The sequence below is a fragment of the Mustelus asterias genome, chromosome 18, assembly GCF_964213995.1.
Source record: "Mustelus asterias chromosome 18, sMusAst1.hap1.1, whole genome shotgun sequence".
Taxonomy (NCBI): Eukaryota; Metazoa; Chordata; class Chondrichthyes; order Carcharhiniformes; family Triakidae; genus Mustelus; species Mustelus asterias.
This window is the reverse complement of record NC_135818.1, coordinates 19,446,676-19,735,033: the sequence shown is the minus strand read 5'-3', so window position 1 is coordinate 19,735,033 and position 288,358 is coordinate 19,446,676. Positions and strand designations below refer to the sequence as shown.

Here is a 288,358-nt window from a genome sequence, read left to right as displayed (position 1 = left end):
CTGTGGTGGACCTCAGTTGTGCCTTTGTCCTATATGGACCACCGTTGTGTGTGCTTGTCATATCTGGACACACCCCCTTCCAGTTTGGTTCCTCCCCTCGGCACCTAGTATAAAGGTGGCTGTCTCCTCCCCCTTGTTTAGTCCAGGTCGGTTACTTGTTGGGATCTGCTCCTGATTCTGTTGTGAATAAAAGCCTACACTTGTATTGGCACACCGGTAGTCTTTCGCCTTATTGATAGCGCATCACAAGCTCAGGCAGTGAAAGGGTTAAGTTAGAGCTGCTGAGGCTAAGAGTCTGGATAAAGCGTTGTATTTTAACACTGTTGGTCAGTGCCAGTCAAAGGAATTCAGAGACAGTTCCGTCTGCAGATCGCCTGACAGGACATCTTATAATCAACACCCTAACAAGCACATACACTCTAATTATATATACACCAAGACCTAATCCAACAAGTACTCATTTTACATAGAGTATCGACAATATTTCCACTGCCAACAGCTCATGAAATCTCAAGGACTGTTGCTTTTAATTGAGTATCTATGTTTGCAGAACTCTTCGACTCGCTCAGGACTGACACATTAACTAAGAGTAAAAGATAAACAGTACTGTCAACGCTAAACAAACACATTCTTGGACTAACTCCCAGTGGGCAAGATCCCTCCACGCTCACTGATACTGTACAGACCACCATCCTTCCCGACTGCTCCCAATGTCTACAAACTCTTTTGTGTTTTATAGAAAGACGGACACGCTTGTATTAATATTGCACCTTCCGTGACCTCAGCATGTTCCAAGGAGCTTCATGACAAACGAGCTGCTTTGGAAGTGTAGTTACTGTGGTGATGAAGGAAACATAGCAACCAATTTGTACACAACAAGAGCCACAAAGGTAGATCATCATAAAATTTGCAGCATAGGACACCAATCATCCCATTGTACCCAACAACATTGCTGAGTCATAACACCAGGGACATGGGTTCAATTCCGGCCTCGGGTGACTGTGCGGAGTCTGCACGTTCTCCCTGTGGGATTCCTCTGGGTTCTCCAGTTTCCCCTCACAGTCCAAAGATGGGCAGATTAGGTTGATTGGTTATGCTAAATCGACCTTCAGTGTCAGGGTAAATACATGGGGCGTTACGGGGATAGGGCTTGGGTGGGATTGTTGCTGGTGCAGGCTCGTTGGGCCAAATGGCCTCCTTCTGCACTGCCGGGATTCTATGAGGTCCTAATCCTACCCCCATACTCCCATTACATAGAATCTTTTCCCATTCACTCTCAGTCTGTGAAACGCCGTAGTGGAGAGGGCTACAGACCAAGTGCTAGAAAATGCAATTAGAATAGCTAGGTGCAGACACGTTGGGCTGAAGGGCCTTTTTCCATGCTCCAAAACTCTATGGGTGGGATTTTCCGGCCGCATTCACCTCAAGACCGGAAACTCCCGTGCAAAACTCAACGGACCTTTGCATGTTCTGTCCCGCCCACTACGATTCCCATGGCAGGTGGGACAGGAAAGTTCGCCTTATGACCCCATGACACTAGAAAAAGCTTTCACTATTTGCTGTTATTGCTACAATCCTGTTCGACCAAACCTTCCACATTCTCTCTCAGTTTGATGTTGGGCTCTTTAACTGAGAATATTCTTTGGAATGACACATGACGCATCTTAGCTTCGAACGTCGATCTAATGGTGGAGCGATTAAATGAAGCCAACAGAATTAATCATGGTTCAAGAACAGGAATAAAACAGCCTGGAGAATTAGCAGCCTGCTGTGAGTCGTAATTTCCAATAACTAGGTCTAGGTTAGAGAGTGAAAGGTTATTGGAATGCACTGTCATACATTACTGTTGCTATTTTAACTTGCTAATCAACAATGGCTTTTCACACAAAACACTTTCACCAGTTATGTTATTTACCAATTCTCCAACGTAATGTGCCCTGCCTGCCGATGCCCAACCGAAAGACCCCAGCACCAAATAAATTACTGACCACACGATAGTCCCTAATCTAAATAAATTACTGACCAGCTCCAAAATCTAGTCACCCAATTAGTTACTGACCAATTGAAGGGGCCCCAAAATCATTCTGACCAATTGTCATCACTCACAGAGCTCTTTCATAACAACTTCATAGAATCATAGAGAATCCCTACAGTGCAGAAGACAACCATTCGGCCCATCAAATCTGCACTGACCAGCCAGGCCCTATTCCCGTAACCCCACATATTTACCCTGCTAATCCCCTGGCACTCGGGTCAATTTAGCACGGCCAATCAATCTAACCAGCACGTTTTTCGGACTATGGGAGGAAACCGGAACAGCTGGAGGAAACCCACACAGTCACGGGTAGAACATGCAAACTTCACACAGACAGTGACCCAAGGCCAGAAATCCGGGTCCCTGGTGCTGTGAGGCAGCAGTGCTAATCACTGTGCCACCGTGCCGTCAACTTCTGAAGTCAAAACTGAAACGATTGCTTGGTGAATGTTTTCAGCTATCCAATATTAGCTCTCTACAGATCCCACTCCAAACCACAGAGACTTCACGGGATGTGGTATCACTGGCTAGGCCTAATTACCCTTGAGAAGGTGGTGGTGAACTGCCTTCTTGAAATGCTGCAGACATTGTGGTGTAGGTACACCACAGTGCTATTAGCAAGTGAGTTCCCTGATTTTGACCCAGAGACAGTGAAGGAAGAGGATATAGTTTCAAGGCAGGATGGTGTGAGACTTGGAAGGAAACTTGTAGATTGGATGTTCCCATGCATCTGTTGCTCTTGTCCTTCTAGATGGTAGAGTCATGGGTTTGGAAGGTGCTGTCAAAGGAGCCTTGGTGAGTTGCTGCAGTGCATCCTGTAGATGGTACGCATTGCTGCCACTGTACGTCGGTGGTAATGGGAGTGAATGTTTAAGGTGGCGAATGGGGTGCCAATCAAGCGGGCTGCTTTGTCCTGGATGGTGTCGAGCTTCTTGGGTGCTGTTGAAGCTGAACTAATCCTGGCAAGTGGGGAATATTCCACCAAACTCCTCACGTGTGTCTTGTGGACAGGCTTTGGGGAGTCAATAGGTGAGTTACTTGCCACAGAATTCCCAGCATCTGACCAGCTCTTGTAGCGTTGTATTTAAATGGCTAGTCCAGTTCAGTTTCTGGTCAATGATGACCCCCAGGATGTTGATAGTGGGGGATTCAATGACGGTAATGCCATTGAATGTCAAGAGGCGATGGTTAGGCTGCCTCCTGCTGGAGATGCTCATTGCCTGACACTTGTGTGGCACGAATGTTAATTGCCACTTGTCGGTCCAAGCCCGAATATTGACCAGGTCTTGCTGCACATGGACACAGACTGCTTCAGTGTCTGAGGAGTCACGAATGGTGCTGAACATTATTAGTGAAAACCCCCATTTCTGACCTTATGATGGAAGGAAGGTCATTGATGAAGCAGCTGGGCCTAGGGCACTAACCCTGAGGTGATGTCCTGGAGTTGAGATGACAGACCTTCAACAACCACAACCATCTTCCTTTGTGCCAGGTATGACTCCAGCCACTGGAGAGATATTACTAAAAGAGACTTGCATTTATATAACACCTATCTCAAACACATGACGTCTCAAAGCTCTTCCCAGCCAATGAGGTATTTTTCAATTGCATTCAGGGTTGTAAAGCAGGAAACGTGGCAGCCAATATTACGCATCGCAAAATCCCACACCCAGCAATGTCATCATGGAATTGGAGAATAGATGTTAAAATGGGGTCAGGGATAACAACCCTAACAACATTCAATGCCATGGACCTTTGCCACCTAGCCAAAAGAGCAGACAGAAGCTTGACTTAACACTTCACCTGAGAGAGAGCATCTTTGACAGTGCTGCACTGCCCCAGTACTGCACTGCACCATCAGCCTTGATTTCTGTGCTCAAGTGGGGTGGCACGATGGCACAGTGGTTAGCACTGCTGCCTCACAGCGCCAGGGACCCGGGTTCGATTCCCGGCTTGGGGGTCACTGTCTGTGTGGAGTTTGCACGTTCTCCCCGTGTCTGCGTGGGTTTCCTCCGGGTGCTCCAGTTACCTCCCACAGTCCAAAAGACGTGCTGGTTAGGTGCATTGGCCGTGCTAAATTCTCCCTCAGTGTACCCAAACAAGCGCCAGAATGTGGCGACTAGGGGACTTTCACAGTAACTTCATTGCAGTGTTAATGTAAGTCTACTTGTGACACTAATAAATAAACTTTAAAACTTTAAACAAGTCCTGGAGTGGGACTTGAACCCACAACCTCAGAGCTGAAAGGCAAGAATGTCACTGAGCCACAGCCGAAACAATGAGCTGCTTTATAGAAGATATGACACAATCTGATGTTATCACTGCACAGAACTGATTATGCTGCAATGAATATTCGGTACAATACTATAAATATTGTAATATCCTACATTAAACATGTAGCTAAAAGCTGCTACTCAGTCTCCTGCCAGAATAATATACAGCAACTCATGCAGATTTTTCCCAGTATAAACGTTGCTTTGTCCCACTGGAGTTGCTAACTCAGCAAAAAAGTAATCCATTCTTTGCCAACATATGGAAACAAATTGCTCACAGTAATTCAGAGAACAAGGCCTGAACAGAGCTAGCCGTCCCTGAGACAGAACAGTTCCAATCAGGTTAGAAACCCGGTCTCCTCTCAGACCCCACAGACCATATTACAGTGCCACCCCCACCACCATGCCCTCTCCCTTTACCCATACCCGGGTTAAAAATCGGGCCTCCTCAGATACAGCACATTGTTATAAAGACCTCATTCCCCCAGCCACCAGCACAACCCTCCATCGCTCACCCAACTCCCGCCAAATCCCGAGACAGAGCGAGACAACTTTATTACCCGATGCCAACCCAGAAGTGATACAATTTTTCTTAAAAGGGCTAATGGGTGGCACGGTGGCACAGTGGTTAGCATTGCTGCCTCACAGCGCCAGGGACCCGGGTTCAACTCCCGGCTTGGGTCACTGCCTGTGCGGAGTCTGTACATTCTCCCTGTGTCTGCGTGGGTTTCCTCCGGGTGCTCCAGTTTCCTCCCACAGTGCAAAGGTGTGCAGCTTAGGCGCATTGGCCGTGCTAAATTGCTCCTTCGTGCCCCAAAGATGTGTAGGTTAGATGGATTAGCCATGGTAAATGGACGGGTTACAGGGATGGGGTGGGGTGATGACTGGACCTGGGTAAGATGCTCTTTCAGAGAGTCAGTACAGACTCGGTGAGCTGAATGGCCTCCTTCTGCACTGTAGCAATTCTATGATTCTAATCAGGGTGGCACAGTGGTTGGCACTGCTGCCTCACAGCGCCAGGAGCCTGGGTTTGATTTCCAACTTGGGTCTCTGCACGTTCTCCCCATGTCTGCGTGGGTTTCCTCCGGATGCTCCGGTTTCCTCCCACAGTCCGAAAGATGTGCTGGTTAGATGCATTGGCCATGCTGAATTCTCCCTCAGTGTACCCAAACAGGCGCTGGAGCGTGGCGACTGGGGGATTTTCACAGTAACTTCATTGCAGTGTTAATGTAAGCCTATTTGTGACATGAATGAATAAATAAATAAAATAAACAAAATGAGGAGGGTGACACAACACCACTGGAAACGTGAAACAGGATATTTTTTCCACGATACAACTCCTGGACTGCTGCTGGTTAAAAGCTTCCAAACCCATGGCTTCCACCACCTAGAAACACAAAGGCAGCAGAGACATGGGAACACCACCACTTGTAAGTTGTCCTCCAGGCCACACTGCATCCTGCCTTTGAATTATAACAGCGGTTCCTTCGCTGTCGCTAGGTCACAGAGGAACTTTGAATAATTAAAAGCCAGTGCTTAAATTCAAGAGGTGATAAGAAAGGCAAATGGAAAATTTATCACAAAGCAGTTTGAATTCAAAAGTGAGGTAATAATGCTCCAGTTTAAAGGATAGAATTTTCCCCACATCCCCGCCAGCGTGGTGGGCTTGGGCAGGATTCGACAGGAGGCCCAGAAATCAGTTTTACACCGGCGTGAATTTCCCATGGGATCTTCTGTTGGTGGCCACCAGGACAGAACAGGAAAACTGTCGGAGACGGGCGTGAAGCTGATTTGTATCCCGCCAATGGGAGGCAGATTGGGATCTGCCCCTCACGCTCGATTCTCCGTGACGCCAGCGGGGAAACACACCAGTCCAGAACACATCTGAAACACCGTGGCAAGGAGAAGTCGGGACTCACCTGGACAACACCTGGAGCTGCCCCCAGCGTGGAGGCCACCACCAACCCTGGAAGACCACAGCAGTGGGTGGTGCGAGAATCTATCAGTGCCATCGAGGAGGTCCAGCTTCCAACCTTATAGTGATCCTGGAGATCCATCTCCCTTCCTCAATGGTGGGTTAGTGACATTGGGCACATTTTTAAAGATGGCATCCAGATATGACGGCTACATTCAAGTCCGCCCTGCCACAGAATGCAGCGCTAAACCCCCAGATGCATAATTAATGAGTGGGGTCTGGAAGATATGGCACAGTATCCCGTCATTCAAAGTTTATTTATTGGTGTCACAAGTAGGCTTACATTCACACTGCAATGAAGTTACTGTGAAGATCCCCTCGTCGCCACTCTCCGGTGCCTGTTTGGGTACACTGAGGGAGAATTTAGCATGGCCAATGCACCTAACCAGCACGTCTTTCAGACTGTGGGAGGAAACTGGAGCACCCGGAGGAAACCCACGCGGACACGGGGAGAAAGTGCAGAATCCGCACAGACAGTGACCCAAACCGGGAATCGATCCCAGGTCCCTAGCGCTGTGAGGCAGCAGCGCTAACCACTGTGCCACCATGCATGGCCTCCGCAGCGGGAAGCACTCCCCCCCCCCCCAACCGCAGGACTTGGTCCCAGATGAGAAAAGTCCATCCAGAGGTTCCTTCTCGCCAACTGTAATTACTTCTAGGGCAGTGCAACTCAGGAAAATAGAACTGCTGCTTCACCAGAATGATCGTACGGAGATAAATGACAAGGACAGGTTGCATCAACCTTGGTCTGTGTTCCCCTGAGTTGAGAAGGTCGAGGGATAATCTAATCAAGGTATTTAAAATCAATAAGCGATTCAATACCACTCGGGAATGGGACGCACCCCCCACCCCCCCCCCATCCCCCTTCTTTCCATATCACACCAGACTTGTCAGACACAGAGCATTCAATACACTCCAACCTCAAAGCAGATAGCACATCAAAAAGATTGCACACCGCACTGCCGTAGCACCAAAGCCACAAAGACACCGCAAGGGAAGATCCCGTCACAAGCAGCAGACCTGATTACTGAGCAGTTCTGGTATGTTCATCCCAACATATAATTGCAACAGTCATGATTCAAGAGAACAGGCACTATTCGAGCTAATTATAGTGGTTTCCATGACAACGCCCTTTATTCTCATGTTGGGAATGACAGAGAAGGACATTTTGAGATGCTATTTTTAAAACCTGCCCACAGTGAAACTACAATGGCCTGCGTGGTGCTTCTTTGATCCCACAGGGGCGGCACGGTGCTTAGCACCGCTGCCTCTCAGCGCCCAGGGACCCGGGTTCGATTCCAGCCTCGGGTCATTGTCTGTGTGGAGTTTGCACATTCTCCTCGTGTCTGCGTGGGTTTCCTCCGGGTGCTCCGGTTTCCTCCCACAGTCCAAAGATGTGCGGGTTAGGTTGATTGGCCATGCTAAATTGTCACTTACTGCCGGGGATTAGCAGGGTCAATACATGGGGCTACAGGGATAGGGGCTGGGTGGGATTGTAGTTGGTGCACACTCGATGGGCCGAATGGCCTCCTTCTGCAATGTAGGGATTCTATAGATTTTAGACTCAAGAGTGTCGGAGCTTCATCAAGTGCATTTCTTACAGTGCTTCTTCTGTGGCCACATATACTGTTACTTGTCACATGACTCCAGTACAGCAATACAACATGGCACCCTGGTTGTCCATTCTCATAACCAATAATTCCTATTTCTTTATGAATAATGTAACAGCATAACAGTCAGAATGGAAATAACTGGATAATTTTACCCACCAATTTTACCCACTCAAACAATGATGAGACGGAGTACAGGAATGAGTTAGAGAATCTGGTGAGCTGGTGCGATGATAATAATCTCTCCCTCAATGTCAGCAAAACGAAGGAGATTGTCATCGGTTTCAGGAAGCGTAGTGGAGAACATGCCCCTGTCTACATCAACGGGAATGAAGTGGAAATGGTCGAGAGCTTCAAGTTTCTGGGTGTCCAGATCACCAACAACCGGTCCTGGTCCCTCCATGCCAACGCTATGGTTAAGAAAGCCCGCCAACACCTCTACTTTCTCAGGAGATGAAGGAAATTTGATATGTCCGCCATGACTCTCACCAACTTTTACAAATGCACCATAGAAAGCATTCTTTCTGGTTGTATCACAGCTTGGTATGGCTCCTGCTCTGTCCAAGACCGCAAGAAACTACAAAGAATTGTGAACGTAGCCCAGTCCATCACGCAAACCAGCCTCCCATCCATTGACACTGTCTACACTTCTCACTGCCTCGGCAAAGCAGCCAGCATAATCAAGGACCCCACGCACCCCGGACATTCTCTCTTCCACCTTCTCCTGTCGGGAAAAAGATACAAAAGTCTGAGGCCACGTACCAACCGGCTCAAGAATAGTTTCTTCCCTGCTGCTGTCAGACTTTTGAATGGACCTACCCTGCACTAAGTTGATCTTTCTCTACACCCTAGCTATGACTGTAACACTACATTCTGCACTCTCTCCTTTCTTTCTCCCCTATGTACTCTATGAACGGTATGCTTTGTCTGTAAAGTGCGCAAGAAACACTCCTTTTCACTGTATCCCCATACAATACATATGACAATAATAAATCAAATCAAACCAAATCAATCATGCCTGGAGACAGAATTAGGATTGTTAATATGTTTTTAAAAATTGCATAATGTATCTTTTCTGCACTCACTGCTGGGAAAAAAATTGTTTTTTTCAGGAGACTTGCTTACATTTTAGTCACAGATTCTGCTTCCTGTGGCTGGATTTTTTCCAGCTTAGTGAATAAACTGTTGATGGCAAATCCTGCCATGAGCCCCGCCCCCCACCTCTTGGTACTCACAATTTTTCAAATGGAAAGCAGGAATTCTGAGGTAAGTCATCCACATTCTCTCAGAGAAAATAAAGATGGCTGCCTACAATGACAAGTTGTTGCCAGTTCATCGGTGACCATAATGCCCGGGCAGAAGGGAGGGTGGGTGTGCAGTGTAGGGTCAGTGGTAGGGTCATAGGGCTGAATTTTCTTGGAGTTGGGGAGACGCCCTAGAGGGTTCAAAATGGCGGCAGGACCCAGATCCGTAGGTCCCGCCCCAATTTTCCACATTTCCACGATTGACAGCTGTGTGAAAGAGGGCAGGGCATAAAACACACACGTGGCATTTATAAATCAGCCAGTCATATCAAGAAGCCGTGATTCTCACTGTCAAAATGTGTAATAATTGCTGAGAGTCCTCCACGACTTGGATCTGGAAACATGAACAGCTCTAAAGGCAAGCTAAAGAATTCTAAGCCTTGTTTAGGCTGCTGGTGAGGCCACGCCTGGAGTATTGTGTGCTGTTTTGTTGTCCTTCTCTGAGGAACGCTATCCTAGCTATAGAGGGAATACAGCGAAGGTTTACCAGACTGATTCCTGGGATGGCAGGTCTGTCATGAAGAGAGACTAAATTGGTTAGGATTATATTCACTGGAGTTTAGAAGAGTGAGAGGGGATCTCACAGAAACGTATAAAATTCTAACAGGGTTAGACAGGGTAAGTTTTGAAAGAATCTTCCTGATGGTGGGGCAATCCAAAATTAGGTGCCAAAGTTTGAGGATAAGGGGTAAACCTTTTAAAACTGAGGTGAGGAGAAATTTCTTCACCCAGAGAGTGGTGAATGTGTGGAATCCACTACCACAGAAAGTAGTTGAGGACAAAACATTGTCTGATTTCAAGAAATTCGATATAGCTCTTGGGGATCAAGGGATATGGGCAGAAGGGGGGGGGGATCAGGATATTGAATTTGATGATCAGCCTTGATCAAAATGAATGGCAGGCCAGACTCGAAGGGCCGAATGGTCTACTCCTGCTTCTAGTTTCTACGTAGAGAGCTCTGAGAGGTATCAGATTTCAGGCTGAATTTGCATCTGAGATTCACGAAGGAAGGTTGAAGAAATGGGAGCAGCAACTTCCTACATGTGGCACATTGAGGAAAGGGCTGGAGCTTTGTACCTGGGCATGAGCGGGCAGGATCCCCAGGCAGAAAGAGCGAGAAGGATGAGGAGGGTGAGATATTACCCTGAGTGAAGGGTCTACCAGAATGGATATAGCTTCCTCAGAATGACGGGCAAGCAGAGCAGACAAAGATTTAGTGTCTCGGGACATGGTCGGAGAAGTCAGCGACATGTTGGGGGCAGACTTCACTCCTTGAACAACAACTGCCCAAATCCTGCCAGTTTAAAAAAAAGTTACCATGGCTCAACTTTTATCTGGATCCTTCCAGAATTCTGCGGGATCTCGCAATCAACCATCCACAGGGGAATAACATCAGTGACCAAGGCCCTCTGTGGTAGGGTCGGGGAGAATACTAAGTTCCCAATAGACATGGGCTGGGATTTTCCCAAATAATTCTAAGTTGCCAACATGCAGGAAAATGGGAGTAAACCCCTCTGTTTTTTTAGCGTGATGTCCAGAATGAATCTCTGACACTCTGGGCCTATTCCCAGTGGAGAGGCCGGCAGAATAGCGCTGAGTGGGCCACTACACACCTGCCAATCTGTCAGAGTGGAGATCGACGCTTGCACAGTGGCCCCGCACTGCCGGCTTCCCGATCACTGGCCAGCCCTGCAATCCCCTATCATTGGCCTTGCAGACACCTCCTTGGGCAGTGCCAGGGTGGCATGCTGGCACTGCCCAAGGACCTCCCCCCCCCCCCACCCCCTTACTCCCGACCACCTGGGGAGGGCCTCAGTGGCCCCTCTTCCCTCCAGCGGGGTCAGGCTGCCTGTTAGTGGGGAGCAGGAGTAAACCCTGCTGGAGTGAACCACTCCTGGCGGGGGCGGGCGGTAGCTAGTGGGCCCGGAATATTCAGTCCCGGGCCCACTACTCGAGCAGCATCGGGCTGGGAGAATCGCCCCCACGTAGTCTCAGAGCTAAAGGGCTCATGTCAATAGTTGGCTTTCCACAAGGGGCAGTGTGGTGAAACAGTGGTTAGCACTGGTACCTCACAACGCCAGGGACCCGGGTTCAATTCCCGGCTTGGGTCACTATCTGTGCAGAGTCTGCACATTCTTCCCAAGGCTGTGTGGGTTTCCTCCGGGTGCTCCGGTTTCCTTACACAGCGGATCGGCCATGGTAAATTGCCCCTTAGTGTCAGGGGGACTAGCTAGGATAAATGCATGGTGTTATAGGGATAGGACCTGGGTGGGATTGTGGTCGGTACAGACACGATGGGCCGAATGGCCTCCTTCTGCACGGCAGGATTCTATGACATGCGAGGCATGGTAGATCACACGCACATCACTATCAAAGCGCCAACACTGGAGGCTCACAGAGATATGAACAGAAACATCTTTTCATTCTCTCAATGTGCAGCTTGTCTGTGACCACAATGGGATTTTCCTGCAAGTCTATGCACGATTCCCTGCAAACTGCCATGATTCTTATATCCTGAGGGAGTCAAACCTGCAGCACTGTTTCAGGCCTACACCTCAGGCCTATAGCTGGGCACTGGGTGTCAAAGGTTACCCAGTGAGGAGGTGGGCAGCTTACTCCATTGCGCAGAGTGGAAACGGTGCCAGGAAACCGTGTCATCACAGCAGTCACCTTCAAGGCACTATATAAATGCAATTCTTTCTTGAATTAATGATGACAGCTAAACAGCCCCACCTCCCCCTCCCCATGTTCATCTGGTACTTATTAGTGAGGTAATGATTAATGCCTCAGAATCGCTGGTTGTGCACCGCAGGGAGTGATAAGTTGTGAATAAACCACAAATATACAGGAAATCAGCTTTATGTGGAGATGGTGAAAGGCTCAGTCAGTGATTGCCGAGGAAGGAAATAAAACGGTGAGCGAGGCAGAGAATTCCCAACTGAGGAGCTCACCCCATGTGTGGGCGTACTGTGTGAGAGAGAGAGAGAGAGAGCGGCACTCAACAACAACAACTTACATTTCCATCGCACCCTTTCAGCACATGCCATAGAGTTTCACAGCCAATGGGCCCCGGTCACTGTTCCCATGTCGGGAAACGCAGTGGCCATTTTGCAAACAGCAAGCTCTGACAGACAGCAATGTGCCTCACTGCCAAACCCCCGCACTCTGTCGTGTGAATCGAGAGACTCCGCTGTGAATGGAAGGTGCAACATCAGTTGGTAAGGAAGCAGCAAAAAATATCTCCGGCAATCTGGACTGAAATGAGGCAAGGTTCAATTTTTGGAGGGTCCTCAGGGACACCAGTGGAATCAGCATTGATTCATTTAGCTGCAAATCAGATCGGTTTTCCAACATTTTTTTAATTCATTTGTGGAACATGGGTGTCGCCGGCTGGGCCAGCATTTATTGCCCATCCCTAATTGCCCCCTGAACTGAGTGGCTTGTTAGGCCATTTCAGAGGGCAGTTGACAGTCAACCACATTGCTGTGGCTCTGGAATCACATGTAGGCCAGACCAGGTAAGGACGGCAGATTTCCTTCCCTGAAGGACGTTAGTGAACCAGATGCGTTTTTCCAACAATGGTTTCATTGTCATCAGCAAGACCATAACAGCATAAGATAAAGGAGCAGAATTAGGCCATTCGGCCCATCAAGTTTGCTCTGCCATTCAATCATGGATGATATGATTATCATCCCCATTCTCCTGCCTTCTCCCCGTAACCCCTGATCCCCCTATTGATCAAGAACCTATCTACCTCTGTCTTAAAGACACTCAATGACCTGGCCTCCACAGCCTTCTGTAGATTCTTAATTCTGCATATATTTATTGAATTTAAATTCCACCATCTGCTGTGGCGGGATTCGGACCCAGGTCCCCAGAAGATCAGAGGCTGAATGCCCGTGACCGCTCTTCAGGTAAGCGTTCTCCAAGGCGGTCTTCACGACACACGACAACACAGAGTCGCTGAGCAGAGACTGATAGCCAAGTTCCGCACACATGAGGACGGCCTCAACCGGGATCTTGGGCTCATGTCACATTATCTGTAACCCCCATGACTTGCCTGGGCTTGCAAAATCTCACTAACTGTCCTGTCTGGAAACAATACACATCTCTCTAACCTGTGCTTAACGCTCTCTCCACTCACATTGTCTGTACCTTTAAGACTTGATTACCTGTAAAGACTCGCATTCCAACCATTATTTTGTAAATTGAGTTTGTGTCTTTATCTGCCCTGTTTGTGAACAGAATTCCCACTTACCTGACGAAGGAGCAGCACTCCGAAAGCTAGTGGATTTTGCTACCAAATAAACCTGTTGGACTTTAACCTGGTGTTGTGAGACTTCTTACTGTGCTTACCCCAGTCCAACGCCGGCATCATGGAAAATTCTAGTCAGCGTTTGCAGAGTGGGCTGGCTGTAACAGGGTCTTCAGTTGCTCTGACAGGCTACCAGATACTCTGCAGGCAGGTAGCTATGACCACCCGCCGCACTCCCACCCCTCAGCTCGATCCTCCCTGAACAAAAATGACTCCGCACGCCAGCCGGTAGAGTGAGAAACTGCGGGCTGGGCCACCTCCCATTCTGCTCCATGTGCTTAACTCAAAGTGACAAGACTGCTTGTTCTCCTGTTCCCTAAAGAGGATGTATTTTTATTTATCGTCTAAGACCGTTATCTTCCTGTCTAATTGTGCAAGTGACATATTGAAGGGCAGTTAGTAAGATTGGGAGGTCTGTGAAAAGTAGACGTCCGCATGAACTATGAGAAACAGTAAAGGGTTTCTTCCTTCCCTGCCCCCTTTCCAAACTGGGGTGTGCCTGAGGAGACCATATCCAAACCGTGTATCCCGAGAGTGGTGCAGAATCACAAGTCTGGAAAGAAAAATGGGAGCAAATTGTGGAGCAAATTCAGAGTTTTTACACAAGAAGCAAACCATACAACAGTGGGCGGCACGGTAGCACAGTGGTTAGCACTGCTGCCTCACAGCGCCAGGGACCTGGGTTCAATTCCAGCCTCAGGTCACTGTCTGTGTGGAGTTTGCACATTCTCCCCGTGTCTGCGTGGGTTTCCTCCGGGTGCTCCGGTTTCCTCCCACAGTCCAAAGATGTGCGGGTTCGGTTGATTGGCCATGCTAAATTGACCCTAGTGTCAGGGGGATTAGCAGGGTAAATATGTGGGGTTATGGGAATTGGGCCTAGGTGGGATTGTGGTCAGTGCAGACTTGATGGGCCGAATGGCCTGCTTCTGTACTGTAGGGATTCTATAATTCTATGAAAATTCCACATGGATAACAGTGACAAGCCTTTTATTAAACCTAATGACTCGGAAAAGGCCCATAGACTGCTCAGGCCACGTTCTCAATCAATGGGTCATCTTTTGATTCAATACTAAGTTTCTTGAAACAACACTCAAGTTAGTTCCTGTCATCATGTTCTCTAAATTGCAAAGCTATGACTCTGAATCAGTCACTGTGGTTTCATCTGGAAGGCACTTCCTTACATCATGCTCCATATGTTTAACACTCAATGGTAATCTGTGAGGTTTGTATCAAGATAGCTAAACAACTGCCAATTTCAATTAACCCTCATGCCAACCACATTCACCACTTCAACCGGAACCCTGGATCGAACTCCAGAGAGGTATTAAGATGAAGAAAAAAGACTTCAAGCTCTCAGCGATATCCCAAAGTGTATGGTGTACAACAGACTGTTTTATTATTTTCTGTTTAAGACCATCGATCAAGCAGCCAGGGCATTATATTAAAAAAATAATCCTGCACTAAAATAAAAGCAAAATACTGCAGAAGCTGGAGATGTGAAATAAAAACCGGAAGTGCCGCGTGGCACAGTGTTTAGCACCGCTGTCTGACAGCACCAGGGGCCCGGGTTCAATTCCCGGGTGGGTCACTGTCTGTGTGGAGACTGCACGTTCTCCCCGTGTCTGCATGGGTTTCCTCCGGGTGCTCCGGTTTCCTCCCACAGTCCGAAAGACGTGCTGGTTAGGTGCATTGGCCATGCTAAATTCTCCCTCAGTGTACCCAAACAGGTGCCGGAGTGTGGCGACTAGGGGATTTTCACAGTAACTTCATTGCAGTGTTAATGTAAGCCCACTTGCGACTAATAAATAAACTTTAAACAAAAACTCTTCCCTGGAGAAGGGTCGCTCTGGACTTGGGATGTTAACTCAGTTTCTCTCTCCGCAGATGCTGCCGGAGCAGCTAAGTTTTTCCAGCACTTTGGATGGGATCTTTCTGTCCCTTTCGTGGTGGATTTTCCAGCGGCAGAGGCAGCTCACCATTGGATGGTGGTGGGATCTCCCAGTCCTGCCGATGTCAACAGTGTTTTGTGTTGTTTGCCGGCTGCAGGTTGGTCAAGATCCTACAAGCGGGAAGGGCTGGAAAATCCAGCCCCTTCTATTTTTATTTCACTGAAACTCTTGCGTTGTGTTTTTATGATGTTTGTGTCAGGGTTGGCGGTGGAGGGAGTTTTGTGTTTCCCCCCAATCTAATCTCTGACTGTCAATGTAAATGTTTGAACCCAGTGCTTTGGATAACATTAATAAGACACCTCTCCATTCCCTACCTCCTCCACCAATCTCAATCCTACTCTTCAGCTGATGCTAAGACTGGCGTGAGGGCAACACTCCAGCTTAATGCCAAGCAAAGGGAAATCCTTCCTCTTGAGCCTGGATGGAAGCTACAGGCCAGATTTTAGCACAAGGCTTCACTGAGGACCTCAACGTCAGAACTAAGTGAGGGTCCTGTGGTCCCCTGGCCAGCGCTGGCTCGGTGACCTTACCAATCACAGCCTCCAAATTGGCTACTGCCCGGCCCTCTGTCCAATTATGTTTGAGTTTATTTATTTGTGTCACAAGTAGGCTTACATTAACACTGCAATGAAGTTACTGTGAAAATTCCCTAGTCGCCACACTCCGGCATCTGTTCGGGTTACACTGAGGGGGAATTCAGCATGGCCAATACGCCTAACTAGCACTTCTTTTAGACTGTGGGAGGAAACTGGACCATCCGGGAAACTGGGCGGCAGAGTGGCACAGTGGGTAGCGCTGCTGCCTCACAGCTCCAGGGACCTAGGTTCAATTCCAGTCTCGGGTCACTGTCTGTGTGGAGTTTGCACCTTCTCCCCATGTCTGCGTGGGTTTCCTCCAAGTGCTCTGGTTTCCTGCTACACTCCAAAGATGTGCAGGTTAGGTGGACTGGCCATGCTAAATTGCCCCTTAGAGTCAGTGGATTAGCAGGGTAAATATGTGGGGTTAAGGGAATAGGGCCTGGGTGGGATTGTTGTCAGTGTAGGCTCAATGGGCCAAATGGCCTCCTTCTGCACTGTAGGGATTCTATGATCAACCCGGAGGAAACCCCTGCAGACACGAGGGGAACGTGCAGACTTCGCACAGACAGCAGCTCCGCTGGCCCAATCAGAGGCCCAGCAACTCGGGAGTGTCACCAGCAGGAGTTGGCAGTGCTGAGGCAGTTGGGAGACCTCGGCGAGTGACAGCCGACACCACGGCAAAGTGAGGCAAATGTCACATGTTCACAAGAATGCAGCAAAGTTGGACTTTTGACCTCCTTCTCCGAAAATTGGTTTATTTCCCATTGACATGGACTCGCTGATTAGAAAAACAACTCCAGCTGAGCAAATCCTCAGTGATGCCATAGAGTCATAGAGGTTTACAGCATGGAAACAGGCCCTTCAGCCCAACTTGTCCATGCCGCCCTTTTTTCAAACCCCTAAGCCAGTCAACTTTAGCCGCACTGCAGGCAAATTATTGCAAACATCACTGGGTGTGCGACACGGAATTTGGATAGATGATGACATATCTGTCCACCAGGCACTGACGCAACTTTAGCCCCACCTGTACCTGAGCCAATGCACTCCCAGTGTGGAAAGAGGTTTCCTAAACTTTCTCGCTGGAGGGCTTCCCTTAACATTTATTCTCAGAACTGGGCCAGTGGCTTCCAACAGATGCATTTTTGTAACATTTTTGATCTTCGTTGCTCATTTTCTTACGGCAGGAAGTCAGTCATTCCATCTTATCCACAAATGCAATCAACTCACATCCACACTGCATGCCCACAGCGGCCATTTTGTAGGCAATAACGTCTTTGATTTCATTGGTCATGACTTCTCAGAATTAGGAGCCTCTCAAGACTGATCCCTCTTCTGAAACGTGCCCGGAATAAAAGTCAGCGTTTTCAAATGATCAACCTGCGGGGCTAAGTGTGTTTCCCAACCTCCCCATGGTTGTCAACCATTCTCAACTTACAGGTAAAAGATGAAGAGGAAAATAAAGAGGTAAAGATGGCACTGGAGATGACTGGAAAGAGAGGGACAAAGAGGCAAACACAGGGGGCCAGATTAGCAAAGCGGGTCAGGAACCCAACACCTGGATGAATTCCAGATTCTAACCCCACGCTTGAACTCTGGCAACACTTCTTTTAAATGTCATTGGGGCTGATTGGGTAGGAGGTACTCAGCTCCCAATTAGAAACATCAGCTGCTCCAGGAAGGAGGGGAGCCCTCTGCTTGACGCTAGCGGCAAATGCAGGCAGCAGCCATATTGGGGACTGCTTCAGCCTTGCTGAGAAGAAAAGGCAAATCCTAGAGGGCCAGAAGGCGCAATATGGTCCTGGTGCCAAGTTGAGGTAAAGCGCTTGACTCAATGTTTGTTGACCCTTCAAATTTCACGAGTAACTACCAGTTGAAAGAAACTTTATTTTGCCCTGTGGTGAGCTGACAGTGATGCACTGATATATACCAAACTGTTCGGCTTGGTCCAGAAATAGATCAGAAACCCCATTTTGCTCTGGACAAAGCTCTCAACAAGCTCCTTAAAAGACCAAGAGGGGCATTAATTGGCGGTAAGCAGGTTTAATATAGCAAACTGTCCCAGAGGTGGAAAGGTCCAAGTTCCTCTCTTCTGAAACACAATTTTCAAATCGCACCCACATCCGCTCTCACCCCGACTGGCAATTGAAAATCCAGCCGTACACAGAACGACTGTGTGGAGTGTAGGCAACTGGTATTTCAGAGAAACAGAACAAATTCTGGACAGCAATGGGAGGTGAGCTTATTACCTCAATTACTCAATACACGCACATACATGGACATGCACATGCAAGGACACAGAAATACAAGGCCACATACACACACACTGACAGATATACACACATGCAGGCACACACACATGCGGATACACACACACGGACACATGCACAGACATACAGACACAGACATATGGACACACACACACACATGGATACACACACAGACACCCACACATGGACACACACACACACAAAACACACACGGATACATACACATACACACATACAGACACACAGAAACACACATGGGTGCATACATACATGGACACACATACATGGATGGACGCACATGGACACACACATGGCACATGCATATGCACATGGACACCCACAAGTACATATACACATCCAGAATAATTGGAATCTGTGACAACTGTCTATCTGAAAGAATAGAATTGAATTATTTTTCCTCACTTGCAACTAAACAGGAATAGTGCATAGCTACACATCAGATAACCCTCACCTCGCTGAATAAACAATTCCAGACAGTGAGGCCTAAGTGAACTGAAATACTCTTCAGCTTAATTTCAATATTTAGCCCCTGTACGTATCTATGCGTGTGTGTGTATGTGTTAGAAACATCTATTTGTTCCAATTGCTTACATCACATGGATACATTCCATATATAAATCATGTTGCTTTTAAAGTTGTGCCGACAGCATCGTGGAAACAATAGTTTGCAACAGCCCTGAGTAAGAACATATTGAGCCTTTGGCTTTTCAAAATCGTTGGAACAGCCCCCTTGGACACATCATTCTAGGGGCTATGGAGCTGCCTATTTCCAGGGTCAAGGTTTAGCACAGAAATGGCCAAAAGTTTCATTGCTTTCATATCTCCTTTCCCCTCCTTGCTGGGATCATCAAGCATTGACCACTATCTCTCTGCAACCTGTGAGATGGGTCACACACAGGTTAAGTTGCTCATTAACGTTCTTCCCCTAATACCTGGGTACAGCCACTAAACTGCAGCAATCTCTGCATTCAAATTCATATATCAATACATCAGTTATACATGCAACTTTAGATCACCATCAAATCCAATGCATTTAGCTTCCCAATCTACTGGGTCTTTGTTTAGATACCAACATTGCGTACAAACCCAGTGAAAGAGGGAAATTCTCCACGTGAACATCTACTCACCCTGACGGATAGGCTACGAGTCCTGTCTTCGGGTCACACGCAAGTCCCCTACTTCCAGAGACAGTGATTCCCAGCACCTTCTCCAGAACCACCTGCACAGAGAGAAATACAGCTCATTGAGAATTGGAAAACCAATCCCAGATCCAAAGAACCTGGGCAAACCCATCAATCAGCCCTGCTGATCAGTGCCAGTGCATGTGGGGAGTCACATGGGGCTCTGTTGTGTTGGAGAAGACATCAACGAGGGAAATAAAGAAATCACGGAAGAACCACATTGGCCACAAGGCCAGCAGCTTACTGACTGGTGTCCTATCTCCCACTCTCTGTAAATGTGGGCTCATTTCAAATCCTACTGCTGTGTCCTACCTCATACCCATTCACACATCACCCTGTGTTTGCTGACTGGCAATGGTTCCCTGTTCCCAAACACTTTGGGCGGGATAATGTGGCCACGTTCAACCCAAAACCGGAAAATCCCACCCAAGGTCAACAGACTTTTGCATGGTCCACCCCCCCTCCACCCCCACCCCCCACTACAATTCCCATGATGGGCGGGAAGGAAAAATTCCCCCTTTGTTCTAACTCATACCCAATCGCACATTACCCCCGTGCTTGCTGACCAATGATGGTTCCCCATTCCCAAACACTTTGATTTTAACATTCTGATAAACATGTCCAAATCATTCCGAGCCTCATTCCGTAATCTCCTTCAGTCTGATAACTATCCAAAAACTCTGCGTCCTGTAATTCTGACCATCGCTTCATCACTGGCTGTTTTCGGTTTTTTAAATTGTTTGACAGGATGGGGCGATGCCAGCATTTATTGCCCATGCCTAATTGCCCTTGAGAAGGTGCTGATCAGCCACCTTCTTGAATCGTTGCAGTCAATCCGGTGTGGGTATAACCCCAATGCTGTTAGGGAGGGAGTCCCAGGATTTTGACCCAGTGACAGTGAAGGAAGAGCGATATATTTCCAAAGCAGGATTATGAGTGGCTTGGAGGGGAGCCTCCAGGCGGTGGTGTTCCCATGTATCTGCTGCTTTCTTCCTTCTAGGTGGTAGCGGTCACGGGTTTGGAAGGCACAGTCGAAGGAGCCTTGGTGAGTTGCTGCAGTGCGCCTTGTAGATGGTACACACTGCTGCCACCGTACATTGGAGGTGGAGGGAGTGAATGTTTAAGGCAGTGGATGGGGTGCCAATCAAGCGGGGCTGCTTTGTCCTGGATGGTGTCGACCTTCCTGAGTGTTGGAGCTGCGCTCATCCTGGGTAGTGAAAAGTATTCCATCACACTCCTGACGTGTGCCTTGTAGGTTGTGGACAGATTCTGAGGAGGTGAATCAATTGCAGCAGAATTCTGACCTCCCCTTTTAGCCACAGTATTTATATGACTGATCCAGTTCAGTTTCTGGTCAATAGTAAACCCCAAGATGCTGACAATGAGGGATTCGGTGATGGTAATGCCATTGAATGTCAAGAGGTGATGATAGGACTCTCTCATGTTGGAGATAGTCATTGCCTGGCACTTGTGTGGCGTGAATGTTAGAAATCATAGAATCCCTACAGCACAGAAAGAGGCCATTCGGCCCATCGAGTCTGCACCGTTACTTGTCACTTAACTGCCCATACCCGAATGTTGTCCAGGTCTGGCTGCATTTGGACATGGACTGTTTCAGTGTCTGAGGATGGTGAATGGTGCTGAACATCATGCAATCATTGGCGAACATTCCCACTTCTGACCTTATGGTGGGAGGAAGGTCATTGATGAAGCAGTTGAAGATGGTTGGGCCCAGGACACCATCCTGAGGAACTCCTTCAGAAATACCCTGGGAGCTGAGATGATTGACCTCCAATCACTACAATCTTTGTGCCAGGTATGACCCCCAACCAGCAGAGAGTTTTCCCCCTGATTCCCACTGACTCCAGTTTCGCTAGGGCTCCTTGATGCCACACTCGGTCAAATGCTACCTTGATGTCAAGGGCTGTCACTCTCACCTCACCTCTGGAATTCAGCTCTTTTGTCCATGTTTGAACCAAGGCTGTAATGAGGTCAGGAGCTGAGTGACCCTGGCGAAACCCAAACTGGGCGTCACTGAGCAGGTGCTGCTAACACTGTTGATGATCCTTTCCATCACTTTACTGATGATCGAGAGTAGACTGATGGGGCGGTTATTGGCTGGGTTGGATTTGTCCTGATTTTTGTGTACAGGACATATCTCAGCAACTTTCCACATTGCCGGGTAGATACCAGTGCTGTAGCTGTACTGGAAGAGCTTGGCTAGGGGAGCAGCTAGTTCTGGAGCACAAGTCTTCAGTACTATTACTGGAATATTATCAGGGTCCATAGCCTTTGCAGTATCCTTCAGCCATTTCTTGACATCATGTGAAGTGCATTGAATTGGCTGACATCTGTCAGGCCGGGATCCTCTGGAGGAGGCCGAGATGGATTATGGATGAACCTAGTTATCTAGGCCCTCACTCTAAAATTCCCACCCTAAACATCTCCACCTCTCTCTCCTTTAAGAAGCTGCTTAAAACCTTCCCCTTTTAAAAAAATCACTCCTCATGGGCTGAGGATCAGTTTTATTCGAATCATGCTCCTAACGAAGCACCTTGGGACATTTTATCCCATTAACAGCTGTGCAAAAATGCATGTTATTATTCAGAACCGCAAGCAGCGTCACCAAAAGATGTGTTCAGAAGACGATGTCACATCTCCAAATTCCTCAGCACATTAAGGGCTGCCTTCCTAGGAGGCCTTGTGATTGGAGGTGAGAGGAATCTACCTCAATAATTCCAACGGTAGTCATAATGTGGAGATGCCGGCGTTGGACTGGAGTAAATACAGTAAGAGTTTTAACACCAGGTTAAAGTCCAACAGGTTTATTTGGTAGCAAATGCCATTAGCTTCCGGAGCGCTGCTCCTTCGTCAGATGGACTGGAATCTGCTCTCAAACAGTGCACAGAGACACAAAATCAAGTTACAGAATACTGATTAGAATGTGAATCCCTACAGCCAGCCAGGCCTTAAAGGTACAGACAATGTGAGTGGAGGGAGCATTAAGCACAGGTTAAAGAGATGTGTATTGTCTCCAGACAGGACAGCCAGTGAGATTCAGCAAGTCCAGGAGGCAAGCTGTGGGGGTACTAATAGTGTGACATAAAGCCAACATCCCGGGTTAGGCCGTCCTCATGTGTGCGGAACTTGGCTATCAGTCTCTGCTCAGCGACTCTGCGCTGTCGTGTGTCGTGAAGGCCGCCTTGGAGAACGCTTATCCGAAGATCAGAGGCTGAATGCCCATGACCGGTGAAGTGCTCCCCCACAGGAAGAGAACAGTCTTGCCTGGTGATTGTCGAGCGGTGTTCATTCATCCGCTGTCGTAGCGTCTGCATGGTTTCCCCAATGTACCATGCCTCGGGACATCCTTTCCTGCAGCATATCAGGTAGACAACCTCGACAATCACCAGGCAAGACTGTTCTCACTATCAGTAACCCCCACAGCTTGCCTCCTGGACTTGCAGAATCTCACTGGCTGTCCTGTCTGGAGACAATACACATCTCTTTAACCTGTGCTTAATGCTCCCTCCACTCACATTGTCTGTATCTTTAAGACCTGGTTGGCTGTAGAGATTCGCATTCTAATCAGTATTCTGTAACTTGATTTTGTGTCTCTATATGCCCTGTTTGAGAGCAGATTTCCACTCCATCTGACGAAGGAGCAGCGCTCCGAAAGCTAATGGCATTTGCTACCAAATAAACCCGTTGGACTTTAACCTGGTGTTGTTAAAACTCTTACTCAATAATTCCACCCAACCCAGTTACCGAATACAACAATCGAGAATTCCCAAACCGCTGTGAGACAGGCTACAAGAGCAACAAATTTCTTTCTGGGGGAGAAAAAAACTAGACACTTGAGGACTTGAGACACAGGCATCGCCATTCAGTCAACCAACTCAAGATCAGCTTCTTTCCTGCTGCCTTTTGAAAGGGCTTACCTTGCATCAAGTTGGTCTTTCTTTGCACCCGAGCTATGGCTGTAACATTACATTCTGCACTCTCTCCTTTCCTTCTCTATGAATGGTATGCTTTGTCTGTATAGTGCACAAGAAACAATACTTTTCACTGTATACTAATACATGTGACGATAATAAATCAAATCACCATGGTAACAATACATTCAGTGATGGTAATGAGGGCTGCTCTCACCCAGGACTGACAAGTTGGCCTGCTAAGGAGTAGAACTATCATCTACAGCTGTTGGCATGTCCCCAGGGCTAACACGGTTCACTGAGCTCCCACTCTCCACCACACATCAGGAGAACGTACAGTGATCCGTCAGCACCGTGGCACAGTGGCTAGCACTGTGGCTAGCACTGCTGCCTCAGAGCGCCACAGACCCGGGTTCAATTCCCGGCTCGGGTCGCTGTCTGTGTGGAGTTTGCACATTCTCCCCGTGTCTGCGTGGGTGTCCTCTGGGTGCTCCGGTTTCCTCCCACAGTCCCAAAGATGTGCGGGTTAGGTGGATTGGCCACTCTAAATTGACCCTTACTGTCAGGTGGATTAGCTAGGGTAAATGCATGGGGTTATGGAGATAGGACCTGGGTGGGATTGTGGTCGGTGCAGACTCGATGGGCCAAATGGCCTCCTACTGCACTGTAGGGAATCTATGAGAGACACTTAATCAGGATGACTCTAGGCCCTGTTAAATACACCATTGACTAACCATGGCATATGAGCCATTTGCCCATTAGTAAATCTCATACCTTCCACACAATCATAGAATCATAGAAACCCTACAGTGCAGAAAGAGGCCATTTGGTCCATCGAGTCCGCACCGACCACAATCCCACCCAGGCCTTACCCCCATATCCCTACATATTTACCTGCTAATCCCTCTAACCTACACATCTCAGGACACTAAGGGGCAATTTTTAGCATGGCCAATCAACCTAACCCGCACATCTTTGGACTGTGGGAGGAAACCGGAGCACCCGGAGGAAACCCACGCAGACACGAGAAGGATGTGCAAATTCCACACAGACAGTGACCCAAGCCGGGAATCGAACCCAGGTCCCTGGAGCTGTGAAGCAGCAGTGCTAACCACTGTGCTACCGTGCCGCCCAGACCTTGAAGGCCTACCGTACAGACCTTGAACTTGTTACTTTCCCCTGGACTTCCCTCAGCTGTCTGCCTGCACACAGAACCCAGGCTCACACACTGCTTGGGGAAAGCTCTCCACTGGAATGTGACAGCTCACAGCAGTGAGCCCAGCTTCTGCTGCTGTTAGAAGAAGGTGTAAGACCACTGAACAGGGGAACAGAAAAAGAGGAAAAATAAACCTGCCCACAGGAAGTAGTTTTAAAATATACTATTCCATCAAGTGGCTCATTCCAGTTCAGTCATATCATTGATCAAGGTGCGGAAAACCAAGACCGGGTCATTTCATTGACAGAGGGTCATTGGTGTTTCAAACAGACCGTTCATAGATATCATTGAGGAAAATGATTATGTGGCTAAAATAAGCACAGTATACAAACCTATAAATCCAACACAAAACTCAAAGCCATGAACACAAATGCTGTCACCTGTGACACACTCCTGTTGTGCTAAATGTGCCTTAAACACACATCTGTGGGTGCTGTGTCTTGGTGCTTCCACCCCCACTGGCAATGTGGGTGCTGTGTTTTGGTGCACCGCCCCTCCCCTACCCCCCCACCCCCGCCACAGAAAACAGTGCCTGAGTTGGCTCTGGCTGGGAAGGAGCATCCTGCACCATGACTGGGCACTCCTCAGATGTCATGGCATCATCAGACGCAGTGGGCACTGGAGGAGGGATAGAGGAGCTGCTGTCCTCACAGCGCTCTGAGAGGAGCCCACAGAGACGGCAGATAGCTCATCTAACAGTGTGAGGTGTGTTTGCACCTCCCTGCTCACCATTGATGGACGGCCACCTGTCGGAGAGACTAAGTGCCTCATTTATCTTTCACACTGGCAGTGACCTCCAGAGGTCACAGCCGGGCTGCTGACTTGCAGGTCGAAGCGTGACCCCTGAGGGTGTCCCTGAAGCAGTCTCTCCACATGAGTCGCTACTCTTTCAATGGAGGAGGCCCAGTGCTCAGGGTCAGCACAGTGTTCGTGTCCCACATGGACTCCTCAGTAACAGGCACCTTGGCCCTCAGGCCCTCAGGGATCTCTGCCTGATCTCCCCGTGCATCCCACTGGACATAAAGCATCTGCCAACCTCCAGAGGCTCGTCACCTGCCTCGGACTCAGTCCTGCTCTCCCGCGAAGCTCCCACTCAGAATGCTCGGAATCCTGGGAGCTCCCTGCCTCTGCCACCTCCCCCAGCGAGTGCAATGTGCCCTCACCACTGCGCACTACCCCGTGGCCTGATGCCCACCGATATGCGAGTATCTGTGCTGTGCCTGGTCCCAAGAGAGAGCGTGACGCTGGAGCAGGAGCGATTTCTTCCTGGAAGCTTAAAGGGGGTCCTCGAGGTCACCGGCTCCTGGCCTATCTATGGAAGGAAGGGAAACGATCAGTGAATTCAATCATCCCCATCACTCTGCGTGCAGGCAGGCTGCAGAGACAGTGGAGAGATGCTGCGTGGTGCCACCTACATTGGAGCTTCAATAGACACGCTGGCTGTGGCAGTTCACCTTCTGTAATGTTGCCCGTACCTGCAGCACATGCATGTGTGGCCTGCACTCTTACCTTCATCCCAGACCCCCCCCCCCCCCCCCCCCCCCACCCCTCACCACGACCGCAGGAGTGAGCTGGCCGGTGGCACTATAGTTCCAGTAGATCAGCAGATTTGGAACTGCCCACCGGTTCTGCGGCGCTGCGCAGAGTGGTGGCTTGTCTTCTTCTGACAGGTCACGCTTCGACCTGCAAGTCATCAGTGCTCTGCCTTCCTGTCGGTCCAAACCAGCGGGCCCTACCCTGGCATGTAGTGGGCCATTACACCTCACCCTCCAATACACTGAGGCCAATCATGTTGCCAGTCCAGCCTTGGCAGGGTCGGCTTCAGTGCCAGTTGGCATACACACTCAGACCCCTGAGCGACCCAAGGAATGGACATCTGACTGCCTTTCCCTGCGCAGGTCCATGTCTTCATTGAACTTTCCCTTGTTGACCACAGGAGACCATTGAACCTTTAGTGGCCCTGTAGCCACATGCAGCAAACCACATCTTGTCCACTGACCTGGTAGTGACCTCTGCCCAAGCCTTCTTGGACAGGTGGGACAGCCTTGTCTTGTCATTCCTGGGCATGAGAATTTGCCATCTGGCTTTGGCCTCCTCCTCCAGGATTGCCAGGCACTGATTGGAGAAATGGGGTCAGAATGCCCACCCGCCAGCCCTCCCACCTTCCATGCACACCAAGAGCGAAGGCCATGACTGCAGAACAGGGACAGTTATTGGATTCCTTCCAGGTCCCTCCATCAGCCTCCCCGACAACTCCCAACAGCCTTCAGGGAGAGGTCTCCCCCTCCCTGCTGTGTCCCCATTGGATCCACAGCCCAACACGTTCCCATCCCCCGCGCAGTGCAAACCCAACCGGTAGATGCGGTTCACACTGGGCCTTAACTGGCCACCTAGTGTAACACCGCGTTAACGATGTGATCTCAGCCAGGAGTGAAATTGTACCCGCTCCCAGATGCCCACCCCAAAGGTAGATTCCAGGCCCCAGTGTGGTTCGATTGGGAATTCCAACGGTGAGTTTACCAAACCGGTTTGGGAGGTGTGGTTGATACGGGAATGAAGTCACACAAAGGCCAGATCGAGCAGGATTATTTCATGAAAGAGCATTAGGCACCAGTTGGGTTTTACAACAATCCGACAGCTTCATGGTCACTTTTACCAACATCAGCGTTTCATCTGCGCATTTTCCCTACCTGAATTCAATTTGTTAGAATCATAGAATCCCTACAGAGGCTATTCGGCCCATCGAGTCTGCACCGACAACAATCCCACCCAGGCCCTATCCCCATAACCGCACGCATTTACCCTGCTAGTCCCCCTGACACCAAGGGGCAATTTAGCATGGCCAATCCACCTAACCCGCACATCTTTCGGACTGTGGGAGGAAACCGGAGCACCCGGGGGAAACCCAGAGGAAACAGATACGGGAAGAATGTGCAAACTCCACACAGTCACCCGAGGCCGGAATCAAACCCGGGTCCCTGGCGCTGTGAGGCAACAGTGTTAACCACTGTGCCGCCCTGGTGCGATTGTTAATCCAGACCTCTCGCTTACTTGTCCGATAAACTAACCACTAGACTATCATACCTCGGCAGTCTTACGCCACTCTTTTCAGCTACACTCAAGATCAGCTCTCCCGGAAATCTGTCACATATAAATTTCAAAGGCCTGGCTGACAAAGTGGTTCCTGCACACACAGGTACAAAATAATGAGGAGAGAAAGCCAAGGGCCCCGAGGGAGTTATGGTTCTTCTGGATTGCAATTATTTATAAACCACTGGGAGCGACATGTGATCAGTAAGCAGAACGATAAAGAAAGAAACATTGTCAGGTGGCGAGAGATAGAAAGACAGTCGAATTAACGAGGGGAATTGTCCCAGAAAAGGAGGATTGAAAATCTGTGGTTCTGGTTGTCAGGGGTGCGGCCCACAGTCCAGGCTCCACCAGAGAAAAACAAAGTAACAATTGGAGAAATAGGAATACTGGCCCAAACTGTTCATTCCCTATTGAGAGGTGCAGGGTCAACAGGAGGACATCTCATGTGTGTGGGATACGCATTGGGTACATCACAGGGCGTAGCTGTGGGGGAAACACACAGATGTATTCAAAGGGTGGGTCGGTCTACAACAGTGAAAGGAATATAAGCTGTGATTGACAAATAGGAATAGGTGAAGATCTGTGAGGATTATAAACAAATCTCCTGGGCGAGTTTCTGCGCTGTTAATACCTGGGAATATTATTGCCACCCATCCATCCTTGGGGCTGGAGTTGCTCAGACCTCCCTCTTTCCCCCTCACTCTCCAGTCCTCCTCTCCTTTTGTCACCAAACTCTCCTTTTTTTAAAAAAGAATGTTAAAACATCTTCAAGGCTCCGGAGTGCTACTTTGGCCTGTCCGTATCCGCCAATATGGCGGCTGGGAGGTGGATCACCCCTCACCTCATTCAACGTGCCAGCTGGATTAGGACCGTCTACTCCCTCAGTTGTGCCCTGGAAGGACGGAGGTCATGAGGGCAGCACGGTGGCACAGTGGTTAGCACTGCTGCCTCACAGTGCCAGGGACCCGGGTTCGATTCCAGGCCTCGAGTTACTGTCTGCGCAGAGGCTGCACGTTCTCCCCGTGACTGCGTGGGTTTCCTCCGGGTGCTCCGGTTTCCTTCAACAGTCCCAAGATGTGCAGGTAAGGTGGATTGGCCATGGTAAGTTGTCCCTTAGTGTCCCAAGATGCGCAGGTTAGGGGGCTTAGCTATGGAAAATGCGCAGGATTACAGGGATAGGACAGGGGAGAGGCCCTGGGTAAGATACTCTGTCAGAGAGTCGGTCCAGACTCGATGGGCTGAATGGCCTCCTTCTGCACTGCCGGGATTCTATGAGGCAAATGTGCGAAATCCAGGAAATAGTGACACGGGAGTTTCTGTCATTTCCTGTGGAGGGAAGTTGATGCATCCTAGCACTCGAGAACTGGGTTACGGCAGGAGATTGAAGGACTGTGGCCTGAGAGAGATTAACAGAGGGAAATCAATAAGGAGGAATCCAGAGAAAGGTTCACAAAGGAACACCCAGAGGGAAAGATCATCGCAGTCTGCGGTGAATAACGTACCCAGGCAGGGGGACTGAGGGCTGGGGGGAATGGATCAGTTGGCACTTGTTGAATCTACACATTGAATATGATGGATTCCTGAGGCAGGTCCTGAGTTGGGGGAGGGATCAGCAGCTGGAACCCGAAGCCTGGAGCCTGCTTCGGGCATCGGAATCAGACAGAAACACGGTGTTAAAAACAGAAGGAAGAATGAATGAGGTGAAGGAGCAGAGGCAAGGCAAGAGGACAGCTTCAAAACAGAGTCATACAGGACTCTAAACATTAACTCTCTTTCTCTCCCCACAGACCTGAGGAGTTTTCCAGCACTTTCTGTTTTTAATTTCAGATTTCCACCATCTGCAGTATTTTGCTTGCAATTGTGTGAGAAAGAGAGAAAGATAGAGATAGAATAAGACAGAGATAGATAGATAGAGACAAAAACAGAGAGAGAAAGGGAAAAGAGAGCGACAGACTGAGAAAGAAAGAGAGGAGACAAAGAGAGAGGAGACAGAGAGAGAGACACACACACACACACAGACAGAGAAAAGAGCCAGAGACAGAGAGAGATGAAAGGATACAGAGAGAAAGAACAGAGAAAGAGGAGATAGAGCGAGAGACACACAGAGAAAGGAGACAGAGAAAGGGAGAGACAGAGACAGTGAGAGAACAGAGACAGGCAAATAGACAGAGAGATAAAGCAGGAAACAATGAAAGGAACAGAAGTGTCAAAACAGATGGAGCAAAGTGAGTTAGACACAAAGATTGGGAATTACAAGAGAATGTGTGAGCTGTTGGTGGTTTATGATGATTCTACCTGACTCAAGTGGATTAGTTTGAGCCACTCCGATCTCACCCTCCCCTCCAGCACACCTCAGAACAAAACCACATCATAACTAAGCTGGGAGTGCTTATTAGATGTAATAGAAATGCTTTGCCCTGTACCTAACCCGGGAGTAAGGGTTCTTGCTGGAGACGTTTCATGCTGACATGAACACAGGAGAAAGGAAGCCTTTGCAGCGCTCCAGACTAAATAAAAACTACATTCCAGGACACTGCAAATCCAAAATATTTTCAGTGAGTCAGACTATTTGCATGTGCAAATTTAACCTAATTAGCATACTTAAGCGGCAAATTGCAAACTTCACAGCGAGCAAGTTTGGTGTAACAAGTGTTAATATTAAAAAGGAAAATACTACAAACACTATAAAAATAAACAGAAAATAGGGGAGACACGCTTGCAGTGTCACACTATCAGTGTCCCTCGAGATCACGCACATTCATGTTTAAGGAGCGTGTCTTTCTGAGTGGAATATATCATCCCCAGAAAGAGACTACACCTGTAACCTGATCCCTCTCCTCGCATGTGCTGCGTTTCCTATTGGTGTACTTGCATCTCCATAGCACCCTTAACACAGTAAAAGGTGCTTCACTGGAGCGTTACCAGACAAACACTGACACTGGGCCACACTAAGGCGATATTAGGGACAGGCGACCAAAAGCTTGATCAAAGAGATAGGTTTGAAGGAGCGTCTTAAAGGAGGAGAGAGTTCATAAGAGGTAGGAGCAGAATTACACCGTTCGGCCCATCGAGTCCGCTCCACCATTCGATCATGGCTGCTATGCTCCTCATCCCCATTTTCCTGCCTTCTCCCCACAACCCTCTAACCCATTACCAATTAAAAATCTGTCTAACTCCTCCTTAAATTTACTGATTGTCCCAGCATCCATTGCACTTTGTAAGCAGCGAAATCCACAGATTCACAACCCTTCGGGAGAAATAGTTTCTCCTCAACCCTGTTTTAAATTTGCTGCCCCTTATCCTAAGACTATGACCTCTCGTCCTAGAATGCCCCACAAGAGGAAGCATCCGCTCCATGTCTACTTTATCCATACCTTTTATCATCTTGTATACCTCAATTGATCTCCCCTCATTCTTCTAAATTCCAGAGAGTATCGGCCTAAACTGTTCAATCTCTCCTCTTACGACAAACCCCTCATCTCTGGAATCAATCTAGTGAACCTCCTCTGAACTGCCTCCAATGCCACTACATCTTTCCTCAAATAAGGGGACCAAAACTGTGCACAATACTCCAGGTCCAGCCTCACCAATGCCTTGTATAGTTGCAATAATACTTCCTTACCTTTATATTCTATTCCTTTAGCTATAAATGCCAACATTCGATTTGCTTTCTCTATTATCTGCTGTACCTCCATGCTAGTTTTCTGTGACTCATGAACAAGGACACCCAGATCCCTCTGCACCGCAGCACCCCGAAGTCTCTCCTCATTTAGATAAGTCGCCTTCCCATTTTTCCAACCAAAATGCATGACCTCACATTCATCCACGTTATACTCCATCTGCCACATTTTGGCCCACTCTCCTAAACTATCTATATCCATTTGTAAGGTTTTTATTTTGTCATTGCAACTTATTATCCTGCCTATTTTTGTGTCATCTGCAAATTTAGCTATAGAGCCCTCTATCCCTGTATCCAAGTCATTAATACAGATTGTAAATAGCTGGGGCCCAAGGACCTAGTTACTTCTTGCCATCCAGAAAAAAACCCATTTATCCCGACTCTCTGTCTTCTGTCCATCAGCCAGTCACCTATCCAAGCTAAGTTAGACATAAAGATTGAGAATTGTAAGAGAGTGTGAGCTGTTGGTGGTTTATTATAATTCTACCTGACTCAAGTGGATTAATCCAGAGTGAGGTAGAGGCGGAGAGGTTTGGATAGGGAATTCCAAAGTTTAGGAGTGAGACAGGTGTGATCTCAGCCACTTTCAGTTCAGCCATGGTGGATTTGGGAATCTGGCGGGTGCGATAATGAGGCTCCATTGCTGATCCTTGGGCAGCCATTTAAGTTTAACACTGGCCAGCCGGGTTTTCCGGGAATCGGGAAAATCGCCAACTAAAGGGAGACGGGAGCAACTTGATTCAGTCCCTAAGTGCTTTTTACAGCACTGCTTTTGGGCCAGGAGGACTCACTCGTCACTCAAGTAAATTTCCTGCTACACCCCTAGCCAGCTGTTCCAGTACAGCTACAACACTGGTATCTACCCGGCAATGTGGAAAATTGCCCAGAACACAAGAAACAGGACAAATCCAACCCGGCCAATTACCACCCCATCAGTCTAATCTCGATCATCAGTAAAGTGATGGAAGGAGTCATCAACATGGCTATCAAACGGCACTTACTCAGCAATAAGCTGCTCAGTGACGCCCATTTTGGGTTTCACCAGGGTCACTCAGTTCCTGAACTCATTGCAGCCTTGGTTCAAACATGGGCAAAAGAGCTAAATTCCAGAGGCGAGGTGAGAGTGATAGCCCTTGACATCAAGGCAGCATTTGACCAAGTGTGGCATCAAGAAGCCCTAGCAAGGCTGGAGTCAATGGGAATCAGGGGGATAATTCTCCGCTGGTTGAAGTCTTACCCGGCACACAGGAAGATGGTTGTGGCGGTTGGAGGTCAATCATCTCAGCTCCAGGGAGTCACTGCAGGAGTTCCTCAGGGTCGTGTCCTAGACCCATCTTCAGCTGCTCCATCAATGACCTTCCTTCCATCATAAGGTCAGAAGTGGGGATGTTCACCGATGACTGCACGATGTTCACCGATGACTGCACGATGTTCAGCAACATTCATTTGTAGATGATTTGTATTCACCTACAAATACTGCTGTGTTTGTAGATGAAGCAGTTCATCTACAAATGCAGCAAGACTTGGACGATATCCAAGCTTGGGCTGGCAAGTAGCAAGTAACATTCGCTTCACACAAGTGCCAGGCAATGACCATCTGCAACAAGAGAGGATCTAACCATCACCCCTTGACATTCAATGGCATTATCATCACTGAATCTCTCATTATCAACATTCTTGGAGCTACCATTGACCAGAAATTGAACTAGACCAGCCATATAAATACTGTGGCTACAAGAATCAGAGGCTGGGAATCCTGCGGCAAGTAACTCATCTTCTGACCCCCAAAAGCCTGTCCGTCATCTACAAGGCACAAGTCAGGAGTGTGATGGAATACTCCCCACTTGCCTGAATGAATGCAGCTCCAACAACACTCAAGAAGCTCGGCACCATCCAGGACAAAGCAGCCCGCTTATTGCTACCCTTTCCAAAAACATTCAACCCCTCCACCACCGGCGAATAGTGGCAGTTGTGCATACCATCTACAAGATGCACTGAAGGAACTCACCAAGGTTCCTTTGACAGCACTTTTCAAACCCACGATCACTACCATCTCGAAGGACAAAAGCAGCAGATAGTGGGAACACCATCATCTGGAGGTTCCCCTCCAACCACTCACCATCCTGATTTGGAAGTATATCGTCGTTCCTCCACTGTCACTGGGATTCCCTCCCTAACAGCACTGTGGGGTGCACCTACACTTCAGGGGCTGCAGCGGTTCAAGAAGGCAGCTCACCACCACCTTCTGAAGGTCAACTAGGGAGGGCAATAAGTACTGGTCCAGCCAGCCATGCCCACGTCCCATGAATGAATTTAAAAGATCAGTCTCGAGGAGGTGAGACAGTCAGCAATAGCACCTGGATTGCTGTTCACATCAGCTTCAGTCCTGCACCTTTGCAGAACAGGGGCGGCACGGTAGCACAGTGGTTAGCACTGCTGCTTCACAGCTCCAGGGTCCTGGGTTCGATTCTCGGCTCGGGTCACTGTCTGTGTGGAGTTTGCACATTCTCCTCGTGTCTGCGTGGGTTTCCTCCGGGTGCTCCGGTTTCCTCCCACAGTCCAAAGATGTGCGGGTTAGGTTGATTGGCCAGGTTAAAAATTGCCCCTTAGAATCTTAAGATGCGTAGGTTAGAGGGATTAGCGGGTAAAATATGTGGGGGTAGGGCCTGGGTGGGATTGTGGTCGGTGCAGACTCGATGGGCCGAATGGCCTCCTTCTGCACTGTAGGGTTTCTATGATTTCTATGAACTGACACCAGAGCCAATCTGATGAAAGGCCACAGATCTGAAACGTTAACTCTGTCTCTCTTCATAGCTGCTGCCTGAGCTGCTGAGTATTCCCAGCAGAATGTTCTCATTTCACATTTCCAGAATCCACAATGTTAGTTCCAATTGTGATAGCTTGCTCTGTAATGCTTGTAACCACTGTGCAGCAACTCGCCCCAGGAAGGGCTGGGATCAACAAGAATGAATTGGAGTTAAATGCCCTGCAACCATGAATTCCACAGCTCTTGCTCAGCGTAGCGTACTGCTGTTTATTTAGCACACACTTAAGTTCAAGTGACTGGAGGGAGAGAGTAAGCAGTTACTCAGGACTTAGTGCACAATCAGACTCAGCAGAAAATTCAGACATTTCCTGCTGACTCACCAAGAGTAAAGTTTATGTATTATTCTCACAAGCAAGGCTTACATTAACACTGCAATGAAGTTACTGTGCAAATCCCCTAGTCGCCACACTCCGGCGCCTGTTTGGGTACACTGAGGGAGAATTTAGCACGGCCAATGCACCTAACCAGCACGTCTTTCAGACTGTGGGAGGAAACCGGAGCACCCGGAGGAAACCCACGCAGACATGGGGAGAATGTGTAAACTCAGCACAGACAGTGACCCAAGCTGGGAATCGAACGCGGGTCCCTGGCGCTGTGAGGCAGCAGTGCTAACCACAGGTTAACTAAAAAGGGGGTTTCACTTCAAATAAAACTCTGGCACAAATCTCGGCTGACACTGGCACTTGGTGCTAAGTTCAGTGCTGAAATGGGGGGCGGGGGGGGGGGATCATTGATAAAAAATATCCGCCTGGCATGTGCTAGGCCCTAAGCATGAGGTTCCCTTCCATCCGGATTGTGCCCACAAAATCAAAGTACAGGAAAAAAACAGAGCATCATCACCTGGCACCAAGATTCCCTCCACCCTACCCATCCCCAGACATGCCCCCTACCCACTGCTACACCCCCACACACCTCCAGCCACGGCCCCACCCACCCCCGGTGCATCCCTTACCCCTGCCACGCCCCCTACCCACTGCCACACCCCCTACCCACACCCCGCTGCAACCCCTACCCACTGCCACGCCCCCTACCCACTGCCACGCTCCCACCCACCCCCCCCCGCTGCATCCCCTACCCACTGCCGCGCCCCCACCCCGAGATACAAGTGGGAAATCGATTATTCCAGTCTGAGAGAGAGCTCAGGCCAGGGTTGAAATTTGAAACTGATATGTTACCTGGGCACAGCATCACTTGCAGTAATTTGCCAAAGAACAAAATGTAAGTTCAGGACAAATTGGAATACATCTGACAGCGAGAAGCAGCATCCAGGAATGCCCGTGGAGTCAGCAGCTTCCACTGCTTGTGCACTGGCTCTGTCGAAGATAACTGCATTATAGACAAAGGTTACCAATGGTGGAGCAGCCCCATGTGTCAATGTGACATTGTTATTGGGCATAATGGAGCTTACAGAAGGTGGGAAGCAGTACGCTTGTTACTGCAGTTTCTGGATGGTTAAGCTGGCCCAATGTTGGGTCTCCTCATCGATGGTGGCCTTTTGAGAGAGGTGGCTGCCAAAGTATGGCCGGTGCCATAGAGTCACAGAGGTTTACAGCATGGAAACAGGCCCTTCGGCCTAACTTGTCCATGCCGCCCAACTTTTACCACAAAGCTAGCCCCAATTGCCCGCATTTAGCCCATATCCCTCTATACCCATCCTACCCATGTAACCAAAGTCTAAATGCTTTTTAAAAGACAAAATTGCGCCTGCCTCCACCATTGCCTCTGGCAGCTCGTACCAGACACTCACCACACTCTGTATGAAAAGATTGCCCCTCTGAAACCCTTTGTATCGCTCCCCTCTCACCTTAAACCTATGCCCCTCTCAACACACTCCAGAGTGGCTCCCTCAACATGTACAATAGGTGGACTGACTGACTGACCAGGATGTGGGTTGAGATCTGAGTTTTGATTTGTCAACATTCAAGGACAGACTGAGTTTCTTGTGCGCAGAATTGAAGAGATCAAGAGCGGATTGCAAACCTGGCGCAGACTGGGCAACGACACTGCAGTCATCCGCAAACCATGTAGGCCTTTGCCGGTGAGTTCAATTTTGGTACGAAGGCGACTGAGGTTAAAACGTTTTCCATTAGCAACTAACCTAGCATCAACTGCTATTTGCAGAGAAGAGTTCCAAATCCCTTCCACCCTTTGTGTGTAGAAGTTGCTTCCTAACATCTCTCCTGAATAGTCTGGCCCTAATTTTAGACTATGCCCCCGAGTTCTAGATCTCCCAGTGGAAATAGTTTATCTTTATCTATCCTGTCTTTTCCTGTTAGTATCTTGAAGACTTTGGTCAGATCACCACTTGACCTTCTAAATTCTAGAGAAAACAGGTCTAATTAGTAGAATCTCTCCTCATAATTAAACCCCTGAAGCCCCCGGATATCATTCTTAACCTCCATTGCACTCCCTCCAAGGCCAATATATCCTTCCTAAGGTCACCCCCCTCCCCTCACAACCCTCAGGGAGGCCAAGTTTCTATGGAAACGCACACTTTTACAGGCATGTTGTAGTCCAGAGCTTTGAGTAGTGATGGCACAGGGTTCAATTTTCTTTCCCCGAGCAGGAATCTCTCCCTCTTTTACTGCCCACCATCGGTGCATGTTGGAAGGATTTACAGGTTGATGCTCAATCTGTTTGGCCGCGTTATGAACACACCTTCCTCAGTCATCAGGTCCTGGAATGGGTCTTGAACCCGGAACCTCTGCCTCAGAGGCAGAGACACTACCCACTGCACCACAAGACCTGCTGTCTGGCTAGGTAGAGGGGGAGACAATGAGCCACCCATGACCACTGTCGATTAACCCTTGTCCCCTACTTAAAAGTGGCACCTGGATTTCATAAGGCCAGGACTAGACTTGCGTACAATGCCCCTCCATTATCACACAAGCTGCTCAAGTGAAGACTGGCGGACATTCTTCCTCGGCAACCCACCTTGGGATTGCTGTAGCTTGGATTCACTCCAGGCAGAGTCACAGCATCTCCAAATGTGGCTTCTCATCCCACTCCTGCACTGTACAAGTCCCCAACGATCCATCCTTGGCTCCCGGCTCTTTTCTCTTGAGTCCTTCATCATTTCTGTCTTCTCACATGACTTATCCAGTACCCAGACTCAGGAGCTGAAGTTTCCTCTGGATAAGGACCAGGAAGATCAAAACCAGGGACCGTGTGCCCACCGTGCCCAACAAACTCCGTGCCCTTGCCACAGTTTCCAGCACCCTCCCTGACAGCTACCCCAGGCTAGTCAAAACTGTTGACATCCTATATGATCCTGGACCTGACACCTCACTCCCTATCCTCTCCATCGAATTTAAACTCTGTAACATTGTCCCATCCTAGTTCATTCAATCTGATCCTTATCCATGATTCTGACACTCCCGGGTGGACTACTCCAGTGCTTTTCCACCCGCTCATCCCTCTTTATACATAATATATTTCAGCTCATCCATAGTTCCGCCACTCATATACCATCCTGTACCAAGTCCCATTCCCTAATCATCCAACTTACTGGGGACTGGGGGACTTGTGTGACTGGGGACCAACTTACTCTGGTCTCCAGTCACACAACTCCTTACAATTAAAATTCACAGCTTTATGACTATAATCTCCCTACGTCCTCCCTCTGTCCTCCAATCTGCAACCTTCTCCAGCCCATCTCCATTAGCTTGGGTCACTGTCTGTGTGGAGTCTGCACATTCTCCCCGTGTCTCTTTCATTATTCACACTCACTCTCTCCACCCAGAGTTTCATTATTCACACTCTCTCCATCCGGAGTTTCCTCCGGGTGCTCCGGTTTCCTCCCACAGTCCAAACATGTGCTGGTTAGGTGCATTGGCCATGCTAAATTCTCCCTCAGTGTACCTGAACAGGTGCTGGAGTGTGGCGACCAGGGGATTTCCACAGTAACTTCATTGCATTGTTAATGTAAGCTTACTTGTGACACTAAGAAATAAACTTTACTTTTTCTTGCACGTCTGTGAAGAGTATTGTGGGTTCTTTATTTGCTGTGTTATTGCTGTTATTCATGGCGCACCCTAGCTCTGAGAATCAAAGAAATCCAGAGGGCGCTGGATGGGGGGTGGGGAGGGGAGGGGGTGGGTGGGTGTATGGAGGGCGTGAGAGGGCACTGGGTGGGTGTATGGAGAGCATGGGGAGGGTGGGGGGCACTGGGTGGGTGTGTGAAGAGCACGGGGGGGTGGGTGGGTGTGTGGAGAGCGTGGGGGGGTAGGGGGGGCGCTGGGAGGTGTGTGGAGAGCAGGGGGGGTGGGGGGGGGCTGGGAGGTGTGTGGAGAGCGTGGGGGCTGGGGGGTGCTGGGTGGGTGTGTCAAGAGTGTGGGGGGTGCTGGGTGGGTGTGTGGAGAGCGTGGGGGGGCACTGGGGGGGGGTGTGGAGAGCTTGAGGGGGAGGCGTTGGGTGGGTGTGTGGAGAGTGTGGGGAGGGGGCGCTGGGTGGGTGTGTGGAGAGCGTGGGGGGGTGGGGGGGCACTGGGGGGGGTGTGAAGAGCTTGAGGGGGAGGCGCTGGGTGGGTGTGTGGAGAGTGTGGGGAGGGGGCGCTGGGTGGGTGTGTGGAGAGTGTGGGGGGGGGGCGCTGGGTAGGTGTGTGGAGAGTGTGGGGGGGTGGGGGGCTGGGAGTGCAGTAGTGGGTGCTAAAAAGTAAGGTCTTCCCATTGCCCTGAAAAGCGCACTTGCCTTTGCTGCAAGCTACGTTTACCCAGGCCAGCACTTTTGTTGAAGTCACCAGAATTCTGGCACAAAGACCATCAAAGAACACGGGGAGAGTAGCAATATCCTGCTCGGAGCAATATCCTGCCGTCCATTCCATTTTAACTTCCTCCTCAGGACCTTGGAAGGAAGCATCAATTGCACTTGCCTGATGCCTGGTTTCCTTTGAACGTGCTCAGGTTTTCAAAAGCCCGAGTGCTTGAACTTGAACAATGTACAGACCACAGCGGTCCCAACCTGGCAACAATAAGATGATGTGGAGATGCCAGCGTTGGAGTGGGGTAAATACAGTAAGAAGTCTCACAACACCAGGTTAAAGTCCAACAAGTTTATTTGGTAGCAAAAGCCACTAGCTTTTACCTGACGAAGGAGCAGCGCTCCGAAAGCTAGTGGCTTTTGCTCCTAAATAAACCTGTTGGACTTTAACCTGGTGTTGTGAGACTCCTAACAATGAGATGTCCAGGGACAAGAGTGCTTACACAATCATGGAAGTTACACAGTTAGAAAGAACAAAGAAAATTACAGCACAGGAACAGGCCCTTCGGCCCTCCAAGCCTGCACCGACCATGTTGCCCGTCTGAACTAAACCCCCTACCCTTCTGGGGACCATATCCCTCTATTCCCATCCTAGTCATGTATTTGTCAAGATGCCCCGTAAAAGTCACTATCGTATCTGCTTCCACTACCTCCCCCCGGCAGCGAGTTTCAGGCACCCACCACCCTCGTACATCTCCTTTAAACTTTGCCCCGAAACCTATGCCCCCTAGTAATTGTCTATTCCACCCTGGTAAAAAGCTTCTGACCATCCACTCTGTCCATGCCCCTCATAATCTTATAGACCTCTATCAGGTCGCCCCTCAACCTCTGTTGACAGTTAATGAGCAATGTGTTACTGAGGGAAGCAAGAGGAGGAAGGAAGTTTTTAACTAACGAAATATACTTGCATTCAATTAAATGCAGCCATTCACTTAAGTTCACCGTGTTACAGACTGTGCTATTTTTAATCTTCTATGGCAGCTGGGTTTCCCTTGCACCCTGAAACTTTGCGCAGAATAGAAGTGGAACGAAGCTGTCTTGATTCAGCACAAGTGTAAATGGAAATGACCATCATCCCATCTGATAACAAAATATCATGGAATGTCAAAACTTGTCTCAATGAACCAGACTGACCTCCACTGGAGACATTTCAATATATCAGCAACATGCTCGTTCACTCTCCCTCCATCAACTCTGTCCTGACAATCATCTCCGCAACTTCTTATTGAGTCGATCGCTAACAGCCCATGATCAGACCAAGAGACTGTGATGGGGAATTACCTGTGAAATTCTAACAGCTCTTCCAGAGAAGTGCAAATGGCTACACACGGATCGGTCCAAGGAGAAAGTCCCACAAGCACTGACAAAATCAAAAGTGACAGCCCAGATACAGAGTGAGTGTGAATAATAAAACTCCAGATGGAGAAGGTGAGAATAATGAAACTCTGGATGGAGAGAGTGTGAATGAGAATAATGAAACTCTGGATGGAGAGAGTGAGAGTGAGAATAATGAAACTCTGGATGGAGAGGGTGTGAATGAGAATAATGAAACTCTGGATGGAGAGAGTGAGAGTGAGAATAATGAAACTCTGGATGGAGAGGGTGAGAATAATGAAACTCTGGATGGAGAGAGTGTGAATGAGAATAATGAAACTCTGGATGGAGAGAGTGAGAGTGAGAATAATGAAACTCTGGATGGAGAGGGTGAGAATAATGAAACTCTGGATGGAGAGGGTGAGAATAATGAAACTCTGGATGGAGAGGGTGAGAATAATGAAACTCTGGATGGAGAGGGTGTGAATGAGAATAATGAAACTCTGGATGGAGAGGGTGAGAATAATGAAACTCTGGATGGAGAGGGTGAGAATAATGAAACTCTGGATGGAGAGGGTGTGAATGAGAATAATGAAACTCTGGATGGAGAGAGTGAGAGTGAGAATAATGAAACTCTGGATGGAGAGGGTGAGAATAATGAAACTCTGGATGGAGAGAGTGTGAATAATGAAACTGGATGAAGAGAGTGAGATTGAGAATAATGAAACTCTGGATGGAGAGAGTGAGAGTGAGAATAATGAAACTCTGGATGGAGAGGGTGAGAATAATGAAACTCTGGATGGAGAGAGTGTGAATGAGAATAATGAAACTCTGGATGGAGAGAGTGAGAGTGAGAATAATGAAACTCTGGATGGAGAGAGTGTGAATGATGAAACTCTGGATGGAGAGAGTGAGAATAATGAAACTCTGGATGGAGAGAGTGTGAATAATGAAACTCTGGATGGAGAGAGTGTGAATGATGAAACTCTGGATGGAGAGAGTGAGAATAATGAAACTCTGGATGGAGAGAGTGTAAATAATGAAACTCTGGATGGAGAGAGAGAGAGTGAATAATGAAACTCTGGATGGAGAGAGTGTGAATAATGAAACTCCGGATGGAGAGAGTGTGAATAATGAAACTCCGGATGGAGAGAGTGTGAATAATGAAACTCTGGATGGAGAGAGTGTGAATAATGAAACTCCGGATGGAGAGAGTGTGAATAATGAAACTCAGGATGGAGAGAGTGTGAATAATGAAACTCTGGATGGAGAGAGTGTGAATAATGAAACTCCGGATGGAGAGAGTGTGAATAATGAAACTCAGGATGGAGAGAGTGTGTAAATAATGTTAAGTTTATTTATTAGTTTCACAAGTAGGCTTACATTAACACTGCAGTGAAGTTACTGTGAAAATCCCCTCTTGCGATGCAGATTGGCAGCAGAGTGGGTCTGGACCCTCCGGGTGAAAGTGAAGTGGAATACAACACGAACCCGGATTGCTGACAGTGTGGGGATCAGAGCTGGAAGAGAAACACTCCAGGTACAAATAATGCCCCACATCTCTGAGACAGACGGGGGAAACTGCAGCCTCAGCAGCAGGAACCGAGTGATAATCCACCGCAAATTCCAATCGGGATCATTCCTGCTTAGCTGTACTTGCTGATAATGCTGCCCAGACCAGGTTATAGCTTTCCCTTCCAACCCCTTTACTTAATGCAATTAATCTTTCTGCAAATGAACTCCTGTCTCCATCCCTCTGTGTCTGGGAGATTTCCCCCTGGTTTCTGTTGGTTTTACCCAGTCTCCTGTCCTGGTGCTCTGGCTGTCAGTGTTGTGAGGCTGGGATATTTCCCCTGCTCAGTCTCTGTCTCCAGCCCAGAGTAAAACACTCACCTTCTCAGAGATATTCTTGCCGGCGCTCTGGTGTTTGCTTCTCCGCAGTTTGAGCGAAGGGGAGCGGAGCAGCTTCTTAATCCTGGTGGTGATGGTGGGGGTCCCGACATCGGCCATGGTTCCTCAAGCATCCCCCCTTCCCCTTCCTCTCCCCTCTTCCCCCAGCCCCAGAGCTCAGCCCCCCGTCCCGGAGCCGCTCCGCGATCTCCGCCCGCCTCCAATCTCTGTCCTCGGCCGCTGCCCCGTCCACTGGGAGCGGCTGGGTGGCGGGCACTGCCCCCCGCTCTCCTGCAGCAGCCCCGGGACACTGGGGGGGGCTGAGCCCGTCCTCCCCGGGGTGGGAGGGGGCTCCTCACATCCACACAGCCCGCAGCCCCCGGGCCGATCCGCTCCTGCAAACCCCGATCCCCAGAGCCTGGTCCCGAGGAAACCTCACAGACACATCGCCCCCTCCGACAGTGCTCAACATTGCACAGAGTACACACTGCCAGAGGTACACTCACAGTGTACACTCAACACTGCACAGTAAGTATACACACTGCCAGGGTTACACACACAGTGTACACTCAACACTGCACAGTAAGTATACACACTGCCAGAGGTACACTCACAGTGTACACTCAACATTGCACAGAGTACACACTGCCAGAGGTACACTCACAGTGTACACTCAACACTGCACAGTAAGTATACACACTGCCAGAGGTACACTCACAGTGTACACTCAACACTGCACAGTGAGTATACACACTGCCAGAGGTACACTCACAGTGTACACTCAACACTGCACAGTGAGTATACACACTGCCAGGGTTACACACGCAGTGTACACTCAACACTGCACAGTAAGTATACACACTGCCAGAGGTACACTCACATTGTACACTCAACATTGCACAGAGTACACACTGCCAGAGGTACACTCACAGTGTACACTCAACACTGCACAGTAAGTATACACACTGCCAGAGGTACACTCACAGTGTACACTCAACACTGCACAGTGAGTATACGCACTGCCAGAGGTACACTCACAGTGTACACTCAACATTGCACAGAGTACACACTGCCAGAGGTACACTCACAGTGTACACTCAACACTGCACAGTAAGTATACACACTGCCAGGGTTACACACACCGTGTACACTCAACACTGCACAGTAAGTATACACACTGCCAGAGGTACACTCACAGTGTACACTCAACATTGCACAGAGTACACACTGCCAGAGGTACACTCACAGTGTACACTCAACACTGCACAGTAAGTATACACACTGCCAGAGGTACACTCACAGTGTACACTCAACACTGCACAGTGAGTATACACACTGCCAGAGGTACACTCACAGTGTACACTCAACACTGCACAGTAAGTATACACACTGCCAGAGGTACACTCACAGTGTACACTCAACACTGCACAGTGAGTATACACACTGCCAGGGGTACACACACAGTGTACACTCAACACTGCACAGTGAGTATACACACTGCCAGAGGTACACTCACAGTGTACACTCAAACATTGCACAGAGTACACACTGCCAGGGGTACACACACAGTGTACACTCAACACTGCACAGTAAGTATACACACTGCCAGGGGTACACACACAGTGTACACACAACACTACACAGTAAGTACACACACTGCCAGTGTACACTCACAGTGTACACTCAACACTGCACAGTGAGTATACACACTGCCAGTGTACACTCACAGTTACACTCAACACTGCACAGTGAGTATACACACTGCCAGTGTACACTCACAGTGTACACTCAACACTGCACAGTGAGTATACACACTGCCAGTGTACACTCACAGTTACACTCAACACTGCACAGTGAGTATACACACTGCCAGGGGTACACACACAGTGTACACTCAACACTGCACAGTGAGTATACACACTGCCAGGGGTACACTCACAGTGTACACTTAACATTGCAGAGAGTATATACTGCCAGAGTACACTCACTGTACACTCAACATTGCAGTATACACACTGCCAGAGGTACATGCAAACAGTGAGTGTACACACTACCCAAGGTACACTCAGTGAGTGTACACACTGCCAAAGGTACACTCAAACATTACACAGTGAGTATACACACTGCCCAAGGTACACACAAACATTACACAGTGAGTATACACACTGCCAAACGTATCGAGATATGGCACACTCAAACAAGCAGCATCTGTCAGGCTCATCGTATAACTCACAGGGATAGACTCCCAACTCAAAGGAACAGGTCAGATATACAGCCAGACTGGGGCACATTTTCTTACACATCTCAAATACACGCAGACTGACACTCATCGCATATACAGTCAGACTGATACACATTGCATTGACACCTATCGGATACACATCTTAAATACACCCAGACTGATACACATCACACATACATGCAGACTGATGCACATTGCATATACACCTGGACATCAAGACATTACAAATACACCCAAACTAATATACATTGAATATACACCCAGACTGACATGCATCATATATACACCTGGTGTTGTGGACATGAGAGAGAGGCAAAACTGAACTACTTTATTCTCTTGACATTGGTCTGTAAACAGTGTACTGGGGGTAATCGCAACTTCATACACGTACCAACATACACACACAAGTATACAATTGGAAAGGGAGGTTTTACAACTATGGATACCTTGATAGTAAAAAGAAACATGGAAATGGAAATCAGTTCACGTGTTTGCCAGAGTCTAAAAAATGAAAATCCAGAGGGGTTCCTTCAAGGAACAGGTCCAGTTCAGGTGGGTTCCTGGCTGAAGACAGAAGTGCAGAATTCCTTTCAAGTTGATGGTGATGAACTGGGAGGAGGTACATAGACTTGGTCTGCTTGGCAAACAGTGGCCAGAGGCTTCCAGATAAACAGGCTTTAAGGAGGATTTGTTACAGGTTGCTTGGTCAGTCTGGAGTGCAGGAGGTATTTGTAGGTTAAGTTTAAAGTATATTTATTAGTCTCAGGTAGGTTTACATTAACACTGCAATGAAGTTACTGTGAAAATCTCCTAGTCGCCACACTCCGGCACCTGTTCGGATACACTGAGGGAGAATTTAGCGTGGCCAATGCACTTAACCTGCACATCTTTTGGACTGTGGGAGGAAACTGGAGCACCCGGAGGAAACCCATGCAGACACGGGGAAAACATGCAGACTCTGTACAGACAGTGACCCAAGCCAGGTATCAAATCCAAGTCCCTGGCGCTGTGAGGCAACAGTGCTAACCACTGCGTCACCATGTCACCCAATAGGTTAGAGATAAATGCCCTGTCTCTGAGTTCTCAATTTCTATTGAGATTTCAAAATGGTCACCTGAGTCATGTGACCTCCTTCTTCCACAAAGGGATGTTTATCTGGTGTCTAGATTGGCTTTTGGTTTATGTCTTATAATGTCTAGTCATTAGCCTCTGAAATGGTCACCATCCATATTGATGATCCTCTTCCAGGCAGCTATTGTCTTGGGCTCAGCTGGGTGGGGGGGGGGGGGTAAGCTTATAAAGATGCAAATGACATTCATTTCCTTTCAGTAGTTCCTTTTTTGAAATAAACATTGGCAATCCCAGATGTCAGATCCTAGGAGCAACATGTCAGAGCATGTCTCCAGTGCAATCCATACAATGCCTTCATGGTCATCTTACCATTCCAGGCATCAGATGACTTATGGCAGCCATTTTTTGCTTCAGCAAATTTTGCAAAACAAAAATCAAGTTTTATTTACATAGGTTATAATTTTTTTGTGCCTTAGGAACACGTCACCCCGAGTGATATATATTACATGTATACTCAGATTGCCACAAGAAGGGCATTTACATTTGTCCATTGCATTGTGTGAGTGACACGAGATTGGGACTTGTAATTACCCAGGTATCAGGTTTCAGACCCTGAATCAAAAATCAGGCCCATTGTGTCATAGACAATGATAAGATAAGATCAAGGCTACAGAATAGAAGAATGAATCAGATTACAAATTCTCACCAGCCATATCTTTGTTATTAGCTCAGTTGTGCCCAGGGTGATACTATCCTTTGAATCAAGAAAAGAGTTATTCAAATTCATAACTGCTGGAGGAATCTTTATGTTTCATTTAAATTATCAAACAGTTTAGAACACTCTGGTCAATTAGTTTTCACATGACATGAGATAATCAGAAAACAATCATTGAAGATTAGCATGGAATTTGCAAACATTTATTATTTTTATCTCAAGGAGTTAGTTCACTCCATAGAAATCAGCACAAAGGGAGGTCACTTTGCCCATCATGCTTATGCAAATTTCTGGTAGTGATAGCCCCCTCTCTCTTTTTCTCCACAGCCATGTTTTTCCCTTCAAATATTTATCCAATTCTCTATTGAATTAGCTTCTACTGTCCTTTCAGATAGTGCATTCCAGATCATAACAACTGGCAGAGTTTTGGGGGGGGGGGGGGGGGCGCATAGGTTCCAGGTGAGAGGGGGAAGGTTTAAGGGAGATGTTTGGGGGAAGTTTTTCACGCAGAGAGTGGTGGGCACCTGGGATGCCAGAAGAGGCAGTGGAAGGAGATACATTAGCAATATTTAAGAGGCATCTGGATGGGTGGATGAATAGGGAGGGAATACAGAGATACGGACTGAGTAAGGGCAGAAGGGTTTTTTTAGTTTAGTTAGGGCATCATGATCGGCACAGGCTTGGTGGGCCGAAGGGCCTGTTCCTGTGTTGTACTTTTCTTTGTTCTAAATAAAATTTGCTGAATAAAGTCTGAAATAAGCTCTGACTTGATGCTTTCCTGTTTGAAGTTGTGGGAAAAATCCTGTCGGGGCGTAGAATAGGTTTAAAAGGTGTTAAAAACAAACCTTTCTGTTTTTTTAAATCCGGGACACATTATTTAAACAAAGATATCAGAATGAATGAAACTATTCATAAGGATGTGAGAATCACCTGTGAGAGGAACCAAAAATACAACAGCCAAAGTATCTACGCAATGGAGAGAAAAGGCCAAAATAATGACATAATTTGTTACTAACCTTGTACCTCATGTATACCCCAACCAATAAAGAGTGTGTCATCACCCAACACAATGCTGGTCATATCCATACAGGAGGCCCTTATCTGAGGAAGGATGTCCTTGCTATAGAGGGTTTACCAGGCTGATTCCTGGGATGGCAGGTCTGTCATATGAGAAGAGACTAAGTCGGTTAGGATTATATTCACTGGAGTTTAAAAGAATGAGAGGGGATCTCATAGAAACTTACAAAATTCTCACAGGATTAGACAAGATAGATTCAGAAAGAATGTACCCAATGGTAGAAGAGTCCAGAACTAGGGAACATAGTTTGAGGATAAGGGGTAAACCTTTTAGAACTGAGGTGAGGAGAAATTTCTTCACCCGGAGGGTGGTGAATGTGTGGAATTCACTACCACAGAAAGTGGTTGAGGCCAAAACATTGTGTGACTTCAAGAAGAAATTAGATATAGCTCTTGGGGCTAAAGAGATCAAGGGATATGGAGGGAATGGGGGAATCAGGATATTGAAGTCGATGATCAGCCATGATCAAATGAATGGCGGAGCAAACTCGAAGGGCCGAATGGCTTAACTCCTGCTTCTAGTTTCTATTAAGAAGATTGAAAGAAGCGATCTTGTTTATTTTCTTTATTAGTCACAAGTAAAGCTTACATTAACACTGCAGTGAAGTTACTGTGAAATTCCCCTAGTCACCACACTCCGGCGCCTGTTCGGGTAACACTGAGGGAGAACTTAGCATGGCCAATGCACCTAACCAGCACGTCTTTCCGACAGTGGGAGGAAACCGGAGCAGCTGGAGGAAACCCACACAGACACGGGGAGAACATGCAAACTCCACACAGACAGTGACCCAAGCTGGGAATTGAACCCGGGTCCCTGGCGCTGTGAGGCAGCAGTGCTAACCACTGTGCCACCTTGCCGAACACCAATTGTAAGATTCCGAAAATCACAACATTCCCTTTATCTCTATTCTGTCTCCTCAACACAGTTGTTACACTAATTGGTATTTGGTTGGAATGTAGGAGACAGGGTTCGAGGTAAAGGGAATGTTGTGATTTTCGGAATGTTACAGTTGGTGTTCTCCAGGTATCGATACTGGGCTCCCAGCTCTTCCCAAGTAGCAATGAATTGGATGATTTTCAATTTGAGATCTGAAACCTGACGGCCGGGTAATTTCAAGTTCCAATCTTGTGTCTCACCTGTGTCACTCATACATGCAATGGTCAAATGTAAATGCCTGTATCTAGTCAAGCTGAGTGCATAGACTTCTAAAGCTAGTTTGCTGGGGACATTAGGGGAAAGCTACATAGAAAGGATAAGTAAGTGGAAAAGCCATGGCAGACAGAGTTGAGTGTAAACAGTATTTGGATCTGTGGCAGACTGAATTGAATATTTTCTTTGTGACAAGAGACTAGGAGGTGTGCATTGTTAATGATATGTTTAAATTGTTAAGCTGCACAGATGAGCGGCATTGTTTAATTAAGTACTTTGGTCACATATAAATAGAGGATAGGTGGAACACTGGACGTTGGAGGAGAGGTATGAGACGGAACAGAGTCAGTAAATTTTCTTGGGAAAGTAAAGCTCTGTGTCTTCACCAACCAGCTTAGACTCTATTAACATGCATGAAGATCAAGGAGTTTTAGGTGTTCATGTGCACAGATGACTAAAAGTTTGTGCACAGGTACAAAAAGTACCTTTATTTTGAAAGTTTTGAAATGCAGAATTAAGGAAATGATTCTACAAACCTTGGTCAGATCCTATCTGGAGTACTTTTTTCAGAGTTCGATTAAAACAGGATAATTTTATTCTCGTTGCCAGATGTACTGATACACTTTCAAAGACTTCACTAAAAACGCAAAAGATATTTGTTAATAAGAAAAACTGTACTGCAGTACAGCAGCCAGCATGTCTGCCCTATGTGTCTCCTGCCTGGGGCGGCACGGTAGCACAGTGGTTAGCACTGCTGCTTCACAGCTCCAGGGTCCCGGGTTCGATTCCCGGCTCGGGTCGCTGTCTGTGTGGAGTTTGCACATTCTCCTCGTGTCTGCGTGGGTTTCCTCCGGGTGCTCCGGTTTCCTCCCACAGTCCAAAGATGTGCGGGTTAGGTTGATTGGCCAGGTTAAAAATTGCCCCTTAGAGTCCTGTGATGCGTAGGTTAGTGGGATTAGCGGGTAAATATGTGGGGGTAGGGCCTGGGTGGGATTGTGGTCGGCGCAGACTCGATGGGCCGAATGGCCTCCTTCTGCACTGTAGGGTTTCTATGCCTAAGGGAGAGCTCCACCCCCTGGATTCTCTACTCTGCATCCCAATTGGTCCTCCAAGCCAGGTGACCCTTACTCTGCTGTGTTGCCCTTAAAGGGATAATCACCACAAATCACCACGCCATTCCAGAATGATGTCAGGACATTTTTTCACACAAATGGTAGTGGAAATCTAGACCTATGTGAATGCTGAGTCAATGAGGAAACAAACATAATGTCCCTCTAAATATTGAATCCTTTCAATAATTACCAATATGAAGAGATCACCCCTCAGCATTCCCTTTTCAAAAGAACAGGCCTTTTCTAATAATGATTGTACATCCTCACATTTTTGTTTATTCATTCATGGGACATGGGCGTCGCTGGCTGGGCCAGCATTTATTGCCCATCCCGATTTGCCCTTGGAGGGATGTTGAGAGTCAACCACATTGCTGTGGCTCCAGGACAGGCCAGACTGGGTAAGGACAGATTTCCTTCCCTAAAGGACATTAGTGAACCAGATGGTTTTTCCTGACAATCGGCAATGGTTTCATGGTCATCAGTAGATTTTTAATTCCAGATATTTTTTATTGAATTCAGGTTTCACCAGCTGCCGTGGCGGGATTCGAACCCGGGTCCCCAGAACATTAGCTCAGTTTCTGGATTAATAGTCTAACGATAATACCATTAAGGCCTAGTACTATTCTTGTATACATAGGGGTAGGGATCAAGGGTGGGTTTGATTTGATTTAATTTGATTTATTATTGTCACATGTAATAACATACAGTGAAAAGTATTGTTTCTTGCGCGCTATACAGACAAAGCATACCGTTCATAGAGAAGGAAAGGAGAGAGTGCAGAATGTAGTTTTACAGTCATAGCTAGGATGTAGAGAAAGATCAATTTAATGCGAGGTAAGTCCATTCAAAAGTCTGACAGCAGCAGGGAAGAAGCCGTTCTTGACTTGGTTGGTATGTGACCTCAGACTTTTGTATCTTTTTCCCGAAGGAAGAAGATGGAAGAGAGAATGTCCGGGGTGCGTGGGGTCCTTAATTATGCTGGCTGCTTTGCCGAGGCAGCGTGTAGACAGAGTCAATGGATGGGAGGCTGGTTTGCGTGATGGATTGGGCTACATTCACGACCTTTTGTAGTTCTTTGCGGTCTTGGGCAGAGCAGGAGCCATACCAAGCTGTGATACAACCAGAAAGAATGCTTTCTATGGTGCATCTGTAAAAGTTGGTGAAAGTCGTAGCTGACATGCCAAATTTCCTTAGTCTTCTGAGAAAGTAAAGGCGTTGGTGGGCTTTCTTAACTATAGTGTCGGCATGGGGGGGGGGACCAGGACAGGTTGTTGATGATCTGGACACCAAACTTGAAGCTCTCAACCCTTTCTACTTCGTCCCCGTTGGTGTAGACAGGGGCATGTTCTCCTTTACGCTTCCTGAAGTCGATGACAATCTCCTTTGTTTTATTGACATTGAGGGCGAGATTATTGTTGCCGCACCAGTTCACCAGCTTGAGCTGAGGTGCAGATCAGTCGTGATCTCATTCAATCATGCAGTAGCTTCAAGGATCTTAATGGCCAACCCATTCCTCATGGGCTTTTGATAGAGTTAAATGGGGAGAAACCGTTTCCACTGGCAGGAGGGTTGGCGACTGGAGGAACAGTTTACAGGTATTTCAGCAAGAACCAAAGGGGAATGAGGAGATTTTTTTTTTAAACACAGCTAATTGTTAGGATCTGGAACCCTGTCTGAAGTAGATTCACTGGGAAAACAAACAAATACTTAAAGGGAAAAGGAGTGGCATGGTGGTGCAGTGGTGAGCACTGCTGCTTCACAGCGCCAGAGACCCAGGTTCAATTCCAGCCTCAGGTCACTGTCTAGGTGGAGTTTGCACTTTCTTCTCGTGTCTCCTCAGGGGGATTAACAGGGTAAGAGAGGATTATGGGAATAGGGCCGAGGTGGGATTGTGGTCGGTACAGACTCGATAGGCCAAATGGCCTCCTTCTGCACTGTAGGGATTCTATGAAAACATTGCTCAGAAATGGGAAAAGACGAGGGGGTTGAGGCAGCTTTTTCATAAAGGTGACACAGACACAATACAAACATATAAAATAGAAGCAGAAATAGGCCATTCGGCCCATTGAGCCTGCTCTGCCATTTGATAAGATCATGGCTGGTCCGTTTGTGTTTCAAGTTCTATATTCTCATCTACACCCAATGGGTCAAATGGCTTCCCCTGTGCTACATAAATCTATAATAATCCAAATAGATATACAGTCTATTATGCATTGCTATACTGCGATCATATTCCCTTACACTTCTGCTTTGCACTTCAACAATGGCACGACAGTGGTTGGTAAAGCTGCCTCACAGAGCCAGGAACCCGGGTTTGATTTCAGCCTCGAATGACTGACTGTTTATGTGGAGCCAGCACGTTCTCCCCGTATCTGCGTGGGTTTCCTCTGGGTGCTCCAGTTTCTTCCCACAGTCCAAAGATGGGTGGGTTAAGTTGATTGGCCATGTTAAATTGCCCCTTAGTTTCAGGGGGAATAGCACGCGGATAGGGCCTGGGTGGGATTGTTGCCATGCAGGGCTTGATGGGCCAAATGACCTCCTTCTGCACTGTGGGGATTCTATGATTCTGTGAAAAATGATGATTCTGGTGAAGAATGTGCTTTAGTTTGATGAATGCATTCCAGAGGCACCCACACAGATCTGCAGCTCACTATTAACCCTTTTACCACAACAGCAAACTATGGCTTTATCAAGTGTCTGAATAAAACATAGATCATGGCGGTGATTTTAAATCTCCCGCCAACAGGACCTTGACCTGTTGCACTCCCACCCCTTGGGCTGTTCCAGCCATGGACAAGGTGCCAACAAAAAGGAGGGGTGGGCCTACTTAAGATTGAGATACCAGTGACCTTATTGCAGGTGAATTCCTGACCTGTTGTTGTCCATAGCAACGAATGGATAGGAGGAAATAACTGGCCCAGAGAGGGCCATGTAAGTTTCAGAGCTTTACCTGATCCTAAGTTCCTCTGAGCCAAGAGCAGAAAAGCTGTCCCCTCACCATTCCCCAGCACCTCCATTCCCCTCAATTCCTCCCTCCAGCTCCATACCTAACTCCCAGGCCTCACAAGGGCTCCCATTCCCACCTAGAGCCAGTGGCACCCGGATTTCCTCCCCCACCTCACCATCCTTTCACACCATTTGTCCCGAATCATGCCCGTGGATCATTCCTTTCACCTCTGACTGTCGGGCTCTGTTCCCATGGATTCCCAGCCACAGCCTCCTGCCCCAAAAATCACCATTCTCATCCACCAGTCAGACCATTAATCAGATTGGGTGTAGGGCACAGTGTATTTGAATGTGGCCTATACTGTGAAGATGGGCTGGGCCTCCAGATCCTCCGGCCTTGTGGACTCTTTGCCTGCTATTCTGCGTCCCTGATTTGGGAAAATCAGAGACTTGGGGGGGGCGGTGCGGTGGTGGAATGTAGTACGAGGGATTAACTCTAATTTTCATATGCTGGAAATTAGCTGGAACAAAAACAAAACTTCAACAGGATCCAGATGCTACTTGGTTCCACCCTATTTTCTGGTTCAATGATGGGACATTTGCTCTCATTGCAGCTTTGTCAAGACAATATTGCAGCAACTATCACCATATGATAAGACCATGGCTTCTTTGCAGTCAACACTTATGAAGTTTTTCTAAAAATGGTGTGCAACTTTGTGGAAAAATTATAATGTAACTTATGCAATGCAGCCTGAGTGAATCCAGGTACATTGCAGCAAGAACAGTTGAAGCCAAATTTGTTGCAATCTTATCAAGGTCCACATTTACACAGAATGTATGCGATCTCATGAAATCTCGAGCAATATGACATTTCTATCAATTTGTTTCTTTGAGTACCAATCCTCTATGGAGAGAAAAGCTCAAGACATTCTTACACTTTCCAAACAGGAATAACGGTCGATTATGGGAAAATGCTGTCCCCTAGAGGTCACTGCAATGCAACACATTGTGTTTTCCATCAGCAAAGATGAACTATTAAAGTCCCACCAATCGCGCCTCTTTGCCATCGTAAATTCACTTATCTGAGCAAACATAGAACATAAAACATTACAGCGCAGTACAGGCCCTTCGGCCCTCGATGTTGCGCCGACCAGTGAAACCAATCTAAAGCCCCTCTAATCTACACTATTCCAATATCATCCATATGTTTATCCAATAACCATTTGAATGCTCTTAATGTTGATGAGTCTACTACTGCTGCAGGCAGGGCATTCCACGCCCTTACTACTCTCTGAGTAAAGAACCTACCTCTAACATCTGTCCAATATCTATCACCCCTCAATTTAAAGCTATGTCCCCTAGTGTTAGCCATCACCATCCGAGGAAAAAGGCTCTCACTATCCACCCTATCTAATCCTCTGATCATCTTGTATGCCTCTATTAAGTCAGCTCTTAACCTTCTCTCTAACGAAAACAACCTCAAGTCCCTCAGCCTTTCCTCATACGATTTTCCCACCATACCAGGCAACATCCTGGTAAATCTCCTCTGCACCCTTTCCAACACTTCCACATCCTTCCTATAATGCGGCGACCAGAACTGTACGCAATACTCCAAGTGCGGCCGCACCAGAGTTTTGTACAGTTGCAACATGACCTCCTGGCTCCAAAACTCAATCTCTCTACCAATAAAAGCTAACACACCGTACGCCTTCTTAACAACCCTATCAACCTGGGTGCCAACTTTCAGTGATCTATGCACATGGACACCCAGATCCCTCTGTTCATCCACAGTACCAAGTATCTTACCATTAGCCCAGTACTCTGTATTCCTGTTACTCCTTCCAAAGTGAATCACTTCGCACTTTTCCACATTAAACTCCATTTGCCACCTCTCAGCCCAGCTCTGCAGATTATCTATGTCCCTCTGTAACCTGCCACTTCCCTCCACACTGTCTACAACTCCACCGACTTTAGTGTCATAACATTATGTACACCATTTCATTGTTCACTTAGCCACGGTTTTCAGAAAAAAAAAACTAGAAGAAAAGTTGGAGAAAATGTCTTAAAATAGAAAAGGGCGGCAAAATGAATATTTTAAAAATATGATATGAAAGGTGTCCATGACTGGAGTAGACCACACAGTTCCCGGGCTGGAACACGTGTTGTCTGTCATGGTGTTAACCTGGAATGTTTGCACATGCTGTTTATAATTGTTATGATTTCATTTGTGTCTACAGTACAGTATCTGGGCAATCTTGTTAAGTCACCATTATTGAAAAATGAGTGAATCTGAGCCAAGCAGTAAACATCCTAGGAAAGTGAAGACACTTGCCGAAAAAATGACAATACTAAATAGGCTGAAAAGTGCTGGTGCTCGGCCTTTTGGCTAAGATCAAGTGTAGTATCGACATGCTGTGCTTGGTTGAAGTCATTAGGTTACATTTTAGCTTCATTTGAAGCAATTTTTAAAAGCGGCATCTCGGCCTTTTGGCTAAGATGCAAATGAGATCAAGCCTTGGAGGAGGTGCAATGCCTCCTCCAATCAGCTTGGATCATGTAGATCAGGCCCAAGACGGGAGGTGAGAGCCCTGTCTTGTCAGCTTGGATCGGGAATGTCTCAACTTGTTGAGACTCTGAATTGGACTCGATTGAATTGGAATAAAAATACAAAAAAAACGTGCTGGTGCTACTCAGCCTTGAGGCTGAGGTCAAGAGTCAGATGAAGCCCAAGATGGGGTGCAATGCCTCATCTTGTCAGCTTGAATCTTGTTTGTCTCTCTGTGGGGGATTTTGAATTGGATTCAATTGGATTTTGAATTTGGTTTTTGTAGCAAGCGAGGAATGGATTTGGGTTTTCCTGGTCTACTCTGAGCATTGGCTTTGTAACTCAAAAAAAATCTTTAAAAAAGCATTTGTGCTGCTATGTTGGCCGGGGAATACAGTGTTAATGAATCACCATTCGGTATATTAGGCAGTCTGAAGATAAAATAAGGGCCAGTGTTGGTGTTTCTGACAGTTTGCTTCCAGGTTGACTCCTGTAAGTAGGAGAGATCCACCCTTTATTGGTTTTATTGTCTTTTATTCTCTGTACAGAATAACGTTTTGCATGGTTGCAACTTCTCAGATTATAAAATATGTTCAACATTTCCAGTTGGTGTGTTTTTCCCAGAGTGTGAACCCGAGGCACCCTGGGTGGAATTTGCTGTATCCCTCAGAAAGTCTTCTGCATTGTAATGGTGACCTGCCCAAGGGCAGGTCCTCTGTCTCTCTTGCTCCGAAGACCGTCCCATTTTTAATTTCAATGAACAATATGATTAGGGAAAAGAATACATGAGATGGTTCATAGAATCGCTACATTGCAGAAGGAGGCCATTCGGCCCATCGAGTCTGCACCAAACACAATCCCACCCAGGCCCTATCCCCATAAGCCCATGTATTTACCCTGCTAATCCCCCTGACACTAGGATTAATCTAGTATGGACAATCCACTTAACCTGCACATCTTTGCACTGTGGGAGGAAACCGGAACACCCGGATGAAACCCGCGCAGACACAGAGAGAATGTGTAAACTCAAGACAGTGACCCGAGACTGGACTTGAACCCAGGTCCCTGGCTGTGAAGCAGCACTGCTAACCACTGTACTACCGTTCCTGTAATAACTTTAAGGATTGGCTCCACCAGTTAACTTATAAAACACACAATTTATCACAACTATAAACAACTATTTACAGACTGCTTTAAATGGTCTTTCCGCACTCAACTCTAGTGTCCAACTGCTGGGACAAGCCCCAACATTTTCCAGCAAATTCCAAACTCCGTTCCTGTATGGACTAGCGGGTCACATGATTCCTCCCTCAGAGAATGCCCCTTAAAGGGGCCACACTTCCTGTTGCCTTCCTCATGCGTGCTTAAAGGAAAAACAATTCCTCTTCTTGAAGGATCCTCCACCAAAGATGTGCGGGTTAGGTTAATTTGTGGATTGTCCACGCTATATTAATCCTAGTGTCAGGGGCATTAGCAGGGTAAATACGTGGGGTTATGGGGATAGGGCCTGGGTGGGATTGTTGTCAGTGCAGGCTGGATGGGCTGAATGGCCTCCTTCTGTAGGTGTTCTGTAAGCAGCCATTGTCCCTCACGGTTTTAGCTTTTCCGCCATCACCACAAACAATTCAGCTTCTTCCGCCATCGGCCATAGCTCATAACCCTGATCATGTGACACTGACATGGGCCTGGGGCAGCTCACAAAAGGACAGGATGATTGCTCCCCAAGGTCTCAAATGACCCTACTACCTCACTCACTCTATATAACGTATCCACTATTAGTGTTCAATTAGATTTATCCTTCAAAAGTGAACACTTCAAAAGTTCCTTTATCAGAGGTTGAAGGCACAGTGTAGGATCCAAAGGCATACATTTAGGACCTTCTTTGAGTGCAGCATTGCCAAAGGTTCTATTCTTTGTAGCGACATTTAACCGAGACCCTTCTGCTACCTGACCCATGTTGTTCTGCTGGACATTATGATCCCTCGACACTATTCAAAGAAGGGCAGTGAGTTCTCTTCCCTCGACCGGAACCTCACTGTTATTTATGGCATTTTGCTGTGTGCCAATTGGCTGTCGACATACCAACATTCACTCAGGTTCCTGCATAAATGAAATCTTTTTCAATTGATTCAAGAAAATTTGTCCTTTGAAAGGTCTCAAAACGATGGGCTGATTCTTCACCCGGGAATGTGATGTGCTGTAGATCCATTTACCTGTAAACACTTATATTCTTCTTCTGAACTACTGTTATTTGGAAATAATCATTAGCATTGGGTGGAGGAGAGATGGAGAGGAGGTGGGGGGGGAGGAGGTGGGGGGGGGGTGGGGGGGGGGAGGAGGTGGGGGGGAGGAGGTGGGGGGGAGGAGGTGGGGGGGAGGAGGTGGGGGGGGGAGGAGGTGGGGGGTGGGGGGGCAGGGGGGCGGTGTTGTGGGGGAGACTTACAGGGCTGCTGCTCCCCAGTTATATTCTACCAGGACCTCTTAAAATCCACAGCTTCAAGCTGTTAAGCTCTGAAAAATTGTGTTTTGGGTATAATATTTCCAGAGTACTTAAAGTTAATTTATTAGTGTCACAAGTAGGCTTACATTAACACTGCAATGAAGTTACTGTGCAAATCCTCCAGTCACCACACTCCAGCGCCTGTTCGGGTAACACTGAGGGAGAATTTAGCATGGCCAATGCACCTAACCAGCACGTCTTTCGGACTGTGGGAGGAAACCGGAGCACCCGGAGGAAACCCACACAAACACGGGGTGTCTCCGCACAGAGAGTGACCCAAGCCAGGAATCAAAGCCTGGTCCCTGGCGCTGTGAGGCAGCAGTGCTAACCACTGGGCCACCATGCTGCCCTGTCACGCTGTCAACCAAAACTCCTCTTCAAAGAAGAGTGGACAGCCTCAGGCTTCCTCACAGTGCCGAACCAAGTGTCTTCAAACAAGATCTCTTCACTCTTCCCTTACAGCAGGTCCTGCCTTGACCTGAATATCTAATACTAAAGCTGCCACTGGCCTTAACGTTACACTGACTCATTGATCTGCTTTAGCTACCTTCGTAGACACAATGGATTCTCACTGTTGCTTCTATGCTTTGAAAAAATGTCTTGGATGAGGGAGTGGAAATGCAGGGTACCCCAAAACAGTCCTGGAAACCACAGCGTATATTTGCAATACCTCTGGCAGGTCCTTCCACAATATTCCATTGCACATCACAGGACAGGTGCTCCTGTAACCTGGTTCAATATATTAAATACCTGTGGAACACCACATACGCCCCAGGTATTCCACAAGTGAAGCTTGTGGCTTACTCTTGGCACTTGGTTAAGCAGGTGAAGGGAATCGATGCTGTGGTCAGATAGCTCATGTGAAGCAAGACAATGGTTTTAATTAAAATGGAATCTGTGCCAAATGGGCAACAAAAAACAGATGTTTTGAACCAAATCAGGTTTACTCTATGGGGGAGGGAATGAGAAAATAAAAAAAACTGGAGAGTAGATTTACACAAAGCAGATTAACTCAAAATGTGCTGGGAAAGAATTAGAGAAAGAAAATGTCCATGTTTCAGATTGAGGACAATCCAAGAAGCACAAGCAGGGAGTGCTGCTCCCAAAAGCAAAATGCATTCCTGCAAAGTTCAGGGAATTTGCTTTGTTCCCATGCAGGATTGCCACAGAATAATTCCACCTCCCTGAGTACACTAGAGGCAGTGTGAGGAAACCTTGTTTTATTTAGACAGCCGGTTGGTGTGAATGGACTTTGGAAGCAGATACAGTAATAAAGGCCAAAAGAGAATTGGTAAGGGAAAATGGTACAGCGCGATGGGGTAAAAAGCAATGGTTTGGGATTAACTTGACCAAAGTGCTGGCACAAAAACAATGGGCTGAGTGGCCTCATTTTATGCTGTACCCTTTAACGATTCCAAACCAATATATAGGCATATATACAAGGACAAATTGCTTGCTCATACAACAGTCTGTGAGATTGGTTGTAGAGTGAACTCAGACATTAAATAAGGTTGAACACGAGTCAACGTGAATTCCAAAGGGAAGCAGCAGGAATCTACATTAGACGACAGATCTACCAGTTATCCATACTTTGCAACAAATCTGTGTGCACTCGAAGCAGGTATGTCTGTGTTGGGTGAACATGGGGTGAATGTTGAAAGGCCTTGTGCACTCTAAAAGTGATACTCAACATAACCAAAAGTCCAGTTACAGTAATGACTCCAGAAAATCATTACTTACCCACACAAGACCAGAAACTCATTTAACAGAATCATAGCATCCAACAGTGCAGAAGGAGGCCATTTGACCTATCGAGCCCACACCCACAACAATCCCACCCAGGCCTTATCCCCGTAAACCCACATATTTAACCCCACTAATCTCCCTGACACTAAGGGGCAATTTATCATGGCCAATCAACCTAACCTGCACATCTTTGGAGTGTGGGAGAAAACCGGAGCACCCGGAGGAAACCCATGCAGACACAGGGAGAATGTGCAGACTCCACACAGACAGTGACCCAAGCCGGGAATTGAACCCGGGTCCCTGGTGAAGAAGGGGCTTAAGGCTCCGAAAGCTTGTGTGGCTTTTGCTCCCAAATAAACTGTTGGACTTTAACCTGGTGTTGTTAAAACTTCTTACTGTGTTTACCCCAGTCCAACGCCGGCATCTCCACATCATGGCTAACCTCTACTGTGCCATGTTGTTTGCATGGATAACATTATGCCAACAGATAGGCAGGCCCCTGCAATGTAGGAGAACAGGTCTGCGCCCTTGGGCACCCTGATCTGTAGGTGTAGCTGGTTAAGGATTTCAGTTTTTTGCTCACTTACCACCACCAAACATTTTCATAAAAGCAAATTGACTGCAAAGTGGATTTTGCCACAGGCCTGTCACCTCTGCTAATAATCGACATTATAACAGCAACGACACTTCACAAGTACTTTATTCCATAAAGTGCATTGGGACAGCCTGAGGCCTTTCTTTCTCATCAAAAGGACAAATGGAACATTGGCCTTTGAGATAAAGGGAAGGGAATATCTAGGATATAAATTGAGGAATAGAAAGGAGATCCAGTTATATTCCATGTTAGATTATTTCCGCAGTTAAAAAGTTGAAAGACTGGCTAGAAACCTATCTGTACAGAGGTCTTGTGCAACCTGCTCCTGGGCCAAATCACACATTGTTTACATTTAGATTTACTTTATCGCACTAACTGGAGACTCAGTTCTCCTTTCACTCCTTGCTAACCCAAACAATGATGCTTCCTGCAACAATAAGCATTTAGTGAGGGCGGAGAAACATCTTGATGGGGACTGGTACCGTGTGTAAAGCATTATGGAATGCAGCTGTAAATTAGTGCAGTCAGAAACAGTGGAAGTGGTATAAAACCACTGCCACAAGTCAAGAGGTGAAGAAGGGAGATATCTGGAGGATTGAGATCAAAGAACAAAGAACAAAGAACAATACAGCACAGGAACAGGCCCTTCGGCCCTCCAAGCCCACGCCGCTCCCCGGTCCAGGATTGAATCCTGAATCCAGGATCCCCGCCCAATTTTCCAGCCTATCTACATACTAATATCCTATCCACCGAGCTGTCCCTCACAGCTACGATGCTTTGTTCATCACAACCTATTAGCTCAGATCAACTAACTTCAAATGTGTATATCGCCTGTGACCGACCAGACCTTATGTCATCCTGATTTTGATCATTAACTTTCTTAATATTTAACTTCAATAATAAGTCAACTGTGCGTGTGTGTTAAATTATTCCTTGGTGTACAGGCACTGGACTGCAACATAATATTATGAAATTTACTTTTGTAACACAAGTTTTGTTTCGGTTGTACATAACTTTGGTCAGAACTCATGAGAATCATTGCATTCAGTTCCGAGCACCCCATTTCAGGATGGATTTATCAAACTTAGAGACAGTACAATGCAGACTAACCAGAATGACATAGGGCTGAAAGGATTATATTGCTGCCTCACAGCGCCGGGGACCCAGGTTTGGTTCCCGGCTTGGGTCACTATCTGTGTGGAGTTTGCACGTTCTCCCCGTGTCTGTGAGAGTTTCCTCCGGGTGCTCTGGTTTCCTCCCACAGTCCAAAGATGTGCGGGTTAGGTGAGGAAATTGTGGAGGCATTGGTGGTGATCTTTCAGGAATCACTGGAGGCAGGGAGGGTGCCAGAGGACTGGAAAGTAGCTAATGTAACACAGCTGTTTAACAAGGGAGGGAGGCAGCAGACAGGAAATTATCGGCCGGTTAGCCTGACTTCAGTCATTGGCAAGATTTTAAGAGTTCATTATTAAAGATGAGATCACGGAGTACTTGGAAATGCATGATAAAATAGGACTGAGTCAACATGGCTTCGTCAAGGGGAGGTCATGTCTGACAAATCCATTAGAGTTCTTTGAGAAGGTAACAAGGAAGTTAGATAAAGGAGAACCAATGGACATGATTTATTTAGATTTCCAGAAGGCCTTTGACAAGGTGCCGCATAGGAGACTATTAAATAAGTGCCCATGCTGTTAAGGGTAAGATCCTGGCATGGATAGAGGATTGGCTGACTGGCAGAAGGCAGAGAGTGGGGATAAAGGGGTCTTTTTCAGGATGGCAGCTGGTGACTAGTGGTGTGCCTCAGGGGTCAGTGCTGGGACCACAACTTTTCACAATATACATTAACGATTTGGACAAAGGAGCTGAAGGTACTGTTGCTAAGTTTGCAGATGATACAAAGATACGTAGAGGGACACATAGTATTGAGGAAGCAGGGGGGCTGCAGAAGGACTTGGACAGGTTAGGAGAGTGGGCAAAGTAGCAGATGGAATACAATGTGGGAAAGTGTGAGGTTATGCACTTTGGAAGGAGGAATGGAGGCACAGACTATTTTCTAAATAGGAAAATACTTAGGAAATCAGAAACACAAAGGGACTTGGCATCATTGTTCAAGATTCTCTTAAGGTTAACGTGCAGGTTCAGTCGGCAGTTAGGAAGGCAAATGCAATGTTAGCATTCATGTCAAGAGGGCTAGAATGCAAGAGCAGAGATGTACTCCTGAGGCTGTATAAGGCTCTGGTCAGACCCCATTTGGAGTATTGTGAGCAGTTTTGGGCCCCATATCTAAGGAAGGATGCGCTGGCCTTGGAAAGGGTAGTCATGATGTGGAGATGCCAGCGTTGGACTGGGGTGAACACAGTAAGAGTTTTAACAACACCAGGTTGGACTTTAACCTGGTGTTGTTAAAACTCTTACTTGGAAAGGGTCCAGAGGAGGTTCGCAAGAATGATCCCTGGAATGAAGAGCTTGTCGTATGAGGAATGGTTGAAGACTCAGGGTCTGTACTTGTTGGAGCTTAGAAGAATGAGGGGGGATCTTATTGGAACTTACAGGATACTGTGAGGCCTGGATAGAGTGGACGTGGAGAGGATGTTTCACTAGTAGGAAAAACTAGAACCAGAGGGCACAACCTCAGGCTAAAGGGACGATCCTTTAAACCAGAGATGAGGAGGAATTTCTTCAGCCAGAGAGTGGTGAATCTGTGGAACTCTTTACCGCAGAAGGCTGTGGAGGCCAGATCACTGAGTGTCTTTAAGACAGAGTTGATAGGTTCTTGATTAATAAGGGGATCAGGGGTTATGGGGAAAAGGCAAGTGAATGGGGATGAGAAAAATATCAGCCATGATTTAATGGCGGAGCAGACTCGATGGGCCGAGTAGCCTAATTCTGCTCCTACCTCTTATGGTCTTATGGATTGGCCATGCTAAATTGCCCCTTAGTGTCAGGGGGGCTAGCTAGGATAAATGCATGGAATTATGGGGATAGGGCATGGGTGGGATTGTGGTCATTGCAGGCTCAATGGGCCAAATGGCCTCCTTCTGCAGTGTAGGGATTCTATGATTATAATGACAGGTTGCATAAAGTTAGGTGGTACTCTTTGGGATTAGGATGTTGAGGGACAATCTAATTGACCTAAACAGATAAAAGGATTGGATAGAGTAAATACAGAGGTGCTATTTCATCTGGTAAGGAAATTCAGAATAATCTGGTGAGGGTACAGTTAGAGCCCGGCCACTCAGAAGTAAATTCAGGAAGCACTTTGCCTATCCAAAGGTGTTTTTTAAGAAGGACGTTAATTTCCATTCAGTTGTGAACTGATATTACTCATGGAATGTTCAGCACACCTCCAACAAATGAAGCTCGCTGTTCCCTTTTTCAACCCAGCACAATTTGTCTTAACTCAGATGAGGTACTTCCAGAGGGCACAGAAATGAAAGTCATGAAGCTTGCTGTATAATGCCGTAACAGTAAAGGTTCAATGAAATGAATACAAATCAGAAGCAATAGGGTCCATTCAGTGCAATAAATGCAAGCAATCCACTAAAATTCGATATAGTGTATCCTTTCATAGAAGTGTCATGGTAAAACACCAGAAACTTATCACATTGACATGTGATGCGCGATATAACTCACGAGGCTAGAGATGCTCAAGGAAATAAAGGCCTTTATTTACTATTACAATGAAGCTACTATGTATAGTACACGATCCCAGACTGAGGGGTCCCAGACAGAGCAGTGACCTTTATACCTCTCCCAGGAGGCGGAGCCCGACTGGGATGTACCATAATAACTATAATACAGGTATAACAACCCAACCCTAACCCCAACAGCAACATATATACAGACTCATAGTACTGGCCAGACCCTGGCTCAGTACTACCTGGTGGGAACCAACGATGGTTCACCACAACATGCTCATTGTCACTAAATTAAAAAGCCGTCAACATTTATGAGCCGCGTTAGATGACTTATTTCCAAATATTTCTCACTGATTGAACATCCGAACCTGGCCAGAAAGACGCTGCCAACTGTTCAGGACAGGCCTGGCGTCTCCAGGGATGGAAGATCAATCTCCAGGACACAGCTCTGTGCAACCCCGGAGAAAAATCATTGGAGCATTTTTTTTAAATTGAGCTTTTTTGTCATTTTCTTTGGACACTCATCTTTACCGGATATGGAAATATTGAAAATGAGGGACAAAATGCTGATTGGCTGACAGTCGAGCATCACCCAATTGGGTAATAAGTCTTTCTCCTTTCCGATTGGCATAGGAAGACACAAGAGTTGATGTGTTGGTTGACTGCGGGATGGAGTGTAGAAGAAACTCATGTGATGAAGCCTCCAGGAATACATTTATGACGGTTGCCAACCCAGCCAGAAACAATTGCAGTTCTGAGGCAATTTCTTAAATTAAATGACCTGTTAGTGGGTAAAGGCACCCCCAATGTGTTTCCTTGGAAGGAATTCTTCAAATGCAAACGATAAAAATATAACAAAACTTACTCCAACTTATAAATCAAAGAAAGGGTTTAATAAAGAAACTTCATTACTCCAAACTTGAGGCCTCACCCTGGGCCACTCCAAGCTCCTCACAATTCCCAACAGATCCTTATTTACAGTGAGTCAGCTGGTCAGCTGACCATCACATCATTCTGTAGTTAGTTCCATGGTTTACTGGGTCAGCTGACCCTTACAGCTTGTTACCATTGGTCACATTACATCCAATACAAAGTTGTCACTGGTTACATTCTAACACAGTATAGCTAAGTACACCAGAAGATCACAGGTTCAAATTCTGGTCAATTCTAAGAGAGTTGTTTTCATCTAGAACAGCAGTTGGAGTACCACAAATTAGAGTTGGTGGCCTGCTTGAGGGTAGAAGGAGACTAGGAAGACACAAACAGCCAAGGTTTCAACTCCTGTTGCTAATATATGAATATTATGGGCTGGGTTTTACATTTTAAAGCAGGAGAGGGAGGCATCAAATTGAAAGAAAATGCATACAAAGTGGCAAAGATTAGTGGGAATCTAGAGGATTGGGAAATCTTTAAAGGTCAGCAGAAAGCCACGAAAAAAGCTATAAAGAAAAGTAAGATGGATTATGAGAGTAAATGAGCTCAGAATATAAAAACAGATAGCAAAAGTTTCTACAAATATATAAAACGAAAAAGAGTGGCTAAAGTAAACATTGGTCCTTTAGAGGATGAGAAGGGGGCTGTAATAACTGGAAATGAGAAAATGGCTGAGGCATTGAACAAGTATTTTGTGTCAGTCTTCACAGTGGAAGACACAAATAACATGCCAAAAATTGATGACAGGGAGGCTATGGCAGGTGAGGACCTAGAAACTATCATTATCACGAAAGAGGTAGTGTTGGGCAAGTTAATGGGGCTAAAGGGAGACATATCACCTGGTCCTGATGGAATGAATTCCAGGGTACTAAAAGAGATGGCGGGAGAAATAGCAAATGCACTTGTGGTAATTTACCAAAATTCGCTGGACCCTGGGGTGTTTCCCGCAGATTGGAAAACAGCAAATGTGACGCCACTGTTTAAAAAAGGAGGTAGACAAAAGGCAGGTAACTATAGGTTGGTTAACTTAACTTCTGTATTAGGGAAAATGCTTGAATCTATCATCAAAGAAGAAATAGCGAGACATCTGGATATAAATTGTCCCATTGGTAAGACGCAGCATGGGTTCATGAAAGGCAGGTCATGTTTGACTAATTTGGTGGAATTCTTAGAGAACATTACATGTGCAGTGGACAATGGGGAACCTGTGGATGTGGTGTATCTGGATTTCCAGAAGACATTTGACAAGGTGCCGCACCAAAGACTGCTACATAAGATAAAGGTGCACAGCGTTATGGATAACGTATTAGCATGGATAGAGGATTGGTTAACTAACAGAAAGCAAAGAGTGGGGGTAAATGGGTGTTTTTCTGGTTGGCGATCAGTGACTAGTGGTGTGCCTCGGGGATCAGTGTTGGGACCTCAATTGTTTACGATTTACATCGATGATTTGGAGTTGGAGACCAAGTGTAGTGTGTCAAAATTCGCAGATGACACTGAGTGGCAGACCAAAGTGTGCAGAGGACGCTGAAAGTCTGCAAAGGGATATAGATAGTCTAAGTGAGTGGGCGACAGTCTGGCAGATGGAGTGCAATGTTGGTAAATGTGAAGTCATCCATTTTGGTAGGAATAACAGCAAAATGGACTTATTTAAATGGTAAAAAATTGCAGCATGCTGCTGTGCAGAGGGACCTGGGTGTCCTTGTGCAAGAAGCACAAGGAGTTGGTTTGCAGGTGCAGCAGATAATTAAGAAGGCAAATGGAATTTTGTCCTTCATTGCTGGAGGGATGGAGTTTAAAAAGAGCAAGGTTATGTTGTAGCTGTATAAGGTGCTGGTGAGGCCACACCTGGAGTACTGTGTACTGTTTTGGCCTCCTTACTTGAGAAAGGATATACTGGCACTGGAGGGGGTGAAGAGGAGATTCACTAGGTTGATTCTGGAGTTCAGAAGGTTAGCTTATGAGGAGAGACTGAGTAGACTGGGGTTATACTCATTGGAATTCAGAAGAATGAGGGGAGATCTTATGGAAACATATAAGATTATAATGGGAATAGATAAGATAGAAGCAGGGAAGTTGTTTCCACTGGCAGGTGAAATTAGAAATAGGGGACATGGCCTCAAAATATGGGGAAGCAGATTTAGGACTGAGTTGAGGAGGAACTTCTTCACACAAAGGGTTGTGAATCTATGGAATTCCCTGCCCACTTGAGGCGACCTCATTGAATGTTTTAAGGCAAGGATAGATAAATTTTTGAACTGTAAAGGAATTAAGGGTTATGGTGAGCAGGCAGGTAAGTGGAAGCGAGCCCACGAAAAGATCAGTCATGATCTTATTGAATGGCAGAGCAGGCTCGAGGGGCCAGATGGCCCACTCCTGCTCCTAGTTCTTATTGCCTGTCCGACACTTGATTTGGCCATTCGCTGTGTGAAGTGGGGCTTCACGCCCATGCAAGAGTCTAGACCAGGACGTCATGTGGCAGAGGGATTATGCCTTTCAACATTTTCTCAAGAACCCAACCAATTTCCTTTTGAAATCATTGATTGTCTTCACTTCCATGTCAATTCCATGTCATTACCACTTGCTGTGTAAAGAGAAGTTCTTCCTTGCATAGCCCCCTGTAACTCTGGCCCAAAACCTTAAATCTGTGTCCCCATAGTCATTGCACCATCAGCTGATTGGACATTTTGCACTTGTTTAACTCATCTAAACCTGTCATAAGAACATACATAAGAACATAAGAAATAGGAGCAGGAGCAGGCCATCTAGCCCCTCGAGGCTGCCCCGCCATTCAATAAGATCATGGCTGATCTGAAGTGGATCAGTTCCACTTGCCCGCCTGATCCCCATAACCCTTAATTCCCTTACTGATCAGGAATCCATCTATCCGTGATTTAAACATATTCAACGAGGTAGCCTCCACCACTTCAGTGGGCAGAGAATTCCAGAGATTCACCACCTTCTGAAGTTCCTCCCCAACTCTGTCCTAAACTGACCCCCCTTTATTTTGAGGCTGTGCCCTCTCGTTCTAGTTTCCTTTCTAAGTGGAAAGAATCTCTCCACCTCTACCCTATCCAGCCCCTTCATTATCTTATAGGTCTCTATAAGATCCCCCCACAGCCTTCTAAATTCCAGCGAGTACAAACCCAATCTGCTCAGTCTCTCCTCATAATCAACACCCCTCATCTCTGGTATCAACCTGGTGAACCTTCTCTGCACTCCCTCCAAGGCCAATATATCCTTCCGCAAATAAGGGGACCAATACTGTACACAGTATTCCAGCTGCGGCCTCACCAATGCCCTGTACAGATGCAGTAAGACATCTCTGCTTTTATATTCTATCCCCCTTGCGATATAGGCCAACATTCCATTTGCCTTTTTGATCACCTGTTGCACCTGCAGACTGGGCTTTTGTGTCTTATGCACAAGGACCCCCAGGTCCCTTTGCACAGTAGCATGTTGTAATTTTTTCCATTTAGATAATAATCCAGTTTGCTATTATCTCCTCCAAAGTGAATAACCTTGCATTTGTTAACGTAATACTCCATCTGCCAGATCCTCGCCCACTCACTCAGCCTGTCCAAATCTCTCTGCAGACCTTCTACGCCCTCCACACGATTCACTTTTCCACTTATCTTTGGGTCGTCTGCAAACTTTGTTACCCTACACTCAGTCCCCTCCTCCAGATCGTCTATATAAATGGTAAATAGTTGAGGCCCCAGTACTGATCCCTGCGTCACGCCACTAGTTACCATCCGCCAACCAGAAAAGCACCCATTTATTCCAACTCTCTGCTTCCTGTCGGATAGCCAATCCCCAATCCACGCTAACACCCTACCCCCAACTCCGTGTGACCCAATCTTCTTCAGCAACCTTTTGTGAGGCACCTTATCAAATGCCTTTTGGAAATCCAAAAACACCGCATCCACCGGCTGGGAGACAATGGCAGCAGTCTCTGGGTTTACCATGAGTAGACTCTGAGACTTCTAACGTCTTAGAAAAGTGCAATAGGTATAGGGTTGACGATCACAACTGCACAGGGGGTGGTCAGTCAGCCCATTGTGTCTATGCTGGCTCTCTTTAGAGCAATCCAATCTGCCCCATTATCCTGCTCCATGTGCTCAGCCCTTCAACTTTTCCTCAAATACAGCCAATTTCCTTTTGGAATCATTGTCTTAACTTCCACTGTCCTCTTAGGCAGCCAATTCCAGATCAATACTATTTGCTGTGTAGTGTTCTTCCTTGCATCCCCCTCCTCTCCCCATTCTTCCCTATCTCTACCCCCTACCCCTCCCATGGGTAGTTGATCCCTTTTTGATCCCAGTACAATGTCACCTTCTGGTTTCACTGATATTGCATCCATGGTATTTTGCACTTTGAACTATTTCCCCAGCCCATTATCATCTCCTCCTCCTTGCCACTGGCCTACTGTTACTGTTATCTGGAGCATTTCTCTATCCCGCATGGCTCATCCCCAATTTCCACAAATCAGGTTCCCTGCCCCACCCCCTCAGCTGTCATCAGCACCCCCATTCCCTGTCCTCAATACAATCCTCAAATTACCATCTCCAGCCCTTTTGCAATTGCTCTCAATCATGCCCGTAAGCATTTCTGCCCTTCCATGCTGCGTCTGCCATTCTCCCCCAATATTCCAGTAGTGCAAACCCACAGGGAACAGCCAGGGATCGGTTAAACGAGGGAAGCCAGAAAACAACTATGAATGGTGCTTTCAGTAAGTTTGGGTGGTTTATATTCTAGAACAGGCTAATAAGTAGGACAGAGACTGGGGGCCAGGAGGGGATAGGGGATTTGTGGAACCTCTGGCCATGGAGATAACTAAAAACGTGGAAAAGAACAGTTATAGCATATGAACCTTTTATTTTGGGTAGGAGTGGTGGGGGGAGGTTGCTAACAAATCAGCAAGGAGACACTTTGGGCCCTATTTTACCATTTTAATTCTAAGTGCTGGGCGGACTTGAAACTGGGAGTGTTTCAGATCTGACTTTTAGACTAATTCTCAGGCGCCCCCATGCGCACTCCGCCTGAAAAAAAAGCAGCAATTCTGAATCGTGCTGCAGAAGCCTGTGGGGTGTCCTAACATGCCCAAAACCCTGCAGCTCTGATTGGAGCCTTTAACTTCGTATGCCACATCGCTCCCAAATAATGCCTCCCCCTGGCCCCCACAGACATTGCCCCTGCCCCACAACATAACTGACCCCCTTATCCCCCCCACCCTCCGCCAACTAGGCAGATCTCGGCCCTCTGCCCCCCTACCCATCACACAGAGTGACAGCGGACGACTCCTTCCCCCCACTGATCACATGCAGAGTGGCAGCAGATCCCCCTGCCCCCCACCAGAGAGCCATCTGACCCGCCTCCCTCCCCAAGTGAGCCATCTGACCCGCCTCCCTCCCCTTCCCACCAGAGAGCCATCTGACCCGCCTCCCTCCCTCCACTACCGACCTGAGTCAGAGAGCCGCCGGAAGCTCGGAACTTACGTCTTCAGAAGCTGGAGCGCCTGAATCGGACCTTTGCAGACCACGTCTGTTTCGCTGAATCTAGGTGGGTGAACGCTGTGGTAAAGGGGAACATGCTGGTAAGTTTGGGCATGCAGCCCATTAAGTCAATTTAAATACATGCAAATGATTTAAATTGACGCCATGCCTATTTCGGGCGCAGTCCCAACTGCAGCCATTTTTGGCCTTTGGTAAAGGGGAACGGCACAGAGGTGGGCACGGATTGCACTACTTGCCTCACGCCCGACTTTACAAAGTTTTTGTGCCCGAAAACAGGTGCAACTCGATGGTAAAATCGGGCCCTTAATTTCCTTTTGCTGTTCTGGTGTGCTTGTGAGAGGAGCAAAATTGCCATCTAGTGCTCAGAGGTTTGTAATTATGGGCAAACACTGAACTTTTTTCATTGTTGTACAAAACTACAACTCAAAAATCATCACAATGGAAGCAAGAGCAATGTGGGCAAGAAGTGCAAAGCATGTGCAAACATTTTAATACATTGGTGAATTGGTTCATGGTAAAATAGTGAATTAGTTCATGATAAAATAATTTATGGAAAAATAGTAAATTGGTTCATGGTAAAATGGCAATTTATTTTTACGGCAGCACCCAGTGCCATTAACAAGACTCGTTGCTGTTCTGCTAGGATGTAAGAAGTCAGTAAGTACACAACACTAAATGGAATGCTGTCTAGGTTAGCAAATAAGAACAGCACGAGGAGCTTTACTCTGGGGCTCATCCATAATAATTTTGTGGGATGTTAACAGTAAACCATTAGGAAAGATGATGAGAATCCCCCTTTGTACAGATTGAAAATACCATTAATGAAGAACCATAATGTGCAATTTGATACTGCAAATAGACAGTACTGCACTTAAATTCGTTACCATGGCTAAATGCAGAACTCAACAAGTCTGGTCTCACACTTGGGCTGGGCTTTGAGTAACCTTACAATGCTTCATCGGCTTGGAAGCATGCCAACAGTCATGCTGCACTCTTATATGGAAGATGATGTCCAAGTTGGGAAACTTTAGAAGCTTGCTCCACAGAGTCTGCTGGTGACTAAACGTGGAACAATGTCTTTGGAACAGCAAATTACGTGTTAAATGTTGATAGAAAGGTATGATGTAGAATTTCAACAGGGGGCACAGAACTTACAAAAATTTTCAATATATAGATGGGATTCAAGAAGTGGTCAAATAAACTGAAGATTTTTATCCTGATATACATGCACGAGAGGAGAAATAAATCTTGAATAAGGCCTCAGATTCAGCACAGAATGGAACAGAACCTGCTGTGTGTGACTGTTGAGTCAGTCTTAAACGGACTGCCACTTGAATCTTAACTCGCAGGTGGGGTAGGGATGAAGCGGGCTTATTTTAATCTGTGTGTCCAGAGAATGAATAAATGAGTGAAACTGTTAAGTGATCTGGTTCATAACCACTTCAGGAGTAAATTCCATGGAATGTACAGTCCTTCATTCCTAATCAAAATCCAAATGAAACACAAGAAAAAGTTACTTGCTTCAATGCAGTTACCAATACGTCAAATTACAGGAGGCATAATGCATACAACGTTTGTTAAAGGCAAGCTAACCTGATTTAACGGTTTTATTGCAAGGTCAAGCATAGCCTCTTATCACATACACAGGGAGGCTCTAATCAAGTCTGTGATAGCAGTGTGTGTTTTTAAAAAAATAAGTGGGATCTCAACAAAAGAAAAAAAAACACTTAAGAAATATCTATTTCACAATGTAGTTTTTAAAATATGTAGTAGAGTATTTACATGTTATCCAAGACACACCATAAATCAGATCTGGTCTCTCGACCCTCATGTACTCATCATAATCAATTCATTTTCAGCAGTATTAACACAACAGATTCTATTCAAATCTCATTTGCTCCAGTACTAGGAAATCCAAAAGCAAGGTTTGGTGCATTTCAAATACATCAACACTTCCTCAGGTATTCAGAACATTAGGTTAGCAAAACCACTGAAACAAAGTCAGTTTTTATTACAGCTGAATGATTGCGCTTGCAAAGCTCAAATCTCCATACTATACACGCTACATAGAAAAGGTGTTTATTCACCTACCCAGGAAGTAATGCTCAGCATCTTCATGCTTAAGGTGACATACTTACAAACTGTATGAAGTCCAGAAATGATTTTAAATGGAAGATTCCACATCATAAAACCAAGCTTCAAAATGCCCAATTTCAGCTTAGTTCCCTGTGAATCAGCGCAATCTGATCACCACAAATTCACAAGGAAAAGTAGCTGGAAACGGTACAGCAGTTTTATTATCTGGTGACTTGCCAGATTAAACACATTTCATTGGTTAATAACACTCCCTGCATGATCACCACAGATCTTCAAAATTCAATTCACATTCATTTCAGTTCCATATTTAAACTCATTTTCTAACAGTACATTAGTTTTCTGTGAAGAATCCTCAAAAGCTAGCAAAGAGAAAGAGAGTAATTTTGAAGCAGCATTTTTATTACTCTTTCACAGAGGAATTGTAGTGTTCTCCTGAAACACTGCTTGGACTCTCTGTGCTTGTCTGTTGTGGAGATGAAATCCGTGCTAGTGCGGGCATCGGTTTGTTATTCTCTGAAGACTGCTCAGTCAATGCTGCTGATTCACCCTTTCCAGATACCCTCATTAAGCCAAGGGGTGCCAACTTGGGCATTGGTCTCCAAAGCATGTCTAAACTGCTTGGAACTTCAGTGTTTGTTGAAGGCGAGGGTGCCTTCATGTGCACCAGTGGGGGTGGGGAAACGTTTATCGAACTGTCTGCATCACAAGTAGGGTCGCCCTCAAAGTCCAGTGTGCCGTCGTCCAACTCATTTTGGGAGTCCACAGGCATCCCGCCACTAAGCAACTGCTCAACATTCAAGTCCTCCCCCTCCAACTGCAATACAAGGGGGCTAGTGGAGCCACCACTCTCCCTCTCTGACACCTGCTTCAGTTCAGTGGCTTCATCAGCACCATCAATGTCCACTAGTCTTATTGGCCCGTGAATCAATGACAATTCATCCATGTCGTCTCCTTGACTTCCAGTATCAATAAAGCCCAGTGCCTGGTGATCAGATATTGAAGCTGCATCTGGATTTTCCTCATCATCAGAGAACTGCTGGTTTAAAAATGCAAGCTCATTTAAAAGCGAAGTGAATGGCTCGTACCCCTCAGTGTCCATTTCACCAGATGCCGTGCCATTTGCTTTCAACAATGGTTCAAGTAGCTGAGATGATGACAGTTCTGCATCGCCATCATTTAGCCCAATAGTTTTACCTGTGCTGCTTGTCTGCACCTGACTGCTCATCACCTGAAGCTCCAATTTATCTCCGAGGATTACTCCAGCTGACCCATTCGAAGTCTCCTCTCGAGCCCAGGCTTTTTCTGTGCCAGACACACCACAGAGATCCAGTGCCTTTGGCGATCTACTGACCTTGTCAGAACTCATTACTCGAGGTGTTGGAACCTGCTGTTTTTGTTGATGGTGACGTTCGGTCTTTGAAGCCTCTGACGACACAATAAGAAATGGCATGATCTCACTTTCACCAAGTACAGTAAATTCCTCGGTTACTTGTGAACTGTTCTTTAGGTCAGATGTTCTTTTACTGTCTGTGTAACTTTGCTGTCCTTGTGTTGTACGCTGCTTCCTCCCTTTCATGCTGAAGTCAAGAGCTTGAGGATCCACTTCTGCAAAGGAATCACCCATCCCTTCTAGATTTAGCGATGGAGCTTCCCCAGTAGCCAGCGAGGTTACATTCACTATCCTTGGCATCAGGAAGGAAGAAGTTTTATTATCTGGAGTGAGATAGAAAAGAATTAAACATGTAATTGAGAGTTACTGATGCTCTGTAGGTACCACATTTTGTGCACTTAAATTACATTGTAGCAACAGTTTACAAATAAGTTATTTTTCTCTTAATTCCTATATTCCATGTTGCTAGTCACAGGATGTGCAAGCAACATATTCTATTATCTACTATTGTTCTTTAAGTGGTTACTGTGAAGTATGCAACCTCAGCTTGAATGAATTACCTTCCTCCAGCATTCCAGTGAAGTGCCTCCCTCGAGAACAATGAGAAAAGCAACATGTCAGGAACTGCAAGCACCATCACCAGTCCTATAACGTTCATAGATCATAGAAAACCTACAGTGCAGAAGGAGGCCATTCGGCCCATCGAGTCTGCACCGACCACAATCCCTCCCAGGCCCTACCCCACATATTTACCTGCTAATCCCTCTAACCTACGCATCTCAGGACTCTAAGGGGCAATTTTTAACCGGGCCAATCAACCTAACCCGCACATCCTTGGACTGTGGGAGGAAACCGGAGCACCCGGAGAAAACCCACGCAGACACGAGGAGAATGTGCAAACTCCACACAGACAGCGACCCGAGCCGGGAATCGAACCCAGGACCCTGGAGCTGTGAAGCAGCAGTGCCAACCACCGTGCTACCGTGCCGCCCCCTCACACACAAGACTTTCTCTCATACACACGCGCACTCTTACGCACTCACACTGTTTCACGTTGTTTCATTGCACTCAATTTTGTCTTGCAACAGTAATCAGTCTGCCTCAAATTGTGTCAAATGACAAAAATCATAACAGAATCGAGTAAATGTGGTTTTGTAAAAGCGAAATCATGATTGACAAAACTTATTAGAGCTCTATGAGCTGTAACAAGCATGGTGGATAAAGGGAAATCAGCAGATGTAATGCATTTCCAAAAGACATTCGATAAGGTGCCAGATAAGGTAAGAACTCACGGCATTGGGGTAATATATTAGCACAGACAAAAGACTGGCTAATTAACAGGAAACAGAGTCAGGAAAGAAGGGTCATTTTCACAAAGCCAAACTGGAACTAATGGAGTGCCAAAAGGGATCAATGCTGGGACTTCATCTATTTACAATCTATAGCAATGATTTGATGAAGTGAGCGACAGTACTGTAGCCAACTCTGCTAATGATATGAAGATTGGCAGGAAAGCAAGTTATGAGGAGGATATTTGCAAATGGACATAGATGAGTAAAGTGAATGGGGTAAAATATTGCAGATGGAGTATCATGTTGGAAAATGTGAGGCAATCCACTTTGGTAGGAAGAATAGAAAGCAGAATAATATTTAAATGGCGAGATTGAAGAATGCTGCAGGACCGAGGGACCTGGGATCCTTGTACATGAATCACAAAGGTTAGCCTGCAGGTACATCAAGGAATTAGGAAGGTAAATGGAAATGTTGGCCTTTATTGTAAAAGAGATGGAGTATAAAAGTAGAGTGTCTTGGTAACAACTGTACAGGGCATTGGTAGGATGACACCAGAGTACCATGTAGAGTTCTGGTCTCAGTTGACTGGACAGCTGTTAGTGATGCAGAACAACACCAACAGCGTGGGTTCAATTCCCATACCGGCTGAATTTATTCATGAAGACCCTGCCCTCTCAATCTTGTCCCTCATCTGAAATGTGGTGATTCTCAGGTTAAATCACCACCAGTCAGCCTCCCCTTCAAAAGGGAGAGAGCAGCCTATGGTTATCTGGGATTGTGGCAACTTGACCTTTACTTGAGGGACATGTTTTCATCGGAAACAGTTCAGAAATGATTTATGGAATGAAGGTTTTGTCTTGTGAGGAAAGGTGGAGCAGGTTCAGCCTATAAACTCACTGGAACCTAGAATTAGAGGTGATCTTACTTAAATATATAAGATTCTGAAGGGCTCTGGACAGGCTAGGTGCTGAGAGGATGTTTCCCATTGTGAGGGAATTTAGAACTAGGGGACACAGTTTCAAATTAAGACAGACATTTAGGAGGAATTTCTTCTCTCAATGGGTTGTTAGTGTTTGTAATTCTCTATCCAGCAAGCTGTGGAGGCTAGGTCGTTGAATGTAGTTAAAACTGAGCTAGACAGACTTTTGATTGACATGGGAATCAAGGGTTATTGGAGGCGGGGCAAGCACAAAAGTGGAGTTAAGCCTATAATCAGATCCAGCCGTGATCTTACTCAATAGTGGAGCAAACCCGTGGGGGCTGAATTGCCTACTCCTGCTCCTATTTCTTATGTTCTTATGACATCATAGGGTTAACCCCCCGTTAACCTTGTCATGTGCCCATGCAGTCTCAAACATGTTGCTACAGAACTATCAGCGAAACTAACCTAAACATTAGGGTGCATGCTTATAAAACACGATTCAACGGCACACTACACAAACAGCAAAGCACCAAATCAAACTCAATACTGTTTCAAAATGATTGTGGTGGTTGAATTAGGATCCATCAAGACGTATGCTCCTTCAAATGTCTTTTCTGTCCCAAAGAGACTGGCTGGGGATGGGGTGGGCAGTGGATGCTGAATTATCCAGGCACCCATGTCCATTAAGTCCCAACTGCTTTTTAATTCCCAGAGATGTTGGGCAGCACACTCCCTGACACAGTGTGGTTGACAGCCATCTGGTATTTTCATGATCTACAGCCATCTGGTACCTGTCCCTTCACTCATGGGACCAACACACTCAATGCCATGCACCAACTACTTTGCAAACGACAACGTGAAGTGAAATCCTGCAATAAATACAGCGATACCGATTCATTCCAAACCAAATACATACTGTGGAAAACACTCAGCAAAGTATGGATGTACTATTTCTTACCAACTGAAATTGGCGAAGCTTCCGATTTACGTTCTTTCCCTTGCGCCAAAGCGGCTGAACCAGCACTTGCTACCTCAGTCCCAGGAGGCTTAGTGCTTGACTGTGCAGAGGTCAACCCTGCAGATTTGTGTGATCCCTCAATGGTACTGTTGTTTACCTGAAGTGGAACTGGCAACCCCTGCAGTTGGATAGTAACTAGAGCAATGCCTGGAGAGACAGAAAGGAAGAATTTTCTCACACCAGGATAAAGATGGTCAGAGCTCATGTCTTGGAAGTAAAAATAACACAAAATGGGACAATGGTTCAGAGCAGCATCTTCACACAAAAATGATTTGGGCCACTGATGCATCAATAAGTTGTGCTGCTGATTTGTAGGATTCAGGTACTCTCTAGGAAGCATTGTTCTCCGTGCATGCAAACATGTACACAATCACCCACATATCAAGCATAGATACTGAGGGTACCCGGTCAAATGACGCATGCAGAATACAAAATTCCTGTCGGCCGCCCATCTCCTTGATGATGTATGTAACCCAGTGTTAAATGCAGTAATGAGTGGCTGCATACCCAGCAGGCGCTTAGCCCCAATGGGGCTCCCACAAGGGCCTGTCCCTGGCACTGTGTCAATCTATGCCGGGGCATGTCCCTCTGCTTCTGAGGGCTATACTTACCTCTGCACCTCCGGAGGGATTCCACGACTGATTTATGTTTGCCAAACCTGTAGTAAACCTTGCTGATGGGAATGAGTATTTAGTGAGGGGGATCATGTGCCGGGGAGGGGCGGGGGGGGGGGGGTGTCTGTATTATTAAGTGAGATTTCTGCCCTTTGTGGGTGTGAACCTCGTGACACTGACAGTGAGGGGCGGGGAAAAAACTGAGAAATGCAACCTCTCCGGAGAGAATCACATTTTCCGAGTCTCTCTGGATTTTCTACTTGGGTTGCCATTCTCTCTGACAACGAATGCGGGCTAAAGATCCCCTCCTCTCACAACCCCCAATGTTTTTAAACTTAAATAAGGGCAATTATGAGGGCATAAAAGCAGAGCTGGTTAAAGTGAATTGGCGAATAGGTCAATAGAGAGACAATGGCAAACATTTAAGAGGGTATTTCAGAATAGAAACATTCCAACAACTAAGAAAAAGTCCAAGGGACAGACATATCATCCGTGGTTAAGGAGAAAGTTAAAGCTGGTATCAAACTCTAAAAAAGGCATATATTTGTGCAAAGACAGGTGGAAATAGATTGGACAGAATAAAAGGAACAGCAAAGGATGACTAAGAGATTAATAAGGAGGGAAATTTTGAGTACGAGAGAAAGATGGCCAAAAATATAGAAACAGATAGTAAAAATTTCTATAAATATTTTAAAAAGAAAGGCATCAATAAAGTAAGCATTGGTCAGATAGAAAATGAGTCTGGAGAACTGATAATGGGAAACATGGAAATAGCAGATTAATTGAATAGGTATTTTGCATCAGTCTTCACTATAGAGGATACATATAGTATCCTCCATATAGTATACATGTTCTATGCATCATCCCAGAAGCAGCTATAAATCAGCAAATGGTAGGAACTCAGGAAAATTACAAACACCAGAAAAATGGTATTGAGTAAAATGTTGGAGCTGTGGGATGACAAGTGCCTGGATCCTGATGGACTTTATCCTAGGGTCTTAAAAGATGCGGCTAGTGAGATAGTTGATGCATTGTGGTGGCACGGTGGCACGCTGGTTAGCACGGCAGCCTTACAGCGCCAGGGACCTGGGTTCGATTCCAGCCTTGGGTGACTGTCTGTTTGGAATTTGCACATTCTCCTTGCATCTGTGTGGATTTCCTCCAAGTGCCCAGTTTCCTCCTCATCGTACAAATGTGCAGGTTAGGTGGATTGGTTATGCTAAATTGTCCCTTAGCGTTCCAAGATATCTACGTTAGGGGGATTAACAGATAAATATGTGGTGTTATTGGGATAGGGCATGGGGGGTGGGCCTGGGTAAGATGCACTGTCGGAGAGTCAGTGTAAACTCGATGGGCCAAATGGCCTCCTTCTGCACTGTAGGGATTCTATTCTATTTTTCCAGAACTCCCTAGATTTGGGGAAGGTCCCATTTGATTGGAAGATAGCAAATTATTATTCAAAAAGGAGACAAAATAGGAAACTACAGGTCATTTAGCTTAAAATCTGTCACAGGGAAAAGGTTAGAAGCTTTATTAAAGAAGTTATAGCCGGGCACTTGGATAGGTTCACGGTAATCAAGCACAGTCAACATGGATTTGTGAAAGAGAAATCATGTTTAACAAATTTATTGGAGTTTTTTGAGGAGATAACATATGTTGTGGATAAAGGGGAACCGGTGGATGTAATGTTCCAGAAGGATCTTTTGAATGAAGGGATGGATGGGATGGGATGGTTGTCAAATTTGCTGATGACACAAAGATAGATAAGAAAGTAAGTTGTGAAAAGGACATAAGGAGGCTACAAAATATATAGATAGGTTAAGTGAGTAGGCAAAGATCTGGCAAATGGAATATATTGTGAAAAATGTGAAACTGTCCATTTAGCAGGAAGAGGATCTAAATGGGGATAGATTGCAGAGCTCTGAGATGCAAAGGGATCTGGGTGACTTAGTGCATGAATCGCAAAAGGCTACTATGCAAGTAATTAGACAAGCTAATAGAATGCTATTATTTATTGCAGGGGGAATTGAACACAAAAGTAGGGAGGTTATGCTTCAACTATACAGAGCACTAATGAGATCACATCTGGAGTACTCTGTACAGTGTTGGTCACCTTACTTAAGGGAGGATTGCATTGCAAGCAAGTCAGTGAAGGTTTACCAGACGAATACCCTAGAATGGGCAGGTTGTCTTATGAGGAAAGGCTGGACAGGCTTGGCTTTTATCTGCTGGCATTTAGAAAAGTAAGAGGCAACTTGATTGGAACAAATAAGATCTTGAAGGTTCTTGACAGGCTGGATGTGGAGAGGATGCTTCCTCTAGTGGGAGAATCTAGAACTAGGGGTCACTATTCAAAGCACTGGAAAAGTTAGATTCTGCCTCCTCCTGTTTCTGCTCAGGGAGAGACCCTTGGTGATATCCCATCTATGGCTATGTATGGTGACTTAAAACATTTCAGTTTTGTCACTGGTTCCAGCCTGGAAGGATCAGCAGGTTTAGAAATTTCAGGCTACAGTGACCTCGATCATCACTGGCAGTGTTGTTGTCACCCTGCTCTGTGGTTGCAGGTCTGGTTGGAAGAGTAAGTACAGTTCTGCGACCGCCTAACTAGTGAAGCATCATTGACAGATACTGCTCCTGGCCAAGTTGGAATAGATATATTTATTCCGACTCTCTGCTTCCTGTCAGATAGCCAATCCCCAATCCACGCTAACACCCTACCCCCAACTCCGTGTGACCCAATCTTCTTCAGCAACCTTTTGTGAGGCACCTTATCAAATGCCTTTTGGAAATCCAAAAACACCGCATCCACCGGTTCCCCTCCGTCAACCGCGCTAGTCACATCTTCATAAAAATCCAACAAGTTCGTCAAGCACGACTTTCCCCTCATGAATCCATGCTGCGTCTGCTTAATCGAACCATTCTTATCCAGATGGCCTGCTATTTCTTCTTTAATGATGGATTCCAGCATTTTCCCAACTACAGACGTTAAGCTAACCGGCCTGTAGTTACCCGCCTTTTGTCTATTTCCTTTTTTAAACAGCGGTGTAACATTAGCCGTTTTCCAATCCGCCGGCACTACCCCAGAATCCAACGAATTTTGATAAATAACCACTAACGCACCCGCTATTACCTCTGACATTTCTTTCAGTATCCTGGGATGCATTCCATCCAGGCCCGGGGACTTGTCCACCTTCAGTCCCGTTAGTCTACCAAGCACTGCCTCCCTGGTAACATTAATTGTATCGAGTACCTCTCCTCCTACCAACCCTCTATCGTTAATATTCGGTAAACTATTTGTATCTTCCACCGTGAAGACCAACACAAAAAACTTATTTAAAGTTCCAGCCATTTCCTCATTTCCCACTATTAAATCCCCCCTCTCGTCCTCCAAGGGTCCAACATTCACTCTTGCCACTCTATTCCTTTTCATATATTTGTAAAAGCTTTTACTATCATTTTTTATATTTAGAGCTAGCCTAGCTATGGTAACTAGTGGCGTGCCGCAGGGATCGGTACTGGGGCCTCAACTATTTACCATTTATATAGACGATCTGGAGGAGGGGACGGAGTGTAGGGTAACAAAGTTTGCAGACGACACAAAGATAAGTGGAAAAGTGAATCGTGTGGAGGGCGTAGAAGGTCTGCAGAGAGATTTAGACAGGCTGAGTGAGTGGGCGAGGATCTGGCAGATGGAGTATAACGTTAACAAATGCGAGGTTATTCACTTTGGAAGAAATAATCGCAAATTGGATTATCTAAATGGAAAGAAATTACAACATGCTGCTGTGCAGAGGGACCTGGGGGTCCTTGTGCATGAGACGCAAAAACCCAGTCTGCAGGTGCAACAGGTGATCAAGAAGGCAAATGGGATGTTGGCCTATATCGCAAGGGGGATAGAATATAAAAGCAGAGATGTCTTGCTGCATCTGTACAGGGCATTGGTGAGGCCGCAGCTGGAATACTGTGTGCAGTATTGGTCCCCTTATTTGCGGAAGGATATATTGGCCTTGGAGGGAGTGCAGAGAAGGTTCACCAGGTTGATACCAGAGATGAGGGGTGTTGATTATGAGGAGAGACTGAGCAGATTGGGTTTGTATTCGTTGGAATTTAGAAGGCTGAGGGGGGATCTTATAGAGACCTATAAGATAATGAAGGGGCTGGATAGGGTAGAGATGGAGAGATTCTTTCCACTTAGAAAGGAAACTAGAACGAGAGGGCACAGCCTCAAAATAAAGGGGGATCAGTTTAGGACAGAGTTGAGAAGGAACTTCAGAGGGTGGTGAATCTCTGGAATTCTCTGCCCACTGAGGTGGTGGAGGCTACCTCGTTGAATATGTTTAAATCACGGATAGATGGATTCCTGATCGGTAAGGGAATTAGGGGTTATAGGGATCAGGCGGGTAAGTGGAACTGATCCACTTCAGATCAGCCATGATCTTATTGAATGGCGGGGCAGGCTCGAGGGGCTAGATGGCCTACTCCTGCTCCTATTTCTTATGTTCTTATATATTCTCTGAAGACCATAGATGGGTGAATACCTTCTTTAGTCCCCATGACTGGAAGCAAGATTTCTGTTCAGAGGCCTTTCAAATCCAAATCTCTCCTTTTGTCAACTCCTCCAATAATATAGTGCACAGTACTTCCATTTCATAAATCATCAAGTTAACTAGACCAGCTTAACCATTGCACTCTGCAGTATCAAAAGAAAGTTAGAAGCAACTCCGTTGCTGATCCCTTTAACAACTGCTAGTGAAAGGGACGCGAGTGCCCTCATGTAGTTGAATCCATGTTCAGCTGTGTGTGTGTTTGAGTGGGCATTACCAAGACCTGTAAGACCCAAAAACAAAGGTAGGTCACGTGCCAAACTAGTGTTAGATGCTGACTCATGTCACAACCTGCCCATTCTTCCCATAAGCTTCCAGCACATGCTATGAACATTCGTGCTATCATTTTTCACTGCATAACAATAGATGCAGGCCATGCCAGAAGGCTGCCAGCCCCTGTGTACTGCTGCTAGTTGCAGTGCTAGAGTTGAACTTTGTGGCCTTGGAGTGTAGTCACCTCCATAATAAGAGATGCAGCAGTCAATTTCAATTGAGATCATTAACAAACAAGCCTGAAGAGAGCAGAATTGGTAATAGGAGTAGGGCACTTAGGCCCTTATCCTGTCCCACCATGAGGGATCAAAATAATTCCTCCCTTCCAACCAAAGACTCTTGTTGAGATTTTCTGAGTAGCTCATTGTCATGAATTCCTTTATTCGGTGACTCAGTCTCATCGTGACATTACCTTCTGTATTTGTTTTTTTTTCAGGGTTTCCATCTTCAGAAAGATAAGACAGCACAAATACTCAAAATTATATATTTATTTATATATATATATATTTTTAAATCTGTTATTCGTCATATACTCAGAAGCAAGTTCAACAGAAACTGTATGGGATAATTATTTGAATGGGGAAAAAAGTGCAGAGCTGTGGAAGACCAGGGGACTAGAACTAATTGGATAACACTTTTGGAGTTGGCATAGACAAAATGAGCCAAATAGCCTCTTTCTGTGCTGTAGAATTTTATGAAATGGTTACATCTGGTTTAGTTAAGTTAATGTTTACGAAATGCAACCAGTTTGGGGGCTTTTGGTCAGCCATGCAAATCACCTCATATCAACGTTTATCTTTTGCCATGTCAATGAGATTCGGACAAGAGGTGTTGGGACATTTTGTTTAAATATTAACCTTAATGGCAGGACATCGGTAGTCCATAAAATCTTTCACACAACCTTTTTCATCGTAAAGAGTGACTCAGAATCACTTTTGATATTTTAGCCCTCTGTTGCTATAGTTACAGAGCCTCTCCCAGCACGAGAGCCTAACGTTAGTAAGAAAATTTAAATGGGACTGATCTTCACTTGTCAGTCTCCTCACCCAACACCACCACAATGTTACACAAAGTAAAATGGGGCTGCTGTCCTTGAAGATATTCGGAGTACAGGCAGCTCCTTCCGGGCCTAATCCCAGGGAGACAGAGAATCTGTACTGGAGGAGTAACTACTCTCGATTCTTTCCCATGCTCACTGTTCCTCCAGTCAAACTCTTGCATTGATTTCCCATTCACAAAACACCTGCGTCTGCAATTTTCAGTCTAGGTAGAACCGTTTCTTGATCTTTTCACTCTCCCCCTTTGTTTTCTTGCAGGCTACTAGTGACATTGACAGCAAATTTGCCCATGCCCCCATGTATTTTGAATCACGCTCACCATTCAGTCAGTCTTTGTCCCAGATCTCTTCATACCTTTAGTTAATAGAGATCTGTCAATTGCAAATTTAAAACAAACAACTGACCTAGCACCCCCCCCATTGCCATTCATGGAAGAACATTCCAAACTTCTACCACCCTTTACACGTAGAACAGTTTCTAACTTCACTCCTGAGAGGTCTGACTCTGATTTTTGCACTATGTCCTCTAGTTCTAGGCTCTTCAACCAGCAGAAATAGTTTCTCTCTATCTTCCTATCTGTTTCATTCGGCATCAGAGATGCAGATCTGCAAGAGGTTAGAGAGAAGCAAGACCATGGAGGGATTTGAAAACAAGGACGAGAAATTTAATTTCAAGGGTATTGCTGCATCAGGAGCAAATGTATGTCAACATGAGTGATAAAGACAACACTACTGAGAATGCATGAATGAGGACCTATATTCATTTGAGTCAGAAATTTGTAACCCTTGTTAAAGAAAAGACTTTCATCTCCAATATAACTTCCTTACTTTTTGCATTCTTCCTCCATTTATAAAGCTTCTGGTTTAACTGAGGAATGGCAGTGCTAGGAATAGAACACTTTTTTTACTCTGAATGCCCAATATCAGGGAATTGGAACTGATTCCAGATTATGAGTTCTTTCTTCTGTGTTCCAACAACCTGCTGTGTCAGAGTGACAATTCCATTTCCCATACAAACTATCCCTGTGGCTGAAGTAACAATTGAACATCAGTGGGAGCCAATTATTTTCCCTCAGTTTTTGCACTGGTTAATGCAACAGGAGAATAAATGTTCGATTTGAACATTGGTTGGATTGCAAACCAGACCCTAGAGATGGAAGCACTAAGACATTGTGTTGTCTGTTCCTCAGTCACATCATTTAATTGTTGCAACATACATTTGCAAGAATAGAATGAATGCACGATTGAGTCCAAAACTCAATTATATTACCTGCAATACTTGTCCCAGTAGTGTCATCTCCCTTGGGTATCAGCTGGTTTCCATGTAGGAGTCCCTCAGTGGTGAAGACTGGGGTTTCGCCAGAAACAAGGGGGCCCTTTAAAGTTAGAACCTGACCCTGTGGCGTCATCAGCAAACTCCCAGGAGTCAGAGAGACAGAAGAAGCTGGAGATTCTGGCAAAAAAATATAGAAACAGCCCAATAAAAAAATGATACACTGTTAACACTGAATTTATCCTCTCTTATACTCCTCGATAAGATCCAAATAATATATTGTTGCCTGGTAAGCAATCCTCTTTTATTTCTTGTTTCCAAATATAATTTCCTTTTTCCAATTATCTCTGTTCCACTCTCGAACATACGGACTCCTCTCTGTCTTGCAGGTCTATGTGGTCCCACCCGTAACAATGTGCCTGTGCGTTAGCAGGTTATTCAATTGTGAATTTGTGATCCAGGAATGGTGTATTTCTCTTCTTGAATCAATACCATCTCCGAATTTCTTTGTCATTTTTCTAAGCTGCAAATGCATCATCTGAAGTTAAAGACCAGGGGGAGGGCGATTCTCCCATCCTGCTGCGCTGATTTTTTAGCGTGGCAGGCCGGGAGAATCACGTGGGGTTCCCACGAGCGTTCGTGCCCTGCTAGCATCTGCCAGCGGCAGATTTCCGGCATGGTCTGCTCTATGCCAGAAATCGGCGGGGCTAGCATTTAAATGATATTTTAGGGGGGGGTGCGTGATTGGGCACTGCGAGGGTCCTGGGCTGGCCAGCGATTGAGCTGACAGGCAAACGGGAGGCTGACAGTTCACAGAGGCCTACTGGTTTCAGCCTCCCGGGTGAGAATAGGTCCCACCCCCTGAAATTTAATAATATTCGAGCTGGTGGCCTCCGCATTGCACAAGTGTGGGAGATTCTAGTGTGAACTCTCACTGTAAAAACCAGTGTGAATTACTCCCGCGAATTCAACACTTAGAATTTTTTGGAGAGGATTCCGCCCCAGATTTGTATTGTTGTTTTCATTTTAACCTTACTAATTGTGTCCTGATCCACTTGTCTGCTTTTTACTTCGCTTTCTCAACAATAAAAAGTTAAACTTAGGGATCTTCAGGTCGAAAGTGCCATTCAAGATGAAGCCCAAAAAAAATTCAACAATTACCAAAATGATTTCACAAACATACAATTTTCTGTAGTTATCAGATTGTGCCGATGTGCCCTTTGCAAGTATGGGAGCCAGTGATTATCTGTACAGCTTCTCCCAGTTATATGGAATTTTACATGTTACTCTGCTGCAAAAGACTGCAGCTAAAATACAAAGGGAACAACAAACGATTAATTCTACATAGAATGGCCTCCAGTGTTCCAAAAAAAGTAATGTTTTTAATCAGTTTTGTATTATAAATGAGGAGACAACAGCTATATACTATTGCATCGATGGACACCCATGGAGGAATTTAATGAGGTGACAGAGTGATGGCTGGGGTTCTCACCACCTTTCCTCCTCCATCCCGATTAAGTCTATGGAAGGAGGGCCCATAGGTGGTCTTCCTGACCCACGTCAATCGAGGTTCTTTAGTGAGCAATTAATTCCCCGTCGAGGGCCTCATCCCATTGCCAGTGGTATTAATCCAGAGGCGGGCTGGGGCTTACCATGCAGGGAGCACGACCAGCAAACTCCTGCAAGGTTGCTTGTGAACACCCTGGAATTCCTTGTTCAAAGGCACTAAGTGCCTGATCAAGGGGCTCAGCATTGGGAAGGGGGGGCATGCTGATAGCCTCTCAAGGCCCTTGCTGTCGACCCCCCTCACCCCCCCGTGACAATTCTGCTGCCATCACTCACCAGCGGCCTGGGCTCCAGCAACAAATCGAGGGTGTGTGTCATACCGGCAGCAGCCACTGCCTTCCCACTGGTGCTGCCATTCAATGGAGCTGCCAGCCTCTGCTTGGCCAGCATTTTTTGGCAGGCGGGACTTTTGCCTCCAGGGTCCATGATCCCAAGGAGAGTCTTGCTGCTGCCCAGTTAAGTGCCTGAATGGCACATGATGTGGCAGTCTTTTCCTAAGAGGCAACACAGGGTTCTCACTGGCTCTCTAGCCTGTGAACAAGACTCCCGTCTCCTCCATTAAATACTGCCCTCAGTGTCCATTACTACAATATTGTCACGCTGTTATGTAGAAGGCAAAGTTACATACGTGAAGCCACTGATGATCTTTTCCTACTCAGAATAAGAGGTTTGCCAGCCTCGGGCACCGGGTCTTGCTCGCTTTTTAGCATAGTGACATTAGGTGGTTTCTGGATCTGTAAACTCATTGCCACCTTCTGGAGAGGATCTATAGTTTCAGATGAATTAGATGCTTTTCTCCAACTGCTACAGCTCTGCTTTCTTGTATCAGCTTCTTGCTGCAGGTTGTTTTTCTTCTGAACATCTAATGCTCTCTGTTTGGCGCAGATGTACGCCAGTTTCTTCAAAATAACCTCCTCAGTCTTCCCTAAAAATAGGGCACATAATCACTAAAATTAATACAGTAATAATTAAGTCTTATTTGAGCTGACACAATCCCATCCGCATCACCAAGTGGTGTTACCGCTCTCTTATATCTCATGCCATCGAGCATCTTATTTGAGTTTGATTTTAATTGTAAAATTAAACGCTACTAGATCCAAAATGCAAGTGTGTTTAAGCCTTGTAATCAAATTATATAGTCTTGATGTACAGTCAAGTACTACTGTAGCGGATGTGCATCATTATATATATATATTAACCATCACTGACAAAACACATACAATTCCTCTGCCCACTGCTTTGAGGGAGGCATTAGCCTGACTCAGTACTGCTGTAATTTGATCTGAATCATCTGGCATATATCATACAGCCTAATTTATATACAGTGTAAAAGGACAGGGCAGAGCCACGAGAAAATGCTTTGATATCTATACAAGATTCACCAAATAAATTTTCAAGTACTGGGGCAAAGTTAAAATACAAAAGCAAAATACTGTGGGAATGCCTAAAGTCTGAAATGAAAACCGAAAATGTGGGAAGTAACTCAATTGGAAATAATCAGCAAGAAAACCTGACCGAGCTCGCCAAGTCCTAAAGAACAGAGCTGCTAGACTGAGTCCGCAGCAGGGGGTGAGGGAACCAACAAGAGGAAAATAATTATTTAACCTTGTCCTCTCCAATCTATCTGCTGAAGATGGAACTGTCCAAGATAGTATTGGTAGGAGTAACCAACCCACAACTCAAGAATGACACTAGGTGATTTTTATTTAATAATTTAATACATCTACAAGCAAGAGACTATACTGTCTTGACTTTTGGAAACATCTTTTGAGACGAAGAAGTTAAATGTCCTCCAAAACCATGAGTGTGTATCAGGCATTTTCTATCTACAGTAGCTGCAAGGTAAATTGTTACCAACAGCATTTTTCTGCCATTACTGAGAGTTGCAACCAGCTCTTACCTGTCAAGAAGGACACCTTTCGAATGAGCAAATCCCTTTTACGCGCCTGGATGTTTCTCTCGGCAGTTAGACGATCAGAGTGATCCTGCAGATTCTGGATTTCGGCAAATGCCTAAAACAGTACAGGAATTAACAGTCATAAAATATTCCAACTATCATAAAAAGTCACTACACTGTTAATTGGTACTTCAGGTAAAAATACCTAATTCCGGAGCACTTCTCTCATAGAATCAGAATAGAATCACTACAGTGCAGAAGGAGGCCATTTGGTCCATCGTGCCTGCACCAACAACAATCCCACCAAGGCCCCGTAACCGCTTGTATTTACCTTGCTAATCCCCCTGACACTAAGGGGCAATTTACCATGGCCAATCAACCTAACCCACACATCTTTGGAAAGTGGGAGGAAACTGGAACACCCGGAGGAAACCCATGCAGACATGGGGAGAATGTGCAAGCTCCACACAGACAGTCACCCGAGGCTGGAATTGAACCCGGATCCCTGGTGCAGTGAGACAGCAGTGCTAACCACTGTGCCACCATGTTTCCTATTGTTCTTCTCCCACAAAATTATTCTATTTGCATGTGCACTGCACAGAATATACAAAAGTAACTAATTTTAACAAACCCTCACCAGAGGGGCGATGTTAAAATACTGTGATCTAGCAATGACAACCATCTTCTTAGCCATTCAAATTTCAACAGACAGGAATCAGCCCATTGACCACGCTTTTGCAAAAGGCAGTCTGAAATCTAACTAATATCTCAAACTTGCAGTCTATATCATCATGAATCATTAAGATTAGTAGGGTCTCCATATCCCAGGCCTTGCTGGATTTTCTCCACAGTATCCAACACCCTCCCTGCTATTAGCAGCACCAAAGACTCGCGTGCGGTCTGAAGCAAAATAAAGGAAAAAAACAATTAATGCAGTCGGGTCAATCAATACCTTTGTTAAAATGGTAGAGGGGGGAAAAATCTACAAGTGTGTTAACTGTTCAAATGATAAGACCCAGAAGTAAACTCTATTGTTAAAATGCCTCAAAGATATCAAAGAATTTTACAAACCTGTTTGAGAATGTAATGCTTTGAGGCCTTCTGTTCCCTTCGGAGCCCCAGAGTTCTCTTCAGTTTTTCGAAGAGGTCTCGCATCTCAGAACGCCGCCGCCTCTCATTTACTGTATGTGTGGTTCGATAAACCATCAGGGCATCCAGCTGAGCTTTTGCTTCCTTGCTGAGATATGGGCTAGGTTTCTAAAGCAGAAAAAAAATGCAGTACAGAGGATTTTCAGTAAGCATCTTTCTGAAGTCACTTGATATTCAACAAGAACAGAAACAACAAAACCCTCTGCCTGTTAACCGATTTCCAAAATGTAAACCCACCTTGCCAATAAAACACCAATTACTATTCCACTGATGCCACCAATAGTTCCAATATACAGTCATTGTCTCCCTAGCGCAATAATTCTCTTGGGTTCTGAGACTCCTCCCACTCTAATTCCCCCCACATGATTTCTTACCTCCCTGGGTTTGGGTTCCTCTTCTGGTGCTTTTTTAATAAGGTATGGATTATGGAAATGGCATCTGGAAACAGAAGAAAATTAGATTATTACACATCAATCATGAAGAGGTCGAAAAATAAATCCTGTTCTTTTCACTCATTACAGACCATAGAGATTTCTCAGCAACACATTTTTGCAATTTCAAGATTGATTGATCCATCTCAAAATATAAGGAGACAAGGCCAAGTACTTAGCAACCCTCCCTATAAGTTTATTTTAATTCCAACCTCATTTTGAAGACGCACAAGCATGCAATATGGAACCCACATACATTTAACTTTATATGTGGGCACCCTGCAGGGGTTTTGCTGTGGCCTCAACTTTTTTGCAATTTACATCAATGACTTAAATGAGGGAACAAAGGCATGGTAGCAGATAACACAAAGATAGGCAGGAAAATATGTTGTGAAGGCATAAGGAATTTGCAGATAGATTCAGATATTTTGAATGAGTGGGCAAAATCTGGCAGATGGGAGCATAGTATAAGAAAATGGGATATTGCTCACTTTTTCAGGAAGAATAAAAATGCAGAGTATCACTTAAATGGCGAACAACTGCAGAATTCAGAGGTGCAGAGGGATCTAGGTGCTCCAGTGCATGTTAGTTTGCACATACAGCATGTAATCAAGAAGGCTAATAGGATGCTATTGTTTATTACAATAGGAGTTGAACATAAAAGTAAGGATGCTATACATTGGTGAGACCACATCTTCAATCATGTGTGCAGAGTTTGGTCTCCTTATTTAAAGAAGGATGTAAATGTGTTGGAAGCAGTTCAGAGGAGATTTACTAGATTGATGGCTGAAATGAGTGGGTTGTGTTATGATGAAAGGTTGGATAGGCTGGGCTTGTTTCCACTAGAGTTTAGAAGAGTGAGGTGTTATTTGATTGAAGAGTAAGATCCTGAATGGTCTTGACAAGGTGGATGTGTAAAGGATGTTTCCTCTCGTGGGCAAGTCTGAACTAGGGGCCACGGTATTAAAATTAGAGGTTGCCCTTCAAGAATGGAGTTGAGGAGACATTTTTCAGAGAGGGTTGTGCAACTTTGAAACTCTCTGCCTCAGGAGGTGGGGGAAGTGAGGTCATTGAATACTTTTAAAGCAGAGTAGGTTAACTGATTAAGGTTATCGGGGGTAGGTGGGATAGAATTCAAAACAGCCAGGATCTGGCCTACTTCTGCTCCTATTTTGTATGTTTATAATGTTAACTTCACATTCACATTTATTTATAAATATCTCAAGTTGATGTAACCAACTGATCATGTTATGATTTAGGATTTATCAATGAGCCAAAGCACAGAAAAAGACATTTAGAAACTTCCAAAGTCACAAAATATGAACTGAATAAAATGAGTAAGAAATACAAGCATGAATAGAACAGTTGCCTGAACATTCAGCCTTACAGGCTCCTGGGTGCAGATTGAACACCTTTTCCTACTCCATACCTTGCCCAAGCTTGCAGATAAATAAGTTGGTCCAAAGCACTAAGGTCTGCAAGATGTGGAGATGCCGGCGTTGGACTGGGCTGAACACAGTAAGAAGCCTCACAACACCAGGTTAAAGTCCAACAGGTTTATTTGGTAGCAAAAGCCACTAGCTTTCGGAGCGCTGCTCCTTAAGGACAGCGCTCCAAAAGCTAGTGGCGTTTGCTACCAAATAACCCTGTTGGACTTTAACCTGGTGTTGTGAGACTTCTTACAAGGTCTGCAAGGACAGGCCAAATCGTTTTGCCTTCAGACTTGTGTTCCTTTCAATTGTACTAAAACTCTCATCCACTGCCTCCATTCCTCTTCAAAATGCTGAGATAAAACATTGACACTAACAAGAATCTGCCTGCATCATACGACTCAGATTCAAAAACGTGCTGTGCCACTGGACTTGTACATGTGTTAAAGTTCAATGGCTCCCCACATTTCTCCAATTCTACTTGTATTCATGCGCTTGTAGAAATTAACCGGAAATTCTTGCTGCAGAGATTATGGCACAATGCAACTGTTTTAAAAGTAGGGAAAGGCCAATCAGTGCCCAAAGGATCTGAGCAAACTTAAATTTTAAAGCAGCAGCTGAATCACTAGAGCAACTATTTCAGCAGAATAGGAGTCTCTCAAAACCCTGCCAAATGTGATATTAACTGTGGGCTCTTGATCACTCACAGCCTGGACTCATTCAGTAAACTTTTAGTGGTATATCAGAGAGGTTTTACCAATTTATCCATTACTTCAACTATGAGGCTGAGGTGATCAGCTAGATTAGGCATGTCCCAAAACAATTTTTCAAAAAAAGATCAAGAGCCATGTCATAAACCTAAACCAAAAATGAAAAATAAAGATCAACACACCTTTAATAAATCTGTTTCAATTAAGGTGGAGCAGGTCATCTGCTTCAATAAGCCACTTGAGGATGACACAGAATCCTCAACATCTTGAAGTTGGTGCAGTGATTGCAATGTGCAATAAAGAGTGACTGCTCAAAGTAATGAGGCAGTACGTTTAAAGGGAAAAGTACATTGTAACTGCCAGCATACACTCTAGCCACAAAGTAAATCTGAGCTGTGAAACATTAAATGGTAACACAACATTGGAGGGAGAATGCTCCAAGGTTTTCAGATGCTGCACTGGAGACCTTGGTGGAAGAGGTAGAAAGGAGCAGAGATGTCTTGTATCCACAGGAAGCTAGCTGGTCATCAGGACAGGTATTCAGAAGGCAGTGGGAGGAGATAGCCATACAAGCAACACCAGGAGACCAAACCCAAAAAGTCCAATGAACTCAAATAATTGGTTACTGTCATTGAATGAATCTTCAAATGCCAGATTCTACAAACAGCACCAATAAACTGAGACACTATTCAACTCACCACATCCCCAACACAATCTTGATCAATTGTGACTCATACCCAATATTTACATGCTCCACCTCACCCTTGCACACTTAGCACTGCTATAAGCCTCACACTGACATCTCAGCAGCACATACTATTCGACCATCACCCAAACAAATTTCATTATACTCACTGACACACTTCCCTCTCTCATGCAGGACAAGGTGGCACAAATCGGAGGTAACAGGAGCTCACCAGAGGGGATAGCATGCCTGAACTCCCCATGGTGAGGACAGTGCTCTCCTCTCATGTCTTCATTGCTAATCCTCCTCCTTCTCACACTCCAGCTCCCCTTCATCCATAATTGCTTCTGATTTACAGTTGCAGGTGACATAGGCATGCACCTCTTTCTTATTCACCTCCCCACATCACATTATCCATATGACTTTCTCCTTTCAGCTGTCCAACTGGTACAACATGGCCATGAAGTGAAGGATCAGCAAGAGGACAGTGATGATGAAGACACACTTAACTGATTCCACATTGCAAATATCCGCAGCTCCAGACTGATAAGGCCAGACGCATTAAAGTTCATCGTCACTGTCACAACCACTGTATGATCTGCTCCTGCCCTGAGGATACACTTGTGGCTGCAGCAGGTGGCAGATTTCAGTGAGGAGGCAAATATTGCAGACATTATTCCTCACTGAAGTTCAGGTAGGAAAATTGCTCCCTAAACATCGGGGTGCATGGAGCCTCCTGCTGAGAGCCCCCTTCTGCCCTTTCCTCTACTCACAGCTTGTCCTGCTGTGTGGCCTCTCTTCATTCTGCAAATCATGCTGCATGCCAAGAGGAATGCCAACTAGTTAACCCTTGTCTAGCAGCAACTGGTTTGTATAGAAGCCTTGAAATAGGTTCCCTCCGGATGCTCCGGTTTCCTTCCACAGTCCAAAGATGTGCAGGTTAGATGGACTGGCCATGCTAAATTGCCCTTTAGTGTCACAAAGATGTGTAGGTTAGGTTGGTTAGCCAGGGTAAATGAGTGGGTTACAGGGATAGGGCGGAGAGGTGTTCTGGGGTGGGATCCTCTTTCAGAGTCAGTACAGATCTGATGGGCCCATTGGTCTCTTTCTGCAATGTAGGGATTCCATGGTTCTAAAACTGCATTGGCATCTGCCATACAATTCTTTGTAGATTTTTGCAGCTTTAAACAATAGAAAACACAAAACTGGTAGAATTGAAGGACGAGCCGGAAGAAATTAACCAACAATGAACCTATAAACACCTTTAATTGACAGAAAGATTAAAGGGGATTTGAGAAGTATTTTCATCCAGTGGATACCGATAGCAGAAACTCACGTGACATCCAAAAACTATTTGGACATGTACTTGAAGTGCCATATCCTACAAGGCTTTGGATCAAGAGCTGGAAAGTGGGGTTAGGCTCTCTTTCAGTCAGCAAAGGCACGATAGGCCAAATTCCTCCTGGTGTGTGTAAATTTGACGTGTTTTATTTGATGATCCCTGCTGGTGGAATGTCCTTTCAGTTGTGAAAATGTGTTGATCTATGCAAGGTTAAGAGGGGAGTGTTGAGCTCCAAAGCGCACAGCTGGCAACAAATTAGCTCTGAAAGGTGATAGATGTCATGATCTGCCTAGTCAGCATACTTACAGTAATTGTTCATTGCACACACATTAAAGCCATTCTGGACAGTTGTAGACAGGCACGTACTACCCCAATTTTGTGCTGTCACTCTCTAGTTTTCTACAGACTTAGTCCAGCCTATTTGAAGCAATCATTACACACCAACTCCTCAAAACAACTCTTCATCGTTCTACTCAAGCAACACGATAATGAACCACCCAACAACCTCCAGATAAGTTAGTCTCAGAATCAATACAGCACAGGAGACCATTTGGCCCATCATGTCTGCGCTGGCTCTCAAAATGAATAATGCCTCTTATGCCATTCCCATGCCTGCACATTCTTCCTTTTCAGATAACAGGGACGATTTTCCCATCCCACTGTGCTGATTTTTTAGCACAACGGGCTGGGAGATTTCAACGGGGCTGGATCCGCGCTGGGCGCCTGGCCCCGAGCGCATCTCCCAGCGCTGGATTTCCGACGCCGTCAGCAGGCGCAAAGCTTATGAATTATTTAAATAAGCATTTTAATCTAATCTAAATCCTATTACTGGGCCAGGACTGAAGTCTCCGGGCCCGATAGCCTCTCCCACCCCACCAGGAGTGGCTCTCCCCAGCGGGGTTTACTATAACTCCCTGTGGGGGCCGAGGGCTGGCCAGGGATCGAGCTGGCCAGCAATCGGGAGGCCGGCAGACAGGGGCCACTGCACATGCAGATCGGTGCATGCACAGTGGCCCGTTCAGCGCTATGCTGCCGGCCTCTCCAACGGGAATAGGCCCCACCCACTGATTTTCAGCGCGATTCATGCTAAGGCACTCAGCAGTACAGAGTGTGGGAGATTAATTTTTAAACTTCCACTGAAACAAACAGCATGATTTACTCGTTTTCACGTAGAATTTTTTTGGGAGAATCCTGGCCAACCATCCTATTCTCTCTCCAATACCTCAATTGAACCAGCTTCCACCACACTCAGCTAGCGCATTCCAGATCTTGATCACTCACTGTGTGAAGAAGTTTCCTCTTATGTCTTGTTTGCTTCTTTTACCAATTACCTTAAATGTGTCCACTCGTTCTCAATCCTGCCAACAGTGGGAAGTTATTCTGTATCTATTCTGTCCAGACCCCTCATGAATTTGAATCCCTCCATCATATCTCCTCTCAACTTTTTATTCTCAAATATAAACAGTCCCCATTTATCCAATCTATTTGCATAACTGAATTTCCTCATCCCTAGAATCATTCTCGGGATTTTTTTCAGCACTCTCTCTCTCTCTAATGCCTTCATATCTTTCCTAAAGTGTGGTGCTCAGAACTGGACAGTTCTCCAGTTGAGGTCAAACCAGTGTTCTAACATGTTTAACAGTATAGTGTAGTCTAGTATAGTGTTCAAGGTAACAAAGCCTCACTCTTTTGTTCAGCTATCTAATAACCGACCCACCACACTGCCATCCCACACATCCATAGCCATGCTGATACTGAAGCTTGCAAAATCACTTTACTATGTACATTTATATTGATGTTCTTTGCATCGTTGGATCAATTTGCAAGTCATCCTTTGACAAATGAAAGATGTAACTGCACAAAATAGTAAAACACGATGATTTAAAAAGTAAATTAAAAGTACAATCTCATACTTTGCTTTGGTGTGATGACGGGAAGCAGAAGCAATAAGACGAGCGATGTTGATTTTCTCAGATAATTCATCCACTGTCTCGATATCTACAGCTTCTTCACTGGAGGTTGACTCAAACTGCAAAAATGATTTTCAAAAAAAAAATCAGCAAATGTCACAAACAGCAACGTTTTAAAGTACTCACTCATTCCTGTACAATATATTCACGCTGATACAGTATGTGTACAGTAGGGCAGTCCCAGACCCAGACTCTTTATAGCAACTAAGGATAAAACTGAAGTCCATGACATTTGTCATCTGTATCAATCACTGTGAGATACATATTCCTTCCCAAGTAGAAGTACTAGTCAGTTCTTCAAGGAAATGACAACTCAAGGTATATTTACCACAATGACGGGGCTGGGTGGATGGTGAGGTGACCAACAACACAACGAGCAGCCCCACAGCAATAAAACACTACTGGACTCATTAATAATGAGTGACTGGATTGGAACGGAAAATTGGAACGGAAAATTGGAACGGAAGTCCCAACGCCTGGAACAGCTGGGCAATCCGATTGGCTGACAGTTCCATCAGTCCTGGCAACGTCAGGGGGCAGCAAGGGCAGTTGTTGACACTGCAGCTGAAGAAAGGAGCCCAAGGTTTAAGATCCCTGGAGCAGGTAATTTCAAGTTTTGGGCCTGGAATGTTTGGGAGCGTTAGGGAAAAGGTGGGTGTCAGAAGAAGCAGGTAGAAAGGAAGGGGGTTCAGTCAAAGGGGAGCAAAGGGCAACTCCTGAAGAGCGACCCCCTCCTCCAATCACTTCAGGTTAAAACAATCAGGCTTCCGGCTCCTGCCCTGCTGTCTATACCAAACATATGGCATGGGCAGCATATTATTAGGGTCAATAAACTTGATAACAGCCTAATTGACCCTCAAATGGTAATTTTTATATAGTGGGTGGCTAGCTGATTTCAGTGCCTGTCTGCCCACTCCCTGTATTATAGGGGTGAGCTCAGGTGCGGGCAGAAAAGGTGATGGGATAAGCGTCCATGGCATGTTACATATCCTCTCTCCTCCTCCCTCCCCCCACACACCACCCTGCACACACATGCAGGAAATATCGATGGATTTCATTTAGAATATTAATATTCCAAATTTAAGAGCTCCATCTGTTCCTCAGCATCATCACTAAAGGAGCGACTATACAACATATATTTACAGCCACAACTTTTAATGCCAAAGAACCTTGAACAATTAATTATATCAAACATGAAGTAATTATGAAGTGTCAGGTGCCAATATACATGGAAATTGGAAACTTGGATTAGGAAAACCTGGCGAAAGGAATGTTTAATGCAGATTCACTTTCTGCATGTTCTCCCTTATTTTTAAATTGCACCTGGCAAATAGAAATCACACTGCCCAATTGTTTAAACCCACCCAAAACTCCCTTTGGCCACGAGGTCTTTGTTCTTGATTCTACTTCATATCTTTCAGTGTAGATGACACTAACTGTTTCTCTCTCCAGATGCTGCTAGATCTCCTGAGTAGTTCAGCACTTTTCAGTTTTTATTTCAGATTTCCAACACCCGCAGTAAGTTTATTTTTATTATAGATGCCAAGCAAGATCATATGAGGGAAAGATACAGAAAAAAGAATGTACTCAGGGGAGTGGAACTTCTTGAATAGTTCATTCAAAGAGCTAGCCCCCAAGAAAGTAGCCTCACTTGGTAGGAGCATGTTTTAGAATTGGCTTCTCTAATGGTAAATGACCTATACGTGATTGTGCTACTACAGAATGAAGCTTCACAGGTTTCTCCTTGCTAGATTTACTATGATATTTAGTACTGGATGGACTGAAGGACAAAAGGCATGGCAACATGGCTACTGGTTTACAGTTAATTCGCGAAGACAATATCCCACTAAATGCTTTCTTTTCAGATATATGTTTCTCTGTCTTACATAGAAGTTAAATTTTTAAACCCAAAAGCTAGTTGAGGTAATCTCTTTCCACCTATGCTCTCCCAATGGAGTTTAGCCCTTAATTTCAAGTTAAACACCATCCGACTTGTTTTTAAAGATTCTAATGAAAACAAAATACAAAAACATTTATTTTGTCCACTATCCCTAGTTTGGGACTAGTTAGCTCAGCTAGTTAGTGGTTAGTATAGCATGGCATTTGATCCCCATTTCGGCTGTAGTAGACTTGGGGCCTGCCTCCTCACCCTGCCCTATAGTAAGGTGGTTTCACACGCTGTGGTTTGACAACCTTCAAAAAATTTAGGATGCTATGTTGAGGGAAGAAGATTCCTAGTTTGTAAGCATAATTGGAAATGGTTAGATTCCATTTTTTAAAAATGCTGTACTGCCATCCTGCCAGTTGCGCGATAAACTGGTTACCCAACTGTTCCTTAGTGCATCCACACTTTATGCCCAGAGGACACAAACTTCACCATTAAAAATCATTTACCACAGCCCATGTATTATTAGGAACAATTACAAAAAAATGCACAAATAGCATAATCTATATGACGAGATACTCGAAGGCCTGCTATATTATATTACTGACTAATGACAACACTCACCATTTTCTCAACATCAAGTTCATCTATGTCACTTGGAATCTCACCATCCTCCAAATCACTTTGAAAATCTGTATCCTTATCTGATTCCAGATTGTTTGCATACTGCAGGTCTTTATCAAGCTCCATAAATTCCTCATTGCCAGAATCCTTTTGGTAATCCTCTTTCTCTTTAAAGGAAATAGCAGAAGAACTTGTTCTGCTACGGTTTTCTTTAACTTCTGTCTTCAACTCCATTATATCATCTAGCAGCCATTTTGTCTCCTCTGTACTGAGGGTATTGTCTGTCTCTTTTCCAGCTATTTTATTGCTACATTCTGAAGTACCTTTTTCAGTTTCTGCTGCATCCTCCCAGAAGGAACTTCTATTTTTACTTTCTTCCACAGCTTGCATTTCAGTGGTGTAAGAATGGTCGGCCAGTTCTGCTGGGGTAGACTTATCTATTGCAGCTTTCTGGCCCAAAGAATCATCTTCCAATTCATCATCCACCTCACTGAGGGAAGGAGAGGAAGGCGCTGCATCATATTTGTCTCCCAGTTTGACTTCTGGTAATGAGTCAGCACTTGCATGGTCCTCTCCAGGTATGTTTTCAGACACCGTTGTTTCAACAAGTTCAGAGTCCGCAAAATGAATGTCCTCTAGCTCAGGTTCAATCAACTGCTCTTTTGATGTGCGACTGCTCTCCTGTTTGGTGATTTTCGTATCCACATTATTCTTCTCATTGCCTTTACTTTCAGCCAAGGGCACACCAGATTGAGGACTCACAAACCTTAGTGGTCCCCCAGTGGTTATTATAGTGTTTGGCAAAAGTTTCTGCCCTGGAGGTAACTGCAGTAAAGCAAACCCAGCTGGCTGTAAGGAAACCAGACTGCCCGCACAGACAGGATTACTGGCTGCATTAACAGTTATAAACTTTGGCCCTGGTGTGGTTGTAATGGGAACTGCCAAGCCCATGGGTGTAGCGGAGGATACATTTAGCGCAAAAGAGCTGGTTTTTGTAGCAGAAGTAGTAGGTGGCCTCCCTCTTTGTGGTATTATCCCCTGTTGGACAACAGGAGGTGTAGTATTATTGCTGGGAACGGGAGTTGAAATAGGGGCTTTTGTAGGTGCAGGGAAGCGGATTGTTCCTGTGGATCCTGATATGTAAAAAGGAAATGTTAATTAAAGCAATCAAAGTACAATGAAAATAAGTTAGGAGTTCACACAATCAAATTATATATTGTTACAAATCAGGGTATGGTTCATAGTATTAACTGTCATGCGAGGAAACTGTAGCAATGATTAATTCATGGTAAATGTAAATACCCAAGTATGGCAAAATATGGCAATACAAGTCTCATTTACATAATAAGGAGGGCATGTGGTGAGCAATAAAGAATTATCTGGTTTATGGCACTCAGAGCATTCCCCAATCATCCCGAGATGTTCGTCACTCAGAAAATAAACAGTGCATCCTCCACAGGACACACATATACAACACAGAAAATATCATTTACGTTCACCTGGCTAATCCCAACGTTCAAAAACAGAATACGCGATTCACTACTGAAATCCCTCAACTAATTTTCTCATTCTATCCCATGCAATTTCTATTTAGAATTACTGATGTCATCAGCCTCGATTATCTCTCTTGGCATTAATCCAGTTGGGGATGAAACAACAACTCTGGAGGCTTAATTTCGCATCCAATAATTTATATTCTTTATGTGTAAACTACTGTATCCTTATTTTACACTATTTTCCAGTTCCAATGTGAAGAGACACCAGAGCGAAAAGGGTTAATTTACGAAAAACTAACTGATTGACTTGAACATAGTAGAATATAGTAATCAAATGGAGATCCAATTGAGCTATTTAATAGAGTTGGGAGGATTGCTAAAAATAAGCTATCACCTCTAGTAGGTCACGAGGTGGTGGGGGAGTCTAGAACAAGGGGCATCATTTTAAAATTAGTGCTAGACTATTTAGTAGTGATGTCAGGAGGCACTTCACTCAAACACTAGTGGAAATCCGGAACTCTCTCTCAAGAGAGGGGTAAGTCAATTGAAAAGCTTAAGACCAAGTTTGGTAAAGTTTTTAAGCAATAAAAGGTTACTGAAGTGGGTAAATGGAGTCAAGGATATAGATCAACCACGATCTAACTGAACAGCAAAATAGGCTCGGGGGTTAATGGCATACTGGTCTATTCTGTTAGTCTCATTTATATTGTTAACTACAGATTTCATTTCTCAGCCCAACTTCCTAATCTTTATGGATGTTTTTGCATCCTTCACTCCACTCCCGTTTGCAATTCCTCTAGTACATTAGTAGCAAAGAGATACTTTTGGCTCGATCCTTACATTGACATACAATGGGCATATTAAAAGGTTCCAGCATCAATCCTTGAAGTACCCTCCTCATAGCTTTGCATCAATCCAAAGTGCACTTACTTTGATATAGCCTGTTGTGAAACCAATCCGTTAATTGTATACCTTTTCCATGCTTTTCCACATCAACTAACAGCTTACTTCTTTGGCACTTTATCAAAAGTCTTGCCAAAATCTTAAACAATATCTACAGTTTGAAGACCTCCGCAGTTCACCTGTCAAGCATTGTCTTTTTTCTTGCTGAAAAGCTATACTGAATTATCCTGATGACTTCATACTTATTTTACAGAGTGCCTTCTAGGATCTTAACCAGAATAGATGTCAAGCTCATCACTTAGTTTCTAGGGAAGTCCTTTTATTTGCTTAAAAAGTGCCAAGAAAGAGCAGCTAATGTGAGCTCACTACAAGAATCGTTCACAGTACTTATTTTGGCCTGCATTAAGAAAGACTATGGTCTCATTTAACAATCAGTTCACTTTTAAAAAATAAATCTTCAGCAAGACTGTTCCAAGATTCAAAGCTGGTACTTACCTGGATTTCGTCCAGTAACAGGGACCATCTGGTGGAGATTCGGCCGATTCCCAGGACCAGAATTTGGTAAAGGCACAAGTTGGATGATCTGGCCATTTGGGTGTCGGAATAGGTTCCCACCTGGACATCTCAGGGGCTGTAGTATCATCTTCTGTCCAGGTGTGAATTGTAAGTTCTGGACAGGCCGGACAGAAGGCACTGTAGACTGCGTTGGTATCAAAAGCAGTCGTGGTCCATTGGTTTTCATAGCTTTTAATGAATCGGATGGAGCAGAGTTGGCAGCTTCAGGCTGCTTAGATACCCCTGTCATAACAAAGAACTATATGAAACATAGAAACATATAAAATCCTGATGGGACTGGACAGTCTAGATGCGGGAAGAAAGTTCCCAATGTTGGGGAAGTTCAGGACTAGAGGTCACAGTCTAAGAATAAGGGGTAAGCCATTCAGGACTGAGATGAGGAAGAACGTCTCCACTCAGTTGTGAACCTGTGGAATTCTCTACCACGGAAAGCTGTTGGGGCCAGTTCATAAGATATGTTCAAGAGGGAGTTGGACATGGCCCCTGTGGCTACAAGGATCAAAGGGTATGGAGAGAAAGCAGGAGTGGGATATTGAAAGTCCACGATCATATTGAATGGTGGTGCAGGCTCAAAGGGCCCAATGGCCTACTCCTGCACCTATTTTTTTCTATGAATACATTAATTACTGCAACTCAACGTCAATGTGCTTAGTTACATTTCAGGTACCATTTCCTAAAGGGGCAGTGGCAACCGTGGACTTTCATTGGATTGGTCTATGATTAGGCTTGGCAAAGTACGACAGTAGTTTGCCATTGCCTGCATTATAGCTGACCAGGAAACTCTCCTGCTCTTACTACCTGCCATGAGGTTAATTGGAAGGATTTACAGGCTGATAACATAGACGTTTGATCATATTATGCATACACCTTCGGTGGTCATCAAGGCCTGAAACAGAACTTGAATACAGAGCTTTGGCCCAGCGGTATGAATGCTACCACTGCCACAAGTATTTTATAACCCTAAAGGTATGTTTTAAGTAAACAAGAGGAAACATCAGCTCTGTAGTGAGGCAGTAGGGAGTTGTCAGCACCTGTAGAATCATTAACTCAGTGATAATTAGGCTCTTCAGGGTAGGAGGGAAAAATGAGATGGGAAAGCAGGGAAAATAATTACTGGACTAATACTTCAAATTTACACGAACCACACACTTTTAAAATAGCTTTATGGTTGGCAGATCTTCCTGGACTAAACTGAGTTATTTTGAGGATATAACTGAATTAATTATTGTGAGAAAATTATTAAATATAATGTATTAAGGAGCCAATTTGCCTTGAGCCATTGGCTGGTGTGCGCTGGGCATGCAATGGTGGCTTCTACTAACGGTCATGTCATAGTATCCAGGGTCAAAAGTATCATTGGGGTGTGGTGAGGTAAAATGGAAGACTAGCAGTTTTGTTTGCTGCTCAGTCACCACTCTTATCATCTCGCACCATTTTGTGTCCAATTACACTCCTCCACTGTAAGGAGAGCTAATATTACTGCAGCTTCCCAGCAACATTGAAGATATCTAGGCCACTAAGTGGTCTTCACTCACACTGCTCCACTAACCTGTGCATTTCTTTCAACCTATCCTCCAGGTCACTGATTTGATAAGGGGCTGAGGATATTCCACCCACCCAAGTTCCATTTGTTTGGGGTGGGTGAAATTTATGTGTGCGCAAACTGAGGGACAATAGGATTCTAAACAACAACCTGCTGTTGGATCATGCCAAAATTCCAGCCTCCATCAGGTGTTTCATCTAATATGCACCCCAGATCCACCACTGAAACTGAGACTTTTAGCTAAACAAAAATACTTAAATTTACATAACACCTTTTATGATCCCAGGGTACTTCAAAGCACTACATCACCACTGAAGTATTTTTAAAAGCGTGGTCACTATGCGATGCACAGCAAGTCCCCACAAAAAGCAACAAGATTAATTAATAATTTTGCTAATGTCAGTTGGGAGATAAATATTGAACAAATGAGAAACAAAACCCTGCTCTTCTATCAAATTATACCATGGGATCTTATATGCCCATCTGCGGGGCAAGTCAGGGCCTCAGTTTAACAAGAATAGCACATTCAACAGTGCAGTTCAATACTGCACTACATTGTCATTGAAAGCGATTATTTTACATTTTTCTTAGTTTTTAGACAGTATACATTAACGCACTGACAGAGCGAACAATAAAGAATTAAATGATTCTTTAAACAAGAGGATAACTTACACACGTGAATGCAGGAAGAGAATTAAACAAGTAACTATGATTTTAAAACATACATGCTGATATGTTAAATATATTTTAAGTATTGTATGAATCATTGTTCACTTTGGCCAAAGCAAGTTACCGAAAGGCATGAAGGGAAAGGTAAATAGTTGAGAGCCAAAGGCCTGGGAACCCATTAGCTAGCAAAACTCACATCTGGAAGTTTCTTATGAAGGAATATATTTTGCAACAATAATGAATAGATTCAGTCACTGCTCAGACACAGAACAGATACGCCCCTGGATGCAGGAACACATGTCTATTCAGCTTGGCAGTGAGTTGGTGGGAACATCCACTTTGACCTTTACGGTAGCATCTACCGTAACCTTGCAACAGAGAAGTAGCTTTAGCCAAAAAGGGAGTTAGCGCCCAAATTTAATGAACGAATGAAATACCTTCATGCTGGAAGGTACAGTGCAGTTGGCTGAGGTACTTGACAGAGATTAGTACTGACATGTGTACCAAATGAAATTAATTTTAAACTAATGAAGGGCCGGGAATCTGATAAAGAAAATGTATAACTTTTGAGTTTTTAACTGATAACTTCAGAACTTGTCTGAAAGGTCTGGGTATTCTGTATCTGTGACCATTGAGATAATTTCTCCCATCGATCACTGGTCTTTAATAATCTTTTACCTTTTGTACTGTGACATTGGTTTCCTGAGTCTAATTGCCACCTTGTCAAAAATCCTGCTAACATTTGCCCCCATCTGCAGGGCAAGTCAGGGTCTCAGTTTTTGGTGCAGGCGTGAACAGTGCAGTATACCTTCAATACTGCACTGCAGTGTCAGCCTAGGATTTGCAAGTCTGAGTGCACCCACAATTGTCAGACTCAGAGGTGAGCGTGTCACTAACTGATCCACCGTTTATAATAAATTTTAGCAAAGCTTTTAACATTGTATCACATAGATTACTATGCAATATAAGTGCTTTAGTTTTATGATTCCTACGGGTCACTTAGATACACACTATGATTTAAATTTGGTGTTGCCTGCAAGAATCCAATGTTCCCATTAATTTTTTCTAGCGGCTCATTATAAGATGGTCCTGTTGGCTGAATCATTTTTATCCATCAGTAAATTAACACAGCTAAAAATAACTCATTCCAAATCTCTAGGCTCACAATATCCAAGAGGTCAAATCAGTGAATAAGAAATAAAATGTTTATGGGCCAGGCTCCGCAAGTGTCAAGTTCACATGCAGCCCACTGATCATATTTTGGCGATCCTGAGTTTATAAGGTAGAAAAAATTGATTTCTTATTGTCACATGTATTAACATAGTGAAAAGTATTGTTTCTTGCGCATTATACAGACAAAGCATACTGTTTATAGAGAAGGAAACAAGAGTGTGCAGAATGTAGTGTTAGTCATAGCTAGGGTGTAGAGAAAGATTAACTTAATGCAAGGTAAGTCCATTCAAAAGTCTGACAGCAGCAGGGAAGAAGCTGTTCTTCAGTCGGTTGGTACATGACATCACACTTTTGTATATTTTTCCCAACGAAAGGAAGTGGAAGAGAGAATGTCCGGTACCCGTGGGGTCCTCAATTATGCTGGCGGCTTTGCCGAGGCAGCAGGAAATGTAGACAGAGTCAATGGATGGGATGCTGGAGTAGGGAGGAACTTTTAAAATAGCTAAGTAATTAGTTGGGTCAGAGAAGGCAAAGTTTATTGAAGTGATATTGAAATTGGAAGCAATGATTGGCTGTTCTATCTGGGGTTTATTTAGGGGCTGCTATTTTTGTTGTGTATACATTAATAAATTGGAGGATGGAGACAAGTGCTCAGAGTTTGCCAGTACTACAAATTGGGGGTCAAGGAAGGGAAGGAACTGCAAAGTGGTGAAGCATAAATAGAGCAGATCTGGGCAGGTCACATTAAACAAAAATTAGAAATGGCATTTGAGAAAACCATGTTGTGAAACTGGAAAGGAAAATAAACAAGGGTACAAAACAAATGTGAGTTGCGAGGCAATTCGAGGGGTTGGATTGGGTTCTATAAGTTTTAATGAAAAAAATTCTTGAACTATCATCATAATGTAACAAAGTTTATGAAAACGGTAATCAGATTCTGTAGGGCAAGACATAAGACACAACTTCCAGCAAATGACAAATAATTTGTAGAAAGCATCAATATATCTTCATTTGGAACAGCACACAGTTCAAGATACCCAACCACAAGGGAAAGGAGGTTTAGAGGCAAGCTTTAATAGGACATGGATCCTACTTACACAAGAAAAAGCGAATACACAGTGAAGATACGACTTTATGCAGAGGGTGATGAATATAGGTTAACAGCCTAGCTACAACATCAGTTCAAGCAGAGGATGTTATAAATTTCAAGAAGGTTTTAGTAGCAGCAAGTTGTCGACAGATGTGCAAGATAAAGTAAAATAAAATGGCAAACTTTTTGGTCCTGCTGAAAATAGTCTCAGCCTTATGTGCATCTTTTGGTCACTTGATAGTCAGGGATCAAATCTCCTGAAAATACTACTAAAAATTAACAGATTTTCCTGTAGGTCTGATTATAAAGAAGTTATTATTAGAAATTGGGAAGGGTATAGATGAGATTGCACCACTGAATGGTTTAGGTAATGTTCATGTTTTCCTTAAATAGCTTACTACATCCCACCGCTGTCATCTTAGTTGGGAAGTTAGTTAGCTCAGTTGGCTGGATGGTTGGTTCGTGATTCAGTGCAGTACCAACAGTGCGGGTTCAATTTCTGTACTGGCTAAGGTTATACATGAAGGCCTGACTTCTCAGTCTTGTCCCTCGCTTGAAGTGTGGTGATCCTCAGGTTAAATCACCACCAATCAGTTCTCCCCTTTGAGGGCCAATGGTCATGTGGGACAATGGCAATTTTACTACATGAGCACACCAGTTTCTGAAGATAAGCATTTAACTCATCAGACAACAAATCTTTTGAGCTTAACGACACTAACTTAAAATTTATTGATTGATTTATTAATCACAAGTAGGCTTACATTAACACTGCAATGAAGTTACTGTTTAAATGTCAACTTCAGAGGTTTTGAGGCCATAATTCTCCCGAATAAAAATGAAGTGCTGCCTCCCACTGGCAGCGCCTGTCAGGTGGAATTCAGCCAACTTTATTATTTAAAAATGTGCAGAATGTAGAACACGCCAGCCAGCCTGGCTTCACAGGGACGCCACTTTTAAAGGGTATCCAGATCACAAGAGTGCAATGCCAGCAACAGCCCTCCCCTAAAACAATGGGAGAACTCCATCCCCTCCTCTACAGGGCAGCAACCTTCCCTTCCCCACAGAATGCGAGCATAAGAGCGACCCTAACCCCCACCCCAACAGGAGAAAAGCAGCAAAATGAGGGTAGCAACAGCCCCACCCCTGCCATTTCAACCCTCCCCCCCTGACAGTGCTACTCTTGCATTACCCCTTGGCATCCTGTCAGTGACACCGGTGGAGTGGTGCCAACCTCTTTTATAGCTGAAAGCTACCTCCAGTGCAGGAACACTATTCCAGCATGAGTGGTTGAAGACTCACCTTGGACAAAAAAGTCATCTTGCAATCAAAAAATAAGCCTGTATATAAACATTGCAGTTAAGAGCAAGCCTGTATATAAACATTCAGATTAGAAAATAGGAAGTGAAAGCTCCTGCCTGCTGTTTAATAGCCTGGATTAGTCAATCAGAACCAGCCTATTTATAAACATTGTGGTTAGAAACGAGGAAGTACTTGACGCCTACTGGACTGTATCAAAAAGGAACTGTTTGATCTGCTCTGGAGCTGTCAATCAGAGCAGTTCAAAGTGGCCAGGCTGCTTCTGCAGTATCTCCAGTCAGTCACAGCTGGGATGAGGGGTTAGATATGTCCAAGAGGGAGTTGGATGTGGCCACAGGTCTCTCCAGTCAGTCAGAGAACTTCAAATGGGTTTGCTCACACCTGTGATCTTGATGGCTTCAAGATGTCCAGGATACATGCAAAGTAGTGACCAGGCCACTTCAAAGGTTTCAGGCTCACAGTGCCAGGGACCCAGATTCGATTCTCGGCTTGGGTCACTGTCTGTCACTCCCTCTGCAGCCTGGCACGTAACTGGCGCCGACTGGACTTCCCGCTTTTGGGGGTGGGGTGTGGGTGGGGGGAAGCAGCATACCAGCAGGCTTGAGCAGGCGGCCTCCAAACCAGTATTAAGATGCTAATTTTATTGTATTTTGATGTATTCATGAGGATTGCACCCACTCTGGGTGGGAACTTCATCAGGGCCACCAGGATAGGCTGGGAGAATCACAACGGGCTTAATACCCGGCACGATTCCTGTTTTGGCCCTCATGTCCAATTCAACGGACCAGCCTCGAACCCATCTACAACTAGCAAGAGCGGAGAACTGTCCCCTTATATCCTCAATTGCTTCAGACAGAGAAATCAGATCATCGCAAAAATATTTAATATCAATAGTCAATGGCTAAGAATGTTGCAGTGAATTTTCCCTTCATTTGTACCAAACATCGATTCATGTTGTTCAAACAAGGAGCGAAAAAAAAAGTGCGACAACAGGAAATGGACAACCTAATAAGGATATGGACCAGGGCTTAACATGGACATTTTGGCTCCAATATTTACAAGGATGCAATGACCCAGAAACTTGACAGTCCTGCTGAATTCAATGGCAGAGGAATTTTGTTGCTCAGTTCCCACCCAGCAGCCAGTTGGGGTGGAATGAGGGTGTTTGGTGACCCGATTGATGGGGATGTGGAGATTACGCAAAGGACGTAAGATTGGTTTTGGAGGGAGATGCTGGAGGGAAGAATCCTGGCACACAAGTAATTCTGGAAAAGCACTTAGCTGCTCAATCTGGCAGCTCTCTCCTTTAGCTACCAGATTTTGATCAATCTGGGAAACCTGGCCCGCAGCCTTTAAAATCCAAATTGTTGCTAAAACCTGAGACATGCAGGCAAGTGTAGCAGCATATCAATCACCAATCGGACTCTCGAGAACAGGTTAGAAATCATAGAAACCCTACAGTGCATCTTTGGTTACTTGTCATTCCTCACACTGCATCAAGTCAGGTGTGTTTGTGATAGGCTGGGGTGAGGATTCTTTTTATTTTAAATTTATCCTGCCCTTGGTAGTCCTGTGGAGTTAAAATTGTCCCCCTTTTCTCTCTCTAGATCTGCCCTGACCATTGGTGGCTTTGATTTTTACAGATTCAATGTGGACATCATTCTAATTCAAATGCCAGCTTTCACAATTGTAGTCATGTCAGTAGAACTGAAGCTTACCTGCAGGTGTATTTGGTGTTGATGCCACTGACATAATGGTTGTTCTTGTATTAACAGTATTGGTTAAAGCAGCAGTGCTCATGGTAGAGCTGGGGGAGAGCACTGAAGTTAATATCGCCCTGACTCCTGAAGCACTTGCAGAGATCACAGCAACCACAGTTGTTGCTGTACTTTTCGCTGGAGTTTCAACTGTACTTGTAGATTCAGCACTCTCTTCTGAAAATGTCTTTACTGTCAGCACTGCAGAAGATTTTGTCCCTAATGCATCTGTAGTCTTTGAGCTCTTTGATGTGGGGGAGGTACCTGAAACAATCAAGCCATTGCTTTGTGATTGACCAGCTACAACAGGGGTAGCACTTGGGGCAGCTGTAATAACCATAACTGTTGATACGAGAGGAGAACCGATCGGTGCAGTAATGCTGGTTGGTGATAATGTAGTACCACCCTGCTGCCCACTAAGCACTGGTTGCAATGACCTGAAACAGGATGTTGACTTTTGCAAAGCTCTATCTTTATTTATTACAAGATGAGTGTAGCCATCAGGTACAGCATGAATCCCTGCAAACAAGGAAGGTGCAGAAGAATTAAAATATAACCAGATACTGATCATTTGTTTAATAAACAGCACAGAATGCTGACAGGACAAGAGTAAATTGCAAACAGATTAATTAGAAGGGTCTTTGGATTTTTCTCTCCAATTCTCTCCCCTTTTCTCTAACTCGCTGAAGCATGCGGAGGTCAGGTTCATGAATGCCTATCACCTTCAAGTAGTATATCAAAGCCAAGCCTAACATTACTCAGTACCTAAACAATACAACATATATTCTAGCAGCATAATAAAAGTTCCATCAAGTTAATGCTTTTAAAATACAAGAGTGTTCTCCCAGCCTTTTAAGCCTTCAGCCTGCTTTCTACCAATTGTGGCTTCATCTTACTGCCATTAGCGGTGACCACAACTTCTGCCACCAAGCTTAAATCTCCACCTCCCTCTGTTGGTTGACAATCCCTGACCCCACCCACTACTGAGGTTTGATTCCCACACCCAATCCCCCCCCCAGATTGCCTGCCTTCAGCTACTGACCCCCTGCTGTAAGCTATTCTCTCAGGCAGTTGGCCTGTTTGGTCAGGAACCTGGTGAAAAGCAGAAAAAGAAAATGTACTGAAATCCTGCCATTATTGTTTCCTCAGGCTTTCCATCTTACCCTCCACTAGCATGCCCTCTCACTGTACCTTAGCCAAGGTGAATTAACTCAAACTCCAATGAGCCTGTGATTATGATTCTGTGCACAGTTCAGTGTCACAGAGCCATTCAGTCATCTGGTTTCTTGGAATTAAGCTTGCACCTGCCACCAAATTAAAAAGGTCCAGATGAACAAACACAACACTTTTTTCATCATCTCATTTCCAAATGTGTTGCTGCTCCATATAATGCAGTAAAAACTTGGATTTTAAAATAACTCGGTAGGGGGAGAAATCCACTTATGTAGCACTACTCCTAGTTGTTATAACTTAACCAATGGTACATGCTGATGATCAGCTGATCAGTTGACCTGGGAGACAGCATAACCAATGGCAAAATGATGTAGTGGTCAACTGACCAGCATAAATAGAAAACAGATACAAATTGTGGGGAGCTTGTATGGCCCCAAGTGTTGGAGTAATGAAGTTTCTTTATTAAACTTTTTCTTTCAAGTTTGAACCTTTTACTTTATGAAGTTAGTTTTTTTATTGCTTACAACTGAAGTATCCTTACTACCGGATGAACACTAGTGGTGCTGCATTGACTAATTTGTATGCTCAGACAGTGCCACAGGTTGATAACTGCAAAGCGTATAAGCAAAGAGGAATGCCACGCTGGCTGCATTGTTAACAACTCACGCATTACCTGCCCCAGAGAATTGATAAAATTCTGCATAGCATGGCTTCATGCTAAAAAAATATCTTCCCCTTAACCTCCACCTCCAACTTATGGCTTAAACAAAAAATGGTTATCTAATAAATGACCATTACAATTTGATCCACCTGTCATTTAGATCCTTGCATCACAAACTGGCATTTATAATTGCACATAACCTTCTACAGTACTGCTGGCCACCTGTTAATCCATAGTATGCTGATCCCGACATTAACTCATTTCTGTTGGCATGATGAGATTTCTCATCCATGTCTTCTTGTTTTTAACATACATCTTGTTTTTTGGGTATCCTCCTTACCTGTGGTTTTGTTAACAGAAGTAGCAAAGGTATTTTGTGAGACTTTGCTGCCAATGGGTGTGGTGAAAGATACTGGATCCTTTGAGGCAAATTGAGCTGAGGTTGAAGCGACTGTTGTACTCGAGAGAGACTTGAATGATTCAGTGGACTTCACTTTTCTTGTAAGGTTAGCAATCACCCTATTGATTGAATGAAGTGCTCCAACCTGACCTAGCGTCAGCTTTGTCTCATCAGTTTCATTTCCACTGACCTAATCAAAGAAATAACGACAAAGAATAGAGACATAGGGAAAAACTGTTCAACAATCGTCAAGGGTCCATCATTGAAAGGAAATTCGGCCAACAGAAACTCTTTTATAAATCATAAAGATTTGGTAGAATTTAATATTTTAATTTAATAATAACAATACTCAAGCCATTTACACTCAAGTACAACAGCACAAGGCATCATGTGAACAACATCATTTTTCTGTTCCCTCTTTCTACATACCTGGATCATGCCACTTTGGAGAGAAGCGGATGCCGTAGCATTGGATACTGGCTTTACCTTGCTAGCCACTTGAAAGCCTGAACGAAAGGTGGTTAGCACAATTTTCCCTTCTGTATAGCAGATAGGTATTGCTTTTGGTGCAATCAGTCGTGTTTCTGTAAGCTTGCGTCCTGAAGATTGGGAGATCTTTTGGATGGAAGCAGTGTGAATTGACACTTTGCCATCTTTCTCTTCATTGCCAGGTTGAGTAATTTTCACCAAGGAGCTATAAATTGGTACACCTCCAGGTAAAAGATCTTGACATTTACTGTAATTTGACATGATCTCAACAAGGAAGTTACCAGTGTATATTTTCTCTGAAGTCCCCTTATTGGCAGTGTGACATGCAATAACTTTAAGGATGTTTGTACGCTCTGCTTCCCAATTACAATTTGACATGATCTCAATCAGTTTAGGTGGATTCTTGGACTCCGCTGATGTCTGTGGCTCTGTTGAAGGAAGTTCTGCAATCTCTTTTTGTGGAATGTCATCTTGTACAGCCAAGTCCATCTCCTGTGTCTCCTTTGATATGCACACCTCAGCAGGAGTTGGTGATGTCAGGTTGCTTTCACAATCTTCCAATTTCTCACAGTCCAGCACTAGACAAGCCAAACAAAGTGACTGACTTTGAGTTTTGAGTGATGAGGCTCAGGTAATGCATATAACATATTCTGCATCGAGGCCAACCTCTGCAGATATATTTAAGATTACCTACTGGTGTTATGTACTCCCTCATTATTTTTAAAATGCTTCACTATTAACATACAAATGAACAACATAAAACCACCACCCCAATGTTAGAAGTCTGAGTGTGAACAACCTTCCCTAGCCACCTTAAAACATACAATCCTATCTTCTAGTATGATACCTCAATACTTTCCCAGTGAGAGGATGCAGCCAAACTGCATTTATTGTCCTAATACCGTACAAGGCATTTAAAGAGGATGACCCAAGTTAATGTGAAGATTGCAGAGGTCATAATAATAGCACAGATGATGACCATTTCACTCATCAAGACGATGCCAGCTCTCCATAGAGCAATCCAGTCAATCTCATACCACTGCTCTATCCCCGTTGCTCTACAAGTTTATTTCCCTCAAGCGTCCATCCAATTTCTTTTAGAAATCAATGTTCACTCCCACCACCCTTGGATGAGTTCCTGAACATTACCGCTTTAAAAAAGTTCTTCCTCACATCTTCTCTGCATCTCTTGCCTAAAACCTTAAATCTGTGTCCTCCAGGCCCTTGTATCATCAGCTCATGGGAACGGTATTTCTTTGTCTATCTTATCTAACTAAACCTGGCATATTTTTGTACACCGTTTTCAAAACTTCCCTGAATCTCCTTTGCTCCAAGAACAACCACCGCAGCTTCTCCTACCTAGCCTTGTGGCTAAAATCCCTCATCCCTTGAATCATTCTAGCAAGTCTCCTCTGCATCCTCGCAAAGACCCTCGCATTCTTTCTAAAGTGTGGTGACTTGGAATGGACTCAATACTCTGGTTGGGACCCAGCCAGAGCTTCATAAAGAATCAGCATACGTTTCTTCTACTCAATGCCTCTATTAATGAAATCCAAGATCCTATATGCTTTGCTACCTACTAACCAATATGTCATGGCACCACCTTCAAGGATCTGTGAATATAAATCTAACATCCCTCTGTCACTGTATGCTATTTAGAACTGTACTGTTAAGTCTATGGTCTTTGCTATCCCTTCTGCCAAAATACATCACCTCATGCTTTTCTGTGTTGAATTCCATCTGCCACCTGACATTCTCCTAGCCTATGTCCTGCTGCAGTCATTTTCTATCTTCCTGTTTGCCGTACCTGCAACTTTGGCATCATAGGCAAATTTTTAAATTTTACACTGGTGAAAAATCTGTATATTTGACGACTGAAGAATAAAGAAGGCCCACAGGTGATAATTTAGTGCTCAACTTCTATACAAAGGTCAATTATGTCAAAGAATTACAGAAAACAGTCCAGGAGTCAGTTTCACCAAAGTGTGTAACATTTCATGGTGCCACGCTGGACACTAATAGAAAACAAGCTATTTGTGCAAGAAAAGTAACACTGTCAAGCCCAATCTTGTTCTCACTTAATGGCCACATACAAATTCTAAGGGGGTGGGGGAAAGGATAGCATAAACAGAGCTTAGGCGTGAGAACTCTGGCTCATTTTCCACCATCCAGTCAAAAGGGAGAGCGAGCAGAAGCAAATTATTGTGTAGTACCATAAACAATTGATCCTGGAACCTTCTTGACCATATCACATATAACTTCGTGCAACACCAGATGGACACGTGACATACCAGCTGATGGAAACCCCTCATCTTAAATTCTGTTGTGTCCTGATTTAAATCCAAAATGGGTATGATGTCATGTTATGTTACTGTTAACCACATCATTAACTTTGATGCCTTTGTCCCCATTAACATCATTATTCAGTCTCAACCTCATCATTGTTCCTGGTAAATCCCTCATCCCAACTCCATTAAGCCCAAGGGACAGCCTACAAGTCCTTTGGCAGAAAACCGGTTTAACCATCTACTGCCAGGTTTGACTGGACCAGTTCGACTGGTCCTGCTCTCACCAAAGCTGCTCAATATTCAAAGATCAGGCAGGAATGCAAAGATAATCCCTGGCTTCTCTTTACTACAAACTGCCTTTTTAAAATCACTCTCCCTTGTCTCTTTCATCATAGCTGAACCTTTTGTCAAAACAGACCGAGGACATCCATTCAACTGCCGCTGTTGCTTCCCTTCCTTTCCCTCACCCAGTCTAGCCCATTGGACCAGACTTCCCTAATGTTTGTCTAGCTTAGGACTCATGTCTTTCTCTGGATTCTCTCTCACTTTCTGTCTTGCTCTCTAAGCTCACCTTGTCCACAAGACCCATCTTCTGCTCCTGCAATCTTTTTCTGACTAAGTAAAAGCAAATTACTGCGGATGCTGGAATTTGAAACCAAAAGAGAAAACATAGGGTCATCTGGACTCGAAAGGTCAGCTTTTTTCTCTCCTTGCAGATGCTGACAGACCTGCTGAGATTTTCCAGCGTTTTCTCTTTTGATTTTTCTGACCAAGTTGTTGATAATTCAATTTCCCTTTCACTACCCAATGTTAGCTGGTATTATTAATAGTTCCCTCTCTTCGGGCACTATTCACTCCACTTCAAATCTGCTATCATCACCTTGCTTCTCAAACAAAGCCACTTTGCCCTCTCCGTTCATTCAAACTAATCTCACCGCCCAATCATCTCAAATCCTGCTTTCCTCTCCAAACTCCTTGAACAGGTTGTCATCTCCCAAATCCATGCACATTTTTTTCCACACTGAATGTCTTCAGTCAGGTTTCCGGCCCAGATACAGTATTGAAATGATCCTCAAAATCAGATTACATTCTTTCCGATTGTGTTAAACCATCCCTCTTCATCATTCTTAACCTATCTACAGCCTTTGATACAACTGAACAAATCACACTCCTCTAACATCTTGTCTCCATTGTCCAGCTGGGGAAAATTGCCCTTGCTTGGTTCCATTCTTATCTGTTGAATGTAGCCAGAAGTTTAACTGTGATGGCTTCTTTTCCCACTCCCACACCATTATCTCTGGAGTTCATAGAATCCCTACAGTGCAGAAGGAGGCCATTCGGCCCATCAAGTCTGCACCAACCACAATCCCATCCAGGCCCTATTCCCGTAACCCCACATATTTACCCTGCTAATCCCTTCACACTAGGGTCAATTTAGCACGGCCAATCAACCTAATCCACACATCTTTGGACTGCGGGAGGAAACCAGAGCACTCGGAGGAAACCCACGCAGACATGGGGAGAATGTGCAAACTCCACACAGACAGTGAACCGAGGCCAGATTTGAACCCAGTCCCTGGCGCTGTGAGGGAGCAGTGCTAACCACTGTGCCAAGTTCACCAAGGATTTTCCTTGGCTCCTTCCTATTTCTTCGCTATATGCTGCCCTGCAACAATATCAACCAAAATAACATTAGGCTCCACATATGAATTGGCAACACCCACGTCTACCTCACCACCATCTCGCTCAACCCCTCCAGACTGTTTAGTGCTAGTACTGGATGAGCAGAAATTTCCACCAACTGAACATTGGGAAGTCAAAAGCCACTACCTTTGGACCCCAACAAAACTCCATTCACTAGCCACCAATTCCATCCCTCTCCTGGCAACTAACGTAGGCTGAACTAGGCCCCAAGATGAACTACTGACCACATATCCACACCATCACTTAAGACCACCTATTTCACCAGCATAACATTGTCTAACTTTGCCCTACCTCCTCTCATCTGCTGCTGAAACCTCTAGATTTGATTACTCTAATGCACTATTTGCCACACTCTCACTTTTTCTTTCATGGGAGATGTATTCCTCATGTACATCTCCCAAATATTATCATTCCTGACTCCAGCAGTGGTAAATAGGACATTGGGTTATCAAGCATATGGAGTCGAACTCAAAATCATGTGATACTGTGCATATACAGGATTCACATGCCTCCCCCACCCCCAATCTGGAATCTTGTGTACATTCCTGATCACAACATAGCACAAAGGATAAATACTAGTTGATCCTCCAAGTACATTATTACACATGGTCGTGAACCTATCAGTTCCTTCCTTGTATGATACGTATTGGGGATTTGAGGGGACTCAAGTGACTGCAATTCAATAAACCCAATTCTTATGGACATTTTCTTCCAGCAATCTTAAAAATTCTCTATTTCATTTCCATTTACCTGGAGTTAGCATACAATATGTACAAAGTGATTCTTACCCTCTCTCGAACTGGAGTCACTGCACTCTTTCAACTTGCATGGTTCAACTGTTTCTTTGTTATTCACCTTACTGTATGAACTGCTTTCCTACAAACAGAAAAGATGCTACTGAATAAACTCTTGGGAACTAAGCAAAATCATCTAATGACAAGGATGATGACTTAATTTGTAAGCTAAAGCCTAAGAACAAAGAAACGTGGGACAGATAAAACGCGCTAATTTGAAACATTCATGTCCTAATGCAAAAATATAATAAATAAGACTCCACTTTTGTCATTGGACTAGTAATCCAGAGGCTATAAATCCCACCGTGGCAGTTGGTGAAATTTAAATTCAATCAACAAAATCTTGAATTGAAAGTTAGTCATAGTTATAGTGACCGTGAAACCATCATCGATTGTTGTAAAAACCCATTTGGTTCACTGATGTCCTTTAGGGTAAGAAATTTGCCATCCTTACCCAATCTGACCTACGCGTGACTCCTGATCCACAGGAATGTGGCTGATTCTTAAATGTCCTCTTCAAATGGCTTCAAGCCATGCAGTTCAAGGGCAATTAAAGGTGGGGAACAAATGGAGGCCTTGCCAGACACCCATATCCCATGAAAGAATTTAAAAACTTTTCTACTGTTCCAACCAGTTGGTCATATTTTGCCAATGTTACTAATATTGATACCATTAATGAACAAGTTGGGATTTTAAAAAAATTACATGTCTTTCTTTTTCTGCAGTTGTCTTTGAATAGCTCACACACATGTTTCTAATACAGTATGAGCTGTGGCTCAGTAGTAACACTCAAGAGGTTGCAGGTTCAAATCCTACTCCAAACACTTGAGCACAAAATCTAATCTGACACTCGTTACAGCACTGAGGAATTGTGGTGTACCATCAGAGGTGCCATCTTTTGGATGAGACATTAAGGGCGGGATTTTCTGGCCACGCTTTCCCCAAGAGCGGAAAGTCCTGTCTGAGGTCAATGGACCTTTGCATAGTCCATGTCCTGCTGCTACGATTCCGGTGTCAAGAGGAATGAGAAAATTCCACCCTAAGTCTCTCAGGTGGATGTAAAAAATCCTGTGCAATCATTTCAAAGAGCAGCAGAGTTTTCCTTCATATCCTGCCTGACTATCCCTGAACCAACACCTGAAAACAGATTATATGGCCATCATCTCTTTGCTCTATATGGGAGCTTGCTGTGCTAAAACTGGTTGCCTCATTTCCTACAAGTGATTACACTTCAAAACACTTTGCTGGCAAAAAGTGCTTTTGGATGTCTTGAGGTCGAGAAACGTGCCAATAAAATACAAATCTTACTTTCTTTCAACTATCATGTCTCCAAGCTTTGCTCAATCATAATCGCTCTCTGCATATCCCTCTGGATTCTTCTCATCGCTCGCATTCATGTTCAATTTCCCATGTTTGCTCACTGTTCTTCACATCTTCTCTCTCTGCATACTATTCACACACCTCACACTTTCTTTCTATACATTTCTCTACATGTTCTTTTCCTAATTTCAGAGAACTAAAGGTAGACCCAAGGGTTGGGGGCAGAAAAGAAGACATCTGTGCCCTGGAAAGTTAAATCTTGGAGGAATCTTGGCTTGGCTGAATTGCCACCTTGGCCCCCATAATCCATTTGCTGCTGTCACTGTTTGGCAAGATATCGGCATGACTGACAACTGCTGCAACATGCCAAGATAACAGAAAAACTGAGATGTTTTTGAACACTGAAAATTTGAACACAGTGGGCTCCAGACCTCTGCTGGGACTTGGGCTGGGCCTTGGATAAACTAAGAGAGATGGGGTTGAAGGCAACTTGAATCTATTTCCCAGGTGGTCAGCTCAAGTACAGAACTGCCTGATCCAAGATGAATGCAAGCAGCATGCAGATCTCCCCATAGCTCCATCTAACTATGGCAAGCTTTGGAACATGTTTATGGCTGACCTGGATACTGAAGGTAAGGCATCGGCATTTCCAAGACCAGATGGGGTGTTACCATTATTTTGCATGATTGAAGCTGCTGAGCTAAGGTACCCAAACATTTGGGAGCCTAGCTCTATAACTGGCTTAAAACTGATACTGAGGAAGGGAAGTGGTAAGCAGCCACTGTCTCATGCTCATCGCAGCTGAGGTGGCTCCATGTTGAGGCCACTTAGACAGGCGTACAATGGACTGGCACGATTATTTTCCTACTAGATTAACAACAAAACAAAATTAATTCAGACTAGCAAGTTTTTTTCTAAACTGAAATTCAGACACCACTAAAGCATTCTTCCCATACATTAATAGACAGAAAACAGATACCCGCTGCAGCAACCTCAACAGTTGCTGAAGGAGGTAAAGGACACTCCAATATCATCCTACCTCACTTGCACTAAACGACAGGGAACCAAAATCCCCTTCCTACACCACTGATATTTCTCACCTGTGCTAAAAACGATGTACTTTCATTGATATAGGGCTTCTTGCAGTCACGGGACATTAAAAAACACTTTATAAAGAATCAAGCAAAGTGCATTGAAGTATAGCCATCGCTGTATTGTATTGCACTGTACTGTAGGAAAGCCAATAGCTAATTTGCACACAGCAAGCTCCACAAAAAATAATGTGTTAATGACCACATTAGCAATGTTGATTGAGGGATAAATAAAGGCCAGGACATCAGCGAGCATTTCCCTGGTCGTTTTTGTATAGCGTAATAATATCCATCTGACATGGCAGGTGGGATCTTGGTTTACAGCATAGTCAGTAATGCTCCTTCAGCGCTGTATGGGAGTGTCAACCTAGATTGTGCGCTCAAATTCCAGAGTGGGACTTGAGCATATAAAGAGAAGTAATGGAGATACTGCACCTGCACTCCAACTTCTGTCTGCAGGTCATTCCTTCACTTGCACTAAAAGAGACCTAATAGGTGCTACGAAGCAATATAGATTTGTAGTTTACCTGTCCACAGCCATGCTCTGAACTGCAGGTGCATATTATTGGTCTCTCGACTTCCTTGCGTTCAAAGACACAAACACGTGCACAAGTCATCATACTCTCAAAATACCAGTATACTGGTCCCTTCTCATCAGTCTTGAGTAAGCATAAAAATAGAAAAAAAGAAATGTTAAATTAAGAAAAGTTTACCGAGGCAGCAGGGAAACAATATGCTCACCTATTATATGTTAATGTTTGATGACTAAATGGCTTTAAATAACATCACTGGCACATCCCTGATAATCTGGAGGATGATTTTCAGGCCATGTATTTTTGATGTAGAATTACAGAATGAAATTGAAGTGTTTGTTATTCAACATATTCCTGGAATAATTTTGCAGTTTTTAACCCTTGAGCAGCAATACTGCTTTGGCCTTCAAAGGAATAAAAGGTTAGCAGAGTTTGCTGTGGCAGTGAAAGAGGCTCTCTGAGCTAAATGGTGCTACTGCAAAACCTCTCACTCACTAGACAAAATGCACACTTAAGTATTTACAGAGAGAGCTCACTAAACCCTATAATCAAGGCAGTACGGTGGCACAGTGGTTAGCACTGCTGCCTCACAGCACCAGGGACCCAGGTTCAATTCCCGACTTGGGTCACTGGTCTGTGCAGGGTCTGCACATTCTCCCATGTCTGTGTGGGTTTCCTCCGGGTGCTCTGGTTTCCTCCCACAGTCTGAAAGACATGTTGGTTAGGTGGATTGGCCATGCTAAATTCTCCCTCAGTGTACCCGAACAGGCACCACAGTGTGGCGATTAGGGGATTTTCACAGTAACTTCATTGCAGTGTTAATGGAAACCTACTTGTGATAATAATAAATAAACTTTAACTTAGATCGCTAATATGTGTTTGCAGGTTCATGAACAGGAAGCCCATCCAATCTAATTTTTTGCTTTTTTTTGAGGGTGTGACAGAAAACAGACGAGTGTATGGCAGTGGATTCAGTGTTGTGAGTCACAAGCATAATAGCTAAATTTTCAGATGCTCCGAAGCTAATGAACGTGGTAGATCCAAAAGCTGAAAAGAATAAAATTACCATAGAATTTGAACACGATTGGGAATTGGGCTTGACAGGTGAAATTCAATGGAGACAAATACTGAAAAACTGCATCATCAGCAGGAATATAACACGTTTTCTTGAAAAAGAAAATGTGAGATACATTACAGGAAGTAAAACTGAAGTAGTCCTGAAAAAACACCAGAGAATTTTTCCATTTTGTGTTGGTAGTGGAGGTATTTTGGAAACTAACATAGTTACTACTACTAGAAAACCTTATCAAATTGTTACCATTTTTCAATAACTACCTAATTCAACCAGGATTTCCGTAGGTGCAGCTTCAACAGTTGATTGCCCTCCCACTCCAACTAAGAGAGGAGGTTGCTCCTGCAAGGCAAGGAGATTTTGTCTCTGCACTGTTAAAGGACCAACAGTGTGCAAAGCAAATAACCTTTTCCATATCTGCAAATATCCTATAAAATGGTCGATAGGATAGAAATGACTAAGAAAACACAAACAAATTTCTGCGTCCATGAAAAGAAAAGATCATCAGCCTCCTTAATCACACCACCTCGACCCTCAGTCATAAGGAGATGAGGTTAGAACATAAGAGCATAAGAAATAAGAGCAGGAGTAGGCCATCTAGCCCCTCAAGCCTGCTCCGCCATTCAATAAGATCATGGCTGATCTGATAGTGGGTTCAGTTCCACTTACCCGCCCGCTCCCCATAACCCTTAATTCCCTTAATGGTTAAAAATCTATCCATCTGTGACTTAAACACATTTAATGAGGTAGCCTCTACTGCTTCATTGGGCAGAGAATTCCAAAGATTCACTACCCTCTGGGAGAAGAAGTTCCTCCTCAACTCTGTTCTAAATTGACTCCCCCGTATTTTGAGGCTATGCCCCCCCTAGTTCTTGTTTCCATTGTAAGTGGAAATAACCTCGCTGCTTCTACCCTGTCTAGCCCCTTCATTATCTTATATGTGTCTGTAAGATCTCCCCTCAACCTTCTAAACTCCAATGAGTACAGGCCCAGTCTACTCAATCTCTCCTCATAAGCTAACCCCCTCATCTCCGGAATCAACCTGGTGAACCTTCTCTGTGCCCCCTCCAAAGCTAATATATCCTTTCTTAAATAAGGGGACCAAAACTGTACACAGGGCTCTAGGTACGGCCTCTCCAGTACCCTGTACAGTTGCAGCATGACCTCCCTGCTTTTATACTCCATCCCTCTCGCGATAAAGGCCAACATTCCATTTGCCTTCTTGATTACCTGCTCCACCTGCACACTGAGTTTTTGGGATTCATGCACAAGGACCCCCAGGTCCCTCTGCACAGTAGCATGTTGTAATTTTTCACCGTTAAACCTCCTGGTTATCCAGGAGGCCAACATGTCTACCTTTGGTTTGCTCATATTCCTGAAAGTTCTCCTCTCAAGGAGAGCATCTATTACTGTGTTGCTAATCCATCCATCTGGGCGGTAAACCTGGAACTGAATTGGTGCAGTGTCCAGAAGGAGTAGTGAAAAATAAAGCTGCAGTCTTGGTGGTGCTCCCTATTCAAAAGATAAATTCATCACTTGAGTTTACAGGTTAAATTCCAGGTTCTCCTTTGATCATAAATGCATTATATCAATGAATCCTGTATGTTTCAAGAGTTCAGGTGAACCTATCGAATGGATTAACCGGTGAAAAAGTTAACTAGATTGCTCCTGTTGTATGCAAAAAGCAAAAAAATATTGCTTATTCTGCAAGTACATTTCTTGGACTTGTTCACATAATTTTCATCTGCTTACCTCAGAGGGTTTTGGTGAACTACCAGGAGTTGACAACGCTGTGTGCGCTTCGATGGAGTCAGGTTCCTTTGGACTAAGTGGAGACTGCGGTTGGGATAAAGAGGGGCATTTGATGGTGTGACAGGATTCCAAATGAGGTGCAGTGTAGACTGGCTCAGGGTCCACTTCCCCCTCCTGCCGAACCCATAGAGGATATGAACGCACAGGTTGCTCTGGTTCAGGAACTGCTGCAGGGAAGAGAGAAAAATCATAGTGGAGATGGTGGCTAGTGATAATGTCAGTGGACTAGTAACCCAGAGACCAAGTTAATGATCTGGGGACATGGGTTCAAATTCCACCACGGCAGCTTATGGAATTTAAATTCAATTAATAAAGCTAGACTAGTAATGGTAACTATGAAACTATCACCGATTGTTATGCAAAAGTATCTGATCACTAATGCCCTTTAGGGAAGGAAATCTGCCATCCTTACCTGGTCTGGCCTACATATCGTTCCAGACCCATAGCAATGTGGTTGACTCTTAACAGTCTTCTGAAATGGTCTAGTAAACCACTCAGTTCAAGGGCAATTAGGGACAGGCAACAAAAGCTAGTCCTGCCAGTAGCATCCACATCCATTTACATAATAAACTTGTGCACAATGCTGGCTTTCAGCCTCATTCTGCACATTTCTAGGTGGATTTATATCAATTTAGGAGTAGCCATTTGTCACCAATCAGGGAGCAACATTTATCAGTCTTGTCGGCCCAGGAAGAGTAAGATGGAAGTTTCAAAGCCTATCAAATTTGTGATGGGACACCTGATGATAATAATAGAATACATGAAAAGAGTAACAAAGTGACAACAGCAACAGCCCGAGGAGGAAAAAAGGTAACAATGCAAGCAACATAGAGTGAGAAATAGACAGGACAGTAAAGGGCAGAGAAGCAGGCAAGACTAGATGATGAGTCAAAAGTAAAATGATAATTCAAGTACAGATTCTAGTGTATAGGAGTCTGCTTAGACTTAGTGTATGGGAGATGGGGCTTGGTATCACAAATGAAGGAACTCTTTCAAACGTATGGAAATCAGAATTCCAGAGCCTGGGAAATTCTGAAAAGTAAAATAGGATGTGGAGAGCTGGACCCTTAAGGGGCCCATAAGCAGTTGCACTGTTTGTAGACTAGAAGCTGGAATTTTCCCCCTTCCGCATCACCACCATATCTACCCCCCCCCGCCCCAAACAGATGTCAGACGATCACTCCATGGTTTCTTTCCCATCTGACAGGTATTAAAGCTGTCTCGCTAGCTGGTCGTTGGCGAGGAACTTTTGGGAAGAGATCTGGGATATCTATATTTCCAGAGCTGTGATGGCCGACGTGGTTAAGGTGTTGGATTCGAAATCCAATGGGGTTTACCCGTTCAGGTTCGAACCCTGCTCAAAGCGATTGAGATTGAAGCTTGCCTACCCAGGACTGCCACTGACCGAGAATGAATTGGAACATTCAAAAGTCAATTCCCATTCAAAACACCCTTATAAAACACCATATCCATCTCCACTCCGGACTCTTCCCGGTCCCGAGTAAATATCATGGTCTTAAAAGTAGTAATATGAATTACCTCTATTATCAAAATATCTTACAGTTATTGGCCATTAAACAAAAGAAAATCAGATCTTTTGGCATGTACAGAAAGTCCAACAGGAAAAACTATAAAATAAACTTAAGATTGAAATCTGTCTATAACGTTCATTAAGAATTCACTGCAAAATATTAAAAAGAATTACAATTTTCTCTAAGAATAGTTTGTCGGAGATGCAAGCCTTTTCATTACAACTGTTCTAACTGTACTGTGAAGAACCAAAGTCATGCAACCGATGAAATTTGGCCTGTAATCTGGAGAAACGCACAAGCTGTGTTTGTGGACTAGCATTTTCAACTTCTACTCAGTTACTATCCATTAGATAGTTGATGTGGCAAGCACTAACCATATTCAACCACTTTCTTCTTTTTTCTCTTTCTGGTTCTTGGTTTCCACTCTTCATCATCTGCTAGTGCATCGTAGAATATCAGATCTTCCCGCAGTGCCTTGCTCAGTTGCCTCCTGCGTCTCCCAAATGTCTTCAGCACCAACACCTCACGCTTTGGGCACTTACAGTTGAACATGCACTCTGGTTTACGACAATGTGTGGGCGGCTGCTTCATCTGTGACAGACTGGAACAAACGCAGCCTAAGCGGCAGAACTCATTTTTACACACTGGTGCCCGCTTCGGTATCACCCGATGTTTTCTTGATTGAAGTGTTCCCTAGATGAGGGGAATATGCATTTTTATAACTTACTCAATCAAATATTAAATCATACTCAGTTAACTTCAACTTAGGTGAGTGTAAACGTCATCACAAAGGAAATGTTATCAATACTCATTACAGAAAAGAAAGCAATCTGCTTTAGAGTCCATGGAGGCGATTCTCCCAGCCCGCTGCGTTGCTCTAGTGGGAGACATAAACAGAGGCCGTGTACCAGGCTTCCTGCTGGGCGCCACGGCTTCCGTGAGTTTCCGGCATCATCAGAAATCGGCGTAGAGCTGATTTGAATATTGAAATTCGAATTTAAATCCCAATAGCTGGCCCGGGACTGAAACGGAGAGCTGGCGGCCTGATCCCACTGAAGTGAAGGGAGGCCATGGAGGCCCCCAGGAGGTCAGGGGTAAGGGGGGATACCCCCTGGGCATTGACAACCTGGCACTGCCAGCCTGCCCCCCAGGATTGCCCAAGGGGCAAAGTGGCAATGCCCAGGGGGCACCCTGGCACTGTCTGCCAGGCATCAGGCAGTGCCGAGGGGGCAGGACGTCTGGGGGAAGATCAGTGGGGATGGGTTCTGCTGCCACTCTGCAGTTAGGATCGGTGACAGGCCAGCGATCGGGCTGGCCATCGGGGTGGGTGGTCGGTCTGCTGGGAACATCGGGGCTACGGGAGGCCAGCAGTCGGGAGGCCAGCAGTGCGAGGCAACCGCGCATGTGCCGATTTCGGTGCTGACAGATCGCTGCATGCACGGTGGCCCACACAGTGCAATGCTGCCAGCCTCTCCAGAGGGAATAGGCACCGCCCACTGATTTTTAATGAGATTCACGCGAGTCCACTCTGTGATGCACAGAGTGTGGAAGATACATTTTGAAAGTCCTGCTAAAAAAGCAGCGGGATTTACTCCAGTTTTTACGCAAATTCGGTACTTAGAATTTTTTTGGGAGAATTCCATCCCAAGGCAATTCTCCCATTGGGCCGGGAGATTCTTGCGTCAGCCGATTCACTGGGTTCACAAGAGCGTTCATGCCCCGCTTGCACCTCCCAGCGCTGGCCCCGCCCCCTGAAATTTAATGATATTCATGCTGGTACCCGCTGCAGTGCACAGAGTGTGGGAGTTCTTCCCTGAACACCACTGAAAAAAACAGCATGAATTACTCCAGTTTTCACTCAAATTCGACACTTGAATTTTTGGGGATAATTCCGCACCATGTTTTTCTGTCTGTCTTCTGGGATCGGTTCAGCAAAAATCTACTGCTGTCTTTTGCAACACTATTTCTCTTCTGTTGAGACCATAACTTCAGTATCCTACAACAATACTGCACAAATCTCTCGCTGGCTTCAAGCAGCGCACACATCTGGCATGTGCTTCCTACAACATTCACCTCGCCAGTTAATCCATCAGTGGAAAACAAAACAACGGCAATGGTACCTGGAGTATGACAGGCTTCCCTTGTACATATATAATTGGTTATCTTCCAAAGTACAAGGCATAAAATAACTAGAAAGCAGGAAAACCAGACACTAGATATCAATAACTTGTTTAAAATCTATTTTTTGATTACGGCTTCAGTGAACTGGAGTTTGAAGAAATTACTGAGCCTAACAAGGCAGCAAAAGGTGCACGTACATGCTTGCATGTATACTGTACGGCAACCACAACTCTTCAGAAGGGCCATGTGACATTATTCTCCCAGCTCATGCCTACTCTTGTGTGTTCAGGTTGAACAATTTTGAAAATCACCACGGTCTACAATTAATAATATATTGTTAAATCAAAGCACAAGGTGTAGTCTTTGTTTTAACAAATATACACTTCCAATGATTGAGTGTTTGAAAATTGATTAAGATAGTCTTTTTTTCCCCCGACTGCACTTAACTTGATGAACAACATTTATTGTAGGTGCACTACATTTTCTAATTAAAAATAGGTCAATTTCCTTGTGCTTTGAATTCATAGGAACATCCGAACAAGGAACAGGTGGTCATTCAGTCCCTCGAGCCCCATTTAGCCCTTCGTCAACACATTTCTCCGTTTTCTCTTCAATATAAAACTGAACTGGTACCTGTGCTGTTAGTAGGGTAATAAGTGATGCCTCTGCTCGTTCCTCTGTGATGTAAGTCCTTGGCTTCCCATCCCAAAGGGCACCATTCTCCAGATCCATCAACTTTATCTGCTTTTTGGATAGCGCTGGGGGTCTCATGCGTACAGAACACATTGGAAAACTGGAAGTTTTAGTTGGTGGGCTCGCTGTTTTTGAGGTTGGTTTTACACTGCTTGCCGACTTCTGCTCTTTGCCAGCCAAGTTGGAACCCATGACTTTTCCACTCTGTTTGGTGGCTTTGGAAGCAGAGCCAACTGAAATGGGCTGTGGCGAATCCATAGTTTGACTGGATGAATGGGACTGTTGAAGGGTGGCGTCGGGTGCCCGGTGTTTTAATACGCTATCCAACGTTCGGACGTAACTAGAGCTTTTGGTGGGCAGCTGATACACAACTTTTGATATTTTGTTAACACACAAATCAGCTCGCTGTTTGATGATTTTCTCTTCATTTTCCAGGTATTCATCTAGTTTGTCACTTAAGAAGGCAGAGCGATTTTTCATGGTGCTTTCCAGACTGGTACCTGAAACACCACCAAAACAAAACATCAGTTCATTTCTTACTGCTGTTGAGTCCAAAGAAACTTTCATTGATTGATTGAGTAGTTCAACTGAGATCCCCTCCTCACCACAGCTGTCTGATGGCAGGTGTGCAACTCTTTAACATGCCTACTGCCATATACTGAACCAAGTTGCTTAGGGAAAGCTAGCTTTGACTTTGAATGGCAAAGTTTACATGGATTAGTTGCTATCATGTATCAGCAAGCACTCTGCTTGCTGATACATATTCTACTGACATATTCTACTGAAGATATAAAGCCCCAAATAAAACATTGTGTCTCTTCTCTGATGGCAAACTCCCACTGTTATGCCCATATAGTGAAATATAAACATTACCGCCTGGACAACACCAGACTAATTGGTGAAGATTCAAGGCTCCCCTGCTCATTTCCATGGAGCCACCATATTTGGCAAGATCAGAGTGCGAACAGTTGAGAAGATGGTACAAAGACCAACAGCAGCTTGTGTCCATCGAATGTGGGTTCAGGTGGATCACTTTTATTGCCCGAGTGCGAATGTGCTTCCAACCAATAGACTGCTCGATAGTCCCACACTGACTTTTGTTCCACTGGTTTCAATGGAGTGAAAAGAAAATCAAGTGGCTTCCACACAGGGTGGGATAAACCACTCCATTTGGTTACCAGTCGAAAGCTACCCCCATTAACTTTACACGGTCACAAGGCAGCACCAATTTATGAACTTACTTGCTTCAGTCTGTTTGGAAACAGATGTCCCAGACTGCTGTACCAGTTTTTGCTTCCAACCCTTTAGCTTTGTGAAATCATTTGTTTTTCCTGTTCTAGAAATAAAGGGAATTTCTTCTTCTGCAGAATGTTTATTAAAAAAAACACATTAGAGAATATCACACCAACTGCAACCACACAAACATTATCAAATCTAAAATTGATGGTTGTTGCTCATGCAAAAATGAAGATTGGGAGATAGGGAGAAGTAAAGATTTTTTAAAAAAGGGTTCATTGCTGATCAATTTGCTGGCTGTTAAGAATCTGGATTCACAGTTAGTTTGGAAAAACTGCTGTAAGGACCAAGTGTCTTCCAGTGAAATGCATTCTATTTATAAAAATGGAAAGGGAGAATAATGTCTGTGTGTCTTTTTAAAAAGACAGAAGTTATTTGAACAAGGTGAGGATGTGAACCAATAATCTGAGGCTGAGTCAGCTCTCCAGCATTTGAGTTAGATAGCGGGAGCATTAGAATGGACGAAGCGTGGATAGCTAATCCACTAGCTGTGCTATGTCTGAGGTGGAGGGGTAGGGAAGGGGACAGTAGATTAATTTGCTTTTAGACAAAGAAAGGGAGTTATAAATCTTGCTTGAGAATATTGAGATGCAGAACTTTTGTTCATATATCCAAATAGTGCTGGTAAGCTGGCCTCAAAAATCTAACAATGTGGCTCAACAGTCAACAGCAGCCTCTCATCTCCCTCCAACTGCACTATTCCACATTTCCTCACCTCAGTTTGATGTCTCCTCACGACAGTTTGTCATGGTAGACTAAATGTGTGGGAGTAGAACTGCTGTGGGCATAAATTGGTATTAGTTTGACTTCTTTCCAATTTCATTTCATTATAATGCCTTCATTGAAAATGAAAACCATCTGGGTTTTGAATAGTGACTTTTATCCAAACATTTTACAAATGGTGAAAATTTTTGATTCCATATTTAATTTCTTTTTTTCCCCTCAAAGTTTGTGTTTAAAAATTGTTTTCTTTCTCACAAAACTCAGAAGTCTGCAATGAATTACATGAACACTAAAAATTAATTGCATTGCAATTTCTAACACCAATTCTAAAATGCTCTGGCCTACTAATCAGTGCTTTAAACTTAGAATTACAATTGCAAGGATACCAATGTCTGAAGGAACAATAACTTTATACTGTACAAAGAAGATGCTGATTGGTTGGCAAGTGGACTCTGATTGATGGACGTGTAGCCATGGCAAATGCACTAGTTGATGGTGACTCTCAGTTAACTGCCGATCATTGCTTGAAATTTGAATCTGGCAACTTGACTCTGATTGGTCAGGGTACTATCTTGTGGAAAGAACCAGAGAATGGCTATCACTTATGTGTGTACATGTTCTTCCTCTCTGCAAAGAACAGGGCCTTGTGTATTAATATATTTAGCTTCCAGTATATGCAAACGTGCCACACTACAAGCCTGACAGCCAATTTTAAATTGGTTCAGTGTAAATTTTAGCATACTGAGTGAGGATTATTTAGCAAATGTTGAAGTCCACCATCAACTGGTGCATTCACCATGACAAGCTTCTACCAGAGTCCACCTGCCGACCAAATCTGCATCCTCTTTTCCTACAGTATAAAGTTGTTGTTTCCCCTGACATTGGTCTTTTTGCAATTCTCCTCGTAAGTGCAAGTTGAAAAGCTTTGACAAAATGTCCTTTCAGCGATACTTCAGTAAACTTTAGCCTAAATCTTCATGGTCATGACGGAAATATAGAATGAATCGAGCCTATTCCCAATGATAAAATCAATACTGATATTGGGGTGAAACTGAACATGAACCCCAAGAGCGCCTGATGTCAAACATTTTTGTTTAATGTTTGGAGATATAACATATAATTTCTCACTAAATTGGCTGTTTTCTCACCTAGGGTACCCTGGTCAGTTTGTTTGGCGGGAACATTTTCTAAGGAGTCTCTCCAATCAGGTTTAATGACTCCTGCTGATGAAGGCACTATTACCACTCCCAAGTGTTTCAGATTTAGGTTGACTGTTGGCGTCAGGGAGCTCGGCTTAACACCAGCTGTAGGGGGAATACATTCAGTTAATCAAAGTTTTTTAAAGAATACATTAATCAGCATAGAAACAGGTCGCAGCTCATGTCTTATCTTTTGTCCAGAATATATTATAATGCTGTAACATAAAAATGATCACATGAATTAGATTAAATTAAACTAGGAATCAAAACAACTAGATACATATCTGATCAGTTTGGTACGTTTTAACATCTTTCGCAAGCATATTGGCACAAATCTTCATGCAATGATATACAAGTACCAGTCACCTGCTTTAAGTGATGGGTGGAGAATAACTCTAGGATCTAAATGAGTTAAGTCCCCAATCAGCTTCTCTTCTAGCCGTTCAATTTTCTCCTCATCACTTTCTTGGGGGACTGCAAGAATGGAAAGTCACATATTATGCTAATTGTAAAGCATAGCGTTGAGTAGAGAGAGAACATAGACAGGACTCAAATTTGCTCACAGAATCACTTAAAACTTCAGCATACACATTCCTAAGTCGATTACTCCGAACAAAATTTGAAACATTGAGTTAATATCCCACCCTTCAATGAATGTGTGAGAATAGACACTCAGCTGAAGTATTAACATCCTGCTAAATAACATAGTTAAAAGGGAGCTCTTTGAATAATTGGCTAGGGAAGGGACTGAAGGTTATAGAAATAAATAATTACATAAAATCAAAATACTGTGGATGCTGGAATCTGAAACAAAAACAGAAAATGCTGGAAAATCTCAGCAGGTCTGACAGCATCCGTGGAGAAAATAGAGCTGACGTTTCAAGTCTGGATGATCTTTGTCAGAGCTCTGATGCTTTCACAACAGCACAAAGTTCTGTTGCACATTCTCCCAGAAAGTTGTTTCTGGTCAATTAGTTAAGAGTTTTACATGTTAATTTTCCACATTTCTACCACTGAATTCAGGAATTGCCACATTGTTCTCATCAGAAGCAATGGAAAGATTCTGATACAAAGAAAAGCTTGAGTTAATATTCTAAGAGAAACCATTCAAACTCCAAATCAGGATTTATGTGATTGATAGCTCAGCACACACAAGTAAAAAGAGACTTGGCGTAGTTTTAGTACCTGTTTGTTGGATGGGATCACTTGGGTCCTCTGGCACCTGCTCAACCAGGTGGGACTGCAAGGCATCCTGTACAAATATTAATCCAAATACTTAAATCAGATAAAGGCCAAACAATTCGGAAATAAAGACATGGGCATGTATCAGTCAGCAAAACCTGGTTAAAAAGACAAGAAATTAAGAAGATGTGGATTGGAGGCAAAATAAACAGCTATAATTGAGCCAACCCTTTCAAACCCTCATTCAGCAGTTTGGTTTGAGCTCTGAAGCAATGTCTCTATTCCCTAAACCCCTTTGTTTGGTTATCTCTCCAATCCCAATGCTCATTCTCCTTACCTCTTACCAAAGCTGCTGCTGCCATTACAATGGCCTGGATTCCATGATCAGCAGCAAATGAATTGGGATTTAGTATGCTTACACTTGTCCACAAAACGCGTGTGGGCTTTTACAGCTTGAATAGTGATTTCAGATAATCAATAGACTAGCATCACCTACAACTGAGACCAGTTTGAACATGACAAGCAATGGTGCATCTCCTCAGCTAATCGTACTAAAGCATGCTTACTGAAACACACAGTCTAAACTAGAAGATGTAATTGAGAATATTTAATTCAGTGTAAAATCATACACCGACAGCAAAATAACGAGAAGGAAAGAAATACGTGATCAGGAGATCAGAGATGAAAAGAGAAAAAGGGAATTTTTTTGAAACTGGCATTTATACAGGCCCTTTCACAACCTCAGCAAGTCCAAAAGTACTTTACATCCAATCGAGTACTATTGAATTGTAGTCACTACTGTAATGTAGGAAATGTAGCAGCCAATTTCTGCATAGCAAGTTTCCATACTAAGAAATGATAATGACCAGTTTTTTAGTGATTTTTTTGAGGGATAATATCAAGGATACCTCTCCTGCTCTTCTTCGACATGGTGCTGCTATAGGATTTTCCACCTGATGGGGCCGCTGGAACAAAGATCAAAATCTGAAGGAATGTAAATATTTAATGCCCAAGAGGTTGTTTGGCAGTAATTAAGATTTGTCATTGAAAATTCACTTGAACAAACAAGCCTTAAGTTTTTCTGGCACTGCTTCTGCTTAGTGGATAAGTATGGCAACTTCACACTCTCGCCTCAAAATAGCAAGCCTACTGTCGCGGTGTCAGTGTAACAAACTTTAGAAGAAACAGGGCAACTCACACAGCAACTTCCTGATTGCCATGTTTAACTGTGGATTTGTGAAACCTGGAAGTTGTCAGATTTAGTTCTTAATAATGGTGAGCACTATGAACTTCATTGTTATTCTTATTGCAAAATCAGAGCCATTATCTTTCACACTCAAGTCCACAAATAAAAAAAAGTAAATTTTAGTTATCCTCCATTACTAATTGAAGGGATGGTGGGGATGAATTTTATCTACCAAGGCAGGTAGTTTCTTTGGGGAAACTTCCTGGCTTGATGGTCTTGCCTTTGTATAAAGGCCTCTCAATGTCACAATCTTAACTCTGGGGCTGGTGATGTAGGAGAGAGTTGGGCCCACTGACCCCAGAAGCAAAGGCAGCAAACCAAATACGGGTGGTTGAATGCTGAAGCAGATTAGTTAGAAGGCTCACCGTGGTTCTCTGGGACTTCATTGCAGTTGGATTAAAGGCTGGTAGACCCTTTAACCCTCACCCTTCGCACCCACTCCCCATGCCAACTCATTGCTCTTCCAAGCTATTCACTCATTGTACACCATGTACAGAACCAATAAGCCATATAGTATCAGTAGCATGTGTGGAGCTGTTCAGGAAAAAAAACACCCGTTCAGAAATTGGGCAGGATTTTCTGCTCTCCCTACAACGTTTTTTGTGGTGGCGGAGGTGGCCTGCTATTGGCGGGCAGCAGGATCTTCCGATCCTGCCACTGTCAACGGGTTTTCTTGTTGTTCACCCTCTCTGCTGCCAGTGGGACTGGAAGATCCCACCAGCAGGAATAGCTGGAAGACACCGGCAATTTTCTTTTGATACAAAACTGTGGTTCTCAACTGTGTCAGGTAGAGTTAACCATCAATAAACAGGGCTTCAAACACTTCACAATTCTTAATATTGTGTAAATTTGAGATTGAGATATTGACAAAAGAGATCACAGAAAGAACCTACTATAATCACTTGAAGAAGTCAATCAAGCAAAGTCAACATTTATATCAGCTGTCAAAACAGAACACCCCGCTGAGATAATACTTTACGAATCTGGGCTGTCAGTCAAGCAGCAGTAATGAGGACAGATGTAGGAACTCTTGCAGTACAATTGGATAGCCTCATTATGTATGCCTGGCTGAGAGCACAGACTCAAAACAAAGGAGAGCAAAACTGTACATAATTCTCTAGGTATGGTCTCAACAATGCCATTTAGAGCTGTGGCAAGAGTTCCCTATGTTTATACTCCATCCCTCTCATAATCAAGGCCAACATTGAATTGCCTTCCTAATTACTTACTGTAACTAACTTTGATTAATGTATAAGGATATCAAGATCTCTCTCTGCTGCAATATTCTACAGTCTCTCTCCATTTAAATTTTCTGATTTTCAAAGTGATCAACCTTGTGTTTTCCCACATTATACTCAAAAAGCTTTTTGTCTTAACCTTTCACAGATGATAAATCATAAATTGATCCCTAATTTTGATGAGTCAGTTACTGCATTCCACACCCATTGGCAGCATTGATCTAATTCAGGGATTCATACAGAGTAAAGTTTAATGTTTTATCCACAAATAGATTTTTGATGCCTATTGAAAGCGAAAAGGGTAGTCTGGTGACAAGTGTCATAAGGGAGGCCAGGACAGTACCATCTCCTAGATGTATTGCCATAATTACTTGCTCAGTTGTTGTTCAGTTGTAACATTCTCAAGTCCCATTCCAAGACTGCACCATGAAATCTATGCTGTTACTCCAATGCAGTACTTTCAGATGAGATGTTCAACATAATCAACACTCTCTCAGGTAGATGTGAAAGGTTCCCTAGTACCATCTGAAGAAGAGCAAGGAGTTCTTTTTGGTATCCTAAACAATATTTATCTCTCAAAAGATGTCATTAAAACAGATTGGGCTATACATTGACAAATTCTCCACCCTCTGTGAAGATGCAGCAACATTCACTGCTCTAAGTTCAAGAACTCAATACAACACTCTCAAATAAACTTCATAATACTTTCAGAAATTTTGAAATAGCTGACAAAATTCAAAATTACCTTACCTCCAAGTTAGGTGCCTGGTTCTTTATGTAACAGTGGTGCTAGGCACCTCTGGTAATTGAATGATTTTCGGTGAGTGGCAAGCAAATCCATTGCATAGAATTGGTCCAAACTTAGGAGTTGACATTTCATCAACGTGTAGGACTGTGTAACGTCATGACAGCACTGCCCCAGCTGCTTCCAGCACAAGCATGGGATGCCTGCATGAGTGCTCTTCTTAACGTAGTGCATCAAATAATCCAAGCCAGAAGAGTTGGAGGTGCAGCATACACTAGCAGGAGGTTATTCAGCTTCCATAAGGGTTTTGTACCTATTATCTGTTGTCAAGTTTCCTACATTACAAGTGACCACACTTCAAAAAATACCTTACTGGCTATAAAGAAATTCCTGCGGTCATGAGAAGTGTTATATATAAAGCAAGTCTTTCATTCAAACAGAAGGTTCAGATTGAAAGAAAGTTAAACACATCAGCTCCAATGGGAACTCAAACATAGCATGGAACAAGACAATGAACCACTGGAGCTTGAAAAAAAAAAGTGATCCCCTTGTTTTTTTTTAAACTCGTTGCCTCAAATGTACTTGTGATCAACTTACAATAGGCTTCTGTACACCATGGTCAGTTAAAAGTGATAACAGGGAATAACACCATTGTAGATTACAGGGGGTTGTTGAATTGGTCTAACTGTGCAATATTGACTCATGCAAATTGGCCACCTTGTCCTGATTTTCTTTGCAAGCATGATGTAAAATAGGTTTCTCAAATATGAACCTATCATAGACCAATTTCACCCCAATGAGTGTGATTAAGTTGAATAAACCTACTCATGACTAAAGTCACCACACTCCATCAGTACACATTTAATGATTATCCTTACTGATACTTTTAGATTCAATAATTTCCCCAAACTATTGAGATCCAGAGATAATCAATTAAAAAAACTCAACTTTTTTCTGATTAACTTAAGTTATGAATATCTAAGCATTTAGACAAAACTGAAATTCTCACATGTTCTGTCAATAACATCTTAACTGGGGTAATTGTTGAAACAATGTTTCCAGTATTCTGACACACTCTTTAACCATCTACCCAAATCGCCGAATGAGATACATGCCTAAAAAAGGATAACAGCCTTACCTGAGATGCATACGACACAAAAGTAACACCCTCCACATCATCCAGATCTGGACTAACATCACAGAACATTTCTTCCTGTTCTGGAAGCTGTTCAGGGGCGGCCAAAGAAACAGCTGCTCCAGAGGCAGAACGGGGAGGTTTTGTAGACTGCCGCAGTTTTTTTGATCGAACCCGTCTATAAGCTCTGGCTGTGAACTGCTGCTTCGACACACGTGGAGACCTGGAACTGGTGCGTGGTTTCGGTGTTTCCTCAACACTATCGGTTGTGCCATCTGGAGGTCTCCAGATTCCAGAACTGAATGCCTTAGAGGACAAACGTGTTGACTTAGAGCAGACAGGCAAACTCTCAGTACAAACGCCAGAACCTGTTGCCTTTTCAGTATGTTTGATCTTGCAAAATTCAAAATCTTCTCCTGAGGCCTTTGGAGATGGCGTACTATGAGACGCAATTGAACGGTGTGCTACTGCAGAGGTACTCCTTTTCTTCTCAGTTCTTCCAGACACAGAGTCAGAGTCATTCTCTTTGTATTTGGTACACTCTGGTGATGAACCTACACTTCCTAGTTTGGAAGTTTCAGTAGAGCTGGGTGAGCGAGTAGATTTTTCTGCTGAGTTTGGAGAGCCGAGAACAACGGGAATCAGAGGTGTCCAGTTCCTCCGACAAGGAGACAGTAGGTTTTGCGGAAGTTCAGATATTTTTATGGTACCCTTTGTAACAGTGCATGGTTCCAGGTAAACAACAGGCATTTTGCTGCTTTCTATTCGCAGCATTTTGGCTTTGGCTATCCCTTCAGGGCTGCTTAATGGCCGTTTGGTGACCCCAGTAACAGTTGCATCCACTTCACTGGCACCATTTTTATCAATAGTTTTATTAGCTAGCTCACAATTTGTCCCATCAAGCTGCGGCCCTGATGCTGGAGTGCTGAGGCTAGAAGAAGAATCAAAATAATCCTCCTCTTCCTTGCATTTCAGTCGTGCACCATCAAGGTCCTCTGGGTTTGCTGCATGGTCATACTCATAGTCAGGTGGCTCTTCTTTGATAATAATATTAAATGATCCTTCCTGGTCTTCAGATGATGCTGTATTGAACGGATGAGTTGAAAACACACGAGGGAGGTGTTTCAAGATGCTGGAAATAAATAAAGAAATTAACACTTAAGGGCAATTCACACTGAACATACAATACGCTTAAGAATCCGAAACATTTAAACCTATAATCCTACACTAACTAGGTGCAGGACAATTTCAAATTAGCATAGCACTAATGAATACCAGCAGAGTTAGTTAATTGGAGTACAAAAATGCTTACCGAAAAATTAGTTTTGATATTTATACTCAACAAATTTTATGAGGGGATGTTAAAAGGATGCCATAGAGTAGTAGATGCAGGAAAACTTTTTTTTCCTGTTGGGGCAATCAAAAAAGGAGGGAACATAATCTTATAATTGGAGCTAGGCCATTTAGGATGGCATCGGGAAGCAGTTTCACCCTTCCCCCATAGTAGAAGTAGGAAATTTTCTTCTCCAAAGTGCTATGGAACAAATGGAACTTTCAAGGCTGAGATAAAGAGGTTATTGTTAGTAAGGATATCAAGCAGTATGGAATGAGATAAATGGAATGGAGGTACAGATCAGGCATGGACTGAATGGCAAAACAGATTAGAGGAGCTGAATGGTCTAACCCAGTTCCCATGAGCAATGTGGTTACAAATTAAATTCCTTTATCTTCATAACATTCACAAATTTTATTCTTCAAATATTGGGCTGAATTTTACATCAGCAACAAAACAATGGTTCTTTCTGCTACTCAAAGAAAAGTGTCAAAGATTTAACAATTTCTGTGGCATAGTTTTCCCCTTTCCTAAAGTCAGTTTGAATCAGCCTTCAAATCAACGGGATCTTCAGGGGTGCACCAACAGTCATGTCATCAAGTAGGGTAAGCAGTCAATCACATTTAAGTATTCTTATACACAGCAAACCAGAAAGTATAGATAGTGAAATAAAATGATTGGGCCGTGCACGTGTGACAATATAGTCTCAATTTGCCTGGATAAGTGCAGGTCCAACAACACAAGCTCAACACCATCCAGAACAAAACAGCCCACTTTATTGGCATGCCATTCACCACCTTAAACATTCACACCCTCTGCCACCACACAGTGGAAGCTGAATCTACCATATATATGACGCACTGCAGCAAATAACCAAATCTTCTTTGACAGCACCTTCTAAACCCATGACCTCCATCACCTAGAAGAACAAGGGCAGAAGGTGCACAGGCACACTACCACCTGCAAGTTCCCCTCCAAGTCACACACCATCCTGACTTGGAACTAAATCCTTATCCTTTACTGTCAATGGGCTATCAGAACTTCCTTCCTGACAGCATTGTCGGTATACCTGCACCATGTGGGCTGCAGTGGTTCAAGTCAGCCGCTCACTACGACCTTCTCAAGAGTCATTTGGGATGAGCAATAAATGCTGACCTAGCCAGCAATGCCACGTTCCATGAAAGAACAAAAAAAAACATTGGATTAAGCTAAAAATCATTAAATTTAAAATAATTAGGATTGTGGAATTTAGCAGTAATTATAAACTTAGTCCATCATTAAAATCTACTTAGTGCAACTTTTTCCAAGAGTTCTTTTAGTAAGACTAAGATTGTAAAAGTGGAAGTGTTCATCCGTTCAATTTTTAATTAATTGCATTCAGGGGTACTTCAACAGTGTACCCTCTTAACACAAATTTCTGTATTTCCATTTTAAACTGTGCATGTGCGGACTCCAGAAGTTGCTGTCAGTTTCAGAGGAGTGAATGCTGACATTGTTGCTATCGCTCCTACCATAAAATATGGGCCAATGATTTGATCCCTCTCAGGACACCTAAGCTAAATTAGAATAAAACATAAAATACTGAAAATTCAGAACATGGAAGACAAGGACCAGAATTCTCCGATGTCGTTCACCTCACCAGCGCTGCCAGCGAGAACGGAGAATTTGGCACTCAGCCAAATCTCCATTCACAGAAGGAGGACTGGAAAAGTTCAGCTGCGAACAAGGTCAGAGAAATCCGGCCAAGATAGAATAACATGCTAAAAATTCCCACCCTTTCTTTTGAGATACTAACCTAATTTCTATGTTGTCCAGGAATTTTATGCCTTTAGATCTGATTTCCAGATTTAATCTTTATGCATATTAGATATAAATAAAAATGTTGCATATAGTACATATTTTCCACCCACACACCTTATTTCTTGCTGTCATACATTTTAGTTATGTTTTTTAATTACTTAGTGTTCAAAAAGGTATATACCGACATTTATAATGGGAGTTTTTCTCCATGAAGTGTTTATATCACAATATACTTGCGGGATTTGGTCACTAGATGGCAATGAAGCTCAAATAACTCAATGGTCTCTGCAACTTTGTCTATCTGACATCTTCCTTTTCACACAATTTTCACAAGCAAGATTTGATTTGTTAATTTTTTTACTTCCTAGATCGAATTTCCACCCCCCTCCAACTTTTCTCCAGTCCTGCCTCTCAGAATCTGTAGCCACATTGCCTCCAAATCCCTTACAACTTTACCCCACTGCTCTCCCCATCACAGCCTTTCCTGACCTTACTTGTCTCCTGCAAGACTCTAGTCCTTTCCCCGGAACTCCCTCTGGCCTCCTTGTTCCTTTTCAGCCTTCAGTATGTATCACTGTCCCATGCCTTATCTTCCTATGCTCTCTATCCCAGCCCAATGTTTCTCTATCCCTTCCCACCGTTTTCTTCAGACCTGTTAGCTCTTCATTTTTTTCTTGGTTATTTATCTTTAGAGCCCTGCAGCTCACCTACCTGCTGTTTCACAAACCACATCTTCAACCTGGCCAACATTCCTTCTTCCAATGCAGTGTACCACGTCAAAACTCAAAATGAACCATGCTCTTTGCTGTTTCCTAGTATTAGAGTGGCAATTCAAAACCCGATTTCAAAGGTCCTATTGCGGAATAAACTATTTGTAGTGTCATAATTAATTTATAAACAGATTGCTGCTTCCCAGTCTTATAAGTATGAGGCTTTATAACATGATTTTGTTTTAAACGGCTTTCTTTAATTTAAGCTCAAATGGAGTAAAGAAGAAAGTAATGTGAATTCTATGAGCTCTGCCCGACAAAAAGCCTGTGTGCTGTGGTTACCACGGGGACAGGGGGCCCAGGTCAGATGTTACTGAAATGCAGATATCTGCATTTAATATCTGAAAACAGATTTTCTAAGGAGAGAATTTACTATTTCAGACTTTGAACAGCAATGTGTGAGTGCACGCGCGCGTGGGCGGACGTTGGAGAAGAGAAAGCCAGGCAGACAAGAAACAAGATTTGCTGCAGCCTGCAAAGGTAAAAGGCCGTTTTCACAGTTGGCTACAAGGCAGACTGCTCCCGCAAGCTTGTACACCGGTTGAAGAGAAAGAAGCTGCAGAAATTTACAGATACCGGATGATTCACTACGGCTTGGCTGGAAGAGTGGGCCTTACTGCTGAAAGTCAATTCAGAAATTCTGAGGGCAAGGACTTTGAGCGGTCACAGTGATTTGGTGAAACAATGAGAAGTGAACTCATTTGAAGTGCGGAGTGACTGGTGGAGTAAGGGTTTGCAGAGGGACACCTTTGATCGAGGCAGGAACCTATGGAAGGGAGCCCCCAAGGTTCCTTGATGCAACTGAGGCATTAACTAAGGCAGTCACTGAGAAGCAAGGGATATTGTTCCTGGTATCAAGCACGCAAGAGATAAGAGCAGAAGACGATTATCCAGACTGCTCTGCCATTCAGCACAATCATGGCTGATCCTGGGCTTTAATGCCACTCTGCTGCCTGCTCATGTTGGAGCTCATGTCCCGGGACTGAGGCCTCACTGTCGGGGGAATATTGAACAGACTGTCCCGGGACTGAGGTCACACTGTCGGGGGAATATTGAACAGACTGTCCTGGGACTGAGGCCTCACTGTCGGGGGAATATGTTGGACTTTAACCTGGCGTTGTTAAACTTCTTACCATGTTGGAGCATGCAGTCCTTTGGGATAGACGATTCTGAAGATTCCCAACCCTTTGAGTGAAGAAATTTCTCCACACCCTCAGTCCTAATTCATCACCCCCTCATATATCATTCCCTCCTTATCCTGCAGTAAAAGGAAGCTCACAATAGCCACAGGAAGTCTCAAATGTGTAGAATCAGCACAGAGAGAGTGCCATCGTGGAAGGCCATTGGTGAAGGCAAAACTGGAGTCCACGCAGAGCAAGATCATTTGAAAGAGCTATCTTCAGATGAAGAGCATGGAGGATACATCTGCCCTGTGCCTATTGTGCTGTTTGACCACTGTCATTTATTGGGCAGCTTTGAGCAGCCAAAGTTCTCATCAAAACCTTGTTTCACACAGCACCTGCAGCAGGGAGGAAATTGAATGGCCCACCAAAGTCATTGCTGACCTCCTGAGCAGGGAGAAACTCCACTGTCACGTCATACCTCTGCAGTATGCCTCAGTGCAGATACACTTATCTCAATTGGGCCTAAATCAACTTAGAATGGAGAGCACTAGGTAAGCAGTACATTACAAAAAATTAGGAGGAGAGTCAGAGGTTTACAGCATGGAAACAGGCCCTTCGGCCCAACTTGTCCATGCCACCCAGTTTTTACCATTGAGCTAGTCCCAAGAGAGTGAGACCGTCATTGTGGCCGCTGCCCAGAGGATGAGGACGGACACAGACATGCTTCACTGGACAAAGATTCCTCAGCTGTCACAAACAAGGGTCTCCCTGGAGCATGAGGTAGATGAGTTCCCCAATGCTGGAGTTATTGCGGTGTCATGGAAAGAATCTAAGCAGCGCATGTGCATCATGTTGACTCAGGGACTTGAGCCCAAGCTCCTCCACTGAGAGAAGGCCAATCTCTTAGACACTAAGTGGATTCTAGAACATTGTGCTAACATGCGCACAAAGTGTAGCAAGACTATTCAGTGGCGCTTATGGAGCAAAGTTACTAGAGTGGATGCCAGATGTGCCCCAGCTGATGGTATTATCTAGCATGCTATAGTGCCATGTAAGGGCTGAGGCAGCTGACGAGGCTGGTGAGAGGGCCACCCCTCAGGGGAAACTGGCATCATCCTTCACCTTCTCAATTACTGACTCAGGGCCCATCCAAGCCATAAGAGGAAATGGATGAGAGGGAATCCTTACAAATGACACAGGTAAAACAACCACGTGTCGGAGCCTCCGCGGACTCCTCCAAGACAAGGACAGAAGCCACAGGTATCTCAGCCAAATGCAGATACAATAGAGCAGCCTACCTCCATCTCAGCCACAGGAGGGACATCATAGAAGTGCGCCACCTGGGTGAAGTTTTCTATAGTTGTTTGATCATTTATTCTCTGTAGTAGTAATTATAACTATGAAATCAAACTGTGGTGAAATTGAAGGCTTATGTTGAAAGTGAGATAAACATGGAGGGGGGTGGCGGGAGAGGAATGTAGTGGACGGGTAATTGGTCTTGGGGTGGTTCAATGTTCTGTGAGGTGGACCAATTGGTGGTGTAGAGACCAGACTCTCAATGTAAGTGGGTGGCGGTGGGATTAATCAGATGTGCTGGATAATTTGTTTTCCTGATGGGAGATGCGTTAGAATAACTTGTTAAAGGTTTAAAGTTTTAGTTTATTGATTAGTGTCACAAATAGGTTTACATTAACGCTGCAATGAAGTTATTGTGAAAATCCCCTAATTGCCACAATCTGGCACCTGTTCGGGTACACTGAGGGAGAATTTAGCACGGTCAATGCACTTAACCAGCATGTGTTTTGGACTGTGGGAGGAAACCGAAGCACCCAGAGGAAACCCATGCAGACACGGGGAGAATGTGAAGACTCCGCACAGTGACGCAAGCCGGGAATCGAACCCGGGTCCCTGGCGCTGTGAGGCAGCAGTGCTAACTTGTGCCACTGTGCTGCCCCTGGAACTGCTCATTCCTTCCTATCTCTCATCATTTCCTCTTCTTCCCACCACCTCCTGTTCAACTCCCCATTTCCTTCCTGCTCATTATTTCTCACTACCACCTCAAGCAGTGGTGCTTTCCAGCCACTCACTCCTTTACTCTTCCTGCTACTAACTGGATTTGTTCCCAACCAACACCCATATTTGACACTGGAAAACATACTCTGCTTCAATGCGAGGAGTGTAACGGGTAAGACAGACGAACTTAGGGCCTTAATGCTTATGCGGAATTTGGATGTGGTTGCGGTGACGTGAGACATGGTTAAAAGGACAGGACTGGCAGCTGAATATTCCGGGGTGTAAGTGTTTTAGGTGAGACAGAGGAGGGGCTAAAAAAGGTGGGGGAGGAGCGGTATTAGTTAGGGAGCATATTACAGCGATGCAGAGGGTGGACAATTTAGAGGGGTCATGTAATGAGTCGCTGTGGGTGGAGCTCAGAAACGGGAAAGGTGCAATCACTATGCTGGGGGTATACTACAGGCCACCCAACAGCCCACGGGAAGTTGAGGAACGGATATGTCAGGAGATTCTGGATATGTGCAGAAAAAATAGGGTTGTTGTAGTGGGAGACTTCAATTTCCCTGGTATAGACTGGAAAGTGCTTAGAGTTGGGGGTCTGGACGAGGGAGGAATTTGTAAGATGCGTACTGGAAGGTTGTTTGGAACAGTATGTAGATAGCCCAACTAGAGAGGGGGCTATACTGGATCTAGTTCTGGGAAATGAGCCTGGTCAAGTCGTCAAAGTTTCGGTAGGGGAACATGTGGCAAATAGTGACCACAACTCTGTTAACTTTAGGATAGCAATGGACAAGGACGAGTGTTGTCCTAAGGGTAGGGTGCTGATTTGGGGGAAGGCTAACTATAGCCGGATTAGGCAGGAATTGGTGGCCGTTGATTGGGAGAGGCTGTTCGGGAGTAAGTCCACGTCTGGCATGTAGGAGTCTTTTAAGGAACAGTTGATAAGGCTGCAGGACAGGCATGTGCCTTTTTTTAAAAAAGGAAGGATAGGAAAGGTAGGATTCGAGAGCCGTGGATAACCAGGGAAATTAAGGATCTGATCAAAAAGAAAAGAGAGGCGTAAGTTAGGTCCAGGCAACTGAAAACAGATGCAGCTCTGGAGGAATACAGAGAGAGTAGGAAAGAACTCAAACGGGGAGTTAGAAGGGCAAAAATAGGTCATGAAATGTTCTTGGCAGACAAGATTAAGGAGAATCCTAAGGCATTTTATTCATATGTTAGGAACAAAAGAGTTGTCAGGGAAAAAGCCGGACCTCTCAGGGACAAAGGAGGGGAATTATGCTTAGAACCCAAGGGAATAGGGGAGATCCTAAATGAATACTTTGCATCGGTGTTCACAAAGGAGAGGGACTTGTTGACTGGGAGTGTCTCAGAGGGAGGTGTTGACCCGTTAGAGGGAATCTCCATTACAAGGGAGGAAGTGTTAGGTTTTTTAGGTAACATTAAAACTGACAAATCCCCAGGGCCTGATGGCATCTATCCTAGACTGCTCAGGGAGACAAGAGATGTAATTGCTGGGCCTCTGACAGAAGTCTTTGTCTCTTCATTGGACACAGGTGAGGTCCCTGAGGATTGGAGGATAGCGAATGTGGTACCGTTATTTAAGAAGGGTAACAGGGATAACCCAGGTAATTACAGGCCAGTGAGCTTGACGTCCATGGTAGGGAAGTTGTTGGAGAGGATTCTTAGAGACAGGATATGTGCGCATTTAGAACGGAACAATCTCATTAGTGACATACAGCATGGTTTTGTAAGAGGGAGGTCGTGCCTTACAAATTTGGTGGAATTTTTTAAGGAAGTGACAAAAACGGTTGACGAAGGAAGGGCCGTGGATGTCGTCTCTATGGATTTCAGTAAAGCATTTGACAAAGTCCCTCATGGCAGGTTGGTTAAGAAGGTTATGGCTCATGGGATACAAGGAGAGGTGGCTAGATGGGTAGAAAACTGGCTTGGCCACAGGAGACAGAGGGTAGCAGTTGAAGGGTCTTTTTCCGGCTGGAGGTCTGTGACCAGTGGTGTTCTGCAGGGCTCTGTACTGGGACCTCTGCTATTTGAGATATATGTATAAATTATTTGGAAGGCGGCGTAACTGGTGTTATCAGCAAGTTTGCGGATGACACGAAGATGGCTGGACTTGTGGATAGCGATGAACATTGTCGGACAATACAGCAGGATATAGATAGGCTGGAAAATTGGGCGGAGAAATGGCAGATGGAATTTAATCTAGATAAATGCGAAGTGATGCATTTTGGAAGAACTAATGTAGGGGGGAGTTATACAATAAATGGCAGAGCCATCAAGAGTATAGAAACACAGAGGGACCTAGGTGTGCAAGTCCACAAATCCTTGAAGGTGGCAGCACAGGTGGGGAAGGTGGTGAAGGAGGCATATAGAAACACAGAAAAACTACAGCACAAACAGGCCCTTCGGCCCCACAAGTTGTGCCGAACATATCCCTACCTTCCAGGCCTACCTATAACCCTCCATCCTATTAAGTCCCATGTACTCATCCAGGAGTCTCTTAAAAGACCCTATCGAGTTTGCCTCCACCACCACTGACAGCAGCCGATTCCACTCGCCCACCACCCTGTGTGTGAAAAACTTCCCCCTAACATTTCCCCTGTACCTACCCCCCAGCACCTTAAACCCGTGTCCTCTCGTAGCAGCCATTTCCACCCTGGGAAAAAGCCTCTGAGTCCACCCGATCTATGCCTCTCAACATCTTATATAACTCTATTAGGTCTCCTCTCATCCTTCGTCTCTCCAAGGAGAAAAGACCGAACTCCCTCAGCCTATCCTCATAAGGCATGCCACTCAATCCAGGCAACATCCTTGTAAATCTCCTCTGCACCCTTTCAATCATTTCCACATCCTTCCTGTAATGAGGCGACCAGAACTGAGCACAGTACTCCAAGTGGGGTCTGACGAGGGTCTTATATAGCTGCATCATTATCCCCGGACTCCTAAACTCAATCCCTCGATTGATAAAGACCAGCACACCATATGCCTTCTTAACCACCTCCTCCACCTGCGGGGCCGATTTTAGAGTCCTATGGACCCGGACCCCAAGGTCCTTCTGATCCTCTACAGTACTAAGAGTCTTTCCCTTAATATTGTACTCCTTCATCCCATTTGACCTGCCAAAATGGACCACTACGCATTTATCTGGGTTGAAGTCCATCTGCCACTTCTCCACCCAGTCTTGCATCCTATCTATGTCCCTCTGTAACTTCTGACATCCCTCCAGACTATCCTCCAGGCTTGCCTTTATAGGACGGGGTATAGAGTATAAAAGCTGGAATCTGATGTTGCAGCTGTATAGAACACCGATTAGGCCACATTTGGAGTACTGCGTCCAGTTCTGGTCGCCCCTCTACCAGAAGGATGTGGAGGCTTTAGAGAGAGTGCAGAGAAGGTTTACCAGGATGTTGCCTGGTATGGAGGGTCTTAGCTATGAGGAGAGATTGGGTAAACTGGGCTTGTTCTCCCTGGAAAGACGGAGAATGAGGGGAGACCTAATAGAGGTGTACAAAATTATGAAGGGTATAGATTGGGTGAACAGTGGGAAGCTTTTTCCCAGGTCGGAAGTGATGATCACAAGGGGTCACGGGCTCAAGGTGAGAGGGGCGAGGTATAACTCATATATCAGAGGGACGTTTTTTTTTACACAGAGTGGTGGGGGCCTGGAATGCGCTGCCAAGTAGGATGGTGGAGGCAGACCCGCTGGCATCGTTTAAGACTTACCTGGATAGTCACATGAGCAGTCTGGGAATGGAGGGATACAAACGAATGGTCTAGTTGGACCAATGAGCGGCATAGGCTTGGAGGGCCGAAAGGCCTGTTTCCTGTGCTGTACTGTTCTTTGTTAGCAATTGCTCCAAAGGGCAAAATTTTACCAAAAAATGGCAGTGTGTTGTTTCTGTTGAGAAAACCAGCGTGTTTCTCTGCAGTAAACTAATCGGTTTTCTCTCCGGATTCGACCACACGGCCAAAAAATAATCAAGGGGGCATGAATTATGCTGTCATAGAGGTGGGCGGGGCATAAACACGCTGGCAAAATCTGGCTGCTCAGAGATCAGGGTCCCATCTTTAAAGGGCAACCCGATCAAAACTGCAAGAAACCTCTCCCACACCATCACTGAGGCCTCAGCCCCCCCGCCCTCCACGCCCCCGATCAGAGCAATTGGCATGGTGTTAACCTGGCAGGACCACATTCCTCTCCCCCAGGGGTTATTATTTACCTTTACATCCCTGTGAAGACCCCCATGACAGGTTGATGTCTGTGTGAACTGCACAGACATGATGTCACTTCAGCACACTGTCAATATCTGGCGGGGTGGTCAAGATACGAGCGGGAGAGGGTGGGGACACAGCAGGGGTGGATTAATAAGATTAAAATGCATGCTAATACATTTTGCCCACACTTCAAAGATGTGCAGGTTAGGTTGATTGACCATGCTAAATTGACCATTATTAGTGTCAGTGGGGTTACAGGGATAGGGCCTAGATGGGATTGTTGTTGGTGCAGGCTTGATGGGCTGAATGGCCTCCTTCTGCACTGTAGGGATGCTATGAGGAGATTTTTTGTAATTGTCTTGTGAGTTCTGCATTTGCCATCATTAATATAGCTTCTGTCCAAAGTAAATTAGGCCGAGTTCAAAAGCTGCACTCAGATTCAGAGCAGCAAAGTTTAATCAATTGTTAATGATGTAACAATCCATAGTAAGAATAAAATAAGGGAGGCAAACTTCAATGGGATGTCTCTGATAACCTGGAATCAAAGATTGTCAGGCATAACTGCAACTGAACAATGGACTGTCTCGAAAAGAGAACATGGTTTGGGTACAATCAAAGTACATAAGCAAACAAATCCATAGCTCCCTGGATGATGAAAGAGGTGAAGAGTAAGTCAAAGAAGGAAAAGATTATATAGAACAAACGTCAGATGGAAAATACAATTGAGAATCATGCTCAATATAGAAGGTTCAGAAGAAAATTGAAAAAACAGAATTAAAGAAATAGAGATTTTGAGGAGACTGGCAGTGAATCCAAAATATTCTATAGGCATTTAAACAGTAGAAGTGGTAAAGGGAGTACTGGGGCTGATTAGGGAACTAAAAGGGAATTTACTTTTGGAGGCAGAGGACATGACTGAGGAAGTGAATGAGTATTTTGCACCTGATCTCATTAAGATGAGGTGTCATACAACACCAGGTTATAGTCAATAACCCTTGGATTATAACCTGTTGTGTGACCTCTCATCTTGTCCATCCCAGTCTAACATGGGCATCTCCACATCATGACCTCATTAAGGAAGAGGATGTTGCTCATGTCATGGTAAAAGGGGATAGTTGAAACATATGATGCACTTAAAATTGATTCGGAGAAAGTATTACTTAGGCTGGCTATACTTAAATTTGACAAGTCACCTGGGCCAGATGAGGATACGAGGGTTGAAATAGCACAGGTCCTGGCTATAATTTTCCAATCCACCTTGATCTATAGTCAAATGCCCTACCACTGAGCTATACCCTGCCCCTGATAGAGAGGGCTTAGGTAGAGGGATGGTGCCAAAGGACTAGAAAATTGTAAATGATATACAAGAGTATACTATAGACAACTACAGTAACTACAGACAAGTCAGTTTAACCTCAGTTGTCGGGAAATTTTTAGAAACAAAATTAATGGGCTGCCTCGATAAATGCAGGTTAATTAAAGAAAGCCAGGATGGTTTTGTTAAGGGCAAATCATGATCAACTAACTTGATTAAGTTTTTGACGAGGTAACAGAAAGGGTTGATGAGGGTCATGCAGCTGATGTTGTGTACATGAACTTCCAAAAGGAATTTGACAAAAGTGTTACTAACTGGTGAGCAAAATTAGCAAAAAGAGAAAGTAGCAACATGATCAAAACTGGCTGAGTAATTGGAAAGAATAGTGATGAATGGCTGTCTTTCAGAGTGGAGGAAGGTTTATAGTGGAGTTCCCCAGTGACGGCTGTTAGGATCCTTGTTCCTCTTCATATATACTAATGACCTAGACTTTGGTCTGGGCACATGGTTTAGGAAGCATGTAAAGGCATTATACAGGGTGCAGAAAAGATTCATTAGAATGGTATAAAGGATAAGAAACTCCAGTTACATAGATTGGTAAAAGAAGCTGGGACTGCTCCCCTTGAAGAGAAGATTGAGAAAACGGGTAAATTTGAGACATGACGTAGAGGTATCAAATCATGAAGTCAGGATAGAGTAGATCAAAAAAATTGTTTCCATTGCTGGAAAGATCAAGAATCAGAGGACACTGATTGAAGGTGTTTGGCTAAAGACATGATTTTTTTTTTAATGCAGTGAGTGGTTAGGGTCTAGAACACACTGCCTGGGAGTGTGGTGGAGCCAGATTTAATTATGGTTTTCAAAAAAGAATTGGATTATTACTTAAAGAGGAAAATATTGCAGGATTACATGGAAAAGGTCGGGGAGTGGAATTTGGTGAATTGCTCTTGCAGTGAACTGGTACAGATGCATCAGTCTGAATGACCTACAAAGGAGTGACACACAACAGCCACATTTGCAATAGGTTTCTGCAACTTAAGGAACTTCGGTACAGAGTTGATAAGATAGTGAGCTTCAGACACTGATATGCATCAGGGAGGGAGAAAGCTCCCTGCACATGTTTGATCTGGGAGGCAGTTAGGAACATTGGAGGAGAGCACCACATGGCTCGTTCAACCTGCTCGCCATTCAATGCAATCATTGCTGACCTTGGGCTTCAACTCCATTTTCCCACCCATTCCTTATATCCCTTAATTCTCTGAGAGACCAACAAATTTCTCAGTCTTTAACATATTCAACAATGGAGCATCCACAATCCTCTGGGGTAGAAAATTCCAGATTCACAATCCCTTGACTGAAGTAATTTTTCCTCATCTTTAGTCCTAAATGATCAGTCCCTTATCTTGAGACTGTGCCTCTGTTTTTGATTCCCCAACCAGTGGAAACAATCTCTCACTGTCTACCCTATCAAGTCCCTTCAGAATTTTGTAGGTTTCAATGAGATCACATTCTTCTAAACTCCTGAGAATGTAAGCCCAGTGTACTTAACCTCTCATTATGGGACAATCCCTTCATAAAGGGACATTCACTAAATTGTTCCCTGTTAAGTCCTACAGATTTGTCCATGTTAAGGGACAGGAAGGTGTAATTACAAGTGGGCTTGTGATTTTTGTCCTCTGCAAGGAAGTGAGTGCACCATCACTGAGTTTAGGACCCCTTCAAGTTGCATCTCATCAACTGTAAGATGGCAGAGATTGAGTGGTAAATATGGGAGAACATAATTACAACACAAAGAGTTCTCATAGTATGCAGGAGTTGTAATAGGTGAGAACATGAGACAGAGAAGAGGTATGTGAAAATTGAACTACACAGAAGAAGAAAGGCTTCAATAAAATTCACCCTCAACTGATTAGCTGCCAATTACAATAACATGCACTTGTATAGTATGTTTAATAAAATAAAACATGGTCAGAAGTGACAAATTAGATGAGAAGTGACTTGCAAATTACTTTTCAAAATCAGAATGTGAGCTACATTTTGCAGCATTTATTATCCATCCTTAGTTGTCCTGAGGGCTGTGAGAGTCAACCATAAGTGTGGAACGGGGCCACATGTAGGAGACACCTACTTGGAAGTGGCAAGTTCTCCTCCCGTAAGGACATAGTAACCCTGCGAGGTTTTCAAAGCAATCTGGTGCTTTTATCTGGTGGCAGTCAGGAGGAAAGGAACAAGGGATAGGGGAATAACAATGGGAAAGTTTTGAGAAGGCTACTGAAGGAAAGGAGAGGATAATAAGGCTTTAGGAGAGTATTGAGTGCAAGATTGAAGTAGTTGAAGGGTTTGTGGCTGAAAGTAGAGCAGTGAAGCTGAGCGAAAGTGAAGGAGACCGGAGTTGGAACAGCAGATAACACATGTAAAGAAAATAGATTGAACGAAGTTATAATTGTAGGGAAGAGTGAAGGCATGGAGTTCAGGCAAAGGATTCTGAAATCAACAGGAAAATGAAATACTGAAGGTTGATGTGTATAGGAGTAACTGGGAATAGGACTGAAAACAAGATAGGATGCAGGTTGCAGAGTTTTGAACCATAAAGGGAAGCTTTGCAATAATCAGAACTGTAGGCAAGGTACAGGTAAACTGCAATGGAGTGAAAAAGAAGCAGCAAGATTGTGGGGATGGAATAAGGTGATATTGCTGGTGCAAAGAATGTAGGGATTGAGGATCAGTTCCACATCAAATAGGACATGGAGACACTGTACCATCTGAAGGAAAGTCAGATGCTATTGTGCAGTTTTACGTGGAAGCCTTTGGCCTTGTCAATGTTAAGATGAAAGTAATCCTTATAATCCAAAAACTTGATACTGTCCAAGCAGCTGAACAGCAGAGTGATAATCAAGGGTAAAAAGTAGTATCAGAGATAAATTAGCACACATGACGACGCCAAGGGGCAGCAATCACGATCAATCCCCTAGAGTAGAACATTCGAAGGATTCGCAACCTGTTGAATTAAGATATTTCTCATCTAGTCCCATATTCTGGATTCCCCAACCAGGAGAAACAGCCTCTCTGTTAAGTTTTTTTTTGTTATTCTTTCATGGGGTGTGGGTGTCACTGGCAAGTTGCCCATCCCCAATTGCTCTTGAACTGAGTGGCCATTGCAAGAGGGCATGCAAGAGTAAAACAGATTACAAGTTTTGTAAATGTTAATGTTCAAAGTGGTGTGCTCATATAGGAACATAGAAGGTTAGCATGCAGGTAAAGCAAGCAGTTAGGAAAGCCAATCACATGTTGGCTATTATTGCACCTTTTAAAAATATATTCTGCTTTTCAATTCCTACTACCAAGTGAATAACCTCATCCTTCCCATAAAGTGCAAGGTCTGGATAGGCTGGAAGACAGGAGAAATTAAATGACAAGAGCCAGTGGTGTCAGGCCAAAGGGACCATGTTATTTTGTTATGGGACAAGTAAAGAAACCATGGTATTTCCAGGAGGTGTGAACAGCAGAATAATGAACAATTGCCATCTGAAAGCAAAAACAAGAGTGCAACTGAAACCTGCAAAGAAAACTGAAATCAAATGAAAGCAGATGTTAGTCTGAAACGTCTGAACTCAATATTGAGTCCGGAAGGTATCAAGTGCCTCATTGAAAGAAAAGCTGTTGTTCCTCGCGCTTACATTGAACTTCCCTGGAATACTGCAAAAAGCTGAGGACAAAGAGATCAGCATGAGAGCAAGGTAGAAAGCTAAATGACAAGCAAACAGAAGTTAAGGGAGAAGCTTAGAGCAGCCTATGCTTCCTGGAATGCCCTAACTGGCATGAAAGTTTGGAAGAAGAAATGAATAGATATGATTGCAGGCTCAGAGTGCATTTATAATGGTGCAAAAACTGTCACCATGTCATAATTACTCTGAAACAGACAGCATCTTTCAGGGCCCACACGTGTAATTCAACATGGAACTCGATGTTGCCATCAATGATTTCCTGCTGTTCCACAGGGTGCACTGACTCAGTAATCACAAATGCAGTCATCACAGAATCACTGAGTTGATAGGAATGTTTTCTGTGTCATTCTCATAAAAATCATTGAAAATATTAAACCTTGTTGAATGAGATGTAACTGAATTTTTAAACAGCATACCCAGCCATAATTATTGAATAACTTCTGAGCCCAAAAACCTAATTTTATCCATGTACAGTATCATTCTCTTTGTTCCATGTTAAAATTCTAATGACTTTTAAAACAGTTTACATTCAGTACTTCATCTTTCACTTTAACCCCTGTGCATATGTCCTAATCTTCATTCTGCTTTGTGTGAAATCATTAAAAAGTAAATCATAATCTGTGATTTTTACTTCCTGGTTTGCTGTGTGTAGGAGTGCTTCAATCTGATTGGCTGCTCAGCCTACTTGATTGAACGTAACACTGGAATAGGGTACATTAACTCTCAAGGGAAGGCAGTGGTGCAGTGGTATTGTCGCTCGACTAGTAATCCAGAAACCCAGGATAATGCTCCAGGGACCCAGATTTGAATACCACCATGGCAGACAGTGAAATCTGAACCCAATAAAATTAGAAGTCTAATGATGACCATGAAACATTAATGAATCAGATGGGTTTTTACAACAATGTCCTTCAGGGAAGGAAATCTGCCGTCCTTACCTGGTCTGGCCTACATGTGACTCCAGGTGCACAGTTGACTCTTAAATCCCTCAGGGATGGGCAATAAATGCTAGCCCAGCCAGCGACACCCACATGAATGAATAAAATAAAAATCCCACAAAATCTTTATAGGCGGCTTTCTTAGAGGTCAGTAAAGGCCAACATGCTTTCACCTCTGACTGTAAAATTTGGTCCATTCCCTTAATTCAATGAACTAGATCCACAAGTGAACAAAGCCAGATGTATTCCAATGTGCAGTTTTCTGATTTAAGGTCACAGAAAGGAGAATTATACTCACAGAATGTGAGATTGCTGGTAAATCAAGAAAATACTGAAAACAGAAGTATGGGAACACTTGAACAATTTGCATGTGGAATGTGTGGGTGAAAAGGCCAGTAGTGAAGGCATCTAGACTACCAGAAGATTTTTGGAACAATAGTAGAGCCATATTTTCTTTCAAGGAAAAATGTGCTTTTAGATACATTTAAAGCAGGCAAGAAGATATGTATACTAAGCGAAATCAAAGTGAATAGAGATGGCTTTGGTGAAGAAAGATTTTCGATTTGGCAAGATCTCTAGGGATAACATAATCAAAAAGCGATTATGTGGGGAAGTACAGGAACCAAGACAAAATAAGGGGAAAGGAGCATGGAGAATTTGCAAGGAAAGTTGAAATCACCAAGGGTAAGAATGCAGAGCAGGATGTTTCCAGAAGGCTTAAACGGCAGTAGACAAATCAAATTAATACTGCAATGTACTGAAGCAGCAACATAAACTTAAGGCGGTGAACTCCTGGCCGAACTGTTACAACCAACTTAAGAGCACCACTGTACTCAAGCACTTATTGCCTTATTCATTAAAACCAAGTCAAAACATTCAGCAAAAGCATAACAGTTACTTTAAGTATCTGCCACGTAATGTTGAGAAGATCCTCCACATTGTATATCAATTGTGTTGAATTACATGCAGGTGGAGGGCATTATTTGGAGTTTCACTTCAGCACACATATAAAAAAATTAAAGTGATACTTCTTGAAACTGCGGGTGGTTAAGATTATAATGTTTCACTTTGTAAATGAATAAGACTGAGTAAAGAATGGCTCCAGTACTATCCTTTACCCGCCGGTGTTGTGGAATACCCATAAAAATGACTACATATGTGGAAAGGGCATCAATTTTCAATGACAGATTCCAATTGGCAAGGTCAAACATTTAGGGGCATTTTTACCATTTTCATTCTAAGTGCTGGGCAGACTTGAAACTGGGAGAGTTTCAGATCTGACTTTTAGGCCCGTTTTTAGTCCCCCCCATATGCATTCTGCCTGCAAAAGTTTGTGTGTGTCAGATTCACGCTGCAGAAGCCAGTGGGCGGGGCTTAACGCACCAAAAGACTGCAGAAACAGTTAGTCCCCATGTGCAGGCCTCTGATGCTGCACATGCACATTAGCAGCAGCAGCTTTCTGACAGACAAGAGAGCTGTGAGGCCCCTGCTACTGCAGGCTGCCTGAAGCAGCCCCTCACGCCCCAATCGGGGGGGGGCTCTGCATGAGACGCAACCCCCGCCAACTTCCCATCGTCCAGGCCGATCAGGACACCCTTTCCCCACCGATCGCGGACCCACCGCCTTTCCCCCACCGATTACTGTGCAGTGGCAGCGGGTCCCCTCCCCCTCTCACCACCCAGCCCCTCGCATAAATCCCTGCAGAATGGCAGAGGGCCCCCTCTCCCCACCGATCCCTGAGTGGCAGTGGGCCCCCTCCCATTAGCCCTGCCACGGTGGGCATTGCCCAGGTGCCAGACTGGCATTGTCCAGGTGCCAGGATGGCACTGCCTGTCTGGCACTGCCCATCGGGCAATGGGGAGCATGTCTATTCCTCACCGGCGAGAACCTTTCCCGGAGAGGTCATAAAGGGGGGCCGAGCCCGGACAATTGAGCGTCGGGCTCAGTAAGCAGATGCAAGTGTTCATTTTAATAGATCTAAATATATTAACCTGCTTCTCGCCCATTTCTGGTAAGAGGCTGACCGCGCCAGATATCCGGCGCTCGTAAAATGACGCCCGCCGCGAAAACTGGCACCGATCGCACTCAGCGCTTTATGGACCACTTTACCATCATGTCGTGCCCGAAAACGGACACAACGCGATGGTAAAATCGCCTTAGTTTTATGTTCGAATATACAGTTTGCCAATCTCATTCGTGAGTTTTAAAATTATCTTCCCATAAGAAACAAAGATTTCAGTTCATTTAACCAAAATAGTTTTTATTCTATCTTTGCTGGATGTAAATGTTAAAGTCACACTTCCGACAAATGCTCAGAACAATCAGGCAAAACCTCAAGTACATTACACATGGTTTTATCTGCATGCCAATGAAGAGATGATGAACCAATCACGAAGGCATGCAACTCACTAGTCTTGAATACTGAAATTAAATGTAACTGTCTCAAGTGAAGGGAATCTAGGCTGAAGCAACATTACTTGGTCAAATGTATCTGAGATATGCCTGCTTAAGACAAGATTCAAATTCCACGTGTTACTTGTCAAATTGTTCAACTATCCAGTCACCGTTCATGAATTGGGATAACATTATTCAACTAAACATCCTGCTGAGACAGAGCAACAGTTTGCAACAAAATACACAGGACTACATTGATAAACGACTCTTTCTGTGCTGCTCTGTTCAGATTTTATTCCTCACAAGAAAGATATGCTTTAAGTTTCTCTTGGCCACACAACATATTTAACAAGTGGTTCTACCACTTTTCAGTGGACTTGTTAACACTGTCGGGCTAACAACGATTCAGCACAACACACCAAATGCAGAAAGTTTCAACAATGTTCTGAAACTAGAGTTACGATAGATGGTTACAATTTAACAGATAGCTGTTCTGGAAACATAAACTCAGTAACTTTGAAATGGATTAGATCTGCCAATTACATTGCCAGGCATCTCACAAACCAACCCACTGTGCCGCTTTCAAATTTGCTACATATCTGACTCGCACTCTATATTAACTTGTCTATCCTTTGTTGAACCCTACTAGCTAATCTTCTTCACAATAGCACATAAGGTAGTTTCTACAACAAGAAAGTTAATGGGTGTTTGAAGACTGAATAACCTAATGGATCAATGCACTGTGATAATTTATAGAAGCAACAAGGTCCAGATTAAAAATGGAAATGTCACACTGTTGCAGTAGAGGTATTTTGGGACTGTATTGATACACCTTTAACTCTCCCTTTAACCTATCCTGTAAGTCTTGTGAGCATGCTTGATGGAGGGAGGCAGTGAGTGAATTTTACTGATCTTAGTAAGTATGGGGTGCATCAAACCAAGTTAACAAAAAGAGCCAACTGCCTGAACATTACAGGCAATAGACAATAAGTTTTTAGAGTCAAGTTTTTATTGCCAGTATAAAATAAAAAGGGTTATCTTGCTGTAAAATTTGAAAAATTGCATGAAAACAAGATATGGCATATTTGCTATTCTTTTAAAGCCTTGGCTTACCTTTCAGTTGTTCTCTTCGGTTTCATGCTCATTTCTGCATTAAATTCACTTGTTTTTGGTATCTCAGTTTCTAGGGACTCTTCCTCTTCATCAGTGTTATACAATTCCCCATCAAAACTTGCACCCGGAGATGCATGGATTTCACCCTGCATCTTCTTGTGCTTAGACTTTGTTTCAGACTGTCCCTCACTTTTAATTTTCAAATGCCCGCTGGACTCAGTTACACTTCTGGAAGAAGCAGAATCATCACTGCAACCTCCGTCTGTTGATTCATTGCTTCGGTGCCTCAACTCCCGCATTGGCTTACTGTTTAGCCCATCATCCCGAAAGCCTTTTGCAAATGGATTGAAGTCAATCTTCAGTTGAGTGATCTTTATGTTCTGATATGCAGTCACAGCCACAAACTCAGTCTGTGGAAAAGTGAAGGTGAGTACATTCGGGCCATTGAGTGGAATTACATCAGTGAGTTTGTCAGCAGGAATGACATGCAAGCGTGGCAGGTACCGATGCATGGAATGCAGGATGATGTGACCTTCTTGGTCAAGAGTATTGTTGGTAAGTTTCAGTTTGTAAAAGGAGATAGGTTGCCTCATCCAGTAGCTCCCACTGGAAGGTGAATTAGGATGAATGTACACCCTGCCAAGGACATGTGGTTCCGCTTTACCATTTACCTCCCACCAGCGCCCATTCCACTTATAGCGGTGGTTGTCAACAGGAGCAATATCCATTACTAGAATGTACTTCCGTGAAGAATCTAACCCCGAGATGCAGAACCTACAATTTGGGAACATGCGCCGGCCATGTTTTGTGAGGATCATCTCTGTGCCACGCTTATAAAACTGACTCCACATCTCCTGGTTCTCTAATGTGACGCAGACATTTCCAGAGTAGCACTCAAATGGGTGGCGGACTCTCCCTGGTCCCAATTTGTTCCTTTTCTCCAAGATGCAACCGACACCCCCAAGTTCTTGTTTAGCCACCAGCATACTGCGCTCAGTGCCACCACTCCCAGGTGCCTGCTTGAGAATGACAAAATATGCAGCAGGTGTGCCCGAGTTTGGTGAAGTGTTGGTCTCCTGCTTTGCATACACTAATTGCTGATTCTCCATATTCTTTAGAGGTCAAAGCCCATCCGAGAGAGAAAGAGAGAGAGAGAGAAAGAGAGATATCCAAAACCTGTCGTCAAGAGCGGCCCATTTACCACCCTGTAAGATACAAATAAAAACATTTACAGCATCAAATAAAATTCCAGCAGGATCTTAAGCTCAATTTCACTGCAGCTCACAATCCCATGTTTCCAAGAACTTCAACTCTCAGCTCCAAATTAACATGTATCAGTGCCATACAATGAATTCTGATACTAAAAAGGAAACTTCCTGGCAGGGAGTGAAAATTCAATCATTTCAGGTGAATATTGTGTTATTGCATGGTCTTGGTTGGATCCACTTTTCTGATATGGATCACATTCAATTAGGGACCCTGATGTCTATCTTCCATAACCAGAAAGCAGGCTGTCAGATGCGCAGTATTTAATTTTCCTAGTGTACTTCATGAACCAGTACAGTACAGAAGCAAGAAACTTAGTGCTATAAAGACAGGCAAAAACCAACACATCCACTAGTCTTAAGGTCCTGTAACTAGCCAGTAACATGGAAAGTTTATTCAGTACTCCAACACTGTTTTTAAACAAACACACTTCTCTAGTATCAGAAAAAAGTATTTATATAAATTAGCTTATGTTTGTTATCTTCTAACCCAGGGCCAAAACCAAGATTCTCCTTCATATTTCATCCCAAACAATGACTGAAAAAATTTGCAACACTCGAACCCAGTTCCATAATGAAACAAACCAAAGCTCATATCTGTGCAAGCCCCACATGGAAAAGTACCAAAGCCCGATTTCCATGACTGTTAATGAAACAATACAGCAGCACAGCAACTATCATTTTTAATACTTGGGTAAATATCCACCTGTCTGATTCAACCAGCGGTTCAAAGCAGCAGAAATTTCTGAAAAGAATATTCAGATAAATGAAAAATTTCAACTGCAAATACAGTCACATCAAAGTTTACAAACATCACAGTAATGGTGGCATTGTGGTTAGAACTGCTGCCTCATAGCTCCATTCCAGCCTTGGATAATTGTCTGTGTGGAGTTTGCACATTCTCATGTCTGCATGGGGTTTCCTCCAGGTGCTCCGGTTTCCTCCCACAGTCCAAAGATGAGCAGGTTAGGTGGATTGGCTATGGGAAATGCGTGGGGTTACAGGGATAGGACAGAGGAGAGGGTATGATACTCTATCAGAGTTGGTGCAGACTCGATGGGACCAATGGTTTCTTCTGCACAGTAGGGATTCTATAATTCTGTGCATTAGGCAGGATAAAAATTACAAATAGAAATCTTGGAAAATGCATGTTGACTGCCACTAGCTTCCATCAGCTTCTCAGTGCAATTATAAATTGCTTCAGTTTCATACCTAGGCACTCTAGCCACATATACACTATCCTCTCAACTAGATACCAGATATTTTGTTCTTGAGTGTCTAATATTATCTATAAACTATTCAAACCTCTCAATGAGATTCTAGCAACTTTCTCCCAGGCATCTATCAATCTACACACATATAAACCAACCTTAATTTTTCAAATTAAATTCCAGTCTATAACTCATTTAAAAACATATTTAATTCTGTACAGAAGAAACTAAGAAAAAACATTTAATTCTTGCAATGTTTTGCTGGTTATTTGGTGTAAACTCTAATTAAACAAATATGCCACAAAAGAATGAGGAAAAAGAAGTCAATTTCTGGCCTTTTGCATATTCACAATTTTGTTTGCTCCACCTTTGGCAGCTGTCTCTGCAGTTTTCTGGCCCCCAAACTCTGAAGACATCTCTAAAGCTCTCTGTCTCTCCTAACCAAGAATTTGAACACCTGTCCTTATCTCCTTCGATGAACTGGGGTGATATTTTTGATTTGATAAAGCTGCAATGAGGTGCCTTGGGACATTTTATGTGCTAAAGATGCTGTACAAATTTTTGTTAAACAAAATGGTCGTCTCAATTTGGCCCATCATTATGCATACAATTATAATATTTGTCAACAGTGAGTAGTGTAAAGATGCTTAGTAGCAGAGCATAAAATAGATGATAAATGAAGTAAATCAGATTCTCATTCATTAATAACTATTCCCAAAACTATTAAACATCGTTTTAAACATGTGGAATAGATTGAGCAAACAATTCTGCGAAGCTCCAAGAGGAACTGTCCCTGTGACCAAAAATGTGTTTATCTGCTGTGTAGTACAGGAAATATTCAAGTTATCTCAAAATATTAGTATGTGGTATAAAAGGTTGCACATTAAATTGTTAAACTGTAAAACAGAAAATTTAAAATTCTGTTTCTCTATTGGCTATTGGTTTTGTTATTGTTCCACCAAACGTTGTTTTTTAAAAATAAATATGTAAACAAGCTCACAACTCAGCACAATCCTGGATCTACTAATGTCACAACCACCAATGTGCTTTTCAGATCTCCAATCTGCAAAACGACAAAATCCAAATTGTGTAAATACCTACTTGCATATATCCAATTATCTATGGGGCAAAACTGATGACAACTGTTTCTGTTCAACAGTCTGATTACGCTACATGAATCAGAGGGAGGATGTGGAGGTACATAGCTCCTCTAAAAGGGGCTGAGCGACCAGGGACTGAAATCGACAGAGAGCGTGCTGCGCTCGATGTATTTTGCCTTGTTCAGACAGGTTTCACTCTGATGGTCCCTCTACAGCGCCCCAGACTCCGGTGGATCAGGCCGTCACCGGGAAGGGGTTGTGTGGCTGGCTCAGTGCGAATCCTGCCGCTCAATCACCGGAGCCGGTTTCAGTTTCCTCCTCCCCACGTGAACGGGAGTTGTTGCCGCCTCAGGCCCCTCCAATCGAGCTCCCGCGACCCGATTTGGCGCCTTCTTCAATCCACCTCGGCCCCGACTCGGAGCTTTGGGACCCCCACCCACAAACTCTCAACTCCCATCTCTGGGCCATGATAAGCCGCCCGAACCTACCCAGCGACAGAGAGGGCAGGAGCCGCTCAGCCGAGCGGCTCCCAGACTCGGCGACATTGTCAGCGGTCAGGTAGAGCGACCAGCAGCAGTGCTGGAGGCATTGGATCCCGGGACAACAACACCACCCAGAGCCGGGACAATAACCCACCCCGACCCTGGGGATCAGAGCCCGGGACAACAACACCCAAAGCCCGAGACAATAACCCACCCCAGCACCCCGACATCAAAACCCGGGACAATAATCCACTCCGACCCCGGGGATCAGAGCCCAGGATAATAATACCCCTCCCACCCCCCCGACCCTGGGGATCAGAGTCCGGCACAGTAACCTACCCCAACCCTGGATCAGAGCTGGGGACAACAACCCACTCCGACTCTGGCGATCAGATCCCGGAAAAACAACCCCTCTAAGGGATCAGAGCTCGGTACAATAATCCCCCCTCCCAACCCGAAGGATCAGAGCCCTGGACAACATCCAACACCACCTCCCCCTCCCCGGCTCAGTAGCCTACTTCCCCCCCCGCCCCCCAAACAATCCTCGTCAGAGCCCGGGGCAATACCACCCTTTTAACACACCCACCCTGGGGTTCAAATTCCGGGAAAACAGCGCCCTCCCACCCTGGGATCAGAGCCATGGACAGTAACACGCCTTCAACGCCCCAGCCCTGGGGATCAGAGGCTGGAATCTCCACCAGTTTGACATAATGTGGCCCCATTTGGTTCCTTTCCGAAGAGGGAGGGAGGGAGGGGGGGGGGGGCACTAACGACCCTTCTGATTCTTGAATCTTCCTCCTGAGGAGAAGCCAATTCCTTTCCTTCCCCCCATTACTGTCACCCAGATCCCAACTCAAAAGGGAGGAATTGGGGGTTCATCAAGCCCCAGAACAACAAACGAAGCGGCCTCCCCGGGGGCCAAAAGCATTTTAAAGGGTCTGTGTTCCTCCCAATGGCGATTGGTGTTTGTGTGTCCAAGCCCGGGGCGGGGCGGGGCGGGGGTTTACCACATCTGTCAACACCAAAAGATGCTGTTTGTTACCACTCTTCCCAGAGCCGAATGATGCCCTGGCTTTACATCCTGGGTTTCACACTTCCATCCCAGATTTCCTCCACTTCAACCTCTTTTCAACCCGGTAATTTTACTGGGCACAGGACAGGGTTCAAGCCGTGGGCCTCTCGATTTACCAGCAAACACGGTGCCAAAACTGCAGGAATTGCAAATTGAGGATTGCAAACTCCCCCCCTGGTAAGGCACCTTCGCATCAGTGCATAGGAATCCCAAACAAAAGCCTATTCATTATTTTTCTTAAAGAAATAAGCAAGCGGTCAGCATCCGCTCCACTGTCCTTTAAACTTTCGGGATGTGAAATCCAGGCGATCCTATGGTTTAAAAGTGATATCTCTTACCCTCTGGCGTGGAAAATAGTCCCTGCTCCCGTTTGCCTCCTGCAAATTCACATCCATCAACGAGACCCTTGAATCTGGGAGCGGTCCTGTGTCAATCGCCAAAGCAAACTCTTCCACCGTTGACAAGTCTCACTCTCCTTTCCCTCTTTATTTCTCAACCACAAGGCCTCGATGCTCACCATGAAACTCTGTGCTGTGTGAATTTAGAGGGATGGGGAGTGGGAACCATCCCAACCGGTGCTGGGTGTCCCTGTCCTTGCAAGTGAGCTGCAGACCTCTTCCCAAGAGTAGGGTGGGAGGAGGCAGGGTTTTTCCGCATGCGGTTGTCTCCAGACTGGGGAGAAGGGCGGGCTCCCACTAGGTGCTAATTTCTGCACCAACTCCACCTTGATGGCCAATTCCCCTCCCCCGCCCAAAGAAAAAAACAGATCCTTTCTGCACAGCCACCTCCTGCGGCTCTCTCGTCGCTTTCTGTCTATCTTTCTTCCCTTCCCCTTTTGTTTTTAATCTCGGGGCTACTTTTCTTGCTCCCTTTCTCCACCCTCTCCTGCTCCCAGATCCCGCTCTCTCCCCCTCCCCCACACCTCGCTTGCTATCACGTGCTCCCTGCCTTGTTTTGTTGCTGCTGCCCCCGAAGCCGCCCGTCGAGCGGTGCACCCTGGGAAGGTGGAGGAGTGGGACTTGGATGAGCAGCTGGCCCGCCTGGGCGCGTGTGAAAAAGCAGGGGCCTGGCCCGTGCGCGCCGCGCGTGCGTGCCTGCCTCCTCCCTCACCCCACTTCACACGCGACACCAAAGCCGAGAAAAAAAATTGCAACCCCCCTCCCCTCCAATCTACGATACCTTTTTCGGCCTTCCCCCAATCCCCACGGGCTATCTCATCGGGTTATCTCGGTTTATACGACCAAAGCGCCCCCCCCCCCCTCTTGTTTCTTCCGCTCCAACTCTATTCCTGCGTGTGACCTAACGGCTGGAAACATGCGTGCGCACTGACGCTGACGGCAGCAGCGCGCCTGCGCCGTGGGCTGGGCTCCCACCTGCGCCTGCGCGCAGCCTGCCCGCCTCACGCCGCCCGGCCCGAAGTCCACCCCCAGTACGCATGCGCGACGGGGCGAGGCTGGGCAGGCCTCCGCCGGTAGCGCATGCGCGGAGAGAGGGAGAGCGAGAGGGGGCGTCCGTGCCTCGAGGAGACGCGAGGGGTCTCTGGTGGGCATGCGCAGTTCTCAGCTGACAGCCTGCGGACTGAAACGAAGGAATCACGGAGCGCGAGATGTTGGTGCAAAGTAGCGACTTCGACGGTGCGAGGTGGGGTTAGGGGATGGGGAATGCAAGTAGGAGCATGTCCCCTCTGCAAAGAACTGTCCAGTAGCGGAAGCACTGGCCAAGGGGCTCTGCAAACAGAGCGGGAAGCACGCACTGCTGTTTGCCATCATTGTAACACTTCGCAACACTCTGACAATGTAGCCAGCATTCATTCACACAGCACCAGTTCACTAGAGCCACCCTTCATACATTAATCTGACCCTTTATGTATGAATCCCTTTTTCCCCCCTAACACTTTCCTTCCACTTTGAAATGCTAACGTTGATCATTCTCTTTGCCTGGGAGAGTCATTCTGTGTTGGGATCTGTTGGAGTCGTCAAAGGGCGTCATATAAATGCTTCTTTCTGACATCCCAGTGTGTCGTGAGCGAATTGATGGTGTACCTTTTTTCTGCAAAGTTGTTTATTCTTTAGTGAGGTTATTTCCGTGTATTAAACCTACTTTTATATTCTTACGAGTCATTTTTGGCAGTTACAGATAAAGGAACAAGAGATAGCACGGAACTCGTCCGAATTGCTTCAAGCTTCAAGTCCATCACTATTCCATATACATTCCAATAAACGTACAAATATCCGTACATTTCAATTATTAACGTTTGTAACTGCTTATGTTCTAGATAAGACATATATTAGGAAGGCAAATGTTATGATCTCCTTTACTGCAAGAGAATTGGAATGTAGCGCTTTCGTACAACCTGGAGTATATGGTTTTGGTCTTTTCTAAGTACTTCGAATAAGGTCTCACCAATGCCTATACAACCGAAGCATAAGCTCAACAGAAAATGCTGGAAAATCTCAGCAGATCTGACAGCAGATCTGTGGAGAGAGAACAGAGCCATCGTTTCCAGTCAGGGTAACTCAAAATCCTGACTCGAAACAGTGGCTCCTTTCTCTCTCCACAGATGCTGTCAGACCTGCTGAGATTTTCCAGCATTTTCTATTTTTGTTTCATCCGCAGTACTTTGCTTTGATCTGAAGCATAGCCTCCCTACTTTTGTAATCAATTCATCAATTCCCCCTATATAAAAAATAACATTCTATTAGCTTTCTGATTGAGGTTGATAGATTACTCGGTACTAAGAGAATCCAGGGATATTGGGGGAGGGTGGGAACGTGGAGTTCATGTAAAAGTTCAGTCATTGTTTTATCTTACCAGTGACCTCCTTCTGCACCATACCAATTTTGTGATGGTTCAATGGAGAAGCAGAGTCAAGGGGCTGTTTGGTTTTTGCTATTGTTTTGTACGTTCTTAAAACTTTGAACCTTTTGATTAGATCCCTCCCTATAGGTTACTGCAAGAAAATCCTATGATTCTATACAAAAAGCTTCCAAACTCCTGATATCCAGACCATAACTCTAGTGCTCTGCATATGAATCATCTAAAACCCTATCTTAGGTTCCAACCTGCAATACCCTGGAATAGATAATGCATTATTTGATGTACACTACAGACCAAAACTAATGTCAAGTACTCAGAGGATTCATATGCAAACTTAAAAAGCACTCTAAATTTTCTCCTTTGATAGCCCCAATTGACCAGAAACTAGCCTAGACCAGCTACCGAAAATCCAAGGTTACTAGAGCACGTCAGGCTCGGTATACTGCAGCAACTGGCTTGTCTACTGACTCCCCAAAGACTTTTCACCAAATATACAAGACACAAGTCAGGAGTGTGATGGGATACTCTTCACTTGCCTGGATAGGTGCAGTTCCAAGAACAATCAAGAAGCTCAATACCATCCAGGACAAAGCATGGTGCTTGATTAATACCCCAACCACTGGCTACATCCACTCTTCCAGCACCAGCATTCTGAGGTGTAATGTGTGCTATCTGCATTGCTATAAGTTGCCAAGGCATCTTTGGCAGCACCTTCCAAATCCACAACCTCCACCACCTAGAAAGGCCAGGACAGCAGGCACATGGGAACAATAGCAAGTTACCCGACAAGTCACACACTATCCCAAATTGAACATATAATCATTGTTCCTTCATGGTCACGGGGTCAAAATCCTGGAGCTCCCTGCCAACAGCACTGTCGGTGTACCTTCATCATATAGACTGCAGCAGTTCAAGAAGACGGTCCACCACCACCTCCTCATGGATAACTACGTAGTTGGGTAATAAATGCGGGTCTTACCAACAATGTCCAAATTTTAAGTCTGAATATTTTTGAACAGTTCCTGTTGGTCACAATTTAGTAACACTTGTTATATTTGGTAATGCAATGTCTCACAGTAATGCTCGATACAATTTGGTAGGTACTGCCGCAAATCCTGCTGTTTGCTTCTTCCACTATTGGTGGCATTATGACATTCATCTCTCAATTGTGTCTCCGTCCATTTTCTTTACCCCAGCAGATGATTGTAGGCATTGGAGGCCAGCCTTCCCAGCACCAGAACAGCACTGCAGGAGTTGCTCAGGGCAATGACCTAGGCTCAGTCATGTTTGCTGCCACATCAATTACCTTGCCTCCATCATAAGGTCAGAAGTGGGCATGTTTGTTGCACATTATGATTGTATGCTGTATAGTTTCATTCACAATTCCTCATAATGAGGCAATCCATGCCTTCATGTGGCAAACATTTGCACCATGCAAGTGCCAAGGAATGACCATCTCCAACAAGAGAGGGTCTAACCACCTTCCATTGACATTCAACAGCAGTCACAAAATAAAGTACCCCATTATCAGCATCCTGGTAGGGTCACCATTACCCAGGAATCTAATTGGACTAGCCATATAAATAGAATGGCTACAAGCACAGGTCAGAGCCTGTGTATTCCGTGGAGAGTAACTCACCTCCTCACTCCCCAAAGCCTGTCCACCATCACAAAGCACAAGTCAGGAGTGTGAAGGAATACTTGCCTAAATAAATGCATTGCCAACAAAACTCAAGAACTTAACACCATCCTTGTCAAAGCAGATCAAGAGATCACCCACACCTCAAAACATTTACCCCCTGTACCACCAGTGCAATGAGTCTGCAGTGTGTACCATATACAAGATACAATGCAGAGCTCACCAAGGCTCCTTCGACAGCAACCTCCAAAATACATGACTTCTGTTACCGAGTAAAGCAAAAGCAGCTGGTATGGGAATACCACAATCTCTAAATACCCCTCCAAGTCATCCATAACCCTGCTTGGAAATATGCCAATGTTCCTTTGGAAACAACTTGTCATTTTCCCATTGATTCCATGGCCTTTTAATTTTATGACTGGTTGGCCATGTGGGACTTGGTCAAAAGTATTGTGAAAATCTATGTAAGCTACATCAAATGTGAAATCCTTCTTGTTACCTCCTCAAAAATCTATTGTGGCAGACACAAACTTCTCTTAACAATTCCATGCTAACTTTCTTTGATTAATCTGTGCATTTGTAAATGATAATTAATTTAATAGTATTCTTAGATTTATTTTCAATATATTGCTTACTGGTTCCTAATTAATCGGGCTATACCTCTCCCCATTTTCTAAACAGTGGTACAATGTCGACAGCCCTTCAATCCTCTGGCACCATACCTGTTCTTAAACCCTCTGTACCTCTTACATAGAAACATAGAAAATAGAAGCAGGAGTAGGCCATACGGCCCTCCCAGTCTGCTCCGCCATTCATTATGATCATGGCTGATGATCAAACTCAATATCCTGATCCTGCCTTCTCCCCATATCCCTTGATCCCTCTAGCCCCAAGAGCTATCTCCAATTTCTTCTTGAAATCACACAATGTTTTTCCCTCAATTACTTTCTGTGGTAGTGAATTCCACAGATTCACCACTCTGGGTGAAGAAATTTCTCCTCACCTCAGTCCTAAAAGGTTTACCTCACATCCTCAAACTGTGACCCCTAGTTCTGGACTTCCCACCATCGGGAACATTCTTTGAGAATCTACCCTGTCTAATCCTGTTAGAATTTTACAAGTTCCTATGAGATCCCCTGTCAATTCCAATGAATACAATCCTAACCTACTTAGTTTTTCCTCATGTGACAGACCTGCCATCCCAGGAATCAGCCAGGTAAACTTTCGCTGCACTTCCTCTATGGCAAGGACATCCTTCCTCTGATAAGGACACCAAAACTGCACAAAGTACTCCAGGTGTGGCCTCACCAATGCCCTGTATAATTGCAGTAAAACATCCCTATTCCAATACTCAAATTCTCTTGCTATGAAGGCCAACATACCATTTGCCTTCTTTACTGCCTACTGTACCTGCGTGCTTACATTCAGTGACTGATGCACAAGGACACCAAGGCCTCACTGAGTATCCACCTCTCTCAATTTACACCATTCAAATAATAATCAAATAAATAATAATTTACAACATTCAAATAATCCTATTTTTGCTACTGAAGTGGATAACCTCACATTTATCCACATTATACTGCATCTGCCATGCATAAGCACACACACTCAGCCTGCAACCGCCTCACAGATCATCCCCCCCACCCAACTTTGTATCATCTGCAAATTTAGAGATAAAACACTTAGTTCCTTCTTCCAAATCATGAATATATAATGTGAACAGTTGGGCTCCTAGCACAGATCCACTAGTTACTGCCTGCCAACCGGAAAAATACCCATCGATGCCAACTCTTTGCTTCCAATCTGCTAACCAGCTTTTAATCCATCTCAAGATACTACCCGCAATCCCATGCGCTTTAACTTTACTTGAATGCCTCCCGGTGCTATGGCACTGATTAACCTACAAGTTTTGTCACTTGTCTGACAACTATGTCAGACTCCTATTTATTGACTACAGCTAAGCTTTCAACACCATTATTCCTACAAAACTCATCTCGAAACTCCATGGCCTGGGGCTTGGCTCCTCTCTCTGCGACTGGTTCCTGAACTTCTTAACCCACAGACCGCAATCAGTAAGGATAGGCAACAACACCTCCTCCACGATCATCCTCAACACCGGTGCCCCACAAGGCTGTGTCCTCAGCCCCTTACTTTTACACCTTATACACCTATGACTGTGTGGCCAAATTCTCCTCCAACTCAATTTTCAAGTTTGCTGATGGCCAGCTGGTCGGATCTCAAACAATGACAAGACAGAGTACAGGAATGAGATAGAGAATCTGGTGAACTGGTGCGACAATAATAATCTCTTCCTCAATGTCAACATAACGAAGGAGATTGGCATTGACTTCAGGAAGCATGGTGGAGAATTTCAATGGGGACGAAGTAGAAATGATTGAGAACTTCAAGTTTTTAGGTATCCAGATCACCAACAATCTGTCCTGGTCCCCCAATGCCTCTACTTTCTCAGAAGACTAGAAGTGGACGGCACGGTGGCACAGTGGTTAGCACTGCTGCGTCACTGCGCCAGGGACCCAGGTTCGATTCCCGGCTTGGGTCACTATCTGTGTGGGGTTTGCACGTTCTCCCCATATCTGTGTGGGTTTCCTCTGGGTGCTCCATTTTCCTCCCACAGTCTAAAAGACATGCTATTAGGTGCATTGACCCAAACAGGTGCCGGAGTGTGATGACTAGGGAATTTCACAGTAACTTCATTGCAGCATTAACGTAGGCCTTACTTGTGACTAATAAATAAAACTTTAACTTTAAGACTAAGGAAATTTGGCATGCCGGCTATGACTCTTGTAATAACCCCACGCAGGTGAAGTCCCGTCACCAAGTTACTTTATTTACACCATACATCTGTACACAGCCAGCTCTCCAGTTACTCCCTGCTGAATGCAGGCTGGGAGTCTGACACACCTGCTTTAAATAGGGAGCATGAGATGCCCTGATTTAACCATCAATTAAGACTCATCATGTAGTTCATAATCTAGCAAGCCAACCTCATTAGCCTGGCTGAAGTCATCACAACTCTCACCGGCTTTTACAGATGCACCATAGAAAGCATTCTTTCTGGTTGTATCACAGCTTGGTATGGCTCCTGCTCTGCCCAAGACCTCAAGAAACTACGGAGGGTCCTGAATGAAGCCCAGTCCATCACGCAAACCAGCCTCCCATCCATTGACTCTGTCTACACTTCCTGCTGCCTCGGCAAAGCAGCCAGCATAATTAAGGACCCCACGCACCCCGGAATTCTTTCTTCCACCTTCTTCCTTCGGGAAAAAGATACAAAAGTCTGAGGTCATGTACCAACCGTGACCTGGCAGATGGCTGATCATCGAATTCAATATCCTGATTCCCCCCTTCCCCCCCATCCCTTGATCCCCTTAGCCCCAAGAGCAATAGGAAAGCAAATACGTAAGTAAATTACTGAGAATAGAAACAATAAGGCATGAATACTATTGGATTTCAACTCCCTAATATTAACAGGGATGAATTCAGTGTAAACAGTGCAAAGGACATAAAATTCTTAAAGTGCATTCAGGAGAAACATTTTAACCAGCATGTAGCAAGCCCAACAAGAGAATGGCAGTTCTGGACTTTAGGGAGTGGATTCTGGCAGGAGCAGCGGTATCAGACGGACAACATGTGAGTCTGATACCGTTTGATTCTGTATGGAGATATTGACTCAGAGCACAATGTCACATCGGCAAGGTTGGATGGTAAACATGTCTTACTTTTTAATAGTGTTTTTTTATTATTTTCTATCTTCTTCCCTACTGCCATTCAGACTTTTGAGTGGCCCTACCTCGCACTAAGTCGATCTTTCTCTACACCCTAGCTATGACTGTAACATTACATTCTGCACTCTCTCCTTTCCTTCTCTATGAATGGCATGCCTTGTCTGTATAGCGTGCAACAATACTTTTCACTGTATACTAATACATGTGACAATAATAAATCAAATCAAATTTCAGCTGAGTAAAATTGACTGAGTAAATTCCCCAATTTAAACCTTTTATCTTTAACCTATCTTTATCTTTAACCTAGGGGGAATTCACAGTTAACTTCATCGCAGTGTTAATGTAAGCCTTACTTGTGACTAATAAATAAACTTTAACTATCTTTGCCCTTTTCCACACTGAATCTAACTGAACTGTGAACACCACCATTAACATGCTGTCCGTCTGATACCGCTGCTCCTGCCAGAATCCACTCCCATAGTCCAGAACTGCCATTCTCTTGTTGGACTTGCTACATGCTGGTTAAAATGTTTCTCCTGAATGCACTTTAAGAATTTTATGTCCTCTGCACTGTTTACACTGAATTCATCCCTGTTAATATTAGGGTAGTTGAAATCCAATAGTATTCATGCCCTATTGTTTCTATTCTTCTCAGTAATTTACTTATGTATTTGCTTTCTTATTGCTCTTGGGGCTAAGGGGATCAAGGGATAGGGGGGGAAGGGAGGGATCAGGATATTGAATTCGATGATCAGCCATGATCAAAATGATTGGCGGAGCAGGCTCAAAGTGCTAAATGGCCTACTCCTGCTTCTAATTTCTATGTTTCTATAGCTTTTCTATTTCCCCCTGACTGCCTGGGGACCTATAGTGTACTTTCAGCAGTGTGAATGCCCCTCTTTTATTCCTCAGTTCAATTCATATAGCCTCATTTAACATTATTTGGATATTCTACCAATCTATATTCAATGGCCCAGCCTCCACTGTTCTTTGGGGTAGAGAATTCCAAAGATTAACTACCCTCAGTCAAGAAATCCCTCCTCATCTCCATCTTAAATGGGAGACCCTTACTTTGAAACAGTGACTCCCTAGTTCTTGGTTCCCCTGTGAGAGGAAACATCCTCTTGGCATCTATCCTTTCAAGCCCCCTCAGAATTAATAAGTTAAGTCTCATTCTTCTAAACTCCAAAGTGTATATATAGGCTCTACATTTCTTCATAATACGACCTCTTCATTCTAGGAAACCTGAAATGCCTCAAAGCAAGTATATCCCTCCTTAAACAAGATCAAAACTACACACTGCTGTAGATGCAGTCTCACCAATACCCTGTATAGTTGCACGTTTACGTTCCATTCCCTTTGCAATAAAGGCCTGGTGGTGTAGGTGAAATGGTTTTTGGTGAGGCGTCCCAGGCTCTAAACCCAGTGATCATTGGTTGCAAGCATCTTGTAAGTCTGGGCAGTATGTTCATAGCTCTGTTGAAGCAGTGATTGCACCACATTGGAGTGAGAAAGGAAAGTAAAACATGTGTAGTTCCCCAAGGGTATGCACATGGATGTTTGTGAAAGTATTGCATAGTTTATTTAGTCACATAAAATTTATTAATTTTGACCATTTTCCTGTGTTACCCATTCTCACCTGGCGAGTGCCAACTCGGATTCTCAGTAGCTGATGAATGTGAAGACATGCAATGGGTCAATGGATGGTGACAGAACTGCTTTGTGTCAGTTGGGGGGCTTGAGTTGGGTCATCCAAATAGTTACTTTGGTCCAGTCTGAGTGACTAACAAATCTTTGAGCTATTAGAGCATCCCTGGCATCCTGAGCAGCAATGTGATCAGCTGGTGTATCATTGAGTTCCTATTGTTATCCTCCACTCCTCTGGGATCCACATCACATTAAGAGTGCTGAGTAAGTTGTTCCTCCTGCGTATCTAGTCTTCATTGCTGTGCGCTTTGTTGTGCAGAGTGCAACATACCACAAATACCCGAGAGCCCTTGCTGGCAAGTACTGAAGGATTCTCCAGACCTATCTAGACACCCGAAGCACATATTGATCATGACCATGGCTTGCTTGATGATACATCTAGTTGTCAATTGGCTCATATCATAGCAGTCCTTGCGTTGTTAGGAGTTGATCACCTAACAGTAACAAGATTACCAAGTGTCCAGAGAAGAGGTGTGAATTGCCATATCAGAAACATTGTTTATCAGAAATCAGCGGGGCTACTCTGTTCTTACAGATAGACCTTTGAACAGTAAAAGAATTGAGGGTTATGGTGCATGGGCGGTAAGTGGAGCTGAGTCCACAAAATGATCAGTCTTGGTTTAGTTGAATGGCGGAGCAGACTTGAGGGGCCAGATGGCCTACTCCTGCTCCTAGTTCTTATGTTCTGTACAAATGATAAATTCTAAAGGCAAGGAATTTGAGAGATAGACAGCCAAATCCACAGGGTGGCGTATCATAGAGGCAGCTCACAGTATAAGTTCTAGCATCCTCTTTGAGTAAGGAGGCTAGTCTTCCATCCAACAGCCAAATGGGCCAAAATCTTCAGAGAGGCCCGTGTCAATTGGTGGAGTTCCTCAAAGGTGTTGTCAGCCAGGGTTGAAGTGGGTATGCATTGTTGCCTTTCAGCCATCCCTTAACACAGGTTCCACCCCTTAAAACAGGTTCCAGGACCAATGAGTCAGGATGTTGGGCTCTTGTAGTGTGAAAGCTTCCTGACAGCTCCCAGGGAACCTGGCACAGACTTGCATAAACCTTTCCTTGTGGTTACAGGCCAGCTGAATATTGATGGAATGAAATCCCTTGTAGTCTAAAAATATGCTTCGTTGATCTGGAGATGCTTGCATGGTCACATGTGTGTAGTCAATGGTATTCTGCTCTGGCAAGCGAAACAAATATGCAAATCTGAGTGTCTACTCATTTTGGCATCAGCGGACAAGTTTATGTATCACCCAACCCCGGAAAACAATCCATCTATCCCTGATTTATGCTGTTATATGTAGCTGATTGAGTGCTCCTTGCTGTGTCTCTGGTCATGCTCTAGAAGGGACCAAATGAAAAATAATTGAGGGTGGTGGTGCTTTAGTAACACATGGCAACCAGGACTGCTTCTAGGAGGTTGAAGATGTCTGTGACCACCTAACATGGTAATCTCAGCCTTCGGATGCACTGCCCTTCCAATGAATCAAGGAAGCTGAGCCTCTCTCTATAGACCATCAGGGGCAGTGCCTGTTACAGACCTGATCCCTTGAATGTTACCCTCTCTGTTGCTGATCTGTAGCTCCCTCCAGAACGCAGCCTTGTTGCTATGGGCTTTTTTCTGCATCTGAGGTCCAATCAAAAGCAGCCATTACTCCGCCCACCCTAACGTTATCTGTGTGAACACAATAACAACTGACATTTATACAGTGCCTTTAATGTAACAAAATGTTCCAAGGTATTTCACAGCAGCATTATGAAACAAAGTACGACACTGGGCCCCAGAAGCAGATGTTAGGTCAGATAATCAAAAATTTGGTCAATGGGGTAGATTTTAAATAATGGCTTAAGGCAGGCAAACAAGGAGAGGTTTAAGGAAGGATTTCTATAGTTTAGGACCAAGGCAACACAGGGCTTGGTCGCCAATGGTGGTGTAATTATAACTGGCAATGGGCAAAGGCCAGAATTAGAGGAGTGCAGGTGTCTCAGAGGGTTGTGGGGCTGGAGGATATTTTTATCCTCTCACGGGATGCAGACGTCGCTGCTAGGCCATCATTTATTGCCCATCTCTAATTGTCCTTGAGAAGGTGGCGGTGAGCCGCCTTCTTTAACCGCTGCTGTCCATGTGGCGTCAGTACACCCACAGTGCTGTTAGGAAGGGAGTTTCAGGTTTTTGAGACAATGACTGTGAAGGAATTGCAGAGATAGGAAGAGGGTGAGACATTAAAGGGATTTGAAAACAAGGAAGAGAATCTTAAAATCAACACACTGTTTGACTGTGGAGCCACTTTTGTTCCCAAATATTTCATACACTGCCCCTTCCTAGAAAGTGCACAGTAAGAGCCAATTTCAGGAAAATGCATCCATTTTCAGTCACTTTTTTTCTCTTGTTCAGTTTCATAGAATCATAGAAACCCTACAGTATAGAAAGAGGCCATTCGGCCCACTGAGTCTGCACCGACCACAATCCCACCCAGGCCCTACCCCCATATATTTTACCCGCTAATCCCTCTAATCTACGCATCCCAGGACACTAAAGGGGCAATTTTAGCATGGCCAATCAACCTAACCCACACATCTTTGGACTGTGGGAGGAAACCGGAGCACCTGGAGGAAACCCACGTGGACACGAGGAGAATGTGCAAACTCCACAGACAGTGACCCAAGCCGGGAATTGAACCCAGGTCCCTGGAGCTGTGAAGCAGCAGTGCTAACCACTGTGCTACCGTCCCCAGTTATTACTGGGGACAATCAATCACTTTGATTAATTGAAAACTCCGCATCCCACTATGCATCAAGTTCTACATGACTATCCTTGCTGACAAGAGTTCAGTCTTTCCCTTAACATAACAGTGGTGGTTGTCTCTTTAAGGATTCATTAAGAGTAAGGGTCACATGACCCAGAGAACCAATCGAGAACAGGGTGGAGGTGAGTTCGACTTCCTGTTCCAGAACCTTCTTGCAAGCTGGGTAGCAGTTATGAGGCTGTAATCCTCTGTATTATAGTTATATGTAAATAAATGTTACAGCTGTTATTTACAAGAATTATTACATTGGTGATGAGAATAAAAGGAAAAATAAATGTTCCAAGATAGTGAGTATAAAGTTATGTTAATGTTTGGTTCAAGCTGAGAAACAGAAGAGTATTTGCAGATATGCCCCTATTTGGACACATGGACTCTTTTGATGCCTCTGTGGAGGATCAGATACAAAATGTTGAATGTTGGGCTATTTTCATGCCAACAGAATAGAGGAGGAGGGAAAGAGAAAGATAATCCTCCTGAGCGTGTGGGGGACGTGGGCCCACAACTTAATACACAGTCTCACATCCCCAAGCACACCCGACTCCAAGTCATTTACTGAGATAGTGAATTAGTGAAAACATATTACCTCCCAAAGCTATCAGTATTTTGCAGTGATTTAAGTTTAACTCAGTTAGGAGAGCCTCTAAGGGAACTATTTATATTACCAAGTTTAGACAGATCTCAGTGCAGTGCAACTTCAGAGCCACACTCAACGATATTCTGTTGGACTGTTTAGTTCGCGGGGTAAACAATGAGGGTATCCAAAGGAAGCTATTGGTAGAGGCAGAGATAGATTTTAAGAAGGTGCTGAAGAACATTGAGAAGGGTGCGCAGAATGGTGCAGTTCACCAGTTAGGACAGGAAGCTACAATCAGCAGTGGTGCCAAAAATGAAGATGTAGTTTTAGTATGGGAAGCAAATGCATCCACAATCAGAACAAGAAGATTTAAATGAGCTCACTACCCAGGATTGAACTAGAGTGCTACCGGTGCGGGGTAATCACTCCCCTGAAGCCTGTAGATATAATGAGTCTGAATGTTTTTTCTGCCATAGGAAAGGTCACTTAGGCACCAATGTAAAAGTAAGTCAAGTCTACTCAGTAACAGAGTTAGCAAATTAGATGATGCACATGGAATAGGTCTCATAACCAGAAGTGTATAATATGGAAGAGTCCAGTACTAAGGATTTAAATGTTCACTCATTGTTCAGCTTGAGAGTGGTAAGGTAGTCCCCATCACTCTGATGCTTTTGGTAAATGGTAGACCCTTAAAGGTAGAAGTTCATATGAGAGCCTGTGCCCTGGTGATAGGAGAAGACACATTTTGATATTTACAAGGAGGAATCCAATCACTGAGTTTGAGGGATACTGCAGCTAAACTAACTTAGACAGGAGAAGCCATCCAGATAAAGGGTACAGCCTCAGTAAGCTATTGGCAGCAGTCTGCACAGCTCCCAAAAAACCATTAGAGTACAAAACATACATGTTATCTATGTACAAAAAATATAGTTATTACAACCTCAGAGCAGTAAAATAAGGCAGGTCAAGTTCATTTTATTTTAGAATGTTAACGTGCTCAGTGAATTGAAGATAGTGCAACATCCTTATAAATACAGACATTTTAAAATGAAAAAATACATTTTTCTGTATTTGGTGTCCAAAGAGAATGGATTTCATCACAAAATTGTGGAACTGAGACTGAACACATCTTCAAATAAACCAGGAATCCAATCCAAAGACTGGGACAAAAATTAGCTTATGAAAATCTCATTGAAAGTTCCGAAATGGAGAGTGACAAAGGTGCGTGATTAACAAGCTAGCACACACAATGAATGGTATATTGCCACCACTGATACAGCTTCCAATAAAGAATCAAATAGAAGTGTATTTGATAGTACATTTCTAGCAATACTTAGTATTTTGCATGCTTTTCAAAGTCTTAATCTGAATCTTTTACAAACAGTTCCAATGTTTCAGGAATATGCAATGAACTGTTAGGATTTAGAATACGTTGCCTGATAAAGTGGTGGATACAGATTCAATAGATTTATCCTTTAAATTGGATAAATACTTATGGGGAATATGTTGCAAGGATGAGGGAAAGAGAAGGGGAATGGAATGAACTGGATTGCTTTTCAGAAACGCTGACACAGATTCAATGGGCTGAATTCAGTGCCGTATTATTCGATGATTCTATTACATAAATGCAGCTGCTTCGTGATAACACATTCAGAACCCCCGTGGAAGTTGGGCATAGGCAAACTGGAGAGGACTGGGGGTCTGATGATAGATTTTGTGAGGAAGGATCAATGACAGCAGTTTTGATGGGCATAGGCATTAAGAGAATGCTAACAGTACATCGAAGAGGAGATAGTTGGGTTGACTTAGGTCTCATAACCTAGGGTGGCACAGTGGTTAGCGCCAGGTACCTGGGTTCGATTCCAGCTTCGGGTCACTATATGGAGTTTGCACATTCTCCTCGTGTCTGCGTGGGTTTCCTCCAGGTGCTCTGGTTTCCTCCCATGTTCCGAAGATGTGTGGGTTAGGTTGATTCGCTTTGCAAAATTGCCCCTTTAGTGTCAAGCAGACTACCAGCATAAATATGTAGGGTTACGGGGATAGGGTGGGATTGTTGTTGGTGTAGGCTCCATGGCCTCATTCTGCGTTGTAGGGATTCTATAATTCTGTGATAACCAGAGATGAACCTGATCTCCCACGCAAGTGCTGAACAATTCAAAACTAGAACTCCTGAGCCATCACCTGCCATTATAGGAATAAAATAAAGTAATGATAAAGCAAAATGTTAAAATATGTATTGAGGCAATTACATGATGCAAACTCTCCTCAACATATAATGTACCTTGTTTAAAATAAACATTTCAAATTGCAGATCAATAAAAGAATCACAGAGATCTTCAGCAACACTGAATTTATTGGTTCTGAATTTTTAACTCAACAAATATGTTTTGTTTCCCTATCAACATTTACATAGCATTTGAACTGTAAAATGCTAAAGCTTTTCAGGAAACTTGGGCCGTGGGAATAAAACTAGAATCACAGAATACTGCACAGGAGGAGGCAATTTGGCCTGTCGTATCTATGCTGGGATTCTGTGAGAGCAACTCGCCTAGTGCCACTCCCTGTAGCTTTACAAATCATTGAATGGTTACAGCACAGAAGGAGGCCATTCAGTCCATGTTAGTTCATCTAGTGCCACTCCCACCTTTCTCCCAAAATCCTGCAATTTGTTTCTCTTCAGATAATGATCCAAATCTGTTTTGAAAACCACAATTGAATTTCCCTCCCTCATATTCAGTAATATTTAATACCCAGTCCTGGCCTCTTGAACCAGGTTTCGTTATTATTTTTATTCATTTACAGGATGTGGGTGTCACTGGCCAGGCCAGCACTTCTTGCCCGTTCCTAATTGCCCCTGAGAATGTGATGGTGAGCCGCATTCCTGAACTGCTGAAGTCCATGTGGTGCAGGTACACCCACAATGCTGTTAGGGAGGGAGTGTCCAGGACTTTGACCCAGCGACAAGGAAGGAATGGCGATATATTTCTAAGTCAGGATGGTGAATGGCATGGAGGGGAACTGCCAGGTGGTGGTGTTCCCATGTATCTGCTGCCCTCGTCCTTCTAGATTGTCGTGGTTGTGGGTTTGGAAGATACTGTCTTAAGGAGCTTTGGTGAATTCTGCAGTGCATCTTGTAGATGGTACGCACTGCTTCTACTGAGCGTCGATGGTGGAGGGAGTGAATGTTTGTGAATGGGGTGTCAGTCAAGCAGGTTGCTTTGTCCTGGATTGTGCTAAGCTTCTTGAGTGCTGTTGGAGCTGCATGCATCCATTACACTCCCAACTTGTGCCTTCTAGATTGTGGATCGGCTTCGGGGAGTCAGGAGATGAGTTACTTGCTCAAGCTTTCCTAGCCTCTGATCTGCTCTTGTGGCCACAGTATATGGCTAGTCCAGTTTGGTAGCTGGTCAATGATAACTGCCAAAGATGTTGATAGTGGGCGGCGATTCAGTGATGGTAATGCCATTGAATGTCAAAGGAGGATGGTTAGATTCTTTCTTGTTGGAGGTGGTCATTGTCTGGCACTTGTGTGGTGCGAATGATATTTGTCAACCCAAGCCTGGATATTATCCAGGTCTGGCTGCATTTGGACATGGACTGCTTCAGTATCTGAGGAGTCACAGTGGTGCTGAACATTGTGTAATCATCAACGAACATCTCAATTTCTGACCTAAGGAGGAAGGTCACTTATGAAGCAGCTTTTGGGCCAAGGACACTACCCTGAGGAGCTCCAGCAGTGATGTCCTGGACTGTGATCACTGACCTCCAACAATCACAACTATGTTTCTTTGTGCTAGGTATGACTCCAACCAGAGGAGAACTTTCCTCCTGATTCCTATTGATTCCAGTTTTGCTGTCAAGGAAAGTCACTCTCATCTCACCTCTGGAGTTCAGTTCTTTTATCCATGTTTAAACCTAGGCTGTAATGAGATCAGGAACTGAGTGACCCTGGTGGAACATAAACTGAGCTTCAGTGATCAGGTTATTGCTAAGCAAGTACTGCTTGATAGCATTGCTGATGACCATTAATGACACATCATCATATTCCCACATGACTATCTGTCTCTGCAGATCACCATCTTATTTACTATATTACTTGCATTCATGTACATGCAATTTAGACCATATTACATTCCCTCTTACTCCCATCCTACTCTAGCGCTATCTCTCTGAAAGAGCATCTTACCCATAGAACCATAGAAAATTACAGCTCAGAAACAGGCCTTTTGGCCCTTCTTGTCTGTGCCGAACCATTTTTTGCCTAGTCCCACTGACCTGCACTTGGACCATATCCCTCCACACCCCTCTCATCCATGAACCCGTCCAAGTTTTTCTTAAAGGTTAAAAGTGACCCCGCATTTACCACTTTATCCGGCAGCTCATTCCACACTCCCATCACTCTCTGCGTGAAGAAGCCCCCCCTAATATTCCCTTTAAACTTTTCTCCTTTCACCCTTAACCCATGCCTTCTGGTTTTTTTCTCCCCTAGCCTCAGCGGAAAAAGCCTGCTTGCATTCACTCTATCTATACCCATCAAAATCTTATACACCTCTATCAAAACTCCCCTTAATCTTCTACGCTCCAGGGAATAAATTCCCAACCTATTCAATCTCTCTCTGTAACTCAGCTTCTCAAGTCCCGGCAACATCCTTGTGAACCTTCTCTGCACTCTTTCAACCTTATTCACATCCTTCCTGTAACTAGGTGACCAAAACTGTACACAATACTCCAAATTCAGCCTCACCAATGCCTTATATAACCTTACCATAACACTCCAACTTTTATACTCGATACTCCGATTTATAAAGGCCAATGTACCAAAGGCACTCTTTACGACCCTATCCACCTGTGACGTCACTTTTAGGGAATTCTGTACCTGTATTCCCAGATCCCTCTGTTCAACTGCACTCTTCAGAGTCCGACCATTTACCCTGTACGTTCCTCTTTGGTTTGTCCTTCCAAAGTGCAATATCTCACACTTGTCTGCGTTAAATTCCATTTGCCATTTTTCAGCCCATTTTTCTAGTTGGTCCAAATCCCTCTGCAAGCTTTGAAAACCTTCCTCACTGTCCACTACACCTCCAATCTTTGTATCATCAGCAAACTTGCTGATCCAATTTACCACATTATCATCCAGATCATTGATATAGATGACAAACAACAATGGACCCAACACCAATCCCTGCGGCACACCACTAGTCACAGGCCTCCATTCAGAGAAGCAATCCTCCACAACCACTCTCTGGCTTCTTCCATTGAGCCAGTGTCTAATCCAATTTACTACCTCCCCATGTATACCCAGCGACTGAGCCTTCCTAACTAACCTCCCATGAGGGACCTTGTCAAAGGCCTTGCTGAAATCCAGGTAGAGAACATCCACCGCCTTCCCTTCATCCACTTTCCTGGTAACCTCCTCGAAAAACTCTAATAGATTGGTCAAACATGACCTACCACGCACAAAGCCATGTTGACTCTCCCTAATAAGTCCCTGTCTATCCAAATATTTGTAGATCCTATCCCTTATCACACCTTCCAATAACTTGCCCACCACCGACATCAAACTTACTGGCCTATAATTTCCCGGATTTCTTTTGGAACCTTTTTTAAACAACGGAACAACATGAGCCACCCTCCAATCATCCGACACCTCCCCCGTGAATACTGACATTTTAAATATGTCTGCCAGGGCCCCTGCAAGTTCAACACTAGCTTCCCTCAAGGTCCGTGGGAATACCCTGTCCGGTCCTGGGGATTTATCCACTCTGATTTGCCTCAAGACAGCAAGCACCTCCTCCCCTTTAATCTGTAAAGGTTCCATGACCTCCCTACCAGTTTGCCCTATTTCCGTAGACTCCATGCCCGTTTCCTCAGTAAATACGGATGCAAAAAAACCATTTAGTATCTCCCCCATCTCTTTTGGTTCCATACACAGTCTACCACTCTGGTCTTCAAGAGGACCAATTTTATCCCTCACTATCCTTTTGCTCCTAACATACCTATAGAAGCTCTTTGGATTTTCCTTCACTCTGTCTGCCAAAGCAACCTCATGTCTTCTTTTAGCCCTCCTGATTTCCCTCTTAAGTAGCTTCTTGCACTTTTTATACTCCTCGAGCATCTGATCTGTCCCTTGCTGCCTGTACATTTCATACAACTCTCTCTTCCTCTTAATCAGTGTTACAATCTCCCTCGAGAACCAAGGTTCCTTATTCCTATTTACTTTGCCTTTAATCCTGACAGGAACATACAAACTTTGCACTCTCAAAATTTCTCCTTTGAAGGCCAAGAGGACATCCAGGCCAGGTCTACTCCGTGCCCGCCCTATCCCTGTAACCCCAAGCATTTACCATGGCTAATCCATCTAACCAACACATCTTTGGATACTAAAGGACAATTTAGCATGGACAATCCACCTAACCTGCGCATCTTTGGAGTGTGGTAGGAAACCGGAACATCTGGAGGAAACCCATGCAGACATGGAGAGAATGTGCAAACTCCACAGTCTCCCAAGGCTGGAGTTGAACCTGGGTCTCTGGTGCTGTGAGGCAGTAGCGCTTGCCACCGTGCCGCCCACAGTATTCAGAAGTTTTTTTCTCTTCAGAAAATTATCCACGATTGAATCTGCCGCCACTACCCCAACCACTCACTGTGTAAAAAAATATTTTCCTTTTGTGAATCTGTTAATTTTTTCCACAGGTCAGCTTAAACTGATGTCCTCTTGTTCTCGACTGTTCTGTCAACGGTAACAGTTTCTCTTTATCTACTCTGTCCAGATCCCTTATGATTTTGAGCACCTCTAGAAAATCTCCCCTCAATTTTCATTTTCCAAATGAGAACAGGCCAATCTTTTCCAATCTATGTGTGTAACAGGAGTCATTCACATAAATCGTTTCTGAACTCTCTCTGAAGCCTTCACATGCTTCCTAAAGTCCACTGCCAGAATCGGGCATATGGCTGCAGTGAGACCAGCCAGTGTTTTATAAAGGCTCACCCCAGTGTTTTATAATAGCTCACCATAAACACCTCACTTTTTGTACTCCATATCATTTTGTTTTATTCATTTGTGGGACATGGGCATTGCTGGCTGGCTGGCCAGCATTTATTGCCCATCCCTAATTGCCCAAGGGCGGCTGAAAGGCAACCACATTTCTGTGGCTGTGGAGGCCAGACTGCGTCAGGACTGCAGATTTCCTTCCCTAAAGGACATTAGTGATCCATTATCTGTATTAATAAAGCCCAGGATCCACATATACCTTCTTAATAATCACTTTTTGTCCTGATATCTTCAACAATTTTTGCATGCATCTGCCTAAGTTCTTGCACTCCCATTTAGACTTTAACCCTTTATACCGCCTCTTCTCAGTCCTCGTATTAAAATTCATCACTTCACACTTCTCTGCATTTGACTGCATCCGCCACCCAGTCTACATCAATGTCCCGTGTTTTGAACGGCCTGCAACACATGGGAATTCTTAGACATTCCTTGTAGTTTGGATGACCATTTGCAGAAAGTGCCTCTGGGTTGATCAGCTCCAGAGCCAGGTTTCGGAGCTTGAGCATTGCTTGGAAGCTCAGTGGTGCTTCCGCGAAGCTGAGAGATTCATAGAAAGCAGGCTTTTAGATGTGGTCGCCCTGCAGCTTAAGGAAGTGCAGTCAGAGAAGGAATGGATGACCAGTCAGAAGGAGGTGGGGCAGATAGGTAGCCAAGAAAGCCGCAGAGTTCATCTCACCAAAGAACTGTTTTTCTCTGTTGGAAAATGGTGAGAGTAATGGTTTCTCTGGGAAGTGCAGCCAGAGCCAAGTTCATGCCACTGTGGGTGGCTCAGCTGCACAAGGTGGGAGGCGTAAGAATGGAAGAGTAATAGCAATAGGAGGCTCAATAGCGAGAGGTGCAAACAGGCGTTTCTGCAGCCACAGACATGACTCCAGGATGGTGTGTTGCCTCCCTGATGCCAGGGTCAAGGATGTCATTGAATGGTTGCAGGGCATTCTGAAGGGGGGGGCGTAAACAGTCAGAGATCGTGGTTCACATTGGTACCAATGACACAGATAGAAAGACGGATGAGATCCTGCAACAGAAATTTATGGAGCACTCTGAAAAGCAGGACCTCAAAGGCTGTAATCTGAATTACTCCCGGTGCCGTGTGCTAGTGAGTATTGAAATAGTTGGATAGAGCAAATGAATGTGTGGCTGAAGAGATGGTGTAGAAGGAAGGGCTTTAGTTTCTTGGATCACTGGGTCCGTTTTTGGGGAAGGTGGGACAGATACAAATCGGACAGGTTGCACCAGAATTGGGCCAACATCCGTGCAGGGATATTTGCTGGTGCTGTTTGGGGGTGGGGGGGGGTTTAAAAATAATTTAGGAGATGAATGGGATATGGAGTGGAGGTACAGTAGGGGGTGATGCACAGCCAAATATAGAAGAAAAACTAAGTCAGTCTGGAAGGCAGAGGGTAGATAGACATGTTAAGGCACAGGGAATATGGCAAGGCTGGATGGCATTTATTTTAATGCAAGGAGTCATACAGGTAAGGCGGATGAATTGAAAGTGTTGATTAACACACAGGAGTATGACATTATTGCGATGACAGAGACTAAGGGAGGGGCAGGACTGGCAGCTCAATATTCTGGATATATATTCTTCAGGCGAGATGGGGGAAGATGTAAAAGAGGAAGTGATGTCCCATTATTGAAGGAGGAGTCAATTGCTACAGTGAGGAGCGATGATGTTCTAGCAGTTCTAGCAGGCTCCTCAATTGAGGCCATATGGATAAAACTTAAAAAATGAAAATGGGGCAACCACTTTGCTGGGAATGTACTATACACCCCCAAACAGTCAAGGAGAGCTAGAGGAGCAGATATGTAGGCAAATCTCAGAGAAGTGTAAAGATAATAGGTTAATACTAGTCAGGGATTTCAACTTCCCCAATATTAATTGGGTTAGTCAAAATGTGAAAGGCTTAGAGGAGGTGGAATTTTTAAAGTGCATCCAGGAGAACTTTTTGAGCCAGCACATAGAAAGCCCTACAAGAGAGGGGGCAGTACTGGACCTAATTTTAGCAAATGAAGCTGGGCAGGTGGTAGAGGTGTCATTGGGGGGGGCATTTTGATGATAGTAATCATAACTCAGATTGCAGCGGCTCCGTCTCTAATTTTCAAATCTTCTCTGGTCACAGGAGAGGTGCTAGAGGATTGACAGACAGCTAATGTAGTACCATTATTCAAGAAAGGAAGTCGGGATAAACCACGTTACAAGCCAGTGAGTCTATGAACAGTGGTAGAGAAATTATTGGAAAAAAATCTGAGACTTGGAGAGGCAAGGATTAATTAGGGATAGTCAGCATGGGTTTGTCAGGGGGAGATCGTGTCTAACAAATTTGATTGAAATTTGAGGAGGTGACCAGATGTGTAGATGAGGCCAGTGCAGATGATGTAGTCTACATGGACTTCAGTAAGGCTTTTGACATGGTCCTGCATTGGAGATTGAGCAAGAAGATAAGAGCCCATTGGATCCAAGGCAATTGGGTAAATTGGATCCAGAACTGAGCAGAGGGTGATGGTTGAAGGTTGTTTTTGTGACTGGCTCCCTGTACCACAGGGATTCGTGCTGGGTCTCTTGCTCTTTGTAGTATACATTAATGATCTAAACGTGACTGTATGAGGTATGCTCAAAGTTCATAAATTACACAAAATTGCTGGTGTGGTAAATAGCGAGAAGGAAAGCCTTAGATTACAGGATGATGTAGACTGACTGGTCAGATAGGCAGAACAGTGGCAAATGGCTCTTCACCCTACCTGTAACTGCAACACTGTTTTCTGCACCCTTTCCTTTCTTCTCCCCTAGTACTCTATGAACGGTATGATTTGTCTGTATAGCGTACAAGAAACAATACTTTTCACTATATCCCAATACGTGTGACAATAATAAATCAAATCAAGATGAGTACTTGAAACTCTATAGCATACAACCCAGATTAAGTGCTGGAAAATGGGATTAGAATAGATAGGTGCTTGATGGGCAGTACAGACATAATGTTTAAGTTTATTTTATAATTTTCACAAGTAGGCTTACATCAACACTGCAATTAAGTAACTGTCGCCACACTCCAGTGCCTGTTGGGTACACAGAGGGAGAATTTAGCCTGGCCAATGCACCTAACCATCCAGTCTTTTGGACTGTGGGAGGAAACTGGAGCACCGGGCAGAAACCCACGCAGACACAGGGAGAACATGCAGACATTGCACAGACAGTGACCCAAGCCAGGAATTGAACCCGGGTCCCTAGCGCTGTGAGGCAGCAATGTTAACTGTGCCACCTTGCAACCCTATACAATGGGCTGAAGAGCCTCTTTTTGTGCTGTAAAGGTCCATGACTATCACTGTCTTCACAGTTCACAATTGAGTGTCATGTGTAGCTGCTGAAATTGTGCCCAAATTTAACACGGCTTAGATTGCATCATTCCCCTATTAAGATTGTGCCCAGGTTTTATCAGCTTGAGCTGCTGTCTCTGACCCGCTCTGTCCCTTTAATAGGCATGATGTGGAGATGCCGGTGTTGGACTCGGGTAAACACAGTAAGAAGTTTAACAACACCAGGCTAAAGTCCAACAGGTTTATTTGGGAGCAAAAGTCACAAGCTTTCGGAGCCTTAAGGCCTTTAATAGGCTCCAGGCAGTTGCAACATCCCACGCCCTACGTCACTTTGGCGGGATTCCCTGACGTCACCTGCCATCACGTGATACAGGAGACTCCGCCCACTCGGGCTCGAGCCTCCCAGCCAATGCTGTCCGCGCGCTGTCATCACGTGAGGCCAAAAAAACACCCCGCGCGGGAGAGTTCGTTTCGCCCAATATTTACGATCGAAAACACAAAAAAAACATTCGCCATTTGACACTTGGTTTGTGAAATAAAGCAATAAATTAAACACTCCCAAAAAAGGAAGCAGCCCGTTACAAACTCTCCATACAGCAAATTTAAACGGCGCCTTTTCAACCGTCGCTGGAGATGGGAATCACGTGACCAGCAGCGCGTAGGGTTTCCCGGGTTCCTGTGCACGGGGTTGTGGGCTCGCCGCCTGTTTTACACTCCCCACACCTGGAGTTTAGCATCAGACTCGACTGGATCCAATCGCTCCAGACTGGCTGCTCCGTTCAAATACCTAATCCCCGCCCCCCCCCGGTAATACCTAAGCCTCGGCAGATTTCGCCATCCCCGCCGTGGTGTTACGGCCATTACTGGAGCACTTTGGCACTTCCAGGCACCGGCCATTTCCGAAATCCGCCGCTCAGTCTCTCGGCCAGTTCCGGAACCCGCCACTCGACTGTTCGGCCGTTTCCGGAGCCCGCTGCTCCGCCGTTCGGCCGTTTCCGGAGCCCGCCGTTCGGCCGTTTCCGGAGCCCGCTGCTCCGCACTTCGGCCGTTTCCGGAGCCCGCTGCTCCGCCGTTCGGCCGTTCCCGGAGCCCGCCGCTCAGCTCTTCGGTAATCTCCGGAACTCCACTTGTCCAGCCTCAGTTGCAGAGTGGAAGAGGTTGCTTGCTGGTGGTTACAGTCTCACTGAGGCATCAGAAAACTGAAATCCATTTCACACAGCGAAACCTCTAGTTACTCCATCCCTTCATGACTGGCTGGCTCTTTAAATGTGTCGCTTCTACATTCAATGACTTTTACCTATGAACCCACTGGTGCAATTTATTTGTGCTGCAGCACCATTGCAGCTGGGGTGACATGCAAAATTCTCTCCTGTTTCAAAAAACTGGTCCATACCAGAAGCTGGGAAATCCATGGTGAAAACTCACCTACAGTCGTCCCCCAAAACCTGTCCGCTATCCACAAGGAATAAGTCAGGGAATCGAACCGGGGTCCCTGGTGTTGTGAGGCACCAGTGCTAACCACAGTGCCACCGAATGCTGTCTTTGCCTTATCCCATGATTAAATAAAAATTCTTGGAGAATAAGAACCAGAAGCAGGAGTAGGCCATTTAGCCCTTAGAGTTTGCTCCGCCATTCATTTTGATCGTGGCTGATCATCGAATTCAATATCCTGATGGAATATTCTCCACTTGCCTGGATGAGTGCATCTCTAACACTCAAGAAGCTTAACACCATCCAGGACAAAGCATTTGATTGGCACCCCACCCGCATTCACCTCCCCTTCACCCACACACCACTACCTGGTAGTTCTCCAAGTAACTCACCACCCTGACGTGGAAATTTATCGCCGCTCCTTCACTGTCACCGGATCAAAATCTTGAAACTCCCTAACAGCCTTGTGGGTGCACCTACCCCACATGGACAGCAGCAGTTCAGGAAAACAATTTACCACCACCTTCTCAAGGGCAATTGGGGGTGGACACTAAATGCTGGCCTAGCCAGCAAAGGCCATATTCCATAAATGAAACTGTGGCAGCAGTGTGTGCCATCTTGATATACTGCAGCAACTTGCCAAGACTCCTTCAACACCATCTTCCAAGCCCACAACCTCTACCAGCTAGAAGGACAGGGGCAGTAAACGCATGGGAACACCACTACTTGCAAGTTCCCTACCAAATTACGCACTGTCCTGACTTGGAAATACATCATCATTTCATTGCTGTTGCTGAGTCAAAATCCTGGAACTCTGTACTTAGCAGCACTGTGGGTGCAGCAGTTTAAGCAGGGAGCTCACCACCACCTTCTCAAGAGCAATTAAGAATGGGGAATAAATGTTTAAAGTATTGAAGTTTATTTATTAGTGTCACAAGTAGGCTTGCATGAAGCTACTGTGAAAATCTCCCAGTTGCCACACTCTGGCACCTGTTTGGATACACTGAGGGAGAATTTAGCATGGCCAATGCACCTAACCAGTACGTCTTTTTGACTGGGAGGAAACTGGAGCACCCGGAGGAAACACGCAGACACGGGGAGAACGTGCAGACTCCGCACAGACAGTGACCCAAGCCGGGAATCGAACCAGGGTCCTTGGCGCTGTGCCACCGAATGCTGGCTTTGCCTTATCCCATGATTAAATAAAAATTGCTGGAAATGCACAGCCAATCAGTCAGTATTTACAGGAAAAAAAACGCCGGTGAATTCTTGGAGAATAAGAACTAGAAGCAGGAGTAGGCCATTTAGCCCTTCGAGTTTGCTCTGCCATTCATTTTGATCGTGGCTGATCATCGAATTCAATATCCTGATTTTCCCCCCGCAAAGTCACAAGGATGGATATGTTGGCCGATGAATGGGTGGGGACAAGTCATGAGATGAAGTTTGCAACCTTACTGTCCACACATGCTGCCTTACCTGCTGCATATTTTCATAATTTTCTCATTTTTTTGTTCCAAAGAATAATTTAATTGGTAAAGTGGCCCCATTAAAATAAATGCAGGAATTTGTTAGGTAATATAAGAGGCCAGCAAATCATTGAACTTAATGTAGAAAATTATAGTATGAGTGTTTTGCTTTATTATATTCTTGGGTTCATTAAAAGCATAAAAGGGGACAAAAGTCATCGCATTATCTCTTCTCTAATTCGATAATCTCCCAGCCTTCACTAATCACGCTTCATTCTTTTTTGCAAAAAGGGTACAAAAGTAAAATACTGCCGATGCTGGAAATCTGAAATAAGGACAGAAATTTCTTCAAATAGTCAGCGGTCAGGCAGCATCCGTAGAGAGGGAAGCAGAGTTACCAGGCAGGATTATCCTTCCAGGAGAAGGTAGTGGATTGTTTCTGGATCCCGAACCCTGCCTCCTGGAATGGTCCAATCACAGCTCCCAATTTTCACATGGGTGGATTACTAATTGGCCAGATTGTGGATTGGGTGGCCACTTAATAGCCATGAGGGTAGGATTGAAAGCAAGCCTGGTTTAAATCCACCACGACAGCCACTACTATGGCTGCCATTTCATTACTGTGTAACTTGCTGGGAATAAAATGATGGTACAAGAGAGGCAGAGACCAGGGCACTGCTGCTCCCCGCTCCCCAATTTTGCTCACTACCTCGATGTTCTCCTTGAGGCAGTGAGGGAGAGGATGGAGATCACAGGTCTACATAAAGCTCAGCAACACAGCAGATGACATGTGGTCCACAGAAACTGGGCTCTATATAGAAAGAGGTTCAATGGCCTTCTTCACTCTGGCAAGGTGAGTGCAACACTACACCCTCAGACAGGCATCTGGATATTCAACCTCCCGCAGACACACCTGGGGCACAAGGGTCAGGGCCATGCTACTACTGAGGGCCTGTCAGTATCATGTCCTGCAGCTTTTTATGTATATGAGCCGCTGGCATTGACCTAAACAGGCCAGCAGTGTGTGACCTCTTTAATTCTGTCCTTGCAGGAGAAGTGGACACATAATGCCCACATAAGGGCCCAGATGGTAGGCGGCTGTCATCACCACAATGGAAGAGAGAGCCATGGAGACTACTCAGTGACACTGGTACTCAAGTCAGGGAAGGTGAGATGGGTGTCCATGGTGGAAATGGTGATTAGAGAGTGCAAAGTTTATATTAAGGAGGAGTATTGCATTCCAGCTTGAGAGTTGCCGATGCCTCCCTTCATTGGGAAGCCTCAGCTTTGCAGTGGCATCTCCTCTCCAAGGCTAATTCTCGTGATCTTTTGTGTTTCCCACAAATGTTGATGTTGAGGTGCTAAGATCGATGCCTGTCATCATCACCTGGTTCAGCACTGCCAGAGCAGAGCTCAGGCTAAACACTGTCACACCTCACGAGCACACCATTTACCAGCACAGATTCAGACACCTCTGTGGGCTCCTGCACACAATTAGATAGGGTAGGGCTAGGTGAAGAGCATGTAACAAGTGTGGAAGAGGAAGTGACAGAGACAGCTGTGTTCAATGCCCCCCAGAGGATAGAGGGCAAATGTAGTTCTGCTCAGCTGGGCACCTGTTCAAGGTCTCAGTCATTTCCTCATGAAAGTACAAAAGAACAAAGAAAATTACAGCACAGGAACAGGCCCTTCGCCCCAGGTCTGCACCGGCCATGCTGCCCGACTGAACTAAAACCCCCTATCCTTCCGGGGACCATATCCTTCTATCCCCATCCTATTCATGTATTTGTCCAGCCGCCTCTTAAAAGTCACTATCGTATCTGCTTTCACTACCTCCCCCGGCACCCACCATCCTCTGTGTAAAAAACTTGCCTTGTACATCTCCTTTAAACCTTGCCTCTTGCACCTTAAACTTATGCCCCCTAGTAATTGACTCTTCCAAAAGGCTGGGAAAAAGCTTATGACTATCCACTCTGTCCATGCCCCTCATAATCTTTTAGACTTCTATCAGGTCGCCCCACAACCTCCGTCGTTCCAGTGAGAACAAACCAAGTTTCTCCAACCTCTCCTTTAGCTAATGCCCTCCATACCAGGCAACATCCTGGTAAATCTTTTCTGTACCCTTTCCAAAGCCTCCACATCCTTCTGGTAATGTGGCGACCAGAATTGAACACTATATTCCAAGTTTGGCCTAACTAAGGTTCTATAAAGCTGCAGCATGACTTGCCAATTTTTAAACTCAATGCCCCGGCCGATGAAGGCAAGCATGCCGTATGCCTTCTTGACTACCTTCTCCACCTACGTTGTCACTTTTAGTGAGTGACCTGTGTACCTGTACACCCAGATCCCTCTGCCTTTCTCTTAATACTCTTAAGTGTTCTGCCATTCACTGTATATTTCCAATCTTTATTAGACCTTCCAAAATGCATTACCTCACATTTGTCCAGATTAAACTCCCTCTGCCATCTCTCCGCAAAAGCCTACAACTGATTTATATCCTGCTGTATCCTCTGACGGTTCTCATCATTATCTGCAAATCCTCCTACCTTTGTGTCGTCTGCAAACTTACTAATCAAACCAGTGACATTTTCCTCCAAATCATTTATATATATTACAAACAGCAAAGGTCCCTGAGGAACGTCACTTGTCACAGCCCTCCATTCAGAAACATACCCATCCACTGCTACCCTCTGTCTTCTATGACCGAGCCAGTTCTGGATCCATCTTGCCAGCTCACTTCTGATCCCATGCAACTTCACCTTCTGTACCAGTCTGCCATGAGGGATCTTGTCAAAGGCTTTACTGAAGTCCATGTAGACAACATCCACTGCCCTACCCTCATCAATCATCTTTGTCACTTCCTCGAAAAACTCAATCAAGTTAGTGAGAACACGACCTCCCCTTCACAAAACCATGTTGCCTCTCGCTAATACGTCCACTTATTTCCAAGTGGGAGTAAATCATGTCTCGAAGAATCCTCTCCAATAATTTCCCTACCACTGACGTAAGGCTCACCGGCCTGTAATTACCTGGATTATCCTTGCTGTTCCTTCTTAAACAAAGGAACAACATTGGCTATTCTCCAATCCTCTGGAACCTCCCCTGTAAGAAGTCTAACAACACCAGGTTAAAGTCCAACAGGTTTATTTGGCTGATAAATAAACCTGTTGGACTTTAACCTGGTGTTGTTAGACTTCTTACTGTGTTTACCCCAGTCCAACGCCGGCATCTTCACATCATGAGGATACAAAGATTTCTCTCAAGGCCCCAGCAATTTCCTCCCTTGCCTCTCTCAGTATTCTGGGGTATATCCCATCAGGCCCTGGGGACTTGTCTAAGGAGGCTCTACTTGGATCAGCAACAACAGGTGTGCTCCCACATCTCAGGGTTCCCAAAGACAATGCACAATCATGGCCTTAGAATCCATCTAGCTCATGTACACCACCATGGTACAGGGCTTTGATTGCATGAACTCCATTGTGAGTGTGGCCAATCTCATGGAGAAACATATGGGGCAGCATTCTTGAGTGATACAGGAACTGAGTGCTGTCGTTCACAGAATGCATGTCACACAATGTAGCCTTGAGCTAGTTAGTGAGACTGATGGTACAGAGATGTTTGGAGGGGATGCCCATTACACTCCAGCTGGTGGTTCCCACCAGCTATCCAGAGTACCATGCAAGCAAGGGCTGAGCCTTGTCATTGGGGAGAATGAAGGTACCACCCCTCAAAGGATATCATAGTCATCATTGGCCTGCTTGACCCCTCTGACTGAAGTGGCATCCATACTGCTGGGCTCAGACAAGGAGGCTGCTCTTGCAGGGACGTAGGAGCCTCTGGAGCTGCGCCCAATGATAGCTTATTGGCACATTGCTTTACCATACCCTGGGCAGAAAGAGTCAGCACCTCGCCTGACTGTACCCTGGGTTGAGAGGGAGTTGGTCCCTTGCCATATTCTGGGAAGGGAGAATCAGCATCTCATCTGACCATACCCCATGGAGAGAGAGTGAGCACATTATCTGATCATACCTTGGGAGAGACGGAATTGGCACCTCACCTGACCATATGTCAGAGTGAGAGAATTGACAGCTTGCCCAACTGTACCCTGGGAAGCCTACTTTCTGCTATTTGCCTTCTTGCATTTAACAAATGCCTTCCTGACACAACATCTTTAAAATTTGTCATGCATTCTATCCCACTTAAAAATATATATATTTCCACTATTCACCTCTGTCCACACTGAAATGGTGCTGAAAACTAAACCCAGGTACTGCTCACCAAATAAACCCACCAACAGATCCACACCCTTATTGTAAAGTTTTACTGTAACATCAAGATGCTGAGTGCACTGAATGTAACAAATTTTGATCCATTTGAAAAATGCCACATCGGATAAAGGAGGAAGGTCCCAAATCAATAGACGCACCCATTAAACTGACCACTCAAAACAGACAAAATCTGCATGTTATCATTTCAGATTGTTTCCATTTTGTTGGCAGGAAGGGCACGAATTTAGGATAATTACAAAAATGAATTAAAGGGAAAGCTTAAAAAATAACTAATTTACGCAGCTGAGAGTTAAATGTGAAATTCTTTCTCACAAACCATTGTTGAATGAATCAGAGTCATTAAATACTTCCACATTTCAATGGAAACAATTGTTTATGTATAATTTAGAACATATGAATCGGCCATTTAGCCCATCCAGACTTTTGTATCTCTACCCTCTCACCTTAAACCTATGTCCTCTAGTTTTGAACTCCCCTACCATTGGGAAAAGATATTGACTATCTAGCTGATCTATGCCCCTCATTATTTTGTAGACCTTTATAAGATCACCCCTAAGCCTCCTACGCTCCAGAGAACAAAGTCCCAGTCTAGGCAACCTCTCCTATAACTCAAACCATCAAGTCCCGGTAGTATCCTGGTAAATCTTTTCCGCACTCTTTCTAGTTTAATAATATCCTTTCTATAATAGGGTGATCAGAACTGTACACAGTATTCCAAGTGTGGCTTCACCAATATCTTGTACAACATTAGCAAGAAGTCCCAACTCCTGTATTCAATGTTCTGACCAATGAAACCAAGTATGCCGAATGCCTTCTTCACCACTCTATCCACCTGCGACTCCACTTTCAAGGAGCTATAAACCTGTACCCCTAGCTCTCTTTGTTCTATAACTCTCCCCAACACCCTGCCATTAACTGAGTGTGTCCTGCCCTGGTTCGATCTACCAAAATGCATCACCTTGTATTTATCTAAATTAAACTCCATCTGCTATTCGTCAGCCCACTGGCCCAATTGATCAAGATCCCGTTGCAATTCTAGATAACCTTCTTCATTGTCCACTATGCCAGCAATCTTGGTGTCATCTGCAAACTTACTAACCATGCCCCATCAATTCTCATCCAAATCATTAATATAAATAACAAATAACAGTGGACCCAGTACTGATTCCTGAGGTACACCGCTGGTCACAGGTCTCTAGTTTGAAAAACAGCCTCCTACAACCACCCTCTGTCTTCTGTCATCAAGATGTGGAGATGCCGGCGTTGGACTGGGGTGAACACAGTAAGAGTTTTGACAACACCAGGTTAAAGTCCAACAGGTTTATTTGGTAGCAAATGCCATTAGCTTTCGGAGCGCTGCTCCTTCGTCAGATGGAGTGGATATCTGCTCATAAACAAGGCATACAGAGACACAAACTCAAGTTACAGAATGCTCAATTACAGAATGCTCTCTCCACTCACACTGTATCTTTAAGACTTGATTAGCTGTAAAGATTCGCATTCTAATCAGTATTCTGTAACTTGATTTTGTGTCTCTGTATGCCCTGTTTATGAGCAGATATCCACTCCATCTGACGAAGGAGCAGCGCTCCGAAAGCTAATGGCATTTGCTACCAAATAAACCTGTTGGACTTTAACCTGGTGTTGTTAAAACTCTTATTCTGTCATCAATTTTGTATCCATTTGGCTACCTCACCCTGGATCCCGTGAGATTTAACCTTATGCAACCACCTACCATGTGGTACCTTGTCAAAGGCCTTGCTAAAGTCCATGTAGACAACATCAACTGCACTGTCCTCATCTACCTTCTCGGTTACCCCTTCAAACAACTCAATCAAATTTGTGAGACATGATTTTCCACTCACAAAGCCATGCTAACTGTACCTAATCAGTCCTTGCATCTCTAAATGCCTGTAGATCCTGTCTCTCAAAATACCTTCTGACAATTACCCACTACAGATGTGAGGCTCACCAACCTGTAGTTTCCAGGCTTTTCCCTGCAGCCCTTCTTAAACAAAGGCACAACATTTGCCAACCTCCAATCTTCAGGCACCTCACCTGTGACTATCGATGATTCAAATATCTCTGCTATGGGATCCGCAATTTCCTCCCTACTCTCCCACAATGTCCTTGGATAGACTTCATCAGGTCCCGGGATTTATCTACCTTGATGCGCTTTAAGACTTCCAGCACCTCTTTCTCTGTTATATGTACACTCCTCAAGACATCACTATTGATTTCCCCAAAGGGAAACAAAGTTCCCTAACATCCATGCTTTTCTCAACAATGAATACTAATGAGAAATATTCATTTAGGATCTCACCGATCTCTTGTGGATCCGCACATAGATGACCTTGTTGATCCTTAAGAGATCCTACTCTCTCCCTAGTTACTCTTTTGCCCTTTATGTATTTGTAGAAGCTCTTTGGATTCTCCTTTGCCTTATCTGCCAAAACAATCTCATGTCCCCTTTTTGCCCTCCTGATTTCTCTCTTAACTCTACTCCTACACCCTCTATATTCTCTAAGGGATCCACTTAATCCCAGCTGCCTATGCATGTCATGTGCCTCCTTCTTCTTCTTGACCAGCGCCTCAATATCCCAAGTCATCCAGGGTTCCCCAGTCTTTCCTTTCACTCTAAGGGGAATGTGCTTACCCTGAACGCTGGTTAACCACTTTTGAAAGCCTCCCACTTACCAGACGTCCCTTTGCCTTCCCACAGACTCCCCCAATTAACTTTTGAAAGTTCCTGGACGATATTCAGGCTTGGGTTAATAAGTAGGAAGTAACATCCATGCCACACAGTACCAGACATTCACCATCTCCAACATGAGATAATCTAACCTTTTAGTCTCAACATTCAATGGAATTACCTTCACTGAATCTACGATCAACACCTGAACGTTACCAGAAACTGAACAGGACTAGCCATATAAATACTGTGGCTAGGCGAGCAGGTCAGAGGCTGGGAATTCAATGGACAGCAACTCTTCTTGATCCTCCAAAGTCTGTCCACCATCCATAAGGCACAGGGGTGTGATGGAATACTCTCCTCTTGTCTAACAAGACTCAGGAAACTGAACACCATCCAGGTAAAAACAGTCTGCTTGAGTGATACCCATCCACCACCTTAAGCATTCACTTCCTCCACCATCAATGCAGTGACGGCAGTGTGTACCATCTAAAAGATGCATTGCACCAAGGCTCCTTCAAAAACACTTTCCAAACTCACGGAGGTGCTGGAAGTCTTAAAGCACATCAAGGTAGATAAATCCTCGGGACCTGATGAAGTGTATCCCAGGACATTGTGGGAGGCTAGGGAGGAAATTGTGGATCCCCTAGCAGAGATGCCTTTGTTTAAAAAGAGCTGCAGGGAAAGCCTGGGAACTACAGGCCGGTGAGCCTCACACCTGTGGTGGGTAGGTTGTTGGAAGGTATTTTGAGAGACAGGATCTACAGGCATTTAGAGATGCAAGGACTGATTAGGTACAGTCAGCAAGGCTTTGTGGGTGGAAAATCATGTCTCACAAGTTTGATTGAGTTTTTTGAAGAGGTAACCAAGAAGATAGATGAGGGCATTGTAGTTGATGTTGTCTACATGGACTTTAGCAAGGCCTTTGACAAGGTACCGCATGGTGGATTGTTGCATAAAGTTAAATCTCACGGGATCCAGGATGAGGTAGTTAAATGGATACAAACGTGGCTTGATGACAGAAACCAGAGGGTAGTTGTAGAGGGTTGTTTTTCAAACTGGAGGCCTGTGACCAGAGGTGTGTCTCAGGGATCGATGCTGGGTTCACTGTTATTTGTCATTTATATTAATGATTTGGATGAGAATATAGGAGGCATGGTTAGTAAGTTTGCAGATGGCACCAAGATTGGTGGCATAGTGGACAGTGAAGAAGGTTATCGAGGATTGCAACGGGATCTTGATCAATTGGGTCAGTAGGCTGATGAATGGCAGATGGAGTTTAATTTAGATAAATACGAGGTGATGCATTTTGGTAGATTGAACCAGGGCAGGACTTACTCAGTTAATGGTAGGGCATTGGGGAGAGTTACAGAACAAAGAGATCTAGGGATACAGGTTCATAGCTCCTTGAAATTGGAGTCAGAGATGGACAGAGTGGTGAAGAATGCATTCAGCATGCTTGGTTTCATTGGTCAGAACTTTGAATACAGGAGTTGGGACGTCTTGTTGAAGTTGTACAAGACATTGGCCACACTTGGAATGCTGCGTACAGTTCTGGTCACCCCATTATAGAAAGGATATTATTAAACTAGAAAGAGTGCAGAAGAGATTTACTAAGATGCTACTGGGGCTTGATGGTTTGAGTTATAGGAGAGGCTGGATAGACTGGGACTTTTTTCTCTGGAGCGTAGGAGGCTTAGGGGTGATCTTATAAAGGTGAGAGGGGAGAGATACAAAAGGTCCAGAGAGGCAATGTTTTCACACAGAGGGTGGTGAGTATCTGGAACAAGCTGCCAGAGATAGTAGTAGAGGCGGGTACAATTTTGTCTTTTAAAAAGCGTTTAGACAGTTTCATGGGTAAGATGGGTATAGAGGGATATGGGCCAAATGTGGGCAATTGGGACTAGCTTAGGGGTTTAAAAAAAAGGGCGGCACGGACAAGTTGGGCCGAAGGGCCTGTTTCCATGCTGTAAACCTTCACAGCTCCAGGGTCCCGGGTTCGATTCCCGGCTCGGGTCACTGTCTGTGTGGAGTTTGCACGTTCTCCTCGTGTCTGCGTGGGTTTCCTCCGGGTGCTCCGGTTTCCTCCCACAGTCCAAAGATGTGCGGTTAGGTTGATTGGCCAGGTTAAAAAAAAATTGCCCCTTAGAATCCTAAAATGCGTAGGTTAGAGGGATTAGCGTGTAAATATGTGGGGGTAGGGCCTGGGTGGGATTGTGGTCGGTGCAGAATCGATGGGCCGAATGGCCTCCTTCTGCACTGGAGGGATTCTATGAATCAATGAATGAATCAAACCTCTATGACTCTATCTAGGACAAGATCAGAATTTACATTGGAACACCACCACTTGTAAGTTTCCCTCCAAGCCACTCACCATCATGACTTGGAAACATATCACTGTTCCTGCTCTGTCACAGGGTCAAAATCCTAGAACTCCTTCCCTAACAGCCCTTTGAGTGTACCTACACCACAGAGACTGCAGTGTTTCAAGAAGGTGTCTCACCCTTCACCTTCTCATGGGCAATTAGGGATGGGCAATATATTCTGGTGAAGTCATGAGTGAATACATTTTAAAAATAGGGTTGGATTCTCTTGTAAACTGTTTTTAACACTGGATTATGAAAGTAACAAATGGGTATCTGGAACTGGGGAATGTTTATTTGAAACTAAGTAAAAGATTCTTTAAATTTTGTGGTTATTATGTTACTGCTGCAGGATATGAAAATGGCAAGTCACAATGACTGACTGGGTGGAAGAGTGAATAAAACACACTATCCTTATGAAGACTTGTCTTAGAACTGGATGGTGTCGGAACAAATCTGTAAAGCTGCATAAAAAGTTACACAAGTAAGAAAAGTGAGTGCACAATTTTATCTGCGGTAAAAATTTAATCATATAATAAAAAGCTGAAAGTTCTAAAATTGGCTGCTCACATGCTATTGTTGGTTTGACATTATCACACACAGACAAAATCTACTCCAGTGATTTTATTTGTAGGTTATGTGGGGAAACTTTAGATTAGGTTTTTGCTGCAGCTTGCTCACCTCTCCCTTTGTAACTTATTGTTACTTTTGAAAGAACTATATTACAAATTTCAAGCTTAAAACAGATTCTGCCCTGTCCATCAGGAAAGATTAAACAGCCTGGGGCTCTTTTTTCTATCAAAGAGAAGACTGATCGGGTGACCTGGTCGAGGTTTGTAAGATTAGGATGGGATTGGAAAAGGTAGACAGATATTTTGTTTGCACTTACGGGGAGATCAAAACCAAGGGCCAGAAATGTAAGATAGTCACTAATAAATCCAGTCGGGAAGAAAGGAGAAACATCTTTCTTCAGAAAGAATAAAAAGTTTATTTATTAGTGTGGTGAACCATCGTTGGTTCCCACTGGATAGTGCTGAGCCAGGGGCTGGCCAGTACTACAAGGATGTACATATGTTACTATTGGGTTGTGCTATTGTTGCTGTTGGGGTTAGGGTGGGGTTGTTACACCTTTGTACTGTAGTGTTGTGGCACATCCCAGTCGGGCTCCGCCTCCTGGGAGAGGTATAAGAGTCCCTGCTCTGGCCGGGACCCCTTCAGTCTGGGATAGTGTATATAAGTTCTGGTAGCCTCGTTACAGTAAATAAAAGCCCTTCATTTACCGAGCTTCAGGCCTCGTGTTTGAATAGCGCATCAATTTTATTTACTGTCGTTAAACTCTCGTCGAAAAGAAAAGAGAGTATGGAGCAAATTCTGAAGCCGGAACGCCTTACGCTAGATCCACATGCGGTGGGCGCTTCTAACACCTTCGACCACTGGCTGAAGTGTTTCGAGGACTACCTGGCAGCCTCCGTAGCGGTCACCACAGATGATGACAGACTCCGGGTCCTCCATGCGAGGGTAGGCGACACTGTCTACCTCGCGATCCGTGCGGCCACCAATTATCCTAAGGCCCTCGAGCTTCTGAAGAAGCGCTATACCAAACCACCTAATGAGATACACGCTCGTTACCTCCTAGCCACTCGACGACGGCAGTCTGGCGAAACGATGGAGGAATATGCGAACAAGCTCCTACAGCTAGCCAGGGGCTGTAACTGCAAAGCTGTGTCGGCTGAGCAGAGCATGTACGACCTCGCCCGAGATGCGTTTGTGGCCGGGGTCGGATCGTCGTACATTCGACTTAAACTGTTGGAGAAGGGTAACCTTAATCTTACCCAGGCCATCGAGTTAGAAGAGATGCGCGAGTCGGCTTCAAAGAGCTTAGTCTTATATCCAGAGGACCATGTGGAGACAACGTGGCAGGAGCAGTCGCAAATTTCTCCTTGTCCCTCGGGTTCGAAATGCTGTGTAATGGCGTGCTCCCATTCGGGCCAGACGACGGCAGCAGCCCCGGGCGGCCCGCGGTGCTATTTCTGTGGAGGAGTGAAGCATACTCGGCAAAAGTGTCCCGCTAAAGCTGTGTTGTGCACCGCATGAGGTAAAAAAGGGCATTATTCAAAAGTGTGCCGATCTAAACCCAGGAACGGCAGTGCGGCCTGCGATTCTTCAGAGCTCGGGTCTTCGTCGTCGAAGTCGTTGCGGGGTTCATCCACGTGCGAGACCAGGACGACGCCATTACGGTCAACGGAGTCGGAGGAGTATGACCACCAGGGGTCGCTGAGTTTGGCGCCCTCACCCACGTGCGACTCATGGGGGCAGCCATGTTGGTCGACACTGACCACGAACGACCAGCAGGGGTCCTCCTCATCGACTTCAGCTGCCTGCAGTGGCGCTCATGAACCAACGGTGGCGTCGATCATCCTGGACCAGGCCAAGCCTCATAGACTTGACAAATCTATGATGAATATCCAGGTAAATGACCACGTGATTTATTGTCTGTTTGACAGCGGGAGCACTGAGAGCTTTATCCACCCAGACACTGTGAAGCGGTGTGGACTCCAGATTCAACCTGCCAAACAGACTATCTCTATGGCATCAAGGTCCCGGTCTCTTGCCGTGCTAGGGAGTTGCGTGGTAACCTTGAAGGTGCAAGGCACAGTTTACGAGCGTTTCAAGCTCCTTGTGTTGCCGTATCTTTGCGCGCCAATACTTCTCGGACTAAACTTCATGGTCCACTTGAGGAGTGTAATCCTACAGTAGGGTGGGCCACTCCCTTCACTGGCAGTGGGAAAACAGCAAATTGCCCAACGCGCCCCGCCTGCAGCCTCTCGACGCTGAAGATCACCACACCCTCCTTGTTCCAGAATCTTGTGCCAGGCTGCAAGCCCATCGCGACTAAAAGTAGGCGTTACAGCACTGAGGATCGGATCTTCATTAGATCTGAGGCTCAGCGGCTCCTCAAAGAAAGGATCATACAACCCAGTGCTAGTCCGTGGAGAGCGCAGGTCGTGGTGGTCAAGAGCGGGAACAAACCCCGGATGGTCATTGACTACAGTCAGACCATTAACCGATATACGCAGCTGGACGCGTATCCCCTCCCGCGCATATCTGATATGGTCAATCAGATTGCGCAGTACCGGGTGTTCTCCACCATAGACCTCAAGTCTGCCTACCACCAACTCCCCATTCGCCCAGAGGACCGACAATACACGGCTTTTGAGGCGGATGGTCGCTTGTATCACTTTCTCAGGGTTCCCTTTGGTGTCACCAATGGGGTCTCGGTCTTCCAGCGTGCTATGGACTGAATGGTGGACCAGAACGGGCTGTGGGCTACCTTCCCGTACCTGGATAATGTCACCATCTGCGGCCATGACCAGCAGGACCACGACACGAACCTCCTGAACGTCTTACGCACTGCATCTCGCCTGAACTTGACCTACAACAGGGAGAAGTGTGTGTTTCGTACGCGCCATTTAGCCATCCTAGGATACGTGGTGGAAAACGGGGCCATTGGCCCTGATCCAGACCGTATGCGCCCCCTTTCTGAACTTCCCTTACCTGCTAGTGCAAAAGCACTGAGAAGATGCTTAGGCTTCTTCTCTTATTATGCGCAGTGGGTTCCCAACTACGCGAATAAAGCCCGTCCGCTCATTAAGTCCACAACTTTTCCCTTAACGCCAGAGGCCCGAGTGGCCTTCGATAAATTGAAAGCCGACATCGCGAAAGCTACGATGCACGCTGTTGATGAGTCCATCCCCTTTCAGGTGGAGAGCGATGCATCTGATTTCGCCCTGGCCGCCACACTTAACCAGGCGGGCAGGCCCGTCGCATTTTTTTCCCGCACCCTCCAAGGCCCCGAAATTCAGCATTCGGCGGTGGAAAAGGAGGCCCAGGCCATTGTGGAGGCCGTCAGGCACTGGCGCCATTACTTGGCGGGAAAACGGTTCACCCTGATCACGGACCAGCGGTCCGTGGCGTTCATGTTTAACAACACGCAGAGGGGCAAGATCAAGAATGACAAGATCTTGCGGTGGAGAATTGAACTCTCCACCTATAACTACGACATCATGTATCGTCCAGGGAAACTCAATGAGCCCTCGGATGCCCTCTCGCGTGGAACATGCGCTAGTATACAGGAGGACCGTTTGCACGCCCTCCATAATGACCTGTGCCATCCTGGGGTCACTCGGCTCTACCACTTAATAAAAGCCCGCAACCTGCCTTACTCGGTGGAGGACGTCAGGTCAGTAACAAGGAGCTGTCGGGTTTGTGCGGAATGCAAACCGCACTTTTACCGGCCTGACCGGGCACAGTTAGTCAAGGCCACTCGTCCCTTCGAGAGACTGAGTGTCGATTTTAAGGGCCCCCTTCCCTCAACAGATCGGAATGTGTACTTCCTCAATATCATTGACGAGTATTCTCGGTTCCCTTTTGTTGTTCCCTGCTCTGATACATCCGCTGCCATGGTTATCAAGGCATTCCGTGATCTCTTTACCCTGTTCGGGTACCCCGGCTACATCCATAGCGACAGGGGCTCGTTGTTCATGAGCGATGACTTGAGGCAATTCCTGCTCTCCTACGGGATTGCCTCTAGTAGGACCACGAGCTACAACCCTAGGGGTAATGGACAGGTGGAACGCGAGAATGCTACAGTCTGGAAGGCTGTCTTACTGGCGTTGAAGTCAAAAGGTCTTCCAGTCTCCCGTTGGCAAGAGGTGCTCCCTGATGCGCTCCATTCTATTCGCTCCCTCCTGTGTACGGCAACCAATGCTACTCCCCACGAGAGGATGTTCTCATTCCCTCGGAAGTCTTCCTCGGGGACCTCATTACCGTCTTGGTTGACGTACTCAGGACCCGTCCTCCTGCAGCGACATGTAAGGGCCCGCAAGTCCGACCCGTTGGTCGAACAGGTCCATCTCCTCCACGCCAACCCTCAGTATGCCTATGTGGCATACCCTGACGGGCGAGAGGACACGGTCTCGATCCGAGACCTGGCGCCAGCAGGGGACGTAGCAACCCCTGTCGCTCCCATACCCCCTGTAACAAACCCTTTATCTCTTGTTTCTTCCCCGGACACGGCGCGGGCAGCAACGGGACCATTGCTTAACCATTTTACTCCCATGCACAGCTTGCCTGAGCCCAGAAGATGGTCGCCACCGCAGGGCGTGTCAGGATCCCCTGGGCTACCGTCACCTCAGGGTCAACCGGCCTGTGAGTCTGTGGAAGAACAGCTGGACGCCGCCTTGGGGAGAACGCCACCACAAGTGCCTACTCCGGTGTCACCGCCGGTATTGAGGAGGTCACAACGACGGTGCGGTCCCCCTGACCGTCTGAACTTATAGACTGCTGACACTTTATTCTGTTTTTTTGTACCCCGCCGGCCTTTGTTCTCAAAGGAGGGGTGAATGTGGTGAACCATCGTTGGTTCCCACTGGATAGTGCTGAGCCAGGGGCTGGCCAGTACTACAAGGATGTACGTATGTTACTATTGGGTTGTGCTATTGTTGCTGTTGGGGTTAGGGTGGGATTGTTACACCTTTGTACTGTAGTGTTGTGGCACATCCCAGTCGGACTCCGCCTCCTGGGAGAGGTATAAGAGTCCCTGCTCTGGCCGGGACCCCTTCAGTCTGGGATAGTGTATATAAGTTCTGGTAGCTTTGTTACAGTAAATAAAAGCCTTTCATTTACTGAGCTTCAGGCCTCGTGTTTGAATAGCGCATCAATTAGTCACAAGTGAGGCTTATATTAACACTGCAATGAAAGTTACTGTGAAATTCCCCTAGTTGCCACATTCCGGTGCCTGTTCGGGTCAACGCACCTAACCAGCACGTCTTTCAGACTGTGTGAGGAAACCGGAGCATCCGGAGGAAACCCACACAAACACGGGGAGAACGTGCAAACTCCACACAGACACTGACCCAAGCTAGGATTCGAACCCGGATCTTTGGCGCTGTGAGGCAGCAGTGCTAAGCACTTTGCCGCTGTTCCGCCCTCGAGTTGAGCCGAATACCATTCCTGTTAAGAAGCATTAAGAAAACCAGAAGAGAAAACAATGGATGATTTTGAATATGGGGTGAGGTGAGGTTAGGCAGCATGGGAGAGGATTAAGTTGAGCATAAACAATAGCATAAACCAGTTAGGCCTGTTTCCGTGATGTATGTTCTCTGCAAAGGCTGACATATCACAAGGCTGTGACCACAATGAGCTTAAAATACTTTGCACTGCCGCTGCGCTGGGTGTTCAGTATTTTGTGTTATATTTTATTTTGTTTGCCTTTTACTGTGAAACTCAAGAACCTGTTTCAAGTCAGTAATTTTCAATAACGTGGCATTTCCTGAAAAAGCAACTTCCGGTAGGTTGAGCATGGAGGTATGCACAAGCTGCTACAAAAGTTGACAGAGTGTAGAATGGGGAAGGCCGCTCAGAAGTGTGTTAGAATAGTCAAATCCAGAGATAATATAAACATGAATGAAGGGTTTCAGCAGTAGATGAGCAAAGGCAGGGGCAGAGTCTAGCAATATTACTGTGGTAGGGTGGCCCCTTTAAGGGGCAATCCTTTGCAGGCCATGTGACTGGGCCAGAGCCAATGGAGTACGAGCACACAAACCTGGCCCAAAAGGGAGTGAGGGCGAGCAGTCCTTGGGCTGGAGAGCTTCAGTTGGAGTCAGGGCATTGTTAGCAGTGGATCTGCATTAGTTGTGCTGATGAACCCTTTGTTGTATATAATTGTCCTTATCAATAAATCCTTTAGTTATTTGTTTTGCCACATCGAGTCACCATGAGTTATTACAGTTGCATTGGAAGACAGTGGTCTCTGTGGTGATGTGGATGTGTGGTCAGAAGTCCAACTCAACATTAAATACAACACCAAGGTTGCAGATGGTCTAGATCAGCCCAGATTAGTCAGAGAGAGATGGAGTTGTTGGCTGGGGAACTGAGTTTGTGATGAAGGCTAAAACAATGGGGTAAATTTTAATTCTAAAAAATGGGTGGGTTGGGTATGGTGTCAAAATTGTTAAAAATCCCATTTGACCCAGTCAAGGTGCAGGCAACCAAGCTGCCCAATTCAAACATTTTAATGAGGCTCGCATTCTCAGATTTAGCCTTCTCTTTAGGTTTAACTCCGGTTGGTCTAGTTTCTCAGGCCTCAGGAAACTTGGCAGCTCAAGGGAGGTGAGGATGGCTTTGGGTAGAAGGTAAGTGACTGTGGGAAAGAAGGAGTAGGAATGTTTAACATTGGCCCCCTCTGGATCAGACCCCTCCCTCCTCCGTATGATCCACTCGTTGCCCCAGGGTCCTTATCTGTGGACTGGGGCCTGTACTAGAGCTTCCTCACCCAACTGGGTGACTGACTTCCAAGTGGTTATTCTCGCAAAAAAAATGTTTCCCACCTGAAACTTAGCCCCGCCATCTATCTTTGCAAAGTGCCCTGCCAATATAGTGCCAAAGTCCAAAGATGTGCGGGTTAGGTTGATTGGCTAGGTTAAAAAAATTGCCCCTTAGAGTCCTGGGATGTGTAGGTTAGAGGGATTAGCGGGTAAAATATGTGGGGGTAGGGCCTGGGTGGGATTGTGGTCGGTGCAGACTCGATGGGCTGAATGGCCTCCTTCTGCACTGTAGGGTTTCTATTATTTAGTTGCAGGAAATATCTGATTATCCAGACTTCGATGTCAGCCCTGCAGTCAATTTAGAGACAACAAGCTGAATTTCCATCCCCATTGGCAGCGGGTGGCAGCACGAGTGGACAATATGGCAGAAAGGCCAAATATCAGTTTCAAAGAACAAAGAGCAAAGAAAATTACAGCACAGGAACAGGCCTTTCGGCCCTCCAAGCCTGCACCGACCATGCTGCCCGACTGAACTAAAACCCCCTACCCTTCCGGGGACCATATCCCTCTCATCCTTTTCATGTATTTGTCAAGACGCCCCTTAAAAGTCACTACCATATCCGCTTCCACTACCTCCCCCGGCAGCGGGTTCCAGGCACCCACCACCCTCTGTGTAAAAAACCTGCCTCGTACATCTCCTTTAAACCTTGCCCCTCGCACCTTAAACTTGTGCCCCCTAGTAATTGACTCTTCCACCCTGGGAAAAAGCTTCTGACTATCCACTCTGTCCATGCCTCTCATAATCTTGTAGACATCTACCAAGTCTCCCCTCGACCTCCGTTACTCCAGTGAGAACAAACCAAGTTTCTCCAACCTCCCCTCACAGCTAATGCCCTCCATACCAGGCAACATCCTGGTAAATCTTTTCTGTACCCTCTCCAAAGCCTCCACATCCTTCTGGTAGTGTGGCGACCAGAATTGAACACTATATTCCAAGTGCGGCCTAACTAAGGTTCTATAAAGCTGCAACATGACTTGCCAATTTTTAAACTCAATGCCCCGGCTGATGAAGGCAAGCATGCCATATGCCTTCTTGACTACCTTCTCCACCTGCGTTGCCACTTTCAGTGACCTGTGTACCTGTACACCCAGATCCCTTTGCCTATCAATACCCTTAAGGATTCTGCCATTTATTTCCTATTTGTATTAGACATTCCAAAATACATTACCTCACATTTGTCGGATTAAACTCCATCTGCCATCTCTCCGCCCAAGTCTCTAACCGATCTATATCTGCTGTATCCTTTGATGGTTCTCATCGTATCTGCAAATCCACCAACCATTGTGTTGTCCGCAAACTTACTAATCAAACCAGTTACATTTTCCTCCAAATCATTTATATATATTAGAATCATAGAATCCTACAGTGCAGAAAGAGGCCATTCGTCCCATCGAGTCTGCACCAACCACAATCCCACCCAGGCCCTATCCCCACATATTTACCCACTAATCCCTCTAACCTATGCATCCCGGGACACTAAGGGGCAATTTAGAATGGCCAATCAACCTAGCCCGCACATCTTTGGACTGTGGGAGGAAACTGGAGCACCCGCAGGAAACCCACGCAGACACAGGGAGAATGTGCAAACTCCACACAGACAGTGACCTGAGCCGGTATTCAAACCCAGGTCCCTGGAGTTATGAAGCAGCAGTGCTAACCACTGTGCTACGTACCATTACAAACAGCAAAGGTCCCAGCACTGATCCCTGAGGAACGCCACTTGTCACAGCCCTCCATTCAGAAATGCACCCCCTGTCTTCGACTGAGCCAGTTTTGTATCCACCTTGCCAGCTCACCTCTGATCCCATGTGACTTCACCTTCTGCACCAGTCTGCCATGAGAGACTTTGTCAAAGGCCTTACTGAAGTCCATGTAGACAACATCCACTGCCCTAGTCTCATCAATGATCTTTGTCACTTCCTTGAAAAACTCGATCAAGTTAGTGAGACATGACCTCTCCTTCACAAAACCATGTTGCCTCTCACTAATACGTCCACTTATTTCCAAGTGGGAATAAATCCTGTCTCGAAGAATCTTCTCCAATAATTTCCCTACCACTGATGTGAGGCTCACCGGCCTGTAATTACCTGGGTTATTCTTGTGACCCTTCTTAAACAAAGGAACAACATTGGCTATTCTCCAATCCTCTGGGATGTCCCCTGTAACCAGTGAGGATACAAAGATTTCTCTCAAGGCCCCAGCAATTTCCTCCCTTGCCCCTCTCAGTATTCTGGGGTATATCCAATCAGGCCCTTGGGACTTGTCTACCTTAATGTTTCTCAGGAACCCCAATACCTCTTCCTTTTTGATCTCAACATGACTCAAACTATCCTTTCCCAGACTCAACATCTACCAATACCTCACCCATTTCCTCTGGCTCCATGCATAGATTCCCTCCTTTGTCCTTGTGTGGGCCAACCCTCTCCCTGGCTACCCTCTTACTCTTTATATATGTATAAAAAGCCTTGGGATTTTCCTTAATCCTGCTGGCCAATGCTTTTTCGTGACCCCTTTTAGCCCTCCTTACTCCATGCTTAAGTTTCTTTCTACTTTCCTGTATTCCACACTTGCTTCGTGTGTTCCCAGCCTCCTTGCTTTGACGAATGCTTCCTTTTTCTCTTTGACTAGGCTTACAATATCTCTTGTCATCCAAGGTTCCCAAAACTTGCCATACTTGACTTTCATCCTTTCAGGAATGTGCTGGTCCTGGATTCCTATCAACTTACACTTGAAAGCATCCCACCTGCCAGATGTTGATTTGCCCTCAAACATCTGCCCCCAATCTACATTCTTCAGTCCCTGCCTAATATTGTTGTAATTAGCCTTCCCCCAATTTAGCACCTTAACTTGAGGACTACACTTATCTTTATCCATCAGTACCTTAAAGCTTACTGAATTGTGGTCACTGTTCCCGAACTGCTCCCCTACTGAAACATCGACCACCTGGCCGGGCTCATTCTCCAATACCAGGTCCAGTATGGCCCCTTCCCTAGTTGGACTATCTATATACTGTTTCAACAAGCCCTCCTGGATGCTCCTTACAAACTCTGCCCCATCCATGCCCCTAGCACTAAGTGAGTCCCAGTCAATATAGGGAAAGTTAAAATTTCCCACAACAACAACCCTGTTACTTGCTGCAGATGTAGTCGTCTGGGATGCTGGACGCATCATGGATCTCCCACATCTTCACACCCGTCATTAAACCAGTTAGCGATCGTCTCCTGCGCATGTTAATAGCACACCTCCTTTCCCACCATCCAACATCTGAAATGTCATTTTAATGCTTTTGCATCTCATCATCTTGCCTGCTTACTGGAATCAACCCCATATTGAATTTATCTCCCATGTCGGTAACACGGTCTGATGGTAGAACACAAGTACATGCTGGGATGGGGGGTAGGGAAGTGGCCGCACATTAGGGAAATCTTGCATCAAGTGAACATTCTTCCACAGCTGAGACAGTTCAGGTGCAGCTACATTGACTAGCTTGAAGTCAGGCCTCGAGCTTATCTGCCCACTCAAGCAATACAGAGGCATGAAAGTGGCATCAAATTCCCCTAAACCTTTCAATCCTCAGCCACAGACTGCAAATTAATGAGGATTTTAGGGGTCAGCAGAACAATTGGATGACTGGGCACATGGTATAATCTTGTGAAAACTGGCCATGGAACAGTCATGGGTGGAGATGCTCACAGTCTTTGGCAATGTCTTTATTCAGGTTTGGACCAATCTACCCCATGGTTCAAGCTAACAGCACAATCTTGCATGCGGGTTAGGAGAATACCTGTGCCTGAGCTGAGAGCACAGCATGCAGTCCAGAGGGCAGCACGGTGGCACAGTGGCCTCAGAGTGCCAGGATCCCGGGTTCGATTCCAGCCTTGGGTGACTGTGTGAAGTTTGTATAATCTCCCCATGTGTGCGTGGGTTTCTTCCAGGTACTCCGGTTTCCTCCTACAGTCTAGCTCGACATCTGGCCAGACCCAGGCCTATGGACAGTGCCCCTCATTCCTACAGAGACTAGGAGACTGCACATGTCCAGGGAACTGACTGGTCACATACGCCACGTGCTGCAGGATTTGGCACTACTTGGGCATCCACTTCCAGTGAATGTGAAAGCGACCGCGAAACTCAAATGTTACACCACTGGCTCCTTCCAGGGCTCCGGAGGTGATCTCTGTGGGATCTCACAAGCTTCCACACACAAGTGCACTCAGGGGGTCGTGAATACCACCTTCATGAAGGGACACAACTTTGTGCATTTTGACCGGGATCAGGCAAGTCGGTTAGCAAGGGCACTGGGATTTGCACAGATCTCTGGTTTCTCACAGGTGCAGGACGCCTTCAACTCTACTCACATGGTGCTCAGATGGCAATAGGCAGAGCAGTCCGTGAATGTTCAGCGAGTCTGCAACCACAACAACATCCAACAGATCTGTGCACGATTCCCAGGGAGTGTCCACAACTCCTATATTCTCAGCAAGTCACGCATCCCTGACCTATTTCAGGATCCACAGAAGCTGCAGGGTTGGCACCTCAGGGATAAGGACGTGGCTGATAATGTGTTTGTGGAGCCTCAGAGTGTAGCAGAGAGAAGGTACAATGAAGCTCATGCTGCAGCTCACACTTTGGTGGAGCAAACCATTGGCATGTTGAATATGAGGTTCCAGTGCCTGTACCAGTCTGGTGAATCCCTGCAATACAGTCCACGGAAGGTGCCACGCATCAACATCACGTGCTATCCCCTACACAAACTGGGGCTTCAAGGGGGCAGCAGCTACCTGAGGAGGAGGTGGAGGAGCTGCACGCCTCCTCCGATGAGGAGAACATTGACAGGGATGATGGTGATGAGGTCCTCAAAAGTGAAGATGAAGGCGACGAGGCCATCGCAATGTTTGGATGAGGCAGGCGTGCTTGGGAAGTCCTCAGAGCCATTAAATCCATGGGGGATGGTGAGAACATGCATTGAGGGCACTCCATATATCCTCACATTGCACCTGTGAATATCTGACTGAGAGCAGTACACTACCCTCTATAATGGAGACGCAGTGGATGCCCTTAGTCCCTGCACTCCAGGAGAATGATGAGGACTTGCAGTGGGGACACTCCATAGCCCCTTGCATAACTTATGAGAATGTCTAACTCTTGTCTGGCTGATAGCAGCTCACTTGTTCTCAATTAGCAGGGACATATCATGGAGATGCAGGTCGGAAACTTTAACTTTTTCTGATCCTATCCTTCGTGAGCTGCACTCTTGAGGGCCACAGTGTCACCTATGATATTTTTAAAGAATAGACTTGCAGACCACAAAGGTACAAACAAACAAGAGCTTTATTGGAAAGGAGTTTACTCACCTGCTTGATTGCTACCCCTTCCACAAATATTCAACCCTTCCACCTAATAGTGGCAGCCGTGAGTACCATTTACAAGATGCAGGAATTCACCAAGGATCCTCGGACAGCACCTTCCAAACCCATGATCACTACCATCTAAAAGGATATGGGCAGCAAAAGCACGGGAACACCGCCAACTGCAAGTTCCCCTCCAAGTTACACACTATCCTGACTTAGAAATATGTCATCATTTCTTCATCGTTGCTGGGTCAAAATCCTGGAACTCCCTCCCTATTAGCACTGTGGGTGTACCTACACCCGGGGATTGCAACGGTTCAAGAAGGTGGCTCACCAACACCTATCAAGGGTAACGATGGATGGGCAATAAATGCTGGTCTAGCCAGTGATGTCCACATCCCATTAATGATTTAAAAAATAATGGACAAATTAGCCATCCTTGTAGAGTTTATAATACATTCAAGTCTTGTCTAATATTAGGATCATGATGCAGTGTCGTAAGTGAGCAGTTATTAAATCACCACAACACCAGTTTGCAATCCATTAGCATGTCCCAGGTGCAGGAAGATTCATCAATGCACTTCTCATCTCCCTGCTATTATTTTTATCAATCACCTTAAACCTGTGTCCTCCAGTTCCGACCTCCCTGCCAGTGGACACAGTTGTCCTTATTTATTCTGTCAAAACCATTTAGAATTTTGAACATCTGTATTAAGTCTCCACTCAACCAATCTGCCTGAAGGAAAGCAATCCCAGCTACTCGAGTATCTTCACAATATTGAAGTCCCTCATGTCTAATGTCTTTCTGGTAATTCTCTCTGCATTCTTTCTGAGGCCTTAACATTCTTCCAAAAGTGGGGTGTGCTGAACATAATACTCCAGTTGAGGCCCAACCAAAGGATCATCGCAATGCACTTCATTTAGGAACTTATTGAGAAAATGAATTATAAAAGTGCTCACATTTCCCTACATGTTATTACTGTAAGCAGTGCTGTGATAGATGTATATTTCATGTTCAGTAGGTCTCACAAAGAGGTTCTGAGTCTTGTAGGTTTGAACATTAAGTGTTTATTGATAACATATAACTATGTACATATAATGAGGAGATGCCGGCGTTGGACTGGGTTAAACACAGTGAGAAGTCTCACAACACCAGGTTAAAGTCCAACAGGTTTATTTGGTAGCACAAGCCACTAGCTTTCGGAGCGCTGCCCCTTCATCAGGTGAGTGGGAGTTCTGTTCACAAACAGGACATATAAAGACACAAACTCAATTTACAAAATAATGGTTGGAATGCGAGTCTTTACAGGTAATTAAGTCTTAAAAGGTACAATGTGAGTGGAGAGAGGGTTAAGCACAGATTAAAGAGATGTGTATTGTCTCCAGCCAGGACAGTTAGTGAGATTTTGCAAGTCCAGGCAAGTTGTGGGGGTTACAGATAGTGTGACATGAACCCAAGATCCTGGTTGAGGCCGTCCTCATGTGTGCGGAACTTGGCTATCAGTCTCTGCTCAGCGACTGCGCTGTTGTGTGTCGTGAAGGCTGCCTTTGAGAATGCTTACGCGAAGATCAGAGGCCGAATGCCCGTGACCGCGTGCTGAGCAGAGACTGATAGCCAAATTCCGCACACATGAGGACAGCCTCAACCGGGATCTTGGGTTCATGTCACTTGCCTGTGAGGTTGTTCTACTCCACATGGTTGTGCACCCTCTTGTGGTTTGTTTGGGTATTGCCTTCCTTGGTCTGGAATCTCTGCCACTTTCTTGCTCTACTAGCTGGACAGTCGGGGTTGCTCTGCACCGTGATTTACTTATATCACATAAAATGGATTGGTGCTGTTGGCAGATTTCAGACTGATTGACTATTTGGGTGGCCTTTTCTAGAGTCAGGTTTCCTTGGCTGTACTATGTCTGAAAGAGCATTGTCAGCCGATCTGATAACAGTTTTGTCAGTTGCGAGTTCTGACTTATAGTCATGATATTCAAAATCTTCAGTCAATCTGTATAATTTGTTTATATAAGAGTTAATTGGTTCTCCAGGCTGTTGGACATGTTTGTTGAATTCTTGAAAATGTTGTTCCTTCTTAGATTAAAATACGAAACAAATGATTTAAGAATTTTATCAAATTAATCTATTATTTATTTATCCCTTGCCTTGCAATAATAATATTGGCTATCAGACCAACTGAATAAAATAGTGTATTCACTTGTTCAACTTCTGTCTTTTTATCTAATCCTGAAGCTATCATCTATCTTAAAATTCTTTTCCGCCAAAGTCCCCAATTCTGTGTTTGGTTTAGCACTTGGATCAGTCCACACTGATCTGATAATGTTTTATTTGTTGTCCGTGATTGCTTTCAAGTTCAGGTGAGTATAGCTCTAAATGCAATGCATGTTTTACGGATGGATGTTGCACTAACCGTGTTTGCTGCTCGTGTCACTATTTGTCCCATGCCCACGGCAGTCTCAATCTCTTTGTCTTTAGTTTCGGGCCGTGATTTAGTCAATCAGCTATTCTGGGCTTTCCCTCCTACATCGGAGGATTTTTGGACATTTTACAGTGGATTCCTGGCCTCGGCTGAGGTTTTTAAACCTTCCACTTTATTTTAACAACGAGCTCGGCCCTCAGGTGATATGGCGTCAACTCTGAACCCGCGCTGGCCGCAGTGCTTTACAAAGTGGACTGCCTGACCTTCTTTTCAGCGCTGAAGCTTTTTTAACTAGTCCCGGTTTAGAACTGAATTTTATTTTATTCGCCCCGCTCAGTCCTTTGACTCAGCACTCTGTGGGGTTTTCACAATGGGCCTCTATGAGGTCTTGCGGAGTCCTCAGCTGCACAGTGAAGCTTTCTGCAATGGAGCTTCTTTCAGGTGACCTCCCTCTGTGTTTTCACTTCAGGTGCTTTCAGTCAGGTCAGAATTCTGCTTCTTTAGTCTTTCAGCTTTTGAATTTCTGCTCCGGCTTCTCTAAGGTTCCGGATTTTTCCATTCGCTGCCACCATGTTGTATGTTCAGTAGATCTCACAAGATGTTCTAATTCCTAACTATGTAAATATATACAGCGTATAGTCTCAGCTAACTCCATGCTTGCTGTTACGTAGGTCTCTGGCCAGTCCATAACGGATTGTGCTGGCTACTAGTCATTGGGGATTTGGCATGCTGCCATGGCAGTCAGCTGAACCTGATTACATGGCAGTGAACTCATGAACACAGATGAGGGGGGCTTGCCGTCAATGACGCGTTGGTGGTGGTGGAGGGCGGTGGGGGTAGCTCTCTGGTGTCAGGAAACCTGCATCACCCGATGGCCGTGCAGGAGCCACATATGGCGCCATATTTAATGGGCAGCCAGCCCTGTGTTAGAGCTGGAAATCATCTTGGAAGCTTTTTAAGAATGTTTGAATCTCAAACATTTGAATCTCTGTTGCTCTAGCATGAAAAGACATTCCAAGGTTCAGGGAGAAGATTCCTCCACCGTCACACAAAACCATCCAAGGACATCAGCAGGTTTAACTGAGCTCTGAGGTGTCAAACTCCAACACCTGAGGATGAAGAAGGACAGGGTTGATAATCCCCATTCTAGCACTTCCTCTGCCTTTCCTTGAAGGCAGCCTCCTAGACATCCTTCCCTTAGGAACTTGATGCCACTTTAAGGGATGTCAACCCCCTTCCCTTCAACCCCCTGCACCTCAATTGTGCACTGTCCCTTTACATTTTGGACTGAATGCTTCTGGGTTCCAAATTTCCTGCCTGAGACACCACCCCTCAGAGTGTCAACTCAGCTGGTTTTTACAGAGAGAAAACATCTCCAAGATCAATCCAGTGCCCTCTGACCCAATCTGCTGGAAGTTCAAAGGACTCTCACAGTGAGTCAAGGAAGCCCCTTATAAATTATCAGCTTTCAATTGAAGGGTTACTGAAAGAGACATACGTGAGTTTCCCTAATTAGGGGAGGCAGGGTTAAATTGCATCAAACTGCATTTAAATTGTAGGAAAGTAGGAAAAGAAGCATATCAGTGAACTTCCCACCAGTAATGGGCAAGCTTTCTGTTTTGTCCCCTTCCCGCCACTGACTTTATTGCTTTCAGTTTTCCCTGGCGAGAGCCTGATGTGTGGCCTACTGTACAATTCTCCGTGCCTTCCCGCCGGCTTGCCTGCTCCAGTGCACTGCACAAAGTATCAGCCTATGAAACATCCCACTGATTCTATCCGGTTTCTGGACCTATTACCCATTTATGGCCAATAGATGTGATACACTCTGATGAATTAGAATTCCAGGTGAGTTGCAATTTTTTTTTATCCATATAAGGGCAATATGGCAGCTAGGGCAGTGGCATGCTCCTCCTGCCAGATGTGGGCAATTAGGGAGCAATCTAGTCTCCCTGACAACTTTGTCTGCAGGAAGTGTGTCCAGTGGCAGCTCCTCACAGATCGCATTGTTCGGTTGGAGTGGCAGGTGGATGCACTGCGGAGCACACAGGAGGCAGAGAATCATAGAATCATAGAATCCCTACAGTACAGAAAGAGGCCATTTGGCCCATCGAGTCTGCACCGACCACAAGCCCACCCAGGCCTTACCCCCATATCCCTACATATTTACCCACTAATCCCTCTAACCCACGCATCTTAGGACACTTAGGGCAATTTTTAGCATGGCCAATCAACCTAACCCGCACATCTTTGGACTGTGGGAGGAAACCGGAGCACCCGGAGGAAACCCACGCAGACACGAGGAGAATGTGCAAACTCCACACAGACAGTGACCCAAGCCGGGAATCGAACCCAGGTCCTTGGAGCTGTGAAGCAGCAGTGCTAACCACTGTGCTACCGTGCCGCCCAGAGAGTGTGATGGACACTAGTTACAGGGAGGTTGTCACACCACAGGTTCAGTCAGGTAGATGGTGACTGCCAGGAGAGGTAGGCAGGTAGTGCAGGAGTCTCCTGTGTTTATTTCCCTTTCAAACAGGTATATCATTTTGGATGCTGTTGAGGGGGACAGCCTGTCAGGGGGAGATACCAACAGCAGCCAGGTCTGTGACACCACAGCTGGTTCTGCTGTAGAGCAGGGTCGGGCAAAGAGCAAACAAGCAGTAGTAATAGAGGACTCGCTAGTTAGAGGCACGGACAAGCGTTTCTGTGGCCGCAATCGAGACTCCAGGATGGTGTGTTGCCTCTCTGGTGCCAGGGTCAAGGATGTCTCTGAGTGATTGCAGGATATTCTTAAGAGGGAGGGTGAGCAGCCAGAGGTCGTTGTACATATTGGTACCAACGACATAGGTGGGAAAAGGGATGAGGTCCTGAAATGTGAATATAGAGAGTTAGGCAGAAGGCTAACGTGCAGGACTTCGAAGGTAGTAATTTCAGGACTACTACTGGTACCACGTGCTAGTGAGAGTAGGAATAGGAGGATTCGGCAGATGAATGACTGGCTTGAGAGCTGGTGCAGGGGGCAGGGATGTAGATTTTTGGATCATTGGGATCTTTTCTGGGGAAGGGCTGATCTTTTCAAGAGGGATGGGTTACATTTGAACTGGAGGGGGACTAACATCCTGGCGGGGAGATTTGCTAGAGCCACTCGGGAGGGTTTAAACTAGTTTGGCAGGGGGGTGGGATCCAAAGCAGTAGGGAGACAGAAGAGAAGTTTGAGGACAGCACGGAAGTTAAAGAGAGCACATTAATTAGTAAAGGCGGTGTCAGTAATCCTAGTACGAGACAGATCAGACAGAAGCAAGACAGAGAGCAAGGGAAGTCCATATTAAACTGCATTTATTTCCCTGCAAGAGGCCTGTCAGGCAAGGCAGATCAACTCAGGGCGTGGATGGGTACGTGGGACTGGGATATTATAGCAATTACTGAAACATGGCTAAGGGAGGGACAGGACTGGCAGCTTAATGTTCCAGGGTACAAATGCTATAGGAAAGATAGAACAGGAGGTAAGAGAGGAGGGGGAGTTTCACTTTTGATTAAGGAAAGCATCACGGCCGTACTGAGAGGGGGTATATCCGAGGGTTCGGCCACTGAGTCTATATGGGTAGAACTGAGAAATAAGAAGGGGGAAATCACTTTGATAGGGTTGTACTATAGGCCCCCAAATAGTCAGCGGGAAATTGAGGAGCAAATATGTAAGGAGATTGCAGATAGCTCCAAGAAAAATAGGGTGGTAATAGTCGGAGATTTTTTCCCAACATTGACTGGGACAGCCATAGTGTTAGAGGGTTGGATGGAGAGAAATTTGTTGAGTGTATTCAGGAGGAATTTCTCATTCAGTATGTGGATGGCCCGACTAGAGAGGGGGCAAAACTTGACCTCCTCTTGGGAAATAAGGAAGGGCAGGTGACAGAAGTGTGAGTGAGGGATCACTTTGGGACCAGTGACCATAATTCTATTAGTTTCAAGATAGTGATGGAGAATGATAGGTCTGTCCCAAAAGTTAATATTCTAAATTGGGGCAAGGCCAATTTTGATGGTATCAGGCAGGAACTTTCAAAAGTTAATTGGGGGAGTCTGTGGGAAGGAAAAGGGACGTCTGGTAAGTGGCATGCTTTCAAAAGTGTGTTAACCAGGGTTCAGGGTAAACACATTCCTCTTAGAGTGAAGGGCAAGGCTGGCAGAAGTCGGGAACCCTGGATGACTCGGGATATTGAGGCTCTGGTCAAGAAGAAGAAAGATGCACATGACGTGCATAGGCAGCTGGGATCAAGTGAATCTCTTGAAGGATATAGGGGATGTAGGAGTAGAGTTAAGAGAGAAATCAGGAGGGCAAAAAGGGGACACAGAATTGTTTTGGCAGATAAGGCAAAGGAGAATCCAAAGAGCTTCTACAAATGCATAAAGGGCAAAAGAGTAACAAGGGAGAGAGTAGGGCCTCTTAAGGATCAACAAGGTAATCTATGTGCGGATCCACAAGAGATGGGTGAGATCCTAAATGAATTTTTCTCATCAGTATTTACTGTTGAGAAAAGCATGGATGTTAGGGAACTTGGGGAAATAAATAGTGATGTCTTGAGGAGTGTACATATTACAGAGAAGGAGGTGCTGGAAGTCTTAAAGCGCATCAAGGTAGATGAATCTGCAGGACCCGATGAGGTATATCCCAGGATGTTGTGGGAGGCTCGGGAGGAAATGGCCGAGATATTTGAATCATCGATAGTCACGGGTGAGGTGCCTGAAGATTGGAGAGTGGCAAATGTTGTGCCTTTGTTTAAAAAGGGCTGCAAGGAAAAGCCTGGGAACTACAGGCCAGTGAGCCTCACATCTGGTGGGTAAATTGTTGGAAGGTATTTTGAGAGACAGGATCTACAGTCATTTAGAGATGCAAGGATTGATTAGGGACAGTCAACATGGCTTTGTGAGTGGAAAATCATGTCTCACAAATTCAATTGAGTTTTTTGAAGGGGTAACCAAGAATGTAGATGAGGGCAGTGCAATTGATGTTGTCTACATGGACTTTAGCAAGGCCTTTGACAAGGTACCGCATGGTAGGTTGTTGCATAAAGTTAAATCTCACGGGATCCAGGGTGAGGTATCTCAATGGATACAAAATTGGCTTCTTGACAGAAGCCAGAGGGTGGTTGTAGAGAGTTGTTTTTCAAACTGGAGGCCTGTGACCAGCGGTGTGCCTCAGGGATCAGTGCTGGGCCCACTGTTATTTGTCATTTATATTAATGATTTGGATGAGAATATAGGGGGCTTGGTTAGTAAGTTTGCAGATGACACCAAGATTGGTGGCATGGTGGACAGTGAGGAAGGTTATCTCCAATTGCAGCAGGATCTTGATCAATTGGGCCAGTGGGCCGATGAATGGCAGATGGAGTTTAATTTAGATAAATGTGAGGTAATGCATTTCGGTAGTTTGAACCAGGGCAGGACTTACTCAGTTAATGGTAGGGCATTGGGGAGAGTTACAGAACAAAGAGATCTCAGGGTACATGTTCATAGCTCCTTGAAAGTGGAGTCACAGGTGGACAGAGTGGTGAAGAAGGCATTCGGCATGCTTGGTTTCATCAGTCAGAACATTGAATACAGGAGTTGGGACGTCTTGTTAAAGTTGTACAAGACATTGGTAAGGCCACACTTGGAATACTATGTGCAATTCTGGTCGCCCTATTATAGAAAGGATATTATTAAACTAGAAAGAGTGCAGAAAAGATTTACTCGGATGCTACCTGGACTTGATGGATTGAGTTATAAGGAGAGGCTGAATAGACTGGGACTTTTTTCTCTGGAGCGTAGGAGGCAGAGGGGTGACCTTATAGAGGTCTATAAAATAATGAGGGGCATAGACAAGGTAGATAGTCAACATCTTTTCCATGAGGTAGGGGAGTATAAAACTAGAAGGCATAGGTTTAAGGTGAAAGGGGAGAGATACAAAAGTGTCCAGAGGGGCAATTTTTTCACACAGAGGGTGGTGAGTGTCTGGAACAAGCTGCCAGAGGTAGTAGTAGAGGCGGGTACAATTTTATCTTTTAAAAAGCATTTAGATAATTACATGGGTACGATGGGTATAGAGGGATATGGGCCAAATGCGGGCAATTGGGATTAGTTTAGGGTTTTTAAAAAAAAAATAAGGGCGGCATGGACAAGTGGGGCCAAAGGGCGTGTTTCCATGCTGTAAACCTCTATGACTCTCCATCACCAATCCTTGGGCAGATGAAAATCAAATAATAGAACATGTGGGATAATGTTGACTGGACAATCATTTAGAACCAGCAATATCAATGCAAATGTCTATTACGCATCTCTCTCACCTTTCATTCCATCAGGTCCAGAACTCACAATCCACTTGTCTTGCCTCCAAAACAAGGACTCCTCAATCACCTTTGCTGAACTAGTTTCAAACTCTCCCTGAATTGGTTTTCTCTCTCTACCTTCCTCAACAGTCCATTCTCTTGAATTTCTTTGCGAAGCAGTTAAATCTTAATTACATGCACACTGTCCCTCTAAGTTTGAGCCTGTGCCTCCTGGTTATAGAATCTTGAATATAAGGATAGAATTGAATATGAAGATAGAAGATCCTCAGTGTATCAAACTACCAATAAATACCCAAGAGAAATCCTCGGCTAATGCTCTGAAAACTTCATGGACACTTCCTTTGCTTTGTATTTATAGACATCTGTCACATTTCAGATGTCAAACCCTAATGTGAATTTCTGTGCCATGATGGCAGTGGGCAGTGAATATTCAAGTTTCTCCCAATTTACATTTCTCTCACTTCATTGCTAATATGCAGGTTTTCCATTTGTGTTTCAAATTAATTCAATTTTGATTCACCCTTAATTATGCAAGAATTTTGGCAAGAAAGTGGCAAATTGTTCAAAATGACAGAAACTTTGGGGGCAATTCTTCCAAAAGTGCTGAATTGGTGGGAAAACTGTTCTAGATCATGAGTATTTTCTCAGTTCAGCTTCACACTCGAATCTCTGCACTCTGTGCACTGCAGAGGTCCCAATCGTGAATCTCATTAAAAACCCAAGGGTGCGGAGCCTATTCGTGCCAGAGTCTAACAGTTCTGGAACTCTGCGCATGCGCAGTGGTCCCGATCTGTCAGTCTCCCCGTTTGCTGGCCAACATGATCACTGGCCAGCCCAGGACCCCCGCAGTGCTGCCCCTCCAACACTCCCCCACAGCCCGATCGCAGCCCCCACAACAATTCCCGGGCTAGCCCTGACCCCCTCCACTGTCCAGCCCACCGCCCCACCCCCCCCAACAGTGGCGACCCCCCCACCCCTCTTACCCCAGCAGATCCCCCCCCAAGGTCAGACCCCCCCCTCCGGGAGACAGCCCCCCACCCCCGGCAGACCACCCCTTGGGCAGTGCCAGGGGCACAGGCTGGAAATGCCAGGGTGCCCATGCCCAGAGGGCACCACCCCCGCTGCCTGACCCCCTTTGGGGGGGCCCCGATTGCCACCCCTTCATTCCGGCGGGGTCTCCCGCTAGTTCCTGAACATGGGGAGCTACTCTAAACCCCGCAGGAATGAAATACTCCTGGCGGAGCGGGAAATTCAATCGGGACCGGCAAGTTCCTGATAATGACATTTAAAATACATTTAAAATACATTTAAAACATATTCAGATGACTTAGCTGTCTTCCCGCCAGTTTCCGGCGTGGTCCTGGTCTCCGACTGTTCTCTGCCTCTGGGAGATGCACACGCGTTCCCGTAGCCCGGGAATTGTTGTGGGGGCTGCACAAAACCCGGAACAAGGCCGGCAACGCGCATCTCCCACCCCAACCCGCCAGAAAAGTTGCGGGTTGGGATGGGAGAATCGTCCCCTTCATTTCCCCATTTTAAAAAGAAATGTTATTTCTTTCTCAGAGTCACAAAGCCAATGCGCAGAGTGGACTGGGCAAGCCTTTAACCTATCTCCTTGCTTGCTCCAAAATCCAAATCAAATTGAATCCATTTCATCATCCCCACAAAAGAGACTTACTTGCTGGCATTCCCTGGCCTCCTCATGGCGATTTTCTTGGCAGCGGGAAGTGGCGCGCTGTTGGCCAGTGGCCCCACCGCTGTCAATGGGATTTCCCATTGAATCCACCCCATGCCACCGGGAAACATGTGGCAGGGGTGCACTGTCGGCGGGACCAGAAGATCGCGAACACTAGATCCAAGCTGACAAGAACAGGGAATACACCTAATCTCATGCTTGATCTTAGCCAAATGGCTATTTTTTTGCTTTCACACTTAGAATCAAAGAATTCCTACAGTGCAGAAAGATACCATTCAGCCCATCGTGTCTGCACCTACAACAATCCCACCCAGGCCCTATCCCTGTAACTGCAGGTATTTACCCTGCTAATCCTCCTGACACTAGGGGACAATTTACCATGGCCAATCAACCTAACTCACACATCTTTGAAATGTGGAAGAAAACTGAAGCACCCGGAGGGAACCCTTGCAGACACGGGGAGAATGTGCAAATTCCACACAGACAGTCACCCAAGGCCAGAATTGAACTTGGGAACCCTGGCGCTATGAGACAGCAGTGCTAACCATTGTGCCACTGTGCCGGCCGGGACAACAGTTTTAAAATAACATTAATAGTTACCTTTCTGACAGTGATTAAAGTCACCAATAAAGCAGCCTTTAGTGTCTTGACTGGATTCATTCACCAGTTTAGTTAAAGTTCTCAACCTCTCTTCAAAGCTTGGTTCTGAAGTCAATATTTCCTTCAGATCTGCCTTACTGGCTCAATGGAAATATATCCAAAGTATATCAGCCATGGCTCAGTGGGTAGCTCACTTTACCTCTGATTAAGATAATCATGCTTTAAGTCTTGACGTGGAGTCTTGACACCAGAGACTTGAAATATAGGTTGACAGTCTGGGGTACAGGACTGAGTGCTATACTGTTAGAGCTTTGGATACCATGATAAACTGAGGCGCCAGCTGCCCTGTTAGTTGGACACAAAAGACCTGAACTCCCACTTCACTGTTGTCCACTATGAAGATCCTACTTTTGCCTTGTCTTCGATTGTATTTGTGTTGCTCAGATATAGTCTGGTTGAGGGGAGGCGATGGCCTAGTGGTATTATCGTTACACTATTAATCCAGAAACTGAGCTAATGTTCTGGGGACCCGGGTTCGAATCCCACCACGGCAAATGGTGGAACTTGAATTCAATTTTAAAAATCCGAAATTAAGAATCTACTGGTGACCATAAAACCATTGTCAGAAAAATCCATCTGGTTCACTAATGTCCTTTAGGGAAGGAAATCTGCCGTCCTTACCCAGTCTGGTCTACATGTGACTCCAGAGCCACAGCAATGTGGTTGACTCTCAACTGCCCTCGAAGAGCAACTAGGAATGGGCAATAAATGCTGCCAGCCAGTGATGCCCATGTTCCCCGAATGAATAAAAATAAGGGTATTGCCAGCCACATCTACAGCCTTACCCCCAAGAGGCCTTTCTTCCTCCCAAGGCTGGATAGTGGAGGATGGTGGGCTGAATGTTGCAGGCACGTGTTGCAGTATTCCTGACATCCATCAAATCCTGCGTCACTGAGAAGTCAGCCAATGTTGCAAATCCTTTCCTGCTGATTGCTGAGATCATTGAGAAGGCCACGTGCTATTCAGCTCAAACAAAGACCAGTTACTGAAGCTGCGAGGTACAGCTTGGCAACCCTCTGCCTCCCTCCCTCACTTGGTACACTCTGAGAGACTGAGGGGCTACTGGTGGTTGCCGAGGCTGCTTCTTCTCCAACAAGTCATACAATTGAATAAATATCGGACATTAATCTAACTCACGGATTTCCTCTGTTCTTCGGGCTTGCGGTAATTTAGCCAAATGCTAGTTTCCGTTAAAGGCCCTTTATTGTGCTTCAAAGATAAGGGCCGCACTTGCGACTTCCAGCTGGACACTCTACACCACGGGACCTACAACTGAGTAGTAGTTTTAAACTCCCACGCTGAGTTCCTCATTGGGCGAACCTCTGCTCGCTCAATAAGGAAACTCGTATTCCACGAAGCCCGTGGGGAGATCTATTGATGATTCCCCTCTGCCCTCTGTGGCCATCATAACGTCCCTCCCCCCTTAGGTCCGTGAGTCTCCCAGCACCCCCACTGTGAAAGAGTCCTTTCTGCTGCTTAACAATCAGTTGGTGGTCCATCGGAGGCGGGGCTGGGTTGGGAGGCTTAAACCAAACAGGGTACCTTCATTTCCAGAGGCAGTGTCACAAAGTTATCGCCATGTGTTCCTCCTCAGGCTCTGTTTCAGCCCAGAGGCCCAGTTCTTCAGCCTCCATCTCCGGGTCCGTACCTTCACTATCCGGAGGAGCTATTGTGGAATCAGTTTTGATCTGAGGGCTGGCACTGGCAGCGGGTATCTCCATGGCTGGTAGTGAGGCCTGCTCAGGCGTGGACTCCATGGCTCTGAGATGGTCCGAGTGCTTCTTTAAGGTTTTACCCTGCACTTTGACCTTGTAACATACAGCTCCAGCTTTCTCCAGAACGATCCCAGGGACCCAACTGGGACCATCCCTCAAGTTTCTCACATGAACCAGATCACTGTTGAGACAGTTATTTCTGTTCTTGCAGAATCATAATTTCTGTTTTGGTTTTCTTGTTGGGACTCCACCCTCCTCGTCAAATTTGGGAATAACAGGTTTAATCTGGTACAAAGCTGTTGTCCAATGAACAGCTCTGCTGGGGCAACACCTGTTGCTGTGTGCAGTGTGCTCCTATACTTGGACAACAATCTTGCCGGTTTAGTCCCCATGGATGCCACCGCTTGTTTTTTCATGCCATTTCTGACGTTTTGAACTGCCCATTTTGCCAGTATATTTGATGACGGATGATAAGGTACTGTTTGGACGTGTCGGATACGAAAGTAGAGAAAAGAAGGCAAGCGTTATCTTTGCATTCCAGGCTGATCCTAGAATAGTGAGCAGTTCTGGCAGATTGAGGGAGATCCAAAGTGCTTTAAGTGGACCAGCCAGATCTGCTAGTGATTTACTAAGATGGTTCTCTGCTATATCCATCTAGGTCTATAACTAGGGGCCACGGTGGCACAGTGGGTAGCACTGCTGCCTCAAAGTGCTAGGAACCTGAGTTTGATCCCGGCCTCAGGTCACCGTCTGTGTGGAGTTTGCACATTCTCCCTGTGCCTGTGTGGTTTCCTCTGGGTGCTCCGGTTTCCTCCCACAGTCCAAAGATGTGCGGGTTAGGCGGATTGGCCGTGCTAAATTGCCCCTTAGTGTCAGGGGGATAGGGCCTGGGCGGGATTGTTGTAGGTGCGGATTCGATGGGTCGAATGGTCTCTTTCTGCAATGGAGGATTCTATGATAATTCTATGAGGTCTGTGTCCCTTGGACTAAAGGGAGTGGAGATAAGGTCGCACCAGAAATGAAGCAACAACTCCCGTAAGTGAAACATCTGCATTACACTCCAACGTTTTGAGCTCAACATTCAAATATGCACTCTGTTGAATGAGAGAAAGGTTTGCTTTTATGGATTAAAAAGAACTGTGTGGAGATTGAAGAACATGTAGCTGAGTGTTTGGGAAACATGGGTTAATACTTGTTTAAAACACTGCCCTTAGTTTAAGAAGTTTCAAAGAGAGGGCAAGAGAGCAGATAATTGTCAATGTTCAAAACCCTGAAATTAGCAAAAGAAGAAAAGATCAATTGCTATGAATATGAGGTCCAGTGACCGTGTAACACTGCACCGAGCAAACTGGGTTGATTTATTGTTCAGACTTCTGGTGTTGCTCGGCTACCAAGAACCAAACAAATATATTTTTGGAACAGTGAAGCAGATTACGCTTTCAGTCAAAAAGGCTCCAGCTGACTCTCTATTTCACAATTCAAAGGTTGTGATGTGGTTCAAACAGTTCAGAAAGCCTGCCAATTCCTCCACTTTATCAGGAGTCTAAGGAAATTTAACATGTCAGCTACAACCCTCACCAACTTCTACAGATGCACCAAAGAAAGCATTCTTTCTGGTTGTATCACAGCTTGGTATGGTTCCTACTCTGCCCAAAGGCAGATCTTTCTCTACACCCTAGCTATGACTGTAACACTACATTCTGCACTCTCTCCTTTCCTTCTCTATGAGCAGTATGATTTGTCTGTATGGCGCACAAGAAACAATATTTTTCACTGTACGTTAATACATAAATGCGAAGTGATGCATTTTGGAAGAACTAATGTAGGGGGGAATTATACAATAAATGGCAGAGCCATCAAGAGTATAGAAACACAGAGGGACCTAGGTGTGCAAGTCCACAAATCCTTGAAGATGGCAGCACAGGTGGAGAAGGTGGTGAAGAAGGCATATGGTATGCTTGCCTTCAGAGGACGGGGTATAGAGTATAAAATCTGGAGTCTGATGTTGCAGCTGTATAGAACGCTGATTAGGCCACATTTGGAGTACTGCGTCCAGTTCTGGTCGCCGCACTACCAGAAGGACGTGGAGGCTTTAGAGAGAGTGCAGACAAGGTTTACCAGGATGTTGCCTTGTATGGAGGGTCTTAGCTATGAGGAGAGATTGGGTAAACTGGGCTAGTTCTCCCTGGAAAGACGGAGAATGAGGGGAGACCTAATAGAAGTGTACAAAATTATGAAGGGTATAAATAGGGTGAACAGTGGAAAGCTTTTTCCCAGGTCGGAGGTGACGATCACGAGGGGTCACGGGCTCAAGGTGAGAGGGACGAGGTATAACTCAGATATCAGAGGGACGTTTTTTTACACAGAGAGTAGTGGGGGCCTGGAATGCGCTGCCAAGTAGGGTGGTGGCATCGTTTAAGACTTACCTGGATAGTCACATGAGCAGTCTGGGAATGGAGGGATACAAATGAATGGTCTAGTTGGACCAATGAGCGGCACAGGCTTGGAGGGCCGAAGGGCCTGTTTCCTGTGCTGTACTGTTCTTTGTTCTTTGTTAATACATGTGACAATAATAAATCAAATCAAATCAAACCAATCTCACTGAAACTCCACCTCTCAAGAGTGTTTCCAATCTTTGCTTTTGAAGGTCTTGCCTTGGAATTCTCTCCTAAAGTCGCTCCAATTATTAGGAAGTGCGTGAGCAGTGAGGGGAGACTTTGGCCTGAGTGAGACAGAGGCCCAGTGGACTGAGGGAAGGGATGAAGTTTGGGAGGATGTGGTAAATAAAACAGCAGCGACAAGGCAAAAGAGAAATGTATTATTACAAGAAATGAAAAACAGACCCATGACAGGAAGGGATAACAGTAAATCTACGGATGAGACCAGAGGTTATAAAAAGAATAAAAGGATAAAATTAAAAGCTTTGTATCTGAATGCACATAACATTCAAAACAAATGAACTGAGAGTGGACATAGAAATAAATAAATTGCAGGATAGTATGGATTGGAACCTGAATACTGAAGGGTACAGGACATTTAGAAAGGACAGGAAGTAAGGAAGAGGTGGGAAAATGGCTCTGTTATTGATGCTATTAGCTCAAAAGAGAGGGATAACCTAAGTTCAGGAAACAAGGATATGAAAGCGATTTGGGTAGAAATGAGACATCGTAAAGGCAAGCAGCCACTTGTGGGAGTCATGTACAGGCCCTCTATCAGTAACCATGTGATAGGGTGGAGCATAAAGGAAGAAATAACTGGAGCACGTCAGAAAGGTATGGTGATAATCATGGGAAATTTTAATCTACATATAGGTCAGAATTCTCCGGCTGTTCACGCTGGTGGGATTCTCCAGTCCTGCTGGCAGTGCCCGCGGCTTTCCCGCCGGTGTGGGGTGACGTCAATGGGAATTCCCATTGACAGTGGCGGGACCAGAGAGTCCCGCCACTAGCAAACAACTTGCCACCACCTGCCGGCGGAAAACACACGGCTGGGAGGCCGAGAATCCCGCCTATAGACTGGAAAAGTCGAATGGGCAAAAGTGGCCGAAATGAGGAGTTCATTGAATGTTTTCAGGATAGTTTCTTAGATCAGCTTGTTCTACAGCCAACCAGAGAGCAGGCTATACCAGACCTAGTTATTGTGCCTTGAGGTGGGATAATTAATGATCTCACAGTGAAGGCGCCGACCATAGTATGATTAAATCTTACATTCAGTTTGAGGGAGAGGAGTGGGTCTGAGGCTATTTTTTAAACTTAAGTGAGGACAATTATTTTTTAAACTTAAGTAAGGACAATTATGAGGGAATGAAAACTGAGCTGGCTAAAGCTGACCAAAGATGCACAGGTTAGGTTGATTGGCCTTGCTAAATTGACCCAAGTGTCAGGGAGATTAGCAGGGTATTTGTGTAGGGTTACGGGAATAGGGCCTGGGTGGGATTGTGGTCACTACCGACTTGATGGGCTGAATGGCCTCCTTCTGTACTGTAGGAGTTCTATGATTCTATGATTCTAAAGTGAATTGGAAAATTAGGTTAAGCGATAGGTCAATAGAACAGCGTGGCAAATATTGAAGGGAATATTTCAGAATATTCAGAATAGATACATTCCAATGAGTAAGAAAAAGTCCAAAGGATTGACTCACCCATCCATGGTTAACTAGAAAATTAAAGTTAAAGAAAAGAAAACGCATATAATTGTTAAATGCATATAATTGTTAAAGACAGGTGGCAGGTCAGGAGATATGGACAGAATATAAGGAACAGGATGACTAAAAGATTAATAAGGGGGGAGAAACTGGAGTACAAGAGAAAGCTAGCCAGAAATATAAAAAATAGTGAGTAAGAATTTTTATAAATATTTAAAGAAGAAAAGAGTTAACAAGGGATTGGAGTAGGCCATTCAGCCCCTCGAGCCTGCTCCGCTATTCAATAAGATCATGGCTGAACTGATAAAAACCTTAAATCTGCAACCTGCCTACCCCCGGATAATTTTTCACCCCATTGCTTCCCAAGAATAAAGGACAAAGGACAAAGAAAATTACAGCACAGGAACAGGCCCTTTGGCCCTCCAAGCCTGCACCGACCATGCTGCCCGACTGAACTAAAACTCTCAACTCTTCCGGGGATCATATCCCTCTATTCCCATCCTATTCATGTATTTGTCAAGACGTCCATTAAAAGTCACTATCGTATCTGCTTCCGCCACCTTCCCCGGTAGCAAGTTCCAGGCATCTACCATCCTCTATGTAAAAAACTTGCCTCGTACATCTCCTTTAAACCTTGCCCCTCACACCTTAAATCTATGCCCCCTAGTAATTGACTCTTCCACCCTGGGAAAAAGCTTCTGACCATTCACTCTGTCCATGCCCCTCATAATCTTGTAGACTTCTATCAGGTCGCCCCTCGACCTCCATCCTCCAGTGATAACAAACCAAGTTTCTCCAACCTCTCAAAGAACAAAGAAAATTACAGCATAGGAACAGGCCATTCGGCCCCCCCAAGCCTGCACCGACCAAAAACTCCTCTCCTCATAGCTAATGTCCTCCATACCAGGCAACAGCTTGGTAAATCTTTTCTGTACCCTCTCCAAAGCCTCCACGTCCTTCTGGTAGTGTGGCAACCAGATTTGAACACTATATTCCAAGAGCAGCCTAACTAAGGTTCTATAAAGCTGCAACATGACTTGCCAATTTTTAAACGCCGATGAAGGCAAGCATGCCATATGCCTTGACTGCCTTCTCTACCTGCGTTGCCACTTTCAGTGACCTGTGTACCTGTACACCCAGATCCCTCTATCTATCAGGGTTCTGCCATTTACTGTGCATTTCCCATCTGTATTAGACCTTCCAAAATGCATTACCTCACATTTGTCCGGATTAAACTCCATCTGCCATCTGTCCGCCCAAGTCTCCAACCGATCTATATCCTGCTGTATCCTCTGATGGTCCTCATCACTATCCGCAAATCCACCAACTTTTATGTCGTCCGCAAACTTATTACTCAAACCAGTTACATTTTCTTCCAAATCATTTATATATATTACCAACAGCAAAGGTCCCAGCACTGATCCCTGAGGAACACCACTTGTCACAGCCCTCCATTCAGAAACGCACCCTTCCACTGCTACCCTCTGTCTTCTATGACTGAGCCAGTTCTGTATCCACCTTGCCAGCTCATCTCTGATCCCATATGGCTTCACCTTCTGTACCAGTCTGCCATGAGGGACCTTGTTAAAGGCCTTACTGAAGTCCATGTACACAACATCCACTGCCCTACCCTCATCAATCATCTGTAGCTATGTCTCTGGTGGCTTCCTTTAGCAGTGCAGCAAAGAGATTGAAGAGTTGGGCAGTCACAGTGTATTCCTGCTTTACGCTACTAGTTACCACAAAGGCCTTGAACATCTCAGCACAGGCACTTCCCTTGGCGTTGTCTTGGTACAAACACCATATTGGTTATCTTGTGGTAGCTCTAAAACCACTCTGTGATTCCAGGGGAAATCGGCCATGAGGCTGTCTACATGGTTTAACAGAACTTTGTGAGGATCTCTCCAAAGATTGAGAGATGACTTATTCCTCAATAGCTGATACATGGAATTTTGGATCCTTTCTGCTTCCAGAGGCTGACTATGTTGGCGTACCTGAGGTCCTGTGGAACATTTTCCTGATCCCTGATGCTCTTGTAGATGGCTGTGAGTTTGTAAATGAGCTCTGTGCAATTACATTCCCAAACCTGTGCAGGGAAATGTCTGGACCAGGGTTTTTGCCTTGTTTGTTTGATTGGATTGCCTTCATCACTCATCTGGAGAAAGAGGAAGAGATGGGTTTCCTTTCTCAGGCAACTTCTCAAGTTGGTGCAGAGGATCTGTTGAGATGTGAGAGTCTCTGTTGAGGATCTCAGCAAAGTGCTCACTCCACCTTTCCATTATAGCTGTCTTATGTTTGTATTTGACATTTTTATACACTTGAAGCTGGGTTGTTGACTGTGGGGCTGCTAGTGTTCCAGATCCTCATTAGTATAGTAGTTAGTACCCCCGCCTGCCACACGGGAGACCGGGGTTCAATTCCCCGACGGGGAGCTTGTGAATTTTAGGGGCGGCATGGTGGCACAGTGGTTAGCACTGCTGCCTCACAGTGCCAGGGACCTGGGTCCGATTCCCGACTTGGGTCACTGTCTGTGTGGAGTCTGCACGTTCTCCCTGTGTCTACATGGGTTTCCTCCGGGTGCTCCGGTTTCCTCTCACAGTCTGAAAGACGTGCGGGTTAGGTGCATTGGCCATGCTAAATTCTCCCTTAGTGTACCCGAATAGGCGCCGGAGTGTGGCAACTAGGGGATTTTCACAGTAACGTCATTGCAGTGTTAATGTAAGCCTACTTGTGACTAATAAATAAACCTTACATCATAACAACTCTCCATGGTTTTTCCTCACCATCCTTATGATTCTTTTGCGAAATACTTTAAGTTTGAGAACAGGGGAAGTGGAGTGGGGAAATTGAGCCTCTCCATTTTAACTGCTCACCCACTCATTCCTCACTGATCAGGTGGTGGTACCACATAAGTGGAGTTAAAACCCCCGATATCTTAATTTAAATGCCATTATTTACTTATACATTCACCCTTGCGCCTGATCCCATTAAGTCCTCTTTCTCAACTCTACTCTTAAAGGCTGGTTTATTTCTGTGCACTCCATCTCTTCATCTTCCTGCAGTCCAGTTGTGGATATTCAATCGTTTCTCTCCCTGTAGACACAGGGAGAACATGCAGACTCCACACAGACAGTGACCCAAGTCTTGAGCAGCTGTTTAATCGCTGTTCTAATCTCAAGCTCCTCTTGCGGTGCTGGTTGCTTTCAACACAGGGTCTGCTTCTTATAAAAACAAGTTTCTATGGATCAGCACTCAGCTCCCTGTTCAAAAGACATCTGTAATTCCACCCATGACCAGAATTGTTACATAATAGCTCAAAGAATTGATGGGCAGGAAAGATCAGGCCATCGTGCCTGCCTCTGGCTCGCAATGATTAGTGTGTCATGACTAAACAATAGGATATTTAAGCTAGGAATCATTCTTTTTTTAAATTCATTCGTGGAACACGGGCATCACTGGCTGGCCAGCATTTATTGCCCATCCTTAGTTGCCCTTGATTGATACAACTGAGTGATTGCAAGGTCATTTCAGAGGACAGTTGAGAGTCAACCACATTGCTGTTGGTCTGGAGTCACGTGTAGGCCAGACCAGGTAAGGATGGCAGATTTCCTTCCCTAAATGGCATTACTGAACCAGATGGGTTTTTCCGATAATCGGCAATGGTTTCATGGTCATCAGTAGATTCTTAATTCCAGATATTTTTTTATTGAATTCAAATTCCACCATCTGCCGTGGTGGGATTTGAACCCGGAACATTAGCTGCGTTTCTGGATTAGTAATCTAGTGATAATACCACTAGGCCATTGCCTCCCCATAGCTTGTATCTCTCCTGACTGTATGTGATTGTCTTTCCCCACCGTATGAAGCTAGTATGGACTTTGGCGCTGTCTGGAACTTGCGAACCATATTCGGCGCATCGCTCATTAATATAGATAGCAAAGAGTGGTGGTCCCAGGAGTGACCACTGGGGGGCACCACGAGTAACGTATTCAGTCTGAACCACATTTGTTAGCTTTAACATGGGGAATGGGAGGTAGGTTAGGGTGCAGTCAAGGAGATAATCCCCTGCAATTGATGTCAGGTCAGAATCCCAACATCATCCAACCCTCTTCCTGGTTTCACTGGAGGAAGACTGAAGGAAAGATCCCCTTGGATCAGTCAGGTAAGTAATTAAAGTAATTAGAAAGTCATTTATGAACTGTTTAGCCTTTGATTCTAGGTTCAGAATCCTACAGTGCAGAAGGAGGCCATTCGGCCCATCGAGATCGCACCGACCACAATCCCACCCAGGCCCTATCCCCATAACCCCATGCATTTTACCCTAGCTAGTCCCCCTGACATTAAGGAGCAATTTAGCATAGCCAATCCACCTAACCAGCCCATCTTTGGACTGTGTGAGGAAACTGGAGCACCCGGAGGAAACCCACGCAGACATGGGGAGAACATGCAAACTCCACATAGACAGTGATCCAAGCCGGGGATTGAACCCGGGTCCCACTGGTGCTGTGAAGGAGCAGTGCTAACCACTTTGCTCACTGTGACATGAGTGCAACTGTTTCCCCACATCCACAACTTGTCAGGGTCACTGAGTGCCCAGCGTTTTCAGTGGAACTGACAGGCTGGGCAGGCTTTCGTTAGTCACACTGAAGAGCTCCAGCTATGGCCGGGTGACAGTCTGAGGTACAAAGCACTCTCAGGGAATGCTTTCACTGACTGACAGGTGATTGCCAACTTCTTGTAAGCCAGTTCACCTGTCTAGCACTTCACTCACCTTCCGCTGCAGTTCCCTGATGTCAGCTTTTACCTGGAAGCAGCTTATGCAGCTCTGTCTCCCACCTCTGATAAGGCCACAGCACTGTCAACAACACCAACAGCAGCACCAGCTGCCTTCTCCTCAGACAAACACCTCCCCACAGGGCAGAGGGATGGACACTGAGATCCACCGGGAAAGAAGTGAGACTCCCAATACAGGGTGGACACACAGAGAGCCCTATTTTACCATTTTAATTCTAAGTGCTGGGCAAACAGACCCGTTCTCAGGTGCCCCCATACACACTGTGCCTGGAAAAATATCAGCAATTCCGAATCGCGCTGCACAAGCTTGTGGGCGGGGCTTAATGCGCCCGAATCCCCGCAGCTCCAATCGGCGCCTCCAACTGCGCATGCGGAGAAAAAAATGATAGAATGCGGCTCCCCTGCCACATCGCATCGCTCCCAGGCCGGATAATGCCTCCCCCTGGCCCCCACATAAATTGCCCCATCCCCACAACATTACTGACCCCCTTATTCCCCCCACCCCCTGTGCCACCCAGACTGATCGTGAGCCCCTCCCCCCTTCCCCCCCAACGATCTCAGGCAGAGTGGCAGCGGACCCCCTCTTCCCCCGCCACTGATCACAGGCAGAGTGGCAGTGGACCCTCGCTTTCCCCTCACTGATCACAGGCAGAGTGGCAGCGGACCCTCGCTTTCCCCTCACTGATCACAGGCAGAGTGGCAGCGGACCCTCGCTTTCCCCTCACTGATCACAGGCAGAGTGGCAGCGGACCCTCGCTTTCCCCTCACTGATCACAGGCAGAGTGGCAGCGGACCCCCCGCCGATCTCAAGCAGAGAGCCACTGGACACTCAGCTCTTACCTCCTCACTACCCGGAGCGCCTGAATCGGACTTTTGTAGAGCATATCTGTTTCGCGCTGATTCTGGATGGGCCAACGCGGTGGTAAAGGGGGAACTGGGGCCTTGGTAAAGGAGGAACTGGCACAGAGGCGGGCACGGATCACGCTACTTGCCTCATGCCCGACTTTACCAAGTTTTTGTGCCCGGAAATGGGCACAACTTGATGGTAAAATCAGGCCCAGAGAATCAACTCTCAACATGTCTGAGAATGAGTGTCTCAGGAGGCTCAGATTCGCACAGCAAGTTGTAGCTGACATCTACAACCTCCTGGAACAAGATCTCTTCCCACATGGATAAGGTGGGCACACAATTCCTGTGGCCAATAAGATTTCTTTCCCTCGAGGGCCAACCCCAGCCATACAGCCCGCACGTCCAACCCCACGCAGGGCCCAGGTCCCTGCCTCTCACCAAGTTATGTGCATTTTCTGGAGGGAGGTGTGAATGTTGATCATGGCTTGTGTGCAGAGGAGGGAAGGACAACACCTGTGGATGGTGACTTTGAGGCATGGGAGTGAGAGGGTAGTAGGCTGAGGATGAATGATTTTGATTTTGATTTCGTTTGCTTTGATTTGATTTGATTTATTATTGTCACATGTATTAGCAGAAAGGGTCGAGAGCTTCAAGCTTTCAGGTGTCCAGATCTCCAACAACCTGTCCTGGCCCCCCATGCTGACACTATAGTTAAGAAAGCCCCACCAACGCCTCTACTTTCTCAGAAGACTAAGGAAATTTGGCATGTTAGCTACGACTCTCATCACCTTTTACAGATACACCATAGAAAGCATTCATTCTGGTTGTATCACAGCTTGGTTTGGCTCCTGCTCCACCCAAGACCGCAAGAAATTACAAAAAGTTGTTAATGTCGCCCAATCCATCACGCAAACCAATAGTTGGCTGCCTATCTGGGATGTGAGGTGCCTGGGAGAGTACTGGGATGGGTCGGGGCCGTCTTGGCACCTGGAAATGTTATGATTTAATTTGATTTTGATTTGATTTATTATTGTCACACATATGAGTATGCAGTGAAAAGTGTTGTTTCTTGCGCGCTATACAGACAAAGCATACCGTTCATAGAGAAGGAAAGGAGAGAGTGCAGAATGTAGTGTTACAGTTATAGCCAGGGTGTAGAGAAACATCAACTTAATGCAGGGTACATCCATTCAAAGGTCTGATGGCAGCAGGGAAGAAGCTGTTCTTGAGTCGGTTGGTACGTGACCTCAGACTTTTGTATCTTTTTCTCGACAGAAGAAGGTGGAAGAGAGAATGTCCGGGGCGCGTGGGGTCCGTAATTATGCCGGCTGCTTTGCCGAGGCAGTGGGAAGTGTAGACAGAGTCAATGGATGGGAGGCTGGTTTGCGTAATGGATTCACCTTTTCTGCCCTCCTGAGGTACTGGATCCTCTTGGTGCACTGTTTCCAGGTTGGAAGGACCACACTCCTGCTACTGACTTCCATGGACACTTTCATCCACTCCTATTGATTGGAGAGGTTGTCCTCTTCCTCCTTTCCTTGGGGGTGCTCCCCTCACTGCAGCCCCTCAGATCCCACAGCAGGACATCATGGTCAGAGTGAGAGCTGTGAGGGGCGAGCAGATCTCCACCCCATTCCTACTGCAACCTCAGGAATCCATGTGCAGGCGAGTCTTCGTAGCCCACGCTGTGATTTCTTTAATTGGAAATCCTTCCTTTGACAGAATGGATGCATCAACTCGCCTGCCTTCTGGAAATGAGCTGTTAAAGCCACTGCTCTGGAAAAGCTCGCTAATAAGTAAATCGGATTCCCAATCCATTAATGGTCCCATTAATCCGGCAGTGACAAAGACCACTAAACTCTGCCCAAAAGAGTTTAGATTAGAAGGGTTTTTTGCTGCATTGTAAAACTCTATGCTTCTTTAGTTTACCTGAGCTAATGTACAGGTCAGAGGAGTTCTGGCTTTTGTGTAAGGTTTCTTTCTTTGGAAGAATCTCAGAAGGAAGGCCGGTCTGCATCCCCTTGAGCCCCAGTCTGATCTGATCACACAATCATAGGATCCGTCTTTTAAAGTAACTACATGTACGAGGATAAGGAGATCAAAGAGACTGAGAGGGAGAATGCAAACTACTCTCTCCTCCCTAGGTTTAAAAATCTCACACATCTTTACTCTCAAAGTGTTATTTAAATTAAGGTATGTAAACTTATTTATTTCCGTACCCAACCTACAGTGCAGTTTCTGACTGCGGCCAGTAGATGGTGCTGAGTGCACAGATTGCCAGCTGCATGCCAAATCATAGAATCCCTCCACTGCAAAAGGAGGCCATTCGGCCCATTGAGTCTGCATCAACTATCCAACAGAGCATCTTACCCAGGCCCAATCCTACATAATTACCCCACTAATTCCCTCAACCTACACATCTTGGGACACTAAGGGGCAATTTAGCATGGCCAATTCACCTAACCCGCACATCTTTGGACTGAATGGAACAAAATGTTAAAGTTAAAGTTTATTTATTATTGTCACAAGTAGGCTTACATTAACACTGCTATGAAGTTACGGTGAAAATCCCCTGGTCGCCACACTCCGGCGTCTGCTTGGGTACATTGAGGGAGAATTTAGCACGGCCAGTTCACCTAACCAGCACGTCTTTTGGACTGTGGGAGGAAACCAGAACACCCGGAGGAAACCCACGCAGACACGGGGGAACATGCAAACTCCATGTGACCAAAGCTGGGAATCAAACCTGGGTCCCTGGCGCTGTGAGGCAGCAGTGCTAACCACTGTGCCACCGTGTTGCCAATAAGATTTGTGTTTCCACAGCCTTTCATGACTTCAGGAAGTACGCTTGAAGTATACTAATGTAATGTGACCACCAATTTGTACAGAGAAAGCTCTCACTAGTCCCAATGCGATGATGCCCTGATAATCTGTTTTCAGTGTTACTGTTTTGAGGGGTAAATATTGACCAGGATATTGGGGATAACTTGGTGTTTGAAACACTGCCAGGGAATCTCTTACATTATTCACACTTCAACAAGTGCTGCACTGTCAGTGGTGCTGTCTTTTGGATGTCATTTTAGACTGAGTTCCATTTGTTGTCTCAGGTGGATGCAAAAGACCCCACAGCACCATTTTGAAGAGAGCAGGTGCCGACTGACTGATTATTGCAGCCATATTTGTCAGACCCTCACAAACTGTTCTTGAAAATAGCGTTTGTTAAAGAAATGTTCATCCTCCCACCGTTGTTGGGTGACTGGAATGCCAGCTGGAGCTGAGACTGATGAAGGCAAGTATTGAGAAGAGGGAGAAGCTTAGAAATAGAGGACTGCTCAGCAAGAACTGAGGGGATTTTCACAGTAACTTCATTGCAGTGTTAATGTAAGCCTACTTGTGTCACTGATAAATAAACTTAAGGAGAAACTATTTTCCAGGCTCACGCCACAGCCATTTACCGGACATTAGGCTGTTAGCTGGCTTGAGGTGGGCCTTCCGTTTCCATCTGCCTCTCAGAGCTGCCAACCAATCAACTGGCCGGCAGCTCTCAGGTTCCAACAGCGCCAACAGCAGCAATGGCCACTGCTGGGACTGCAGCAGTCCCAGAGGGAAGCAAATTGCACTGGAGCCCAAACAGAAGGTCTTGCTGGGACGGGGGGGGGGGGGGGGGGGGCGGGGGTGCGGGGGGGTTGCAGGGGGGTGCGGGGGGGGTGGGGGTTGTGGGTGATGGGAGGGTGGAAGTGGGGATGTGGGGGGCGTGCGGGTTGTGGGGGATGGAGGGTTGTGGGGGGGGTGGGTGGGGGTGTGTGTGGGGGTGGGGGGTGGGTGGTGGGGGGGTTGGGGGTGGGTGGGGGTTGGGGGGTGGGTGGGGGTGGATGGGAAGGTGCGGGGTTTTGGGGGTGGGTGGGAGGTGAGGGGTGGGGGGTGGGTGGGGGGGTGGCGGTTGGGTGGGGGGATTGAGGGGTGGGGGTGGGGGTGGGGTTGTGGGGGAATCAGTGGGGCAGGGTAAGGGGTAGGGAGAAATGCAATGTTGGGAAGAATGTTTGGGAAGTGGGGGGGGGGGTGCGGTGGGAGGGGGGGTGTTGCTGCTTCTGCTGGACACAGAGAGTTCATAAAGTAGGCACCAACCCCCTTGAATGGCCACCAGCCCATCCAGTGAAACTTGGTGTCAGTCACCTGTCACTTCGGGTTAAAATCCCTAACTGGCCACTTAAGGACTTCAGTTCGACCATTGTACCCATGACATGTTGCCCAATTTTCAATCCCCCCCATCCATCCTCACCTTCAACCCTCTCCCCAGCAAACTGTAAAATCCAGTCCCATGGTTGAATTAAAGGGGAGTTGTAACAGATACATTATTACTTCATCCTTCCCAGTTCAGACTCTTTCTTGAACATCAGTGGGCTGATAGGAAAGGTGCTTCATCCATTAGTTTGGCCAGGATTTTATGCTGTCTCCCAGCCCCCCTGTCAGGAGAGAAAGGACTTTTTGTAACATAATGGAAATTAATGATTGAATGGCTTTTTTGGAGCTTTTTTTACACATCCGATTGGTTCTATTTAGTGAATAGTGGGTCAATGGGCATTTAAACATCACATTTATGTGTAAAGTGCATGAAGGGCCATGGTGGTAGGGGGAGACAAGTGGTGGGGGCATAGCTTGGCATTGGGGGGCATGAGGTGGCATGGATGAGGCATGGGTGGCACGGTGGCACAGTGGTTAGCACTGCTGCCTCACAGCACCAGGGACCCAGGTTCAATTCCCGCCTCGGGTTACTGTCTTTGTGGAGTTTGCACATTCTCCCCGTGTCTGCGTGGGTTTCCTCCGGGTGCTATGGTTTCCACTCACTGTCCAAATATGTGTGGGTTAAGTTGATGGGCTATGCTAAATCGACCCTAGTGTCAGGGGCATTAACAGCGTAAATATGTGGGGTTACGGAAATAGGGCCGGGGTGGGATTGTGGTTGGTGCAGACTCGATGGGCCGAATGGCCTCCTTCTGCACTGTAGGGATTCTATTCTATGATTCTATGGGGAGTGTGTGAGGATGAGAGGTTGTGAGAGTTGAGGGTTGAAAGGCTTTTCTGTTTTATTTTAACTGGGATAAAGTCCCTTCGCACTGAGATGGGGTTCTTAAACAGCCCACCTCTGTACCCAATAGCCCCTTTCGCTGCCTCTGAACCTTTTCTTGTGTCGGCTGGCCCAACTGCAGTGTGCACCTCTCTCCAACTCTCCCTCCCCTCCCAACCCCTGGAATGACAATCCCCTCTTTCCTGGCACTTTCTCCTGTGGCGGGCAGGCCGAGTTGGGAATCAGGCTCCCCTTGTGAATGAAAATTCAGCCTGTTGTCTCGATCTGCCTGGAAACCACAAACAGAAGGTCACCTGATCTTCCAGAGACCATTTTAGCGCCAGCCAATCCCTATCATAAAGCCATTATCACATGATTTCCTTCTCTCCCCTCCACCACCCCAGGCTTGAAACCCACTTGAATAAGCCCAAAGCCAAACTCGGTGCCTATCTATCTCACAGTCCCAGTGAGACACTTGTCATGGTCTCCTTAGAAACGACTCCAACTGTTCTGTGCTCATTTCTTGCCAAGTTTCTTGTACAGCTGGGGACCAACCTCCCCCAGCTTTCTTCCCATTCTACTTACCCCCATCCCCCCAGAGGATCAACAATCACCACTCATTGCCACATTCCACCCATTACCCCTGTTACCTCCAGGCTCAACTATTCCACTACCTTCCTGGTTGTCCTCCCATCTTGCATGAACCAATCCCACACCAAACTCTCAATCACCATTCATCTCTCCCTTCCCTGACCTACATGAGCTTCCAACCCAGCATGGTCAATTTAAAATCTTCCTCCTGTGTGGCAATCCCTTCTTGACCTTTGCCCTCGGTGTAAGGCATTCTGTCCTTGAAACCCTTCCTCCTGAACTCTTTGTTCCTCAAATACTGGCCTGGTGTGCATGCCTTTTGCTGCTTGCAATTCTACTCTGTAGAATTCCCTCCCGAAACCCTTCCACCACCTTCTGCTTTGCAACAACTTTCATTTATGAGGCACTGCTAATGTTATGTTCATGTCATGTCATGTTAATGCTGACACCATAATTAAGAAAGCCCACCAACGCCTCTACTTTCTCAGAAGACTAAGGAAATTTGCCATGTTAGCTATGACTCTCACCAACTAGTACAGATGCACCATAGAAAGCATTCTTTCTGGTTGTATCACAGCTTGGTGTGGCTCCTGCTCTGCCCAAGACCGCAAGAAACTACAAAAGGTTGTGAATGTAGCCAAATCCATCACACAAACCAGCCTCCCATCCATTGACTCTGTCTACACTTCCCGCTGCCTCGGCAAAGCAGCCAGCATAATTAAGGACTCCATGCACCCTGGAAATTCCCCCTTCTACCTTCTTCCGCCAGGAAAAAAATACAAAAGTCTGAGGTCACGTACCAACCGACTCAAGAACAGCTTCTTCCCTGCTGCCGTCAGACTTTTGAATGGACTTACCTTGCATTAAGTTGATCTTTCTTTACACCCTAGCTATGACTGTAACATTACATTCTGCACTCTCTCCTTTCCTTCTCTATGAACGGCATGCTTTGTCTCTGTAGTGCGCAAGAAACAATACTTTTCACTGCGTACTAATACATGTGACAATAATAAATCAAATCAAAATTATAAAATTTCCCAAATTGCCTCACAGGGGCAATTATAAAACAAAATATGAAGCCGAGGCACATAAGGAGATAATGGGCAGGATATTCCGGCCGTGCTTGCCCTGAAACCGGAAAATCCTGCCCGGGGGGATGGTCTGCCCCTTGCCTGCTACGATTCCCGTGGCACAGGAAAATTCATCCCATTCGGTCAGATCACCAAAAGCTCGGTCAAAGAGGTAGATTTTAAGGAGTGTCTGAAAGGAGCATCGTGAGGTGGAGAAATGGAGAGATGTAGGCAGAGGATCCCGCAGCTTAGGGCCTCGGCAACTGAAAGCGTGGTCACAAATGGCGATTAAAATTGACATTTAGATCCTGCCTTTCGCTGCTTTTCAGCCACAATTGCCAATATCTCCTCTTCTGGCTTGTCATCCATTTCATTTTCTCTTCCGCCTCTGTGAAGCACCTCGGGCTGTTTCGCTCTGTGTATAAATGCATGTTTCACTGTTACAGCATTTTTATATGAGCATTCCTGTCAGAATTGAGAACATTAAATTGAGTTTCCACTTCACTGTTGGATCATTAGCATTCAGAACAATGCGGAAATGGGTTATTTGTAGTCAATCATTTGAGTTTGAACTTCTTGCACAAATAGTTTATTTATAAGATGCTCTTTAATCAAATAGACAATTACACTTACTCTCTGAATTGATGGTACAAATAAGCCCTTTGAAACTTCTGCTTCTGAGTAGAATTTACTGTCAGTGTGTTTATTCCTGCTGCCTTCTACTGCTACATGTTTGATTGTGCTGAATACAGATTTGTGGCAGGTTTCTGATTGGAGAGAAACAGGATCAGCTCTCCTCGAGAACAGAATGATTGCTAAATTAATGTAAGAAAGATATTTGAATTTAATTTGAATCTTATCATTAATTATTAATAGTTCTTAGTGCAGATTTTTTGTTTCACTTCCCAGCGATCCACATTTCTCAATTCAAATTTAGATATTGAATTCCTCATTTGCATTACGTTCAGAGCCCAATTTTATTCAGTTTTTGGGTGTCTCAAAATTGACACGACCCAATTTTTATACCAGGAAGCTGAGAACATAGGAACTGGAGGAGGCCATTCAGGCCCTCAAGCCTGTTTGACCATTCAGTTAGATCATGACTGAGTTAGATCATAGCTCCGGCCATTGCCTTGGTTCTAACCCCTGTGTCTAACAAAAATCTACCAATCTCCCTTTAGGAATTTTCAATTGACACCCAACTTCTGTAACTTTCTCGACAGGCTCAGGGTGGGGGTGGGTGAATCCCTACAGTGCAGGAAGAGGCCATTCGGCCCATTGAGTCTGCACCGACACAGCATCTTATCTACCCTATCCCCATAACCTCATGTATCTAACCCGCTAATCCCCCTCACCTACACATCTTCGATGTGGAGATGCCGGTGTTCGACTGGAGTGGGCACAGTAAGAAGTCTCACAACATCAGGTTAAAACCTAACAGGTTTATTTGGAATCACGAGTTTTCGGAGTGCTACTCCTTCATCAGGTGAGTGGAGAGGTAGATTTCACAAACACGGCATATATAGGCAAAGACACAATTGCAAGATGATGGTTGGAATGCGAGTCTTCCAACCATCCAAGACTTGCATTCCAACCATTATCTTGCAATTGAGTCTGTGTCTATATATGCCATGTTTGCGAAACCCACCTCTTCACTCATCTGATGAAGGAGTAGCGCTCCGAAGACTCGTGATTCCAAATAAACCTGTTGAACTTTAACCTGATGTTGTGAGACTTCTTACTGTGCCCACTCCAGTTGAATGCCGGAGCCCTGAAAGCTCGTGATTCCAAATAAACCTGTTGGACTTTAACCTAGTGTTGTGAAACTTCTTACTGTACACATCTTTGGACACTAAGGGTCAATTTAGCATGGCCAATCCACCTAACCCGCACATCTTTGGAGTGTGGGAGGAAACCGGAGCACCCGGAGGAAACCCACGCAGACACGGGGAGAACACGCAGGCTTCATATAGATAGTCACCCAAGGCTGGAATCAAACCCAGGTCACTAGCACTTTGAGGCAGCAGTGCTAACCACTGTGCCACTATGGTGATGGGCAAGGGAGTTGAGGGGGAGAGGGGGGGAGGTGCAGGGGAATGGTGTGTGGTGGGGTTAGGGGCTGGTGGGTGGTGGGTGGTTGGTAGTGGGACGTTTGGGGGACAATTAGTTCCAGATTCCCATTACCTTTGGTGCGATGTAGAGCTTTCTAAGGTCAGCCCCGAATGGCATTGCTCTAATTTCAAGGTAATTCCGCCCTTGTCCTGGACTCTTCCACCAGAGGAAATAGTTTCTCTCCGCCTCCCCTATCCAGGGTGGCCATTCAAATAGTTTTATACTGGACAATGCTGTTTTCAGGTGGGCTGGAGACCCTGCTGTCTATCTGGCAGGCAGACAGGGAGACCTGGCTGTGTTCAGGGGGAGGGCAGTCACTGGCTATCCCTGTGTGCGTCCTTTATGATGATCCGGCTCTACATTGCCACATCATACTGGCACGCTGCTCTCGACCACTTAGCTGCCATTAGGTCTGAGGACTAAATAAATAAATAGAGTCTGAGGAGAAAGTGTGAGAGAAACAAACTGCTAAAAACTGATTTAAAGCATCACTGGATGTTTTTAACCTACTTTAGCTCCCCCAGTGTTTACTATATGCTAGAAATGTACAGGCTCCTCAAACTTAACTCATGCTAAGGCATTGGGTTCGTTACGTGTACTATTGAAATAAATCCAAGAGTCAGTGTCACTTCACCAGATTTCCTAAGATTCTCCTAAGAGTGCTTCAAATACAAAGTCAGAATCTGAAGTGCCGGTAGATCTGACACTCCTCAATATATACACAGGTGAGGCTCCCTGATTGGGCAGGCAACCATTATCAATCTTTTTGGCCAACCAAATAAACTAAATCAAATTAACAAGGGGACAAATTAAAAAGGGGCAGCTCCCAAAGGGAGGGGACCCACCCAAAACAAAGGACAAAGTGAAAAGGAAACTTAAAACATCAAATCGAAATGTGAGCAAAGGGGTCAACAATGCACCCTGCGGTGCCCAGCGGGCACGGAAGGTGTGAACGGTGCCCTCGGACACCGCATGCTCCCTTTTCAGGGACACCTGACCGCTAAGATAGCAGTAGAGGGACAGATAGTCGGGTTGGACGATCCCCTCAGCTGCCCGCTACCTGGACCTGTTTATGGCAAGTTTTGCCAGCCCCAGGGTAGGCAATCATGATCTCAATCAGGGAGCTCATACTCCAAGAGGCCAATCTCAAGCGCCTCGGTGAGGTCATTGCAAATATTCTATGAGATTTTCTGTGCTTGTGCTTGGAAGGGGTGCCAGTTCTCCTCAAATTCGTTAGTGATCATTCTAACCCCTCATTAAGTCCTTTAAGTATATTAAATACTTCAGTTAGATCATCCCTTAATCCTCTATACTCAAGGGAATACACACCGACGGTCTGTAAAAACAGTTCTCACCATTTAACCCTTTTAGCTCTGGTATCATGTTGATGAACCCGCCGGGTTATTCGTTCATGCAGTTTCTAGTTGTGCTCTCTAGATGGTGATCAGGAGCGCAAACCCTGGCCGATTGTCCTTTACATAACCCAGGGACACTAAGAACCAGGGTAGTACATGTGCCCCATCACCACAGTGACTCCTGTGTAGCCAGGGAATCAGACTTGGGCCTCTTGATCGATGTGACTTGCTTGAATGATGTTTTCACTAACTGAGCCAAGAAAGAAATAAGATCAGTGTAATATTCCCTTTATCCAAGCATTTTAACTGAACACAAATTAAGTTGGACAGTCAGCAGCAGTCAGGGAAGTGAGTGAGCGAAACCATCTCCTTCTGTCTTTCCATTACTATTCAGATAAGTTAACATTAAAATTTCAAATTAAATTGGTTATACACATACAAATATGACATTAAAATTGAAAAGTGTTAATTGTTATAACAACACCTATAAGATGTGGTTACTGGAGAGGCCCATCGTGTAGCAGCCTGGTGGGTTTTTTTCTCCTTGGGAGAGGGGAGTGAGTAGTTCACTGAAATGTTACATTTCAATATCAATTGACGGGCCCACAGCATTTCTGACTTTGTCAGAATAACTGCCTCATAATGTGACTCATCTAATCACTTCCTCCACGCTCGTAACCAAGCACTCAGGGCTCAGTGTAAACCAGCCAGGGTATGAGAGATACAATTTTATAATGCTCCATCTTCAGCTCTGGACACAGGCCGGGAATGGGGTTCAGCACTACAACAACTTGCATTTATATAGCACCCTTCATGCCAATGAAGAACCAATGTCTCAAGTTGCTTCACAGAAATGATTCATGTCTCTACAGAAGATATTAAGTGAGATAACTAAAAGCTTGGTTTAATCCACCCAACCTGCACATCTTGATTTAAAGAGCATCTTAACGGAGGGGAGCGAGGTGGAAACGTTTAAAGTTTATTTAATTATCAGTGTCACAAGTAGGCTTACATTAACACTGCAATGACGTTACTGTGAAAATCCCCTAGTCGCCACACTGCGGCGCCTGTTCGGGTACACTGAGGGAGAATTTAGCATGGCCGATGCAACTAACCTGCACATTTTTTGGACTGTGGGAAGAAACTGGAACACCCGGAGGAAACCCACGCAGACACAGGGAGAATGTGCAAACTCCACACAGACAGTGACCCAAGTCAGGAATCAAACCCAGGTCCCTGGTGCTGTGAGGCAGCAGTGCTAACCACTGTACCACTGTGTCACCTAAGAGGTTTAGGGAGGGAATTGCAGAGTTTACAATCTAGGGAACTGAAGGATTGGCCATGAATGGCAGGGAGATTAATATGGGAATGCGGAAACATTGGTCATTGACACCATGCTGTGGGAGCTTGCTGTGCGTAAATTGACTGCCACGTATCCTGCATTACAGCAGCGATGAAACTTCAAAGACACTTCATTGGCTGAAATGTCCTTTGGAATGCCCTGAGGTTATGAAAGGTGCTATAGAGATGCAAGTCTTTCTTTTTTCCTTTCTTGGAGACTAGATCAGTGCAGTGTCCTTGATAACCCCATAGTCAGGAGTAAGAATGGGAAAAGCCAGGGGACTGCCTTTTTTTAAATCTTAGGTTTTCATTTGGCAAGGGAGTGAGAAACTCTGATTAATTCCATTGTTTGATGCACTCCCTAAATGCCTTTAATCCCATTGCAATTAGAACCATAGAACCATCGAATCCCTGCAGTGCAGAAGGAGGCCATTTGGTCCATCGAGTCTGCACTGACTCTCTGAAAGAGCACCTTATCCAAGCCCACGTCCCCCCCACCTCCCCCGTCCTATCCCCGTTACCCAGCACATTTACCATGGCTAATCCACCCAACCCTCACATCTTTGGATATTAAGGGGCAATTTAGCATGGCTAATCCACTCAACTGGCACTTCTTTGGAAATTAGGAAATTATTATTGTTTGTCCAAGTTGCCAATATCATGGCTAAGCAATGCTGAAGTGTTTATTTGAAGTTATATTTGAAGATTGCATGGTTAAGCCTTTTCCTTCACTGAGCTGTTACTATCTCCTTTTAGAATGTGGATTAATAGCCTGAAACAGATCTCAAAGGACATAAAGAAATGAAGGAATGAATCTGATGAACAGTCAATGCCCAGGCTCCTGAACTCTGCCGAATGCCTCATTTCACACAATCTGGATGAAGGAAAACGGTTCCAACTGAACGGCTCCAAAATCGTTTGCAATTTATACAATTTGAGACGTCCATTTAATTTTCTCATAAATCGTCTAGACTAGAGGCTTTATGAGCACACTATCCTGAGCTTGAGTTAGCAACCATAGTTTGGCACAGCACAGAAGGAGCCATTCTGATTATTGTGCACTTGTTGGATCTTTGAAAGAATTATCCAATTAGTCACAAGTCCCTGCTCTTTCCCCCTATGCCTCCTTTCCAAATATTTATTCAATTCTCTTTTGAAAGTCCTTTTTTACCATGGTGACTGCTCTCACCACCCTTTCAGTACACTCCAGATCATAACAAACTCACTGCATAAAAACAACACTCTTCAGTCCCCCCCACCCCTTTCAAGATGAAATATTATGGTGACAACAGTAAGATGGCATCTCTGGCCAAAACCTTGTCTGGAGTTAACTGAGCGGCAATTTTTCTCTTGACCTCTAAAGTTAATCAATCCCTTTATGTGAAGGCTGTATCTCCCATCCAACGCTGGTTGGATGGAGGTGAATAAAGATATAACTTCTGTCTGACCAAGCTTCTTTTCCACCCTCTTGTCTCATTGCAGGAAGGTCTCATTTTCTTCTCTTCATCTCTCCCCCTCTCCTAAAGGTAGCAACTGACATGGGTTTCGGTGCCACCCAGGTGGTGGGTGTGCCTTTTTCGCTGTGACCCTCAATAGTAAGTGTGGACAAGCTTGTTGTTCATTTGGAGAAAAGGGCACCATCACATCTCCGAATCACCCAACAACCACATTTGTGAGCATTGTTCTGAGAACCATTGAATATTCATCAGGAGAATCAAGAGCAACAGTTGTATTGGGGAACGAGGAGTTGGTGATGCAGTGGGAATGTCTCTGAACTAATAATCCAGAGCCCCTGGCTAATGCTCTGGGGATAAGGGTTCAAATCCCTCCATAGCAGCTCCTGAAATTTAATATTAACAATAAAAAAAATCTGGAATTGAAAGCTAGTCTCACCTCTCATGGATTGTTGTAAAAACCCATGTGTTTTATTAAAGCCCTTTAGTGAAAGGAATCTGCTGTCCTTACCTGGTCTGGCCTACATGTGGCTCAGTCCCAAATTGCCCTCTGAAAAGGCCTGGCAATTAGCAATGGGCAACAAATGCTGACCTTGCCAGTGACACCTCATGAAAGAGTAAATAAATCTCCTTCCTAGCCCAGGGGTGCTAAGGTGAGGTTGTAGCAACTTACTGACAGCAACTTTGAGATCAATGTACAGTGAAAATGTCTTGATCTTTATGGTCTATTGGCATACTTGGCCACAAAGTTGCCAAACGAGCCATGAGGATAATCAAGCAGTCTTTGATAGATTAATTTCTCCAGATACAAATTTGGATAGGAGTCAACCAGAAAGAACATCAAGCCTGCCCAACACCATGATGACTGGACCTAGCTAAGGATGGAGTCTATTAGGGACGAAGCGGTGATATATGCTAAGAAGTACAAGGCACAGCGAGAATCCTTAATGTCTATTTTGTGTCCGCATTTACTGATGAAGAAGATGCTGAACTGGAGAGGTTAGAGGTAATGGATAGGGTGAAAAATGATAGCTCGTCTAAGGATGTTTTCAGTGGATAGGTCACCAAATCTGGATAGATTGTATTGCAGATTTCTAAAAGAAATGGGATTGGAGTTACTGGAATGGCTGCAAAAATCTTCCAATCTCCCCGAGACATGGAGGAGGTGCCAGAGAGTTGGAGAATATTCAAGAAAGGGTGTAAGGACATTTCTAGTAACTACAAATCATCAGTTTAACATCCATGGTGCGTAAGGCTTTAGAAACAATACAGAAAACAGAAACTCGATGGGCACTTGGAGGTTTAAGTTAAATAAGTGGAGCCGACACAGTTTGTAAAAGGCAGATTGTGATTGACTAACCTAATTGAACCTTTGGATGAAATGACAGAGAAGGTGATGAAAGGAAAGTAATGATTTTAAGGAAACCTTTGACATAAAAGTCTGGTTAATAAAATCGAGGTCATGGAATAGAAGAGCCAATGTCAACTTCGACAAAAAAATTGACTTAAGGGCCGAATACAGCAAATTGTGGTAAATGGTTGTTTTTCAGACTGGAGGAAGGTAGATAAAGACGTTCCTCAAGGTTCGGTGCTAGGACCACTGTGTTTTTAAATTTTTATAAATTACTTGAATATTAGATTGTCATGCCAGTTCAGGCATGAAGATATCACATGTAATATGTAACATTACATGAAATGTATTCCTTTTAAAATGGACCCTGATGAATTGTAAGATGGCTGTCAACGAATCAAGTGGCTTTTGAAAATTCTGATGTGGAGATGCCGAGATCTCCCACTCACCTGATGAAGGAGCAGCGCTCCGAAAGCTAGTGGCGTTTGCTACCAAATAGACCTGTTGGACTTTAACCTGGTCTTGTCAGACTCCTTACTGGGTTTTGAAAATTCAACAGCCAAGCAAGCTTTCTGGAAATTTCCAAGCTGAATTAAAATGGGCTGGGGATCTCCGTTGAAAAGACATGCCGAAACAGCACTTTTCTGTGAAATTTCACACCCGCTATTGCCAAGGTCTCCTCCAAAACACAGGGACACAGGCTTTCTGTTTCTAGGTCCGCCATGTGACAAAGGAGGACTATCATGACTGGGTATCCACAATGAAGTTCTAAAGATCACTATCTGCCTTCTACAGTATATCAATGGCTTTTGATCATGTAACTGAAACTCCTTCTTCATCACGAAAGTCCATGATTTGCTTTAATTTTGTATCAATGACCATTCAGCATGTGATCGAAACTATCTTCTGACTGGGCAGTCTGCAGAATGCCAGCAACAATATCACAGCTACCAGAGGAAGGCTGTGCCATTCTGCCTTTTCAAGACCTGTGAGGGTTAAAGTCTTTTAAAAGCCACCTCCAACCTGTTTCGAACAGATATGAGTTTGCTTGCAAGAAATTGTACCTCAGGGTTACAACACTGAGGCCTGTCCACATGATCAACTTCAAAGGAACATTACATTTAATCTGGGTTTGACCCCAGCCATCCGAACTTAGCTGAATATCAATTCCAGAGTGAGTAAAACTCCCTTGTTCACTGGACTCTCCAAAGCATGTGAACTGTTAACTATTCTGTTTGGTTTTAAATTTACAGAGGTGCACCATTCTCTATAATTGTACCTTTTTAGGGCATGTATTTTGTGATTGATGTAGCAATAGACCTTTCCAGATTGAGTGTGTGAACAAATAATAGTCTATTTAAATCCATCAAAGTCTGCTCTTAAATTCACTGCACAATTTCATGATAACAGTGATAGTGGTGGGGGGGGGGTGCACAAAATTAACCTGCACTGACTATAAACAGAGAGGAAAGGGAATCCTGGGGTGCACTGCCTTCCGATGGCAATTGGAAAACAAAAAGACTCATCCCACTGGGCGGTGCGTGACTGTCAGCCAAACAACCTTTTTCCCACCATTTTCAATATTTGGGACGGCACGATGGCACAGCGGTTAGCACTGCCGCCTCACAGCATCAGAGACACAGGTTCAATTCCCGCTTGGGTCACTGTCTATGTGGCGTTTGCACGTTCTCCTCGTGTCTGCGTGGGTTTCCTCCGGGTGCTCTGGTTTCCTCCCACAGTCCAAAGATGTGCGGGTTAGGTGGATTGGCCATGCTAAGTTGTCCCTTAATGCCTCAGGATGCATAGGTTAGAGGGATTAGTGGGGTAAATATGTGGGGTAACGGGGATAGGGCCTGGGTGGGATTGTTGTCGGTACAGGCTTGATGGGCCGACTGGCCTCCTTCTGTACTATAGGGATTTGATGATTTCTATGATTGGTAGAGAAACATTCAAAATTTTTTTACAATAAATAGCATAATTAAGGACCCCACGCACCCCAGACATTCTCTCTTCCACCTTCTTCCATTGGGAAAAAGATACAAAAGTCTGAGGTCACATACCAACCGACTCAAGAACAGCTTCTTCCCTGCTGCCATCAGACTTTTGAATGGATCTACCTCACTTTGAGTTAATCTTTCTCTACACCCTAGCTATGTCTGTAACAGTACATTCTGCACTCTCTCATTTCCTTCTCTATGAACGGTATGCTTTGTCTGTATAGCGCACAGAAACAATACTTTTCACTGTATACTAATACATGTGACAATAATAAATCAAATCAAAATGCCAATCTTGGAGGGTTGGCAACTCTGTACCCTAGCCAGGAATCAGTCCTGTTCCATTTAAAAGTGTGTGGAGATTCAACTCCAGAGGCTCCATTCTCTCTGGGGAAAGAAGAACTACCCAAAATCCTGTATATTCCTACTCTTACATAATTGAATCTTTTCCCTTTAATTCTTCTCAGTCTTTTAAACTGGAATAATCTCTCAATAGGGATGCTGTCCAACCCTTTCATTACGGCATACATCTTACCTAACTGCTTCTAAATCTAGCTGCTTTAAAGTAAATAGACTATCTGAATAGCTGAGACTCTTTAAGCTTGGAATCAATCACATCTCTCTGGTCCTCTTTCAACCACAATATATCACTCACCATTGTGGGACGTGGTTATAATCAACTCAAATAGTTTTGTTCTCTGTTGTATAATTTTGCAATGAAATATCTACAAAACTTCAGCATAATATAAACATTCAACAGCCTAATATCTGCCGCACTGACCAGTCAAAGTCATAAAATAAACATTTTCCCAGCCTGAGTGGCCAGTGTTAACATCGGATATCATCAGGAACGTTAAGAACAGAAGGGCACTCAACCCCTCGAGTGTGTTCATGGCTGATCTGTATTTTAACTCGATTTACCCACCTTGCCTTCATAGCCCTCAATACCCTTACCCATCAAAAGTCCATCAATCTTAGTTTTGAAATTTTCAATTGACCCCCCCCCCTCCCCCCCAGCCTCAACAGAGTTTTGGGGAGAGATTTCCAGTACGTTTTGTAGAACTGTATCTGATATCACCCCAGAACAGCCTCGCATTAATTTCGAGGTTACTCCCCCTTGCCCTGAATTCTCCCGCTGTAGAGAAAATAGTTTCTCTCCACCCATACTATCAAATTCTTTAATCATCTTAAACAACTCAGTATGGTCACCACTTAAACTTTTGTACTCAAGGGAATGCAAGTTTAGTTGGTGAGGCTGCTTCAACCCTTTTAGCTCAGGTATTATTTTGGTGACAAAACAGAAAATGCTGGAAAATCTCAGCAGGACTGATAGTATCTGTGGGGAGAGAATTGAGCCAACGTTACGAGTCTGGATGATCTTTCGTCAGAGCCAGATCTTTCCCATCAGCATTAAACTTTCTAAATCATGATTTCTTATCACTTGCCCAATAAATTCCAACTCTCTCTTCCTGATCTCAGTCAGCAGAGTTCTTTGGTTCTCAGATTTTACTAGCACCTTTTCACTGGGAGTGTGACTTGCCCAAGATGTCTTCATTATTCTCCTCAAAAAGCACAACTCTACAGCCTCAGTGCTTTTCTGCATTGCTTCACTGATCATTTAACACTTGTTTCTGGATGGGGGCATGGACAGAGTGGATAGTCAGAAGCTTTTTCCCAGGGTGGAAGAGTCAATTACTAGGGGGCACAGGTTTAAGGTGCGAGGGGCAAGGTTTAAAGGAGATGTACGAGGCAAATTTTTTACACAGAGGGTGGTGGGTGCCTGGAACTCACTGCCGGGGGAGGTAGTGGAAACAAATACAATGGTGACTTTTAAGGGGCGTCTTGACAAATACATGAATAGGATGGGAATAGAGGGATACGGTCCCCGGAAGGGTAGAGGGTTTTAGTTAAGTCGGGCAGCATGGTCGGCGCAGGGTTGGAGCTGAAGGACCTGTTCCCGCGCTGTAATTTTCTTTGTTCTTTGTCAACTTTGGTGTGATGCAGCATTCCAGGATTCACAGCTTTGTTTCATGACTAACTTTTAAAATAATTATCCATGAAAACTCTCTGGGTGCGATCTTACAATCGCGTTCTGCCCGACCTTCGGCGAGGCGAGGTGGTAAGCTCAGCTGGGAGGCGGAAAATCAGAAACGTGCCTGGTTTTTCACCCCGTCCGATCGTACCGGACCTGTTTTACCGAAAGGCGTAAAACCGTTTAAATATTCATGACATGCTCATTGTCCGGGCTCACTTACCTTAACCACTCACTGGTCAAGGTTCTTCGCAGTGAGAATCATGAATGGTCTCCACTTACCGGGGGATCAGAGGCCATTGAAGCCCCCAGGTAGTAGGAAAAAGTGCCAGGCAGTGCCCACCTGGTGCCCTGGCAGGGCCCACTGGGCACCCTGGCACTACCCACCAGATACCATAACTGTGTTTGTGATAAGGGGATGGAGCCTGAGTGGGGATGGAGCCTGTGGAGCAATGATGGGCAGGGGAGGGAAGGGGGGAACTCTGCTGGGCTGCGAGGGAGGGAACTCTGCCAGCGTGGGAGATTGGGGTGGGAAGGAGAGAACTCTGAAGAAGGGGTGGTGATTGGCTGCATGGGGGAGGGTCTCGATGTCCAGGAGGGGGAGTTAGACTGGGGTAATCGGTGGGAGATGTGGAGGCCTGATGTCCATGGGGGGGGGAGGGGGGGGGGCGTTGCTGATACATGTGGGGTGGGTGGGGCGGTGTTAGACTGGGGGTAACCAGTGGGGGGGTGTGGGGGCCAGATGGCCATGGGGTGGGGGGGGGTGTGGCTGATGGGTGTGGGATGGGTAGGCGGTGTCCCGATGTCCGTGATGTGGGTGGTGGGGATGGGCGGCAAGAGATCTCCCAGTAGATTAGGGCGCCTGCTCAATGGTACCCCTTGAGCTCAGCAACCAGCTTCCCCAGTGAACTCAGGCTCCACCCCTCCCCCTGCTGGCAGGAATCATATCCTGGAACTTTTTTTGCACTAAGTGTCATAAGATTGCATTTTCAAATTCACCCAAAAAATGAGTCTGGAACTATCCCACTTTTGTGCTCATTCAGCACTTGGAACTTGTTCCCTCAGATTGCGCCCACGTTTACTCAATCGAAGCCTTTCATAATTTTCAAGATCTCTATTTAGTTGCAGTAGAAATTTCCTTGGTGATAGCGCATCCTTTTCTGATAGGTGTAAATCTCTTGTGGGTGGCTTTGGATCATTAGGAATGCGACATAAATGTAAGTTGTTGTTGTCCCAAACCGCATTCTGCTTCACTCGAAACCTCAGCACATCGTAATTGGAATGGAATTCTCAAAACAACAAACATTTAAAAAAATACACTTTTTCAAAAAACACATTTCAGGATGGAATTTTCTGCATTGTTAAGGAGGCCCACACATATCCATTGATAGACATGTTGGGTTTCTTTCTAATTATTCTGAGTTATTACAATCCCTCGGTAACATCGCAACGTTAAAAATAATGATTTTTCTGACACACTTCGTGTCTGCGTGGGTTTCCTCCGGGTGCTCCGGTTTCCTCCCACAGTCCAAAGATGTGCGGGTTAGGTTGATTGGCCATGCTAAAAATTGCCCCTTAGTGTCCTGAGATGTGTAGGTTAGAGGGATTAGTGGGTAAATATGTAGGGATATGGGGGTGGGGCCTGGGTGGGATTGTGGTCGGTGCAGACTCGATGGGCCGAATGGCCTCTTTCTGTACAAAGAAAAAAGGGTGGGACGGTAGCACAGTGGTTAGCACTGCTGCCTCACAACTCCAGGGACCTGGGTTCGATTCCCGGCTTGGGTCACTGTCTGTGTGGAGTTTGCACATTCTCCTCGTGTCTGCGTGGGTTTCCTCCGGGTGCTCCTAATAGAATCTTATCATTTATTGTGAAGGGAATTGAATATTAAAGTAGGGAGGCTATGCTTCAGTTGTACAGGGCACTGGTGAGACCACATCTGGAGTATTGTGAACAGCACTAGTCTCTGTACTTAAATATAGATGCAAATTTGTTGGAAGCAGTTCAGAGAAGGTTTACTACATTAATATCTGGAATAGGTGGATTATCTTATGAAGGGAAGGTTCGACAGGCTAGCTTTGTATCCGCTGGAGTTTAGAAGAGTAAGAGATGATTTGAGGGGTCTTGACGTGGCACGAAGAGGATATTTCCTCTTGTGACAGAATCTAATACCATGGGTCAATGTTTAAACATAAGGAGTCATCCATTCAGAGGGTTGTGAGTCTTTGGAACGCCCTTCCTCACGAGGTGAAGTCTTTGTATATTTTTAAGGCTGAGCTAGATAGATTTTGATAAACAAGGTTTTTTTTTCTATTCATTAATGGGATGTGGGTGTTGCTGGCCAGGCCAGCATTTATTGCCCATCCCTAGTTGCCCTTCATAAGGTGGTGATGGGCCACCTTCTTGAATCGCTGCAGTCCCTGAGGTGTAGGTACACCCATAGTGCTGTTAGCAAGGGAATTCCAAGATTCTGACCCAGCAACTGCGAAGGAACGGCAATATATTTCCAAGTCAGGATAGTGAGTGACTTGGAGGGGAACCGCCAGGTGATGGTGTTCCCATGTATCTGCCGCTCTTGTCCTAGATGGTAGTGGTCGTGGGTTTGAAGGTGCTGTTTAAGGACCACTGGTGAGTTCCTGCAGTGCATCTTATAGATAGAACACACTGCTGCCATTATTCGTTGGTGGTGGAGGGAATGAATGTTTGTGGAATGGGTAGCAACCAAGTGGATATCTCTGCCCTGAATGGTGTTGAGTTTCTTAAGTGTTGTTGGAGCTGTACTCATCCAGGCATGGAGAGTATTCCATTAGAACATAGAACAGTACAGCACAGTACAGGCCCTTCGGCCCTCAATGTTGTGCCGAGCTTTGTCCGAAACCAAGATCAAGCTATCCCACTCCCTATCATTCTGGTGTGCTCCATGTGCCTATCCAATAACCGCTTGAAAGTTCCTAAAGTGTCCGACTCCACTATCACAGCAGGCAGTCCATTCCACACCCCTACCACTCTCTGAGTAAAGAACCTACCTCGGATATCCTTCCTACATCTCCCACCATGACCCTTATAGTTATGCCCCCTAGTAACAGTTACATCCACCCAAGGAAATAGTCTCTGAACGTTCACTCTATCTATCCCCCTCATCATCTTCTAAACCTCTATTAAGTCGCCTCTCATCCTCCTCCGCTCTAAAGAGAAAAGCCCGAGTTCCCTCAACCTTTCCTCATAAGACCTACCCTCCAAACCAGGCAGCATCCTGGTAAATCTCCTTTGCACTCTTTCCAATGCTTCCACATCCTTCTTATAGTGAGGTGACCAGAACTGCACACAATATTCCAAATGTGGTCTCACCAAGGTCCTGTACAGTTGCAGCATAACCCCATGGCTCTTAAACTCAAACCCCTTGTTAATAAACGCTAACACACTATAGGCCTTCTTGAGTGGCAACCTTCAGAGATCTGTGGATATGAACCCCAAGATCTCTCTGTTCCTCCACATTCCTCAGAACCCTGCCGTTGACCCTGTAATCCGCATTCAAATTTGTCCTACCAAAATGAATCACCTCGCACTTATCAGGGTTAAACTCCATCTGCCATTTTTCAGCCCAGCTCTGCATCTTATCAATGTCTCTTTGCAGCTTACAACAGCCCTCCACCTCATCCACTACTCCACCAATCTTGGTGTCATCAGCAAATTTACTGACCCACCCTTCAGCCCCCTCCCCCAAGTCATTGATAAAAATCACAAATAGCAGAGGATCCAGCACTGATCCCTGTGGTACACCGCTGGTAACTGGTCTCCAGTCTGAAAATTTTCCATCCACCACCACCCTCTGTCTTCTATGAGATAGCCAGTTACTTATCCAATCGGCCAAATTTCCCTCTATGCCACACCTCCTTACTTTCTTCACGAGCCTACCATGGGGAACTTTATCAAACACCTTACTAAAATCCATGTATACGACATCAACTGCTCTACCTTCATCAACACACTTAGTTACCTCCTCAAAGAATTCAATCAAATTTGTGAGGCAAGACATCCCCTTCACGAATCTGCGTTGACTATCCCGGATTAAGCTGCATCTTTCCAAATGGTCATAAATCCTATCCCTCAGGACCTTTTCCATTAACTTACCGACCACTGAAGTAAGACTAACCGGCCTATAATTACCAGGGTCATTCTTATTTCCTTTCTTGAACAGAGGAACAACATTTGCCACTCTCCAGTTCTCTGGCACTATCCCCGTGGACAGTGAGGACCCAAAGATCAAAGCCAAAGGCTCTGCAATCTCATCTCTTGCCTCCCAAAGAATCCTAGGATATATCCCATCTGGCCCAGGGGACTTATCGACCCTCAGGTTTTTCAAAATTGCTAATACATCTTCTCTCAGAACATCTACCACCTCCAGCCTATCAGCCTGTATCACACTCTCATCCTCAAAAACATGGCCCTTCTCCTTGGTGAACACTGAAGAAAAGTATTCATTTATCGCCTCTCCTATCTCTTCTGACTCCATGCACAAGTTCCCACTACTGTCCTTGACCGGCCCTAACCTCACCCTGGTCATTCTTTTATTTCTCACATAAGAGTAAAAAGCCTGGGGGTTTTCCTTGATCCGACCCGCCAAGGACTTCTCATGCCCCCTCCTAGCTCTCCTAAGCCCTTTTTTTAGCTCATTCCTTGTTACCTTGTGACCCTCAAGCGACCCAACTGAACCTTGTTTTCTCATCCTTACATACGCTTCCTTTTTCCTCTTGACAAGACATTCAACCTCTTTTGTGAACCATGGTTCCCTCACTCGGCCATTTCCTCCCTGCCTGACAGGGACATACCTATCAAGGACACGCAGTATTTGTTCCTTGAACAAGCTCCACTTTTCATTTGTGCCTTTCCCTGACAGTTTCTGTTCCCATCTTATGCCCCCTAATTCTTGCCTAATCGCATCATAATTACCCCTCCCCCAATTATAAACCTTGCCCTGCCGTATGGCCCTATCCCTCTCCATTGCAATAATGAAAGACAGCGAATTGTGGCCACTATCTCCAAAGTGCTTTCCCACAACCAAATCTAACACTTGGCCCGGTTCATTACCCAGTACCAAGTCTAATGTGGCCCTACCTCTTGTCGGCCTATCCACATATTGTGTCAGGAAACCCTCCTGCACACACTGCACAAAAACTGCCCCATCCGAACTATTCGACCTATAAAGGTTCCAATCAATATTTGGAAAGTTAAAGTCACCCATGACAACTACCCTGTGACCTCCACACCTATCCATAATCTGCTTTGCAATTTCTTCCTCCACATCTCTATTACTACTTGGGGGCCTATAGAAAACTCCTAACAATGTGACCGCTCCTTTCCTATTTCTAACTTCAGCCCATGTTACCACAGTAGGCAGATCCCCCTTGAACTGCCTTTCTGCAGCTGTTAAACTATCCTTGATTAACAATGCTACTCCTCCACCTCTTTTACCACCTTCCCTACTCTTACTGAAACATTTATACCCCGGAACTTTCAACAATCATTCCTGTCCCTGTTCTAACCATGTCTCCGTAATGGCCACAACATCATAGTCCCAAGTACCAATCCACGCTCCAAGTTCACCTACCTTATTCCGGATGCTCCTTGCATTGAAGTAGACACACTTCAACCCACCTTCCTGTCTGCTGGTACACTCCTGTGACCTTGATACCCTCCTCAGTACCTCACTACACTCAACACTGGCTTCTGGACTACAGCTTGTTTTCCCATCCCCCTGACAAATTAGTTTAAACCCCCCCAAAGAGCCGTAGCAAATTTCCCTCCCAGGATATTGGTGCCCCTCTGGTTCAGGTCCAAACCGTCCTGTTTGTACAGGTGCCACCTTCCCCAGAATGTGCTCCAATTATCCATGTAACTGAAACCCTCCCTCCCACACCAGGGAGCCACGTGTTTATCTGCACTCTCTCCCGGTTCCTCAACTCGCTATCACGTGGCACCGGCAACAATCAGAGATGACAACATGGTTTGTCCTGTTCTCCCCCCTTCCCTTCTGAGCCACAGGGATGGACCCAGTGCTGGAGATCCAGTCACCATGGCTTACCACTGGTAGGTCGTCCCCCTCAACAGTATCCAAAGCGGTATACTTGTTGCCGAGGGGAACGACCACAGGGGATCCCTGTACTGACTGCTTCATGATGTGGAGGATATGCTCTGTTTGTGAACAGAATTCCCACTCACCTGAAGAAAGGGCTTGCAGCTCCGAAAGCTTGTGTGGCTTTTGCTACCAAATAAACCTGTTGGACTTTAACCTGGTGTTGTTAAACTTCTTACTGACTGCTTCCTCCCAGCCCCTCTCACCGTCACCCATCTATCTTCATTCTTCGGAGTAACTACATCCCTGAAGCTTCTATCTATGACCACCTCTGCCTCCCGAATGATCCATAAGAACATAAGAACATAAGAAATAGGAGCAGGAGTAGGCCATCTAGCCCCTCGAGCCTGCCCCACCATTCAATAAGATCATGGCTGATCTGAAGTGGATCAGTTCCACTTACCCGTCTGATCCTCATAACCCCTAATTCCCCTACCGATCAGGAATCCATCTATCCGTGATTTAAACATATTCAACGAGGTAGCCTCCACCCCTTCAGTGGGCAGAGAATTCCAGAGATTCACCACCCTCTGAGAGAAGAAGTTCCTCCTCAACTCTGTCCTAAACTGATCCGAAGTTCATCCAGCTCCAGCTCCAATTCCCTAATGTGGTTTTTGAGGAGCTGGACATGGGTGCACTTCCCACAGGTGAAATCAGCAGGGACACTGACGGCGTCCCTCACCTCAAACATTCTGCAGGAGGAACATTGCACTGTCTTCCCTGCCATCCCCTCTAGATAACTTGCTGATAAAACAAGAAAAAGAAAGAAAGAGCTTACCTGACATTCACTCACCCCCTTTAGGTAAGAGAAAAATAAAGCTTACCTGCTCTCTCTCCGTGTCCTTTTTTTTTAGGTTAGAGGAGGGGGGAGGGTGGGAAACTCTACACGTGTAGGGTCTCGGGTTTCCTCCCCGTTCAAATTTATTAGGCAAAAAACCTTCCCAGGCCTCCCCGCGGCCTACGTCCGGTTTCCTGCTGCACTGAAAAGAAAACTCCGTGAAAAAGTAAGGTAAAAAATCAAACTCTCTCACCCTCAGCTCTCCTTACACGAATCGCTCCCTCTCTGCTTGCTCCGTCGAACAAACTCCTGACTTGTGCCTTGTAAATGTTGGACAGGCTTCAGGAGGTGGGTTACTTGCCTTTGACCTGCTCTGGTAGCCACAACATTTATAGGGCAAGTCCAGTTCAGTTTCTGGTGAGTGGTAAATGCCAGGATGTTGACAGTGGGGATTTAGCAATGGTAATGCCATTGAGTATCATGGGGTGATGGTTAGATCCTCTCTTGTTGGAGATGGTTATTTTCTGTGTTGTGAGAATGCTACTTGCTACTTGTCAGCCCAAAGGTGGATACTGTCCAGGTCTTTCTGCATTTGGACATGAACTGCTTCAGTATCTGAGCTGCCGTGAATGGTGCTGAGCATTGTGCAGTCATCAGTGAACATCCCTACTCTGACCTTATGATGAAGGTCATTGATGAAGTAGCTGAAGATGGTTGGGCCGAGGACACCACCCTGAGGAACTCCTGCAGTGATGTCCTGGAGCTGAGATGATTGACGTGCAATCACCACAACCATCTTCCTTTGTGCCAGGTATGACTTCAACCAGTGAAGAGTTTTCCCCTGATTCCCATTGACTCCAATTTTGCTTGGGGTCCTTGATGTCACACTTGGTCAAATGCCTTGATGTTAAGGGCATTCTTAGCTCAGCTCTGGCACTCAGCTCTTTTGCCCATATTTAAACCAAGGTTGTAATGAGGTCAAGAGCTGAGTGACCTTGGCAGAACCCAAACTGGGCTTCACTGAGCAGGCTATTGCTGAGTAAGTGCCATTTGATAGTATTGTTGATGACCCCTTCCATCACTTTACTGATGATTGAGAGCAGACTGATGGGGCAATAATTGTCCGGGTTGGATTTATCCTGTTTCTTGTGTTCAGGACATACCTGTGCAATTGTCTACCTTGCTGGGTAGATGCCGGTGCTGTAACTATACTGGAACAGCTTGACTAAGGGAGCAGCAAATTCTGGAGCACAATTTTCAGTCCTATTGCTGGAATGTTGTCAGGGCCCATAGCCTTTTCAGTATCCAGTCCCTTCAGCCATTTGTTGGTATCACGTGGAGTGAATCGAATTGACTCAAGATTAACATCTGTGATGCTGGGAACCTCCAGAGGAAGCCGAGATGGCTCATCCAGTCGGCACTTCTGGCTGAAGGTTTTTGCGAATAATTCAGTCTTTTCTTTGCACTGATGGGCTGGGCTTCACCATCATTGAGGATGGGGAACATTTGTGGAGCCTCCTCCTCCAGTGAGTTGTTTAATTGTCTACCATTCAAGGCTCTATGTGGCAGGACTGCAGAGCTTAGATCTGATCCATTGGCTGTGGGATCGCTTACTCTATTACTTGCTGCTCATGCCGTTTGGCATGCAAGTAGTCCTGTGTTGTAGTTCACCAGGTTGACACCTCATTTTTAGTATGTCTGCTGCTGCTCCTGGCATGCCTCCTGCACTTTTCATTGAACCAGGGTTGATCCCCTGGCTTGATGGTAATGGTAGAGTGGGAGATACGTCAAGCCATGAGGTTGCAGATTGTGGTTGAATTCAATTTTGCTGCTGCCGAATGCCCACAAGGCCTCAGAGATGCCCAGTCTTGAGTAGCTCGATCAGTTCGAAGTTGTGTCCCATTTAGCACGATGGTAGTGCCACACAACACGATGGAGGGTATCCTCATTGTGAAGATGGGACTTCATGTCTACAAGGACTGTGTGGTGTCACTTCTACCGATACTGTCACGGACAGATTCATCTATGGCAGGTGAGGGTGGGATTAAGTATGGTTTTCCCTCTTGTTGGTTCCCTCGCCACCTGCCACAGCCCCAGTCTAGCAGCTGTGACCAGCCAATTTGGTCTGCGGTGGTATTATCGAACCACTCTTGCTGATGGACATTGAAACCAGGGTACATTCTGTGCCCTTGCCACTCAGTACTTCTTCCAAGTGGTATTCACCATAGACGAGTACTGATTCATCAGCTGAAGGGGGCCAGTACGTGATAATCAGTGGGGAGTTTCCTTGCTCATGTTTAACCTGGTGCCATGAGACATTATGGGTTCCAGAGTTGATGATGAGGAGTCCCAGGGCAATTCCCTCCCAATTGTATACCATTGTGCTGCCACCTCTGCTGGGTCTATCCTGGGACAGCACATATCCAAGAAAGGCGATGGTGATGACTAGGATGTTATCTGTAAGGAATGATTCCGTGAGTATGACTACTTCAACACACCTAACACATGCTGGTTAGGTGTGTTGACCCGAACAGGCACCGCAGTGTGGCGACTAGGGGAATTTCACAGTAACTTCATTGCAGTGTTAATGTAAGCCTTACTTGTGACTAATAAATAAACCTGAAATAAACTTTTTAACTTTAAAAAAGTTCAATTTCTGGTCAATGATAACCTCCAGGATGTTAATCGTGGGGGATTGAATGATGGTAATGTCATTGAATGTCAAAGGGAAATGGTTGGATTCTCTCTTGGAGATGGTCATTGTTTGGCACTGAGATGGCACAAATGTTACTTTTCAGCCCAAGCCTGAATGTTGTCCAAGTCTTGCTGCACATGAGCTGCTTCAGGGTCTGAGGATTCACAAATGGAAGTACAAAATGCACATTCTTCAGCGAATATCCCCATTTCTGACAGGGTGAACATCATTGATAAAGCAGTTGAAAATGGCTAGGCCTAAGACAGATCATGCATACTAATCATGGACATCCAATAACAGCTACAGTTGGAGTTTTGCCACATTTATAACTCAAGTTGACAGAAAAAGAAAAATATTCTTTTAGCACAGCCTCACAGTATGATAAATGTTCCTCTACTTGCACAGTGCATCATAGATTCAGAATCAGCACCAGGGTGTTATTCAATAAATTATTCAAACTTCCAACATTTTTTCAAATTTTCAACATCACTTATCTACTGCTAAGGAAATTCAATATTTTAATAAAATGCTCCAGCTTGTCTAGTCCCTTGAAGGTGTAACCAAGGTGAAAATATTTAACAATGCCCATTGCAATGCTTACTAAATTTCGAAATTCAATTGAAATTTCATCAGAAAATCATTCCTCAATTTAAATATGTTGGTGAGTTATCTTTTATCACTTTATGAGGGTCATCTAGAGGAGCACACATTCTCATCTGATCATTCTGCCCTCTTCAAACACGACAATCTGTGCACATGCAAAGTATCAATCTGACTCCAGTTTCACACTCTGTATCAGACTGACTCCAGTTCCACATTCTGTATCAGACTGACTCCAGTTTCACATTCTGTATCAGACTGACTCCAGTTCCACATTCTGTATCAGACTGACTCCAGTTCCACATTCTGTATCAGACTGACTCCAGTTCCACATTCTGTATCAGACTGACTCCAGTTTCACATTCTGTATCAGACTGACTCCAGTTTCACACTCTGTATCAGACTGACTCCAGTTCCACATTCTGTATCAGACTGACTCCAGTTCCACACTCTGTATCAGACTGACTCCAGTTCCACATTCTGTATCAGACTGACTCCAGTTTCACACTCTGTATCAGACTGACTCCAGTTCCACATTCTGTATCAGACTGACTCCAGTTCCACACTCTGTATCAGACTGACTCCAGTTCCACATTCTGTATCAGACTGACTCCAGTTCCACACTCTGTATCAGACTGACTCCAGTTCCACATTCTGTATCAGACTGACTCCAGTTCCACATTCTGTATCAGATTGACTCCAGTTCTACATTCTGTCTCAGATTGACTCCAGTTCCACATTCTGTATCAGACTGACTCCAGTTCCACATTCTGAATCAGACTGACTCCAGTTCCACATTCTGTATCAGATTGACTCCAGTTCCACATTCTGTCTCAGACTGACTCCAGTTCCACATTCTGTATCAGACTGACTCCAGTTCCACATTCTGAATCAGACTGACTCCAGTTCCACACTCTGTATCAGACTGACTCCAGTTCCACATTCTGTATCAGATTGACTCCTGTTCCACATTCTCTTTCAGACTGACTCCAGTTCCACATTCTGTATCAGACTGACTCCAGTTCCACATTCTGTATCAGACTGACTCCAGTTCCATGTTTTGTATCAGACTCACTCCAGTTCCATGTTTTGTATCAGACTCACTTCAGTTCCACATTCGGTATCAGACTGACTCCAGTTCCACAGTCTGTATCAGACTGACTACAGTTCCACATTCTGTATCAGACTGACTCCAGTTCCATGTTTTGTATCAGACTGACTCCAGTTCCACATTCGGTATCAGACTGACTCCAGTTCCACATTCTGAATCAGACTGACTCCAGTTCCACACTCTGTATCAGACTGACTCCAGTTCCACATTCTGTATCAGATTGACTCCTGTTCCACATTCTCTTTCAGACTGACTCCAGTTCCACATTCTGTATCAGACTGACTCCAGTTCCACATTCTGTATCAGACTGACTCCAGTTCCATGTTTTGTATCAGACTCACTCCAGTTCCATGTTTTGTATCAGACTCACTTCAGTTCCACATTCGGTATCAGACTGACTCCAGTTCCACAGTCTGTATCAGACTGACTCCAGTTCCACATTCTGTATCAGACTGACTCCAGTTCCATGTTTTGTATCAGACTGACTCCAGTTCCACATTCGGTATCAGACTGACTCCAGTTCCACATTCTCTTTCAGACTGACTCCAGTTCCACATTCTGTATCAGACTGACTCCAGTTCCACATTCTGTATCAGACTGACTCCAGTTCCACATTCTGTATCAGACTGACTCCAGTTCCACATTCTGTATCAGACTCACTTCAGTTCCATGTTTTGTATCAGACTGACTCCAGTTCCACATTCTGTATCAGACAGACTCCAGTTCCACATTCTCTTTCAGACTGACTCCAGTTCCACATTCTGTGTCAGACTGACTCCAGTTCCACATTCTCTTTCAGACTGACTCCAGTTCCATATTCTGTGTCAGACTGACTCCAGTTCCACATTCTGTATCAGACTGACTCCAGTTCCACATTCTGTATCAGACTGACTCCAGTTCCACATTTTGTATCAGACTGACTCCAGTTCCACATTCGGTATCAGATTGACTCCAGTTCCACATTCTGTATCAGACTGACTCCAGTTCCACATTCTGTATCAGACTGACTCCAGTTCCACATTTTGTATCAGACTGATTCCAGTTCCACATTTTGTATCAGACTGACTCCAGTTCCACATTCTGTATCAGACTGACTCCAGTTCCACATTCTGTATCAGACTGACTCCAGTTCCACATTCTGTATCAGACTGACTCCAGTTCCACATTTTGTATCAGACTGATTCCAGTTCCACATTTTGTATCAGACTGACTCCAGTTCCACATTCTGTATCAGACTGACTCCAGTTCCACATTCTGTATCAGACTGACTCCAGTTCCATGTTTTGTATCAGACTGACTCCAGTTCCACATTTGGTATCAGACTGACTCCAGTTCCACATTCTGTATCAGACTGACTCCAGTTCCACATTCTGTATCAGACTCACTTCAGTTCCATGTTTTGTATCAGACTGACTCCAGTTCCACATTCTGTATCAGACAGACTCCAGTTCCACATTCTGTATCAGACTGACTCCAGTTCCACATTCTGTATCAGACTGACTCCAGTTCCACATTCTGTATCAGACTCACTTCAGTTCCATGTTTTGTATCAGACTGACTCCAGTTCCACATTCTGTATCAGACAGACTCCAGTTCCACATTCTCTTTCAGACTGACTCCAGTTCCACATTCTGTGTCAGACTGACTCCAGTTCCACATTCTCTTTCAGACTGACTCCAGTTCCATATTCTGTGTCAGACTGACTCCAGTTCCACATTCTGTATCAGACTGACTCCAGTTCCACATTCTGTATCAGACTGACTCCAGTTCCACATTCTGTATCAGACTGACTCCAGTTCCACATTTTGTATCAGACTGACTCCAGTTCCACATTCGGTATCAGATTGACTCCAGTTCCACATTCTGTATCAGACTGACTCCAGTTCCACATTCTGTATCAGACTGACTCCAGTTCCACATTTTGTATCAGACTGATTCCAGTTCCACATTTTGTATCAGACTGACTCCAGTTCCACATTCTGTATCAGACTGACTCCAGTTCCACATTCTGTATCAGACTGACTCCAGTTCCACATTCTGTATCAGACTGACTCCAGTTCCACATTTTGTATCAGACTGATTCCAGTTCCACATTTTGTATCAGACTGACTCCAGTTCCACATTCTGTATCAGACTGACTCCAGTTCCACATTCTGTATCAGACTGACTCCAGTTCCACATTCTGTATCAGACTGACTCCAGTTCCACATTTTGTATCAGACTGATTCCAGTTCCACATTTTGTATCAGACTGACTCCAGTTCCACATTCTGTATCAGACTGACTCCAGTTCCACATTCTGTATCAGACTGACTCCAGTTCCACATTCTGTATCAGACTGACTCCAGTTCCACATTTTGTATCAGACTGATTCCAGTTCCACATTTTGTATCAGACTGACTCCAGTTCCACATTCTGTATCAGACTGACTCCAGTTCCACATTCTCTTTCAGACTGACTCCAGTTCCATGTTTTGTATCAGACTGTCTCCAATTCCAGAGTGATTTCACGTTTATGTCAGCCTTGTGAAAGATGTTTTATTGTGACATTTTCAGTGTTTTCCTGGTCATGTGGCCTGATTTGCTGCTCTTTGCTTTCGCTCTCTGATGTCCTACATCTTTACTCTAAACCCTGTGACTGACATCTCACCCGGGCTGAATGCAGTGATTCATGTCAGTCGGATTATTTGAGAATTGTTGGAAAGATCCTACAGGTATGTTTCAAGCTTTCTCATTCACACAGTAACAATTCGTAACCACGGATCGATTTTTATGTTGCCATTTATGTTTGCTAATTGCGTTTAAGCTATAAATGTGGTTTGTTTTGAAAGGCACTTCTGGTATTTATGTTTCGAATTCAGCTCAAAGCTTGTTAAACCTGTGCCATAGATAAATTATTTTGAAATTAGTTCTCGCTCTGTTATGTTTGAACTCTTATTTATATCAGTGTTAAGTCTGGTGTATCCTTCGCATGGTTCCCGCTGTGATTCGGTACAGTAGAGAGGATAGGTTGTTATCAGTCTTACATCTGCCACTCATGTCAGTAGCTTCGAATCGTGATAACTGTAAGTGAAGGACCTCAGGCAGAGTGCTTTTGAAGTATTTCAGATTGAGGCATCCCCCAGTATAACAGTTCTAATCTCACTTTATCTGTCTCTACCAAGAGCAGGGGCTAGTATATTTTCATGGATAGCGAATTGGCCAACTGATAAAAAAGAGTTAAGATAAATGGGTCATTTTCCGATTGATAAACTGTGACTCGTGAGCTGCCACAGGGATCAGTGCTGAGATCGGTATTTGCAGTCTACATTCATGACTTAGTTGAAGTTATTTAATGGGAGCGTGGGATGGTGGCACAGTGGTAATGTCATTGGATTAACAGTCCAAAAGACCAGGCTAATGCTGTGAGGACCTGGGTTCAAATCCCACCATGGCAGCTGGTGATGGGAGTTTGAAATTCAGTTGATGAAATCTGGAAGCTTGTTAACGATTGAAACCATTGTTGATTGCCGTGAAAAAATCCATCTTTTTTGCACACTGCTGCAGTGTTTTTTGTCTCTCTCCATTTAAATTATATTTTGCTTTTCCATTGCAACCTCATATTTCCCCCATGCTTGCCCACTCACTTAACCCATCTATATCCCATTACATCGTTCTCATAACTCACTTATCTGTGCCTCCGCTACTTCATGGGGAGTGGGTGTTGCTGACAAGACCAACATTTGTTACCCATCCTTACTTGAACTAAGTGGCAGAGTCACATCACTGTGACTCTGGAGTCACACGAAGGTAAGGATGGAAGAGGACATTAATAAACCAGATGGATTTTTTCATGGCAATCAACAATGGTTTCAATCGTTAACAAGCTTCCAGATTTCATTAACTGAATTTCAAACTCCCATCACCAGCTGCAAAATATTATTTAAATGGAGAGAGACTAAAAAACACTGCAGCAGGGTGCAAAAAGGATTTGCAAGGATGTTACCGGGACTGGAAGGTTTGAATTATAAGGAGAGGCTGGATAGGCTGGGATTTTTTCCCCTGGAGCGTAGGAGGAAAAGGGATGACCTTATAGAGGTTTATAAAATCATGAGGTGCATAGGTAAGATGAATAGCCAAGGTCTTTTCCCCAGGGTAGGAGAGTCCAAAACAAAAGGTTGAAGATGAGAGGGGAAAGATTTAAAAGGGACCTGAGGGGCAACATTTTCACACAGAGGGTGGTGCGTGTATGGAATGAGCTGCCAGAGGAGATGGTAGAGAGGGTACAATTACAACATTTAAAATACATTTGGACAGGTACATGGATGGGAAAGATTTAGAGGGATATGGGCCAAACTGCAGGCAAATGGGACCAGTTCAGTTTAGGAAACCTGGTTGGCATGGACGAGTTGGGCCGAAGGGCCTGTTTCCGTGCTGTGTATCTCTATGACTCTATGACACAACAAATGTGTCCTCATATATGAACCACAAGAAGTTAACCTGCAGGGTCAGGAAGTAATTAAGAAGGTCTTGATTGTACAGGGCATTGTTGTACCTGTTAATTCTCAGATACTTTCGACCAGTTTACTTACTACAAGGTTTTACCCCGGTGCCCTTATTTGCAAGATGGGCAAAGGACAAACACAAGTAAAGGTCCAACAAGTTTATTAATAATAACAGCTTTAAATTACCCACATAAAACAAGAGGATACCCCAGATTCAAGTATACTAACCGCAAAGACGGCTTGGTTAAACTGCAGGCTTGATACTCTAAGTCCCTCTGGTCCGTCGTCACGCAGGTGAGTCTCGATGGCAGCTTCTTCCTTCCTTCTTTCTCTGGTCAGTCTTCCGAATGGTCAAGGTCGTCTCCCTCGTCGAGTCTTCGCTGCTGGTTTGTCTGAAAATGTGTTCCTTTATCCCCCTGCCTGCTTGCCTTTCCAGAAACTTCTCTGGCTTTTGGCCATTGAGGTCCCAGGAGGGGGTTCCAATACCCAGTGGGTTTCTTGATGCCTGCCTGACAGGACACCAGGATCTGCCCCCCAGGTGTCCATCTCCATGTTGTTGCTTACATGTAAGTGCAGAAACTTTTGGTGACAGAAAGTCTGGCCCGATCTGGGCTTCTAACAATAGGCCGGTGCATTTCAATGAGGTGCAATGATCTCCTGCTAAGTATCAAAGAACAAAGAACAATACAGCACAGGAACAGGCCCTTCGGCCCTCCAAGCCCGCGCCGCTCCCCGGTCCAGGATTGAATCCTGAATCCAGGATCCCCGCCCAATTTTCCAGCCTATCTACATCCTAATATCCTATCCACCGAGCTGTCCCTCACAGCTACGATGCTTTGTTCATCACAACCTATTAACTCACCCCCACCCCCCCATTCCAGACCATGTGATCTCCAGAGAGAGGCGAAAACCCAGAGTGAAAACCCCAGGGCCAATATGGGGAAAAAAAAATCTGGGAAATTCCTCTCCGACCCCCTGAGGCGATCGAAACGAGTCCAGGAGATCACACTGGCCCTGATCGGAAAATGCTTCCCAACCCTATTCATTTCCACTTCCACGAACACCATATGAATTCCCTGCCCCCGAGACAGGTTCCCAACTATCCGCAGTCTCGCTCTGTACTGGCACCAGCAAGATGATCATAGAATGAAGCCTTGAAACGAGAAACAAAGAACAATTAGCACGGGCCGCTCCCTGGTCCAAACTAGACCACTCTTTTGTATCCCTCCATTCCCACTCCGTTCATATAGCTGTCTAGATAAGTCTTAAACGTTCCCAGTGTGTCCGCCTCCACCACCTTGCCCGGCAACCCATTCCAGGCCCCCACGACCCTCTGTGTAAAATATGTCCTTCTGATATCTGTGTTAAACCTCCCCCCCTTCACCTTGAACCTATGACCCCTCGTGAACGTCACCACCGACCCGGGGAAAAGCTTCCCACCGTTCACCCTATCTATGCCTTTCATAATTTTATACACCTCTATTAAGTCTCCCCTCATCCTCCGTCTTTCCAAGGAGAACAACCCCAGTTTCCCCAATCTCTCCTCATAACCAAGCCCCTCCATACCAGGCAACATCCTGGTAAACCTCCTCTGTACTCTCTCCAAAGCCTCCACGTCCTTCTGGTAGTGTGGCGACCAGAACTGGACGCAGTATTCCAAATGCGGCCGAACCAACGTTCTATACATCTGCAACATCAGACCCCAACTTTTATACTCTATGCCCCGTCCTATAAAGGCAAGCATGCCATATGCCTTCTTCACCACCTTCTCCACCTGTGACATCACCTTCAAAGATCTGTGGACTTGCACACCCAGGTCCCTCTGCGTCTCTACACCCTTTATGGTTCTTCCATTTATCGTGTAGCTCCTCCCTACATTATTCCCACCAAAATGCATCACTTCGCATTTATCAGGATTGAACTCCATCTGCCATTTCTTTGCCCAAATTTCCAGCCTATCTATATCCTTCTGTAGCCTCTGACAATGTTCCTCACTATCTGCAAGTCCTGCCAGTTTTGTGTCGTCCGCAAACTTACTGATCACCCCAGTTACTCCTTCTTCCAGATCATTTATATAAATCACAAAAAGCAGAGGTCCCAATACAGAGCCCTGCGGTACACCACTTGTCACAGGCCTCCAGCCGGAAAAAGACCCTTCCACTACCACCCTCTGTCTTCTATGACCAAGCCAGTTCTCCACCCATCTAGCCACCTCCCCCTTTATCCCATGAGATCCAACCTTTTTCACTAGCCTACCATGAGGGACTTTGTCAAACGCTTTACTAAAGTCCATATAGACAACATCCACGGCCCTTCCTTCGTCAACCATTTTGGTCACTTCTTCAAAAAACACCACCAGGTTAGTGAGACATGACCTCCCTCTCACAAAACCATGCTGACTATCGTTAATGAGTTTATTCCTTTCTAAATCTCTAAGAATCTTCTCCAACAACTTCCCCACCACGGACATCAAGCTCACCGGCCTATAATTACCCGGGTTATCCTTCCTACCCTTCTTAAATAACGGGACCACATTGGCTATCCTCCAATCCTCTGGGACCTCACCTGCGTCCAGTGACGAGACAAAGATTTGCGTCAGAGGCCCAACGATTTCACCTCTCGTCTCCCTGAGCAGCCTTGGATAGATTCCATCAGGCCCTGGGGATTTGTCAGTCTTTATATTCTCTAACAAACCTAACACTTCCTCCTTTGTAATGGAGATTTTCTCCAACGGTTCAACACTCCCCTCAGAGACACTCTCAGTCAACACATCCCTCTCCTTTGTGAATACCGACGCAAAGTATTCATTTAGGATCTCCCCTATTTCTTTGGGCTCCAAGCATAAGTCCCCACTATTGTCCCTGAGAGGTCCGATTTTTTCCCTAACAACCCTTTTGTTCCTAACGTATGAATAAAATGCCTTGGGATTCTCCTTAATCCTGTCTGCCAAGAACATTTCGTGACCCCTTTTTGCTCTTCTAATTCCCCGTTTGAGTACTTTCCTACTTTCTTTGTACTCCTCCAGAGCTCCCTCCGTTTTTAGCTGCTTGGACCTAACATACGCCTCTCTTTTCTTTTTGACCAGTCCCTCAATTTCCCTGGTTATCCACGGTTCTCTAATCCTACCCTTCCTATCCTTCTTTTTCACAGGCACATGCTTGTCCTGTAGCCCTAACAGCCGTTCCTTAAAAGACTGCCACATACCAGATGTGGATTTACCCTCAAACAGCCTCTCCCAATCAAGAGCTGCCAATTTCTGCCTGATCCCACTAAAGTTAGCCTTCCCCCAATCCAACACCTTACCCTTGGGACACCACACATCCTTTTCCATCACTATCCTAAAGCTAACAGAATTGTGGTCACTATTTGCCACATGTTCCCCTACCAAAACTTTGAAGACCTGACCGGGCTCATTCCCCAGTACCAGGTCCAGTATAGCCCCCTCTCTAGTCGGGCTGTCTACATATTGTTCCAACGAACCCTCCTGTACACATTTGACAAATTCCTCCCCATCCAGAGTCCCTGCCCTCAGCGATTTCCAGTCTATACCAGGGAAATTGAAGTCTCCCACTACAACAACCCTATTTTTCCTGCACCTATCCAGTATCTCCTGACATATCCATTCTTCCACTTCCCTTGGGCTGTTGGGGGGCCTGTAGTACATCCCCAACATAGTGACTGCGCCTTTCCTGTTTCTAAGCTCCACCCAGAGTGACTCGTTACACGACCCCTCTGAATTGTCCTCCCTCTGCACCGCTGTAATATGTAATATCAGTAGAGTGCAATGACCTTTGATGGGTGGTTGATGGGTCAGGCCCAGACATGTTTGTGCATTTGTACAATTGGCCTGCCCGAGGTTTGACTGTGTTTGATTTTAATATGCCCAATTCTTTAATTTAGGATATCCAATTTTATCAGCCTTAAAACTAGGCCCTGTTTATATCACCACATTCCCTCCTCTTGATCCAATGAGAGTCAGCGAACCGGATCACACAATTCTTACCAAACCATCTCAACAAGCAAGTACCCCGAATCTGGGGCCGATAGTATAATCCCTAACCCACAATAGTACCAACAAATTTAAATGAAGTAAAATAATTTTAAAAAACAATAAGAAACAATACATCAATCGTGTATATACAAAACAAAGCAATAAACAGTACAAAATGACAAGTGACTATACATATTAAATATAGATGGGAGAGTATCAAGGCTCTTGATTGTAGAGCCTCTCCCGATGTCGGATGGCCCTTGTCGAGTCCAAGCTTTGCAGAAATTCCTTCTTCCATTGGGCGAATTTGAATGTGAGGATGGTTAGGTACACTGCCATAAGTAGGATTCCTATTACGGCCAGGTGTGACAGAATGCGGACCCATGGGTGGATTTGTACATTTGAACCCCAATCCCAGAGGTCCTCCCACCATGTAGCGGCTCTAATTTCACTAATGTTCTTTTCCATTTCCCCTGTTTGTTGCACCACTTTGACAAAGGTCTTGTGTGTTGTGATCAATTGTGTCCGAATTTGTTGAAGTTTCTCAGGGAGAAGTGTTATCCCAGTATCAAATTTTTCAAAATAGTCTCCCAAACTTTGTATATTTGTTCGAAATAACCTTACCGGGGCATTTCTTTCCTAATTCCAGCCCTTTTTCTGGGCCATGGGCTAGACAGGTTAGCTCCATGCACCCATGGTTAGTGTACGCCCACCAATCACTAGTGAGGGTCGTCCTTAGGGAGCAGTAATCAGAGCTCCCACTATCTTTCCTGTACACCACTCTTTGGTTATTACACCCATAGGTGATAATACTCTTATTGGGGTGTACCCATAGGATGCCATCCTCATATTTGCCTGCATCTGATGGGGTGAACCACATATATCCGGGGTATCGGAGGCTAATCTTCTGGTCTTCGGTTGATGTGGTGTCTGTGGTTCGGTCTGAGACGAGGAGTCCCAGATAGCAGAGAAGTATGTAGTTCATTCTGGGGGAGATCAAGGTAGCACCTGTTAATTCTTATTAATACCTGATTCTCTTTTCCTTTACCAGAATGTCGTATGACTCCCCTCTTTTTTTTAAAAAATAATAAAGAAATAAGTAAATGAATAATAAAGGCCCAATAGTGTCATACGAAGAGTTGGTCGGCGATCAGTGTTTAATGGGGTGGAGTGGGGTAAGGAGTTTACAGAGCGTGAAAATAAAATGTTGGGTATGTGGCATGTGTCCTTGTTGTTGGAGGACTATGGCACGGTATAACAACAGATTCTTCATCCCACAACCAAACTGTGGTGTGTCGGAAAATTATGACGCAGTATAGTGTGGGCAGATAAGAAACCCTTTTCAATTGGGTGATGCGTAGAGTGGACGGATAAAGCTATTTACAATCTGGACTGTGATGTCCTGATTCTTTCTCAGTGGAGGGAACCTATATGGGCGGGCTTGGGCTGCCAGATACCCACTGCATTACCACCTCTGGTAGTGAGCGCCGGGTCAAACGGTTCTGGGAGTCCCGGTATCAGGGGCGTCATAGGGTGTAAGGTTTGCGGGTTCCCCATCTTTTTCGTCGGGGTCCCCTGTGCCGGGGTTTTATTCCTGAAGCCCTGTAAATTGGGGCAAGAACCGAGGGTGCGTGTGCTGGTCCTGGGGATACAGGGTGGGGGTTATAGCTGCTTGTCGGGCCGGTACTTCGAGGGGCATAGGTCACGGTCCATCGTCGGGGAACTGCTGAGATGGTCGTGTGGGGTAGTTGCGTGGTGCCCTACAGTTCTGGGCGAAATGGTTGGGTTGCCTGCAGGTATAACATTGTGCTTGTGGGTGTGGGCCTCTGGGCTCAGCTCTATATCGCTCTCGGTGTCGGGGGTTGGGTCTATGTCCTGTGCGGCCTTGTTGTTCCCTGTGCCAGCGATCAGCAGGGATGTATGGGTGTGGGTTGTTTGCTGGTCCCCTGAAATTTGGTGGTGCCCTACAGTCCCAGGCAAAATGGTTGGGTTGGCCACAGTTGTAACACTGTGCTTGTGGGGGTGCATATCTGGGGTTGGTTTTATCTTGTTCCCTGTACCTGGGGTTGGGAATATATCGGGGTTCTGCGCGGGGCTACAGTTTTCTGTATCGATGATTGGCACGGGTATATGGGGGTGAGTTTCCCAGTCCCCTGTTTCCACCTCCCCCTTCGTTACGCCAAACCGGGGTCGGGTCTGTGTGGATCGGGTTCATCAATCCGTGTTTTGTGGGCTTGAGGGTGTCTGTTTGTCTGATTTCCCGTTCCCACACGCGAGTCATTTTGCGGATGGCCTAGACTTCTGTGTGTGTATTATCATCAGGGTCAAAATGGTCACAGGCTTTCCGACTCCCCTTGGTGGCGTTTGCTATCAGGGTCCGGATCCATGTGGACCGGTGGTGTGCGTTTAATTAAACTCGATTTAATTGGCTGAAAACCGCAACAAATTGGTTCCATAGTCAGCCAGCATAGGCTGTCGGGTGCTCCCCTTGCTTTTATTGGCAGTTGTTTAAGCCTTGTACCGGGTCATCCCTATTGTAGCCTATGGCGGTCAGAACGGCTGCCTCCATTTCTGGTAGGGTTCCCCGGCCACGTTCTGGGGTTCGGGTAGGGCGGAACGGATGGCAGGACTTAAACATAGCAAAATAAGTTTAACCTCTTCTGCCTCGTCTAGGCCGTTTAAAACACGATATTGGGTGACCTGGTCAAAGAGAGCATGTGGTTCCCCGGAGGGTTCAAATACTCCAATCGCTTTAGCTATGTCAGTGAGCTGTGTCATGGTGTATGGAGTTACATAAGTCATATTGTGGTTCTGTCCGTCCTGTCGTCAGGTGGTGACCGGATTCATCGGTACAGGAAACGGATTAGTGACTGGACTTATCAGAATGGGAATAGACTCGGGGCTGAGACTTGAGTTTTCTAGGATAGGGGCCAGATTAGGTGGTGCCGTTGGTTCCATCACTGGGAACGGAAGTGGGGGTCCCCAGTTGGCAGTGATACTAGCTGTTGCATAATGGCAGGCATCCTCTTCTAAATCCCCACACTCTACCCCTGGGTCACTATCCCCTGTTTCAGTGGTGTATGCACACATTACACCCCTTTTTATGGCTAGTTGTGATTTTAAATCTGTAATCTCACGCAGGCATTTGGAGTGGTCTGTTGCGCGGGCTGTATTTGCTTTTCCTGCCTGGTGCAAAACTTTTACTGCAGCCTGCAGGTCGCTGCATTTACGTTTAACTTCCTCTCCCTGTTGCAGCGCAGCCTCTCTCACTGACAGCACGCTGTGCCTTTTGGCAGGCTTTATCACATTGAGCCTGGAATTGGCTCATGTGTATCATATTGATTTGGTTCCTTTCCTCTTGTGTGTCTATCTCCGCTTCCAATTGTTATATGCGCGCAGTAGCACTCATAAGTCCTGCTTTCAAAGAACAAAGAACAAAGAACAATACAGCACAGGAACAGGCCCTTCGGCCCTCCAAGCCCGCGCCGCTCCCCGGTCCAGGATTGAATCCTGAATCCAGGATCCCCGCCCAATTTTCCAGCCTATCTACATACCAATATCCTATCCACCGAGCTGTCCCTCACAGCTACGATGCTTTGTTCATTACAACCTATTAACTTACCCCCACCCCCCCATTCCAGACCATGTGATCTCCAGGGAGAGGCGAAAACCCAGAGTGAAAAACCCCAGGGCCAATATGGGGAAAAAAAAATCTGGGAAATTCCTCTCCGACCCCCTGAGGCGATCGAAACGAGTCCAGGAGATCACAATGGCCCCGATCGGAAAATTTCGTTGGATTACCTGGGCCTCTCTGTCCGGTTTAACCCGGATAATCTCCGCTTCTCTACCAAGGAGCTGTTCTAGACACAACTAGCAATCGGAATCGCCTTCCGAAGCTTGGGAGCCCTTTTACCCATTTCCTTATGGGCATGATTCCAGCAATTCTCTCCCTCGGATCCCAGATCCGGTTTCGAGGCGTCATCCCACTATACCCATTTGGGCCACTTATGGTTCAAATATAAATGGAGAACTTCCTCCCATTCAGCATGACTGGCCATAATTATTTCCTTTTAGGATTCGTCACTTGAGTATAGGTAAGTGATCGGGGTAGGGGTCCGGTTTTCACTAAATTCCCTCCCGTTATTTTACCCAAATTCCCTGGGCTGTTCTAGTTCTAACTACACAGTTTGTCCACCTTGTGTTACAGACACCGGGTTTATGGCCCAATTTACTGGTCGAATCTGTATTAGTCGTTCACTCACTTAAGACTGGCCGTCGCATGGGGCAGCTGCCCTCTTAATTCAGGCTCAGAGGGAGTGTTGGAGAATACCGGGTTGAAGGTTTGACTTCGGAGCAATGTATCACTTCTTATCGAAGGACCGTCTGGGGTGCCAGATGTTGTACCTGTTAATTCTCAGATACTTTCAACCAGTTTACTTACTCCGGGTTTTACCCCGGTGCCCTTATTTGCAAGATGGGCAAAGGACAAACACAAGTAAAGGTCCAACAAGTTTATTAATAATAACAGCTTTAAATTACCCACATAAAACAAGAGGATACCCCAGATTCAAGTATACTACCTGCAAAGATGGCTTGGTTAAACTGCGGGCTTGATTCTCTGACTCCCTCTGGTCCGTCGTCACGAAGGTGAGTCTCGATGGCCGCTTCTTCCTTCCTTCTTTCTCTGGTCAGTCTTCCGAATGGTCAAGGTCGTCTCCCTCGTTGAGTCTTCGTTGCTCGTCTGTCTGAAAAAGTGTTCCTTTATCCTCCTGCCTGCTTGCCTTTCCAGAAACTTCTCTGGCTTCTGGCCAATGAGGTCCCAGGAGGGGGTTCCAATACCCAGTGGGTTTCTTGATGTCTGCCTGACAGGACACCAGGGTCTGCCCCCGAATGTCCATCTCCATGTTGTTGCTTACATGTAACTGCAGGAACCTTCGGTGACAGAAAGTCTGGCCCGATCTGGGCTTCTAACAATAGGCTGGTGCATTTCAATGAGGTGCAATGATCTCCTGCTAAGTATCAGTAGAGTGCAATGACCTTTGATGGGTGGTTGATGGGTCAGGCCCAGACATGTTTGTGTATTTGTACAATTGGCCTGCCCGAGGTTTGACTGTGTTTGATTTTAATATGCCCAGTTCTTGAATTTAGGATATCCAATTTTATCAGTCTTAAAACTAGGCCCTGTTTATATCACCACATTCCCTCCTCTTGATCCAATGAGCGTCAGCGAACCGGATCACACAATTCTTACCAAACCATCTCAACAAGCAAGTACCCCGAATCTGGGGCTGATAGTATCATCCCTAACCCGCAATAGTACCAACAAATTTAAATGAAGTAAAATAATTTAAATAAACAATAAGAAACAATACATCAATCGTGTATATACAAAACAAAGCAATAAACAGTACAAAATGACTAGTGACGATACATATTAAATATAGATGGGAGAGTATCAAGGCTCTTGATTGTAGAGCCTCTCCCGATGTCGGATGGCCCTTGTCGAGTCCAAGTTTTGCAGAAATTCCTTCTTCCATCGGGCGAATTTGAATGTGAGGATGGTTAGGTACACTTCCATAAGTAGGATTCCTATTACGGCCAGGTGTGACAGAATGCGGACCCATGGGTGGATTTGGACATTTGAACCCCAATCCCAGAGGTCCTCCCACCATGTAGCGGCTCTAATTTCACTAATGTTCTTTTCTATTTCCCCTGTTTGTTGCACCACTTTGACAAAGGTCTTGTGTGCTGTGATCAATTGTGTCCGAATTTGTTGAAGTTTCTCAGGGAGAAGTGTTATCCCAGTATCAAATTTTTCAAAATAGTCTCCCAAGCTTTGTATATTTGTTCTAAATAACCTTACCGGGGCATTTCTTTCCTAATTCCAGCCCTTTTTCTGGACCATGGGCTAGACAGGTTAGCTCCATGCACCCATGGTTAGTGTACACCCACCAATCACTAGTGAGGGTCGTCCTTAGGGAGCAGTAATCAGAGCTCCCACTATCTTTCCTGTACACCACTCTTTGGTTATTACACCCATAGGTCATACTCTTATCGGGGTGTACCCATAGGATGCCATCCTCACATTTGCCAGGCTCTGATGGGGTGAACCACATATATCCGGGGTATCGGAGGCTGATCTTCTGGTCTTCGGTTGATGTGGTGTCTGTGGTTCGGTCTGAGACGAGGAGTCCCAGATAGCAGAGAAGTATGTAGTTCATTCTGGGGGAGATCAAGGTAGCACCTGTTAATTCTTATTAATACCTGATTCTCTTTTCCTTTACCAGAATGTCGTATGACTCCCCTCTTTTTTTTAAAAATAACAAAGAAATAAGTAAATGAATAATAAAGGCCCAATAGTGTCATATGAAGGGTTGGTCGGCAATCAGTGTTGATGGGGTTGAGTGGGGTAAGGAGTTTGCAGAGCATGAAAATAAAATGTTGGGTATGTGGCATGTGTCCTTGTTGTTGGAGGACTATGGCACAGTATAACAGTAGATTCTTCATCCCACAACCAAACTGTGGTGTGTCGGAAAATTATGGCGCAATATAATGTGGGCAGATAAGAAACCCTTTTCAATTGGGTGATGCGTAGAGTGGACGGATAAAGCTATTTACAATCTGGACTGTGATGTCCTGATTCTTTCTCAGTGGAGGGAACCTATATGGGCGGGCTTTGGCTGCCAGATACCCACTGCATTACCACCTCTGGTAGTGAGCGCCAGGTCAAACGGTTCTGGGAGTCCCGGTATCAGGGGCGCCATGGGGGTAAGGTTTGCGGGTTCCCCATCTTTTTCGTCGGGGTTCCCTGGGCCGGGGTTTTATTCCTGAAGCCCTGTAAATTGGGGCAAGAACCGAGGGTGCGTGTGCTGGTCCTGGGGATACAGGGTGGGGGTTATAGCTGCTGGTCGGGCCGGTACTTCGAGGGGCATGGGTCACGGTCCATCGTCGGGGAACTGCTGAGATGGTCGTGTGGGGTAGTTGCGTGGTGCCCTACAGTTCTGGGCGAAATGGTTGGGTTGCCCGCAGGTATAACATTGTGCTTGTGGGTGTGGGCCTCTGGGCTCAGCTCTATATCGCTCTCGGTGTCAGGGGTTGGGTCTATGTCCTGTGCGGCCTTGTTGTTCCCTGTGCCGGCGATCAGCAGGGATGTATGGGTGCGGGGGGTTTGCTGGTCACCTGAAATTTGGTGGTGCCCTACAGTCCCAGGCAAAATGGTTGGGTTGCCCGCAGTTATAACACTATGCTTGTGGGGGTGCATATCTGGGGTTGGTTTTATCTTGTTCCCTGTACCTGGGGTTGGAAATATATCGGGGTTCTGCGCGGGTCTGCAGTTTTCTGTATCGATGATTGGCATGGGTATATGGGGGTGTGTTTCCCAGTCCCTGTTTCCACCTCCCCCTTCGTTACGCCAAACCGAGGCCGGGTCTGTGTGGATCGGGTTCATCAATCCGTGTTTTGTGGGCTTGGGGGTGTCTGTTTGTCTGACTTCCCGTTCCCACACGCGAGTCATTTTGCGGATGGCCCAGACTTCTGTGTGTGTATTATCATCAGGGTCAAAATTCTCACAGGCTTTCCGACTCCCCTTGGTGGCGTGTGCTATCAGGGTCCGGATCCATGTGGGCCGGTGGTGTGCGTTCAATTGAACTCGATTTAATTGGCCGAAAACGGCAACAAATTGGTTCCATAGCCAGCCAGCATAGGCTGTCGGGTGCTCCCCTTGCTTTTGTTGGCAGTTGTTTAAGCCTTGTACCGGGTCATCCTTATTGTAGCCTATGGCGGCCAGAACGGCTGCCTCCATTTCTGGTAGGTTTCCCCCGGCCACGTTCTGTGGTTCGGGCAGGGCGGAACCGATGGCAGGGCTTAAACATAGCAAAATAAGTTTAACCTCTTCTGCCTCGTCTAGGCCGTTTAAAACACGATATTGGGTGACCTGGTCAAAGAGAGCATGTGGTTCCCCGGAGGGTTCAAGTACTCCAATCGCTTTAGCTATGTCAGTGAGCTGTGTCATGGTGTATGGAGTTACATAAGTCATATTGTGGTTCTGTCCGTCCTGTCGTCAGGTGGTGACCGGATTCATCGGTACAGGAACCGGATTAGTGACTGGACTTATCAGAATGGGAATTGGACTAGGGGCTGAGACTGAGTTTTCTAGGATAGGGGCCAGATTAGGTGGTGCCGTTGGTTCCATCACTGGGAACGGAAGTGGGGGTCCCCAGTTGGCAGTGACACGAGCTGTTGCATAATGGCAGGCATCCTCTTCTAAATCCCCACACTCTACCCCTGGGTCACTATCCCCTGTTTCAGTGGTGTATGCACACATTACACCCCTTTTTATGGCTAGTTGTGATTTTAAATCTGTAATCTCACGCAGGCATTTGGAGTGGTCTGTTGCGCGGGCTGTATTTGCTTTTCCTGCTTGGTGCAAAACTTTTACTGCAGCCTGCAGGTCGCTGCATTTACGTTTAACTTCCTCTCCCTGTTGCAGCGCAGCCTCTCTCACTGACAGCACGCTGTGCCTTTTGGCAGGCTTTATCACATTGAGCCTGGAATTGGCTCATGTGTATCATATTGATTTGGTTCCTTTCCTCTTGTGTGTCTATCTCCGCTTCCAATTGTTATATGCGCGCAGTAGCACTCATTAAGTTCTGCTTTAGTTGGATTACCTGGGCCTCTCTGTCCGGTTTAACCCGGATAATCTCTGCTTCTCTACCAAGGAGCTGTTCTAGACACAACTAGCAATCGGAATCGCCTTCCTAAGCTTGGGAGCCCTTTTACACATTTCCTTATGGGTATGTTGAAGCCATTGAAAGGTTGCAGAGGAGATTTACAAGGATGTTGCCTGGATTGGGGGGCATGCCTTATGAGGATAGGTTGAGGGAGCTTGGTCTCTTCTCCCTGGAGAGACGAAGGATGAGAGGTGACCTGATAGAGGTTTACAAGATGTTGAGAGGTCTGGATAGGGTAGACTCTCAGAGGCTATTTCCAAGGGCTGAAATGGTTGCTACGAGAGGACACAGGTTTAAGGTGCTGGGGGGTAGGTACAGAGGAGATGTCAGGGGTAAGTTTTTCACTCAGAGGGTGGTGGGTGAGTGGAATCGGCTGACGTCGGTGGTGGTGGAGGCAAACTCGTTGGGGTCTTTTAAGAGACTTCTGGATGAGTACATGGGATTTAATGGGATTGAGGGCTATAGATAGGCCGAGAGGTGGGGATGTGATCGGCGCAACTTGTGGGCCGAAGGGCCTGTTTGTGCTGTGGCTTTCTATGTTCTATGATTCCAGCAATTCTCTCCCTCGGATCCCAGATCTGGTTTCGGGGCGTCACCCCACTGTACCCATTTGGGCCACTTATGGTTCAAATATAAATGGAGAACTTCCTCCCATTCAGCATGACTGGCCATAATTATTTCCTTTTAGGATTTGTCACTTGAGTATAGGTAAGTGATCGGGGTAGGGGTCCGGTTTTCACTAAATTCCCTCCCGTAGATTTTACCCAAATTCCCATGGCTGTTCTAGTTCTAACGACACAGTTTGTCCACCTTGTGTTACAGACACCAGGTTTATGGCCCAATTTACTGGTCGAATCTGTATTAATCCTTCACTCACTTAAGACTGGCCGTCACGTGGGGCAGCTGCCCTCTTAATTCAGGCTCAGAGGGAGTGTTGGAGAATACCGGGTTGAAGGTTCGACTTCGGAGCAACGTATCACTTCTTATCGAAGGACCGTCTGGGGTGCCAGATGTTGTACCTGTTAATTCTCAGATACTTTCGACCAGTTTGCTTACTCCGGGTTTTACCCCGGTGCCCTTATTTGCAAGATGGGCAAAGGACAAACACAAGTAAAGGTTCAACAAGTTTATTAATAATAACACTATTAACCCTTAAATTACCCACATAAAACAAGAGGATACCCCAGCAGATTCAAGTATACTACCTGCAAAGATGGTTTGGTTAAACTGCAGGCTCGATTCTCTGAGTCCCTCTGGTCCGTCGTCACGAAAGTGAGTCTCGATGGCCGCTTCTTCCTTCCTTCTTTCTCTGGTCAGTCTTCCGAATGGTCAAGGTTGTCTCCCTCGTCGAGTCTTCGCTGCTGGTCTGTCTGAAAATGTGTTCCTTTATCCCCCTGCCTGTTTGCCTTTCCAGAAACTTCTCTGGCTTCTGGCCAATGAGGTCCCAGGAGGGGGTTCCAATACCCAGTGGGTTTCTTGATGTCTGCCTGACAGGACACCAGGGTCTGCCCCCGAGTGTCCATCTCCATGTTGTTGCTTACATGTAACTGCAGGAACTTTCGGTGACAGAAAGTCTGGCCCGATCTGGGCTTCTAACAATAGGCCGGTGCATTTCAATGAGGTGCAATGATCTCCTGCTAAGTATCAGTAGAGTGCAATGACCTTTGATGGGTGGTTGATGGGTCAGGCCCAGACATATTTGTGTTTTTGTACAATTGGCCTGCCCGAGGTTTGACTGTGTTTGATTTTAATATGCCCAATTCTTTAATTTAGGATATCCAATTTTATCAGCCTTAAAACTAGGCCCTGTTTATATCACCACACGATGTGGAGATGCCGGCGTTGGACTGGGGTAAACACAGTAAGAAGTTTAACAACACCAGGTTAAAGTCCAACAGGTTTATTTGGTAGCAAAAGCCACACAAGCTTTCGAGGCTCTAAGCCCCTTCTTCAGGTGAGTGGGAATTCTGTTCACAAACAGAATTTATAAAGACACAGACTCAATTTACATGAATAATGGTTGGAATGCGAATACTTACAACTAATCCAGTCTTTAAGAAACAAAACAATGGGAGTGGAGAGAGCATCAAGACAGGCTAAAAAGATGTGTATTGTCTCCAGGCAAGACAGCCAGTGAAACTCTGCAGGTCCACGCAACTGTGGGAGTTACAAATATTGTGACATGAACCCAATATCCCGGTTGAGGCCGTCCTTGTGTGTGCGGAACTTGGCTATCAGTTTCTGCTCAGCGACTCTGCGCTGTCGTGTGTCGCGAAGGCCGCCTTGGAGAACGCTTACCCGAATATCAGAGGCCGAATGCCCGTGACCGCTGAAGTGCTCCCCAACAGGAAGAGAACAGTCTTGCCTGGTGATTGTCGAGCGGTGTTCATTCATCCGTTGTCGCAGCGTCTGCATAGTTTCCCCAATGTACCATGCCTCGGGACATCCTTTCTTGCAGCGTATCAGGTAGACAATGTTGGCCGAGTTGCAAGAGTATGTACCGTGTACCTGGTGGATGGTGTTCTCACGTGAGATGATGGCATCTGTGTCGATGATCCGGCACGTCTTGCAGAGGTTGCTGTGGCAGGGTTGTGTGGTGTCTTGGTCACTGTTCTCCTGAAGGCTGGGTAGTTTGCTGCGGACAATGGTCTGTTTGAGGTTGTGCGGTTGTTTGAAGGCAAGAAGTGGGGGTGTGGGGATGGCCTTGGCGAGATGTTCGTCTTCATCAATGACATGTTGAAGGCTCCGGAGGAGATGCCGTAGCTTCTCCGCTCCGGGAAAGTACTGGACGACGAAGGGTACTCTGTCCACTGTGTCCCGTGTTTGTCTTCTGAGGACGCTGAAAGATGCCCTCATAAGAACAGGATATGGCGCTAGACTCATTGATCAACAGTTCCAACGCGCCACAGCGAAAAACCGCACCGACCTCCTCAGAAGACAAACACGGGACACAGTGGACAGAGTACCCTTCGTCGTCCAGTACTTCCCCGGAGCGGAGAAGCTACGGCATCTCCTCCGGAGCCTTCAACATGTCATTGATGAAGACGAACATCTCGCCAAGGCCATCCCCACACCCCCACTTCTTGCCTTCAAACAACCGCACAACCTCAAACAGACCATTGTCCGCAGCAAACTACCCAGCCTTCAGGAGAACAGTGACCAAGACACCACACAACCCTGCCACAGCAACCTCTGCAAGACGTGCCGGATCATCGACACAGATGCCATCATCTCACGTGAGAACACCATCCACCAGGTACACGGTACATACTCTTGCAACTCGGCCAACATTGTCTACCTGATACGCTGCAAGAAAGGATGTCCCGAGGCATGGTACATTGGGGAAACTATGCAGACGCTGCGACAACGGATGAATGAACACCGCTCGACAATCACCAGGCAAGACTGTTCTCTTCCTGTTGGGGAGCACTTCAGCGGTCACGGGCATTCGGCCTCTGATATTCGGGTAAGCGTTCTCCAAGGCGGCCTTCGCGACACACGACAGCGCAGAGTCGCTGAGCAGAAACTGATAGCCAAGTTCCGCACACACAAGGACGGCCTCAACCGGGATATTGGGTTCATGTCACAATATTTGTAACTCCCACAGTTGCGTGGACCTGCAGAGTTTCACTGGCTGTCTTGCCTGGAGACAATACACATCTTTTTAGCCTGTCTTGATGCTCTCTCCACTCCCATTGTTTTGTTTCTTAAAGACTGGATTAGTTGTAAGTATTCGCATTCCAACCATTATTCATGTAAATTGAGTCTGTGTCTTTATAAATTCTGTTTGTGAACAGAATTCCCACTCACCTGAAGAAGGGGCTTAGAGCCTCGAAAGCTTGTGTGGCTTTTGCTACCAAATAAACCTGTTGGACTTTAACCTGGTGTTGTTAAACTTCTTACTATATCACCACACACAGCATGGAGTATAAAAGTAGTGAAGTCTTGCTCTGATTATGGAGGGTATTTGTTGAGACCATATCTAGAGTGCTGTGTACAGTTTATTTAAGGATGTCTCCCCCCCCCCCCCCTCCCCTTGTGGGGAAAGCTAAAATTAGGGGCACAGTCTCAGGATAAAAGTCTTCCATTTAAGATGGAGATGAAGAGGAATTTCCTCCCTCAGAGGATCGTCAGTCTTTGGAGTTCTCTTTCCAAGAGACCAGTGGAGGCTGGGTCATTGAATATCTTCAAGGCTGAGTTAAACAGATTTCTGACAAGGTTTAGTAGGACTGGCGGGAAAGTGGAGATGTTATATAATCAGATCCAGCCGTGATCTTATTGAATAGTGGAGAAGACTTGATGGGCCGAATGGCTACTCCTGCTTCTACTGCGTATGTTTCTGTGAATACCAACTCCATTCGAACTGTTGTCGTGGCCAACCTGGTTCAGACTACACCATCTCTACATGGGTGTTAGCTTTCTGGGCTGACTAACAATAAGAAGGTTACTTGGCAGAGTGGCAACAGTGGTTCACCCTGAGAGAGGACAGCAGGTGCATGCTCTGTTGGTCCACAGCCACAGCAACTTGAAGCTATGTGGCACCAAGCTGGTCTTGCATGGCCACAAACATAGACTTCATGACGCCAGGCTGAGCAGGAGCAGACCCAGATCATGGCTGAGTCCACATAGAGTTGGCCATCAGCATGCTGAAAAGGATGGGCTTCCAGCTCTGTGTGAACCACTATGCCAAGATGGTGCTGCACTCCTCCATGCTTCGTGATGTTGGCAGTGCGTCATCTTGGTGCACATGAACGTCAGTGGACGCCACTGTACGCCGCCCTATTGAGATCCTCATCTGCACTTTCTGCATAAGATTCGAGCTGCGAACCTGCTTTCTGGGGTGTTGGGATCCATGCTGTCCTTTGTCCCTATCCTGGCTGAAGCCCACTCATGCCTGGTGATTCACCACATGCAGTATCAAGTACACACAGTGCCAGTATCAGATGTGGTGGCCGAAGGGTCAGATCAAGTGAGAGTGCTCCTTCCTCAGGGGTCTGTTGTGTCAATAACTGACTGGCAAGGTGGCAGTCCCCGAGTATCTGAAAGTTGAAAAGGGGAGGATTATCTTGAGGGAAGGTGCTGGGTGAAAAATAAGGTTTAATGATCACACACAAACTTGTACTTCACACCAACTATCAGAGGAAGGGTGAGGTGGGATTTGAAAAGGGGCGCAATGCAGGAACATTCTCTCACCCGGAATGTTCTCGGTAATGCTGGATGCAACAGTCTGCCAAACTTGTCCCCACGATGGGATGCTTTCTCCTCCAGAGGGCTTGGGTGATGCAGGTGTGCATGGCCCACCTCTGGTTTTACCCAGAGGTAGGCCATGCACAGCTGCATGTGTCCACCTTGTTGTATAAGAGAGAGGGGCAAATGCCAGCCGCTGTGTTTCCATGTGTTCTGATGATGTGCCTGCTATAGCTGAATAGCTAAGGCAGGGGGATGTGGGGGTGTTCTGAGGAAACAGCAAGATGAGGATTGTGAGGCTGGTTGGAAGGTGTGTGAGGGTGAGGTGAAGTATCTGAATGTTCAGATTGAATCCTGATTGGTAGAGATGGCAATGGGTGAGCGATTGGGGGTGGGTGGGTGGGGGGGCGGTGTTGTGTGTGATGCACTGAGCATCGGGCGAGGCCGGTAGTATGGTGGACAGGAGATGTAATTGAAGGATGTATTCACTGACCTTAATCGCCCATGTAAGATCATTGAACTTCTTTTGGCACTGCTGCCAGCTCTCTGCAGCCAGTCTCTGGGAATTGACCTCCCTGGCCCCACTCCCCATCCCTTCCCAGAGTTTGCCTTGAGGACCTCCTGATTCCCTGTGGAATCATTGCTTCACTTCTCCTGACCGCCACCTGCAATCATGCTTCTGATGTTGTGTGAGAAAACCTGAGATCTTTCTCTCTTCCCTGTTGCTCCATCCTGTTTGTAATCAATTCCTACACAGCAGCAGCTTGTGTGTGATGAGTGCGGTTCTCCTTTAAGAGGGGCAGGCCAGCTGAAACATATGTTAGCCACTCACACCTCCCCTGCCCCCTATAGAGCCTGCAATCCACCAAAACTGTGTTCAACACACAGCACGTGGAAACCATTGAAATGAGGCAAGAACATGAAGTTAGTGTGCTGCCTGGATCTCAGCTAGTCTCAGTGTGAGCGGATTGTGAATGGCCCTTGGTGTGACGTGTGTGATTTACACACTCCATCCCGGCTGACCGGGCAGGATTTGTGAGTTCACCTCTGCAGAGCAGGACTTGTTAACAAAAATGTAAAATGTTGGCCTGCACAGCACAAGGGCAATTGAGCTGAATTCTGTAATGTTCCTCTGGACCTGTTACTGGGATAGACAAATCCAGGGTTGACACTAATAAATTCATTGAGGAATTCAGAAGAAACATCTTGATCCTGACAGTGGTTAGAATGTGGAACTCATGACCACGTGGAGTAGTTGAGGTAAATAATGTTGACTGAATAACGTAGTCATGATATGGAGATGCCGGCGTTGGACTGGGGTGGGCACAGTAAGAAGTCTCACAACGCCAGATTAAAGTCCAACAGGTTTATTTGGAATCACGAGCTTTCGGAGCGCTGCTCCTTTATTAGGTGACTGAAGGACCATCTTGTAAGACTTCTTACTGTATCTTTGTAGTGTTAGATTAATTAAAATAGGAGGAGGCTCATGTGAAGTGTAAACACCAGCAGAGGCCTGGCTGAACGAGCTGTTTCTATGTTGTAAATACTATGTATATCTCAATTTATAATTGAGCCTGTGGGAACATTAGGATCAGGGGAGGCCATTTAGCCCCTCAAGCCTGTTCCAACATTCAGTTAGATCATTGTTTGATCAGCACCTCAACTCCATATTCCTACCGTTTTACCATGTCCCCTGATACTCTCGAGGGAGAACTTCAATCAGCGGGACGAGAGACGGGATCGTCCCAGAAAAGTTAAAGTGTCATTAAAACGGGAGTGTTCTACATCGTTTTTATGTGTGGCAAGTTTGGCACTGCAATCTTGCCACACAGTTGGGAGCTTTGCACCAGAAGGGTTCGGACCCTACGTACGCTGGGATACTGGCTGCAGAGTGCTCGGGCGCGATTATGCAGGGCGTGCCAATCTCTGAGTGAACTGGGAAATCTCCTTGCACCATCTCCCACAGACATCGGCTACTCCCACCCCCCACCATTGGTAGTATTGCTACTACCCCCGATATCAATAACACAGCTGGCATTGGTACCCTCCCAATGAGTCCTCTGGCAGATCCCCAACATGCTGCCCCACCATCACAACCCCCTCTGCAGCTGCCCTGCATGCCACCCCCCTTGCATAGCCCCCCTTGCGTGATTTCCCCCTCCTTAAGTTGCCTCCACCTCCTGCAGGTCCCCCTTGCAAAACTCCCCTCTCACCGACCAGCCCCTTGTAAAGCTCCCCCTTGCAGAGCTCCCCTCTCCGGTCTCCCTTTCAGAACCCCCCTCTGCATAATGCCTCCCCACCGTCATTGTGCATAGCCCCCCCTCTATCATAGCCCCACCTCCACTTAGGCCATCCCCACTTAGGCCACATCCCCTTGGCACAGCCCTGACACACTTATGGTGCCCAACTGGGCACTGCCAAGGTGTCAGGTGGGCAATACCAGACTGGCACTGCCCAACGGGCACTATCCGGCCATGCACCTGACCACCATGGGTTTCAATGGCCTCCATTCTCCCCGGCATGGCCATGGCACCTGGTCCCCGCTACTGCAAAGCAGTAGTGATTCTCACCGGTGTGATGTCACACCAGTGAGGGGGGAAGCAGCCGTGACGAATGTGCTAATTGGGTCATGTTCATCCATTGAGGTACATGCAAATTAACCCAGAGAAAAATCAGGGAGTTATCTTACTGCCTTTACCAATATTCAAGCTTCAGGTAACATCACGAATAAACATATTTATCTGGTCACTGGAATTTCATAGAATCCTAGAATCCCTACAGTGCAGAAGGAGGCCATTTGGCCCATCAAGCTTGCAGGACCACAATCCCACCTATCCCAATCCTTATCCCCGTAGCCCCATGTGTTGACTCTGCTGGTCCCCCTAACTGAGTGACAATATAACCTGGCCAATCAACCTAACCAGCACATCTATAGACTATGGGAGGAAACCGGAGCATCCGGAGAAAACCCTGCAGACACGGGGAGAATGTGCAAACTCCACACGGACAGTGACCCAAGCCTGGAATCGATCCCGGGCCCCTGATGCTGTGAGGCAGCAGTGCTAACCAATGCTAATTTGTTTTTGGTCTACCTGCATTTACTGAAAACATTGTAACTCAGCTTCATTAGTAATTAATTGGCTGTGAGTTACTTTGGATTGCCCCAAGGATATGAAAGGAGCTGTATGAATACTGAAAAAGCAATAAAAAAGACTTGTATTCATATGACACCTTGCACAACCTCAGGGAGTCTCAAAGCTGTTCACAAACAATGGAGTACTTTTTGAAGATTAGTCACGGTTATAATATAGAAAATGCAGCAGCCTACAACAAACTCCCACAAATCAACAATGAGTTAATTATCAGATACCTGGCTTAGTGTAATTGATTGAGGAGGATTGACCAGGGCACGAGAAAGAGAGAGAATTTCCCCTCTCTTCATCAATTAGCACTCTGGGTACCTTTATGTCTACCTGAGAGGCTTGATGGGGTATTGGTTTAAAGTCACCACAGTCCCTGATGACCCTAGGCTGCTCTCCTCTTTGAGCGTGGTGATTTAACCTGAGGATCACCACACCTCAGGCAAGGGGCTAGGTTGAGAAGATGGTGAATAACCTTAGCCAGTACAGAATTGAACTTATGCTGCTGGCGTCACTCTGCATCACTAACCAGCCGTCCAGCCAACTGAGCAAACCAACTCCCAAGGGTCTCTGGGTTTAAAGCTTCATCTGAAAGACAGTCTGACGCTCTTGCTCTCGCCCAGTGAAGAGCAAACTCCAGATTTTGTTTCGATCCCAGGAGTTAGGAACTAACATGTTTATACTTGTTCTCCTTCTTGACTGTGGTGATGAATAACCTTGGCACCTTTGCTATGTGCTCCAGTGGATGGTTGGCCATATCATAAATGTTGATTTTGCAGTCTGTCTCATTATTGTCTTTCTGCTCTTTCTTG

General features: G+C 45.4%; 2 protein-coding genes, 1 long non-coding RNA gene and 1 other non-coding gene across 8 annotated transcripts in view; 1 reads left to right on the top strand and 3 right to left on the bottom strand.

The window, feature by feature from the left end:
* The window catches only part of LOC144506983 (mitogen-activated protein kinase-binding protein 1-like), a 287,588-nt gene extending 245,244 nt beyond the window's left edge, over window positions 1-42,344 (bottom strand). Inside the window, exons 1-2 of the mRNA XM_078233486.1 lie at window positions 42,221-42,344; window positions 19,455-19,546 (exon numbers count right to left, since the gene is read on the bottom strand). Coding sequence (XP_078089612.1) covers window positions 19,455-19,546; window positions 42,221-42,337 — 209 coding nt within the window. The 5' untranslated portion in view covers window positions 42,338-42,344. The remainder of the gene's footprint in view (window positions 1-19,454; window positions 19,547-42,220) is intronic.
* Window positions 42,345-71,592: 29,248 nt separating this feature from the next.
* mgaa (MAX dimerization protein MGA a) lies at window positions 71,593-162,330 on the bottom strand. 5 transcript variants are annotated; one of them, XM_078233483.1, is made up of 25 exons: window positions 162,278-162,330; window positions 155,969-157,173; window positions 135,211-136,339; window positions 130,847-130,913; window positions 130,028-130,135; window positions 129,611-129,766; window positions 127,685-127,804; window positions 126,384-126,943; window positions 124,004-124,322; window positions 122,038-122,264; window positions 119,208-119,339; window positions 116,264-116,351; window positions 111,424-112,061; window positions 110,935-111,184; window positions 108,722-109,279; window positions 101,131-101,433; window positions 98,237-99,369; window positions 95,671-95,786; window positions 89,534-89,597; window positions 89,082-89,267; window positions 88,014-88,125; window positions 86,742-87,038; window positions 84,545-84,727; window positions 76,664-76,870; window positions 71,593-73,813 (listed from the first exon to the last, which is right to left on the bottom strand). In XM_078233483.1, exons 2-25 carry the CDS (start codon window positions 157,075-157,077, stop codon window positions 72,501-72,503), a joined length of 9,375 nt encoding a protein of 3,124 aa, XP_078089609.1. In that variant the 5' UTR covers window positions 157,078-157,173; window positions 162,278-162,330; the 3' UTR covers window positions 71,593-72,500. The 5 variants fall into 5 exon arrangements, with proteins under 5 accessions (XP_078089609.1, XP_078089607.1, XP_078089610.1 ...); XM_078233481.1 differs by lacking the exon at window positions 162,278-162,330 and adding an exon at window positions 161,437-162,235; XM_078233484.1 differs by lacking the exon at window positions 162,278-162,330 and adding an exon at window positions 161,437-162,235 and having other exon boundaries at window positions 122,038-122,261.
* trnas-cga (transfer RNA serine (anticodon CGA)) lies at window positions 123,381-123,463 on the top strand. Its single transcript has one exon. It is a non-coding gene; the product is annotated as a tRNA-Ser (tRNA).
* Window positions 162,331-175,334: 13,004 nt separating the features above from the next.
* On the bottom strand, window positions 175,335-185,697 carry LOC144506808 (uncharacterized). The gene is made up of 3 exons (XR_013499964.1): window positions 185,572-185,697; window positions 184,182-184,254; window positions 175,335-176,569 (listed from the first exon to the last, which is right to left on the bottom strand). It is a non-coding gene; the product is annotated as an uncharacterized LOC144506808 (long non-coding RNA).
* Window positions 185,698-288,358: the final 102,661 nt, after the last annotated feature.

Coding starts and splice junctions, on each gene's coding strand:
- mgaa (XM_078233483.1), bottom strand. CDS start 157,077: ATGGAGAATCAGCAATTAGTGTATGCAAAGCAGGAGACCAACACTTCA. Junction 122,265..124,003: donor GAAGAAAGTGGTTGAATATG/GTTAGTGCTTGC, acceptor TCTTCCCTGCAG/CAGTTCCTGAACCAGAGCAA. Junction 76,871..84,544: donor TACTGGGACAAGTATTGCAG/GTAATATAATTG, acceptor CTGTCTCTCCAG/GCATTGCTCTAGTTACTATC.